The 288,358-nt window shown below is 44.4% G+C and overlaps 1 protein-coding gene across 1 annotated transcript; it reads right to left on the reverse strand.

Annotated features, from left to right (window-relative positions):
* Nucleotides 1–85,939: 85,939 nt before the first annotated feature.
* On the reverse strand, nt 85,940–224,836 carry LOC137368631 (15-hydroxyprostaglandin dehydrogenase [NAD(+)]-like). Its single transcript, XM_068028775.1, has 7 exons — nt 224,645–224,836; nt 199,901–200,024; nt 157,891–157,997; nt 155,802–155,898; nt 103,744–103,820; nt 94,970–95,133; nt 85,940–88,161 (listed from the first exon to the last, which is right to left on the reverse strand). Exons 1-7 carry the CDS (start codon nt 224,735–224,737, stop codon nt 88,029–88,031), a joined length of 795 nt encoding a protein of 264 aa, XP_067884876.1. The 5' UTR covers nt 224,738–224,836; the 3' UTR covers nt 85,940–88,028.
* Nucleotides 224,837–288,358: the final 63,522 nt, after the last annotated feature.

Genomic DNA, 288,358 nt, shown 5'->3' on the forward strand with positions numbered 1-288,358 from the left:
TCTGATTCTAGTCTCTGTGACTGATTCAAGTCTCTCTGTGACTGATTCAAGTCTCTCTGTGATTGATTCTAGTCTCTGTGTCTGATTCCAGTCTCTGTGACTGTTTCTAGTCTCTGTGACTGATTCTAGTCTCTGTGTCTGATTCTAGTCTCTGTGACTGATTCAAGTCTCTCTGTGACTGATTCAATTCTCTCTGTGACTGATTCTAGTCTCTGTGACTGTTTCTAGTCTCTGTGACTGATTCTAGTCTGTGACTGATTCAATTCTCTCTGTGACTGATTCTAGTCTCTGTGACTGATTCTGGTCTCTGTGACTGATTCTAGTCTCTGTGACAGATTCTAGTCTCTGTGACTGATTCTAGTCTCTGTCACTGATTCTGGTTTCTCTGTGTCTGATTCAGATTTCTCTGTGACTCTGGTATCTCTGTGACTGATTCTGGTATCTCTGATTCTGGTCTCTCTGTGACTGATTCAAATTTCTCTGTCTCGATTCTTGTTTCTCTGTGTCTGATTCTGGTTTCTCTGTGTCTGATTCTGGTCTCTCTGTGTCTGATCCTGGTCTCTCCGTGTCTGATTCTGGTTTCTCTGTGTCTGATTCTGGTCTCTCTGTGTCTGATTCTGGTCTCTGTGTCTGATCCTGGTTTCTCGGTGTCTGATCCTGGTCTCTCTGTCTCTGATTCTGGTCTCTCTGTGTCTGATCCTGGTCTCTCTGTGTCTGATTCTGGTTTCTCTGTGTCTGATTCTGGTTTCTCTGTGTCTGATTCGTGTTCCACTGTGTCTGATTCTGGTTTCTCTGTGTCTGATTCTGGGTTCTCTGAGTCTGATTCTGGTTTCTCTGTGTCTGATTCTGGTTTCTCTGTGTCTGATTCTGGTCTCTCTGTGTCTGATTCTCGTCTCTCTGTGTCTGATTCTGGTATCTCTGTCTCTGATTCTGGTCTCTCTGTGTCTGATCCTGGTTTCTCTGTGTCTGATTCTGGTCTCTCTGTGTCTGATTCTGGTTTCTCTGTGTCTGATTCATGTCTCTCTGTGTCTGATTCTGGTCTCTCTGTGTCTGATTCTGGTTTCTCTGTGTCTGATTTGGGTCTCTCTGTGTCTGATTCTGGTTTCTCTGTCTCTGATTCTGGTTTCTTTGTGTCTGATTCTGGTTTCTCTGTGTTTGATTCTGGTTTCTCTGTGTCTGATTCTGGTCTCTCTGTGTCTGATTCTGGTTTCCCTGTGTCTGATTCTGGTTTCTCTGTGTCTGATTCGCGTTTCTCTGTGTCTGATTCTGGTTTCTCTGTCTCTGATTCTGGTTTCTCTGTGACTGATTCTGGTCTCTCTGTGTCTGATTCTGGTTTCTCTGTGTCTGATTCTGGTCTCTCTGTGTCTGATTCTGGTCTCTCTGTGTCTGATTCTAGTCTCTGTGTCTGATTCTAGTCTCTGTGACTGATTCAAGTCTCTCTGTGACTGATTCAAGTCTCTCTGTGACTGATTCTAGTCTCTGTGACTGTTTGCAGTCTCCGTGACTGATTCAAGTCTCTCTGTGATTGATTCTAGTCTCTGTGTCTGATTCTAGTCTCTGTGACTGTTTCTAGTCTCTGTGATTGATTCAAGTCTGTCTGTGATTGATTCTACTCTCTGTGACTGATTCTAGTCTCTGTGACTGATTTTAGTCTCTGTGACTGATTCAAGTCTCTGTGTCTGATTCTAGTCTCTGTGACTGATTTTAGTCTCTGTGACTGATTCAAGTCTCTGTGTCTGATTCTAGTCTCTGTGACTGATTTTAGTCTCTGTGACTGATTCAAGTCTCTGTGTCTGATTCTAGTCTCTGTGACTGATTTTAGTCTCTGTGACTGATTCAAGTCTCTCTGTGACTGATTCTAGTCTGTGACTGATTCTAATCTCCGTGACGGATTCTCGTCTCTGTGTCTGATTCTAGTCTCTGTGACTGATTCAAGTCTCTCTGTGACTGATTCTAGTCTCTGTGACTGATTTTAGTCTCTGTGTCTGATTCTAGTCTCTTTGACTGATTCTAGTCTGTGACTGATTCAATTCTCTCTGTGACTGATTCTAGTCTCTTTGACTGATTCAAGTCTCTCTGTGACTGATTCTAGTCTCTGTGTCTGATTCTAGTCTCTGTGACTGATTCTAGTCTGTGACTGATTCAATTCTCTCTGTGACTGATTCTAGTCTCTGTGACTGCTTCTGGTCTCTGTGACTGATTCTAGTCTCTGTGACAGATTCTAGTCTCTGTGACTGATTCTAGTCTCTGTCACTGATTCTGGTTTCTCTGTGTCTGATTCAGATTTCTCTGTGACTCTGGTATCTCTGTGACTGATTCTGGTATCTCTCATTCTGGTCTCTCTGTGACTGATTCAAGTTTCTCTGTCTCGATTCTGGTTTCTCTGTGTCTGATTCTGGTTTCTCTGTGTCTGATTCTGGTCTCTGTGTCTGATCCTGGTTTCTCGGTGTCTGATCCTGGTCTCTCTGTCTCTGATTCTGGTCTCTCTGTGTCTGATCCTGGTCTCTCTGTGTCTGATTCTGGTTTCTCTGTGTCTGATTCTGGTTTCTCTGTGTCTGATTCGGGTTTCACTGTGTCTGATTCTGGTTTCTCTGTGTCTGATTCTGGTTTCTCTGAGTCTGATTCTGGTTTCTCTGTGTCTGATTCTGGTTTCTCTGTGTCTGATTCTGGTCTCTGTGTGTCTGATTCTGGTTTCTCTGTGTCTGATTCTGGTCTCTCTGTGTCTGATTCTGGTCTCTCTGTCTCTGATTCTGGTCTCTGTGTCTGATCCTGGTTTCTCTGTGTCTGATTCTGGTCTCTCTGTGTCTGATTCTGGTCTCTCTGTGTCTGATTCTGGTCTCTCTGTGTCTGATTCTGGTCTCTCTGTGTCTGATTCTGCATTTCTCTGTGTCTGATTCTGGTCTCTCTGTGTCTGATTCTGGTCTCTCTGTGTTTGATTCTGGTTTCTCTGTGTCTGATTCTGGTCTCTCTGTGTCTGATTCTGGTTTCTCTGTGTCTGATTCTGGTTTCTCTGTTTCTGATTCTGGTTTCTCTGTGACTGATTCTGGTTTCTCTGTGTCTGATTCTGGTTTCTCTGTGTCTGATTCTGGTTTCTCTGTCTCTGATTCTGGGTTCTCTGTGTCTGATTCTGATTTCTCTGTCTCTGATTCTGGTTTGTCTGAGTCTGATTCTGGTCTCTCTGTTTCTGATTCTTGTTTCTCTGTGTTTGATTCTGGTTTCTCTGTGTCTGATTCTGGTCTCTCTGTGTCTGATTCTGGTTTCTCTGTGTCTGATTCTGGTTTCCCTGTGTCTGATTCTGGTTTCTCTGTGTCTGATTCTGGTTTCTCTGTGTCTGATTCTGGTTTCTCTGTCTCTGATTCTGGTTTCTCTGTGACTGATTCTGGTCTCTCTGTGTCTGATTCTGGTTTCTCTGTCTCTGATTCTGGTTTCTCTGTGTTTGATTCTGGTTTCTCTGTGTCTGATTCTGGTCTCTCTGTGTCTGATTCTGGTTTCTCTGTGTCTGATTCTGGTCTCTCTGTCTCTGATTCTGGTTTCTCTGTGTTTGATTCTGGTCTCTCTGTCTGATTCTGGTTTCTCTGTGTTTGATTCTGGTTTCTCTGTGTCTCATTCTGGTCTCTCTGTGTCTGATTCTGGTCTCTCTGTGTCTGATTCTGGTTTCTCTGTGTCTGATTCTGGTTTCTCTGTGTCTGATTCTGGTCTCTCTGTGTCAGATTCTCGTCTCTCTGTGTCTGAATCTGGTTTCTCTGTGTTTGATTCTGGTTTCTCTGTGTCTGATTCTGGTTTCTCTGTGTCTGATTCTGGTCTCTCTGTGTCTGATTCTGTTTTCTTTGTGTTTGATTCTGGTTTCTCTGTGTCTGATTCTGGTTTCTCTGTGTTTGATTCTGGTTTCTCTGTGTCTGATTCTGGTTTCTCTGTGTCTGATTCTGGTCTCTCTGTGTCTGATTCTGGTTTCTCTGTGTCTGATTCTGGTCTCTCTGTGTCTGATTCTGGACTCTCTGTGTCTGATTCTAGTCTCTGTGTCTGATTCTAGTCTCTGTGACTGATTCAAGTCTCTCTGTGACTGATTCAAGTCTCTCTGTGACTGATTCTGGTCTCTGTGACTGTTTCCGGTCTCCGTGACTGATTCAAGTCTCTCTGTGATTGATTCTAGTCTCTGTGTCTGATTCTAGTCTCTGTGACTGTTTCTAGTCTCTGTGACTGATTCAAGTCTGTCTGTGATTGATTCTACTCTCTGTGACTGATTCTAGTCTCTGTGACTGATTCTAGTCTCTGTGATGGATTCAAGTCTCTGTGTCTGATTCTAGTCTCTGTGACTGATTCAAGTCTCTCTGTGACTGATTCTAGTCTGTGACTGATTCTAATCTCCGTGACGGATTCTCGTCTCTGTGTCTGATTCTAGTCTCTGTGACTGATTCAAGTCTCTCTGTGACGGATTCTAGTTTCTGTGACTGATTCTAATCTCCGTGACGGATTCTCGTCTCTGTGTCTGATTCTAGTCTCTGTGACGGATTCTAGTCTCTGTGTCTGATTCTAGTCTCTGTGACTGATTCTAGTCTCTGTGAATGATTCAAGTCTCTCTGTGACTGATTCTAGTCTCTGTGACTGATTTTAGTCTCTGTGACTGATTCAAGTCTCTGTGTCTGATTCTAGTCTCTGTGACTGATTTTAGTCTCTGTGACTGATTCAAGTCTCTGTGTCTGATTCTAGTCTCTGTGACTGATTTTAGTCTCTGTGACTGATTCAAGTCTCTGTGTCTGATTCTAGTCTCTGTGACTGATTTTAGTCTCTGTGACTGATTCAAGTCTCTCTGTGACTGATTCTAGTCTGTGACTGATTCTAATCTCCGTGACGGATTCTCGTCTCTGTGTCTGATTCTAGTCTCTGTGACTGATTCAAGTCTCTCTGTGACTGATTCTAGTCTCTGTGACTGATTTTAGTCTCTGTGTCTGATTCTAGTCTCTTTGACTGATTCTAGTCTGTGACTGATTCAATTCTCTCTGTGACTGATTCTAGTCTCTTTGACTGATTCAAGTCTCTCTGTGACTGATTCTAGTCTCTGTGTCTGATTCTAGTCTCTGTGACTGATTCTAGTCTGTGACTGATTCAATTCTCTCTGTGACTGATTCTAGTCTCTGTGACTGCTTCTGGTCTCTGTGACTGATTCTAGTCTCTGTGACAGATTCTAGTCTCTGTGACTGATTCTAGTCTCTGTCACTGATTCTGGTTTCTCTGTGTCTGATTCAGATTTCTCTGTGACTCTGGTATCTCTGTGACTGATTCTGGTATCTCTGATTCTGGTCTCTCTGTGACTGATTCAAGTTTCTCTGTCTCGATTCTGGTTTCTCTGTATCTGATTCTGGTTTCTCTGTGTCTGATTCTGGTCTCTGTGTCTGATCCTGGTTTCTCGGTGTCTGATCCTGGTCTCTCTGTCTCTGATTCTGGTCTCTCTGTGTCTGATCCTGGTCTCTCTGTGTCTGATCCTGGTTTCTCGGTGTCTGATCCTGGTCTCTCTGTCTCTGATTCTGGTCTCTCTGTGTCTGATTCTGGTTTCTCTGTGTCTGATTCTGGTTTCTCTGAGTCTGATTCTGGTTTCTCTGTGTCTGATTCTGGTTTCTCTGTGTCTGATTCTGGTCTCTGTGTGTCTGATTCTGGTTTCTCTGTGTCTGATTCTGGTCTCTCTGTGTCTGATTCTGGTCTCTCTGTCTCTGATTCTGGTCTCTGTGTCTGATTCTGGTTTCTCTGTGTCTGATTCTGGTCTCTCTGTGTCTGATTCTGGTTTCTCTGTGTCTGATTCTGGTCTCTCTGTGTCTGATTCTGGTCTCTCTGTGTCTGATTCTGCATTTCTCTGTGTCTGATTCTGGTCTCTCTGTGTCTGATTCTGGTCTCTCTGTGTTTGATTCTGGTTTCTCTGTGTCTGATTCTGGTCTCTCTGTGTCTGATTCTGGTTTCTCTGTGTCTGATTCTGGTTTCTCTGTTTCTGATTCTGGTTTCTCTGTGACTGATTCTGGTTTCTCTGTGTCTGATTCTGGTTTCTCTGTGTCTGATTCTGGTTTCTCTGTCTCTGATTCTGGGTTCTCTGTGTCTGATTCTGGTTTCTCTGTCTCTGATTCTGGTTTGTCTGAGTCTGATTCTGGTCTCTCTGTTTCTGATTCTTGTTTCTCTGTGTTTGATTCTGGTCTCTCTGTGTCTGATTCTGGTTTCTCTGTCTCTGATTCTGGTTTCTTTGTGTCTGATTCTGGTTTCTCTGTGTTTGATTCTGGTTTCTCTGTGTCTGATTCTGGTCTCTCTGTGTCTGATTCTGGTTTCTCTGTCTCTGATTCTGGTTTCTCTGTCTCTGATTCTGGGTTCTCTGTGTCTGATTCTGGTTTCTCTGTGTCTGATTCTGGTTTGTCTGAGTCTGATTCTGGTCTCTCTGTTTCTGATTCTTGTTTCTCTGTGTTTGATTCTGGTCTCTCTGTGTCTGATTCTGGTTTCTCTGTCTCTGATTCTGGTTTCTTTGTGTCTGATTCTGGTTTCCCTGTCTCTGATTCTGGTTTCTCTGTCTCTGATTCTGGTTTCTCTGTGACTGATTCTGGTCTCTCTGTGTCTGATTCTGGTTTCTCTGTCTCTGATTCTGGTTTCTCTGTGTTTGATTCTGGTTTCTCTGTGTCTGATTCTGGTCTCTCTGTGTCTGATTCTGGTTTCTCTGTGTCTGATTCTGGTCTCTCTGTCTCTGATTCTGGTTTCTCTGTGTTTGATTCTGGTCTCTCTGTGTCTGATTCTGGTTTCTCTGTGTTTGATTCTGGTTTCTCTGTGTCTCATTCTGGTCTCTCTGTCTCTGATTCTAGTCTCTCTGTGTCTGATTCTGGTCTCTCTGTGTCTGATTCTGGTCTCTCTGTGTCTGATTCTGGTTTCTCTGTGTCTGATTCTGGTTTCTCTGTGTCTGATTCTGGTCTCTCTGTGTCAGATTCTCGTCTCTCTGTGTCTGAATCTGGTTTCTCTGTGTTTGATTCTGGTTTCTCTGTGTCTGATTCTGGTTTCTCTGTGTCTGATTCTGGTCTCTCTGTGTCTGATTCTGGTTTCTTTGTGTTTGATTCTGGTTTCTCTGTGTCTGATTCTGGTTTCTCTGTGTTTGATTCTGGTTTCTCTGTGTCTGATTCTGGTTTCTCTGTGTCTGATTCTGGTCTCTCTGTGTCTGATTCTGGTTTCTCTGTGTCTGATTCTGGTCTCTCTGTGTCTGATTCTGGACTCTCTGTGTCTGATTCTAGTCTCTGTGTCTGATTCTAGTCTCTGTGACTGATTCAAGTCTCTCTGTGACTGATTCAAGTCTCTCTGTGACTGATTCTGGTCTCTGTGACTGCTTCCGGTGTCCGTGACTGATTCAAGTCTCTCTGTGATTGATTCTAGTCTCTGTGTCTGATTCTAGTCTCTGTGACTGTTTCTAGTCTCTGTGACTGATTCAAGTCTGTCTGTGATTGATTCTACTCTCTGTGACTGATTCTAGTCTCTGTGACTGATTCTAGTCTCTGTGATGGATTCAAGTCTCTGTGTCTGATTCTAGTCTCTGTGACTGATTCAAGTCTCTCTGTGACTGATTCTAGTCTGTGACTGATTCTAATCTCCGTGACGGATTCTCGTCTCTGTGTCTGATTCTAGTCTCTGTGACTGATTCAAGTCTCTCTGTGACGGATTCTAGTTTCTGTGACTGATTCTAATCTCCGTGACGGATTCTCGTCTCTGTGTCTGATTCTAGTCTCTGTGACGGATTCTAGTCTCTGTGTCTGATTCTAGTCTCTGTGACTGATTCTAGTCTCTGTGAATGATTCAAGTCTCTCTGTGACTGATTCTAGTCTCTGTGACTGATTTTAGTCTCTGTGTCTGATTCTAGTTTCTGTGACTGATTCTAGTCTCTTTGACTGATTCAAGTCTCTGTGACTGATTCTAGTCTCTGTGTCTGATTCTAGTCTCTGTGACTGATTCTAGTCTGTGACTGATTCTGGTCTCTGTGACTGATTCTAGTCTCTGTGACAGATTCTAGTCTCTGTGACTGATTCTAGTCTCTTTGACTGATTCAATTCTCTCTGTGACTGATTCTAGTCTCTGTGACTGCTTCTGGTCTCTGTGACTGATTCTAGTCTCTGTGACAGATTCTAGTCTCTGTGACTGATTCTAGTCTCTGTGACTGATTCTGGTCTCTGTGACTGATTCTAGTCTCTGTGACAGATTCTAGTCTCTGTGACTGATTCTAGTCTCTGTCACTGATTCTGGTTTCTCTGTGTCTGATTCAGATTTCTCTGTGACTCTGGTATCTCTGTGACTGATTCTGGTATCTCTGATTCTGGTCTCTCTGTGACTGATTCAAGTTTCTCTGTCTCGATTCTGGTTTCTCTGTGTCTGATTCTGGTTTCTCTGTGTCTGATTCTGGTCTCTGTGTCTGATCCTGGTTTCTCGGTGTCTGATCCTGGTCTCTCTGTCTCTGATTCTGGTCTCTCTGTGTCTGATCCTGGTCTCTCTGTGTCTGATTCTGGTTTCTCTGTGTCTGATTCTGGTTTCTCTGTGTCTGATTCGGGTTTCACTGTGTCTGATTCTGGTTTCCCTGTGTCTGATTCTGGTTTCTCTGAGTCTGATTCTGGTTTCTCTGTGTCTGATTCTGGTTTCTCTGTGTCTGATTCTGGTCTCTGTGTGTCTGATTCTCGTCTCTCTGTGTCTGATTCTGGTCTCTCTGTCTCTGATTCTGGTCTCTGTGTCTGATCCTGGTTTCTCTGTGTCTGATTCTGGTTTCTCTGTGTCTGATTCTGGTCTCTCTGTGTCTGATTCTGGTCTCTCTGTGTCTGATTCTGCATTTCTCTGTGTCTGATTCTGGTCTCTCTGTGTCTGATTCTGGTCTCTCTGTGTCTGATTCTGCATTTCTCTGTGTCTGATTCTGGTCTCTCTGTGTCTGATTCTGGTCTCTCTGTGTTTGATTCTGGTTTCTCTGTGTCTGATTCTGGTCTCTCTGTGTCTGATTCTGGTCTCTCTGTGTCTGATTCTGGTCTCTCTGTGTTTGATTCTGGTTTCTCTGTGTCTGATTCTGGTTTCTCTGAGTCTGATTCTGGTTTCTCTGTGTCTGATTCTGGTTTCTCTGTGTCTGATTCTGGTCTCTCTGTGTCTGATTCTGGTTTCTCTGTGTTTGATTCTGGTTTCTCTGTGTCTGATTCTGGTTTCTCTGTGTCTGATTCTGGTCTCTCTGTGTTTGATTCTGGTTTCTCTGTGTCTGATTCTGGTCTCTCTGTGTCTGATTCTGGTCTCTCTGTGACTGATTCTGGTTTCTCTGTGTCTGATTCTGGTTTCTCTGTGTCTGATTCCGGTTTCTCTGTCTCTGATTCTGGGTTCTCTGTGTCTGATTCTGGTTTCTCTGTCTCTGATTCTGGTTTGTCTGAGTCTGATTCTGGTCTCTCTGTTTCTGATTCTTGTTTCTCTGTGTTTGATTCTGGTCTCTCTGTTTCTGATTCTTGTTTCTCTGTGTCTGATTCTGGTTTCTCTGTCTCTGATTCTGGGTTCTCTGTCTCTGATTCTGGTCTCTCTGTGTCTGATTCTGGTTTCTCTGTGTCTGATTCTGGTCTCTCTGTGTCTGATTCTGGTTTCTCTGTGTCTGATTCTGGTCTCTCTGTGTCTGATTCTGGTTTCTCTGTGACTGATTCTGGTTTCTCTGTGTCTGATCCTGGTCTCTCTGTGTCTGATTCTGGTTTCTCTGTGACTGATTCTGGTTTCTCTGTGTCTGATTCTGGTTTCTCTGTGACTGATTCTGGTTTCTCTGTCTCTGATTCTGGTCTCTCTGTGTCTGATTCTGGTTTCTCTGTGTCTGATTCTGGTCTCTCTGTGTCTGATTCTGGTTTCTCTGTGTCTGATTCTGGTCTCTCTGTGTCTGATTCTGGTTTCTCTGTGTCTGATTCTGGTCTCTCTGTGTCTGATTCTGGTTTCTCTGTGACTGATTCTGGTTTCTCTGTGTCTGATCCTGGTCTCTCTGTGTCTGATTCTGGTTTCTCTGTGACTGATTCTGGTTTCTCTGTGTCTGATCCTGGTCTCTCTGTGTCTGATTCTGGTTTCTCTGTGTCTGATCCTGGTCTCTCTGTGTCTGATTCTGGTCTCTCTGTGTCTGATTCTGGTTTCTCTGTCTCTGATTCTGGTTTCTCTGTGACTGATTCTGGTCTCTCTGTGTCTGATTCTGGTTTCTCTGTGTTTGATTCTGGTTTCTCTGTGTCTGATTCTGGTTTCTCTGTGTCTGATTCTGGTTTCTCTGTGTCTGATTCAAGTCTCTCTGTGACTGATTCTAGTCTCTGTGACTGATTTTAGTCTCTGTGTCTGATTCTAGTCTCTTTGACTGATTCTAGTCTGTGACTGATTCAATTCTCTCTGTGACTGATTCTAGTCTCTTTGACTGATTCAAGTCTCTCTGTGACTGATTCTAGTCTCTGTGTCTGATTCTAGTCTCTGTGACTGATTCTAGTCTGTGACTGATTCAATTCTCTCTGTGACTGATTCTAGTCTCTGTGACTGATTCTGGTCTCTGTGACTGATTCTAGTCTCTGTGACAGATTCTAGTCTCTGTGACTGATTCCAGTCTCTGTGACTGATTCTGGTATCTCTGATTCTGGTCTCTCTGTGACTGATTCAAGTTTCTCTGTCTCGATTCTGGTTTCTCTGAGTCTGATTCTGGTTTCTCTGTCTCTGATTCTGGTCTCTCTGTGTCTGATCCTGGTCTCTCTGTGTCTGATTCTGGTTTCTCTGTGTCTGATTCTGGTTTCTCTGTGTCTGATTCTGGTTTCTCTGTGTCTGATTCTGGTCTCTGTGTGTCTGATTCTCGTCTCTCTGTGTCTGATTCTGGTCTCTCTGTCTCTGATTCTGGTCTCTGTGTCTGATCCTGGTTTCTCTGTGTCTGATTCTGGTCTCTCTGTGTCTGATTCTGGTTTCTCTGTGTCTGATTCTGGTCTCTCTGTGTCTGATTCTGGTCTCTCTGTGTCTGATTCTGCATTTCTCTGTGTCTGATTCTGGTCTCTCTGTGTCTGATTCTGGTCTCTCTGTGTTTGATTCTGGTTTCTCTGTGTCTGATTCTGGTCTCTCTGTGTCTGATTCTGGTTTCTCTGTTTCTGATTCTGGTTTCTCTGTGACTGATTCTGGTTTCTCTGTGTCTGATTCTGGTTTCTCTGTGTCTGATTCTGGTTTCTCTGTCTCTGATTCTGGGTTCTCTGTGTCTGATTCTGGTTTCTCTGTCTCTGATTCTGGTTTGTCTGAGTCTGATTCTGGTCTCTCTGTTTCTGATTCTTGTTTCTCTGTGTTTGATTCTGGTTTCTCTGTGTTTGATTCTAGTCTCTCTGTCTCTGATTCTGGTCTCTCTGTGTCTGATTCTGGTTTCTCTGTGTCTGATTCTGGTCTCTCTGTGTCTCATTCTGGTTTCTCTGTGTTTGATTCTGGTTTCTCTGTGTCTGATTCTGGTTTCTCTGTGTCTGATTCTGGTTTCTCTGTGTCTGATTCTGGTCTCTCTGTGTCTGATTCTGGTTTCTCTGTCTCTGATTCTGGTTTCTCTGTGACTGATTCTGGTCTCTCTGTGTCTGATTCTGGTTTCTCTTTGTCTGATTCTGGTCTCTCTGTGTCTGATTCTGGTTTCTCTGTCTCTGATTCTGGTTTCTCTGTGACTGATTCTGGTCTCTCTGTGTCTGATTCTGGTTTCTCTGTCTCTGATTCTGGTTTCTCTGTCTCTGATTCTGGTTTCTATGTGTTTGATTCTGGTTTCTCTGTGTCTCTGGTCTCTCTGTGTCTGATTCTGGTTTCTCTGTGTCTGATTCTGGTTTCTCTGTCTCTGATTCTGGTTTCTCTGTGTCTGATTCTGGTTTCTCTGTGTTTGATTCTGGTTTCTCTGTGTCTCATTCTGGTCTCTCTGTCTCTGATTCTAGTCTCTCTGTGTCTGATTCTGGTCTCTCTGTGTCTGATTCTGGTCTCTCTGTGTCTGATTCTGGTTTCTCTGTGTCTGATTCTGGTTTCTCTGTGTCTGATTCTGGTCTCTCTGTGTCTGATTCTCATCTCTCTGTGTCTGAATCTGGTTTCTCTGTGTTTGATTCTGGTTTCTCTGTGTTTGATTCTGGTTTCTCTGTGTCTGATTCTGGTCTCTCTGTGTCTGATTCTGGTTTCTTTGTGTTTGATTCTGGTTTCTCTGTGTCTGATTCTGGTTTCTCTGTGTTTGATTCTGGTTTCTCTGTGTCTGATTCTGGTTTCTCTGTGTCTGATTCTGGTCTCTCTGTGTCTGATTCAGGTTTCTCTGTGTCTGATTCTGGTCTCTCTGTGTCTGATTCTGGTCTCTCTGTGTCTGATTCTAGTCTCTGTGTCTGATTCCAGTCTCTGTGACTGATTCAAGTCTCTCTGTGACTGATTCAAGTCTCTCTGTGATTGATTCTAGTCTCTGTGTCTGATTCCAGTCTCTGTGACTGTTTCTAGTCTCTGTGACTGATTCTAGTCTGTGACTGATTCAATTCTCTCTGTGACTGATTCTAGTCTCTGTGACTGATTCTGGTCTCTGTGACTGATTCTAGTCTCTGTGACAGATTCTAGTCTCTGTGACTGATTCTAGTCTCTGTGACTGATTCTAGTCTCTGTCACTGATTCTGGTTTCTCTGTGTCTGATTCAGATTTCTCTGTGACTCTGGTATCTCTGTGACTGATTCTGGTATCTCTGATTCTGGTCTCTCTGTGACTGATTCAAATTTCTCTGTCTCGATTCTGGTTTCTCTGTGTCTGATTCTGGTTTCTCTGTGTCTGATTCTGGTCTCTCTGTGTCTGATCCTGGTCTCTCTGTGTCTGATTCTGGTCTCTCTGTGTCTGATTCTGGTCTCTGTGTCTGATCCTGGTTTCTCGGTGTCTGATCCTGGTCTCTCTGTCTCTGATTCTGGTCTCTCTGTGTCTGATCCTGGTCTCTCTGTGTCTGATTCTGGTTTCTCTGTGTCTGATTCTGGTTTCTCTGTGTCTGATTCGTGTTCCACTGTGTCTGATTCTGGTTTCTCTGTGTCTGATTCTGGGTTCTCTGAGTCTGATTCTGGTTTCTCTGTGTCTGATTCTGGTTTCTCTGTGTCTGATTCTGGTCTCTCTGTGTCTGATTCTCGTCTCTCTGTGTCTGATTCTGGTCTCTCTGTCTCTGATTCTGGTCTCTCTGTGTCTGATCCTGGTTTCTCTGTGTCTGATTCTGGTCTCTCTGTGTCTGATTCTGGTTTCTCTGTGTCTGATTTGGGTCTCTCTGTGTCTGATTCTGGTTTCTCTGTCTCTGATTCTGGTTTCTTTGTGTCTGATTCTGGTTTTTCTGTGTTTGATTCTGGTTTCTCTGTGTCTGATTCTGGTCTCTCTGTGTCTGATTCTGGTTTCTCTGTGTCTGATTCTGGTTTCCCTGTGTCTGATTCTGGTTTCTCTGTGTCTGATTCTGGTTTCTCTGTGTCTGATTCTGGTTTCCCTGTGTCTGATTCTGGTTTCTCTGTGTCTGATTCTGGTCTCTCTGTGTCTGATTCTGGTTTCTCTGTCTCTGATTCTGGTTTCTCTGTGACTGATTCTGGTCTCTCTGTGTCTGATTCTGGTTTCTCTGTGTCTGATTCTGGTCTCTCTGTGTCTGATTCTGGTCTCTCTGTGTCTGATTCTAGTCTCTGTGTCTGATTCTAGTCTCTGTGACTGATTCAAGTCTCTCTGTGACTGATTCAAGTCTCTCTGTGACTGATTCTAGTCTCTGTGACTGTTTCCAGTCTCCGTGACCGATTCAAGTCTCTCTGTGATTGATTCTAGTCTCTGTGTCTGATTCTAGTCTCTGTGACTGTTTCTAGTCTCTGTGACTGATTCAAGTCTGTCTGTGATTGATTCTACTCTCTGTGACTGATTTTAGTCTCTGTGACTGATTCAAGTCTCTGTGTCTGATTCTAGTCTCTGTGACTGATTTTAGTCTCTGTGACTGATTCAAGTCTCTGTGTCTGATTCTAGTCTCTGTGACTGATTTTAGTCTCTGTGACTGATTCAAGTCTCTGTGTCTGATTCTAGTCTCTGTGACTGATTTTAGTCTCTGTGACTGATTCAAGTCTCTCTGTGACTGATTCTAGTCTGTGACTGATTCTAATCTCCATGACGGATTCTCGTCTCTGTGTCTGATTCTAGTCTCTGTGACTGATTCAAGTCTCTCTGTGACTGATTCTAGTCTCTGTGACTGATTTTAGTCTCTGTGTCTGATTCTAGTCTTTTTGACTGATTCTAGTCTGTGACTGATTCAATTCTCTCTGTGACTGATTCTAGTCTCTGTGTCTGATTCTAGTCTCTGTGACTGATTCTAGTCTGTGACTGATTCAATTCTCTCTGTGACTGATTCTAGTCTCTGTGACTGCTTCTGGTCTCTGTGACTGATTCTAGTCTCTGTGACAGATTCTAGTCTCTGTGACTGATTCTAGTCTCTGTCACTGATTCTGGTTTCTCTGTGTCTGATTCAGATTTCTCTGTGACTCTGGTATCTCTGTGACTGATTCTGGTATCTCTGATTCTGGTCTCTCTGTGACTGATTCAAGTTTCTCTGTCTCGATTCTGGTTTCTCTGTGTCTGATTCTGGTTTCTCTGTGTCTGATTCTGGTCTCTCTGCGACTGATTCAAGTTTCTCTGTCTCGATTCTGGTTTCTCTGTGTCTGATTCTGGTTTCTCTGTGTCTGATTCTGGTCTCTGTGTCTGATCCTGGTTTCTCGGTGTCTGATCCTGGTCTCTCTGTCTCTGATTCTGGTCTCTCTGTGTCTGATCCTGGTCTCTCTGCGACTGATTCAAGTTTCTCTGTCTCGATTCTGGTTTCTCTGTGTCTGATTCTGGTTTCTCTGTGTCTGATTCTGGTCTCTGTGTCTGATCCTGGTTTCTCGGTGTCTGATCCTGGTCTCTCTGTCTCTGATTCTGGTCTCTCTGTGTCTGATCCTGGTCTCTCTGTGTCTGATTCTGGTTTCTCTGTGTCTGATTCTGGTTTCTCTGTGTCTGATTCTGGTCTCTCTGTGTCTGATCCTGGTCTCTCTGTGTCTGATTCTGGTTTCTCTGTGTCTGATTCTGGTTTCTCTGTGTCTGATTCGTGTTCCACTGTGTCTGATTCTGGTTTCTCTGTGTCTGATTCTGGGTTCTCTGAGTCTGATTGTGGTCTCTCTGTATCTGATTCTGGTCTCTCTGTCTCTGATTCTGGTCTCTCTGTGTCTGATCCTGGTTTCTCTGTGTCTGATTCTGGTCTCTCTGTGTCTGATTCTGGTTTCTCTGTGTCTGATTTGGGTCTCTCTGTGTCTGATTCTGGTTTCTCTGTCTCTGATTCTGGTTTCTTTGTGTCTGATTCTGGTTTCTCTGTGTTTGATTCTGGTTTCTCTGTGTCTGATTCTGGTCTCTCTGTGTCTGATTCTGGTTTCTCTGTGTCTGATTCTGGTCTCTCTGTCTCTGATTCTGGTCTCTCTGTGTCTGATTCTGGTTTCTCTGTGTCTGATTCTGGTCTCTCTGTCTCTGATTCTGGTCTCTCTGTGTCTGATCCTGGTTTCTCTGTGTCTGATTCTAGTCTCTCTGTGTCTGATTCTGGTTTCTCTGTGTCTGATTTGGGTCTCTCTGTGTCTGATTCTGGTTTCTCTGTCTCTGATTCTGGTTTCTTTGTGTCTGATTCTGGTTTCTCTGTGTTTGATTCTGGTTTCTCTGTGTCTGATTCTGGTCTCTCTGTGTCTGATTCTGGTTTCTCTGTGTCTGATTCTGGTTTCCCTGTGTCTGATTCTGGTTTCTCTGTGTCTGATTCTGGTTTCTCTGTGTCTGATTCTGGTTTCTCTGTCTCTGATTCTGGTTTCTCTGTGACTGATTCTGGTCTCTCTGTGTCTGATTCTGGTTTCTCTGTGTCTGATTCTGGTCTCTCTGTGTCTGATTCTGGTCTCTCTGTGTCTGATTCTAGTCTCTGTGTCTGATTCTAGTCTCTGTGACTGATTCAAGTCTCTCTGTGACTGATTCAAGTCTCTCTGTGACTGATTCTAGTCTCTGTGACTGTTTCCAGTCTCCGTGACTGATTCAAGTCTCTCTGTGATTGATTCTAGTCTCTGTGTCTGATTCTAGTCTCTGTGACTGTTTCTAGTCTCTGTGACTGATTCAAGTCTGTCTGTGATTGATTCTACTCTCTGTGACTGATTTTAGTCTCTGTGACTGATTCAAGTCTCTGTGTCTGATTCTAGTCTCTGTGACTGATTTTAGTCTCTGTGACTGATTCAAGTCTCTGTGTCTGATTCTAGTCTCTGTGACTGATTTTAGTCTCTGTGACTGATTCAAGTCTCTGTGTCTGATTCTAGTCTCTGTGACTGATTTTAGTCTCTGTGACTGATTCAAGTCTCTCTGTGACTGATTCTAGTCTGTGACTGATTCTAATCTCCGTGACGGATTCTCGTCTCTGTGTCTGATTCTAGTCTCTGTGACTGATTCAAGTCTCTCTGTGACTGATTCTAGTCTCTGTGACTGATTTTAGTCTCTGTGTCTGATTCTAGTCTCTTTGACTGATTCTAGTCTGTGACTGATTCAATTCTCTCTGTGACTGATTCTAGTCTCTTTGACTGATTCAAGTCTCTCTGTGACTGATTCTAGTCTCTGTGTCTGATTCTAGTCTCTGTGACTGATTCTAGTCTGTGACTGATTCAATTCTCTCTGTGACTGATTCTAGTCTCTGTGACTGCTTCTGGTCTCTGTGACTGATTCTAGTCTCTGTGACAGATTCTAGTCTCTGTGACTGATTCTAGTCTCTGTCACTGATTCTGGTTTCTCTGTGTCTGATTCAGATTTCTCTGTGACTCTGGTATCTCTGTGACTGATTCTGGTATCTCTGATTCTGGTCTCTCTGTGACTGATTCAAGTTTCTCTGTCTCGATTCTGGTTTCTCTGTGTCTGATTCTGGTTTCTCTGTGTCTGATACTGGTCTCTGTGTCTGATCCTGGTTTCTCGGTGTCTGATCCTGGTCTCTCTGTCTCTGATTCTGGTCTCTCTGTGTCTGATCCTGGTCTCTCTGTGTCTGATTCTGGTTTCTCTGTGTCTGATTCTGGTTTCTCTGTGTCTGATTCGGGTTTCACTGTGTCTGATTCTGGTTTCTCTGTGTCTGATTCTGGTTTCTCTGAGTCTGATTCTGGTTTCTCTGTGTCTGATTCTGGTTTCTCTGTGTCTGATTCTGGTCTCTGTGTGTCTGATTCTGGTTTCTCTGTGTCTGATTCTGGTCTCTCTGTGTCTGATTCTGGTCTCTCTGTCTCTGATTCTGGTCTCTGTGTCTGATCCTGGTTTCTCTGTGTCTGATTCTGGTCTCTCTGTGTCTGATTCTGGTTTCTCTGTGTCTGATTCTGGTTTCTCTGTGTCTGATTCTGGTCTCTCTGTGTCTGATTCTGGTCTCTCTGTGTCTGATTCTGCATTTCTCTGTGTCTGATTCTGGTCTCTCTGTGTCTGATTCTGGTCTCTCTGTGTTTGATTCTGGTTTCTCTGTGTCTGATTCTGGTCTTTCTGTGTCTGATTCTGGTTTCTCTGTGTCTGATTCTGGTTTCTCTGTTTCTGATTCTGGTTTCTCTGTGACTGATTCTGGTTTCTCTGTGTCTGATTCTGGTTTCTCTGTGTCTGATTCTGGTTTCTCTGTCTCTGATTCTGGGTTCTCTGTGTCTGATTCTGGTTTCTCTGTCTCTGATTCTGGTTTGTCTGAGTCTGATTCTGGTCTCTCTGTTTCTGATTCTTGTTTCTCTGTGTTTGATTCTGGTCTCTCTGTGTCTGATTCTGGTTTCTCTGTCTCTGATTCTGGTTTCTTTGTGTCTGATTCTGGTTTCTCTGTGTTTGATTCTGGTTTCTCTGTGTCTGATTCTGGTCTCTCTGTGTCTGATTCTGGTTTCCCTGTGTCTGATTCTGGTTTCTCTGTGTCTGATTCTGGTTTCTCTGTGTCTGATTCTGGTTTCTCTGTCTCTGATTCTGGTTTCTCTGTGACTGATTCTGGTCTCTCTGTGTCTGATTCTGGTTTCTCTGTCTCTGATTCTGGTTTCTCTGTGTTTGATTCTGGTTTCCCTGTGTCTGATTCTGGTTTCTCTGTGTCTGATTCTGGTTTCTCTGTGTCTGATTCTGGTTTCTCTGTCTCTGATTCTGGTTTCTCTGTGACTGATTCTGGTCTCTCTGTGTCTGATTCTGGTTTCTCTGTGTCTGATTCTGGTTTCTCTGTGTTTGATTCTGGTTTCTCTGTGTCTGATTCTGGTCTCTCTGTGTCTGATTCTGGTTTCTCTGTGTCTGATTCTGGTCTCTCTGTCTCTGATTCTGGTTTCTCTGTGTTTGATTCTGGTCTCTCTGTGTCTGATTCTGGTTTCTCTGTGTTTGATTCTGGTTTCTCTGTGTCTCATTCTGGTCTCTCTGTCTCTGATTCTAGTCTCTCTGTGTCTGATTCTGGTCTCTCTGTGTCTGATTCTGGTCTCTCTGTGTCTGATTCTGGTTTCTCTGTGTCTGATTCTGGTTTCTCTGTGTCAGATTCTCGTCTCTCTGTGTCTGAATCTGGTTTCTCTGTGTTTGATTCTGGTTTCTCTGTGTCTGATTCTGGTTTCTCTGTGTCTGATTCTGGTCTCTCTGTGTCTGATTCTGGTTTCTTTGTGTTTGATTCTGGTTTCTCTGTGTCTGATTCTGGTTTCTCTGTGTTTGATTCTGGTTTCTCTGTGTCTGATTCTGGTTTCTCTGTGTCTGATTCTGGTCTCTCTGTGTCTGATTCTGGTTTCTCTGTGTCTGATTCTGGTCTCTCTGTGTCTGATTCTGGACTCTCTGTGTCTGATTCTAGTCTCTGTGTCTGATTCTAGTCTCTGTGACTGATTCAAGTCTCTCTGTGACTGATTCAAGTCTCTCTGTGACTGATTCTAGTCTCTGTGACTGTTTCCGGTCTCCGTGACTGATTCAAGTCTCTCTGTGATTGATTCTAGTCTCTGTGTCTGATTCTAGTCTCTGTGACTGTTTCTAGTCTCTGTGACTGATTCAAGTCTCTGTGTCTGATTCTAGTCTCTGTGACTGATTTTAGTCTCTGTGACTGATTCAAGTCTCTCTGTGACTGATTCTAGTCTGTGACTGATTCTAATCTCCGTGACGGATTCTCGTCTCTGTGTCTGATTCTAGTCTCTGTGACTGATTCAAGTCTCTCTGTGACTGATTCTAGTCTGTGACTGATTCTAATCTCCGTGACGGATTCTCGTCTCTGTGTCTGATTCTAGTCTCTGTGACGGATTCTAGTCTCTGTGTCTGATTCTAGTCTCTGTGACTGATTCTAGTCTCTGTGAATGATTCAAGTCTCTCTGTGACTGATTCTAGTCTCTGTGACTGATTTTAGTCTCTGTGTCTGATTCTAGTTTCTGTGACTGATTCTAGTCTCTTTGACTGATTCAAGTCTCTCTGTGACTGATTCTAGTCTCTGTGTCTGATTCTAGTCTCTGTGACTGATTCTAGTCTGTGACTGATTCAATTCTCTCTGTGACTGATTCTAGTCTCTGTGACTGATTCTGGTCTCTGTGACTGATTCTAGTCTCTGTGACAGATTCTAGTCTCTGTGACTGATTCTAGTCTCTGTCACTGATTCTGGTTTCTCTGTGTCTGATTCAGATTTCTCTGTGACTCTGGTATCTCTGTGACTGATTCTGGTATCTCTGATTCTGGTCTCTCTGTGTCTGATTCTGGTCTCTCTGTGACTGATTCAAGTTTCTCTGTCTCGATTCTGGTTTCTCTGTGTCTGATTCTGGTTTCTCTGTGTCTGATTCTGGTCTCTGTGTCTGATCCTGGTTTCTCGGTGTCTGATCCTGGTCTCTCTGTCTCTGATTCTGGTCTCTCTGTGTCTGATCCTGGTCTCTCTGTGTCTGATTCTGGTTTCTCTGTGTCTGATTCTGGTTTCTCTGTGTCTGATTCGGGTTTCACTGTGTCTGATTCTGGTTTCCCTGTGTCTGATTCTGGTTTCTCTGAGTCTGATTCTGGTTTCTCTGTGTCTGATTCTGGTTTCTCTGTGTCTGATTCTGGTCTCTGTGTGTCTGATTCTCGTCTCTCTGTGTCTGATTCTGGTCTCTCTGTCTCTGATTCTGGTCTCTGTGTCTGATCCTGGTTTCTCTGTGTCTGATTCTGGTCTCTCTGTGTCTGATTCTGGTTTCTCTGTGTCTGATTCTGGTCTCTCTGTGTCTCATTCTGGTCTCTCTGTGTCTGATTCTGGTCTCTCTGTGTCTGATTCTGGTCTCTCTGTGTTTGATTCTGGTTTCTCTGTGTCTGATTCTGGTCTCTCTGTGTCTGATTCTGGTCTCTCTGTGTCTGATTCTGGTTTCTCTGTTTCTGATTCTGGTTTCTCTGTGTCTGATTCTGGTTTCTCTGTGTCTGATTCTGGTTTCTCTGTCTCTGATTCTGGGTTCTCTGTGTCTGATTCTGGTTTCTCTGTCTCTGATTCTGGTTTGTCTGAGTCTGATTCTGGTCTCTCTGTTTCTGATTCTTGTTTCTCTGTGTTTGATTCTGGTCTCTCTGTCTCTGATTCTGGTCTCTCTGTGTCTGATTCTGGTTTCTCTGTGTCTGATTCTGGTTTCTCTGTGTCTGATTCTGGTTTCTCTGTGTCTGATTCTGGTCTCTCTGTGTCTGATTCTGGTTTCTCTGTCTCTGATTCTGGTTTCTCTGTGACTGATTCTGGTCTCTCTGTGTCTGATTCTGATTTCTCTGTGTTTGATTCTGGTTTCTCTGTGTTTGATTCTGGTTTCACTGTGTCTGATTCTGGTTTCTCTGTGTCTGATTCAAGTCTCTCTGTGACTGATTCTAGTCTCTGTGACTGATTTTAGTCTCTGTGTCTGATTCTAGTCTCTTTGACTGATTCTAGTCTGTGACTGATTCAATTCTCTCTGTGACTGATTCTAGTCTCTGTGTCTGATTCTAGTCTCTGTGACTGATTCTAGTCTGTGACTGATTCAATTCTCTCTGTGACTGATTCTAGTCTCTGTGACTGATTCTGGTCTCTGTGACTGATTCTAGTCTCTGTGACAGATTCTAGTCTCTGTGACTGATTCTAGTCTCTGTCACTGATTCTGGTTTCTCTGTGTCTGATTCAGATTTCTCTGTGACTCTGGTATCTCTGTGACTGATTCTGGTATCTCTGATTCTGGTCTCTCTGTGACTGATTCAAGTTTCTCTGTCTCGATTCTGGTTTCTCTGTGTCTGATTCTGGTTTCTCTGTGTCTGATTCTGGTCTCTGTGTCTGATCCTGGTTTCTCGGTGTCTGATCCTGGTCTCTCTGTCTCTGATTCTGGTCTCTCTGTGTCTGATCCTGGTCTCTCTGTGTCTGATTCTGGTTTCTCTGTGTCTGATTCTGGTTTCTCTGTGTCTGATTCTGGTTTCTCTGTGTCTGATTCTGGTCTCTGTGTGTCTGCTTCTCGTCTCTCTGTGTCTGATTCTGGTCTCTCTGTCTCTGATTCTGGTCTCTGTGTCTGATCCTGGTTTCTCTGTGTCTGATTCTGGTCTCTCTGTGTCTGATTCTGGTTTCTCTGTGTCTGATTCTGGTCTCTCTGTGTCTGATTCTGGTCTCTCTGTGTCTGATTCTGCATTTCTCTGTGTCTGATTCTGGTCTCTCTGTGTCTGATTCTGGTCTCTCTGTGTTTGATTCTGGTTTCTCTGTGTCTGATTCTGGTCTCTCTGTGTCTGATTCTGGTCTCTCTGTGTCTGATTCTTGTTTCTCTGTGTCTGATTCTGGTTTCTCTGTCTCTGATTCTGGGTTCTCTGTGTCTGATTCTGGTTTCTCTGTCTCTGATTCTGGTTTGTCTGAGTCTGATTCTGGTCTCTCTGTTTCTGATTCTTGTTTCTCTGTGTTTGATTCTGTTCTCTCTGTCTCTGATTCTGGTCTCTCTGTGTCTGATTCTGGTTTCTCTGTGTCTGATTCTGGTTTCTCTGTGTCTGATTCTGGTTTCTCTGTGACTGATTCTGGTTTCTCTGTGTCTGATTCTGGTTTCTCTGTGTCTGATCCTGGTTTCTCTGTGTCTGATTCTGGTCTCTCTGTGTCTGATTCTGGTTTCTCTGTCTCTGATTCTGGTTTCTCTGTGACTGATTCTGGTCTCTCTGTGTCTGATTCTGGTTTCTCTGTATCTGATTCTGGTTTCTCTGTGTTTGATTCTGGTTTCTCTGTGTCTGATTCTGGTCTCTCTGTGTCTGATTCTGGTTTCTCTGTGTCTGATTCTGGTTTCTCTGTGTCTGATTCTGGTCTCTCTGTCTCTTATTCTGGTTTCTCTATGTTTGATTCTGGTCTCTCTGTGTCTGATTTAGGTCTCTCTGTGTTTGATTCTGGTTTCTCTGTGTCTGATTCTGGTTTCTCTGTGTCTGATTCTGGTTTCTCTGTGTCTGATTCTGGTCTCTCTGTGTCTGATTCTCGTCTCTCTGTGTCTGATTCTGGTTTCTCTGTGTTTGATTCTGGTTTCTCTGTGTCTGATTCTGGTTTCTCTGTGTCTGATTCTGGTTTCTCTGTGTCTGATTCTGGTCTCTCTGTGTCTGATTCTCGTCTCTCTGTGTCTGATTCTGGTTTCTCTGTGTTTGATTCTGGTCTCTCTGTGTCTCATTCTGTTCTCTCTGTCTCTGATTCTAGTCTCTCTGTGTCTGATTCTGGTCTCTCTGTGTCTGATTCTGTTTTCTCTGTGTCTGATTCTGGTTTCTCTGTGTCTGATTCTGGTCTCTCTGTGTCTGATTCTGGTTTCTCTGTGTTTGATTCTGGTTTCTCTGTGTCTGATTCTGGTTTCTCTGTGTCTGATTCTGGTTTCTCTGTGTCTGATTCTGGTCTCTCTGTGTCTGATTCTGGTTTCTCTGTGTTTGATTCTGGTTTTTCTGTGTCTGATTCTGGTTTCTCTGTGTCTGATTCTGGTCTCTCTGTGTCTGATTCTGGTTTCTCTGTGTTTGATTCTGGTCTCTCTGTGTCTGATTCTGGTTTCTCTGTGTTTGATTCTGGTTTTTCTGTGTCTGATTCTGGTTTCTCTGTGTCTGATTCTGGTCTCTCTGTGTCTGATTCTGGTTTCTCTGTGTCTGATTCTGTTCTCTCTGTGTCTGATTCTGGTCTCTCTGTGTTTGATTCTGGCTTCTCTGTGTCTGATTCTGGTCTCTCTGTGTTTGATTCTGTTTTCTCTGTGTCTGATTCTGGTTTCTCTGTGTCTGATTCTGGTTTCTCTGTGTCTGATTCTGGTCTCTCTGTGTCTGATTCTGATCTCTCTGTGTCTGATTCTGGTCTCTCTGTGTCTGATTCTGGTTTCTCTGTGTCTGATTCTGGTTTCTCTGTGTTTGATTCTGGTTTCTCTGTGTCTGATTCTGATCTCTCTGTGTCTGATTCTGGTTTCTCTGTGTCTGATTCTGGTTTCTCTGTGTCAGATTCTGATCTCTCTGTGTCTGATTCTGGTTTCTCTGTGTCACATTCTGATCTCTCTGTGTCTGATTCTGGTTTCTCTGTGTCAGATTCTGATCTCTCTGTGTCTGATTCTGGTTTCTCTGTGTCTGATTCTGGTTTCTCTCTGTCTGATTCTGGTCTCTCTGTGTCTGATTCTGGTTTCTCTGTGTCTGATTCTGGTTTCTCTGTCTCTGATTCTGGTTTCTCTGTGTCTGATTCTGGTTTCTCTGTGTCTGATTCTTGGCTCCTGTGTCTGATTCTGATCTTTCTGTGACTGATTCTGGTTTGTCTGTGATTATTTCTGCTCCTTTTCTGACTGATTTTGGTATCTCTGACTGATTCTGATCACTGACTGATTCTCGTCTCTGCCTGACTGATTCTGTCTCTCTCTGAATATAATTTTGACAAAAATGACCTTTTGCTGAAAATGAAAGCAATTTAGCTCATCTTCTGTAATGTTTGGTGATTGTGGGTATGGATTTCTTTCAGTACCATAGGCAGGCACAGGGTAAGTTGCTGAAGAAAGCTTACAAGCAAAAAGCTCCCTGACAGCAATTGAATTATTTATTTTCAGAAGTAGACAAACTGATTTGAGGAAGCAACTCACAGTGTTATATGTAACTAACAGTTTGATTGTAGAAAATATCTAATCTTAAATTGAACATATAAAATTCTTAAGAAATTTGAAAGGTTCAATGCTGAGAAAACATTTCCCTGGTTGGGAACCTAGAACATGGCGTCACAGTCTCAGAATAAGGGGTTGGCCATTTGGAATTAAGGTGAGGAGAAATTCTTCACTCAAAGGGTTATATATCTTTTGAATCCTCTACCCCAGAGTGCTGTGGATACTCAGTTGTTGAGTATATTCACGAAAGAGGTTGATAGATTTTTGGGTACTAAGGGAATTAGGGGATATGGGGATAGTGCGGGAATGTGGAGTTGAGACAGAAGATCTGCCTGATCTTGTTGAATGGCGGAGCAAGCTCGAAGGGCCATATGGCCGACTCCACCTTCTATTTCTTATGTTCTTACATTGGCCACTACCACCAAGAAGGACAAGAGCAGCAAGAACATGCAAACATCGTCACCTCCAAGTTCCCCTCCAAGCTGCACACCATCCTGACTTGGAAATATATTGCCATTTCTTCATCATCACTGGGAATTCTCCAATTCCCTACAATATCATGGGAGACAGCAGTGGTTCAAAGAGAAGGCCCACCATCACCATCTCAGGGAATCTATGCATGGACATTAAATTAAATTTAAAACAAAATGCGGTTGTGTTTGTCCCAGCTTCCAAAAAGGGAAAGATGTGCTTAAGCATTTTTCACCAATAAAGCTATGATCTGCTGGGTAGACAGTGTGGACTGACTGATACCAGTATCCTGCACAGAATTAATGAAGTAAAAGTTGGTCCCTATTACTTTCACGGTTACTGATAAAGCTGTGTTAACAACAGATAGCAAATCGCAATCTCAATGGAGTTCCTGACAAATATCAGTAATGATTTGTCTACCAAGGCAAAATGACCTACTACATTGCAATTCTCTTTAGCAGTTCAGTATATTTTGCTTCAAGGATTCAGTGTTCTCCTCCAGATTCAACATCCTAATTTTCATCCTTTACTGCAGCTATGCCCTGTCACACTGTGAGAGAAAGCAATAACATTTTGGGATGTTGTTGCAATCATCTGGTTAATGGTTTCTAGTAATTATTCACAGGTAACATAATTTCGGACAGAATTTTTTTGAATGCAAGGGGAGGCAGTGGCGTAGTGGTATTGTCACCAGACCAGTAACCCAGAGACCCAGATGTTGCACTGGGGACATGGGTTCGAATCCCACCACATCAGAAGGTGGAATTTGAATTCAATTAATAAATCTGGAAATATAAGCTAGTCTAATGATGGCCATAAAACCATTGTCGCTTGTTGTAAAAACCCATTTGGTTCACTAATGTCCTTCAGGGAAGGAAATCTGCTGTCCTTACCTGATCTGGCCTACATGTGACTCCAGACCCACAGTAATGCTCTCTGAAATGACAGAGCAAGCCACTTAGTTGTATCGAACTGCTACAAAATCGATAAGGCCAGACCATCTCGCATCAACCTAGACACTGGAATTGACAATGACAAACCCACCTCTGTCGACCCTGCAAAATCCTCCTTACAAACATTTTGGGGCTTGTGGCAAATTTGGGAGAACTGTCCCACAAACTAGTCAAGCAACAGCCTGACATAGTCATACACTGAATCATACCTTACAGACGATGTCACAGACACGACCATCACCATCCCCAGTTATGTCCTGTCTCACCGGCAGGACAGACCCAGCAGAGGTGGCAGCACAGTGGTATACAGTCAGGAGGGAGTTGCCCTGGGAGTCCTCAAGATTGACTCCAGATGCCATGAGGTCTAATGGCATCAGGTCAAACATGGCAAGGAAACCTCCTACTGATTACCACCTACCACCTTCCCTCAGCTGTTGAATCAGTACTCCTCCATGTTGAACACCACTTGGAGGAAGCACTGAGGGTGGCAAAGGTGCAGAATGTACTCTGGGTGGGGGACTTCAATGTCCATCACCAAGAGTGGCTCAGTAGCACCACTTCTGACCAAGCTGGCCGAGCCCTAAAGGACATAACTGCTAGACTGGGTCTACGGCAGGTGGTGAGGGAAAAACATATTTGCCTCGTCTTCACCAATCTGCTTGCTACTGATGCATCTGTCCAAGACAGTATTGGTAGGTGTGACTACTGCACAATCCTTGTGGAGACAGAGTCCCGTCTTCACATTGAGGATACCCTCCATTGTGTTGTGTGGCACTACCACCATGCTGAATGGGATAGATTTCAAACCGATCTAACAATGCAAAACTGGGCATCCATGAGGCATTGTGGGCCATTAGCAGCAGCAGAATTGTACTCAACCACAATCTGTAACCTCATGGCCCGGCATATCCCCCACTCTACCATTACCATCAAGCTGGTGTATCAACCCTGGTTCAATGAAGAATGTAGCAGGGCATGCCAGGAGCAGCACCAAGCATACCTCATAATGTGTCAAACCTGGTAAAGCTACAACACAGGACTACTTGTGCGCCAAGCAGCATAAGCAGTATGCGACAGACAGAGCTAAGCAATCCCACAACCAACAGATCAGATCTAAGCTTTGCAATCCTGCCACATCCAGTCGTGAATGGTGGTGGACAATTCAACAACTAATTGGAGAAGGTGGTTCCACAAATATTGCCATCTTCAATGATGGGGAAGCCCAGCACATCAGTGCAAAAGATAAGGCCAGAAGTGCTGAGTAGATGATCAATCTTGGCCTGTTCCCGCAGTCTCCAGCATCACAGATGCCAGACTTCAGCCAATTCGATTCGCTCCACGTGATATCAAGAAACGACTGAAGGCACTGGATACTGCAAAGGCTATGGGTCCTGACAACATTTCGGCAATAGTACTGAAGGCCTGTGCTCCAGAACTTGCTGCGCCCCTAGCCAAGCTGTTCCAGTACAGCCACAACACTGGCATCTACCCAGCAATGTGGAAAATTGCCCAGTTATGTCCTGTACACAAAAAGCAACACAAATCCAACCCGGCCAATTACCGCCCCATCAGTCCACTGTCGATGGCAGCAGCTCCAACACTCAAGAAGCTCAACACCAACCAGGGAAAAGCAGCCTGCTTGATTGGCACCCCATACACAAACATTCACTTCCTCTACCACCGACACACATTGGCAGCAGTATGTACCATCTACAAGCAATGCAGCAACGCACCAACACTCCATCAACAGCACCTTTCCAACCCGTGACCTCTACCCTCTAGAAGGACAAGGACAGCAGATACATGGGAACACCACCACCTGCAAGTTCCCCTCCAAGCCACACACCATCCTGACTTGGAAGTATATTGCCTTTCCTTCATTGTCATTGGGTCAACATCCTGGAACTCCCTTCCTAACAGTACCGTGGGTGTACCTACCCAACATGGACTGCAGTGCTTCAAGGAGGCAGCTCACTACCACCTTCCCAAGGGCAATTAGGGATGGGCAGTCAATGCTGTCCTAGCCAGCGATGTCCACACCCCATGAACAAATAAAGATAAATGAAAACACCTGGTTTGAGAAGCTGACAAGCAGACCTACAGTGGTTAAAAATCAAAGGGTAGCCCGTGTTCATTTAGTAAGTTCATAATGAGAAATGTGACGACCCTAAACAATGAGAACCTCTCTGAACTTCTTGATGGAAGCAGTGTGACTGCAGCTGCCTCAGTCAGGGGTTTAAATTATTCATCTGATTTCCCAGAAAAAAGAGAAGATTTGGAGTTGGAAATAATTAGATTAAATTTCTATCTGGGACATCCTACATGTACCACATTGCTATGGAGATAGGTGATGCAGGCAGTGCCTTTTGGTGTTTTGATCTATGTGCTTGCTGACAGGAAAGCTGTTGGTTTTGAAAGCATCTGGACTTAGGAGCAAAGCAGCCATCAGGAACCAGGGGTGTTTCTGTTTTGAGGCAGGCCCGTGCTTAAGCTGGGGAGTCCAGATTCAGGAGGTGATCTCATACCTTGGAAGATAGCTGAGAGACTAAGGAATTGAAGTGAATTCCTAAGAGCTGTGGTGCACTTTAGATTGGTCCCAGGAGAAGTGAGCAAACCACCAAGATCCTGTGAATTATAGGGGAACTCTTGGGGTGGAAGTAAAAGTCAAGTTCTATTAAGATTTTAATTTTTAAATATAAATGTTTCAAATTGTAGTGCTAAGTTACTAACGATTTGCTGACTTTAACTCTTGTGCAGTAAAGCTTTTTTTATTTAAAACGTGAAATCTTGTGGCGTAATTCTTTCAGTAAATACTGGGAATTTGACTTGCTCTTTTTAAAAGTTAATGGTCCCTAACAGGATCATAACAATGTCTTTCTAGAGATATGACTTATAAGTAAAGAAGGCATTGTTGAAATTCTACCTTGCCTTGGTGAGGCCTCATCTGGTGCATTTTATTCCATTTTGGTCTCCATAATACACGAAAAATGGAGGGCAAGAAATCAGATCTGGTGGTGCCTTTTCCACAGGTATAAAATGGGTGCAGCATGGACCAATGTCTGGACAAACGTCCTACACTCAAAGTACGCCTGAAAGACTGATATTGGGTCATGCCATTTTTTTCAGGTGTCCCTGGTGACTGCCTAAAACAAGCGTTAGGCCCCTTACATATGTAAAAGAGGGCACCTGTTTTGAGATCTCCTTGGGAAACGGGACAGTGATGAATGGAACAAGAGGTGATCCAGGATTCTTCAGCAGCACCCAACAAATGGCGAGCTTTTTTCAAATTTCAAAATTCATTCCTGTGTTGCGGAAGGAATTCTGGAATTATTTATCTACAATTGGATGCCACAATGGAAGGGTCGGTGGTGTTTTTCCAGATGAATTAAACTATGAGAGGCTGAATGCCCTTTCTCGCCTATGCTTATCTTGTGAAATGGTTCTATGCAAATGCTCAATGCTATTTCAACAGAGGCGTTAACTTATTTATTTTACTATGTTGTTTGTAAATAATATTCCATTGTGTTTTTTTAATGCTGGAGATATTAATTCAACTGTCCAACTCACACTATTTTACTTTCCGTGTTGTATTCCATAAATAATTTCGCCATCACCTTAGCAACAGTGGGACCATTGTACTCTGTGGAGCCTCTCTTCGTCCATTTAAAAAAAGTCTTTTTTCTGCCTCCTCTCCTGAATGGGACCAACTCTTTTCTGGCATATGGTTTCACATGAGCCATTAACTCGATTGTACCACATGCAATCAGTCATTCTTCCTGTTTGAATCTATACAATAAATGCTGATGGGATGTTTAACTATGGATTGCATCGTACTTGAGGTCAGTGCATAGGAACCGAGGGTGGATACATTGCCAACAGAGGTCGACTAATTCACCACAAGTTTGTGGTTAATGGTGGGATCTTGCATTCTGTATTGCTCAGTAACACACATGATAATACTCTCAGTCCCATTCTTATCCATCTTTTTCAAATAAGCCAACACACTCCAAACTTTAATTCTTGCTTGGTAGCACAATAAGATCTTTTAATCTGACAAGAGATTTTTTAGTTTATACTCTAGTTCTGTAATTGTAACCCATCAAAATAGATTAATTGACCTTTGATCTGATTGCTGTTTGTGGGACTTTCTTGTATGCAAAATAGTTTCTGCAATTGCCTACCTAAGACTTAGCTCACTTCAAACTAATACACTGTATGTGAACTGCCTTGGAACATTTCTATTGGAGATGATAAGCTGCTATCTAAAGGCAAGTTCTTTCTTTCTAAGTTACATAATGTATTTGCTACGACCAGGTGAGAAAGAGGTCCAGGGTTCCCTTTTAGCCTTCACCTGATCTTACCGTAACAGGATTTTATTTTTAAACACACTGTGCTTTTATCTCCCCCTTGGTGAATTCTTGTTCACCGCTTTCCAATTATAAGGCAAAGAAATCAGCACAAACAGGCTTTCTTAGGTTTAAAGAAGAAAAGTTTAAATTTATTAACTTAAACTTAAACTCTAATTTGGTTAATGCCTACAGGTACACGACACGCCCACGCTAGCATGCATACGCGATACACACATGCAAATAGAGACAGAAAAAAGTAGAAGAAAAATAAAGTGGAAAAGTTTGAGGCAATATCTGAAGAGCTTTTGTTACAGTTCTTTGAGCTCACTGTGGAGTCCTTGATTGTAGGTCGATCTTGCTTTTCATTAGAGCTTAGTATTCTTCTTAAACCTTGTTTGCTGTAGGAGACTTTTGTTTCTTGGGGTTCATGTGTCTTCAGTGGATTCAGAGGCTTGTGAGAAAGAGATGGGAGCAGGCAGTCAGGAGAGATCTTCTCAGTCTAGGAGCATTCTGCTTTCTGCCTAAACTGTTTGCACAAATTCAAAAAACTCAGTTTGCCCAGCAGGTTAGTCATGTGACTAGCTGGTTTGGCCATGTCTGTTTGTGTATTCTGCCATCTTAGCAGTCAACCTGGAATGCAAGCTCCCCCACCTTCAATGTCTGGTGATCAAAAGTCCATTGTGGGTTGAATGTGTCAGGGAATGGTCCTTTGTCCTTTCCAAGCACTGTCTGTTAATATGCAATTATCTTTCCAGCCAAGGGTCCATTGTGAGTTGAAAGTGTCAGGGAATGTCTGCTTTGTCCTTCCAAACACTGTTAATATGCAAATGTCTTTCCAGCCAAGATCTGGCAATTTTTTAAAGCAAATCTTTTCTTCACTTCAACAACAGTTTGAAATTTAATGCCCATGTGGTGAAATTAATATACCTCATGCTTGGCAGGTGGGAGCCTGTATGACATACTTAAAAAGAAAAGTCTTGCCTTTAAATAGCACCTGTCATGACCTCAGGAAATCCAAAAGCAGTTTACAGCCAATTAAGTACTTTTTTGGAGGGTAGTTACATGTAGGAAATGCGGCAGCCAATTTATACACATCAAGATCTCACAAACAGTAATGTGCGAAAGACCAGATAATCTGTTTTAGTAGTGTTCGTTGAGGGATAAATATTGGCCAGGATGTTGTACTATATAATCTGTGTGCTGTTGGTATTAAATGAGGATTGTAGACTTTGGGTCAAAGTAACAGGAGTTTATTTACAGGGGTCTTATCTCTAAGGTATCTACATGAACACCGAGCAACATGAGGTTCAGACTCGTGACACCACATCCTGTGATGATGCTTAAGTCTATTTGCATAATTTACCCAGCAACCGCTTATGCACATTATACCACATCTCCCCCCAAGACTCTGACTTCATTCATTAGGTCTGTTCTGCTATCGGGTTATCATGACACTGCTACAGCGTGTTCTCCTTTCACTTGTTTGGGGTATTGTGTCTTTCAGTTCTTCTTCCTCACTTTCCTGTGGCTGAGTGGAACTGCTGGATGACTCAGGTTCTCTGTTTTCACTGTCGGCTGGGTGATCTGTTGTTGGTTGTATCACTGGTTCATCGGCTCTCTGGTAGCCGATTCTCTTGTTTTCGTTTTTTCTGAGATGTCAGTACCAAAAATCATCTATTTCTCCTTATGAATCCCTGGTCTGTCTGGACTATGTAGGAATGGGAATATGGAGATTTCTCAATCATTTCCCCATATTGACCCTGATCTTTAATCCAAACCAAATGTCCAGGTCGTAGGTCCGTTTGATGTTTTGCTCTGTAACATCTATCGTGATTCTCTGTTTGGATTGACTTTTTTTTATCTTCTCTCACCCTCACCCTTTCCTGGTCTTCTGCACTGATTCGTGACTGAAGGATGTTTGGGAGTGTGGGTAGTTGTGGTCCTCAACCTCCTACCCAGTAGCAACTCACATGGAGCCAACCCGTTCTGGAGTGTCATTGATCAATAGTTTAATACTGCCAGCTGAAAAGCTTCATTCTTTTTCAGTAGTATTTTCATAGTATGAATGCCTCTCTCTGCTTCTCCATTGCCATGGGGGTAAACTTAACATAGAACATAGAACATAGAACATTACAGCGCCGTACAGGCCCTTCGGCCCTCAATGTTGCGCCGACCTGTGAAACCATCTGACCTACACTATTCCATTTTCATCCATATGTCTATCCAATGACCACTTAAATGCCCTTAAAGTTGGCGAGTCTACTACTGTTGCAGGCAGGGCGTTCCACGCCCCTACTACTCTCTGAGTAAAGAAACTACCTCTAACATCTGTCCTATATCTATCACCCCTCAACTTAAAGCTATGTCCCCTCGTGTTTGCCATCACCATCCGAGGAAAAAGACTCTCACTATCCACCCTATCTAACCCTCTGATTATCTTATATGTCTCTATTAAGTCACCTCTCCTCCTCCTTCTCTATAACGAAAACAACCTCAAGTACCTCAGCCTTTCCTCATGAGACCTTCCCTCCATACCAGGCAACATCCTAGTAAATCTCCTCTGCACCCTTTCCAAAGCTTCCACATCCTTCCTATAATGCGGTGACCAGAACTGCACGCAATACTCCAGGTGCGGCCGCACCAGAGTTTTGTGCAGCTGCAGCATGACCTCGTGGCTCCGAAACTCGATTCCCCTACTAATAAAAGCTAACACACCATATGCCTTCTTAATAGCCCTATTAACCTGGGTGGCAACTTTCAGGGATTTATGTACCTGGACACCAAGATCTCTCTGCTCATCTACACTACCAAGAATCTTCCCATTAGCCAAGTACTCTACATTCCTGTTACTCCTTCCAAAGTGAATCACCTCACACTTTTCTGCATTAAACTCTCAGCCCAGCTCTGCAGCCTATCTATGTCCCTCTGTAACCTACAACATCCTTCGGCACTATCCATAACTCCACCGACCTTCGTGTCATCTGCAAATTTACTAACCCACCCTTCTACACCCTCATCCAGGTCATTTATAAAAATGACAAACAGCAGTGGCCCCAAAACAGATCCTTGCGGTACACCACTAGTAACTAAACTCCAGGATGAACATTTGCCATCAACCACCACCCTCTGTCTTCTTTCAGCTAGCCAATTTCTGATCCAAAGCACTAAATCACCTTCAATCCCATACTTCCGTATTTTCTGCAATAGCCTACCGTGGGGAACCTTATCAAACGCCTTACTGAAATCCATATACACCACATCCACTGCTTTACCCTCATCCACCTGTTTGGACACCTTCTCAAAAAACTCAATAAGGTTTGTGAGGCACGACCTACCCTTCACAAAACCGTGCTGACTACCGCTAATGAACTTATTCTTTTCAAGATGATTATAAATCCTATCTCTTATAACCTTTTCCAACATTTTACCCACAACCGAAGTAAGGCTCACAGGTCTATAATTACCAGGGCTGTCTCTACTCCCCTTCTTGAACAAGGGGACAACATTTGCTATCCTCCAGTCTTCCAGCACTATTCCTGTCGACAATGACGACATAAAGATCAAGGACAAAGGCTCTGCAATCTCCTCCCTGGCTTCCCAGAGAATCCTAGGATAAATCCCATCTGGCCCAGGGGACTTATCTATTTTCACACTTTCCAAAATTGCTAACACCTCCTCCTTGTGAACCTCAATCCCATCTAGCCTAGTAGTCTGTATCTCAGTATTCTCCTCGACAACATTTTCTTTCTCTACTGTAAATACTGACGAAAAATATTCATTTAACGCTTCCCCTATCTCCTCTGATTCCACACACAACTTCCCACTACTATCCTTGATTGGCCCTAATCTAACTCTAGTCATTCTTTTATTCCTGATATACCTATAGAAAGCCTTAGGGTTTTCCTTGATCCTATCCGCCAATGACTTCTCGTGTCCTCTCCTTGCTCTTCTTCGCTCTCCCTTTAGATCCTTCCTGGCTAGCTTGTAATTCTCAAGCGCCCTAACTGAGCCTTCACGTCTCATCCTAACATAAGCCTTCTTCTTCCTCTTGACAAGCGCTTCAACTTCTTTAGTAAACCACGGCTCCCTCGCTCGACAACTTCCTCCCTGCCTGACAGGTAATTACTTATCAAGGACACGCAGTAGCTGCTCCTTGAATAAGCTCCACATTTCGATTGTGCCCATCCCCTGCAGTTTCCTTCCCCATCCTACGCATCCTAAATCTTGCCTAATCGCAACTTGTAACATGATCAAACCCATACATTTCTGCGAAATAATGAAGGCTTCATTCGTGAATTGTGGACCATTATCAGAGATCACTAGGTCTGGAATGTGGTGAAAATTTCTTTTAGTGATTTGATACAGCTTCAGAACTCTGGCCATGTATTGGTTCGACTTCAACCCATCTGGAGTAATAGTCAACGACAATAAGGAAAATCTTCCCTTTATGTTCAAACAGCTCCATTCCTCCATCCAGGCGCTCCCATGGCCTGGATGGAAACAAATATGACATCAGTGGCTCTCTAGAGTCTTGTCTGGTACTAGTGCATGTGCTACACCTGGAGTCTTCGATCTCCTTGGGAACCCCCAGACACCATACCGAGTTCCTCGCTCTTGCTCTACACTTGGTGATTCCTAAGTGCCCTTGGTGTAGTTTCTCTAGAATGTCTAACCTTAAAGCCCTTGTAATAACTAGTCTTTTGTCATAGACTAGTAAGTTGCCCACAATAATAAGATGGCTTCATTGCTCATGATACTTGCTTAAAACTGGGTTATTAGGCATATATTCTGGCAAACCCTCTTAGTAAAACCATCTTCTTTATCACAGACTTCGTCCACTTTCTGTAAGTTTCTTATTTGGCGTAGTCTTTGGGCAGTTGCCAGCAAATCCTTGGTTATAGCTGAAGCAAAGACTTCCACTTCCTCCAGGAATGAGACATCTCTTACTTCAGGTATATCACTTGATGCTCTCGATAACGTGTCAGCTGTCACCTGATGTTTCCCTGGGACATTTCAGTTGTGTCATATCTCATTGGTTGTAGTTGAAATCTCTGTAGCCTTGGGGGTAATTTTGCGAACTCCTTTGAATTAAGCAACGTCACTAGTGGCTGTGGTCAGTTTCGATCTTGACCTTGAGGCCCAGTATGTAGGCCGAAAAGTTTTTGCATGTCCATGTTACTGCTAATGCTTCCTTTTCAATCACTGCCTATCTCCATTCTGTCTCTGACAATGAACGAAAGGCAAAGTACACTGGCTTGTGTGGTCCATTTTTTTGAATCTGGAACAGGACGGCACCTGCTGTTGACGATGCATCTGCTGCAATAATGGTCACTAGTTCTGGATCATAATGTGCAATACTTCTGATGAAGTTAACATCTCCTTGATCTTCCTGAAAGAATTTTTCTGGCAGTCTCCCCAACATCAGGGATTGCTGTTCTTTATTAGTTGTCATAGAGACTTGTTAACAGTGGCTAGATTTGATAGGAAACCCCCTGCCTAGTTAACCATACCCATGAATCACTGTAAGTCTGTTATATTTCTCGACTCTGGGAAATCTTTTACTGCCTTCGTCTTCTGCGGATCTATCGTGATTCCAGATCCTTCAATTATATGGCCAAGGAATCTCACTGTCGACTGTGAGAATACACACTTGTCATCTACTGTGAACCCTGCTTCTTGTAATCTGTGCAATACCATTTTTACTTTTCTTTCATGCTCTTCTTGGTTTGCTCCATGGATCAGAATAACATCCATGTGGCAGATGATTTCACCCAAGCCTTCTAGGATTGTTGACATTGTCCGCTGGAATATCTCTGACACAGTATCGAATGGCTGTATGTTGAGGCAGAATCTACCAAAAGGTTTGATAAAGGTGGTTAACCACTTAGACTTGTCATCTAAAGACAGCTGCCAGAACCCACTATTTGTGCCCAACTTGGTGAATGTGGAGCTTTTTCCTAATTTGGCAAGGCTGTCATCGACTGACGCCATTGGGTGAATCTCTCTCTCTACAGCTTTATTAAGTTGGGCAAGGTCCACACAAATCCTAATAGATCCATTTGGTTTCCTTACTGGAATCATTCCAGAGCACAATCTAGTGGGTTTAGTCACTGCGGAGATAACTCCTTGGTTTAGCATGGCATCAATTTCCTTCTTTACCTTGTCTAGGAGTGGGTGTGGGACCTTTCTCGGTGTGAACAAACATACCAGTTCCACCTCTTTTATTGAGGGTAATATGGTTTTTAATTTCCCTAAACCTTCAAATAATTTGAGGAATTCAGCTCTAAAATCACTGAGCTGTTTTTCTTGTCCTTTGATCTTTTCCACTCTGCATAACAGCTGGAAGGCTAAACAAGCTTTCTTACTGAGTAGTGCACAGGTTTGGTTCTTTATAACATATTGGGTTTCCAGAATGGTGTTATTTTTGTGTGTTAATGTTGTCTGTATTTCTCCCACAACCTTCAACTGAATCCTTCCTGAGCGATAATTTCTTGGTGGTTTTCCTAAGCCTTTCCTTCCTCAGCTGAGATGTTTGGTCAGATAGGACAGAAACTGCTACTCCTGTACCTAACTTGAAGTTGGTTTTATTCGCACCCCACCCCCCCACCCACCCCCACCCCCTAACATTTCTGCTTCCCAGCAACCTTCCCCAAGGAAGGGAGCATTTATCATTTGTTTCTCTTTTATTTCCTCTACTTTTTTGCTAGTCTGCAGCATTTGTTTCCTGCTATGACAGACCTGCTGAAAGTGCCCCTTTTCTTGCACCAGAAACATTCAGCTTCCCAGACTGGGAGAATTTCCTGCCAGTACCACTCCCAGCCATACCTACTGCAATTCAGTGCTGCTGCCTGTAGGTATCTTTCCTACCTCTGGGGCTTTCCGGTGCTATTATTCTCTGTCTGCTCCACAGACTCAACTGATTCTAGAATTTTCGAGGTTGGCCTCCCCTGATCCCCCCAAACTAGTAGTCAATTAAATTTTCAGACCACTGCCTGCCTGCTCAATAGAATGGCTTTTTGCAAAATCAGGTCCTCTTTCGACTGAAGCTGGTCTGATAGCGCTTTGTCTATGACCCTGACGACAACTCTGTGTCAAATCAGTTCCTCTCACAAGCTCCTGTAATCGCAATCCTCAACTACTTTATATAGATTATTAATAAATGAATCGTTACTTTCACCATCTTTTTGGGTACGTTTATTGAACTTTGCCCTTTCCACGATAACATTCTTTCAGACCTGAAAGTATCCTTCCAATGCTTTTATTACTTCGCCACAACCGGGTTTCATTTTCATTGATCCCCAGTGTAATTAAAATGTCTTCCTCCCTATCTCCCATGGCGTAAAGTTAAACATTGACCTGTTTCCTGTCTGGTCATGCCACTAGACCCAATGCAGAATGGTACCTGTCGAATTTTCAAATCCATCTCGGCCACACATTGGCCTGGTTGGGCCCTGCCACTTGCTTGAAGCACTCTGGTAAAGGTATCGACTTCTCCATGCTTCACTTCGATGTTTTTGATCTCTTCTGCTCTTTATTCTACGAAGGTCGTTTTTCCACTGCCACCATGCACTATATTGTCAGTGTGCTGTTAATATTAAATGAGGATAGTAGACTTTGGGTCAAAGTAACAGGAGTTTATTTGCAGGATTCTTATCTCTAAGGTATCTACTGAGCAACACGAGGGTTAGACTCGTGACATCACATCCTGTGCTAATGCTTAAGGTCTATATGCATAATCTACCCAGCAACAGCTTATGTGCATTATACTACAGACGGCAGGGAGATTTCCCTTGCTTTTCTTCAAAGTAGTGTCATGGGATCTTTTACATGCACCTGAGAGGACAGATGGGATCTCATTTTAACGTCTCATCTGAAAGACAACACCTCTGGCAGTGCAGCACTCTTCCATTAATGCACTAAAGTGTTGTAGTCGTTTGGGATTGTTTTGAAATTGCAATGTAGATATTGTTCACTTGAGGCTACCATACATACATGAGCCGGTTGAGCGAGCTGAAAAAGAAAGTGAAAGTAAAACAGAATAAAGAAGACTCCATTATGTGCATCAGCCTTCTGCCTCTGCCTCAGTTATTGCCTCATATTTCTTATTAAACTCGGCTAAACGTCATTCTAGTCCCAAGAACATCACAAATGTCGGCCCAGTATTCATGCTTAAGCCTCAGGAGTAGGTCTTAAACCCACAATCTTCCAATTTATTAATGTCCCTTACTCTAATCATCTGACCACATAGCTTCACAACATTAATTGACAAAGTTTAGCCAACTTATAAAGCTTTTTACAAAGAAATGTTTCCAATTTTTTTTGCACTTTGGGCACAGTGTTCCCTAATGTAAGCAACAGTGAGAGCCTCAGTGTTTGAAAAAGCTTGATGTGATTCTATTCCTTGATTAGCCTTGAAATGACAAGTTCACCTTGACTGGGTACTTGCAATGAATGGTTAATAGTTACAGGTAAATCTTATTCCTCTTCCACCTTTGCTAATGGGCAACCCAAAATAGTACCCATTCAGTGTGCACAAAGTTACAGATTTCCTGTTTCAATGCACTTTACCTTATGTTTATTCACATCGTGGGTGGTGCAGTGGTTAGTACCGCAGCCTCCTAGCTCCAGCGACCCAGGTTCGATTCTGGGTCCTGCCTGTGCGGAGTTTGCAAGTTCTCCCTGTGACCGCGTCGGTTTCTGCTGGGTGCTCTGGTTTCCTCCCACAGCCAAAGACTTGCAGGTTGATAGGTAAATTGGCCATTGTAAATTGCCCCTAGTGGTGGTAGGGGAATTGAGGGGATGTGGTAGCAATATGGGGTTAATGTAGGATTAGCATAAATGGGAAGGACAGCATTACCCCTGAAATAAGCAAGAGTGCCAAACCTGCTATACTCTCAGCACTACATGAACTGCTTTGCCTGTGCTGGGACGAGGGAGCAGTATCTCAGGACATGCGCGATGCCAATATCATCACCCTCTATAAAAACAAAGGTGACCGCGGTGACTGCAACAACTACCGTGGAATCTCCCTGCTCAGCATAGTGGGGAAAGTCTTTGCTCGAGTCGCTCTAAACAGGCTCCAGAAGCTGGCCGAGCGTGTCTACCCTGAGGCACAGTGTGGCTTTCGAGCAGAGAGATCGACCATTGACATGCTGTTCTCCCTTCGTCAGATACAGGAAAAATGCCGCGAACAACAGATGCCCCTCTACATTGCTTTCATTGATCTCACCAAAGCCTTTGACCTCGTCAGCAGACGTGGTCTCTTCAGACTACTAGAAAAGATTGGATGTCCACCAAAGCTACTAAGTATCATCATCTCATTCCATGACAATATGAAAGGCACAATTCAACATAACGGCACCTCATCAGACCCTTTTCCTATCCTGATTGGCGTGAAACAGGGCTGTGTTCTCACACCCACACTTTTTGGGATTTTTTTCTCCCTGCTGCTCTCACATGCGTTCAAGTTTTCAGAAGAAGGAATTTTCCTCCACACAAGATCAGGGGGCTGGTTGTTCAACCTTGCCCGTCTAAGAGCGAAGTCCAAAGTACGGAAAGTCCTCATCAGGGAACTCCTCTTTGCTGACGATGCTGCTTTAACATCTCATACTGAAGAGTGTCTGCAGAGTCTCGTCGACAGGTTTGCTGCTGCCTGCAACGAATTTGGCCTAACCATCAGCCTCAAGAAAACGAACATCATGGGACAGGACGTCAGAAATGCTCCATCCATCAATATTGACGACCACGCTCTGGAAGTGGTTCAAGAGTTCACCTACTTAGGCTCAACTATCACCAGTAACCTGTCTCTAGATGCAGAAATCAACAAGCGCATGGGAAAGGCTTCCTCTGCTATGTCCAGACTGGCCAAGAGAGTGTGGGAAAATGGCGCACTGACACAGAACACAAAAGTCCGAGTGTATCAAGCCTGTGTCCTCAGTACCTTGCTCTACGGCAGCGATGCCTGGACAACATATGTCAGCCAAGAGCAACGTCTCAATTCATTCCATCTTCGCTGCCTCCAGAGAATACTTGGCACCAGGTGGCAGGACCGTATCTCCAAAACAGAAGTCCTCGAGGCGGCCAACATCCCCAGCTTATACACACTACTGAGTCAGCGGCGCTTGAGATGGCTTGGCCATGTGAGCCGCATGGAAGATGGCAGGATCCCCAAAGACACATTGTACAGCGAGCTCGCCACTGGTATCAGACCCACCGGCCGTCCATGTCTCCGCTTTAAAGACGTCTGCAAACGCGACATGAAGTCCTGTGACATTGATCACAAGTCATGGGAGTCAGTTGCCAGCGTTCGCCAGAGCTGGCGGGGCTAAAGTGTGGTGAGTCGAAGAGACTTAGCAGTTGGCAGGAAAAAATACAGAAGCACAAGGGGAGAGCCAACTGTGTAACAGCCCCGACAAAGAAATTTTTCTGCAGCACCTGTGGAAGAGCCTGTCACTCTAGAATTGGCCTTTATAGCCATTCCAGGCACTGCTCCACACACCACTGCACCTCCAGGCGCTTACCCATTGACTCGAGATAAGGAGGCCAAAGAAGTATAAATGGGTGGTTGATGGTTGGCACAGACTCAGTGGGCTGAAGGGCCTGTTTCAGTGCTGTATCTCAAAATTTAAAAAAAAAATCCATTTCCTATTCCTCACCCCATCTACTTAAGTTCATCTAGATTCCTCTGAGTGCCATTCATCTACCTGAAACTAATCATCTGGTCACATAACTTTGTAACATTCATTGATGACTTAGTACTAAATTGGGCTGATGGGTGGATTTAGGCTCATAGTCTGACACAGACATGATAGGCTGAATGGCCTCCTACTGTGCCATAATTTTTCTATGGTTCTAAAACACAATGAGTCATATTCATTTATTAAAATAAGCTACTGAAAGTGAGAAAAATGCCAACACACCAATACCAACGGTAAAACCGAGCCCTGAGTTTCTGTGCAATTCACTATAAACTTTCGCCAGAATGTTCTGCGTCTTCTACAATCTGATGATCTGAAAACATAAGTTTCATTCTTAGACACTGAAGTGCAATGTAATAGCAATAGCTCTTATATCAAAGCCAATGCATTTGGTAGTAAAGCGCTTGTTTTGCTTATAAAAATATTACTGCTCCACTGGAATGTGATGGCTTCATTTCTCAACAGAGAATAAATAGGGTGTGAAGCAAATTTACTGCTGTTCAGCAAATAAATAGCTGCCCTGTTCTTCACTGGTTCGTCAGTTTCTCCTGTTAGAAAATGTTCCATTCAATTATAGATCTCGGTTCTGACAGAAAAAATTCATGAATGTAAGTATTTCTGAGAGGGTGTGACCCTGACACTTGCTGCGCATAATTGTGTGATATACATGTTTGTATACATGACTAAATGTAGTGTAGTCAGTTTACTGAACGGTATTAAGAATAATAGCCGAAGGCTTGTTCAGTTGATGGTGCCTTTTGGAACTGAAAAGAGGCCCCATCTACCCTCTCAGATGGTCATAAAAGATCCCATGGCACTATTTTGGGAGTTCATTTTGGTGTCCTTGTCAATATTCACCCCTCAACACTCATCACTAAAAGACACATTATCTGGTTATTATTGCTGTTTGTGAGGCCTTGGCTGTGTGTAAATTGGCTACTGTTCTGCATTACAAAGATGTCTACAGTCCAAAAGTACTCCATTGGCTGTAATGCATTCTTAGAGATAATAAGGTTGTTGAAAGGTGCTATATAAATGCAAGTTCTTTCTTTAGTGGCAATGGTATTGGGTTAGTAACTCAAGGGTTGCAAGTTTGCATCCCACTGTGCCAAATTAAAAACTAGAATTTTAAAAAACCTGGTGTTTGTGGACATGCACCAGGAAGTACACCCATTAGAGTTTTTGATAAAGTCTAAAATTGTGTTGAGGTAAATTAATTAGCATAAAGCAGCACCAAGTTTTATCACTTTCAAATTTTGAAGTTTCTGTTAGGATTTATGTGGTAAAGCTAATTACAGGATTGATATTTTTCAAGTTTCTCTTTTCCTTCCTATTACATCTCCCTCCCTCTCCTCTTTAATAACTCCTTGCTGGTTCCACAGGCACTAATACTCTCCAGGAGCTTGCCACAATGGCCACTTTCTATGTGTGACCCTCGACAGGCTATTTATTCGCACTCACCACCCAAACATAGGCACTTGCAGTAGGGGTGACTGAATAGCAATTAGTTGCATAAATCCTGCCAAATCTCCCTATTCACAGGATGCAGAGACTGACTGAATGATCCATTTTCAAGTTGTAGTCATATCTGGCTGCATGAAACCATGTTATCGTCATCACCATCCGGATCCCACCGGCTGGTCAGACCCAGCAGAGGTGGTGGCACAATAGTATAGAGTCGGGAGGAGTTGCCTTGGGCGTCCTCAACATCGACTGCAGACCCCATGGCATCAGGTCAAACATGGGCAAGGAAACTGCCTGCTGATTACCACCTATCGCACCTCCGCTCCCCTCAGCTGATGAATCAGTACTCCTCCATGTTGAACACCACTTGGAGGAAGTACTGAGGGCGGCAAGGGTGCAGAATTTACTCTGGGTGGGGACTTCAATGTCCATCACCAAGAGTGGCTCAGTAGCACCACTACTGACTGAGCTGGCCGAGTCCTAAAGGACATAGCTGCTAGACTGGGTATGCGGCAGGTGGTGAGGGAACCAACAAGAGGGAAAAACATACTTTGACCTCATCCTCACCAATCTGCCTGCTGCAGATGCATCTGTCCATGACAGTATTGGTAGGAGTGACCACCACACAGACCTGTGGAGACGAAGTCCAGCCTTCACATTGAGGATACCGTCCGTCGTGTTGTGTGGCACTATCACCGTGCTAAATGGGATAGATTTTGAACAGATCTAGCAATGCAAAAGTGGGCATCCATGAGGCACTGTGGACCATCAGCAGCAGCAGAATTGTACTCAACCACAATGTGTAACCTCATGGCCTGGCATATCCTCCACTCTACCGTTACCATCAAGCCAGGAGACCAACCCTGCTTCAATGAAGAGTGCAGGAGGGCATGCCAGGAGAAGCACCAGGCATACCTCAAAATGAGGTATCAACCTGGTGAAGCTACAACAGAGAACTATCTGCATGCCAAACTGCGTAAGCAGCATGCAATAGACAGAGCTAAGCGATCCCATAACCAACGGATCAGATCTAAGCTCTGCAGTCGTGCCACATCCAGTCGTGAATGGTGGTGGACAATTAAACAACTAACTGGAGGAGGTGGCTCCACAAATATCCCCATCCTCAATGATGGGGGAGCCCAGCACATCAGTGCGAAAGATAAGGCTGAAGCATTTGCAACAATCTTCGGCCAGAAGTGCTGAGTTGATGATCCATCTCAGACTCCTCTTGAAGTCCCCAGCATCACTCCGTGTGACATCAAGAAACAACTGAAGGCACTGAATACTGCAAAGGCTATGGGTCTTGACAACATACCGGCAATAGTACTGAAGACCTGTGCTCCAGAACTTGCCGCGCCCCTAGCCAAGTTGTTCCAGTACAGCTACAACACTGGCGTCTACCCGGCAATGTGGAAAATTGCCCAGGTATATCCTGAATGCAAAAAGCAGGACAAGTCCAACCTGACCAATTAACGCCCCATCAGTCTTCTCTCAATCATCAATAAAGTGAAGGAAGGTGTCATCGACAATGCTATCAAGTGGCACTTGCTTAGCAATAACCTGCTCAGTGGTGCTCAGTTTGGGTTCCGCCAAGGCCACTCAGTTCCTGACCTGCTTACAGCCTTAGTCTAAACACGGACAAAGGAGCTGAACTCAAGAGGTGACGTGAGAGTGACTGCCCTTGACATTAAGACAGCATTTGACCGAGTATGGCATCAAGGAGCCCGAGCAAAACTAAAGTCAATGGGAATCAGGGGGAAAACTTTCCGTTGCTTGGAGTCATACCAAGCACAAAGGAAGATGGTTACGGTTGTTGGAGGTCAATCATCTCAGCTCCAGGACATCACTGCAGGAGTTCTTCAGGGTAGTGTCCTAGGCCCAACCATCTTCAGCTGCTTCATCAATGACCTTCCTTCAATCATAAGGTCAGAAGTTGGAATGTTCACTGATGATTGCACAATGTTCAGCATCATGTGCGACTCCTCAGATACTGAAGAAGTCCGTGTAGAAATGCAGCAAGACTTGGACAATATCCAGGCTTGGGCTGATTAGTGGCAAGTAACATTCGCGCCACACAAGTGCCAGGCAATGACCATCTCCAACAAGAGAGAATCTAACCATCTCCCCTTGACATTCAATGGCATTACCATCGCTGAATCCCCCACTATCAACATCCTGGGAGCTACCATTGACCAGAAACTGAACTGGAGTAGCCATATAAATACCGAGGCTACAAAAGCACGTCAGAGGCAAGGAATCCTGTGGCGAGTAACTCACCTCCTGACTCACCAACATGTCCACCATCTACAAGGCACATGTCAGGAGTGTGATGGAATACTGTCCACTTGCCTGGATGGGTGCAGCTCCAACATCACTCAAGAAGCTCGACACCATCCAGGACAATGCAGCCCACTTGATTGACACTCCATACACAAACATTAACTCCCTCCACCACCGACGCACAGTGGCAGCAGTGTGTACCATCTACAAGATGCACTGCAGCAATGCACCAAGGCTCCTTAGACAGCACCTTCCAAACCTGCGACCTCTACCAACTAGAAGGACAAGGTCAGCAGATGCTTGGGAACACTATCACCTGCAAGTTCCCCTCCAAGTCACACACCATCCTGACTTGGAACTATATCGCCGTTCCCTCTCTGTCGCTGGGTCAAAATCCTGGAACTCCCTTCCTAACAACACTGTGGGTGTACCTACCCCACATGGATTGCAGAGGTTCAAGAAGGCAGCTCACCACCACCTTCTCAAGGGCAATTAGGGATGGGCAATAAATGCTGGCCTGGCCAGCAATGTCCACATCCCATGAAAGAATAAAAAAAAATCAGAGCTTACCTTTGTGCTTTTTTCTTGTATTACAAACTTTCTCGATATCATAGTTGTAGCTCTGACTTCCAATAATGGTCTGGAATTAGTCTATGGGGTCAATGGCCTCCTTTTAACAGCAACAGCCAATTAAGAACCTGCAGGCGGGAGAACCGGCCAATTAACGATGGCGGGTGGGTCCTACTGCTGGCTTCTCGCACACAGCTGCCATTTTTAAAGTTCACGTGCAGCAGTCAGGTAGGCTGAAGATAGAGGCAAGGAGGAGGGGGTCAACAGCAAAGAAAGCAGCAGAGCAAAGGCATCAGAAGGAAGAAGAGTCGCTCCATGATTCAGCAACACCGCCCTGGCAGCACTTTTGCAAGCAGTCAGGGAAAGGAGAAAGGTCCTGCTTCCAGCAGGCGAGTGGATGAGATCAGCAACTCTCACCAAGAAGGCATGGCTGGAGGTGGCAGACAGCGTAAGCAGCTGAGGGGTCATTGAAGGAACCTGGATCTAGTGCAGGAAGAGATTTAATGCCCTGCTGCTGTCTGGAAATGTAAGTGGCACCTGAACCCCATGCTGAGTCATGGGTGAATGCCACATTGAGCTGATTGAATGGCTGATTCACCATGCCATCACAATGCTGTGGGTGCTGCATTTTTGCAGTGTCTCAGAGTGACCAGCACTGATGTGTCATGTCTATGCTTGCAGGAGAGGCGTGCTCAGAATGCTAGGGAGTGTCAATGAACCAGAAGTGGAGTGCCTTTCATCACCGATGGAAGAGACCACGGAGATTGGATGGGTTACAGCAGGGCAGCTTGTTTCTGAGGGCGAAGCAGGTGCAGAAGGTATGGAGAGTGAGTAAAGCAAAGATTGCGTCCAACATTCCCTCGACCATGTGTGACCTGTGGCACCTCTGTGGGCCCTTAATGCCAATGTAACTTCACCAGGTTGACACCGCATTTTGAGGTTTGCCTGGTGCTGCTCCGGGCATGCCCTCCTGCACTCTTCGTTAAACCAGAAATAAAAACAAGAAATGCTGGAAATACTCAGAAGGTCTGGCAGCATCTGTGGAGAGAGAAGCAGAGTTAACGTTTCAGGTCAGTGACCCTTCTTCGGAACTGGCAAATATTAGAAATGTCAAAGGTTATAAGCAAGTAAAGTGGGATTGGGGCAAGAGATAACAAAGGAGAAGGTGTAGATTGGACAAGGCCACATAGCTGACCAAAAGGTCATGGAGCAAAGGCAAACGATATGTTAATGGTGTGTTGAAAGACAGATAAGGTGTTAACGGACTGAAGATTGAACAGCAGCAAGTACAAACATGAAAAAAAACAGTGGGTAAGCCAACTGAACAAACTGAGATGAAATAAAATAAACATAAACAAAATTGTAAAAAATGGAAAAAAGAAAAAATAACTAAAAATGAAAGTAAAATGAGGGGCCCGTCATAAATGAAGGGCCCGTCATGCTCTGAAATGATTAAACTCAATGTTCAGTCCGGCAGGCTGTAGTGTGCCTAATCGGATAATGAGATGCTGTTCTTTGAGCTTGTGTTGATGTTCACTAGAACACTGCAGCAATCCCAGGACAGAGATGTGAGCAAGAGATCAGGGGGGAGTGTTGAAATGGCAAGCAACCGGAAGCTCAGCATCCTGCTTGCGGACTGAGCGGAGGTGTTCCGCAAAGTGATCACCCAGTCTGCGTTTGGTCTCCCCAATGTAGAGGAGACCACATTGTGAGCAGCGAATACAGTATACTACATTGAAAGAAGTACAAGTAAATCGCTGCTTCACCTGAAAGGAGTGTTTGGGGCCTGGGATAGTGAGGAGAGAGGAGGTAAATGGGCAGGAATTACACCTCCTGCGATTGCAGGGGAAGGTGCCATGGGACAGGGACGAGGTGGTGGGGGTAATGGAGGAGTGGACCAGGGTGTCGCGGAGGGAACAATCGCTTCGGAATGCTGACAGTGGAAGGGAGGGGAAGATTCATTAAACCAGGATTGGTCTCCTGGCTTGATGGTAATCATAGAGTGGGAGAAATGCCAAGCAGGTGCTTCAGCAGCAGCATCCAATGTGTGAAGATCTGTCAGAGTTTCCAGGGGCTGTAAGGTCCCATGTGCAAATGATGGAGGGGTCATGAGTGGCTCCCTATGTCTGGCATGTGAATTTTTGGCATCTTCCATTGAGAGAGTGGCAACCATCATGCAGCATAGCACCGAGTGCATGCAGTGGGTGTGCACAGAGTTCCAAAGCATTGTCTCATCCATGATGGGTCGGTGAGATGAGCTAGGCACGCATCTTCCCGTTGCCAGAAGCTGAACCACTCCAGGCGACAAGAGTAGTACATGTGGGGCCCAAAAGGGCAGAGGAGGGGCAGGCTGAAGGCAATGGAGACTCCTCTGAAGGTGTTCCTTTAGCTGAAGGCAGGTGGCCCTAAATGTGCTGGGCACCAGCAGGGCTCAGGCACCCACTGGAGACTAACCATGGTCATCTAATGCACTGGAGCAAGAAAGGCAGCAGCCTGCCTCCCCATCAACTCCAGGAGCAGGGAGAGCACCCTGTAGAAGTGACCTTAAGCAAGTGTGTAAATGCATGGACTAGCACTTGGTATTGCACTGGCTGGTAATAATTTGTTAACTGTAGAAGTGTTTAAGGAGAGTTAAATGTCTTGATGTTCAATGTACAATGTCTCATGTTTTTATTTTTGTGCAACTGTTGACAGTGACCAGATGTAAAATCAAATAGATGGACAGTGTGTAAAAGTGAGGGCCTTGTGAGCATCTGTGTTGACAGAAGGACTTGGCAAATAGTTCTGATGGGTACAGAGAGGTGCTAATGGCCTGGTTTAACATCAGTTGTGGGTAAGGTTTTTGAAATTATAATCAGGGAAAACGGCCACTGAGAGAGGGTTGAGTTGATTAAAGATAGCCAGCATGGATTTGTAAAAGGCAGATCATGCTTGAAAAACCTAATTGAATATTTTGATGAAGTAACTGAGATAGTTGATGAAGGGAATATGGTGGATGTTGTTTATATGGATTTCAAGAAATCATCTGATAAGGTACCACATAAAAGGCTGGTTAAGAAAATTGAAGCTCATGGAATAGGAGGGTCAGTGCCCAATTGGATAGAAAATTGGCTTATGGACAGAAAACAGCAAGTCATAAGACTGGCTGATCACACAAAACTTGGAGGTGCAGATATGAACCACCTGCAACAGAACATAGATAGGCTAGCAGAATGGGAAGAGAGGTGGCAGATGGAATTTAATACTGACAAATGTGAGGTGATGCATTTTGGCAGAAGGAATAGGGAGAGGCAATATATACTTAATGGCACATTTCTAAAGAGTGTGTAGGAACAGAGGGACCTCGGGCTGCATGTGCATTGATCTTTGAAGATGGTAGGACATATTGAGAGAGTGGTTAGTAAAACATATGGGATCTTGGGCTTCATAAATAGACACATTGAGTACAAAAGCAGGGAGGTTATGCTGAACCTTTATAAAGCTCTGGTTAGGCCCCGAATGGAGTGTTGTGTCCAGTTCTGGTCACCATACTTCAGGAAGGATGTGAGGGTCCTTGAGAGGATGCAGAGGAGATTTACCAGAATGGTTCCAGGGATGGAGGTGTTTAGTTACAAGGTTAGGTTGGAGAAGTTGGGTTTGTTCTCCCGAGAACAAAGGAGATTGAGGGAAGATTTAATAGGAGTGTTAATAGAAGAAGATTATGACAGGCTTAGATAAATTAGGCAAGGAAAAACTGTTCCCATTAACTAATGGTACAAGGACTAGGGGACTGAGATTGAAAGTTTTGGGCAAAAGATGCAGGGGGAATATGAGGAAGCACTCTTTTATGTAGTGGGTGGTAATAACCTGGAACTCCCTGCCCACAAGGATGGTGGAAGTGGAGATGATCAATGACTTCAAGAGGAAATTGGATGGCCACCTGAGAGAAATAGACTTTCAGGGCTACAGGGATCGAGCCAGGGAGTGGGTCTGACAGCATAGCTCCGTGGAGTGCCGGCATGGACTCAGTGGGTCAAATGGCCTCCTTCTGTGCCGTAAATGATTCTATGACTCTGATGAAGGGTCAGCAAAGCCCCCTCTGGGACAGAACTTGTTGGTTCAATGATCCCTTATACTTGTCCTTATGTGAAGGTGATGGGGTAGCTCTGTTAATTAAAGAGGACATTAGTAATGTAGTGAGAGATGACCTTAGTTCTAAAGATCAAGATGTAGAATCAGTTTGGGTGGAACTCAGAGCAGCAGGTGCAGTAAACATTGCTGCGAGTTGTTCATAGGCCACCAAAAAGCAGTGGTAATGTAAATCACAGTTTTAATCAGGAAATTAGAGGTGCGTGTAACAAGGGTAATACATTAATCATGGGGGATTTCAATCTACATATAGACTGGGTAGACTTTATTAGTTCTAATGTTGTGGAGGACGATTTCTTGGAATGTATGTGGGATGGTTTTTTAGAGCAGTATGTTAAGGAACCAACTAGGGAACGGGCTATTTTAGAGTTAGTATGCTGCAATGAAAAAGGGCTAATTTATAACATTGCTGTGAAGGAGCCTTTAGGAGAGATTGACCATAATATTGTTATTACACAATAGAATTTTACATGAAGTTTGAAAGTGATCTGGTTCAATCAGAAACTAGGGTCTTAAATCTAACCAAAGGAAACTATGAAGGTATGAGTGGCAAATTGGCTAATGTTGTATTGGGAAACTATGTTAAAAGGTAAGCCGGTAGACAGGCAATGGCTAATATTTAAAGAACTAATACATAGAGTACAACGAAAATACATTGTTTAATTCAAAAAAACCTTGCAAGGAAAGTGTTCCAACTGTGGCTTACGAAAGAAATCAAGGATTGTATTAGAGCAAAGGAAGAGGAGTATAAAGTTGCCAAAAAAATGGTAAGCCTGAGAATTGGGAGCATTTTAGAATGCAGCAAAGGAGGACCAAGGAAAGGATTAAGAAAGGGAAAATAGAATACAAGGGTAATCTAGTGAGAAACATAAAAACAGATTGTAAATGTTTCTATAAGTATGTAAAATGGAAAAGATTAGCAAAAACAAATGTGGGCCCATTACAAGTGGAGACAGGAGAATTTATAATGAGGAATAAGAAAATAGGAGAGAAAATAAACAAATACTTTGAGTCTGTCTTCACGAAGGAAAATATTAAAAACCTCCCAGAAATATGTAGAATCAAGGGACTAGTGTAAACGAGGAACTGCAAGATATTAATATTAGTAAAAAAAAAGTACTAGAGAAATGAATGGGGCTTAAAGTAGATAAATCCCCTGGACCTGATGATCTTCATCCCAGAGTGCTGAAAGAGGTGGCTGTAGAGATAGTAGATGCATTGGTGGTCATCTTACAAAATTCTAAAGACACTGGAATGGTTCCTGCAGATTGGAAGGTGACAGTTGTAAACCCACTATTTGAGAAAGGAGGGAGAGAGAAAATGGGGAACTACAGACCTGTTAGTCTAGCATCAGTTGCAGGGAAAATCTAGAATCTATAATAAAGGACGTGATAACAGGACACTTTGAAAATAATAGTAGGATCGGGTGGAGTCAACCTGGATTTATGAAAGGGAAATCATTTTTAAAAACCTGTTGGAGTTCTTTGAGGATGTAATTAGCAGAACAGATAAGGAGGAACCGGTAGATGTGGTATATTTAGATTTTCAGAAAGCTTTTGATAAGGTCCGACACAAGAGGTTAGTTAACAGAATTACAGCACATGGGATTGGATTGAGAACTGGTTACCAGACAGAAAACAAGGAGTAGGAATAAATGGGTCATTTTCAGGTTGGCAGGCTGTGACTAGTGGGGTATTGCAAGGATCGTGCATGGGCCCCAGCTATTGACAATCGATATCAATGATTTGAATGCTGGGATTAAATGTAATATTTCCAAGTTTGCAGATGACACAAAGCTAGGTGGAAGTGTGAGTTGTGAGGAGGATGCAAAGACGCTTCAAAGGGATTTGGAGAGGTTAAGCGAGTGGGCAAAAATTTGGCAGATGGATTACAATGTGGAGAAATGTGAGGTTATCCACTTTGGTGGGAGAAAACAGAAATACAGAGTATTAAATGGTGAGAGGCTGGGAAGTGTTGAACTTTAAAGGGACTTGGGTGTCCTTGTTCATCAGTCACTGAAAGCTAAAGTGTAGGTACTGCAAGCAATTAAGAACGTAAATGCTATTTGGCCTTTATTACAAGGGGATTTGAGTATAGGAGAAAAGATGTCACTGTAATTATATAGAGCCTTGGTGAGACCGCACCTGGAGTATTGTGTGCAGTTTTGGTCTCCTTATCTAAGGAAAGATATACTTGCCATAGAGGAAGTGCAACGAAGGTTCACCAAACTGATTCCTGGAATGGAAGGATTGTCCTATGAGGAAAGATTAAATAGACTGGGCCTTTATTCTCTGGAGTTTAGAAGAATGAGAGGTAATCTCATTCAAACATACAAAATTCTTACAGGGATTGACAGGGTAGATGCAGGAAGGATGTTTCCTGTGGCTGGGGAGTCTAGAACCAGGGGACACAGTCTCAGAATAAGGTGCAGGCCATTTAAGACTGAGATGAGGAGGAATTTCTTCATTCAGAGGATGGTGAATCTTTGGAATTCTCTGCCCCAGAGGGCTGTGGAGACTCAGTCGTTAAGTATGTTCAAGACTGAGGTTGATAGGTCTCTATAATATTAAACATCAAGGGATATGAGGATAGTGCAGGAAAATGGTGTTGAAGTAGAAGATCAGCCATGATCTCATTGAATGGCAGAGTGGGTTAGAGGGGCTGAATGGCCTATCTCTTATGATCTTATGAAGCGCCTGCTGATCAGAGAGTCACGAATCTCCCTGCCATGCATGTCACTGTCCTGTGACCTGGGCCCCGCAGCCCCATCTTCATTGGCTGGCACTTATTGAGGTGCCTCATGATCATCCTTCTCCTTTGAGGATTTGGCTAACTTGGTGTCTTCCTCTGGTTTCAGCGCTATATCCCTCTGGATCACCAGGTTGTGCAGTGCAGACGATAATGATGTGGGATACCTTTGAGGGTGTGTATTGCAGGGATCCCCCAGATCTATCAAGGCATTGCAGCCTCATCTTCAAAAGGCCAATGGCCTGCTCGATGATGGCTCTTGTAGTCATATGGCAGCGGCTGTATGTACCCTCTGCCTGTGTGTTGGGGTTGCGTACAGGGGTCAGAATCCATGACTCTAGTGGATACCCCTTGTCCCCCCAGGATCCAGCCAAGGTGGCCTGAAGGGCTGAGGCAATTGGGATTATCTAAGGATGTAGGAGTCAAGGCAGCTTCCTGGAAACCTCACAGACCTGCATGAACTGCTCACGGTGGTCACAGACGACTTGAACATTGAGGGAGTGGAACCCTTTCTTATTCACAAAGGTGCCTGGTGCTCTGAGGGCACATTGCTGGCCACATGAGTACACTCAATGACCCCCCTCCACCCCCCCGCACCTGGGGAAAACCAGCCATGGCCCCTCGGCCTGACTGGTCTGATCAGTTGTCAACTTGATATACTGGCCAGCCTGACGGTACATGGCATCCATGATCTCCTTTATGCAGCGATAGGCCACTAATATACAGAAGTCACACAAATCTCCAGATGGTCCCAGGATCGAACCACAGGTGAAACATTTGAGTGCCAACGTCACCTTTAAGGCTACAGGCATTGGGTGTCTGCCACTTTTCATTGGCATCAACTCCTGCTCCAGCATACCGCACAGCTCCGCCAGTACCTCCCTGGAGAGACGCAGTCTTCATAGACATTGATGGTTGGATATTTCAATGGAACTGAGTTTCTAACGGTATACCCTTTGAGCTGGGTAGCACCTTCTGCGACCATGAGGCTGCCCTCTTGCCCCCATGTGCCCTCCTTGTTCACATCTCGTGGCTTCCTCAAGGCCCGGAGCTTCCCTGGCAGCTGCACAGGCACTCCATGTGTTTGCACCCCTTATCTGTGCCACTGTCCTCTTCACTGGAGGAGTTGGAGTCTGAAAACATTGACTCCATAGCCTGATGAAGTCTCCACTGCAGTGAGACTGTCAAGATCTTTGTCGTGCCTCCAGTGGCTGTGGTGGACCTGGGAGAGACCACTTCACTTTGGCCCCACCCTCTTGATAGCCTTGCTTCTTCAACACACAGCCTACAGACAGCTTCACGGATGGCTGCCAGTTCCCTCCACATATGTGCTGCTGCTAAGATCTCGCCTCATTTGGGTAGGCAAGTCTCTGAGCCTCCATACATCCATGCGTCATTGACAACAATCAGAAAAAGGTAGGAAAATACCTGACAATTGGCTGTTTAACGAACTTCATTACCTGCCCGCTGCCGATCTGTCAGCACTGATCTGTCCTGCCGCCCACATCTAGTAAAAGGGGTCTAGGGTGGAAAGACATTGGGGATTTGTCCCACGGCGGCCCCATGCCAATTTACCGGCCCCCCTGCTTCCATTCACACCTCCATGGGGCTGGTAATTTGTGGCCAATAAGTTGGCTCCAGATTTTAGATCCAAGTCGATCAAGGAGTACCATGAAGCACTGCAGATCTGGCCAGAAGGAATCAGAAACATGATCATTTGGTTTACTTTTCATTATGATATTCAGAATTCATTTAGCTTTTCTTGGGCCAGTAGTGAGTCTGTATGTCACTCTGACTGAGGTCAACTAATGTAGCACAGACTGGGAATCAAACCTGGGATCTTCCTGAACTTTCCCACTCAGTATTCAGCTGCCCTAATATTACTTGAAAATATTCATTAACAAAATGCAACAGAAACTATACAGCCAAAAAAAAAAGGATCTTTGTGGACTAATAAAAAAATGTCATTTCCAGGCTACTGATTGCTTTGTATCTTTCAATCCTATTTTAATAGCTCCTAGACTAGCTGTGCACCATTTTAAGCGATGACTTATTTAAGTGACAAGGTGAGTATAACATCCGTCATTACTCAATCCTCGCTTTCCCAAGGCAATTCTTTCATTGACTGTAAAATGAAGAAACCTTAAAAAAAACTTGATTTTTGGAATGCGATTAATTAATACAATGCTTTACTTATTTGAATGATCAGGTACAGCAGATGTTAGAATGTAGAATAAAGCTCATGCCACACAGAACCCCATAAACACAATTGCTTCTGTACCAGTTTGAATGTTTGATTTCCTATTTTGGCATAACCCTTTTTTGTCATAAATCATTGGCTGCTGAGTACTGTATATTTGTATTCACAAAAATTTACCATAAAGCAAAGTCAAATTTACTTTGGGCCTTTATTGCCATTAGAGAGAGGAGACTTTCACCTTTCCACTCTAGCCTGAAATTGAACCCATGGACTGGATTTTAAGTGCCCTTAAAAAATGGTGGCCTGCCCATGCGGGCTGCACGCCGAAGAGCCGCTGCAATCTCCCATGGAGGGGGCGGGCTGTCTGTCCCCGGCAATGGCATCAGCTGCCTGTGCGCAGTCGCTGCCGCCATTTTTAAAGGGCCGCCAGCCCTGCTGGCTCATTTGAATTTTTAAAGAAGTATGTCCCCAAAAAATCAACAATACATTTCTAAAGCCCTTTTCCCACCCCCCCAATAGCACTTACATTAATTATTTGCCCTTAGCCCACCACCAAAATACTTACCTTTTATATGTGAACTTCCCTCCCCCAGACTGCACAAAGTTTAGAGTGCACCCCTTCCCACCATCCCCTACACCCATTATGCTTATTTGACCCCGCCTCCCCCCCCACCACAGAAAATCTTAACTCCTCCCCACTCCCCACCAGTGTTACCCCGCCTTTCACCAGACAGGGAATCGAAGGTGCGGGAGTGCTAGCCAACGTGCTGAAGATCACAGGGGGCCCGGAAGATTGAAGGTAATTCCATTTAGATGTATTCATTTTATTAATTTAAGCATTTAAATTCATGTCCTGTCGCCCAGCGGCGGGGTCGGGGGTGGGGGGTGCCACCACAGAGCCTCGCCTCCACTGGGAGGATTGGTCCGGGCCCTCCTAGCGTCGAGGTCCATGATCGGCCACTGCCGGACCCATCTTCAGGCCCTCCCCCCCGCCATGGATCATGACACCGGGGGGCAGCAAGATCCAGCCCCATGTCTCTTTCATTCCAAAACCAGAGGTGAGATGATGAGAATGTTTTTTTACGCTGCAAGTTGTTATGATCAGGACTGCACTGCCTTAAATGGTGGTGCAAGCAGATTCAATGGTGACTTTCAAAAGGGAATTGGAAATATTTTTGCAAAGGCAAGATTTGAAGGTCTATGAGGAAAGAGCATGGGAGTGAGAGTAATTGGATAGCACTTTCAAAGAGCAAGCATAGGCATGATGAACTGAATGTCCTCCATCTGTGTTGTATGATTCTATGACGCCCCAACAGTGAAAGGACAATGCACTCATGCACTATCCCCACCCTCTGGCTGAATGCACAATTTTTCTTTAATTTATGGAATTAAGTAGTTTTGTTAAGAGTATTTGTAAACTGGCATTCGTTCATAAAAAAAAAGAATACTGCAGATGCTGGAAATATGAAATAAGAATGGAGAATGCAGGAAATACTCTGCAGATCAGGCAGCATCTGTTGGGAGAGGAACAGAATTGACATTTCAGGTTGATAACTTTTCATCAGAACTGGGAAATGTTAGAAATGAAATAGGTAAATACATTCATTCATTCAATTCAACCAAAGCTTTCATTCCCGTTCTCTGTGCTGCGCCTTTGCTAGAAAAATGCATGTGTATGGATGTCGGTCGACTGTCGACTGGGATGCCCCTCATAGTCAAACAAAATAGCATGCTGATACTCATTGTCTATACATATGACATGAACATTTAATGATATAATGAAAAGAAGCTGGTGCCCAAGGAACCATACAACAGCATGGATTAGAATCTTTCAAGGAGGGGGAATAAGAGATTTAATATTATATGTATCTATTAAATAGCTCCACTTAAACCGGGCTGGGATCAGTGCCCTGGTGAATCGCATAACTAGGGCTGTGGATAGGGCTTTAAATTAAAATGAGGTAAGGGCTCAGGTGAAGGGAGAAAAGTCAAGGCATTAGAGCAGTGGAATGATTTGTGTAAAGGCAATTAGAGTGGGACAGGAAGGATCAGAGAGTTTAACAGTCATAGTGCTTCAGCGAATAAGGTCATGCAAAGAATAGTGGTAAAAAAGATAAAATTAAAGGCTGAATACATGAAGCATTTTCAACAAGATAGACGAGCTAGCGCCACAAATAGAGATAAATGGGTTTGATAATGGCCCCTCCATCTGCTACAAAATTGGTGTGGAGGCGGGAAGAGGTCCTTAAGCGAACATTAATTGGCCAATTAAGGCCCTCAACCTTCCCCAACCCTGGACAAAATGTCAGCATTGGGAACAACACCCCTTGCCATTTTGTTTGACCTCCCATCTCCAAGGCAGGATAAAATCCCACCCCATGTCTCTGTAATGACGATTATATCATGGGGTGGTGGAGGTGGAGACAATGAATGATTTCAAAAGGATATTGGATGGGTACTTGAGGGAAATAAACTTGCAGGGCTACTGGAATAGAGTGGAAGAACTCGACTGAGAGTTGGCATGGATTTGATGGGCCAAGTGGCTTCCTTTTGTGCCGTAATCACTCTAAGGGCTGGATTTTGTGCTGGAGATGGGGTTCCCGGTGCTGGGCCGAAAAGACAGGGGGAGCCCCTGCCTCTGCCTTCCCCCCCACCCTCCCCTGAGCGATCATCCAGTCTTATTGTGTCCAATTTGTAGGAGGCAGGATCCCTGTCTCTTTAAAGACTTTAAAGGGACGGGGACCCCGCCTCCAAGAGCTGCTGGCCAATCACAGGGCTGGCAGCTCAGTAGTATCAACAGTGCCACTGGGAGCCAATGCCAGTACTGTAGGCTGGGCCTCGCATCCAGGCCCAGGGCTGGAACCCCCAACCAGAGGTAGGTGAGGTGGGGTCGTCCAGAAGGCTCTGGCGAGGGGGGATGGTGGTGGTTGTTCAGTCTAGGGGGAGGGGTGTTCCAGGGGTAAAGGCTGTTCCCATTGGGGGTCCTCCATGGGCCATAAATTGTTCACAAAGGAGGGAAACCACCCCCCCCCCCCCAAAGCCCACAGGGAGGGTGCCTCATTTTCCAAGCTGCCCTCCCTGCATGGTGGAGACCTCCCGGCCGCTGATAAGATCCCAGTGGCGGTGGGAAGAGGCCCTTAATTGGCCACTTAAAGGCCTCAATTTTCCTCTGGGTGGGAAGGCCCTCGTCAGCCTATCCTGTCCCCGCGAAGATCGCTGGGCGATGGGAAGGCGACGGGCCCTCCGCCCCACTGCCGCCCCCACCACCCATTGTGATTCTCCGTGTCCCCCACCCGCCCCCAATCTCACCTTGGGGGGGTCCAGTAAAATCCTGGCCTATTACTCTATGCACTTGCACTAGAAAATACCTCAGAATCAGAACTGGGATATTCAGAATTAGAGTGTAATCTGATTGATGTGTCTGACAGGAAGTAGGGAACACATTGATACAGTAATGATATTCTGTTCTTTAATAGTTTGAATGCACTTTATAAATATAATAAATTGATATATCTACTAAATCTATTAATAACATTGATGGGTAGAAAATCAGAACTGCACCAACTTCAGATAGTTGGTTCCTAATGACAACAGCAATTAACTGCAAGTCAATGATAGTATGGTTAGAACAAATGTTTATTTTAATCTCATTATTATATTGTGATTTAAACAGTCAATTTATATGCTTTAGTTCAGACAGAAAAATTGCCTGTCAGCTGGTGGTGGTGGAGTCAATATCACATTGTCTAGATATTGATCCTGTTCATATTTTAGTGGATAGATGGTAGGCAGAGGACAATCATGCAAGTTACTTTGAAATGAAAACGCCTGTGAACGCACAAGCATAAAAATCTATCAAATCCAGTAAGGTTTGTAGTTTGCAGTAAGCGATTAGGAAGGCAAAGGGAATGTTGGTGTTTATTGCAAGGGGAATTCAGTAGAAAGGTAGGGAAGTTTTAGTGCAGCCGTACAGAACCTTGGTGAGACCACATCCGGAGTACTGTGTATAGTTTTGCTCTCCTTATTTGAAAAATGAAATAATTGGATTAGAAGCAGTTCAGAAAGGTTCACTTAGCTAATTCTGGGGATAAAGGTCTTATCTTATGAAGAAAAGTTGAGTAGGTTGGGTCTCTCCCCATTGGGATTTAGAAGAATGAGAGGTGATCTTATTGAAACATATAAGATCCTGAGGGGACTTGATAGAGTGGATACTGGGAAGATGTTTCCTCTTGTGGGAGAGACTAGAACTAGCGGACACAGTTTAAGAATAAAAGGTCTCCCTTTTAAGACGGAGATGAGGAAAATTAATTTTTTCTCAAAGGGTTGTTAGTCTGTGGAATTCTCTTCCCCAGAGAGCAGTGGAGGCTGGGTCACTGAATTTATTCAAGGCTGTATTAGATATATTTTTGATAGACAAGAGAGTTAAGGGTTCTGGGGGGCAGAGAGGAAAGTGGAGTTGCCATGATCTTATTGAATTTCGGAGTAGGCTCAAAGGGCCAAATGGCCTACTCCTGCTCCTATGTCCTATGTTCCTATATTTCTGGAAGTGCTCCACAAACCAAGGCACAATCTCCCACCAATTGTTGCCGCACTTCATAGCACTTTACAGGTGTCAGCCGTGGCTCAGTTGTTAGCCCTCTGAATCAGAAGGTGGTGAACTGAAGTCCAACTCAAGAGGCTTGAGCCCAATGTCCAAGTGGCCACTCCCAATGCAGTACTGAGGGAGTGTTGCACTGTCGGAGGTGCCATCTGTCGGAGGGGCCATCTGTCGGAGGGGACATTAAAACCAGGTCCCCGTCTGCCCTCTCAGGTGGATGTAATAGGTCTATTCAAAGAAGAGAAGGGTGTCCTGGCCAGTATCTATTCGTCAACCAACATCACGAAAGCAGATTCTCTGGTTATTATCACATTGCCTTTGAGGGAGCTTGCTGTGCATAAATTGTCTGCCATGTTACTGACATTACAACACTTCAAAAACACTCAATAGGCTGTAAAGCACTTTGGGATAGTGAAAGGTGCTATATAAATGCAAGTTCTTTCTTTTACTTCATAAAAGGTCATTGTTGTTTGAAAAAGGAGGCATTGCATTTTATATGCTCAATCAGTTTGAGTTGTGGTGGAAGCATTGCTTTGTGTGGGCAACAGATGCCAGTTGAAGCTATTTTAGTACAGCTTCTCAAAACAGCACAAGCTACTTCCACAGCAGCTAGACAGCCAGGCAGGGGCAATGACCTACAGCATTGTGCACAGCTGATGCTACTATTTTTGTCAGGCCTAAATGAAGGCTGATTCATTGCAGTAGACTGCTAATGTCTTGTCTGGAAGAACAGGATGCATGGAAATTGCTGGGGTTCCCCCGCACGTCAGATTTTTGTAATATATTTTCTTCCTCCTTCTTTGGTTTTTCTGAATCCCCACACAGCATTACCTGCAACCAGGCAGGCAGATAGTCTGCTCCCGTGCTTTTAAATAATGGGCTTCTCTCATGCACCTCCCGGTGGCTAAATCACAAGTAGTATTGTCAAGATATAGAGCTATAGAGCAAAGATTTCCAAGAATAGGGCAGTGAGCAAATGTGGAGATCTCAACATTGCACCCTGGCGTCTGCAGAGTAAGCTGTTCTTAGTGAGGGTAGTGTTAGATCCATCAGGCAACTACAAACCCACTCCTGTCTTGCTGAAACTCTCAGGAATGATATGGCGATTTGGAGGAGGAAAGTAATTTTAAAAAGAGGGCAAGATGTATATTAAATGAGTTGTTACTTCTAGTCCAATAGAAACAACAATTTGCATTTATATTACAACTTCAATGCGGGAAAACATCCCAAGATCCAAGTAATCAGACATATTTTGTTACCGAGGGACATAAGAAATTATTAGGACAGGTGAACAAAAACCAAGACAAAGAGGTAGGTCTTAAGGAGTGGCTTAAAGGTGTAGAGAGAGTGGCAGAGAGGTGGAGAGGTTTAGTGAGATAATTCCAAAGCTGAAGACCTAGGCAATCGAAGAATCAGTGGTGGGGTAAAATAAATTGTGGATGCACAAAGGGCCGGAATTCAAGGAATATAGAGTTTCGAAGGGTTGTGAGGCTGGAGGAGATAGGGAGGTGAGAAGCCATGGCAGGATTTGAACACAAGACCCAGTTGCATTTAAGTAGAATAACCTATTAAGCTGTAATTTTTAAAATGTTCTTGCATGTGCTGTGCATCATGAGAATAAATCTCATGCCTGTACTGATTGGCTAGTATAATTAATCAATCTCTTAAAGGTTGATGGAAGTACCCAATCATACAGCTTGGAGTTTCTGATTATTCCTGCCTGGTTACGAGTACATACATACAAGAAAATTCCTCTCCAACCGCCTCAGATGATCAAAACCAGTCCAGGAGTTCACATGGACCAAGTGTTAACTATAATGACTTTTCACCTTCTATATGTTGTGATCTCTGTCCAAGTCAACAACTGGGTCCAGCTCCCTCTTGGGGGTATTTGCATGTATAGAGACATCGGGTAAGGGTAGGATTGGGGTCTCTCTACCCATCAAGGCCTACCCATGAAGAATAGCCTCTCAGCGAGATACCAATGCAAGGGGGTGGGAGGGGGGGGAAGGGGTGCAGGGATGGAATAAGTTAGTTGAGAAAATTAGTGATGCAAAAAGAGAAAAATATCTGCGAAGCCCCAGTCTCAGACGAATGCCTGGGGCCAATTCACTGAATTAATGTTCTGCTGGTGTTTACTCTCCAGTCTGTTTATCCTTTTGTTACCCAGGATACTTAATGAAGACAATAAGTAAATACAGATTGATATAATCCATTCTTCTTCTCTTTTCTATTTTTGATCAATAGTGTTGTTTGGACCAGAGATTTATGCTGCTCATGTTCTCTCAGCTAAATGCCCTGTTATTTCAAACAGCACACTTGAATCCGGTAATGCAAGAACAGCTTACTTTGATATAGCACATCAACCTGTGTCCTGTTTTTGGAATGCTTTATTATTTTTTGGTGTCCATGGAGAGAATTTGAGAATGACTTATATTTTAAGTGTTGCATTTTGAAGCAAACTCACTTGTTAGTTCATTTAGAATCCAGAATTGGGGGCCCTAAACATAAGATAGTCATGAATATATCCAATAAACAATTCAGGAAAATCTTCTTTACTCAGGGTGCTTGGAATGTGGAACTTGCTACCATAATAAATGATTAAGATGCTAGATAAGTACACGAGGGAGAAAGGAATAGAAGTTTATGTTGATAGAGTTAGATGGAGTAAAGTGGGAGGAGGCTCGTGTGGAGCATAAACACTGACCAGTTAGGCTGAATGGCCTGTTTCTGTGCTGTATATTCTATGTAATTCTTCCCAGGCTTAAAAAGCTGCAGGCAGAAGCCCTTTATAGGTTCATGAACCAGGAATTGTATTAAGTCAAGACAAGCCAGTTTGTTGAATGTCATGGCTCGTGGTCCATTTCAAGAACAGTGAGACACAATTGTTTCATCTCAGGCCCATTAAGCTAGGATAAAAGAACATAGAACATAGAACATAGAACAGTACAGTACAGTACAGGCCCTTCGGCCCACGATGTTGTGCCGAACCTTTAACCTACTCTAAGGTCAAACTAACTACCTACCCTTCATTCTACTATCATCCATGTACCTATCCAAGAGTCGCTTAAATGCCCCTAATGTATCTGCTTCTACTACCACCGCTGGCAGCGCATTCCACACACCCACCACTCTCTGTGTAAAGAACCTACCTCTGACATCTCCCCGAAACCTTCCTCCAATCACCTTAAAATTATGCCCCCTGGTGATAGCCCTTTCCACCCTGGGAAAAAGTCTCTGGCTAGCCACTCTATCTATGCCTCTCATCATCTTGTACCCCTCTATCAAGTCACCTCTCATCCTTCTTCACTCCAATGAGAAAAGCCCTAGCTCCCTCAATCTTTCTTCGTAGGACATGCCCTCCAGTCCAGGCAGCATCCTGGTAAATCTCCTCTGCACCGTCTCTAAAGCTTCCACATCCTTCCTATAATGAGGCGACCAGAACGGAACACAATATTCCAAGTGTGGTCGAACCAAGGCCTTATAGAGCTGCAGCATAACCTCGCGGCTCTTAAACTCAATCCCCCTGTTAATGAAAGCCAACACACCATACGCCTTCTTAACAACCCTATCAACTTGGGTGGCAACTTTGAGCGATCTATGGACATGGACCCCAAGATCCCTCTGTTCCTCCACACTACCAAGAATCCGGTCTTTAAGCCTGTATTCCGCATTCAAATTCGACCTTCCAAAATGAATCACTTCACACTTTTCCAGGTTGAACTCCATCTGCCACTTCTCAGCCCAGCTCTGCATCCTGTCAATGTCCCGTTGCAACCTACAACAGCCTTCCACACTATCCACAACTCCAGCAACCTTCGTGTCATCGGCAAACTTGCTAACCCAGCCTTCCACTTCCTCATCCAAGTCATTTATAAAAATCACAAAGAGCAGAGGTCCCAGAACAGATCCTTGTGGAACACCACTTGTCACCGAGCTCCATGCTGAATACTTTCCATCTACTACCACCCTCTGACTTCTATCGGCCAGCCAATTTTGTATCCAGACAGCCAACTTTCCCTGAATCCCATGCCTCCTTACTTTCTGAATGAGCCTACCATGGGGAACCTTATCAAACGCCTTGCTAAAATCCATATACACCACATCCACTGCTCTTCCTTCATCAATGTGTTTTGTCACATCTTCAAAGAATTCAACAAGGCTTGTGAGGCATTACCTGCCCCTTAGAAAGCCATGCTGACTGTCTCTAATCAAACCAGGCTTTTCCAAATAATCATAAATCCTGTCTCTCAGAATCCTCTCCAATAATTTGCCCACTACCGACGTAAGACTGACTGGTCTATAATTCCCAGGGTTATCCCTATTCCCTTTCTTGAACAAGGGAACAACATTTGCCACCCTCCAATCATCCGGTACTACTCCAGTGGACAGTGAAGACGCAAAGATCATCGCCAAAGGCGCAGCAATCTCTTCCCTCTCTTCCTGTAATATCCTTGGGTATATCCTGTCTGGCCCTGGGGACTTATCTGTCCTCATATCATTCAAAATTTCCAGCACATCCTCCTTCTTAACCTCAACCTGTTCGAGCATATCAGCCTGTTCCACGCTGTCCTCACAAACGACCAGGTCCCTCTCACTAGTGAATACTGAAGCAAAGTATTCATTTAGGACCTCCCCTACCTCCTCCGATTCCAGGCACAAGTTCCCTCCACTATCCCTGATCGGCCCTACTCTCACTCTGGCCATCCTCTTGTTCCTCACATAAGTGTAGAACGCCTTGGGATTTTCCTTAATCCTACCCGCCAAGACTTTTTCATGTCCCCTTCTCGCTCTCCTAAGTCCATTCTTCAGTTCCTTCCTGGCTACCTTGTAACCCTCTAGAGCCCTGTCTGATCCTTGCTTCCTCAACCTTAAGTAAGCTTCCTTCTTCCTCTTGACTAGCTGTTCCACATCTCTTGTCATCCAAGGTTCCTTCACCCTACCATCCCTTCCCTGCCTCATCGGGACAAACCTATCCAGCAGTCGCAGCAAGTGCTCCCTAAGCAACCTCCACATTTCTGTCGTGCATTTCCCTGAGAACATCTGTTCCCAATTTATGCTCCCCAGTTCCTGCCTAATAGCATTGTAATTCCCCCTCCCCCAATTAAATATTTTCCCATCCCGTCTGCTCCTGTCCCTCTCCATGACTATAGTAAAGGTCAGGGAGTTGTGATCACTATCCCCGAAATGCTCTCCCACCAATAAAACTCCTTATACATTCTGAGATTAGGAGGAGATGTTGGCCTATAATTCGACAGGGACTCTCCCAGCTACATTTTGGAGGGAGGCCACTAAAAGAACAATCAGCTAATTTGTTTTTTTGATGGCGTTTGGTTGAAGGAGGAATGATGACCATAACACTGGGAGGATTCCAATCTCTTTTTTAAATAATGCATCAACCTGTGGAAGAGACAGGTGGAGCCTTTGGTTAATGTCCCTTCTGAACGAATGCTTTCATTGTTCTTTATTTCTTCATCCCCGAGATGTGGGCATCATTGCCCATCCCTAGTTGCCTCTGAGAAGATGATGGGTCTTCTTCTTGAACTGCTGCAGTCCATGCAGTTAGTTAGGGAGTTCCAGTGACCCAGTGATCATGAAGGAACGGTGACATACGTCCAAGTCAGGGTGGTGATTGACTTGGAAGGGAACCTGGGGATAAGAGGATAGGGTGAAAATGTGGAGTTGCAGTAGAAGATGAGCCGTGATTGAATCTTACTGAATGGTGGAGTAGGCTCAAGAGGCTGTATGATCTACTGCTATCTCATATGTTGGAGGGGAATGTGGAGGTGATGGTGATCCCATGCATCTGCTGCCTTTGTCCTAGGTGGGAGAGGTCGTGACTTTGGGAGGTACTGCCAAAGAAACCTTCTTGAGTCGCTTGGGTAGTACCAACAGCTTACATCAATATTGGGATGTTCCAGTATTATGTGGTAGTTGCCGTAGTCCTTTTGCCATTTTCTCCTTTCTGTCTTGGACTGGTAATCACACTCATTGCTCCTCTTCCCATTATTTGTTGCCTGATCTGTACACCTGACTAGTCCCACCCCTTGCTCTTCTTTTCCTCCCATTTCCTCAGGAGATCTAAACTGTGTAATTCCTTATCTTCCTCAATCATTCCTTCTTGCTACAAACTATCATTGAAGTTCTTCAATATAAATTTTTATTGCCAATTTAAAAAGCTGTTTTTTTTTTGGTTTTAATTTTAGCATATTAAAAAAGGTAGAAAATTGGCGGGAAAATGCGAAGCCTAAAATACATAGGCAAAGTTGGAGAAAACCAGTAAAAAAAATAAATTTTGCACAGGGGTAGAACGCAAGAAAACAAACAAAGAACTTAAAAAAAAAAGGTTGTCAAACAAAGTGAGAACCCAAGATTTACACAGAAGCCACTTCTATCATGCTTGCCTTGGATTGACGTCCATAATCTTTGACAGCCTTTCAGTGTGGTCACTCTAGCAATGTACTCTTGTCCTTGCCCTTTATTGACTAGATCTAATAGACGGACATTTACTATAGAATAAAGATACTAGTTCACACAAAGACTATTCAGGTCCCCATCAAAAAAAAATCTGCATTAAAATCTCAACATCTGAAAAGAAAATGCTGCTGATCACCTAACTTCCTTTCCTGGCCTCCATGTTAGCTGATATTGTAAACAGATACTGTCCCACTCCTTTCAAATCTGCTGGAATCACCCCACCTCCTCATAAACCCCACCCTTGACGCTCTGTTCTTTCAAACTTCCACCCCATTGCCAACCTTCCTTTCCTTTACAAAGTCCTTGAACCTGCTATTGCTTCTCCAAATCTATGCCCACCATTTGTGCAACTTCATGTTTGAACATCTCCAATCAGGTTTCTGCCCCCTGCCACAGAACTGGAATCGCCCTCAGCAAAGTCGTAGTGACCTTAGCATTATCCCTCCTCCTCCTTCTTGACCTGTCTGCAGCGTTGGTTGATCATGCCATCCTCCTCCAAAGCCTCACCACTGTTGTTCAGTTGGATAGGACCTCCCTCGCCTAGTTCTACTCTTACCTATGTTTGGTCTCCTCCTATTTCTCATTTACATTTCTCTTGGCGATATCATCTGAAGACACAGTGGGAAGTTTTATGCTTCTCCACCGTGGCGTGTTTAGAGGCGGGGAGAGCATAAAGTCGGGTGGGATGGTGGCGGGTGGGGGGACCCTGCCACCTTCCCGCCTCTGCCAAAATAAAGTCCAGGGCAGGTAGGCCTGTGAATGGTCTTCCTGCCCCGCCATCAATTGAGGCCCATAACTGGACAATTAATGCCCAATTAAAGGCCTCAGCCCACCACCGCAATTAGCCGTGTGGAGGGCAGCCCTATCGCTGCACAGGTAGCACAGCACGAAAAGTCATGTGGACTGCGTCCCGGACCCAGGGAGGGGGAGGGTGGGCATTGGGGAGGGGGGTGTGGTGGTGGTGGTCCCTTGTTACAAGGCACTTAGTGCCTGAACGAGGGACCCGACATTGGGAAGGGGAGGGCCTGCTGAAAGCCACTCCCTCCCCTTGCTAACAATCCCCTTGCACCACCCTCCCCTGTGAGCCCAACCCCGCGAGACCCCTCCTGCCCTGATCTACCTGTGGCCTGGGTGTAGCGATGCTCCAGGGCCTTGGGTCAGTGCTCCACCGGCAGAAGCCATCGCCTCCCCTGTGGCGCTGCTCAGTGGAAGAGCTGCCAGCCTCTGGTTGGCTGGCATCTCTCTGAAGGCGGGACTTCTGTCACCAGGGTCTTTGATCCCAAGGAAGGCCTGCCTCTGTCCAGTTAAATGCCTAATTGGCACTAGATTTAGTAGGCCTTCCACTGAAGAGGCAATGAGAGGTTCTCGGTGTTGCTTTTTCTGGATGTCAGGACCCCTGCCTCTGCCCATTGCCAACATAGAATTTATTTATTTAGAGATACAGCACTGAAACAGGCCCTTCAGCCCTCTGAGTCAGTGCTGACCAACAACCATCCATACCTTACAGTAATCCCATATTCCCTAACACCTACCTACACTAGGGGCAATTTACAATGGCCAATTTACCTACCACCTGCAAGTCTTTGGCTGTGGGAGGAAACCAGAGCACCCGGGGAAAACCCACACAATCACAGGGAGAACTTGCAAACTCCGCACAGGCAGTACCCAGAATTGAACCTGGGTCCCTAGAGCTGTGAGGCTGCGGTGCTAACCACTGCGCCACTGTGCCACCCCAATTCTGGTCACAATGTCAGGTTCTATGTGTACGCTGACGGCACCCAGTTCGACTGCACCACCACATCGCTCGACCCCTCCACTGCATCGGATTTGTCAGAATTCTTGTCCAACATTCAGTCCTGGATGAGCCTCAATTTCCTCCAATTAAGCATTCGGAAGACCAAAGTCATTGTCTTTGGTCCCCAATGCAAGTTTCATTCTCTAGCTATCTATTCTGTCCCCCTCCTTGGTCACTGTCTCAAGCTGAAGCAGACGATTCGCAACCTCAGCATTCTACTTGACCTGAGATGAGCTTCCACCCCATATCCTCTCCATCACAAATACTGCCGACTTCAACCTCTATATCATCCATCTCTGCCCCTCCCTCAGCCTATGTGCCACTGAAACTCTCAACAGTGCGATTGCTTCCTGGAGATCCAACTATGTCATTTCAGGCTGCTGGTTGACTTCTGTGTGCTCTGTGTGTTTTACCACTCTGGGACATTCAATTTGTCTAAAGAGAGCCAGATTTTGCTGGTGTTGTGCTTTTTATTAGCTGTCTGACAGGTAGTTCAGCTGCAGCTGTGGATGGTCTGGTCGGGCTACCTTCAGGCTGGAGGACATGGAAGACAGGAGAGGGCAAGAGCAGCTGCCACCAGAGGGAGGAGGAGGGTGGTGTGCAGCATAGTAGGTCTTCAGGGATAGCCTCTCCTATATGTGTGAGGTGCCTTCGCTTCACCAAGGAGGCTGGCAGTGAGCTACATCAGCTGCTCTAGTCGCAAAGTGAACCTTGCACTAGGGCAAGGAAGGCACTGCCCGGAGCTGTCGTGTTCAGTGTGGCTCTGAATGCCATGGGCTCTTTCCAGGGTGCAGCATGTGACATCAGGGACATTTCTCAGTCTGCAATTCACCAATGTCTCATGGAGGTCACCAAAATTCTCCATACCAGGAGGAACACCCACATCTCCTTTCCTTTGGACAGAGCAAAGCAGGACAAGAGAGCACGAGACTTCCCCAGAGTCCAATATGCCATAGACTGCACCCACACTGGCTCCTGTGCACCCTATCAATTGTAAAGGATTTCACTTCCAAAATGTAAAATTGGTTTGCAACCACAGCCAGCTCTTCCTGTAGGTCTGTGCCCACTATTCTGGGCAGCAGTCATGACTCTTTCATCCTGCATGGACCTCTTTATTCCAACCAGGACATCAAGTTGCAGGCTGCCTATTGGGAGACAGGGGTTATCCCCTCTGGATATGGCTCATGACTCCTGTCAGGAACCTAGCAGGCCTGGCCTATAAATGAGAGGAACATCATTATTCATACCTTTGGGTGGTTATCCAAATGTGTGGCTATCTGCTGAATGCTCCAGAACTTTGCCATAATGAGAGCCAGCCCTTACCATCACCTGGGCAGCTACACGAACAGGAAGAGGAGCAGGAGCATGAAGGGAAGGAGGAGAAGGAGGGATATTGAGCTTTATTGGCCGTATCTGTCAGAGCTCTCAGACAGCAGCTTATCAAGGAACACAGTTCTCCCACCAACAGTCCCAAAACCCTTCCACATGACCAGCCTCACTTGTACCTTAGCCTCCAAGAGTGAATGGGGGCTGTATTCTGCACATCTGTGTACGAACTTCACAATAGGTGCAAGGATAATCTTCCTGTTCTCTTTATCGATGCTAAAGCTTTTAGATCTGTTAAGAAAACAAAGCTTGAAATATTAGTAAACGAGAACATAGTTTTTTCTCTATTTTTTTCTGTGTATTGGCAGACATAATTCTAGGCCACCACAAGGTGGCACCACGAGCTCTATTATCAGAGCCTTCAGATTCAATTCACAAATGTATTTTTTTTATGTTGTGGGCATGTGAAATTTGGAGGGTTGAAGATTCAGACTTAAGTCCAAAGATGTGATCCCAACTGCAATCATCGAAGTCTGCCATGACTAATAATTCAAACAACTTACAACTGCATAGAGCTATCACAAAGGGAGATAATCTCATTATGTTTAACAAGAGGAGAAAGATAAGAAAGGCAGGACGTAGCATTTCACCAGCACCTCTCACAACTTCAGGACATCCCAAAGCACATTACTGCCAAGGAAATAATTTTGAAGAGTGGTCCTGTTGTTATGTAGGAAAAGCAGTGCTAATTTGTGCACAGCAAGCTCCCACAAATAGCAATGACCAGATCATCACTTTTAGTGAGATGGGTTGAGTCATTGAGTCATAGAGTTATACAGAAACAGGCCCTTTGGCCCATCGTGTCCATGCCGGCCATCAAGCCTATCTATTCTAATCCCATTTTCCAGCACTTGGCCCGTAGCCTTGCATGCTATGGCGTTTCAAGTCCTCATCTAAATACTTCTTAAATGTTGTGAGGGTTCCTGCCTCTACCACCCTTCAGGCAGTGTGTTCCAGATTCCAACCATCCTCTGGGTGAAAAACTCAAATCCTCTCTAAACCTCCTGCCCTTACCTTAAATCTATGCCCCCTGGTTATTGACCCCTCCGCTAAGGGAAAATGTTTCTTCCACATACCCTATCTATGTCCCTCATAATTTTATATACCTCAATCAGGTCCCCCCTCAGCCTTCTCTGTTCTAAGGAAAACAACCCTAGCCTATCTATTCTCTCTTCATAGCTGTAATGCTCCAGCCCAGGCAACATCCTGGTGAATCTCCCTGCACCCTCTTCAGTGCAATCACATCCTTCCTATAGTGTGGTGCCCAGAACTGTACACAGTACTCCAGCTGTGGCCTAATTAGCATTTTATACAGCTCCATCATAACCTCCCTGCCCGTATATTCTATGTCACTTGCCACTAAGCCAATTTTGGATCCAATTTGCCAAATTGCCCAGGATCCCATGGGCTTTCACCTTTTTAACCAATCTCCCATGCGGGACCTTATCAAAAGCCTTACTGAAGTCCACATAGACTACATCAACTGCTTTACCTTAATCTACACATCTAGTCACCTTGAAAAATTCAATCAAGATAGATAGACACGATCTCCCCCGACAAAGCCATGCTGACTATCCCTGATTATTCCCTGCCTCTCCAAGTGGAGATTAATCCTGTCCCTCAGAATTTTTTCCAAACGTTTCCCAACCACTGATGTTAGGCTCACTGGCTGTAATTACCTGGTTTATCTCTAATACCCTTCTTGATTAATGGTACCACATTCGCTGTCTTCCAGTCCTCTGTTTTTTCATGTCCCCTCTTCGCTCTCCTAATTACTTTTTTAAGTACCCCCCTACACTTTCTGTACTCCTCTAGTGCCTCTGCTGTTTGCAGCGCTCTGAATCTGCCATAAGCCTCTTTTTTTTTCCTTATCCAATCCTCTATATCCCTTGACATCCAGGGTTCCCTGGAATTATTGGTCCCACCCTTCACCTTTACAGGAACATGTTGGTCCTGAACTCTCACTATTTTCTTTTTGAATGACTACCATTGATCTGATGTAGACTTTCCTACAAGTAGCTGCTCCCAGTCCACTTTGGCCAAATCCTGTTTTATCAAATTGAAATGTTGACCCCAGGACACTGGGGAGAACTCCCCGCTCTTCTTCAAGGGAGTTCTTCTCAAAGTTGGTTGTGTCAACAACCCCCTTAGTGGTATCATTCTAGGATGTAAATTCCTGTCACAGGAATATCGGAACAGGAGTACGCCATTAAACCCTTGGGCCTGTTCTACCATTCAATTCGCTAATAGTTGATCTGTATTTTAACTCCATGAGCTATATTAATTCCTAGGGCTGGTTTCATATCCCTTACTATCCTGGCCAAACAAAAATTGTTCAATCTCAGATCTGAAATGTTCAATTGACTCTCATGGGAAGAAGTGCTTCCTCATATCATCCCTAATTTTAAGGATATATCCCCTTGCTCTGGACTCACACACCAGAGGAAATAGTTTCTCTCCATCTATCCTATCGAATCAAACACCTCAATTAGCTCACCCCTTAATTTTCCATACTCAAGGGAATACAAGTCTATGCAACCTGTCCTCGTATTTATTTATAGATACAGCACTGAAACAGGCCCTTCAGCCCACCGAGTCTGTGCTGACCATCAACCACCCATTTATACTAATCCCATATTCCTACCACATCCCCACCTGTCCCTATATTCCCCTACCTATACTAGGGGCAATTTATAATGGCCAATTTACCTATCAACCTGCAAGTCTTTTGGTGGTGGGAGGAAACCAGAGTACCCAGCGAAAACCCACACAGACACAGGGAGAACTTGCAAACTCCACACAGGCAGTACCCAGAATTGAACCCGGGTCACTGGAGCTGTGAGGCTGCTGTGCTAACCACTGTGCCACTGTGCTACCCTAATTTAACCTTTTTAGCCTTGGTAATCTTCTGGTGAATCTGCACTTCATGACCAATGTATTCTTCCTGAGGTGCTGTGCCCAGACCTGAATGCAGTACTTCAGATGTGGTCTAACCAGAGATTTATAACTTATAACTTAACTTCCACCCCTAGGGTAATGGCTACCTTGGGCCAGATACTGGCCAAGGGCCAAAATGGGGCATCTATAGGGGTAGCTGGCGTAGGGAACCATGGGATATTTGGCATAACCTAGGCCCCGTAACTTGAGAAAGCTTGCCTGCCAGACACACAAATTATATGAATACCTAATCAGAAGGTAACGAGGCTAGGAGGGAGACATCCAAATTATATGTACATCTAATCAGAAGGTAACGAACTCAGGAGGGAGACACCCGAATCCTATGACTAGCCTCAGAAACGTATGAATAGGGTAATCAAGAGATTGATGAGGTGAATAACATAACTGTTGGAAAAAAATCCAGATTATGCCCAATTGTTCAGCAAATTCTCCAGACTCAGACTTTGAGAATAAACACTTTATTCATGATATCATGGGGTGCACACCTTACCTAAAAGCGGTCCAGTGCTACTCCACTGAACAAAGGAAAGTCCACAATGGATATACAGTTACTCAGCCCATCCCGGCTGGACATAATCCAATCATAACGGTTATTGATTACATACATTACACATAGTACCAATTAGATTACTGATTAGGCATCATGTGGCTACGTGATCAGCTCATGCAAGCCCTTGATCACCAATTGATGATCTCAGGCCCCATCAATTATCCTTGAGTCTTCCAACTGTCACTTTTAATTGGGCCTGCATTCCTGAGGGTGCCGTGCAGTCTGCAGCTACACTGATAAGAGGGGCCCCCTTTTGGTATCTGTGCTAGGCTGTACCAAGCTCCAACTGTGAACTAACTAATCTGTCCCACAATGCCTCGGTCAAATACTCCATTTTGTACCAATATGTAGCTATACTTTCAACTTATATATGAAAGAATATATGTATACGTATTCACTAGGATTATATTAATCTACTTACTCAAATAACAGTTTTCGAAGCAAAAGCTCAGCAAACCTCTCCCACAATAACCAAGGCAGGATGAGATTTGTGAAGACAGTAGGTGGGAGATGATGTAATTAAAGAAACAGTTTATCAAGTAAACCTCCTGTAAAACTGTATAAAATGGCTACTGGAATAATGTACTAGCAAAACCCCTACAGTCATTCATGAGAGTAGAACTTCTCCTTGCATACTCGTAATAAAAGATCGCTCGTTTGAACAAGACGCCCAACTCTCGAGGCGTTTTGGGTACTGGGGCAAGTCCTTACCCTTACATTTGCGATAGGCTTTGGGTACTAATTCTTATGCCCCAAGGATAGAATATTTGGTCAGTTCATAATTTGATAAACTCTTATCTGGCAACAGGGAATAAACCTCATAGGCTTTTCCAGTTAGCTTGCTTTGTAATAAAAAAGACCAGGTCTCAGCTGGCCATTTAAGCTGCCTTGCCAGTTTCTCAAAAGACACAAAAAAAACATTTCCACATCTTCCTCATTGAATTTTGGGATTAGTTGATGTAGCTTTAACAATTTTGTACCCAGCCCTGAATTATGCTCCTCCATATTGGCCATGCTTTACTGGCGTTACTCTGTAACCCCAGTTAACTCAAGCCACCTTAGCTCCCTTTCTTTGCATTCTTTCTGGAAGCTTCTTTCTTCTCTCTCTCCTACCTCTCTCTTTCCTACTCCTGTCTTTCTTTTTCTTCAGGTTCCTTCTGGAAGGCTCTCTTTTTCTCCCTCTCCTCTAATTCAAGTTTCCTTTGTTCCAAATATATCTTTGCTGGCAGTACCCTCTCTGGGTCTGCTTCTAACCCCCTGTTTCAGCTTCTTCAGATTCAAGGGAAAAATCGTTGGCCATTCGCCTTAGGAGTTCAGACTTCCTAGCCTTGCCACGTACAGTGATCCCACACTGCTCAGCCATTTTCCTCAACTCCTCCATGTACAGTGCTTTTAACTTATCCCAAGTTACTTCACCCTGGCTTGGAGAGCTACTAGCTTCAGTTGCAGACATGTGAGTATTCAATCACACACAACCATAAGAAAACCTGTATTAAAATCTTGCTCTTTTTTTGCTTGGGAACAATTTGGCTTCCCACTTCCAATTTCTCGGGTTTGTCTGTGGGCCAATTCTGGATGTTAGCACCCAAATTTCTGTTATGACCAGGTGAGAAAGAGGCCTAGGGGTCCCTTTCAGCCTTCACCTGATCTTACTGTCATAGGGTTTTATTTTTAAATACACTGTTTTTATCTCCCCCTTGGTGAATCCTTGTTTACCACTTTCCAATTATAAGACAAAGAAACAAGCACAAACAGGCTTTCTTAGGTTTAAAGAAGAAAGGTGAAATTTTATTAAACTTAAACTCTAATTTGGTTGACGCCTACGGATACACACCCACGCTAGCATGCATATGTGATACACACATGCAAATAGAGACAGAAAATAAAGTGGAAAGGTTTGAAGCAATATCTGAAGAGTTGTTGTTACGGTTCTTCGAGCTCACTATAGAGACCTTGATTGCAGGTAGATCTTGCTTTTCATTGGGGCCCAGTATTCTTCTTAAGAGGAGACATTTCTCTCTTGGGGTTCATGTATCTTCAGTGGGTTTTTGGAGTTCCATGATAAAGAGATGGGAGCAGACAGGAGAGGCTGTGGTGAGCCAGCCAATAGAAGTCTTTTTCATCCAGGAGCAAACAGCTTTCTAGTTCAAAAACCCTCAGTTCAAACCCGGCAACAGCCAGTTAGTCATGTGACTAACTGGTCTGACCACGTCCATTTGTGGATTGAATTGGAGCAGGAAATAGCTCCTTTGTTTGCAATCGCTGTCTGTTAATATGCAAAAATGTCTTTCCAGCCAGAGGCCTGGTAACCCCTTGTCACAGGCCTTCTCTTCTTCCCAGCAACAATTTAAAATCTAATGTCCATGGGGCAAATTTAATATGCCTCATTCTTGGCAGGTGGGGCTGGCATGACAGGTGGGATGGCCAAAAGTAGAGCCCCATGGATGTCAAGGAGCTTACAGGGTAAGATGAGGCAGAGAAGGAAAGCTTATATCTGACACAGAGAATACAGTACTATAGAAAGCCAAAAGGAGTATAAAAAGTGGAGGGGTGAAATCAAAAAGGAAATTAGGAAAACAAAGAGAGGGCATGAAAGAATATTGGCAAGCAAAATCAAGGAGAACCCAAAGATGTTTTATCAATACATTAAGAGTAAGAGGATAACTAAGGAAAGATTAGGGCCCATAAAAGACCAAAAAGGGAACCCATATGTCGGGGTGGAAGATGTTGGTATTGTTCTTAATGAATGCTTTGCATCTGTCTTCACAAAAGAGGGGGGCAATGCAGATATTGTAGTTAAGGAAGAGGGGTGTGAAGTATTGTAATAAACATAGGGAGGGAGGAAGTATTAATGGGATTAGCATCCTTGGAAGTGGATAAATCACCAGGGCTAGATGAAATGTACCCCAGCTGTTAAAAAAACGTCAGGGAGGAAATAGTGGAAGGTCTGTCCATCATTTTCCAGTCCTCACTAGATACAGGTGTGGTGCCGGAGGATTGAACAGCTGCTAATGTTGTACCTTTCAATTGGGCACTCTACAGCCTTGCGGACTCAATATTGAGTTCAACAATTTCAGAGCTCGACTGGTCTTTTTAAATATTTTTTGATTTTTTATTATTTTATTTTATTTTTTAACCATGTGCCCGTTTTCCATGTTTGTGCTTTTGGACAGAGCTGCTCATTACTCTGCCATTAACACTCTCTTTGGACTGATACTTTGTCTTTCATCACAAGAATTAGCACTCTGCCTTTGATCCATGAAATCTTTGTTATTGAATCTCTCCTGTCGTCTGCCCTATCACATACCTCCTCTTTTGTTCTCTTCCGCACCAAATCCTCCACCCCCACCCCCACACCCCCCCCCCCCCCCCCCCCACTCCCACCACCTTCACTTGTTCAAAACCTAATTCTTTTCTGACCTTTCCCAGTTCTGATTGTGGGAAAACAACTGGTCTCTCGAGTCCACGGGATTAAAGTAAACAAAGGTTTATTCAAACACTGGTGCAAGGGAAAAGTGCCTGGTCGAACATCCAGAGGCTTCTCAATGAAACAGAGTTTGTAATACAAATTTTTAAATACAATAACCATTACTCAGTTGTCCACACCACCAGACCACACCACCAGCCCCCCCCCCACCCCGACACATTCCAAAGCTGCAGCTTGATCAATAAACTGAAGTGTATTGTCTCACGAATTATCCCCCCTGTTGTCTCCTCCTCATTCCTGAGGCTTGATGTTTTCACAGTTTATAACATCCTGTGCCTCCTGCCGTTGCAGCCTTACCTCAAGGATAACCTGTTTGCAAAGATGTAAAGGCAGTTAGACTTCTGAGTTGTACAGCTTCCCATAACCATTGCCACACATCCCGTCATGCCCTGGCTCCCCACAACTACAGTGCTTCCATCTTCCTTCTAAGACTGTTAACGTACCCTAAGATTAAATAATCTACTAAAATTGCCCTACTGGTCCCACTTCATGATGAAAGGTCACAGACCTGAAACATTAACTTTGCTTCTCTCTCCATAGATGCTGCCTGACCTGCTGAGTATTTCCAGCACGTTCAGTTCTTATTTAACATTGTACCTTTGTTTAAAAAGGGAGCGAGGGATAGGCCGAATAATTACAGGCCAGTCAGTCTAACCTCAGTAGTGGGCAAATTATTGGAATCAATTCTGAGAGGCAGGATAAACTGTCACTTAGAAGGGCATGGATTATTTAAGGATAGTCAGCATGGATTTGCTAAAGGAAGATCTTGCCTGACGAACATGATTGAATTTTTTGAAGAAGTAACAAGGTAGATAGATGAGGGTAGTGCAGTTAATGTGATCTACATGGATTTTAGCAAGGCTTTTGACAAGGTGCCACATGGCAGACTGGTTAAAAAATAAAAGTCCATGGGATCCAGGGAAATGCAGCAAGGTGGATGTAAAATTGGCTGAGTGGCAGGAAACAAAAGGTAATTGTTGACGGGTGTTTTGCGACTGGAAGGCAGTTTCCAGTGGCGTTCCACAGGGCTCAGTACTAGGTTCCCTGCTTTTTGTGGTATATATTAATGATGTAAATTTGGATGTAAATGTAGGGGGCATGATCCGGAAGTTTGCCGGTGACACAAAAATTGCCATGTTGTTGATAGTGAGGAGGATAGCTGTAGGCTGCAGGAAGATATTGATGGACTGGTCAGGTGGGCAGAAAAATGGCAAATGGAATCCAACTTGGAGAAGTGTGAGGTGATGCATTTGGGGAGGTCAGACAAGGCAAAGGAATACACAATTAATGGGAGAATGCGGAGAGGTTTAGAGGAAGTGAGGAACCTTGGTGTGAATGTCCACAGATCCCTGAAGGTAACAGGACAGGTCGATAAGATGTTTAAGAAGGCAAATGGAATCCTTTACTTTATTAGCTGAGGTATAGAATACAAGAGCAGGGAGGTTATGCTGGAACTGTATAACTCATTGGTTAGGCCACAACTTGAGTACTGTGTGCAGTTCTGGTCACCTCATTACAGAAAGGATGTAATTGCACTAGAGAGGGTACAAAGGAGATTTACGAGGATGTTGTCGGGCCGGAAAAATGCAGCTATGAAGAAAGATTGGATAGGTTGGAGTTGTTCTCCTTGGAACAGAGAAGGCTGAGGGAAAATTTAATTGAAATGTGCAAAATCATGAGGGGCATGGATATAGTGGAGATGAAGGGCTTATTTACCTTAGCAGACAGGTCAGTGACGAGGGGGCATAGATTTAAAGTGTTTGGTAGAAAGATTAGAGGGGAGATGAGGAAACGTTTTTTCACAGAGAGTGTTGGGTGTGGAGCTCACTGCCTGAAAGGAGAGTAGAGGCAAAAACTCTCAACACATTTAAATGGGGTCTGGATATGCACCTCAAGTGACGTAACCTGGAGGGCTACGGACAAAATGCTGGGAAGTGGGATTAGGCTGAGTAGCTTATTTTTCGGCTGGCGCAAACATGACGGGCCAAGTCGCCTCTTTCTGTGCTGTAAACCTTCGATGATTCTATGACAGGAAACAGAGAGTAGTGGTGAATGGTTGCTTTTTTGGACTGGAGAAATGTATATAGTGGGGTTTCCCAGGGGTCGGTGTTAGGACCCCTGCTTTTCTTGATATATATTAATGTCCAGACTTCTGTGTACAGGGCACAATTTCAAAATTTGAGGTTGACACGAATTTTGGAAGTATTGTGAACTGTGAGGAGGATAGTGATAAATCTCAACAGGACATAAACAGGCTGGCAGAATGGGTGGACGAGTGGCACATGAAGTTTAATGCAGAGAAGTGTGAAATGGTTCATTTTGGGAGGAAGAATGAGGACAGGCAATATAAAATAAAGAGTCATAGAGTCATAGAGTTATACAACATAGAAACAGGCCCTTTGGCCCATCGTGTCTGTGCCAGCCATCAAGCATCTAACTATTCTAGTCCCATTTTCCAGCACGTGGCCCGTAGCCTTGTATGCTATGGCATTTCAAATCCTCCTCTAAATACGTCTTAAATGTTGTTAGGGTTCCTGCCTCTACCACCTCTTTAGGCAGTGTATTCCAGATTCCAACCACCCTCTGGGTGAAAATTGTTTCCTCAAATCCCCTCTAAACCGCCTGCCCCTTATCTTAAATCTATGCCCCCTGGTTATTGACCCCTCCGCTAAGGGAAAAAGTCTCTTCCTATCTAACCTATCAATGCCCCTCATAATTTTGTATACCTCAATCATCTCCCCCCTCAGCCTTCTCTGTTCCTAGGAAAACAGCCTTTTCAGTCTCTCTTCATAGCTGAAATGCTCCAGCCCAGCCAACATCTGGTGAATCTCCTCTGCACCCTCTCCAGTGCAATCACATCCTTCCTATAGTGTGGTGCCCAGAACTGTACACAGTACTCCAGCTGTGGCCTAACTAGCGTTCTATACAGCTCCATAATAACCTCCCTGCTCTTATATTCTATGTCTCGCTAATAAAGGCAAGTATCCCATATGCCTTCCGAACCACCTTATCTACCTGTGCTGCTGCCTTCAGTCATCTATGGACAAGTACACCAAGGTCTCTCTGACCTTCTGTACTTCCCAGGGTCCTACCATCCATTGTATATTCCCTTGTCTTATTAGTCCTCCCAAAATGCAGAACCTCACACTTCTCAGGATTAAATTCCATTTGCCACAGCTCAGCCCACCTTACCAGCTAAGGGTACAATTCTAAATGGGGTTCTGAATAGGTGGGAAAACAAGTTGTGATGAGGACACAAAGGGATATAGACAGTTTAAGTGAGTGGGTAAAATTATGACAGATGGAGTATAGTGTGGGAAAATGTGAGGTTATCCACTTAGTTGGAAGAATAGAAAAGACATATATTATTTAAATGGAGAGAGACTACAGAATGCTGAGGTACAAAGGGATCTGGATGTCCTATTATATGAATCACAAAAAGTTAGCATGCAGGTATAACAAGTAATTAGGAAGGCAAATGGAATTTTGGCATTTATTGCAAGGGGGATAAATTAGGAAGGTCTTGCTGCAACTGTACAGGGCATTGGTGAGACTGCACCGAGAGTACTGTGTACAGTTTTGGTCTCCTTATTTAAGTAGGGAAAAACTTGCATTGGAGAAGGTTCACTAGGTTGATTCCTGGGATAAAGGGGTTGTTTCATGAGGAAAGGTTGAGCAGGTTTGGCTGGTACTCATTGGATTTTAGAAGAATGAAAGGTGATCTTGTTGAAACATATAAGATTCTGAGGCGGCTTGACAGGGTAGATGCTGAGAGGATGTTTGCCCTCGTTGGAGAATTTTAAGACAAAGATGAGGAAGAATTTCCTCTCTCAGAGGGTCATTAATCTTTGGAATTCTCTACCCCAGAGAGTAGTGGAAAACAGATCAATGAATATATTCCAAGCCAATTTAGACAGATTTTTGATCTACAAGGGAGTCAAGGGTTATGGGGGAGAAGCAGGCGACAGAAGAAGAGCTCAAAGTCATGCCGAGCGGGAAATTCATTGAGGTGGGGGTGTAAGGCGATAAACTGAGTCCTTTGCTGAGTACAGATTGTTCAGCGTCAGAGGGGAAGGTCAGAGGGTATAGTGAATACACGGCAAGGAGTCAGATCAGAAGGGGTCAGAGGGAAGTGAAGGGGAAGAAGGATCTGGAGGGACATTAGTCCCCATCAGCTGCTGGAGCTTGTGTTCCTTAACACCTGAAAGGAAGAAAAAAAGTTTTTTGTTAATGCATCGTATATGATGAAGGATGAAATAAAACTGTGGAGCAGAACAGCTTTGAGATAAGGTGAGGCAGTGCTTCAGAAGAGAGAGGTCCAGTGTGTACATGTGGCGGGGCATGGCACTGAGTGAGGATCTCAGAATGCAGTGAGAACAGCAGCCCAAGGAACGCTGTATCGGAGATACCTGTAATCCTGGGTGGATTCAAAACATGAAGGATGAAACTTCAGTTGGAATCCATGTGGAAATAAGTTGGAGCCGGAGACAGTCACTGAGGAAGGAGATGTAGCTGTGAAAATGAGTTTTGGTGGACACTTTATCAGACACCAGAGGGAAATAGAAAGCAATGAAGGGGAACAAGGTAAAAGAGACAAACAAAAATCTTCAAGGTGGGCATTCCTGGAAGGGAACGGTTATGGGGGGCAGGAAGGATTTAGGAAGGATGTGAAGGCATTAGAAAGGGTGCAGAAAACATTCATGAGAATAGTTTCAGGAATAGGGAACTTCAGTTACATGGAAAGATTGGAGAACCTGGGGCTGTTCTCCTTGGAGAAGAGAAGATTAAGAGGAAATTTGGTAGAGGTTTTCAAAATCATGAGGGCACTGGACAGAGTAGATAGGGAGAAACTGTTCCGTTGGCAGAAGGATTGAGAGCCAGACAACACTGATTTAAGGTGATTGGCAAAAGAAGCAATGGCAACATGAGGAAAAGTTTTTTTACCCAGCGAGTGGTTAGGATCTGGAATCTACTGCCTCAGAGTGTGGTGGAGGCAGATTCAATTGACGGCTTCGAAAGAGAATTAGATAGTTATCTGAAAAGAAATAATTTTCAGGACTATGGAAAAAAGGCAGTGGAGTGGGACTAGGTGAGTTGCTGATGCAGAAAGCCGGCACTGACATGACAGGCCAAATATGGGCAAGGTAACCTCCTACTGATTACCACCTACCGCCCTCCCTCAGCTGATGACTCAGTACTCCACCATGTTGAACACCACTTGGAGGAAGCATTGAGGGTGACAAGGGCACAAAATGTACTCTGGCTGGGGGATTTCAATGTCCATCACCAAGAGTGGCTCGGTAGCACCACTACTGACCGAGCTGGCCGAGTCCTAAAGGACATGGCTGTTAGACTGGGTCTGCGGCAGGTGGTGGGGAAACCAACACGAGGGAAGAACATACTCGACCTCGTCCTCACCAATCTGCCTGCCGCGGATGCATCTGTCCATGACAGTATTGGTCGGAGTGACCACCGCACAGTCCTTGTGGAGACGAAGTCCCTCCTTCACATTGAGGATATCGTCCATTGTGTTGTGTGGCACTATCACCTTGCTGAATGGGATAGATTTCGAATGGATCTAGCAATGAAAAACTGGGCATCCATGAGGCGCTGTGGGCCATCAGCAGCAGCAGAATTGTACTCAACCACAATCTGTAACCTCATGGCATATCCCCCACTCTACCATTACCATCAAGCCAGGAGACCAACCCTGGTTCAATGAAGAGTGCAGGAGGGCATGCCAGGAGCAGCACCAGGCATACCTCAAAATGAGGTGTCAACCTGGTGAAGCTACAACCCAGGACTACTTGCATGCCAAACTGAGTAAGCAGCATGCGATAGACAGAGATAAGCGATCCCATAACCAACGGATCAGATCTAAGCTCTGCAGTCCTGCCACATCCAGCTGTGAATGGTGGTGGACAATTAAACAACTAACTGGAGGAGGTGGCTCCACAAATATCCCCATCCTCAACATCAGTGCGAAAGATAAGGCTGAAGCATTTGCAACAATCTTCAGCCAGAAGTGCCGGGTTGATGATCCATCTCGGCCTCCTCCTGAAGTCCCCAACATCACAGATGCCAAACTTCAGCCAATTTGATTCACTCCACGTGATATCAGGAAACGACTGAAGGCACTGGATACTGCAAAAGCTATGGGTCCTGACAATATTCCGGCAATAGTACTGAAGACTTGTGCTCCAGAACTTGCCGCTTCTCTAGCCAAGCTGTTCCAGTACAGCTACAACACTGGCATCTACCCTGCAATGTGGAAAATTGCCCAGGTATATCCTGAACGCAAAAAGCAGGACAAGTCCAACCCGACAAATTACCGCCCCATCAGTCTTCTCTCAATCATCAATAAAGTGAAGGAAGGTGTCATCAACAGTGCTATCAAGTGGCACTTGCTTAGCAATAACCTGCTCAGTGGTGCTCAGTTTGGGTTCCGCCAAGGCCACTCAGCTCCTGACCTGCTTACAGCCTTAGTCTAAACACAGACAAAGGAGCTGAACTCAAGAGGTGAGGTGAGAGTGACTGCCCTTGACATCAAGGCAGCATTTGACCGAGTATGGCATCAAGGAGCCCCAGCAAAACTGAGATCAATGGGAATCAGGGGGAAAACCCTCTGCTGACTGGAGTCATACCTAGCGCAAAGGAAGATGGTTGTGGTTGTTGGAGGTCAATCATCTGATCTCCAGGACATCACTGCAGGAGTACCTCAGGGTAGTGTCCTAGGCCCAACCATCTTCAGCTGTTTCATCAATGACCTTCCTTCAATCATAAGCTCAGAAGTGGGGATGTTCGCTGAGGATTGCACAATGTTCAGCACCATTCACAACTCCTCAGATACTGAAGCAGTCCGTGTAGAAATGCAGCAAGACCTGGACAATATCCAGGCTTGGGCTGATAAGTGGCAAGTAATGTTCGCACCACACAAGTGCCAGGCAATGACCATCTCCAACAAAAGAGAATCTAACCATCTGCCCTTGACATTCAACGGCATTACCATCGCTGAATCCCCCACTATCAACATCCTCGGGGCTACCATTGACCGAATACTTGAACTGGAGTAGCCATATAAATACCATGGCTACAAGAGCACGTCAGAGGCTAGGAAGCTTGAGGCAAGTAACTCACCTCCTGACTCCCCAAAGCCTGTCCACAATCTACAAGTCAGGAGTGTGATGGAATACTCTCCACTTGCCTGGATGGGTGCAGCTCCAACAACACTCAGGAAGCTCGACACCATCCAGGACAAAGCAGCCCGCTTGATTGGCACCCCATCTACAAGCATTCACTCCCTCCACCACCGACGCACAGTGGCAGCAGTGTGTACCATCTACAAAATGCACTGCAGCAATGCACCAAGGCTCCTTCGACAGCACCTTCCAAACCCGCGACCTCTACCAACTAGAAGGACAGGGCAGCAAATACATGGGAACACCACCACCTGCAAGTTCCCCTCCAAGTCACACACCATCCTGACTTGGAACTATATCGCCATTCCTTCACTGTCACTGGATCAAAATCCTGGAACTCCCTTCCTAACAGCACTGTCGGTGTACCTACCCCACATGGACTGCAGCGGTTCAAGAAGGCAGCTCACCACCACCTTCTCAAGGGCAATTAGGGATGGGCAATAAATGCTGGCCTGGCCAGCGACGCCCACATCCCGTGAATGAATTTTAAAAAAAGGCCGAATGGTCTCCTCTGTGTTATAACCATTGTATGATTCTATGAAACCAACCTCATTGACCAAATCTTTGGTCACCTGCCTTCTTATGTGTCTCGGTGTCACATGTTGTTTGATAACTCTGCTGTGAAGCTCCTTGTGATGTTTTGCTGTGTTAAAGACGCTGTATAAATGCAAATTGTTGCTATTGTATGTTTTTAACAGCTGGACTAACAGCTGGCAGTAAGTGAATGATAAATTCACCGATATTTGTGATATTTAAATATCTGTTTATTTATTTTGTAGTAGCTACATTAATAGCTTAAAAGTACAATTTATTAATGACCACATAGTACACCTTTGTAAAAACAAGGCAATGCATTGTTTAATATTTAAACCAACAGGAGAAGCAGCTATCAGCAGAGGCCCTACAGACTCTGGTTCTTGAAAGCTAATGACTCGGAACATGATTGAGAAACACTGATGCAAAGTCAATGGCCACAAAACTAACTCAGGGAAGAATTTGAAAAAAAGAGAATTCAGAGTCTGATTTCCCAACCCAACAGTGTGTGTCACTGGCACAGAACAGTGTCAAATCTACACCCACTGTAAGTTCAGAAAATGGCTGAAAATGCGGCCAGGACCCAGTGATACCTGGTGGCAGCCTTCAGCAACAGTTTCTGGGATGGCCTTGCAGGGGGCAGAGCCTCTGTTCACCTCTGTAAAGGTCACTGACACAAGCAAGTGCAGGGGCAGGGACGTGGACAGCCTAAGTTGGTAGTGCCTGCTCCTCGGCCCTCACTCAGGACCACCTAGGGTCCAGAATTAGGACGAAGGGAGAACAGCTTTTTCACGTGCTTTCAATGATGAACACTGAGCAACTTTATGGAGGTGGGGAGACCACTGGTGAGGTGAGGGGAGTGGAGGGTGCGGTGCTTGGGTCCTGGAAATGTACTCCAAACCGTAAAAGGCTCTTTGATGCCTCTCCATCTCGATTTTGTGAACTCTGTCGTGGCCAGCAGTCCAGTTCCTCTGAAGCTGTGTTTTTAGTTTACTGCAGGGTTCTGTGGATTTTCTAGATCACAATATTTCCAACATGGGTAACATTTGAAAACTGCTTTGCATCCAGGATTCTAACAAAAGTCTCTCTTCTGTTACGAATAGAGTCCCACAAGGATCAACTTGAGCTCTTGGTGCCTGAGAAGAAGGGAACCAACTTACAGTACCCAACCTCAGGTTTGATGTAGGAGAATCTAGTGATGTACAGAGCAGGACTAAGCAGAAGCACCTGAAGGTGTTGATGGAGGACTACGACTAGGAGCCTGTTGACTGGATAACAGCTTGTGTTCTACTCCAATTGCAGAAACCTGCAAGTCAGAGCTCACAGGATTTCCACAGAATAGATGACTGCTATTGAACACAAACATTTCTGCAATCATTTAGAGCCTGTATAAAGGACCCTGCACAATCTTATGCCACCTGTAGATTCATAGGAAAATAGCAAAATAAGAACAGAAGTTGTCCATTTACCCCCTTGAGCCTGTTCCTCCATTCAGTTAGATCATTGCTGATCCGTGACCTAACTCTATACACCCGTCTGTGCCCCATATCCATTAATAGCTCTAATCATTTAACTATGCCCCCCTAGTCCTGGACTCCCTAACTAGCAGAAATTGTTTCTCTCTATCTACCCAATCAGTTCCCCTTAATATATTGAAAACTTTGAACAAATCACCTTTTAACCTTCTAAATTCCCAGAGAATACAGACCTAATTTGTATAATCTCACCTTGTAATTTAACCCTTGGAGTCCAGGTATCATTCTGGTAAATTGATGCTGCACTCCCTCCAAGACCAATATATCCTTAGAACATAAGAACATAAAAAATAGGAGCAGGAGTAGGCCAGTCAGCCCTTCAAGCTTGCCCCGCCATTCAATAAGATCATGGCTGATCTGCTCCAGACCTCAGCTCCTCATTCCTGCCAGCTCCTCATAGCCCTCAAATCCCTGATATTTCAAAAATCTATCTATCTCCTCTTTAAATACTTTCAGTGATCTAGCCTCCACAACTCTCTGGGGTAGAGAATTCCAGACATTCACTACCCTCTGAGAGAAGATATTCCTTCGCATCTCAGTTTTAAATGAGTGTCCCCTTATTCTGTAACTATGTCCCCTGGTTTGAGATTCCCCCACTAGTGGGAACATCTTCTCAACATCTACCCTGTTAAGCCCCTTCAGAATCTTGTACGTTTCAATAAGATCACCCCTCATTCTTCTAAACTCTAATGAATAAAGGCCTAACCTGTTTAGCTGTTCTTGATAAGTCAACCCCTTCATCCCAGGAATCAGCCGAGTGAATCTCTTTTGAATTGCCTCCAATGCCAGTATATCCTTTCTTAAATGCAGGGATCAAAACTGTACACAGTACTCCAGGTGTGGCCTCACCAACACCCTGCACAGTTGCAACAAGGCTTCCCTATTTTTAAACTCCAACCCCCTAGGAATAAAGGCCAAAATTCAATTTGTTTTCTTAATTACTTGCTGCACCTGCATTCTAACCTTTTGTGTTTCATGCACACGAACACCCAGATCCCTCTGTGCTGCACTTTTTTGGAGTCTCTCTCCATTTAAATAATAGTCTGCCTTTTGATTCTTCCTACCAAAGTGCATGACCTCACACTTTCCTACATTAAACTCCATCTGCCAAGTTTTTGCACACTCACTCAATCTATTTATATCCCCTTGCAGATTCCTATGTCCTCATAACAACATGCCCTCCCACCTATTTTTGTATCATCAGCAAATTTGGATATATTACACTCTGCCCCCTCCTCCAAGTCATTAATATAGATAGTAAATAATTGAGGTCCTTGGACTGATCCTTGTGGCACTCCACTAGTACGTCTTTCCAACCTGAATAAAGACTTCCTAAGGAGTGGTGCCAGAAGTGAACACAGGTGTTGTCTCACCAGGATTTTGTATAACATAACTTCTATTCTATGATCTCTTTAATTTCAACAGCATGGAGATGTAGTGAGGAAGTAGAACATGTATATTCGGAGCTTACAAGTTCAGAGGGGAACTGACTACAGCAGAATCAATAAAATAGAGAGAAAACAGCTATATAATCGGAAGTTTTTTTATTATTCTTTTGTACAAAAAGTTTACAATTTTTTTGCCTGTCAATATAGAGTCCATTCTGCAGAGTACATGATAGCTGCTGTATGAAAGTGTATAATTCTACACATTCAATGCAAGTATTCAGTGACAGAGACAGTATTTTGGTACCCATTTACATTGAGAACCTCTAGGGTGTGTAAGTACATTATTATCCAATATATTTATATATTGAAAGCTTTAGGTACAGGGATGTCGGGTGCAGTAGCATACTGGTTATGTCACTGGACTAGTAATCCAGAGGTTTTAGATTAATAATCTAGTGGATATGAGTTCAAATCCCAACATAGCAATTGGACAATTTAAATTCAGTTAATTAAATAAATGTGGAATTAAAAAGCTAGTGTCAGTAATGATGACCAGGAAACTACTGGATTGCCATAAAAACCCAACAGGTTTACTAATATCCATGTGGGGAGGAAACCTGATGTGACTCCAGACCCACAACAATGTGATTGATTCTTAACTGCCCTCTGCAATTGCCTAGCAAGCCATTCAGTTATATCAAATGGCAACAAAAAATGTCAAATAAGAATAAAATCGGGTGGAACACTCAGCATCGACCTAGGCACCAGATATTACAAAGGCACACCCAGCCCAGTTGTATCAAAATAGCTACAACAGACTGTAACAGTTGAAGAAAGTGGCTCACCGCAACTTCTCAAGGACAAGTGGGAATGGGCAATAAATACTGGCCTTGTCAAGGATGCCCACAGCCTGTGAATGCATAAATAAAACAAAATACAGAGTGTACATACATTGCTACTGAACATATGCTGAGAGTTTTTGCAAATTGGGAGTGCATGTGCTTTGTTACCCAATATATATTGAAAGCCTCTAGATATAGGGAGTGCGTGTACTTTGTTACCCAATACATATTGAAAGCAGCTAGACATTGTTAAGCAACATATACTGAGATCCTGTGCATACTGGGAGTGTATGGGATTCAGTAAAATAGAAAGTACAAGAGAGGAAGGTTCCAAGGTGCACTGATCACAGTGGAACTAACAAAATAGAGAGAAACAAAAACAGGTACGATATTTTAGAAACTTGTATGTACATTGCCAACCAATATATGTTGAGAGAAATACACAGTGCAAGGCAACCACGAGATGCTGAAAGCCTCTGCAAATCAGAGCCTGCTTATATTGGAAGCATAGGATAGTTTATCAAGTTAGTTTTCAAGTATGAAGCAGCATTACCCATTGGAAGATCTATGTACATGTGTATACGGGATGCCTGTATATACTGGGTGACCGTGCACATTACTGCTCATGTCTGTTTGTTGAATAAAACAATGCAGCCTGACAATAGCTTTGAGCAATGTTATTATATAAACGACTAATGTTTTTTGGCATATCTACATGGTAGTGACCCATGAACAGTGCAAAAGAAAGAGGAAATTGGATTAAGCGACTTGCGCCATGAATTATCTCACATCATATTTTACTGGGACTTTTTCTTTGTAAGCAGATTTAACATTAACTTTTAAAAGGGAATTGAATACATACTTGAAGGGAGAAAGTTTGCAGGGTTATGGGACTAATTGGATAGTTATTTCAAAGAGCCAGCAGATTCACGATGGACTGAATGGTCTCCTATGATGTATCCTTTTACGATTCGATGATTCCACCATTACTCTCGCTGAATGAAGTGGAAATTTAATGATCGTAGCCATGTCCCCCTGGATTAACGCTCGTAAAAAAGTATGGTGCCAGTCAGGTGGCAGCACAGGGACTTATTGTTCCTAGATCTGTTCCAGGTCATGATAACCATCGTGGAACACAAGCAAATACTTAGAAAATTGTCATTCTAAATTACAATTGTTATATCATGTGTATTGTAATTTGCATTAACTGACAATAATATACTGGTTAAAATAAGGTTGAAAAAAATCATATTATCTTCCCCTCATACATAATTTGGCTTTACATGGAATACCGTAAATTGCCTTTTTGTATATTTCAAATTTTCCAATTTTCTGCAGTAGCAAGGAATCTAAGTTTGGAACCTGTGTAGGAAACTTTGCAACCAAACATTTCTTGACAAAAGGAAAATTAGATCAAGGTTAGTCTACTGCTTGGAGATGGGCTTGGGGGAATAGCTCTCAAAATGAATACCGTTGGTGGTTGTAATTTTCATTACTGCTCCATTCAAGCTGTCATCCTCAACAAGTTGTACAAAGCCCTCAGCTATGACTGATGGTCTGTAATACAGAATATGAAGTTCAATGGTGTGAAGAATAACTTAAAAAAACTATTCACTTTTAGGATCGTCATTACAAATACATTCATTGACAAAATAGGTTGCCATGATTATAAGCAGCAATAGGAATAATATATACTGAGTGTCAACAAGGTGAATGGAGATGCTATTAATTCAATGTAATATTACAGACTTTTGCTTCATCTTAGTTTTAGTATTGCCCCGATTGTCGCAGATCAAAGCCCCTGTGTAGGTCTGTTCAGGCTGCCAGCGCACTGAAGTGGTAACTTGACCTAGCTGTTCTTGTCGTCCATGCCAATCTTTAGACATATGGCACTCAATTGGCTGAAAATAAAACGACCGCTAAGAGTGCGTCAACCACTTAGAGTCAGTATTTTTGATGCAGGCCCCACCAAAATGACAGATGCCATGAGGAATAAAAACTAAAAGAGCAATTTCTGAGTGAGCAAAAAGAACTAAGAACAAGGACAGGGAAAAAAAGGGGAATAAAGAAAAGCGTTTGAGCAGAAAAAAGGTTTTAAAATAATCCATTTTTACAATCATTGGTAAGTGTTTACTTCAGCTGTATATGTTTACGACTACAACTATGTAGCTTCTCCTGTTGTCTTTATTGCTGCTTGTGATTCAGTGTATGAGCTGAAACTTTTTTTAAAAATTGGTTGCTGGGGCAATGGAGCCACTGTAGCAATTGAGTCAAAAACTAGGACTAAAAACGAAGTGGATTTACAGAGATGCACTTGGTCCAGCATTAGGATAGCAGAGACCTCAGGGGTTATTTCCCCTGCCCTTTTGCAAGTCGCCCCAGGCCCAGCTGTGGGTTACGAGCCATGGCGAATGATGGAAGCAACAAATTTTCGGCGGTGATGGTGGAAGAGCTGGAACCTTGAGGAACAACCGCTGCTTCAGGCGCAGGATCCTTAGGGAAGAGAACTCATGTTGCCTTTGAAGCACACATGAGGAAGACAACGGGAAACCACCTCACGTATTTTTTCCCTAGTCATATTGCTCATTTCTCATGGAAGTTAAAAAATGGGAGGTTCTTACGAACAACTGAAGTGGAAAGTGCAGGACTGTGAGGCGTGGAGAAATGTGCAGAGGACCTGCCCTTGGGCAGATCACCATTACGCTTGGTCTACGCGATCTCCTGGACTGGTTCTGATTGCTTGAGAAGGTTGGAAAGGGATTTTCCAGAGTATTTTTTTACCCTTATTGGCCCTGGTCTTTTTCTCTAGTTTCTTGCCTCTCCCAGGGGATTAACTATCTGTGGAGGGGGTAGAGAGTATCTAGTTACAGCACTCAGGGCATCATGCATGTGGGGCAGACTTTCTAGAGCAACTGGCCTGTTCCCGCCAATCATTTTCGACATAAGACAAGACCCTTGAAATTGCAGTGTTCAGATATTAGTGTATTAACGTTTCAGGACATTCATGTGAAGGAAAGACTTGCTTTTCATAACCACTGGGCATCTCAAAGTGCATTACAGCCAAAGAAGCATTTGGAAGTGTAGTCACTGTTGTAATGTAGGAAACACAGTAGCAAATTTGCATACAACAAGCTCCCGCAAACATCAAAGTGATAATGACCAGATAATCTGTTTTTGTGATGTCGATTGTAGGATAAATCTTGGCCAGGACACCAGGGATAACTCCCCTGAAATAGTGCCATAGGATCCTTTTCATCCTCCTGAGAGGAAGGCAGGGCCTCAGTTTAACATCTCATCTGAAAGACAACACAGTACACCTTCGGGCTGTCAGCCTGGAATTTTGGGGCAAAATCCTTCAGTGGGAGTGAACCCCAACATATGGTGATTTCGAGGTAAGAGTACTACCAAGTGAGCTACAGCCAACTCATATGTAGTGAGCAAGGTATAGTAGTTGCAGTTTTGTTACTGGACTAGTAAAACCTCTAGCTGCCAGATGAAAGTGGCAGATTCTCTTTTTTGAAGGACGTTTGTGAAGCAGTTAGATTCTTGCAGCAATCCAGCAGCTTCCACGATCAATATTGTGGTGCCAGCCCGCAAGTTACCAGACACATTGGACTCATAGCAGTAGTGAAGTGTTTTTGTGACTGGACTGGCAATCCAGTCGAATTGGAGTTCAAATCCCAGCATGATAGTTTGAAAATTTGTTTAAAATTCAATTTGAATTTTTTTTTTACAGAATTATTACAGCCTAGAAGGAGGCCATTTAGCCCATCATGTCCACACCAGCTCTCCGAAAGAGCAATTCACCTAGTGTTATTCCCTCATCTTCTCTCCGCAACCCTTCATAACCCTTTCATAAAACAGTCTAATTCCCTTTTGAATGCTTCAATTGAACCTGCCTCCACCACACTCTCAGGCAGCACATTTCAGACCTTAACCAAAGCCTCACATTTGCCTCTCTTACCCCCATTCTCGATCCTTTCATGAGAGGGAACAGTTTCTCACTATCTACTTTGTCCAGACTCCTCATGATTTTGAATACCTCTTACAAATCACCTCTCAGCCTTCTCTTCTCCAAGGAAAACCATAGAACCATAGAAAAATTATGGCACAGAAGGAGGCCATTCTGCCCATCGTGTCCGTGCCGGCTGATAAAAACTAGCCGCCCAATCTAATCCCACCTTCCAGCACGTGATCCATAGCCTCGCAGGTTACAGCACTTCAGGTACATGTCCAGGTACCTTTCAAATGAGTTGAGGGTTTCTGTCTCCACCACCATTCCTGGCATTCCTGGTGAAAAAGTTTTTCCTCATGTCGCCTCTAATCCTTCTACCAATCACCTTAAATCTGTGCCCCCTGGTAATTGACCTCTCCGCTCGGGGAAACAGGTCCTTCCTGTCTACTCTATCTAGGCCTCTCATAATTTTGTACACCTCAGTTAAGTCACCCCTCAGCCTCCTCTGTTCTAAGGAAAACAACCTTAGCCTATCCAATCTTTCCTCATAGCTGCAACTTTCAAGCTCTGGCAACATTCTTGTAAATCTCCTCTGTACTCTCGCCGGAACAATTATGTTCTTCCTGTAATATGGTGACCAGAACTGTACACAATAGTCCAGCTGCCGGCTAACCAGCGTTTTATATAGTTCTAGCATTAAATCCCTGCTTTCGTATTCTATACCTCGGCCAATAAAGGAAAGCATTCCACATGCCTTCTTCACCACTCTATCTACCTGTCCTGCCACCTTCAGGAACCTGTGGACATACACTCCAAGGTGTCTCACTTCTTCTACCCCTCTCAATATCCTTTTATTAATGTGTAGTCCCTCGCTTTATTCGCCCTCCCCAAATGCATTACCTCACACTTCTCTGGATTGAATTCCATTTGCCACTTAGTAAGACATGCCCTTTCCTTAACAATTCCATGCTAAGTATCCCTGATTAATCCGTGCCTTTCTAAGTGACAGTTTAACTTGTCCTTCAGAATTGATTCTAATAATTTACCCACCACCGAGGTCAGAGATTGGGCAGTGGGGAGGGGGGGGGGGGGGGGGGGGTGGGGGGGGTGCTGGTGGTGGCCGGCCGCCCCAGCTATTTAAATGAGCCCCTGCAATCTCTCTGGCGTGCGGCCCGTGTGTGCGGGCTGCCGCTTTTAGAGCTAGCCACCGAAATCAGCGGCTCTTAAAATCCAACCCGATGTGTTAAAGGCAATTTGTGTTTGATTAACTTGATAGAGTTTTTGGGTGAAATAATGGAGTGGTTTGATGAGGGACGCCCAGTTAATGTTGTGCACATGGATATTCAAAAATGTGTTTGACTTATTAGTAAAATTAAAGCCCATGGGATAAAAGGGACACTGGCAGCATGGACACTAAATTGGCTAATGAATCTTCTTTTTTGGCCTCCTTATCTCGAGAGACAATGGGTAAGCGCCTGGAGGTGGTCAGTGGTGTGTGGAGCAGTGCCTGGAGTGGCTATAAAGGCCAATTCTAGAGTGACAGGCTCTTCCACAGGTGCTGCAGATAAAATTTGTTTGTTGGGACTGTTACACAGTTGGCTCTCCCCTTGCGCTTTTGTCTTTTTTCCTGCCAACTGCTAAGTCTCTTCGACTCACCACACTTTAGCCCCGCCTTTATGACTGCCCGCCAGCTCTGGCGAACGCTGGCAACTGACTCCCATGACTTGTGATCAAAGTCACAGGACTTCATGTCGCGTTTGCAGACGTCTTTAAAGCGGAGACATGGACGGCCGGTGGGTCTGATACCAGTGGCGAGCTCGCTGTACAATGTGTCTTTGGGGATCCTGCCATCTTCCATGCGGCTCACATGGCCAAGCCATCTCAAGCGCCGCTGACTCAGTAGTGTGTATAAGCTGGGGATGTTGGCCGCCTCGAGGACTTCTGTTTTGGAGATACGGTCCTGCCACCTGGTGACAAGTATTCTCTGGAGGCAGCGAAGATGGAATGAATTGAGACGTCGCTCTTGGCTGACATACGTTGTCCAGGCCTCGCTGCCATAGAGCAAGGTACTGAGGACACAGGCTTGATACACTCGGACTTTTGTGAATAATGAATAGAAAGTGATAAAGGGCTGTTTTTCAGACTTGCTTTCCCAGGAATTAGTATTAGTACCACTGCTCTTTTTGATAGATATTAATTACCCGCACTTGGGTATTCAGGAGATAATTCGAAGTTTGCAGACAACATGAAATTCGGAAATGTAGTAAACAATGAGGAAGATAGTAACAGTCTTCGGGAGGACATAAACAGGCTGGTGAAATGAGCAGACACATAGCAGATGAAACTTAATGCACAGAAATGTGAAATGATATATTTTGATAGGAAGAATGAGGAGAGGCAATATGAAACAAATGGTGCAATTTTAAAGGGGTTGCAGGAATAGAGAAACCTGGGGATGTATGTACACAAATCTCTGAAGGCAGCAGGCCAAGTTGAGGTGGCTGTTAAAATAAAATATGGGATCCTTGGCTTTATAATTGGAGGCATAGAGTACAAAAGTACAGACGTTGTGCTAAACCGTCATAAAATACTGGTTAGGCCTCAGCTGGAGTATTGTGTTCATTTCTGTGTACCACACTTTAGGAAGGTTCTCATGAACATACAGGTGATGCTGAAGAGATTTACTAGAATGATACCAGGGATGAGAAACTTCAGTTATGTGGAGAGACTGGAGTATCTGGGATTTTCACCTCAGAGAAGAGAAGATTAGGATGGGATTTGATAGAGATGTTTGAAATCATGAAGAATTCTGATAGAGTAAATAAGGAGAAACTGTTTCCACAGAAGGATCAATGACCAAAAGATACAGATTTAATGTGATTGGCAAAAGGAGAGGCGACATGATTTTTTTTAACACAGCAAGTTGTTCTGATAGGAACATACGGGCGGCACAGTGACGCAGTGGTTAGCACCGCAGCCTCACAGCTCCAGCGACCCGGGTTCAATTCTGGGTACTGCCTGTGTGGAGTTTGCAAGTTCTCCCTGTGTCTGCGTGGGTTTCCTCCGGGTGCTCCGGTTTCCTCCCACATGCCAAAGACTTGCAGGTTGATAGGTTAATTGGCCATTATAAAATTGCCCCTAGTATAGGTAGGTGGTAGGGAAATATAGGGACAGGTGGGGATGTGGTAGGAATATGGAATTAGTGTAGGATTAGTATAAATGGGTGGTTGATGGTCGGCACAGACTCGGTGGGCCGAAGGGCCTGTTTCAGTGCTGTATCTCTAAACTAAACTATGAACATCCGAATTAGGAGCAGGAGTAGGCCACTCGGCCCCTCGAGCCTGCTCCGCCATTCAACAAGATCATGGCTGATCTGATTGTAACGTCAACTCCACATCCCTGCCTATCCCCAATAACCTTTCACCCCCTGACTTATCAAGAATTATCTAACTCTGTCTTAAAAATATTCAAGGACTCTGCTTCCACTGCCTTTTGAGGAAGAGAGTTCCAAAGACTCACGGCCCTCAGAGAAAAAATATCTCCTCATCTCTGTCTTAAATGGGCAATCCCTTATACAGCGATCCCTAGTTCTAGATTCTGCCACAAGAGGAAACATCCTTTCCACATCCACCCTGTCAAGCCCCCTCAGAATCTTATATGTTTCAATCAAGACACTTCTTATTCTTTTAAACTCCAGCGGATACAAGCCTTCTCTGAACTGCTTCCAATGGATTTATATCCTTCCTTAAATAAGGAGACCAATACTGTACACAACACTTCAGATGTGGTCTCACCAATGCCCTGTATAGCTGATGCATAACCTCCCTACTTTTGTATACAATTCCCGTGATCTGAAAGGGTGGTGGAAGAAGATTCAATAGTAACTTTCAAAAGGCAATTGGATAAAACCTTGAAGGGAAAAAAATGTACAGGTGCATGGGGAAAGAGCAGGGACATGGGTCTAATTGAGCTGGCACAGGCACGATGGGCCAAATGGTCTCCTTCTGTGCTGTATCTTCCAATGATTGTTTACAATTGCATGGCTTTATGTTCACAGATGTCTGTCTTGCTAAATTGACCTGTCAATACAGTTGGTCCGAATGAAGTAGTGAACCGGTGAAAATTTTCGTCTTCATCTCAACCCACTTGGTACTGATCTGTCACTCAAGCCAGATTAAGTGGAGCATTTGGAGTATGGGCATACTTGACGAGTAAATGCACACCTCCTCAGGGGCTCCCATACCCAGGGGCTGTGAAATGCAGAATTTAAAGCATCATTTTTTAACTCCACTCCTCTTTCATCCTAGTGGCTTAGAGAATCTGATGAAAAACATCCAGAATCATATGAAGGTATATTATGAGGTGATTATACAGCATCACAGTTAACAGAATTACCTAGTAACAACTTACTCGAGTACTCCAAAGACATCGATCAAATTCTTGACTGAGTCTTTGAACTGATAAAAATTTCCAAAATTTTCTTCATTGTTTACAGTGTCAAGAAGTGGAGTGTTGACAAAGCTTGGACATAGGGTATTTATTCGTATCCCATAATTTCCAAGTCTAGAAGCTTCCTGGAGGAAAGAGAAGTTGTCTTTAGTTCTTTGTCAGATATTGCTCCTCCCGTTCACTCCTCCAATGTTTTAGTGGGTTAATGCAGTGAATGTCTGACCGATCAGACAGAAAGATTGCTGCTCCGACCCCTGTTCGGTGCTGTTAGTAAATCTCAACGGTGGTGGGGTAGGAGTGTTACAATTATCATAAACACCTTTGGGTTGGAGAGAGGGAGGGGGAAAAATCAGTCAGGCTTCTCAAGTTCCAGTGATTCTTGCTAGACAGGCTTTGGAGAGAGCGCCAAGCATACTTACCAGAATGGTATTGGGGATGAAGAATTTTGGTTATGTGGAGAAACTAGAGAAGCTGGGATGGTTCTATTTACAGCAGTGAAGGTTAAGGGGAAATTTGATGAAGGTGTTCACAACCATGAAAGGTTTTGATAGAGTAAATAAGGATAAGCTGTTTCCAGTGGCAGGAACGTCGCTAACCAGATGATACAGATTTAAGATAGTTGGCAAAAATTACAAGCATAAGGAGTTTTTTTAAATGTGGTCAGTTGTTACTTTCGGTAATGCACTGTCTGAAAGGGTGGTGGAAGCAAATTCAATAGTAACTTTCAAAAGATGATTGGATACATACTTGAAAAGGAAAGAAAAAAGCAGGACTGTGGGGAAAGAACAGGGGAAGCAATTAATTGGCTAGCTCTTTTAAACAACCAGAACAGGCAAGATGGGCTGAATGGCCTCCTGAATGATTCTATGATTCTATGAATGGGTCAGTATGTAAATATCGACTGGAAATGTCCTCAGAGTTGCTCAGGCTTTACTGCTGTAACTTCAGCAGAAATACAGGTAAACCCTATTCTTTTCTTGTCCAAACAGAGTTTCTGCCACACTTCTGGCAAAGTAAAGAGGATGCAATGTGTCGAACTGCAGGGAAATTCCCGTCTGTACTTTCCAGAATACCCATTGAGGGTCTGAGCTTTCAGTAATTCCGATTATGGCGCATAGTTTCCAATGATGGATTGCAATGCAGGATTCAATGTAGTACTATGTAAGACAGTTGAGTGTTGAAAGATGGTCAGCGCTGAGTGATATTTCTGTAATGCAGTTCATGAAAGAACTCTGAGTATTTACATTGGCTATAGGCAGGAGATGCAGAAAAGTGGAAAGTCATGACGTGAGCCCTATAAGATTCTGCCCCTTCCCGCTCAGTCACATCAATATATTTCTACTGAAAGTGCTCTTGGCTCAGAGCTTCACATTTCATTGATTCAGTCTGTTTCAGTCAAAGGTCTAATATAGTGTGAATTAAATAGCTGTTTGGTAGTACACAACTTGAGTATTGCTGAAAATAGAGAGATTCTGTTGAAGCTTTTCATCTTGCACTCATCAGAACAATTCGCAAGAACACCAATGTAAGGGAACTGTGAATTAATAAACTCAATATTGAATAGCATCCCATAATCTGCAATCATTCATTAGGTATCAAACAGATTTCCCAATGGGTACGTGTGCTAGAACTTGTGATGTTGAGCTATACAGAAAATACAGGTCCTAGTTTTAACTTTTGACCTGTGCCAAGTTAGCTGACCTCAGCAATGGGAGTGCTACATTCAGCCTTGGTACTCCTAATCGCTATCTACTAGCTTCAGATGGAAAACGTGTGCATGCGCACATGCACGTTAGATGACAAAAACGTTAGGTTCAGCTGCAATACTCCACAGTCAAGTGACCTCCTGACACTCATTGTCCGGCTCACACTTGGTCGCTTGATGGAGGTACCATGAGGCAGCCATAGAACTATGCACGAAATCATTTCAGCACCATTATAGGCAGAGAAGGAAAATAGGATATTTATGAAAAAGTGATGAAATTTCTAACAAGTGTTTTTAGGTGTCAGTTAACGGTGGATTGATTATATTTAATGTGCTGAGCAATAAAGTGTATAAACTGGGGTATAGTTTATCCCTTAGTTAGAATTTTGTACTTAAATATTATGGCTGGTTACTAAATTCTGTACAGTGGCAGTGAATGGGAGGTGCCAGGATATTAAAATTTGCCTAGATGATGCCTGAGTTTATAGCTTAAATTTGCCAATCCTACACTTCCAGAGGGCTGCAAGACCAAAAAGTGGGCAGGGTGTAGTCAGGGCTCCAAACTGTACTGCAGATTGTCCTTTTGAGCACGTTGCCTTTTATGAAGTCTTAATGTATTCTTTATATCTCGGACAATTTTGCTCTTGTCTATGCATGCTAGGACGACAGAAACAAGATCATAGCCCGGATTTTGTGGTCAGCTGAAAAGAGATGGCGCTCGCTGCTGATCTCAAAGAAAGTGCCCAAAAAGACTTGACGTCAGTTTGAATCTGGCACCAAGTCAAGAGGATCTCAAGGCATCCAGCAACAGCGATGTCATCAAGCAGTGTAAGCAGCCAAGCACATTAAAGTATTCTCACAGACAGCAAACCAGGATGTCAAAAGCACTGACTATCCCTCAATTTCAATTAAAATTTTACAGAAAGTGAACTAAATGATTAGAACATAGGATTAAGGTAGAAGCTGAAATATCAAAAACAATTTTTAAAAATTATTTTATATGCAAACTTTATTATAATAAATAAATTTGGACAGTCCACAAATATATAATTGTTTTTCCAGGGACAGAGAAGTTGCTTAGCAGTAATTATGAACCTAGTACGCTGTTAAAATCCCAGTTGCACCTCATTCAACAAGGTGTAACTTTTTCAAGGGTTTTTACAGTGAGACTAATGGCATTAAAGGGCAAGTTTGTGTCAGTTCAGTGACTTCTACTTGATTGCAGTCTGGGGGTACTTCATTGAATCATTGACAGGAACTGCTGGATTCCCATGTTTAACTGCTCATGTGCAGAAGTTGCTTTCAGTTTCAGAGGTGTAATTACAATGAATGCTGGCAGTTTCACCATCATTACTGCCGTAAAATCCGGGACAATGCGATCTAAATCTTCAATGCTGGGACCACTGTTGTTTGTGATATACATAAATGATTTGCAGGAAAGTATAGGTGGTCTGATTAGCAAGTTTGCAGACGACACAAAGATTGGTGGAGTAGCAGATGAAGGGGACTGTCTGAGAATACAGCAGAATATAGATAGGTTGGAGAGTTGGGCAGAGAAATGGCAGATGGAGTTCAATCAGGGCAAATGCGAGGTGATGCATTTTGGAAGATCCAATTCAAGCGTGAACTATACAGTAAATGGAAAAGTCCTGGGGAAAATTGATGTACAGAGAGATTTGGGTGTTCAGGTCCATTGTTCCCTGAAGGTGGCAACGCAGGTCAATAGAGTGGTCAAGAAGGCATACGGCATGCTTTCCTTCATCGGACGGGGTATTGAGTACAAGAGTTGGCAGGTCATGTTACAGTTGTATAAGACTTTGGTTCGACCACATTTGGAATACTGCTTGCAGTTCTGGCCGCCACATTACCAAAAGGATGTAGATGCTTTGGAGAGGGTGCAGAGGAGGTTCACCAGGATGTTGCCTGGTATGGAGGGCGCTAGCTGTGAAGAGAGGTTGAGTAGATTAGGATTATTTTCATTAGAAAGACGGAGGTTGAGGGGGGACCTGATTGAGGTGTACAAAATCATGAGAGGTATAGACAGGCTGGATAGCAAGAAGCTTTTTCCCAGAGTGGGGGATTCAATTACTAGGGGTCATGAGTTCAAAGTGAGAGGGGAAAAGTTTAGGGGGGATATGTGTGGAAAGTTCTTTACGCAGAGGGTGGTGGGTGCCTGGAATGCGTTGCCAACGGAGGTGGTAGACGCGGGCACGATAGCATCTTTTAAGATGTATCTATACAGATACATGAATGGGCAGGAAGCAAAGAGATACAGACCCTCAGAAAATAGGCGACATGTTTAGATAGAGGATCTGGATCGGCGCAGGCTTGGAGGGCCGAAGGGCCTGTTCCTGTGCTGTAATTTTCTTTGTTCTTTGTTCTTTGTTTAATGCAGTTTTTTTTAATTGAGTGATTGACCTCTAGGAAAAGATTTGTTTGAAAAAGTAAAATACCTGGAATTACCCATTGCAATGAGATTTGAGGGAAAATTCATCATCTTTTATTTGTAACTGGCAGGTGGATTGTTGTTGAGGTAAATTTTGCCCGATTCATTTTTGACAAGGATGAAACCAGAACTGAGAGGTTAGAGCTATCAGGAAAGGTTGAACAGGCTGAGGCTATTTTCTGTCAAAGGAGAAGACTGAGAGGTGAGCTAGTAGAGGCCTTTAAAATTACGAATGGTTTGAGAGGATAAACATAGAGAAGATGTTTCCAGTGGTGGGGATTCCAAAACTATGGGTCATAGTATAAAATAGTCACTAATAAATAAAATTGGGAATTCAGGAGAAACTTTTTTACCCAGAGAATTGTTAAAATGCGGAAGCTGCTAGCTTATGGAGTAGTTGAGGTGTACAGTGTAGATACATTTAAGGGGAAGCTAGTTAAACACATGAGGGACATGGCTGATGACCCTGACTCCTTCACGTGCAGGAAGTGTGTCCAGCTGCAGCTCTTGTTAGACCGCATGACGGCTCTCGAGCTGCGGATGGACTCACTTTGGAGCATGCGCGATGCTGAGGAGGTCGTGGATAGCACGTTTAGTGAATTGGTCACACCGCAGATTAGGATTGCTGAGGGAGAAAGGGAATGGGTGACCAAAAGGCAGAGAAAGAGCAGGAAGGCAGCGCAGGAGTCCCCTGCGGTCATCTCCCTCCAAAACAAGTATACCGTTTTGGATACTGTTGAGGGAGATGGCTCACCAGGGGAAGGCAGCAGTAGCCAGGTCCATGGCACCGTGGCTGGCTCTGCTGTTCAGAAGGGCGGGAAAAAGAGTGGAAGGGCTATAGTCGTAGGGGATTCGATTGTAAGGGGAGTAGATAGGCGGTTCTGTGGTTGAAAACGAGGCTCCCGAATGGTATGTTGCCTCCCAGGTGCACGGGTCAGGGACGTCTCAGATCGGCTGCAGAACATTCTAAAGGGGGAGGGTGAACAGCCAGTTGTCATTGTGCACATAGGCACTAATGATATAGGTAAAAAACGGGATGAGGTCCGACAAGCAGAGTTCAGGGAGTTAGGAGCCAAGTTAAAAAGTAGGACCTCAGAGGTAGTAATCTCAGGATTACTACCGGTGCCACGTGATAGTCAGAGTAAAAATGAAAGAATAGTCAGGATGAATGCGTGGCTTGAGAGATGGTGCAGGAAGGAGGGGTTCAGATTTTTGGGACATTGGGACCGGTTCTGGGGGAGGTGGGACTATTACAAATTGGACGGTCTACACCTGGGCCGGACTGGAACCAATGTCCTTGGAGGTGCTTTTGCTAACGCTGTTGGGGAGGGTTTAAACTAATGTGGCAGGGGGATGGGAACCAATTGAGGTCAGTTGACAGTAAGGAGGTAGTAACAAAAGCCTGTAAGGAACTAGATAATGAAGTCAGTGTGACTAAGGGGAAGAGCAGGCAGGGAGCAGATGATGAATATAAAGGGACTGGTGGTCTGAGGTGCATTTGTTTTAATGCAAGAAGTGTAGTAGGTAAGGCAGATGAACTTAGGGCTTGGATTAGTACCTGGGAGTATGATGTTATTGCTATTACTGAGACTTGGTTGAGGGAAGGGCATGATTGGCAACTAAATATCCCAGGATATCGATGCTTCAGGCGGGATAGAGAGGGAGGTAAAAGGGGTGGAGGAGTTGCATTACTGGTCAAAGAGGATATCACAGCTGTGCTGAAGGAGGGCACTATGGAGGACTCGAGCAGTGAGGCAATATGGACAGAACTCAGAAATAGGAAGGGTGCGGTAACAATGTTGGGGCTGTACTACAGGCCTCCCAACAGCGAGCGTGAGATAGAGGTACAAATATGTAAACAGATTATGGAAAGATGTAGGAGCAACAGGGTGGTGGTGATAGGAGATTTTAATTTTCCCAACATTGACTGGGATTTGCTTAGTGTTAGAGGTCCAGATGGAGCAGAATTTGTAAGGAGCATCCAGGAGGGTTTTCTAGAGCAGTATGTAAATAGTCCAACTCGGGAAGGGGCCATACTGGACCTGGTGTTGGGGAATGAGCCCGGCCAGGTGGTTGAAGTTTCAGTAGGGGACTACTTTGGGAATAGTGATCACAATTCCGTAAGCTTTAAAATACTCATGGACAAAGACGAGAGTGGTCCTAAAGGAAGAGTGCTAAATTGGGGGAAGGCCAACTATACCAAAATTCGGCAGGAGCTGGGAAATGTAGATTGGGAGCAGCTGTTTGAAGGTAAATCCACATGTGATATGTGGGAGGCTTTTAAAGAGAGGTTGATTAGCGTGCAGGAGAGACATGTTCCTGTGAAAATGAGGGATAGAAATGGCAAGATTAGGGAACCATGGATGACAGGTGAAATTGTGAGACTAGCTAAGAGGAAAAAGGAAGCATACATAAGGTCTAGGCGGCTGATGAAAGACGAAGCTTTGAAAGAATATCGGGAATGTAGGACCAATCTGAAACGAGGAATTAAGAGGGCTAAAAGGGGTCATGAAATATCTTTAGCAAACAGGGTTAAGGAAAATCCCAAAGCCTTTTATTCATATATAAGGAGAAAGAGGGTAACTAGAGAAAGGATTGGCCCACTAAAGGACAAAGGAGGAATGTTATGCTTGGACTCAGAGAAAATGGGTGAGATTCTAAACGAGTACTTTGCATCGGTATTCACCGAGGAGAGGGACATGACGGATGTTGAGGTTTGGAACAGATGTTTGATTACTCTAGGTCAAGTCGGCATAAGGAGGGAGGAAGTGTTGGGTATTCTAAAGGGCATTAAGGTGGACAAGTCCCCAGGTCCGGATGGGATCTATCCCAGGTTACTGAGGGAAGCGAGAGAGGAAATAGCTGGGGCCTTAACAGATATCTTTGCAGCATCCTTAAACACGGGTGAGGTCCCGGAGGACTGGAGAATTGCTAATGTTGTCCCCTTGTTTAAGAAGGGTAGCAGGGATAATCCAGGTAATTATAGACCGGTGAGCCTGACGTCAGTGGTAGGGAAGCTGCTGGAGAAGATACTGAGGGATAGGATCTATTCCCATTTGGAAGAAAATGGGCTCATCAGTGATAGGCAACATGGTTTTGTGCAGGGAAGGTCATGTCTTACCAACTTAATAGAATTCTTTGAGGAAGTGACAAAGTTGATTGATGAGGGAAGAGCTGTCGATGTCATATACATGGACTTCAGTAAGGCGTTTGATAAGGTTCCCCATGGCAGGCTGATGGAGAAAGTGAAGGCGCTTGGGGTCCAAGGTGTACTAGCTAGATGGATAAAGAACTGGCTGGGCAACAGGAGACAGAGAGTAGCAGTAGAAGGGAGTTTCTCAAAATGGAGACGTGTGACCAGTGGTGTTCCACAGGGATCCGTGCTGGGACCACTGTTGTTTGTGATATACATTAATGATTTGGAGGAAAGTATAGGTGGACTGATTAGCAAGTTTGCAGACGACACTAAGATTGGTGGAGTAGCAGATAGTGAAGGGGACTGTCAGAGAATACAGCAGAATATAGATAGATTGGAGAGTTGGGCAGAGAAATGGCAGATGGAGTTCAATCCGGGCAAATGCGAGGTGATGCATTTTGGAAGATCCAATTCAAGAGTGAACTATACAGTAAATGGAAAAGTCCTGGGGAAAATTGATGTCCAGAGAGATTTGGGTGTTCAGGTCCACTGTTCCCTGAAGGTGGCAACGCAGGTAAATAGAGTGGTCAAGAAGGCATACGGCATGCTTTCCTTCATCGGACGGGGCATTGAGTACAAGAGTTGGCAGGTCATGTTACAGTTGTATAGGACTTTGGTTCGGCCACATTTGGAATACTGCGTACAGTTCTGGTCGCCACATTATCAACAGGATGTGGATGCTTTGGAGAGGGTGCAGAGGAGGTTCACCAGGATGTTGCCTGGTATGGAGGGCGCTAGCTATGAAGAGAGGTTGAGCAGATTAGGATTATTTTCATTAGAAAGACGGAGGTTGAGGGGGGACCTGATTGAGGTGTACAAAATCATGAGAGGTATAGACAGGGTGGATAGCAAGAGGCTTTTTCCCAGAGTGGGGGTTTCAATTACTAGAGTACACGAGTTCAAAGTGAAAGGGGAAAAGTTTAGGGGGGATATGCGTGGAAAGTTCTTTACGCAGAGGGTGGTGGGCACCTGGAACGCATTGCCAGCGGAGGTGGTAGATGCGGGCACGATGGAGTCTTTTAAGATGTATCTAGACAGATACATGAATGGGCAGGAAGAAAAGAGATATAGAACCTTAGAAAATAGGCGACATGTTTAGAGAGAGGATCTGGATCGGCGCAGGCTTGGAGGGCCGAAGGGCCTGTTCCTGTGCTGTAATTATCTTTGTTCTTTGTCTTTGAGAAAGGAATAGAAGGATATGCTGATAAGGTTAGACGAAGTATGTGTGGTGTATAAATATTGGCTCAGACCAGTTGGGCTGAATGGTCTGTTTCTGTGCTGCAAATTCAATGTAACTATTGCTGCGGAGGTAAATGGAGTATATTGTAGAATCTGACGACTTGCCCTGAGAGTATTAGGTAATCAACCGGTATTGTTCACAAACTTACAGCAAGAGATCTAGTGAAACCAAGTATTCCGTGCTTTGAAGCTGTGTACACTGGAGCATGTGCTGCTGGTAAGAAACCTGAATAAATTAAACATACCACAGGATAAATGAACATGAATTTATCATTGACAGCATTTTCAGTTCCATATAACCTTAAATATAATTCAATATAAAAAAAACAAAAAATGGTATTGGAGAAAATAATGGGACTTGATGGTTTCTACCCCACAGTATTAAAAGAAGTTGAGAAAATTGCAGAAGCGTTAACAATAATCTTTCAAAGCTCTCTTGATTCTTGAATGGTGCTATTAGTTTGGACATTTTCTAGATCGCTCCATTATTTAAGAAAAGTAGGAGAGAGAAACTAGGTAACTCCAGGCCTGTCAAGTTAACATGCAAAAGTCAAGAGAATATTTGCAAAAATAAAAACACATGGAATTCAAGGTAACCTTTTGACTTAGGTTGGATACTTTTTTTAAATTCATTTGTGAGGTGTGGGCATTGCTGACCAGGCCAGCATTTATTACCCATCCCTAATTGCCCTTGAGAAGGTGGTGGTGAGCTGCCTTCTTGAACCACTACAGTCCTTGGGCTGTAGGTATACCCACAGTGCTGATAGCAAGGGAGTTCCAGGATTTTGACCCAGCGACAGTGAAGGAACGGCGATACAGTTCCAAGTGAGGATGGTGTGTGGCTTGGAGGGAAACTTGCAGGTGGTGGTGTTCCCAAGCATCTGTTGCCCTTGTCCTTCTAGATGGTACAGGTTGCGGGTTTGGAAGGTGCTGTCGAAGGAGACTTGGCGAGTTGCTGCAGTGCATCTTGCAGATGATACACACGGCTGGCACTGGCCGTCAGTGTTGGAGGGAGTAAATGTTAAGGGTGGTGGATGGCGTGCCAATCAAGCGGGCTGCTTTGTCCTGGATGGTGTCAAGCTTACTTAAGGTTGAGGAAGCAAGGATCAGACAGGGTTCTAGAGGGTTACAAGGTAGCCAGGAAGGAGCTGAAGAATGGACTTAAGAGAGCTAGAAGGGGACATGAAAAAGTCTTGGCGGGTAGGATTAAGGAAAATCCCAAGGCGTTCTACACTTATGTGAGGAACAAGAGGATGGCCAGAGTGAGGGCAGGGCCGATCAGGGATAGTGGAGGGAACTTGTGCCTGGAGTCGGAGGAGGTAGGGGAGGTCCTAAATGAATACTTTGCTTCAGTATTCACTAGTGAGAGGGACCTGGTCGTTTGTGAGGACAGCGTGAAACAGGCTGATATGCTCGAACAGGTTGATGTTAAGAAGGAGGATGTGCTGGAAATTTTGAAAGACATGAGGATAGATAAGTCAGACGGGATATACCCAAGGTTTTTGCGGGAAGCTAGGGAAGAGATTGCCGCGCCTTTGGCGATGATCTTTGCGTCCTCACTGTCCACTGGAGTAGTACCAGATGATTGGAGGGTGGAAAATGGTATTCCCTTGTTCAAGAAAGGGAATAGGGATAACCCTGGGAATTATAGACCAGTCAGTCTTACGTCGGTGGTGGGCAAATTATTGGAGAGGATTCTGAGAGACAGGATTTATGATTATTTGGAAAAGCATAGTTTGATTAGAGACAGTCAGCATGGCTTTGTGAGGGGCAGGTAATGCCTCACAAGCCTCGTTGAATTCTCTGAAGATGTGACAAAACACATTGATGAAGGAAGAGCAATGGATGTGGTGTATATGGATTTTAGCAAGGCGTTTGATAAGGTTCCCCATGGTAGGCTCATTCAGAAAGTAAGGAGGCATGGGATTCAGGGAAAGTTGGCTGTCTGGATACAAAATTGGTTGGCCCATAGAAGTCAGAGGATGGTAGTAGATGGAAAGTATTCAGCATGGAGCTCGGTGACCAGTGATGTTCCACAAGGATCTGTTCTGGGACCTCTGCTCTTTGTGATTTTTATAAATGACTTGGATGAGGAAGTGGAAGGCTGGGTTAGCAAGTTTGCCGATAACACGAAGGTTGCTGTAGTTGTGGATAGTGTGGAAGGCTGTTGTAGGTTGCAACGGGACATTGACAGGATGCAGAGCTGGGCTGAGAAGTGGCAGATGGAGTTCAACCTGGAAAAGTGTGAAGTGATTCATTTTGGAAGGTCGAATTTGAATGCGGAATACAGGCTTAAAGACAGGATTCTTGGTAGTGTGGAGGAACAGAGGGATCTTGGGGTCCATGTCCATAGATCGCTCAAAGTTGCCACCCAAGTTGATAGGGTTGTTAAGAAGGCGTATGGTGTGTTGGCTTTCATTAACAGTGGGATTGAGTTTAAGAGCTGTGAGGTTATGCTGCAGCTCTATAAGGCCCTGGTTCGACCACACTTGGAATATTGTGTTCAGTTCTGGCCGCCTCATTATAGGAAAGATGTGGAAGCTTTAGAGAGGGTGCAGAGGAGATTTACCAGGATGCTGCCTGGACTGGAGAGCATGTCCTACGAAGAAAGATTGAGGGAGTTAGGGCTTTTCTCATTGGAGCGAAGAAGGATGAGAGGTGACTTGATAGAGGGGTACAAGATGATGAGAGGCATAGATAGAGTGGATAGTCATAGACTTTTTCCCAGGGTGGAAAGGGCTATCACCAGGAGGCACAATTTTAAAGGTGATTGGAGGAAGGTTTCGGGGAGATGTCAGAGGTAGGTTCTTTACACAGAGAGTGGTGGGTGCGTGGAATGCGCTGCCAGCGGTGGTAGTAGAAGCAGATACATTAGGGACATTTAAGCGACTCTTGGATAGGTACATGGATGATAGTAGAATGAAGGGTAGGTAGTTAGTTTGATCTTAGAGTAGGTTAAAGGTTCGGCACAACATCGTGGGCCGAAGGGCCTGTACTGTGCTGTACTGTTCTATGTTCTATGTTCTATATTCTTGAGTGTTGCTGGAGCTGCAGCCATCCAGGCAAGTGGAGAGTATTCCATCACACTCCTGAATTATGCCTTGTGGATGGTGGACAGGCATTGGGGAGAAGGAGGTGAGTTATTTGCCACAGAATTCCCAGCCTCTAACCTGCTCTTGTAGCCACAGTATTTATGTGACTGGTTCCAGTTCAGCTTCTGGTCAATGGTAACCCCGAGGATGTTGATATTAGGGGATTCAGCAATGATAATGCCATTGAATGTCAAGGGGAGATGGTTAGATTCTCTCTTGTTTAAGATTTTCATTGCCTGGCACTTGTGTGGCTCGAATGTTACTTGCCACTTATCAGCCCAAGCCTGGATGTTGTCCAGGTCTTACTGCATATGGATTTGCGCTGCTTCGGTATCTGAGGAGTCGCGAATGGTGCTGAACATTGTGCAGTCATCAGCGAACATCCCCACTTCTGACCTTATGATGGAGGGAAAGTCATTGATGAAGCAGCTGAAGATGGTTGGGCCTAGGACACTGAGGAACTCCTGCAGTGATGTCCTGGGACTGAGATGATTGATCTCCAACAACCACAACCATCTTCCTTTGTGCTAGGTCTGGCTCCAACCAGCAGAGGGTTTCCCCTGATTCCCATTGAATCCAGTTTTCCTTGGGCTCCTCGGTGCTATACTTTGTCAAATGCTGCCTTGATATCAAGGGCAGTCACTCTGACCTGACCTCTGGAGCTCAGCTCTTTTGTCCACATTTGGACCAAGGCTGTGATGAGGTCAGGAGCTGAGTAGATCTAGCAGAACCCAAACTGAGCATCAGCGAGCAGGTTATTGCTGAGCAAGTGCCGCTTGACAGCACTGTCGATGACCCCTTCATCACTTTGCTAATGATTGAGAGTAGGCTGATAGAACGGTAATTCGTTGGGTTGGATTTGTCCTGCTTTTTGTGCTGGTTTGGAGGTAGGAGACAAAGCCTGGGAATAAAGGGTTGGAACTCTGCTTGATGGCTGTAACAAGTGGTGTTACCAGGGATTTTTTCTGGGGCCTGAATTTTTGCACTATATTTATTAACAACTTGGATGAAGGAATAGAGAGTTTCATATCCAAGTTTGCAGATGACACTAAGTTAGATGGGACAGTAAATAATGCAGATGGGAGCAGGGAGTCACAAAGGGACATGGGCAGATTAAGTGAATGAGCTAAGATATGGCAAAGGGAATTCAATGTGGGGAAATATGAGGTCATCCACCCAAGAAAGATCAATCGGAAGACTTTCTAATCAGTGAGAAACTCAATTAGTGGAGGAGCAAAGAGATTTGAGAGTCTAAATTAACAAACCATTAAAAGCTAGTGGACAGGTACAGGAAACAATAATCCAAATGCCTCAAAGAATGTTGGTCTCTATCTCAAGGGGCCTGGAATACTAAGGTGAGAAAGTTATGCCTCTGGAGTACTATGTTCAGTTTTGGGTGCTGCATATAGAGGCTCAGGAAGGACATATTGACTTTGGAGAGGGTGCAGTGCCTATTCACCAGAACAATAGAAGGCTTAGAGAGTTAAATTATGAGGGCAGGTTGCATACATTTGGATGGTATTCCCTTGAGTATAGATGGTGGAGGTGTGATCTGATTGAGGTGTTTAAATTGGTAAAGGGATTTGCTGAAGCAGGCATGGAGAAGCTATTACCTCTGGTGGGGGAATCAAGAACATTGGGGTATCATACATTCAAGTCTTCAGAAGAAGGAATTTTCCTTCACACAAGATCAGATGGCAGGTTGTTCAACCTTGCCCGTCTAAGAGTGAAGACCAAAGTACAGAAAGTCCTCATCAGGGAACTCCTCTTTGCTGACGATGCTGCATAAATATCGCACCCAGAAGAGTATCTGCAGAGACTCATCGACAGGACTGCGGCTGCCTGCAATGAATTTGGCCTAACCATCAGCCTCAAGAAAACGAACATCATGGGACAGGACGTCAGAAATGCTCCATCCAACAATATCGGCGACCACGCTCTGGAAGTGGTTCAAGCGTTCGCCTTTCTAGGCTCAACTATCACCAGTAACCTGTCTCTCGATGCAGAAATCAACAAAAGCATTGGAAAGGCGTCCACTGCTATGTCCAGACTGGCCAAGAGGGTGTAGGGAAATGGCGCACTGACACGGAACACAAAAGTCCGAGTGTTTCAAGCCTGTGTCCTCAGTACCTTGCTCTACGGCAGCGAGGCCTGGACAACGTATGTCAGCCAAGAGCGACGTCTCAACTCATTCCATGTTCACTGCCTCCAGAGAATCCTTGGTATTAGGTGCAGGACCGTATCTCCAATGCAGAAGTCCTTGAGGCAGCCAACATCCCCAGCATATGCACCCTACTGAGCCAGCAGCGCTTGAGATGGATTGGCCATGTGAGCCGCATGGAAGATGGCAGGATCCCCAAGGGCGCATTGTACAGCGAACTCGTCACTGGGATCAGACCCACCGGCTGTCCATATCTCCGCTTTAAAGACATCTGCAAACGTGGCATGAAGTCCTGTGACATTGACCACAAGTTGTGGGAGTCAATTGCCAGGGATCGCCAGAGCTGGCGGACAGCCATAAAGGCGGGGCTAAAGTGTGGCAAGTCAAAGAGACTTAGCAGTTGGCAGGAAAAAAGACAGAACTGCAAGGGGAGAGCCAACTGTGTAACAGCCCCGACAACCAATTTTATCTGCAGCGCCTGTGGAAGAGTCTGTCTCTCGAATTGGCCTTGATAGCCACTCCAGGCGCTGCTCCACAAACCACTGACCACCTCTAGGCGCTTACCCATTGTCTCTCGAGACAAGGAGGCCAAAGAAGAAGAAGAAGAAGAAGAAGATCATCAAAAGCTATGGAACAAAGGCAGGAAAATGGAGCTGAGATGCAAATCAAATAATTGAATGATGGAATAGGCTTGAGGGGCTGAATGGTCTACTTCTGTTCCAATGTTCCCACGAGACAGGTTTCAAAGTTAAGAAGCAAGGCAAATGCTTTGTGATCTTCACACAAAAAAAAGGATAGAATTACAAATGCAATCCTCAGAACACTGTAAAAATGTGCAAATCCCATTTAACAAAAACAGACTTGTTTTAGCCTGTCACTGTTTGCTGGGGCCTTAAATAGGTTAAGTCAGAAGGAAGTTAAAAGTCAATCATGTTGATGTGAGACTGGAATTGTATTTAGCACAAACTGAACAATGAAACTGCCATTGTTGGACGTAAGTGCATGTTGTCTAGGTTATTAGTCCAAGTCTCTTGTTTGCTCGCCCTGTAATTCAATAACTATATTATTCTACCTGATACATCAGCAATTTGGATGTTGGGACAGAGGCAATGGTGTGCTTTCATTGCTGAGCCTCATTCACCAGTAACGTGCCACAGATTGGGCATCAACATTAAAGCCCCAATTTTTAGAGTCATGCTCCTGTTTCACCAGACCCTCTGCTGGGAACACAGAATTGTTGAATTTAACCTAATATTGGCCAAAATTCTTCCAGTTACTAAGAGAACTAGGCTTGAATTTCCTTGAGTATGAGAGATTAAGGGGTGATCTTTTGTTGTGTTTAAGATGATAAGCTGATTAAAGGAGTTGATATTGTGGATAGAGAGAAAATGCCTCCTTTGATGGGGAATCCAGAACCTCGAAATTAAGCTTGGCTGATATCTGGAAGCAATACTTCACACAAAGTGTAGTGGAACTTTGTCCCCAAAAATCTGTTGAGGCTGGGAATCAATTGAACATTGCAACATTGAGAATCACGTGTATTAGGGGTTACGGAACCAAGGCAGGTAAATAGAGTTAAGAAATAGATACACCATGATCTAATTGAATGGCAGAACAGGCTCGAGGAGCTGAATGGTCTACTCCTGTTCCGATGTAACAGCGGAAAAGGCTGGACATGCGGAGCAGGTCAGTCAGCATCTGATAAAATAGGCTAATATAAGGTTTGGAGTCTTTATCAGAGAAGATTACACTTGCAGTAATAACTCACCTTTCTCTTTCATGTGTTCACTGACCTGCTTTATATTTCCAGAATATTTCCTTTTTTAAAAAACAATTTTTAAGGTATCACCCATTTGCAGTTTTTCTTTTGCATAATAATTTCTAGAAATGTGTGCACTTAAATTGTGTAATATTCTTGATTAGAACCATTGAGATTTGCAGCAGACAATAAGAGGCCAGTCTCCCCATTGTGACTGTGCTGTCTCTTTGCTAGAACAACACAAAGGCTCGATATTGTGGTTGGAATGACGGTGAAACTGTTGGCATTTGCCATCACTACAACTGTGAAACTGACAATATCCTCTGGCACTTGTACATGCACAGTTAGGTGCAGAAATCCAAGTTGCTGTCAGTGACTCCCTGCCCCCAACAGGTTGCGCTGTTGAAGACCCCACAGATAGAATTGCTTGATTTGACATGAACTTTCACTATTTACGCAATTAGTTCCACTGCAAAAGCCCTTTAAAAATTACAATAGTTCAAAGACTTAAACGTTGTCGAATGAGGTGTAACTGGGTTTTTCGTATAGCATACGAAGCCATAATTACTGCTGAACAACCTCTAAGGCCCTGAAGAGCTAATTTTATATTTGTGGAATATCAAATTTATCCATTATTGATGAAACGTTTCATGGATTTAAAACTAATAATTTTGTTTAAAAAGGTTTCTTTTTATAATATTTCAATTCCTACCTTAATCCCATGTGTATGTCCTAATCTTTCTGTAAAATGATTAAAATTTGAAGAATAATAGACTGGATTTTACTAGCCCTCTAGGGATGGGCTCGGGGCTGGGGGGAATGGGGTGGTGGTGGGCCATAAAATTGCAAAGGAAGGTGGGGGTGGAGTGCCTATCGCCTTCCCGACAATATGGAATTTTATCAGTGGCGGGGAAGGTGGGTGTGGGATGCCTTCCAACCCAGAGTCCAATTAAGGCCCAGAGGTGGCCAAATGAGGACCATATTACCAGCAACGGGGGTGTCCTCTGCCACATGGGGAGATTGCCAGTTAAACCCAAGTGGCGTCATTGCAGGTTCGGGGGTGGGGGTGGGGGTTGCCCTCCTGATCGGTCAGTTTGTGGTCCACAGAGGGGCCCCTCAGCAGCAAAGTCTGCTCCCGTAGAAACATCCATCCCTGCCCTCACCAATGACACCCTACCCCTCCACCATCCTTGCCAGGAACTGCCTGACTGGCCCCAGCGACACCGGCCCCACTTGGTTTGAGCGGTGGGTGGATGGGGGACTGCGCCCATGCTGTTGCTCCTAGCAGGGTGCAGTCCCAGTAGTGGCCACCATTCCTGGTGGTGCTGCTGGCCCTACGATTGGCCGGAAACTCTTAGAGGCGGGATCTCCACCCTGAAAGGGGTGGGAGCCCCAGCGCCAGGCAGTTAATTGCCTGACAGCCACAGAATTGGGTCGGGGCACCCAGAAACAGCCAAGACAAGGATGTCCCAGCTTTCCGGCCCTCCGTTGCGACCACCGCTGCCCTGACACAATTCAGCTCAATAAGTGCATTTTACTTCCTAGTTTGCTGTCTGTGAGCATTCTTCAATGTGATAGGCTGCATGGCCTGCTTGATGACATCACTATTTCTGGGTATCAGAGATTCTCTGTAGCAGATGCTGCAATGAAATTAACATTGGTAAAGGGGAAATCCATACCACAGAGGTCACTAGATCTTTGTGGGCAGCTTTTTTCCAGGTCAGCAGTGAATGCCATCACGTGGCACTGACTGCAAAATTTGGGCAAATGCTAATCGCACTGCTCTGCTCTCTTCCCATAGCTCTGCATTTTACTCACAGAACCATTGAGGTTTACAGCATAGAAAGAGGCCATTCAGCCCATTGACTAGTCTAAACATGACAAATGGCTGAGACTAGCTGAATCAGGATGTAATGACAATGCAAGTTAGGGGCAGTTCCAATAATTGATTGGTATATGTGTAATTATTAAACAAGATATGTCACTTCCATGAACTTTCCTGCTTGTAAATATGATGTTATTGCTATTACTGAGACTTGGTTGAGGGAAGGGCATGATTGGCAACTAAATATCCCAGGATATCGATGCTTCAGGCGGGATAGAGAGGGAGGTAAAAGGGGTGGAGGAGTTGCATTACTGGTCAAAGAGGATATCACAGCTGTGCTGAAGGAGGGCACTATGGAGGACTCGAGCAGTGAGGCAATATGGACAGAACTCAGAAATAGGAAGGGTGCGGTAACAATGTTGGGGCTGTACTACAGGCCTCCCAACAGCGAGCGTGAGATAGAGGTACAAATATGTAAACAGATTATGGAAAGATGTAGGAGCAACAGGGTGGTGGTGATAGGAGATTTTAATTTTCCCAACATTGACTGGGATTTGCTTAGTGTTAGAGGTCCAGATGGAGCAGAATTTGTAAGGAGCATCCAGGAGGGTTTTCTAGAGCAGTATGTAAATAGTCCAACTCGGGAAGGGGCCATACTGGACCTGGTGTTGGGGAATGAGCCCGGCCAGGTGGTTGAAGTTTCAGTAGGGGACTACTTTGGGAATAGTGATCACAATTCCGTAAGCTTTAAAATACTCATGGACAAAGACGAGAGTGGTCCTAAAGGAAGAGTGCTAAATTGGGGGAAGGCCAACTATACCAAAATTCGGCAGGAGCTGGGAAATGTAGATTGGGAGCAGCTGTTTGAAGGTAAATCCACATGTGATATGTGGGAGGCTTTTAAAGAGAGGTTGATTAGCGTGCAGGAGAGACATGTTCCTGTGAAAATGAGGGATAGAAATGGCAAGATTAGGGAACCATGGATGACAGGTGAAATTGTGAGACTAGCTAAGAGGAAAAAGGAAGCATACATAAGGTCTAGGCGGCTGATGAAAGACGAAGCTTTGAAAGAATATCGGGAATGTAGGACCAATCTGAAACGAGGAATTAAGAGGGCTAAAAGGGGTCATGAAATATCTTTAGCAAACAGGGTTAAGGAAAATCCCAAAGCCTTTTATTCATATATAAGGAGAAAGAGGGTAACTAGAGAAAGGATTGGCCCACTAAAGGACAAAGGAGGAATGTTATGCTTGGACTCAGAGAAAATGGGTGAGATTCGAAACGAGTACTTTGCATCGGTATTCACCGAGGAGAGGGACATGACGGATGTTGAGGTTAGGAACAGATGTTTGATTACTCTAGGTCAAGTCGGCATAAGGAGGGAGGAAGTGTTGGGTATTCTTAAGGGCATTAAGGTGGACAAGTCCCCAGGTCCGGATGGGATCTATCCCAGGTTACTGAGGGAAGCGAGAGAGGAAATAGCTGGGGCCTTAACAGATATCTTTGCAGCATCCTTAAACACGGGTGAGGTCCCGGAGGACTGGAGAATTGCTAATGTTGTCCCCTTGTTTAAGAAGGGTAGCAGGGATAATCCAGGTAATTATAGACCGGTGAGCCTGACGTCAGTGGTAGGGAAGCTGCTGGAGAAGATACTGAGGGATAGGATCTATTCCCATTTGGAAGAAAATGGGCTCATCAGTGATAGGCAACATGGTTTTGTGCAGGGAAGGTCATGTCTTACCAACTTAATAGAATTCTTTGAGGAAGTGACAAAGTTGATTGATGAGGGAAGAGCTGTCGATGTCATATACATGGACTTCAGTAAGGCGTTTGATAAGGTTCCCCATGGCAGGCTGATGGAGAAAGTGAAGGCGCTTGGGGTCCAAGGTGTACTAGCTAGATGGATAAAGAACTGGCTGGGCAACAGGAGACAGAGAGTAGCAGTAGAAGGGAGTTTTTCAAAATGGAGACGTGTGACCAGTGGTGTTCCACAGGGATCCGTGCTGGGACCACTGTTGTTTGTGATATACATTAATGATTTGGAGGAAAGTATAGGTGGACTGATTAGCAAATTTGCAGACGACACTAAGATTGGTGGAGTAGCAGATAGTAAATGGAAAAGTCCTGGGGAAAATTGATGTCCAGAGAGATTTGGGTGTTCAGGTCCACTGTTCCCTGAAGGTGGCAACGCAGGTAAATAGAGTGGTCAAGAAGGCATACGGCATGCTTTCCTTCATCGGACGGGGCATTGAGTACAAGAGTTGGCAGGTCATGTTACAGTTGTATAGGACTTTGGTTCGGCCACATTTGGAATACTGCGTACAGTTCTGGTCGCCACATTATCAAAAGGATGTGGATGCTTTGGAGAGGGTGCAGAGGAGGTTCACCAGGATGTTGCCTGGTATGGAGGGCGCTAGCTATGAAGAGAGGTTGAGCAGATTAGGATTATTTTCATTAGAAAGACGGAGGTTGAGGGGGGACCTGATTGAGGTGTACAAAATCATGAGAGGTATAGACAGGGTGGATAGCAAGAGGCTTTTTCCCAGAGTGGGGGTTTCAATTACTAGAGGACACGAGTTCAAAGTGAAAGGGGAAAAGTTTAGGGGGGATATGCGTGGAAAGTTCTTTACGCAGAGGGTGGTGGGCACCTGGAACGCATTGCCAACGGAGGTGGTAGATGCGGGCACGATGGAGTCTTTTAAGATGTATCTAGACAGATACATGAATGGGCAGGAAGAAAAGAGATACAGAACCTTAGAAAATAGGCGACATGTTTAGAGAGAGGATCTGGATCGGCGCAGGCTTGGAGGGCCGAAGGGCCTGTTCCTGTGCTGTAATTATCTTTGTTCTTTGTTCTTTGTTCTAAATATGTTTCCATGGCCACACCCCACCCCCTTTCTCTTACGTTCTTCAGTCCCGCAACCCACCAAGATATCTGCACTACTCCAATTCTGGCCTCTTGCACGTCCCCAATTTTAATCGCGCCATCATTGTCGGCTTTGCCTGCAGCTGCCTAGGCTCTAAGCTGTGGAATTCTCTCCCTACAACTCCTCACCTCTCTATCCACCTTCAAGATGTTCCTTAAAGCCAACCTTTTTAACCAAGCTTTTGGCCATCTGCCCTAATGTCACCTGAAATGGCCTGGTGTTAAATTTTGTTTGGTATCACCCTTGGGAAGTGCCTTGGGACATTTTACTATGTTAAAGTTGCCACATAAATGCAAGGTTTTGTTGTAACCTACAAGATTAATGAATACTGCTTGGGAACACCTATTGTAGCTATTATGCCATCAGATATTTCTAGCTGGCTATTGAATTGAGCTTGCCTATAAAATCTCCTTAAAATTATTAAGCCATAGTAAATGAAGCATTTCTGTCACTGCCAGTAATCTTGTTCTAATTCAAAAGTGCAATTTGGGCAGGCAATTGCTTGTTTTATTATAATCTATTCATTAGTATTATGACTCTGCGAACTACTGCTTCAATACTTTATTTACTCACGTAAAAGATGAGGAATTTATGTCCCTCAAGATTCTCTCCAAATAGAGTTATCTTTCTATCAGTGTTGGACCCAGTGGCATTCACTCTAATTTTCCAGCATTGCCTCCCGACTCCTATCTCCATTCTAATATCCCATTCATTTAAAACAGGTGGCACCCCAGCAGGATAGGTAGAGATTTAAAGAGAGAGCTCGGTTTGAAGTCAGGAGGGACGGATGGCTGGAGGAACAGGACAACAACAAATTGCAAATGACTTGGGTGAAATCAGAAAGAACAACAGAAGCTTGCATCTATATAGTGTCTTTAACTTTGCAGAATGTCCGAAGGCATTTTACAGGAGTATTATCAAACAAAATTTGACATTGAGCCACATTAGGAGATATTAGGCGATCATAAGCTTGGTCAAGGAGGGTCGGTTTTAAGAAGCATCTTAAGACAGGCAAGGTGGAGTGGTGGAGGTTTAGGGAGGGAGTTCCGGGGCTCAGGGCCTAGGTAACAGACAGAAACTGTTATTTATAGATGACGGGTGAGAATGTAGGCAGATAGAAACTTGATTATGTTGACTATGGTGTTATACAGTGGAGTCTTGAGATGTTGTCTGATACATGAATTGTCTTATATAAGAGTATATACCACAAGTGATCCTGTAATTCTATCATTTTTATCAATAGATCTAAGGAGAAGCCAGTAGCCAAAGACACCAGGAGCTGTTCCTGATTTAATTTTGTTTCTTTAAAATGCATATCAATTTTTCAGTTCAATTTTAATATTAGTACAAAATCTTTTTAGGTACAAAAGAAAATGACACCAAGTTAAATAGCCATAAGAAATAAAATGGTGAGATTTATCGCCAGTGGACCCAAACGCAAGGTTTGTCAGATGCAGAACAAATTTAACTTATATTGATTCAGTGGTGCCGTGATTTACTATTGCTCTTTAGCAACCTGAGCTCAGGGACATAGTAAAATTACAGGAAAGCAAGAAGGTTGTCTCATGGGTATGTCCAGTAAAATTGAAAAGGCATTCTTCTTCCATTTATTTGCAGTGCCACGACACTTAGCAACAAGAAAAAAACAATTTTCATGTGTTTAATAGTATAAGATGTTACCATCTGATTAACCAGGTAACATTCATGACTCCTCAGATACTGAAGCAGCCTGTGTCCAGATGCAGCAAGATCTGGACAACATACAAGCTTGGGCTGATAAGTGGCATGTAACATTCGTGCCACACAAGTGCCAGTCAATGATCATTTCAAACAAGAGAGAACGTAACCATCTCTCCTTGATGTTCAATGGCACTACCATCACTGAAATCCTCATTATCAACACCCTGGGGGTTACCATTGATCAGAAACTGAACTGGACCAACCACATAAATACTATTAAGAGCAGGTCAGAGGCTGGGAATTCTACAGCAAGTAACCCACCTCCTGACTCCCCAAAGCTTGTCCACCATCTACAAGACACAAGTCAGGAGTGTGATGGAATACTTTCCACTTGCCTGATGACATTTTTTAAATTCATTCATGGGATGTGGGCACAACAGGCAAGACCAGCATTTGTTGCGCATCCCTAATTGCCCTTGAGAAAGTGCTGGTGAGCTTCCTTCTAGAACTGCTGCAGTCCATCTGGTGCAAGTACATCCACAGTGCTGTTAGGGAAGGAGTTCCAGGATTTTGATCCAGTGACAGTGAAGGAACAGCGATATATTTCCAAGTCAGGATAGTCTGTGACTTGGAGATGGTGGTGTTCCCTTGCGTCTGCTGCCCTTGTCCTTCTAGTTGGATGAAGTCACAGGTTTGGAAGGTGCTGTCCAAGGGGACCTGGTGAGTTGCTGCAGTGTATTTGTATATGGCACACCCTGCTGCCATTCTGCGTCGGTGGTGGAGTGAATGTTATGGTGGTAAAGGGAGTGCCGATCAAGCGGGCTGCTTTGTCCTGGATGGTGTCGAGCTTCCTGAGTGTTGTTCGAGCTGCACCCATTCAGGCAAGTGGAGAGTATTCCATCACACTCCTGACTTATGCCTTGTCGATGGTGGACAGGCTTTGGGGGGTCAGGCGGTGAGTTACTCGCTGGCGGATTCCTAGCCTCTGACCTGCTCTTGTAACCACGTTATTTATATGGCTACTCCAGTTCAGTTTCTGGTCGATGGTAACCCAAGGATGTTGATAGTGGGGGATTTAGCGATCATAATGCCATTGAATGTCAAGGGGAGATGGTTAGATTTTCTCTTGTTTGAGATTGTCATTGCCTGGCACTTGTGTGGCATGAATGTTAGACCATAGAACATAGAACAGTACAGCACAGTACAGGCCCTTCGGCCCACGATGTTGTGCCGAACCTTTAACCTACTCCAAAATCAAACTAACTACCTACCCTTCATTCCACTGTCATCCATGTACCTATCCAAGAGTCACTTAAATGTCCCTAATGCATCTGCTTCTACTACCACCGCTCACAGTGCATTCCACGCACCCACCTTTTTTTTCTTTTGGGCCTCCTTATCTCGAGAGACAATGGACAGGCGCCTGGAGGTGGTCAGTGGTTTGTGAAGCAGCGCCTGGAGTGGCTATAAAGGCCAATTCTAGAGCGACAGGCTCTTCCACAGGTGCTGCAGAGAAATTTGTTTGTCGGGGCTGTTGCACAGTTGGCTCTCCCCTTGCGCCTCTGTCTTTTTTCCTGCCAACTACTAAGTCTCTTCGACTCGCCACATTTTAGCCCCGTCTTTATGGCTGCCCGCCAGCTCTGGCGAACGCTGGCAACTGACTCCCACGACTTGTGATCAATGTCACAGGATTTCATGTCGCGTTTGCAGACGTCTTTATAGCGGAGACATGGACGGCCGGTGGGTCTGATACCAGTGGCGAGCTCGCTGTACAATGTGTCTTTGGGGATCCTGCCATCTTCCATGCGGCTCACATGGCCAAGCCATCTCAAGCGCCGCTGACTCAGTCGTGTGTACAAGCTGGGGATGTTGGCCGCCTCGAGGACTTCTGCGTTGGAGATATGGTCCTGCCACCTGATGCCAAGTATTCTCCGGAGGCAGTGAAGATGGAATGAATTGAGACGTCGCTCTTGGCTGATATACGTTGTCCAGGCCTCGCTGCCATAGAGCAAGGTACTGAGGACACAGGCCTTATACACTCGGACTTTTGTGTTCCGTGTCAGTGCGCCATTTTCCCACACTCTCTTGGCCAGTCTGGACATAGCAGTGGAAGCCTTTCCCATGCGCTTGTTGATTTCTGCATCTAGAGACAGGTTACTGGTGATAGTTGAGCTTAGGTAGGTGAACTCTTGAACCACTTCCAGAGCGTGGTCGCCAATATTGATGGATGGAGCATTTCTGACATCCTGCCCCATGATGTTTGTTTTCTTGAGGCTGATGGTTAGGCCAAATTCATTGCAGGCAGCCGCAAACCTGTCGATGAGACTCTGCAGGCACTCTTCAGTGTGAGATGTTAAAGCAGCATCGTCAGCAAAGAGGAGTTCCCTGATGAGGACTTTCCGTACTTTTGACTTCGCTCTTAGACGGGCAAGGTTGAACAACCTGCCCCCTGATCTTGTGTGGAGGAAAATTCCTTCTTCAGAGGACTTGAACGCATGTGAAAGCAGCAGGGAGAAGAAAATCCCAAAAAGTGTGGGTGCGAGAATACAGCCCTGTTTCACGCCACTCAGGATAGGAAAGGGCTCTGAGGAGGAGCCACCATGTTGAATTGTGCCTTTCATATTGTCATGGAATGAGGTGATGATACTTAGTAGCTTTGGTGGGCATCCAATCTTTTCTAGTAGTCTGAAGAGACCACGTCTGCTGACGAGGTCAAAGGCTTTGGTGAGGTCAATGAAAGCAATGTAGAGGGGCATCTGTTGTTCACGACATTTCTCCTGTATCTGATGAAGGGAGAACAGCATGTCAACGGTCGATCTCTCTGCACGAAAGCCACACTGTGCCTCAGGGTAGACGCGCTCGGCCAGCTTCTGGAGCCTGTTCAGAGCGACTCGAGCAAAGACTTTCCCCACTACGCTGAGCAGGGAGATTCCACGGTAGTTGTTGCAGTCACCGCGGTCACCTTTGTTTTTATAGAGGGTGATGATATTGGCATTGCGCATGTCCTGAGGTACTGCTCCCTCATCCCTGCACAGGCACAGCAGTTCATGTAGTGCTGAGAATATAGCAGGCTTGGCACTCTTGCTTATTTCAGGGGTAATGCTGTCCTTCCCAGGGCTTTTCCGCTGGCTGGAGAATCAATGGCATCACTGAGTTCTGATTTGGTTGGCTGCATGTCCAGCTCAACCATGACTGGCAGAGGCTGGGCTGCATTGAGGGCAGTCTCAGTGACAGCATTCTCCCTGGAGTACAGTTCTAGGTAGTGCTCAACCAAGCGGTCCATTTGTTTGTGTTGGTCAGTGATTATGTCCCCTGATTTAGATTTGAGGGGGGCGATCTTCTTGATGGTTGGCCCAAGAGCTCTCTTCATGCCATCATACATTCCTCTGATGTTTCTGGTGTCTGAGGCCAGCTGAATATGACTGCATAGGTGTTGCCAGTAGTCGTTTGCGCAGCGCCTAGCTGTTCTTTGTGCAGTGCTTCTGGCTGCTTTAAGTGCTGCGGATGTTAAATCGCTGGGGGCTTTCTTGTAGTTCAACAGTGCAATGCGCTTAGCGGCTATGACAGGTTCCAGCTCTTCATTGTGAGATTGAAACCAGTCTGCATTTCTCTTCGCACTTTTGCCGTAGGTGGTCAAAGCTGACTCATAGATGGCGTCTCTGATGTGGGCCTACTAGGTCTCAGCATCCCCTGTGGGAGTGTTTTGAAGGGCTGTTACAAGTGAATTTAGAAATTTTTGTAACAGCTGTGGCACCCACCACTCTCTGTGTAAAGAACCTACCTCTGACATCTCCCCGAAACCTTCCTCCAATCACCTTAAAATTATGCCCCCTGGTGATAGCCCTTTCCACCCTGGGAAAAAGTCTCTGGCTATCCACTCTATCTATGCCTCTCATCATCTTGTACCCCTCTATCAAGTCACCTCTCATCCTTCTTCGCTCCAATGAGAAAAGCCCTAGCTCCCTCAATCTTTCTTCGTAGGACATGCCCTCCAGTCCAGGCAGCATCCTGGTAAATCTCCTCTGCACCCTCTCTAAAGCCTCCATATCTTTCCTATAATGAGGCGACCAGAACGGAACACAATATTCCAAGTGTGGTTGAACCAGGGCCTTATCGAGCTGCATATGGTACACCCTGCTTGCCACTTATCAGCCCAAGCCTGGATATTGTCCAGGTCTTGCTGCATTGCTACACGGACTGCTTCAGTATCAGAGGAATCGTGAATGGTGCTGAACATTGTGCAATCATTAACAAACATGCCCACTCCTCGGCGGGGTGTTTGCTCGTGCTGTTGGGGAGGGTATAAACTAGAATGGCAGGGGGATGGGAATCTGAGCAGGGAGACAGAGGAGGGGGAAACAAAGATAGAAATGGCACAGTGGCGCAGTGGTTAGCACCGCAGCCTCACAGCTCCACATCTGTGCGGAGTTTGCAAGTTGTCCCTGTGACCGTGTGGGTTTCTGCTGGGTGCTCCGGTTTCCTCCCACAGCCAAAGACTTGCAGGTTGTTAAGTAAATTGGCCATTGTAAATTGCCCCTAGTGTAGGTAGGTGGTGGGGATGTGGTAGGGAATATGGGATTAATGTAGGATTAGTATAATAGTGTGGTTGTTGGTCGGCACAGACTTGGTGGGCCGAAGGGCCTGTTTCAGTGCTGTATCTCTAAATAAATAAAAAGTGTGAGGCAGAGAAAACAAGGGTGAGAAACAAATGGGACCATAGTACAAAATAAAGCTAAGATGACTAACAATGTTAAAAAGACAAGTCTAAAGGCATTGTGCATTAATGTGTGAAGGAAGGACAGGCAAAAAGGGAAAGGAGGTGGGGTAGCATTGTTAGTAAAGGAGGAAATCAATGCACTAGTGAGGAAGGATATTGGCTCAGAAAATCATGATGTGGAATCTGTATGGATGGAGCTAAGAAACAGCAAGAGGCAGAAAACATTGGTGGGGGTTGTCTATAGGCCCCCAAACAGTAGTGGAGATGTAAGGGATGGCATTAAACAGGAAATTAGAGACACATGCAATAAGGGTACAACTGAAATCATGGGTGAATTTAATCTACATATAGATTGGTCAGACCAAATTAGCAATAATACTGTGGAGGAAGATTTTCTGGAGTGTGTACGTGACGGTTTTTTAGACCAATACGTTGAGGAACCAACTAGAGAACAGGCTGTCCTCGACTGGGTATTGTGCAATGAGAAAGGATTAATTAACAATCTTGTTGTGTGGGGTCCCTTGGGGAGGAGTGACCATAACATGATAGAATTCTTCATTAAGATGTAGAGTGAAGTAGTTGAATCCGAAACTAGGGTCCTGAATCTAAATAAAGGAAACTACGAAGTTATGAGGCGCGAGTTGGCTATTGTAGATTGGGGAACTTTATGAAAAGGGTTGAAGGTGGATAGGCAATGGATAATATTTAAAGAAGTGTGCATGAATTACAACAATTATTCTTTCCTGTCTGGCGCAAAAATAAAACTGGAAAGGTGGCTCAACCGTGGCTTACAAAAGAAATTAGGGATAGTATTAAATCCAAAAAGGAGGCATATTAAATTGCCAGAAAAAGCAGCAAGTCTGAGGATTGGGAGCAGTTTAGAATTCAGCAAAGGAGGACAAAGAGGTTGATTAAGCGGGGGAAAATAGAGTATGAGAGTAAACTTGCGTGGAACATAAAAACTGACTGTAAAAGCTTCTATAAATATGTGAAGAGAAAAAGATGAGTGAAGACAAATGTAGGCCCCTTACAGTCAGAAACAGGGGTCATTATAATGGGGAACAAAGAAATGGCAGAACAATTAAACACATACCTCGGTTCTGTCTTCACAAAGGAGGACACAAATAACCTCCCAGAAATGTTAGGGAACCAAGGGTCTAATGAGAGGGAGGAACTGAAGGAAATCAGTATTAGTAAAAAAAATAGTGCGAGGGAAATTAATGGGGTTAAAGGCTGACAAATCCCCAGGGCCTGATAATCTACATCCCAGAGTATTAAGCAAGTGGCCCTGGAAATAATGGATGCATTAGTGGACATCTTCCAAAATTCTATAGACTCTGGAGCAGTTCCTACAGATTGGAGGGTGGCAAATGTAACCCCACTATTTAAAAATGGAGGGAGAGAAAAAAACAGGGAATTACTGAGCAGTTAGTCTTACATCAGCAGTGGGGAAAATTATGGAGTCTATTATAAAGGATGTGATAGCAGAACACCAGGAAAGCATAAACGGGATTGGACAAACTCAGCATGGGTTTACGAAAGGGAAATCATGCTTAACACATCTACTGGAGTTTTTTGAGTATGTAACTGGTAGAATAGATAAGGGAGAACCAGTGGATGTGGTGTATTTGGATTTTCCGAAGGCTTTTGATAAGGTCCCATATAAGAGGTTAGTGTGCAAAATTAAAGCACATGGGATTGGGGGTGATATACTGGTATGGATTGAGAATTGGTTGACAGACGGGAAACAGTGAGTAGGAATAAATGGGTCTTTTTCCGGGTGGCAGGCAGTGACTAGTGGGGTACCATCGGGATCAGTGCTTGGGCCCCAGCTCTTCACAATATATATTAATGACTTGGGTGAGAGAACTAAATGTAACATTTCCAAGTTTGCAGACAGCACAAAGCTGGGGGGGGGGGGGTGGTGGGGGAATGTGAGCTGTGAGGAGGATGCAAAGAGGCTCCAAGGTGATTTGGACAAGTTGGGTGAATGGGCAAATGCATAGCAGATGCAGTATAACGTGGATAAATATGAGGTTATCCACTTTGGTTGTAAAAACAGAAAGGCAGATTATTATTTGAATGGTGATAGATTGGGAAAGGGGGAGGTGCAACGAGACCTGGGTGTCCTTTTACATCAGTCACTGAAAGCAAGCATTCAGGTGCAGCAAGCAGTTAGGAATGTGAATGGTATGTTGGCCTTCATTGCAAGAGGATTTGAGTACAGGAGCAAGGATGTCTTACTGCAGTTATACAGGGCCTTGGTGAGACCACATCTGGAGTATTGTGTGCCGTTTTGGTCTCCCTATCTGAGGAAGGATGTTCTTGCCATGGAGGGAGTGCAAAGAAGATTTACTAGGCTGATTCCTGGGAAAGCAGGATTGACGTATAAGGAGAGATTGGGTCGACTAGGACTATATTCACTCGAGTTTAAAAGAATGAGAGGGGATCTTATAGAAACCTATAAAATTCTAACAGGCCTAGACAGGTTAGGTGCAGGGAGGATGTTCCCGATGGTTGGGGAGTCCAGAACCAGGGGTCACAGTCTCAGGATACGGGGTATGCCATTTAGAACTGAGATGAGGAGAAATTTCTTCACTCAGAGGGTGGTGAACCTATGGAATTCTCTATCGCAGATGGCACTGGAGGCCAAGTCATTAAATATATTCAAGAAGGAGATAGATATACTTCGTAATACCAAAGGGATCAAGGGATATCGGGAGAAAGCAGGAACAGGGCACTGAATTAGATGCTCAGCCATGATCTTTTTTTGATCTGAAGGAAGATCATTGATGAAGCAGCTAAAGATGGTTGGGCCTGGGATTTAGTTTACAAACTTCTTGTCTTGGTAAATTGTATTTTATGCATGAAGAAAATAAGTTGCAACAATAGCTGGAAAGCTGGCAGAAGAAGTGCACTCCTTAACAAAGCAGATCTGTACCTGTTGTTGGAACATCCAGTGCTATGCAAAGCACAGATTTACCCCACCATGGGATTTTGACCTCTATTTGACAAGGTGCAAGGTTTACCCTATCTTGTGCTCCTGAACTCAGTGTAATCCAAACCATGTAGACCAATGGATTCTATGCAGATACCCTTAACTATACTGCATTGAGGATTTATGGCCAGGATGTCAGTCCACTACAAAGCCCTGACTGGTCCAGCAGCAGATGCTAAGAATTGCTAAAGCTTAAAGCAGATCTCCAGATTTATGCGATGATCACACTAACTAAGGCAAATACAGATCAACATTTTTGTATCAGTGTAAAAAATCTGATGATGAAGGTCCACATAATTCTCCTACGGTTTGTAAAGCTTCGACAACTGCTGTCATTGCTCGTAACTGTCTCACTTGTAGATGGAAGAACAAACCTTGAATTAATGGTCACCTGCTGAAGTTGGGTTGTTGTAACATACATTAGATTGAAGTGAATCAAGCGCCTATTGCTACCCCACTGTATTTTGTAAATGACTTCATAGAATCATAGAATGATGACAGCACGGAAGGAGGCCATTCAGCCCATCGTGTCTATGCCACTCTCTGTGACAGCAACTCAGCCTCATCCCACTCCCCTTTCTTTTCCTTGTAGCCCTGCAAGTAAGATAATTCTTATAATATCTTATAAAATTTTAATATAAGATAACATCTTCAGATAATTATCCAATTCCTTCTGAAAGCCATGATTGAATCTGCCTCCACCATACTCTCAGGCAGTGCATTCCAGATCCTAACCACTTACTGTGTAAAAAGGTTTTCCCTCATGTCCTCTCTGGGTCTTTTGCCAATCACTTTAAATGGGTGTCCTCTGGTTTGGGGCTCTTCTGCAAATGGGAACAGTTTCTGTCTATCTATTCTATCCAGACCCCTTATGATTTTGAACACCTCTATCAAATCTCCTTTCAACCTTCTCTTCTCTCAGGAGAACAGCCCCAGCTTTATCAGTCTATCCTGTAACTGAATTCTCTTATCTCCAGAACCATTCTTAGTGGTTTTCAACGGGACTTCAACTTACCTAATATCAACTGGGATAGTCTTAGTGCAAAAGGCTTAAAAGGGGAGGAATTCTTAAAATGCTTTTTGAGCCAGTACGTAGAAAGTTCTACAAGAGAAGGGGCAGGACTGGACCTAATCCTAGGGAATGAAGCTGAACAAGTGGCAGAAGTATCAGTGGGGGAGCATTTCGGGGATAGTGACCAGAACTCTGTAAGATTTAAGGTAGTTATGGAAAAGGACAAAGACAGGCCAGAAATAAAGGTACTAAATTGGGGGAAAACCGATTTTAATTTGATAAAACAGGATCTGGTCAAAGTGGACTGGGAGCAGCTACTTGCAGGAAAGTCTACATCAGACCAGTGGGAGTCATTCAAAGAGGAAATAGTGAGGGTTCAGAGCCAACATGTACCCGTTAAGGTGAATGGGAGGACCATCAAGTCCAGGGAACCCTGGATGTCAAGGGATATAGGGTATTGGATGAGGTAAAAAAAGGAGGCTTATGGCAGATTTGGAGCACTGAAAACAGCAGAGGCACTAGAGGAGTATAGAAAGTGCAGGGGGGTACTTAAAAAAGTAATTCGGAGAGCGAAGAGGGGACATGAAAAAACATTGGCCGTCAATATAAAGGAAAATCCTAAGGCGTTTTGTAAGTATATTAAGGGCAAGAGGATAACCAGGGAAAGAGTAGGGTCCATTAGGTATGAAAGTGGCAATCTGTGTGTGGAGCCGGAGGAAATAGTTGAGGTTTTAAATGATTACTTTTCATCTGTTTTCACTGTGAAGAACAACGATATAGGTGTAGAGATCAGGGAGTGGGATTGCGATATACTTGAACATATTAACATTGAAAGGGAGGAAGTATTAGATGTTTTAGCGGGCTTAAAAGTGGATAAATCCCCGGGCCCAGATGAGATGTATCCCAGGCTGTTGTGTGAGGCAAGGGAGGTGATAGCATGGGCTCTGACGCAAATTTTCAGATCCTCTCTGGCCACGGGAGAGGTACCAGAGGATTGGAGGACAGCGAATGTGGTAACATTATTCAAGAAGGGTAGCAGGGATAGACTAGGTAATTACAGGCCGGTGAGTTTAACATCAGTGGTTGGGAAATTATTGGAAAAAATTTTGAGGGGCAGGATTAATCTCCACTTGGAGAGGCAGGGAATAATCAGGGATAGTCAGCATGGCTTTGTTGGGGGAGATCGTGTCGAACTAACTTGATTGAAGTTTTTGAGCATGTCACTAGATGTGTAGATGAGTGTAAAGCAGTTGATGTAGTCTACATGGACTCCAGTAAGGCTTTTGATAAGGTCCCACATGGGAGATTGGTTAAGAAGGTAAGAGCTGATGGGATCCTGGGCAATTTGGCAAATTGGATCCAAAATTGGATCAGTGGCAGGAAACAGAGGGTAATGGTCAAGGGTTGTTTTTGTGAGTGGAAGCCTGTGTGGTGTACCACAGGGATCAGTGCTGGGATCCTTGCTGTTTGTAGTGTACATTAATGATTTAGACGTGAATATAGGAGGTATGTGGAGATATGGCAGCTTCTTCAACCTTGCCCGTCTAAGAGCGAAGACCAAAGTACAGAAAGTCCTCATCAGGGAACTCCTCTTTGCTAATGATGCTGCATTAACATCCCACACTGAAGAGTGTGTGCAGAGACTCATCGACAGGATTGCGGCTGCCTGCAATGAATTTGGCCTAACCATCAGCCTTGAGAAAATGAACATCATGGAACAGGACGTCAGAAATGCACCATCCATCAATATCGGCGACCACGCTCTGGAAGTGGTTCAAGACTTCACCTACTGCGGCACAGTGGCGCAGTGGTTAGCACCGCAGCCTCACAGCTCCAGGGACCCGGGTTCGATTCCGGGTACTGCCTGTGTGGAGTTTGCAAGTTCTCCCTGTGTCTGCGTGGGTTTTCTCCGGGTGCTCCGGTTTCCTCCCACAAGCCAAAAGACTTGCAGGTTGATAGGTAAATTGGCCATTATAAATTGCCCCTAGTATAGGTAGGTGGCAGGGGAAGGTGGGGATGTGGTAGGGAAATGGGATTAGTGTAGGATTAGTATAAATGGGTGGTTGATGTTCGGCACAGACTCGGTGGGCTGAAGGGCCTGTTTCAGTGCTGTATCTCTAATCTAATCTAATCTAATCTAACTATCACCAGTAAACTGTCTCTCAATGCAGAAATAAACAAGCGCATGGGAAAGGCTTCCACTGCTATGTCCAAACTGGCCAAGAGAGTGTGGAAATATGGTGCACTGACACGGAACACAAAAGTCCAAGTATATCAAGCCTGTGTCCTCAGTACCTTGCTCTACGGCAGCGAGGCCTGGACAACGTATGTCAGCCAAGAGCGACGTCTCAATTCATTCCATCTTCGCTGCCTCCGGAGAATACTTGGCATCAGGTGGCAGGACCGTATCTCCAACGCAGAAGTCCTCGAGGTGGCCAACATTCCCAGCAAATACACACTACTGAGCCAGCGGCGCTTGAGATGGCTTGGCCATGTGAGCCGCATGGAAGATGGCAGGATCCCCAAGGACACATTGTACAGCGAGCTCGTCACTGATATCAGACCCACCGGCCGTCCATGTCTCCGCTTTAAAGACGTCTGCAAATGCAACATGAAGTCCTGTGACATTGATCACAAGTCATGGGAGTCAGTTGCCAGTGATCGCCAGAGCTGGCGGGCAGCCATAATGGCGGAGCTAAAGTGTGGCAAGTTGAAGAGACTTAGCACTTGGCAGGTAAAAAGACAGAAGCACAAGGGGAGAGCCAACTGTGTAACAGCCCCGACAACCAATTTTATCTGCAGCATCTGTGGAAGAGTCTGTCACTCTAGAATTGGCCTTTATAGCAACTCCAGGCGCTGCTTCACAAACCACTGACCACCTCCAGGTGCTTATACATGATATACATTAATGATTTGGAGGAAAGTATAGGTGGACTGATTAGCAAGTTTGCAGACGACACTAAGATTGGTGGAGTAGCAGATAGTGAAGGGGACTGTCAGAGAATACAGCAGAATATAGATAGATTGGAGAGTTGGGCAGAGAAATGGCAGATGGAGTTCAATCAGGGCAAATGCGAGGTGATGCATTTTGGAAGATCCAATTCAAGAGTGAACTATACAGTAAATGGAAAAGTCCTGGGGAAAATTGATGTCCAGAGAGATTTGGGTGTTCAGGTCCACTGTTCCCTGAAGGTGGCAACGCAGGTAAATAGAGTGGTCAAGAAGGCATACGGCATGCTTTCCTTCATCGGACGGGGCATTGAGTACAAGAGTTGGCAGGTCATGTTACAGTTGTATAGGACTTTGGTTCGGCCACATTTGGAATACTGCGTACAGTTCTGGTCGCCACATTATCAAAAGGATGTGGATGCTTTGGAGAGGGTGCAGAGGAGGTTCACCAGGATGTTGCCTGGTATGGAGGGCGCTAGCTATGAAGAGAGGTTGAGTAGATTAGGATTATTTTCATTAGAAAGACGGAGGTTGAGGGGGGACCTGATTGAGGTGTACAAAATCATGAGAGGTATAGACAGGGTGGATAGCAAGAGGCTTTTTCCCAGAGTGGGGGTTTCAATTACTAGAGGACACGAGTTCAAAGTGAAAGGGGAAATGTTTAGGGGGGAAATGCGTGGAAAGTTCTTTACGCAGAGGGTGGTGGGCACCTGGAATGCGTTGCCAGCGGAGGTGGTAGACGCGGGCACGATGGAGTCTTTTAAGATGTATCTAGACAGATACATGAATGGGCAGGAAGAAAAGAGATACAGAACCTTAGAAAATAGGCGACATGTTCAGAGAGAGGATCTGGATCGGCGCAGGCTTGGAGGGCCGAAGGGCCTGTTCCTGTGCTGCAATTATCTTTGTTCTTTGTTCTTTGTTCTTACCCATTGTCTCTCGAGACAAGGAGGCCAAAGAGGAAGAAGAAGAAGAATAGGAGGTATGATAAGTAAGTTCTCAGATGACATGAAAATTGCTGGTGTTGTAAATAGTGAGGAGGAAAGCCTTAGATTACAGGACGATATAGATGGACTGGTAAGATGGGCGGAGCTGTGGCAAATGGAATTTAATCCTGAGAAGTGTGAGGTTCTGCATTTTGGGAGGACTAACAAGGCAAGGGAATATACAATGGATGGTAGGACCCTGGGAAGTACAGAAGGTTAGAGGGACCTTGGTGTACTTGTCCATAGATCACTGAAGGCAGCAGCACAGGTAGATAAGTTGGTTAGGAAGACATATGCGATACTTGCCTTTATTAGCCAAGGCATAGAATATAAGAGCAGGGACGTTATGATGGAGCTGTAAAAAACGCTAGTTAGGCCACAGCTGGAGTACTGTGTACAGTTCTGGGCACCACACTACAGGAAGGATGTGATTGCACTGGAGAGCGTGCAGAGGAGATTCACCAGGATGTTGCTGGGCTGGAGCATTTCAGCTATGAAGAGAGACTGAAAAAGCTAGGGTTATTTTCCTTCGAACGGAGAAGACTGAGGGGGGACATGATTAAGGTATGCAAAATTATGAGGGGCATTGATAGGTTAGATAGGAAGAGACTTTTTCCCTTGGTGGAGGGGTCAATAACCAGGGGGCATAGATTTAAGGTGAGGGGTTTAGAGGGGATTTGAGGAAAATTTATTTCACCTGGAGGGTGGTTGGAATCTGGAATACACTGGCTGAAGTGATGGTAGAGGCAGGAACCCTCACAACATTTGAGAAGTACTTAGATGAGCACTTGAGACGCCACAGCATAGAAGGCTACGGGCCAAGTGCTGGGAAATGGGACTAGAATAGTTAGGTGCTTGATGGCCGGCACAAAACAATGGGCCCCAGGGCCTGTTTCTGTGCTGTATAACTCTATGACTCTATTCTTGTAAATCTTTTCTGCACCGTCTCTGATGCCTTCACATCCTTCCTAAGGTGTAGTGCCCAGCTTTGGGCACAATATTCCAGCTGAGGCTGAACCAGTGTTTTGTAAAATTTCACCATAACTTCCTTGCTTTTGTACTCTATACCTCACTGAACTAGTAATCTAGAGGCCCAGGCTAATGCCCTGGGGATATGGGTTCAAATCCCATCACGGCAGCTGGTGGAATTTAAATACAATTAATTAATAAATAATCTGGAATTGAAAGCTAGTCTCAGTCATGGTGCCATGAAATCTCATTGATTGTCATAAAAACCCATCTGGTTCACTCATATTCTTTTAGGGAAGGAAACCTGCTTTCCTTACCTGGGCTGGTCTACATGTGACTCCAGACCCACAGCAACATGGTTAACTCTTAACTGCATTTTGTAATGGCCTAACAACCCACTCATTTATCAAGGGCAATTAGGGATGGGCAACAAATGCTGGGCTTGCCAGCACTGCCCACATCCCATGACGGAATTAAAAAAATGATAAAGCTCAGGATCCCAGATGCCTTATTAGCCGCTTTCTCAATCTGTCCTGCCACCTTCCATGATTTGTGCACATATACCCCCAGGTCCCTCTGCTCCTGCACCCCTTTAGAATTGTATCCTTTACTTTATATTGCCTCTCCTTGTTCTTCCTACCAAAATGTACCACACTTTTCGGCATTAAATTTCTTCTGCCACATTTCCGCCCATTCCACCAGCCTATCTATGTCCTCTTGACATCTATCACTATCTCCCTCATAGTTCACAACGCTTTCAAAACTTAAGTGATGCTGTGCAATATTAGCAACAAGTCTTTCTGTGATCTGACATGGATCCTGGGTGCAAACAATACACTTAATGCACAAAATCCACTGTAACTCACCTGTGAAGCACATTACTACAGTCCAACCTGTCCTTGCAGAAACATGGGGCTGAATTTTATTTGCGCACCGCACATCGCGGCAGCGCGCTTTGAAGTGGGCAGCCTGCCCGCACTGAGCAGCCACCGCAGAGCCGCCATGATATTACGCGCGGGGGCTCATTTAAATGGAGGGGGCGGCGCGGCTGCCCCCGATGGCCGCTGCGTCCCTGGTAACGGCATCTGGCGCCACCAACCAGATGCCAGCGCCATTTTTAAAGGGATTCCAGCTCTTAACAGAAATTTGAATCTTTAAAAGGAAATTATCTTGTTAAATTTTTTAAATAAAAATCAAAAGCAGCAAGCCCTTTCCCAACCGCCCCAATACTTGTTTAATATGCCAGTCTGACAGACATTAATGTTGTTCCCACCCTGAACATTCCCCCCCAACTTCATCACTTTTACCCTTCAAACCCTTCGCACCATCCCCACAGCCAATAAAAAATGTTTTCCCCACTCCCCCTCCACCCGCCCTGATAATTTTCTTCCTCTGCCCCCGCCCCACCAGTGTCTCGCCTCGGAACTCCGTACAGAGTTCCGAACGTACGCAATTTGCGGCTGGCAGCAAATGGAAGCAGGTTATGCCTCAGATATACAGAGCCTTGATCAGACTCCATTTGGAGCATTGCATTCAGTTCACCCTCCCTCCTTAAATTGGCTTCGGACGGCCACCAGCAGCAGGTAAGTTCATCTGCATTTTAATTAACCTAATTTCAATAGTTTAATGAAGGCGGCGGGGAGCCACACCAAGGCCTTGCCACCGCCCTAAAATCCGGCGGGGCCTTCTCAGCATCGTGGGTCGTGGCGGGCAGCTCTCGCAAGCATTTTACGGTCCTCCCCATCACGATCCACGATGCCGAGGGGCTGGTAAAATCCAGCCCATGGTGTTGCGGGGGCGTGGGGACGGTTCCTTACCTACTCAATCAAATCCCTTTATCATTTGAAACCCTTGGATTAGATCACCCTCCCTCCTTCTAAATTTAAGGGAATTCAACCCAAGCATATGCATGCTGTTCTCAAAATCTAACCTCTTAAAACCCAGTATCTTTCTGTGAATCTGCTGTACTGACTCCGAGGCCAATATGTCCTGGCTGAGGTGCAGTACCCAGAACTGAATGCAATGCTCCAAATGGAGTCTGATCAAGGCTCTGTATATCTGAGGCAAAACTTGCTTCCATTTATATTCCAGTCTCCTTGAGATAAAAGCCAACATTCCATTGGTCTATTTGATTACTTTTTTGTACCTGTGCACTAGCTATTAATGATGTGTGTGCATCAACATCAGAGTATCTTTTCTCTTCCACAGCTCCTAGTCTCTTACCATTAGGGAATTTGAGGAAAACATTTTGTCACCCAGAGGGTGGTTGGAATCTGGAACGCACTGCCTGAAGGGGTGGTAGAGACAGGAACCCTCACAACATTTAAGAAGTATTTAGATGAGCACTTGAAACGCCATAGCATACAAGACTACGGGCCAAGTGCTGGAAAATGGGATTAGACTAGTTAGGTGCTTAATGGCTGGCACGGACACGATGGGCCGAAGGGCCTGTTTCTGTGCTGTAGAACTCTATGACTCTATGAAATGCATGTTGACAAGATACTTGTGAGATATTAGGCAAATATAGTGAGAGATGCCCTGTGTTGGGAGATCGCAGGGTACCAGGACATGCAAGCCCTCTTGCTCCACTGCTCTGCCTGCAGACTCTCTCCAATTTCCCCTGACCAGAGGTGAAGGAAGCTTTACCATTGCTCCATTTCTCTAATCATCCTGTAGTTTTCAATCACCGCACAAACACCCGGACCCACTCTTTCTTCCTGACCCAGTTCTTCTGCCATCTGGGTCCCTGACTCTACCAATGAGCTCTGTCACTTGAACGTACAGAGGTATCTGTATCTGCAAATACTGTGCAAACTGTAATGTAGCATGTGCTCCAAACTGACTGAGAATGCATGCAACACTTTTTTGACCTGATTCTTCAATTTCTTTATAGAAATAATCATTCTGTCAGTTCCAGCTGATATAAAATTAACACAGGTTTACCTTTGACAGATAGAAAGAATAAAGAAAGAAAGAACTTGCATTTATATAGGGCCTTCCATGACCTCAGGAAATGCCAAAACGCGAAAGTACTTTTTAAAAGTGTTGTCACTTTTATAATGTAGGGGAATGCATTAAGTAACATGCAAGAAATACACAGCAAGCAGTTCTTTGCTCAGTTAGTTAGTTCATGGCTTCCCTTCACTGTGCTGAAACAATGCAGTAAGAAGCTGTACTGACTGCGTCCCTCCGGTGATACTTCTAATAAAAATGTCAATGCTGCTTGAGTATTTTCAATAAACATCAGGAAATATGAAATATTTATTTGTTTGGATAGGACTGTTATTGGATAAGATTGGATTGTTATCTATTGTGTGAGCTGGCCTGATTGTGCAATCAATTCACCAATCTTTTCCCAAGGATGCAGTCTAAACAATAGTCTTCCAATGAAAAACAGACAGAAAAATTCCACTTTATTATTATTGGACAAGGCGTGAGCTGCACAAACACCTCTGAGCCTGTTGCCTTCCCATCCGCCTGCGACTCACACAACAGAAGCTTGGTAAAGCTAACAACTCCAAAAACATATACAACCGGAAAACACCCTGATTAAAAGGCATATGAGCAAGGCTATTGCTTCATTGTGGCTGAATAAGTTAAATTCCTTTATATTACGTGACATTTCACGATATTTAATCTATTTTTTTACTCTCACATGCCTCAATGCTTGCTTCTCTGTGAAAACTGATAGCCAAGGCCATCTGGTGTAAACAAATTGTTGCAGTAGGAGTGGGGCATGAGCATGATCGGATTTAAGCTGCAGCTCCAGCCAGTATTTCATCAGATTAGAATGAGAGAGAGGCTGATCCCTGACAAAGTGCAATTAAAATACGCTTACAGGTTCCAAGTTAATCAGTGCTCTTTGTTGACTCAGGCCAATGCATTCTACTCAGTTTCCATACCATGAGATTGTAGTGTCACTAAATGTAGCTTGTAGTACAGCCAGCACTTTCCCTGGAGCTTTGTCGGCTCTGCTGCCGTAACCTCACCAGGGGTGTAGTGGAAATTAATGTCGCACCCTCAGTGAAGTTAGTAGCTGATGGGAAGCAGCTCCGAGGAAATTCCTGACCATCAGTTCCTACACCGTTCTGAACTTCAATACCTACAAACAAAGTAGTGTCTTCTAATGGCTAAATATGTTGTTAATATATAACTTCACAGCTTTGAATTCCTCCAATTCTGGCCCTTTGTGCCACTTCCATTGCGCAGCTATTGGTGGCTTTGCCTTTAGCCATCTTGCCCCTAAGCTCTGGAATTCCCTCCCTAAATCCAGCCATCTCTTTACATCTCTCTTTCCTCCTTTAAGACAGTGTTTAAAACCTACTTCTTTGACTAGGTGTTTAGGACACCAGCCCTTATATCTTCTTATGTGGCTTGGTGTCAATTGTATTCTGAGTACGCTTCTGTGAAGCACTTTGGGCCCTTTTGTCACGTTAAAGCTGCTATATAAGTGCAAGTTGTTGTTAAAGCAATGAAGCAGTAAGAATGTAAATCGAGTTGTCACAGAAAATGTAGGTGGCAGGAGCCACTCAGTCATTGTAACGAGATTAGTAACCAGATTGACAGGGTCATGTATATTCTGTAGACAGATTTAATAGTTATTTAGTAGTAGCTCAAGGATTTTCACTTGATGAGCATTTCAATGCTGGTTGTTGGACTACCAAATGGCAGCCAAAGCAACCATTCATTCTGAAGCTGATGGCAAATTAGTTCCTCTAAGAGTCTCTGCCTCCAGCTAGACTGGATGGAATTTGTTCAAAATGATTTACCTAGTTACTTATCTTATTCCTTGAGATCTTAATTCAAAATGATCTACTGGTTCTGAGCTTGAAGGCAGAGGAATCACTATTTGAGGAACCAGAACATGAAAACTGTCCCCTTCCCATTGTGTATCTGAATGTTGCTACGGGATTTTGCACAGTTAAATGTTTTATTGTGAACAAGTTGCAGAATTTGCCATTCGCTGGGGAGTGAGTAATGTAGGGTTGTTGATTTTAAAATTAATATTGTTGCTTTGTGAGGGAAGGGATTTATATGAAATATATTTAAAGAACGAGCTGAAGGAATATTCAAGATTGCACGAACCCAACCCCCTTCCCTCGCCCACACCCCGCCCCGCCATTTTAACTACTTATTACCACTGTTTGTGCAGGCTGGGATGGACTAAAATCTGTTTCAGACCAGTGGTTCTGAACCAGTGGTTCTGAACTGGGGATCTGCAGCCCCTCTAGGGGTCTGCAAGAAGGTTTCAAGAGGTCCACCAAAATTAACCACAGAATGTGTAGAATGCTGGCCTTGTGCAATTGGCCAATGCCTCTCTAATGATTTTTTTAAACCTGCACTTGAACGCCGTGACCACTCGATTCAGCCAATAGCTGGTAACTAACACACCCTCTATTTTTTTGTAGTGCCCAGGTGATTTGTTTATGTGTTTGGGCCCTTTAAATCTTTTTGCATGTCCAGCAACTGCGATAACTTAAAGGGGCTGACTTGTGCGTGGCCAGCATGGGAAATTTCAGGTTGCTGCACAGCCACGCGGCTTAGAGGGAACATTGCTGATAACTGAGCTTCACCACTCATGCTGGTGCAAGAATGCTTGCAGCTGCAACACTTCACCACACCCCTCACCCGAGTCTCAGTCTGGCACCAGCAACTAGTCTCACATAAAGTAACGGAAACAAAAATAAAAGTAAATATATAGGTTTAATTCTGTAACTAATTTTTTTTACATCGAAAATTTTTGTATCATTGTTAGCCATGGGTGAGGTACCAGAAGACTGGAGGATAGCAAATGTTGTGCCTTTATTTAAGAAGGGCAGCAGGGATAAGCCAGGGAACTACAGGCCTTACATCAGCGGTGGGAAAGTTATTGGAAGGGATTCTGAAAGACAGGATTTATATGCATTTGGAAAGGCAAGGTCTGATTAGGAATAGTCAGCATGGCTTTGTGCGTGGGAAATCATGTCTCACGAATTTGATTGAGTTTTCCAATGAGGTGACCAAGAGGATTGATGAGGGCAGGGCGATGGACGTTGTCTACATGGACTTTAGCAAGGCCTTTGACAAGGTCCCGCATGGTAGGCTGGTCCAGAAGATTAGAACACATGGGATCCAGGGTGAGCTAGCAAATTGGATACAAAATTGGCTTGGTGATAGGACATGAGGTTGGTAGTGGAGGGTCGTTTTTCAGATTGGAGACTGGTGACCAGTGGTGTGCCGCAGGGATCGGTGCTGGGCCCTCTGTTGTTTGTCATATATATTAATGACTTGGATGTGGATGTAAGGGGTGTGATTAGTAAGTTTGCAGATGACACCAAAATTGGTGGTATAGTGGACAGTGAAGAAGGTTGTCTAAGGTTACAACAGGATATAGATCAACTGGGAAAGTGGGCAAGGGATTAGCAAATGGAATTTAACGCAAACAAGTGTGAAGTGATGCATTTTGGGAAGTTAAAACAGGGCAGGACATATACAGTGAATGACAGGGCCCTGGGGAGTGTTGTTCAGCAGGGAGACCTTGGGGTGCAAGTATATAGTTCCCTGAAAGTGGTAACACAGATAGACAGGGTGGTGAAGAAGGCATATGGCATACTTGCCTTCATCGGCCGAGGCATTGAGTACAAGAGTTGGGATGTCATGTTACAGTTCTACATAACGTTGGTTAGGCCGCATTTGGAGTACTGTGTGCAGTTCTGGTCACCGCACTACAGGAAAGATGTGATCAAGCTAGAGAGGGTGCAGAAAAGATTCACAAGGATGTTACCTGGTTTGGAGGGTTTGAATTATAAAGAGAGATTGGATAGGCTGGGTTTGTTTTCCCTGGAGCGAAGGAGACTGAGAGGGGACATGATAGCGGCACAGTGGCGCAGTGGTTAGCACCGCAGCCTCACAGCTCCAGCGACCCAGGTTCAATTCTGGGTACTGCCTGTATGGAGTTTGCAAGTTCTCCCTGTCTGTGTGGGTTTCCTCCGGGTGCTCCGGTTTCCTCCCACATGCCAAAGACTTGCAGGTTGATAGGTAAATTGGCCATTATAAATTGCCCCTAGTATAGGTAGGTGGTAGGGAAATATAGGGACAGGTGGGGATGTGGTAGGAATATGGAATTAGTGTAGGATTAGTATAAATGGGTGGTTGATGGTCGGCACAGACTCGGTGGGCCGAAGGGCCTGTTTCAGTGCTGTATCTCTAAAAAAAAATTATGAGAGGCATAGATAGGGTAGATAGCCAGAGTCTGTTTCCCATGGTAGGGGTGACTAAAACTAGAGGGCATAGATTTAAGGTGAGAGGGAGGAGGTTTAAAGGGGATCAAAGGGGTAAATTTTTCACACAAAGAATAGTGGGTATCTGGAATGAGCTGCCAGAGGAGGTGGTGGAGGCAGAAACAGTAGCAACATTTAAGAGGCATCTGGACAGGTACTTGAATGAGCAAGGCATAGAGGGGTATGGAATTAATGCAGGCAGGTGGGATTAGTATAGATAGGCATTATGGTCGGCATGGACGCGGTGGACTGAAGGGCCTGTTTGTTTGCTGTACGTTGTGTTCCGGGGGCTCCATGGAATCTTTAGAACATGAGAGGGGGATCTCAGAAGCAAAAAGGTTGAAAATCTCTGACTTAGAAGATTAAATGGATGTGGAATTTATCAGTCAGGGTACCAGTGGTGCAGTTTCTTGGAATATATATTATTGCAGCATTCTCTGAAATAATATATTACTGTACACTCTGAGTGGAAGGGAGCTTTAAAAATCCACATGAGAAATGGAATAAAAAATTGGGTAACAAAAATTACTGGCTCGCCCAACAATTGGGCTATTTTTGATGGAAACAATGTATTTCATTGTTTTTGCCATTGTTGCTGTCTGTGAGCCCTTAGAGGGGAAATAGTGTATAATGTCAACTTGAGTATGCTGTTATTTTCTGGTGGGCAGCTTAGCATCATCTAATGTTTGGCCAAATGAGGGTACAGAAAAAAAAAGGTGAAGTTTGTATAACACATTTTCAATTATTGAGGTGTGTAGCCTAAATTCAAAAAAGGAGTCACAGATCACAAGAACTCTGTACTTTTTATCTCCATTATCTCTGCACTCCATTATCGATGTATCATGTGACTGCCAGGATGACAGGAGATGAACTAGATGGACCTTAGTATTTTTTCACCCAGCAATTCATACGATCCTATGTCAGAGACTGATGCTGCATATTGTTAGCCTCACGATGCTGGAGGAAAGGCTGGAAGAGATGTGTGACTCTCATAAAGTGCAGCGATTGCAACTACAAGAACTCACCCTGAAGAGTTATAAAAATTGACTTTTCTTTTTAAAATAAGACAATGTGCTAAAAATATCCACTGAGGGTTAAAAGGCCTGGCTTTGTATATTCAAACTGTCTGGCAAAGAGAGAAATTCATTTAAAATGAAGAGGTGCAATTACACCCATCAAGAGACATTTTGAATTGAATGGGCTCTTCTGAAACGAAGAAGGTGTGAAGTTGTCACATCTTGGGCCATTATTGGTCACCCCAGGGAAAGATCTATAGGCTGTATTGTGTGTGGTTGAATGCGCAAGATTGGAGGTAGGGGGGGCACGGAGTATCACGATGGGTGACGGTGGGGGGGCGTTGGGTGGTGGGGCAGAGGGCCCGCTTCTTCCCCATCACCAAGTGATCCTCCTGGTGCAGGATAGGCTGTGGGTGTAGTTCCTCCTCTGTGGGCAATTTGTGACCCATGGAGAACTCCCACCGGGAACCAATTCATCCCCCAGGACCCCCCTCCCCCTGGACTGCAAGACCAGTCCCCAGCAACACCCTTGCCGGGGCATTTTGGTTTGGCCCCAGTGAACCTACCTCACCTACCTATTGTCCAGAGTTCAGTGCTCGGCCTGAGTCTGAGACCGCTGCCAGTGGCACTGCTGATACTGCTGAGTTGTCTGCCCTCTGATTGGCTGGCAGCTCATGGAGGCGGGATCCTTGCCTCCTGAAACTTGATTTAAAAAGACGGGAGGATTACTCCAGGTGGGGGTGTAAAAAGGCAGAGACGGGGTTCCCTCCGCCTTTTCGGCCCTGCGCCGGGTGCCCCATCTCCAGCATAAAATCCAGCCCTATGTCAGCCAGCAAAGGTGTGAAACTATTTTTGACCTTAAAAGGAGCTCTCCAGAGAGAGGAGAGAGACCCAGGAAGCATCACCAAAAGCTTGTCCAGCGAGAGCTGGGAGAAAAATATCCAACAAGACAAGAAGGAAGGTGTCCTGCTGCAAATTCTGCATTTTCAACTTGTGCAGCAGAGAATTGGAAGTGATCCCCTGTCTTAAAACTGCATTTTCAATCTACAAACACCTCAGGCCTACAACCAAAGAGAACTTGATCTCCAAGAGAATTCAACAGGTTTACCATGAACTCCAAACCCTAACTCACTTAAAAAACACTTCTTTTTAAATTCGTTCATGGGATGTGGGCATCGCTGGCTAGGCCAGCATTTATTGCCCTCATTAATTGCCCTTGAGAAGGTGGTGGAGAGCCGCCTTCTTGAACGGCTGCAGTCCATGTAGGGTAGGTACTCCCATAGTGCTGTTAGGAAGGGTTTTCCAGGGTTTTGACCCAGCGACCATGAAGGAATGGCGATATAGTTCCATGTCAGGATGGTGTGTGACTTGGAGGGGAACTTGCAGGTGGTGGTGTTCCCATGCATCTGCTGCCCTTGTCCTTCTAGGTGGTAGAGGTTGCGGATTTGGAAGGTACTTTCTAAGGTGCCTTGTTGCATTGTTGCAGTGCATCTTGTAGATGGTTCACATTGCTGCCACTGTGCGTCGGTGGTGGAGGGAGTGAATGTTGAGGGTGTTGGATGGGGTGCTAATCAAGCGGGCTGCTTTGGCCTGGATGGTGTTGAGCTTCTTCAGTGTTGTTGGAGCTGCACCCGTCCAGGGAAGTAGAGAATATTCCATCACACTCCTGACTTGTGCCTTGTCAATGGTGGACAGGCATTGAGGAGACAGGAGATGAGTTACTCATCACACGATTCCTAGCTTCTGACTTGCTCTTGTAGCCACGGTATTTCTATGGCTACTCCAGTTCAGTTTCTACCACTTATCCCTTTTCCTCTCCGTGTGTGTGTGTGTGTGTGTGTGTGCATGTGCGTGTGTGTGTGTAACAATTTCAGGATAAGGTGTATGGCTCAATAAATATTTAATCTTCTGTTTTAAACCTACAAGAAAACCTGTCACTGTCTGTTTATTTGACAAATAAAACACATAGTGGGTGTGAGATAAACAGCGGGAGCCACTCACACCCATCCCCACGTGCTCGTAACAGACATTGGCTGCAAATGCATATCCTTTGATCTCTGTTCACATAGTGGCTCCTAAAATAGCATTACTGACTATGGCTCACTCTCACTTCACAAGATATAATAATTTGGCCGCCTTTTTGGGAAAGAATATTTCATGGTAAAGGAGTACTGTTCAATTATGAAAGAGTCAGCCCAGTGATTGGCTGCAGTGAAAAGGGCAGGTTGATGCTGCTTCCTGTTGTTGCCCTGTTCTAGCCGCACTTCAAATTTCCAGCTCATTTGGAATGCACAGGACCAGAGGAAATGAGGAAGTGGTGACCTTAATGTGTCATGCCCGATCTGGCTCTGTGCAGGACTTTTTTTAACAAAGAGACTGAGAAGTAAATGGACCTGGCCTGTATCGGTATCCATGCCTCATTAACTTGACATCTTCCAAGACTGATACAAGTGATTGACACCAGAAATAGGAACCTTTCTGGCACATCTGTCACTCAGATTGGTCAATTGGATGGAAAGGGGTTTTTCCTTTGAATTTAAAGTCTATAAGAGGGTGATTAGCACCTCTCTCAAAACATTCTTCCAGGCTCTCTTTGTCGCAATTATATATAATTTCTCTTATTGGTTAGAAGACAATTATTTACGTTTTTTTCTAGCCTGCTTCTGTAATAATCTTTATCTAGCAGATGTAGAAGGAGAGAAGAAATAACTTGCATTTATATAGAGCCTTTTATGACCTCAGGATGCCCCAAAGCACTGTACGATCAATGAAGTATCTTTGAAGTGTAGTCACTGTTATGGTGTAAAGATACTTTACTAAGTACAAAGCATATTGAGGATGAGTAAAAGGTTAAATTGCATGGCTATACTAACCAGTTACCGGCAGAGATTAGTGCGTCACTTAATTGTGCAAGTTTTTCGAGTTGGAGGATGATGAGAGTTAAGACAACTAGCTCAGACAGAGCCACTCAAGCATAAAATGAGTTCAGGTGCAACAGAGGTTTCAAGTGGAACAGATATCTTTGCCACCTAAGGGACTCATTGCCTTGATATTCCCAAACTCAACAGTGCCAGGGAGGAAGATGACTGATGCAATCACACTGCTTACAAGGACAAGGACGCATTAGCGCTGGAAGCACTGTTAATCACCAGCACGTAGACTCTGATCTATTCAATAGACTGGCTATCTAACAACAATGACTTGAATTTATATAGCTCTGATTGGTGTCATTCTAATGGTATACTTAAACTGTTGGATAACTCTGTCTATGACTAATCCTACGTATTAATTGCTTCCATTCTCAGTTTAAAAATAAGTAGTGATTATTGTAGTCATTAAATAATTGTTGAAGCATAGCTTATTGTCTTACCTCTTCTTTGATGATTCAAAAAAATTGCATTGATATCGTGCCTTTCACGACCACCAGACATTCTGAAGTGCTTTCGTCATTGTTGTAATCTAGGAAATATGGCAGCCAATTTCCCCACAACCAGATTCCATAAACAGCAATGTGATAATAACCAGATAATCTGTTTTTAATGTTGTTGATTGAGGGATAAATATTGGGCAGGACACTGGGATCACTCCCCTGCTCTTCTTCAAATTACTGCCATGGGACCTTTTACATCCACCTGAGAGGGCAAACACAGCTTCGATTCAACATCTCATCCAAAAGACAGCATCTCCAACAGTGCAGAACATCCTCAGTACTGCACTGGAATGTCAGCTTAAATTTTAGTACTCAAATCTTGGAGTGGGACTTGAACCCACAGCCTTAAGAACATAAGAAATACGAACAGGGTAGACCACACAGCCCATCGAGCCTACCCCGCCATTCAGTATGATTATGGCTGAACTTGGGCTTCAACTCCACTTTCCCACCTGCTCCCTGTACCCTTGATTCCCTGGGAGGCCAAAATTCTGTCTGCTGCAACCTCTCATTGTCTACCCTGTCAAGCTCCTTCAGAATCAATGAGATCACCCCTCATTCTTCTAAACTCCAGAGAATATGGGCACAACTTAATCAGTCTCTCATTCCAGGGACCAATCTAGTGACTCTTTGCTGAACTGCCTCCAATGCAAGTATATCCTTCTTTAAATATGGAGACCAAAACTCTGCACAGTATTCCCGGTGCTGTCTCACCAAATCCCTATACAATTGTAGCAAGACTTCTTTATTCTTACAATAAAGATCAATATGCCATTTGCCTTCCTAATTGCTTGCTGTACCTGCATGCTAATTTTCTGTGTTCCTTGTACAGGTACACCCAGGTCTGTTTGAATATTAACATTTACAAGTTTCATGCCTTTTTTCAAAATATTCTGCTTTTCTATTCTTACGAGCAAAGTGAATAACCTCACATTTCCCTACATTATGCTCCACCTGCCATCTTGTTGCCCACTCACTTAACTTCTCTATATCTCTTTGCAACCTCTTTGTGTCCTCCTCACAGTTTGCAGTTCCACCTACCTTTGTATCATCAGCAAACTTAGATACATTACTCTCTGTCTCTTCGTCTAAGTCATTGATGTAGATTATAAATGGCTGAGGCCCCAGCACTGATCCTTGTGGCACCTCACTATTCACTGCCTACTTGAAAGTGCCCTATTTATTTCTATTCTTTGCTTCCTATCCGTTAATCAATCCTCTCTTCCTGCTAATATATTACCCCCAACTCCATGAGCTCTTATCTTTACTATTAACCTTTTGTGTGGCACCTTATCAAATGCCTTTTTGAAATCAAGATATACTGTTCCCCATTATCTACCCTACCAGTTGCATCAAAAACTCTAATATATTTGTCAAACACCATTTTCCTTTCATAAAACCATGTTGCTATTGCCTGATCATACTATGATTTTCAAAGTGCATTGCTAAAATTTCCTTCTAACTCAGAATGAAGAGTGCTACCAACTGAGCCACAGCTGACACACTGGTTAGGCCAGAAAGGGTTAATTAATCCACTCAGTAGCTTGTGGTGATCTCAATTCAGGTTTGATGAGGTAAATCTGTGATGCATAACAGTTTGATGAGAACATTTTAGGCATCATTCACGCCTAGACCTCAGCTGGGTGGTAAATTTCATATGCTCCTTTAGAGAGGAATCGTCTGCTTCCTTGGTATGCTCCTTATTCATTCTCAGGAGGTGGGAGCCATTGGCAAGTCCACCATTTATTGACCAGCCCAAATTGTCCATTTAATACAACTGAGTGGCTTGCTCAGCCCGAGTTGGTGTGAGATGGAACTCACATTTAGGTCAGACCAGGTAATTAAAAGGCATTTGTGAACCAGTTGGGTTTTGCATCAACAGTCTGATACTTTTACTGGTACCAGTTTTTTTTATTTCCAGATTTTTTAAAAACCAAATTCAAATTCTCCAACTGCTTTGGAGGAGATATGGGGCTGAATTTTACGATGCCCCGACGGGTCGGATGGTGGAATGGGGGCAGTGTAAAATTGAGCGGGAGGCTCTGGGAGGCCTACCCACCCCGCTTCCACCTCCGGCCAGGTTTACGCCGTCAGGCGGGGGAGTGGGAAATGGCCCGCCCACCCGAGGCTGATCAAGGCCCTTAAGTGACCACTTAACGTCCAATTAAAGACCCCCGCCCGCCTCCACGGGTATTTGACCTGTGGCAAGCGGGCGTGCTGGGGACGTGAAAGGCCGCCCAGCGATAGCTGCCGGCCTTTCCACGTCCCGGGGGTGTCACGGTAATCAGGCACAGGGTGCCAGGTTGAGGGCCGCCCCCTCCTCCCAACACACCCCCGAGACCCAAGATGCCCCCCTCCCCCCCAAACGACCACTCCAGCTTCACCAGGGAAGGACTGATCCTCCTGGTGAGGCAACTTACCTGCCCTCCAGGCTCCTTGGCGTCGGCTGGGCTGCAGTCCCGGTGACGCTGCTGGGTCTAAGAGCTGCTTCCACCCTCAAGTGGGTGGAAGTCCCGCCTCAGGACAATTAAAGCCTGGGGGCCCGTAAAATATGGGACGGATCCCCGGGCTAGGCAGAAGCGGGTTCGCCACTAACTTTCACGTCGGTGGCGAATTTCCATCTGCCTAATGTAAAATTCAGCCCATGGGTCAGGATTTAACCCAGGGTGGACGGGACCTGGCCACTGACTGAAAAGTCGGTGGCGAAAAGCGCTTCCGCCTCGCCTCACCTGGGGATGCGAACCACATTTTGCGGGTCACCGGGCTTTATTTGCTGTGAGGCGGGACTTCCACCCACTTGAGGCCAATCAGTGGGCTGGCAGCTAACTGTCCCAGCAGTGCCACCAGGAATTGTGGCCACTCCTGGGACTGCAGCGCAGCTTCAAGAAGATGTTGGGAGCCCGAAATAAAGGTAAATTTTGGTTGCCTTGCCGGGGGTGATCGGGCAAGCCCCGGCGTGTCAAGCGTGGTCAATTGGGGTGACGGGGGGTGTGTTGGGTGTTAGGGGTGGTTGGGGCATCGGGGGCATCCCTCCATCGGGCACAGGGTGCCCGATCATGAGGGCCCCGCCCCAGGACGTCAGGACGCCTGCTTTTAACAGGCAGATTTTCTTGTGCCTCGGCTGCCTGACCAGCCATGAGTAAAATCCTCGTAGCAGTGGGCAGAGGCCCTTAAATGGCCGTTAAGTGGCCACTTAAGGGCCTCGATTGGCCTGGGGCGGGTGGGCCGTTTTTCGCCACCGCTGCCCTGTGTAAAGTGGCGACGGAGGCGGGAGCAGGTTGGGATGGGCTCCGTGAGCCTCCTGCTCCATTTTCCACCACCCCCGCCATCATCCTGCTCTTTGGGGCGGGTGGGGGGGGGGGCGTAAAATTCAGCCCTTGAACTCATTTTCTTTGGGTTATTAGGCTAGGCTTCTGACTGCTCATCCTGTAATGTAACTGCTGCACCACCATATTTGCCAAGAGAAAGAAACCCAGTGTTCTTACGGTGTATATATACTGCTTTATAAAGGGTAAATTTAGGACAGATGTCAGAGGAAATGTCTTTGACAGTTGGAATGGACGTCAGGAATAGGGATGGAACATTGGGCTAATTTAAGAAAAACTTGGACTGTAATGAAAGGTCAATATTCCAGAAGGATGAGATCAGATGGAAAGAAAGATCCTTCATCATCTGAACCAATCCTTAGATTTCTTATTTGCAGTTGCCGTGTACAGGATATGGAGTGGGCATTCCCAAGAAAACAGACTGCTACAAAATACAAACACAATTGAGAGACCCAAATAACTTGCATGGCAAAATAGGAACATAGGAGCAGGAGTAGGCCACTCAGCCCATCAAGCCTGCTCCACCATTCAGTACGATCATGACTGATCATCCACTTCAATGCTTTTTTCCCACACTATCCCCATATCCCTTTATGTCATTGGTATTTGGAAATCTGTCAATCTCTGCTTTAAACATACTCAAGGACTGAGCTTCCATAGCCCGCTGTGTAGCATTTGATTGATCAGGGGTTGATTGTATCAGTCTGTCCACTTATCTGTGTTTGCTGTATTACGACCAGGCGAGGCAGGGGTCTCGGGCTGCCCTCTCAGCCTTTGCCTGGTTTGGCCGGAACAGGGTTTACTTTTTAAAACACCGTGTTTTTAGCTTCCCCTCAGTGAATCCTTGTTCACCTCCTATCCCATGTGCTTTAATTGCTAACCAACCTCCTATGAGGGACTTTATCAAAAGTTTTCAGAAAACCCAAACATACTACGTCGACCGACATCTCTTTATCAATTCTGTTAGTAATATCCTCAAAAAACTCCAACAGGTTCATCAAACATGATTTCCCATTCATAAATCCATGTTGATTATGCCCAATCAGATCATTATTATCCAAGTGTTCATATATCACATCTTTTAGAATAGATTTGAGCGTTTTCCCTACGACTGATGTAAGGCTAACAGGTTTGCAGTTCCCTGTTTCCTCTCTCCTCCCCTTCTTGAATAGTGGGGTGACATTTTCTACCTTCCAATCTGCAGGAACCGTTCCAGAATCTATAGAAATTTGGAAGATGATCACCAATGCATCCATTATCTCAATAGCTGCCTCTTTCAGCACTCTGGGATGTAGAATATCAGGTTCCGGGGATTAATTAACCTTCAGCCCCACTAATTTCTCCAATACAACCTTCTTATTAATACTAATTTCCTTTAATTCCTCATTCTCCCTTGTCCCCAGGTTCTCTAATTCTAAATATGCAAGAGTCTCTCTGAAAGCACAGATACTCCCAAATTCCAAACTCCAGACAGACTTCAATGCGCTTTTACAACTCAAAATACAGGGCACAGCCTGTTGCAAAGCTGCTGTATCTGTAACTTTCACAGAGTTGGGATCACCAATTCCTCCCTTTGAAGCTTGCTTCCCTTCTATATCTAAATTTTCGTGAGGTCAGTATATGCCAGTCAGCGTGAGTTGCAGAAGGTTTTGAGAAAGAAATGGATTTTGGTGAAAGGGCGAGTTCTTTATTCAGCATCCATAGCATCAGAAAAAACCCTCTATCTCAGGTTGAAAGCTTGTGCGGTTCCACCCCAGGCGAAAGAGCAGTTTCTCTGCTGCTATGAATACTGGGTAAAGAGCTCACAATTCTACATACAGTAACCCTTTTGAAAATAAGGCTACCTGCAAAAAAAGGTCAGCTGACAAAAGTCTCTAAGGTGTCTGGAATTTATAGGTTTCACTGTCAATACGACCAGGTGAGAAAAGGGTCTAGGGTTCCCTCTCAGCCTTCACCTGGTCTTACCGTAACAGGGTTTAAATTTAAACATACCATTTTTTTTAGCTCCCCCTGAGTGAATCCTTGTTCACTAAATTCCAATTATGAGGCAAAGAAACTAGCCAAACAGGTTTCCTTAGGTTTAAAGAAAAAAGGTTGATCTTTATTAAACTTAAACTCTAATTTGGTTAATGCCTATGGACACACGACGTGCCTTGCTAACATGCATACGCGATATACACATGCAGATAGAGACAGGAAAGAGCAGAAGAAATAAAGTGGAAATTTTTGAGGCAATATCTGAAGATGGTTTTGTTTACTGTTCTTCGAACTCGCTGTAAAGTCCTTGATTGTAGGGAGGTCTTGCTTTTCATTGGGCCCAGTATTCTTCTTAAACCTTGTTCGATATAGGGGACTTTTCTCTCTTGACGTTCTTGTATGGGACCAGAGGCTTGTAAGAAAGAGATGGGGGCAGACAGGAGAGTTCTTCTCAATCTAGGAGCAAACAGTCTTTCTTGAGTTCAAAAACTCTGTGGCTAGTTCAAAAAGCCCTGGACCAGCCACTTAGTCATGTGACCTTTCCATGGTTAAACCAATACTGGCATTTGTGAATTGTATCACAGAATCACAGAATAATACAATGCAGAAGAGGCCCTTCGGCCCATCGAGTCTGCACCGATGCATTAAAGACATCTGACCTGTCTACCTAATCCCATTTGCCAGCACTTGGCCCATAGCCTTGAATGTTATGACGTGCCAAGTGCTCATCCAGGTACTTTTTAAAGAATGTGAGGCAACCCGCCTCTACCACCCTCCCAGGCAGGGCAATCCAGACCGTCACCACCCTCTGGGTAAACAAGTTCTTCCTCAAATCCCCCTTAAACCTCTCGCCCCTCACCTTAAACTTGTGACCCCTCGTAACTGACCCTTCAACTAAGGGGAACAGCTGCTCCCTATCCACCCTGTCCATGCCCCTCATAATCTTGTACACCTCGATCAGGTCACCCCTCAGTCTTCTCTGCTCCAGCAAAAACAACCCAGCCTATCCAACCTCTCTTCATAGCTTAAATGTTCCATCCCAGGCAACACCCTGGTGAATTGCCTCTGCACCCCCTCCAATGCAATCACATCCTTCCTATAATGTGGCGACCAGAATTGCACACAGTACTCCAGCTGTGGCCTTACCAAAGTTCTGTACAACTCCAACTCCCTGCTTTTGTAATCTATGCCTCGATTGATAAAGGCAAGTGTCCCATATGCCTTTTTCACCTCCCTATTAACCTGCCCTTCTGCTTTCAGAGATCTATGGACAAACACGCCAAGGTCCCTTTGTTCCTCGGAACTTCCCAGTGTCAGGCCATTCATTGAATACTTCCGTGTCACATTACTCCTTCCAAAGTGTATCACCTCACACTTTTCAGGGTTAAATTCCATCTGCCACATTTCTGCCCATTTGACCATCCCGTCCATATCTTCCTGTAACCCAAGACACTCCACCTCACTGTTAACCACTCGGCCAATCTTTGTGTCATCCGCAAACTTACTGATCCGACCCCCACATAGTCATCTATGTTGTTTATATAAATGACAAACAATAGGGGACCCAGCACAGATCCCTGTGGTACGCCACTGGACACTGGCTTCCAGTCACTAAAACAGCCATCTGTCATCACTCTCTGTCTCCTACAGCTAAGCCAATTTTGAATCCACCTTATCAAGTTACCTTGTATCCCATGTGCATTTGCTTTCTTGATAAGTCTCCCATGGTGGGACCTTGTCAAAGGCTTTGCTGAAATCCATGTAAACTACATCAACTGCACTACCCTCATCTACACACCTGGTCACATGCTCAAAAAATTCAATCAAATTTGTTAGGCATGTCCTCCCTCTGACAAAGCCATGCTGACTATTCCTAATCAAATTTTGCCTCTCCAAGTGGAGATAGATTCTCTCCTTCAGAATTTTCTCCAATAGTTTCCCTACCACTGACGTGAGGTCTGTAGTTCCCTGGCTTATCTCTACAACCTTTCTTAAATAGTGGGACCACATTCGCTGTTCTCCAGTCCTCTGGCACCTCCCCCGTGGCCAGAGAGGAATTAAAAATTTGGGTCAGAGCCCCTGCAATCTCCACACTCACCTCCCACAGCATCCTGGGACACAAATTGTCCAGACCTGGAGATTTGTCCACTTTCAAGCCTTCCAAAACCTCCAATACCTTGTCACTCCCTATGACAATTTGCTCAAGGACCTCACAGTCTCTCTCTCTCAGTTCCATATCTACATCCTCATTCTCTTGGGTGAAGACAGATGTGAAGTATTCGTTCAACACCCTACCAATGTCCTCTGGCTCCACCCACAAATTTCCCCCTTGGTCCCTAATGGGTCCTACTCTTTCCCTGGTTATCCTCTTCCCGTTGATATACTTATAGAATATCTTGGGATTTTCCCTACTTTTACCAGCCAGAGCTTTCTCATATCCCCTCTTTGCTCTCCTAATTGCTTTCTTAATCTCCATCCTATACTTTCTGTACTCCACTAATGCTTCCATTGATTTGCTCTCCTTGTATTTGCTAAAAGCCTCTCTTTTCCTTCTCATCGTACCCTGAATGCTTCTGGTCATCCATGGTTCTCTGGGCTTGTTGCTCCTACCTATTACCCTAGAGGGAACATGTTGGGTCTGTACCCTCCCCATTTCCTTTTTGAATGTCCCCCACTGCTCTTCTGTAGATTTCCCGACGAGTAACTCTTTCCAGTCTCTCTTGGCCAGATCCTGCCTTATTTTACTAAAATTTGCTCTCCCCCAATCCAAAACCTTTTTTGCAACTTGTCTATTTCTTTCTCCATAACAAACTTAAATTGTACCATGTTATGGTCGCTATCACCAAAATTTTCCCCCACCAACACATCAACCACCTGTCCGGCTTCATTCCCCAGAATTAGGTCCAGCCCTGCACCCTCCCTTGTTGGATCCTCTACATATTGAGCTAAAAAGTTCTCCTGTATACATTTTAAGAATTCCACTCCATCTAAGCCCTTAACATGATGACTATCCCAATTAATGTTGGGAAAGTTGAAATCACCTAATATAATTACCCTATTATTTTTACACACCTCTGCAAACTGCGCACATGTTTGCTCCTCAATTTCCCGCTGACTATCTGGGGGTCTTTAATAAACACCTAGCAATGTGGCTGTCACTTTTTTATTCCTAAACTCTACCCATAAAGCTTCATTTGATGCCCCTTCCACGATATCATCTGTCCTTACTGCAGTAACTGACTCCTTAACTTATATTGCAATGCCCCCTCCTCTTTTACCCCCTCCTCTGTCTCGCCTGAAGATTCTATATCCCGGGATACTGAGCTGCCAATCCTGCCCCTCCCTCAACCATGTCTCCATGATGGCTACTATATCACAATTCCACGTGTCAATCCTTGCCCTTGACTCATCCGTTTTACCTGCAATACTCCTGGCATTAAAGTAGAGGCCTTCCATCCTGGTCTTACTCCCTTGAAACTTACTTCCGCTGTATTCCCTCTGACTTGTTCGCTTTCACCTTAGCAGTCTCTGGAATGCTCTACCTTACAAATGTCTGGTGATCAAAATCCATTGTGGGTTGAATGTGTCAGGGTCCTTTTGTCTTCACAAGCACTGTCTGTTAGTACGCAAATGTTTTTCAGCTAAGTGTCTGGCAGCTCTTGTAACAGGCCTTCTCTTCTTCCCAGCAAGGTTAAAATCAATGTTCATATGACAAAATTAATATGCCTTATTCTTGGCAGGTGGGGGCCTTCATGACCCTGTGTACAATTTAACATTCTATGAAATACAGTGGCACACTAATATTGCACGGTAAAATCACACACATTCAATTTGTGTGGTGTACTGTTATTGCAGGAACCTGCAGACTATCTGTTTGAAACTCACTTCCCCTTTTTGATAAGAAATTAGCATTTGTGTTTCTGAATTATAAAATGTAGCAATGCTAGAAACAATATCCCACAAGAATGATACATGTTCGGAAGGGACGCAGAAAGGGAGATTCAGAAGTAGAAAAGATTAGAGTGGCTAAGCGGAAGACCGGGATCAATCTTAAGGAAAACAGTAAGGGCTTTCGCAAGCACAGTAGAAAGAAAATTATTGTTCAAAATGGGTGGGACCACCATCAGTCAACGGGGTCAACTTGGACTTGAGATGTTGTAATGGTGAAGAGACTCAATACATTAAAAGTGGAACAGTGAGAGTGCCTTAGTAAGATGAGGAAGAGTCATTGCTGGAGATAAATATTGAAAAGGAACAGGAAGAACTTCCATTCTTATAGCACTTTTCATGACCATTCAACACTTTTCAGGCAATCAAACACAATTGAATCAAATACAGCAGTCAATTTATACACAAGATCCTACAAACTGCAATGAGAAGAATGACTTGCTTTAGTGGCATTGGTTGCAGGAGAAATGTTTTTGAGGACAGTGGGAAAACTCATTGCCCTTCTGTGAAAAAGTGCCATGGAATCTTTTACACCCAACTGAACAGGCAGATGTAAAAGATGTAAATCGTTTACATATAGTTTACAGCACAGGAACATGTTGGTGTTAATATTCCACATAAGCCTCCTCACATTCTATTTACTACATCTAACCCCATCAACATATCCTTCTATTCCTTTCTCCTTCATGTACTTATTTAGCTTTCCCTTAAATGCATCTGTGCTATTCATCTCACCCACTCCACGTGGTAGCGAATTTCACATTCCCACCAATGTGAGCAAGAAGCGTCTCCTAAACTCTTTATTGCACTTATCATAGAATTGTTACAACACAGAAGAAGGCCATTTGACCCATCGTGTCCATGCTGGCTCTCCCAAGGAGCAATTCATGTACTGCCACTCCTCTGCCCCCTCCCCACATCCCTACACATTCCTCTTTTTCAGATATTTGGAATATTTAGAAAATGTAGAAATATTTATGGCACACAAGGAGGCCACGCTGCCCATCATGTCTGCGCCTACTGAAAAATGAGCCACCCAGCCTAATCCCATTTTCCAGCACTTGGTCCGTATCCCTGGAGGTTACGTGACTCAGATGCATATCCTAACAGCTTTTAAGTGCGTTGAGGCTTTCTGTTTCTACTACCCTTTCAGTCAGTGAATTCCAGACCCCTATCAACCACAGGGTGAAAAAATGTTTCCTCATCTCCCCTCTAATCCTTCTACCAGTCACTTTAAATCTATGCCCCCCTAGTCACTGACCCCTCTGCTAAGGGAAATAGGCCCTTCCCATCCAATCTATCCAGGCCCCTCACAACCTTCTACACATCAATCAAATCTCCCCTCAGCCTCCTCTGTTCCAAGAAAAACAAGCCCAGCCTATCTAATCATAGCTGCAATTTTCCAGTCCTGGCAACATCCTCGTACATCTCCTCTGTACCCTCTCTCGTGCAATAACAACCTCTCTGTAATGAGGTGACCAGTAGTGCACGCAGTACTCAAGTTGTGGCCTAACTAGTGTTTTATATAGTTCCAACATAACCTCCCTGCTCTTATATTCCATGCCTCGGCTAATTAGATTAGATTAGATTAGATTAGATTAGATTAGAGATACAGCACTGAAACAGGCCCTTCGGCCCACCGAGTCTGTGCCGAACATCAACCACCCATTTATACTAATCCTACACTAATCCCATATTCCTACCAAACATCCCCACCTGTCCCTATATTTCCCTACCACCTACCTATACTAGTGACAATTTATAATGGCCAATTTACCTATCAACCTGCAGGTCTTTTGGCTTGTGGGAGGAAACCGGAGCACCCGGAGGAAACCCACGCAGACACAGGGAGAACTTGCAAACTCCACACAGGCAGTACCCGGAATCGAACCCGGGTCCCTGGAGCTGTGAGGCTGCGGTGCTAACCACTGTGCCACTGTGCTAAAGGAAAGTATTCCATAAGCCTTCTTAAGCACCTTCTCACCCTGTTCTGGTACCTTTAAGAATCTGTGGACGTGCACTCCAAGGTCCCGCATTTCCTCTACACCTCTCAGTATGCTCCCATTTATTGTGTACTCCTTTACCTTGTTGACCTCTCCAAATGCAACACCTCACACTTCTCCGGGGTGAATTCCATTTGCCACTTTTCTGTCCACCTGACCAGTCCATTGATATCTTCCCTCCTCATTATCAACCACGTGGTTAATTTTTGTGTCGTCTGCAAACTTCGTGATAGGGCCTCTACATTTAAGTCCAAATCATTAATATATACCACAAAAAGCTGGGGACTTAGTACTGAGCCCTGCAAAACCCAACTGCAAACAGCCAATTTTCTATCCAACTTGCTACATTCCCTGGATCTCATGGGCTTTTTTTTAAACCAGTCTGCCATGTGGGACCTTGTCAAAAGCCTTGCTAAAATCCATGTAGTCCACATCAACTGCACTCCCCTCATCCATCCTCCTTGTTACTTCCTCAAAAAGTTCAATCAAGTTAGACATGATCTTCTTTTAACAAATCCATGCTGACTGTCCTTGATTACTCAGTGCCTTTCTAAGTTTATCTTGACTCTCAGAACTGATGCCAATAATTGGCTCACTCCCGAGGTTAGACTGACTGGCCTGTAATTGTTCGGTCTATCCCTCACTCCCTTTTTGAGCAAATGTACATTAGCAGTTCTCCAATCCTTCAACACCTTACCTTATTAATAACTATCTTATATTTACAGCCTCTAGCATTAGAAGCCCACATGTGGAATTATCTTTTCTAAGTCTGACCTATCAGATCTCTATCAGCCCACCCCTCAGTCTTCCCTTTTCTTGAGAAAAGAGACCCAGCCTGTTCAACCTTTCCATAGTTACCGACCTCAGTTCTGGTATCAACCTTTTAAAATCTTTTTTGAACTTCCGCCAATGATGCCATATCCTTTTTGTAGAGTGGAGCTGAGAACCGTACACACTACTCCAAGTGTGATCTAACCAAGGTTCTATACAATTTCAACATAACTTCTCTGATTTTGAATTCTTTTCCTCTAGAAATTAATCCAACTGCTTTGTTTGCACTTTTATTTTTATTCTTTCATGGAATTTGGGCGTTGCTGACTAGACCAGCATTTATTGCCCATCCCTAATTGCCCTTGAGAAGGTGGTGGTGAGCCGCCTTCTTGAACCGCTGCAGTCCACGTGTGGTAGGTACACCCACAGTGCTGTTCTGGCTTTGCTAACCTGTGCTGCTACTTTTTAGTGACTAATCTGAAAGACAGCACCTCTGCCAATGCAGCACTCTCTCAGTATCAGCCTTGATTATGTGTTCAAGTCCACAGTAGGTCTTGAACCTATGTCCTGCTGATGCAGAGGTGAGAGTGCAACCACTGAGCTAAATTGAAATTACTAAAAAAAATTTATAGGATTAAAAGTAGAAATGCTAATAGACCTAAATGGTATGCATCCCTTAATACTAACATGGCTTGAAACTTATGTGGCTGTCCCAGGGTACTTCACAATGCATTATGTTTGACGTGCAGTCACTGTTATTATGTAGGCAAACAAATGTTAAGATTTACTTCAATGTGACGGGTGTTGTACAAAGGTAAGCTGTTGTTGTTTTTGTTGCCAAGAAGTGCTATGCTATGGCACAGAGTGAAATATTTTTCATACTTGCTAAACGATCAGAGAATCTTATTGCAGAGATTGAGGCCATTCTGCCCATCGTGACTTTGCCAGTTCTTGGAAAGAGCTATCCAATTCATTCCACCAGCCTGCTCTTTCCCATAGCCTGGAAGTTTTTCAAGTATATGTATACAGTGCCCTTTTGAAAGTTACTATTGAATCTACCTCCACCACCCTTCAGGCAGTGCATTCCAGATCACAACTACTTGCTGCATAAAAAGCAATTTTCCCCATCTCACTTCTGGCTCATTTGCCAATTATCTTAAATCTGTGTCCTCTGGCTAATGACCCTCCTCTCATGAGAAACAGTTTCTCCGTATCTACTCTGTCAACACTCTCCATGATTTTGAACATCTCTATCAAATCTCCCCTTACATTTCTCTGCTCTAAAGAAAATTCCAGCATCTCCAGTCTCTCCATGCAATTGACATTGTTTTAACATCTCTTGATATAAACTGTTAATTATGTTTAAAAAATGTGTGGTCATATAGCATCTTTCTGTTCTTACTTGACATGGAAGCCACGTTCACAATACTCCCGCCCTTCCCACCACGGTCACACCTCATATGGTCCAAAGCAAGATAACTTGCTTGTATTAATGCCACCTGCAAAAGAAGACACAAAACAAAACTGTCTGGTGTAAAATTAATTGAGCAAATTAGACACAACTGTATATTTGAAAGTAAGTCCCATTCATTGATCACCTCTGTGCTTGCTGACCGTCATTGGCTCCCAGTTCAGCAATGCCTTGATTTTAAAGTTCTTATCCTTGTCTTCAAATCTCTCCTTGGCCTCTCTTCTCCCTGCTTCTGTAACCTCCTCCAGCCCTACAACCCCCTGAGATCTTCCAATTCTGGCAACTTGCACAGCCTCAATTTTAATCACTTCATCATCAGCGACAGTGCCTTTAGCTGCCAAGTCCCGAAGCTCTGGAATTGCCTCCCTGCACCTCTTTGCCTCTCTACCTCTCTTTCCTTCTTTAAGATGCTCCTTAAAACCTACCTCTTTGACCAAGTTTTTGGTCATCTGTCTTAATATCTCCTCATGTGGCTCGGTGTCAAATTCTGTGTGACGACGCTCCTGTGAAGTGCCTTGGGATGTTTTACTACATTAACGGCACTATATGAATGCAAGCTGTTGTTATTAAAAGCCACCTGGGCCCTTCACTCTCGAGTGCTTATCCTAAATTCTTCCTTCTTGTTACCTATCCCCTTTCTTCAAAATTTTTCCTAAAACCTACCCCTTGGACCCTAATCCCTGTCCCATCATTCCTCAATGCTCTCTGAAGCACCTGGGAGATTGTTTTTATATTAATGGCATTATGTAAGTGCAAGATTTCTGTATAGAAACTTGTCGCAGGTGTTAAAGGGAATTTTAAAATGCATCAAAAATTCTGACAGTTGTGCTTTAACAAATTACCTGACTCTGTGTATCATTGAACAGAACACAGAGCAGAGTATTCTTTTTCAATGCTCGAGTATAATATAATAAAAGCAATATTGATTAGACTGTACTTCCAGATATTACACTGGCTCACTAACACACACTCAGTTACTGAAAGGTTCATAAATTGTCCTTTTCTGTAATTGTTTATTCAGCTGAACAATATAATTGTAAAAACAAGTCAGAGAAAGTTTTCGATTATTCGGGTAATGAATAAAACTGAACTAGTACCTTTATAATGAGAAAATATTGGTGCATTTACATCAACACATTACCCTATTGTCAAAACATTTCAAAGCTCTTCCCCTGGTCAATTACTTTTAGTGTGTAATGATTTCTTATTATATAAGCAAAATGCCGCTGACATTTTGCGCCAGTAACATCCCACAGATAGCAATGAACATCGAAACAGAGGAACAGGAGGCCATTTAGCTACTTGAGGCTGTTTCCTCATTCAGTTAGATCATGGCTTATCCGTGTCTAAATTCCATTTAACTGCTTTAGTTCTATAACCCTTGCTAACAAAAAACTGTCAACCTCAGTTTTGACATTTTCAATTGATCCCCAGCCTCAATGGATCTCCAGTACCCATTGTGTAAAGAAATGCTTCCTGACGTCACTCCTCGACAGCCTCGCTCTAATTTTAAAATTATGTTCCCCCTTGTTCTGGATTCCCCCACCAGAGGAAATGGTTTCTCTCTATTTACCCTACCAACTTCTTTAATAATCTTAAACACCTCAACTAGTCCACCATTTAATCTTCTATAGTGAAGAAAGTACAAGCCTAGTCTATGCAACCTGTCCTCATAATTGAACCTTTTTATCCCCTCTATCATTCTGGTGAATCTATGCTCTATCCCCTCTGAGGCTAATATATCCTTCTTGTGGTGCAGTGCTCAGAACTGAATGCAGTAATAGAGAAACAAAAACACAGGGAGGCATATGGAAGAACATGGAAAAGCCTTTGACATGGCTGCCTCAGCTGAGGGAGAGCAGTGTGGAGACAGAAATCCAGCAGGGGGGAAAGATATAATGGGGCAGCAAAAGGAGGAATGGTGTCAAAGTCAAGGTGTTATATATTTAAAAAAAAACTGAACCTGAATTATTAAGATAGATTTTGTAGAGGAAATAGTGTTTCATTGTACGATACTTACCAGATTGACAGAAATGGTCTTTTCCCAGGAATTTTCATTGCTTACTCCAGCATTATTGCACAGTACATCTAGTCTTCCAAACGTCTGCACCGTTTTACTAAAAACATCTGGAAGAAACAATGAACGATTTTTGACTTGGTTGATCAGATTTAAAGACTGCAATTTCCCTGTAACATTCTACACTGGATGGACATTTAAAATATTTGGATCATTGCAAGTTTTCAGGATGTTATGATTTCAAACGACTTTTACTTTCTTGGTGCATCATTTGTCATTTTGTGTGCGGAGAGAAAGACAGGCTAATACTTTAAATATGGACTCTCCAATTCAGAAAGAATGCATCTGAACTCTGAAATTTGTCTGTTCTTTCCACAGATGCTGAACGAGCTGCTGAGAGATTCTGGCATTTTCCATTTCGGGCTCTTTTCTTTCTACTTTGCAATACTGTTGAGGTCCCACGCAGGCTCCATTGCCTTACCACCTAACCATCAGGATGGCACAGCAAGAGCCAGAACTCTCTGGCCAGTAGTCCAGGTGGGAGACCTGTTTCATTTGAACAGCCAGGCCCCGTAGCATCAGAAGGTGAGATCAAGTGTCACCTTGGAGCAGCCCATAAGCTCTGGGTCACCGTGACAACAGGTGGTCTGGCTGCCAGTCTGGGACTGAAGAAGTTGGGTCCATTTGAGGTGGAGAGGTGGGGGGAGGCCAAAGTCTGAATGGGGGAAGAGCCAAAATGGCAGTGGCCCAAGTTAGTTTTGTAGAACTGGGAGCAGCATCTTGCTTCTCCCAGCCAACAACACAGAGGAGGAACTTTTCTTCAGTTCAACCACCTGCTGAGTGTTAGGCCCCAGGGAACTGCATTGGTGGCAATGGAGTGGCCATTTTTGGGGTACTACTGGCCAGTTTCCAGTAGGTAGGAGGCCTTAACATTCACCTCTTCTAAATGTAGAGCTGTCTTTAGCCGCTCAGTGGTCTCTAGAGAGACTAGTCATGAAACCTCCCTTCCCAATCTATCTTTTTCTATTCCATTATCCAGCTTCTTCTATCTTACCCAACACACAATATTATATGCACGCTCAAAGTACTTGCTCTGAACTTGTTTCAGGGTTCTTCCTTTTGTAACCCAAGACTGAACAAAAGGAAATAACTTTCAGTTGAAAACCAATATTACAGGTTCGATATTCCTTTGACCACATTCGCAACCCAGTCACGAACCCCAGCCCAATTCCCTGGGTTGGGGCATCATTGTGTCTTCATGCCAGGCTCTTGGCCAACAAGGGATAACTGCTGCATGACCTGGAGGAGAATGCAGGTGTTGCTGCAGAAGAGGTGGGAGGCCACTTATTGAGGCAGAAGACAAAGAAAGCACCTTTCATGACTTCAGGACATTGCAAAACGTTTTATAGCCAATGAAGTACTTTTGAAGTGTAGTCCTTGTTGGAATGTAGTAAATGTGGCAGCCAATTTGGACACAGCAAGCTCCCACAAACAGCAATTTAATAATGACCAGATAATTTGTTTTAGTGATGTTGGCTGAGGGATAAATATTGTCCAGGACACTTTGAAAACTCTCCCAGCTCTTAGATTAGATTATGATTAGAGATACAGCACTGAAACAGGCCCTTCGGCCCACCGAGTCCGTGCCGACCATCAACCACCCATTTATACTAATCCTACACTAATCCCATATTCCTACCAAACATCCCCACCTGTCCCTATATTTCCCTACCACCTACCTATACTAGTGACAATTTATAATGGCCAATTTACCTATCAACCTGCAAGTCTTTTGGCTTGTGGGAGGAAACCGGAGCACCCGGAGAAAACCCACGCAGATACAGGGAGAACTTGCAAATTCCACACAGGCAGTACCCAGAATCGAACCCGGGTCCCTGGAGCTGTGAGGCTGCAGTGCTAACCACTGCGCCACTGTGCCGCCCTCTTCCTTGAATAGTGCTGTTATATCGTTTATCGCCACTAAAAAGAGCCGATGGGGCCTCAATTTAACGCCCCATCTGAAAGACAGTACGCCCGACAGTGTAGAACTCCCTCAGTACTGCACTGGAGTGTTGTCCTAGATTATGTACTCAAGTTTCTGAAGTAAGACGTGAACTCACAGCTCTGAGCCCCGAATACTTCTTTTACTGAAGTCCTAGGCTGACACCAAGGCCTTCAACAAATAAAATATTGGGCCAAAATGGAGGCGGAGTGGAAGCTGCCAGTCCTTCTTCCTCATGAAAAGGCTTTGAGACTTTCCTGCCGCTACACCAGGGACCACCGGGACAGGAAGAAAATGGATTGGGACCCTGATCCTGGCCTCGCTGCCAGCATTTGCACATGATAAGCAGGGAAGAGGTGAGCAATGGTGCTCAAGGTGGGAGTGTGTTGTGAGCTAACCAGAAGAAGCTGCTTGTGTCTGATTGTCAATTCAAATATTGTCCGAATCTGAATGCTTAGGAATTGTCTCCAAATTACATACTCAAAGTGAAATGAAATATTCTAGTAAAGGAGCATCTATAAAGCCCATACTCTATTTTCACACTTGTATTTGAGCTTTAAAGCGGGGTTATCTTTTTTGCATTGTTTCATCAGTACCTTGTAAAGATTTGCAAAAGGGATTTTATCCTTTACAAATGTACACAGGAGCCTCACTCGTCGGCAGTACCGATCATGAATTTGTGAGTGTCTTCCCTATGACTTTCCATCGATTACAATGATGTGCAGAAAGTGATGGGGAGTGTGTGTGCCAAATTCTCAGTAGCTGTGCACGGACTGTAAACTAATTCGACTTGATGTATTCAAAATGCAACGAGTGTGTGAGCTGGTATCCATGGAAGGCTCTGCATATCTGATTTTAAAAGTTGTGAAAAAAAATTGCACTGATTCACAGCCATTCTGAAAGACAGCACGGTCTTTAAATGAAGTTCATTTGGAGATGTGCTGAGGATGTTTAATGTGAACTCTGCTAGTGTTAGTCCCATTTTAATTAAAGGTCATTATATCAGACTCAGTATTTTTGTGGGGGTGGGTTTAACAGTGTATAGGAACAGGAATCAGTGTATGATCAGAGGAGGTGTAGAACCAGAAGGTAGGAGCTCACAGCTGCAGGAACTGTAGAAATCTAATGACATACACTGTACAATCTTCAGCTCAAACTCAATAAAATTAAACCCAAGCTGGACATTTTACCCATAGATATTGCGGCCGATCCCCATGCGACCAAATCAGAATCATTGCTCCTAAATGTGTGGCTGTTAAATAACTTGTTACTCCATTTTGTGTCAGGCCCAATCATTCTCTGCACTGTTCCCAACCCACTGCTATGCTCATTGCGATGCATTCTAATTATTTTTCTAGCAAATTGTGGTGTGAACTTGCCTACTGTGAGGATTCGGGGCTCAATGGTCTAACTTATGTAGTTTTCAGGGATGGGCAATAAATACCAGACTTGCCAGTGACACCCACATCCTGAGAATGAATTTAAATAAAAATTAGCACTCTTTCAACAAACAGAATCGAAATTAGGAATTTCCTTAAACGCCATCCTTGAACCAGATCTTTAAGGACTTTTTTAAATGATTTTTAAAAATCTATAGTTCAAATAGATTGCTTTATGAAGACCTGTTTATAGATTTCATTTAATTGCTTGGACGTTGCCAAATGAACTACTGGTGGCTCATAACATGTATCTTTATGGATCTTTATAATGTAATTTCTAAATTGGTAGCCATGGTAATCTCTTCTTATCTCATGAGTGGTATGTTAATATCTTCTGGAAGAGGTGTAAAGCTGCTGGGTATTAATTCTCTGGAAATTGAGTAATCTCCAGCATTTTTTAAAAGGTCTCCATAAAGTCCGTTGAGTGACAGCTGACACCCTCTTTAAAGTTTCACAATCTCTGCTGAAATGTGGCAGGTTCCATTTTATAACTGAATTCTTCACCACTGAATGAATTGAAACTGCCAGAACAAAGCAAATGACTCTGCTACGACTGAACCAAGCTTTAGAAGTTGTGTATCTAAAGAAAGACTTGCATGTAAATAGTGTCTTTCACAACCTCAGGACATCTCAAAGAGTTTTATAGCCAATTATGCACTTTTGCAGTTGTCATGTAGGGAACATGGCAGTCAATTTATGAGCAGCAAGTTCCCACAAACAGGAATGAAACAATGGCCAGATAATCTGTTTTCAGGTGCAGGCTGAGGGATAAATATTGGCCCAGGAGAATGCCCTTCTCTTCCTTGAAATAGTGTCATAGAAGGTTTTGAAAGATGGCACCTCCAACAGTGCAGCACTCCCACAATACTGCACTGATCAGGAATGGTAGCATAGTAGTACTGTTACTGGACTAGTAATCTAGAGGCCCAGGCGAAAGGTCCAGATATGTGAGTTCAAATCCCACCATGGCAGCTGAAGGAATTTGAACTTAATTAATTACTCTCATTAATGATGATTATGAAGCTACTGGATTGTTGTGAAACCTATCAGGTTTACTAATGCCCTTCAAAGGAAGGAAATCTGCTATCCTTATCTTGTCTGGCCTACAAGTCACTCTGGACCCACAGCAATGTGGTTGACTCTTGACTGTTCTCTGAAATGGTCTAGCAAGCTACTCAGTTGTATCAAACTGCTACAGAAAATTCAATAAGGACAAAACCAGACAGACCACCTGGCATTGATCTGGGCATTGGAAACAACAATGGCACACCCTGCAAAAGTCCCCCTCGCTACCATCAGGGGATTTATGCCAAAAGTGGAAGAGCTGTCCTACGGGCACGTCAAGCAACAACCTGACACGGTCATATTCACCAAATCATACCTTACAGTCAATGTCCCAGACTCCTCCATCACCATGCCAGGGTATGTCCTGACCCACCAGAGGTGGTGGCACAGTGGTATCCAATTGGGAGGGAGTGGCCCTGTGAGTCCTCAACATTAATTCTGAATCCCATGAAGTCTCGTAGCATCAGGCCAAACATGGGCAAACCTCATGCTGATTACCACCTACCACTCCACCTCAGCTGATGAATCAGTGATGCTCCAGGTTAAACACCACTGGAAGAAGCACTGAGGGTAGCAATGGCACAGCATGTTCAACAACTTTCACAGCTTCACAGTGAGAACACCCTCCATTCTGTTGTGCGGCACTACCATTTAAAGCCTGGCTATCTGACCCGAACCTGACTAGACCGGACTACATGTGTCAGGTTCGGCTCGTGTTGGGTCAATATTCCGAGTCCAGCATTCGGGCTGGGGTCAGGTCGGGCTGGACACAGCTTCCGGGAACTCACGGGATCAGGCTTACCCATGATTCCCCACAACTCCATCTGCAGGAATAACCTGCTGCTGGAACAGATGAAGGATATTCGTGTCTGGTCGGGCTGGGTCGGGCGTGAAATAAAATTAAAGGACTCGGGCCCGGGTCAGGCTCAAGTTGGCTGTGGTTGGGTCGGGCCTGGGTCGGGTTTCAATTTAATACCCGAGCAGGCCTTTACTACCATTGTGCTAAATGGGTTAGATTCAGAACAGATCTGGCAGCTCAAAATTGGGCATCAATGAAGCACAGCGGACCATCTGCAGCAGCAGGATTGCATTCAACCACAATCTGTAACCTCATGGCCTGGCATATCCCTCACTCTACCATTGTCATCAAGCCAGGGGACTGACCTTGATTTAATGAGGAGTGTAGGACAGAATGCCAGGAGCAGCACCAGGCAAAGCTAAAAGTGAAGTGTCAACCTGGTAAAGGTACAATACAGGACCATATGCATGTTAGACAGCAGAAGCAGCATGAGATAGAGCTAAGTGATCCCACAACTAACCGATCAGATCAAAGCTCTGCAGTCCTGTAACATCCAGTCTGAAAGGTAGTGGGAAATTGAACAACTAACAGGAGGAGGTGGCTCCAAAAACATCCCATCCTCAATGATGGGGGGAGCTCAGCACGTCTATGTAAAAGACAAGGCTGCAGCATTTGCAATCATCTTCAGCCAGAAGTGCTGAGTGGATGATCCATTTTGGCCACCTCCTGAAGTCCCCAGCATCACAGATGCCGGTCTTCAGCCAATTTGATTCACTCCGGATGATATCAAAAAATGGCTGAAGGCACCGGATACTGCAAAGGCTATGGGTGCAGACAACCTCCCTGCTGTACTACTGAAGACTTGTGCTCCAGAACCAGCTGCGCTCCTAGGCAAGTTGATCCAGTACAGTTACAATACTTACATCTACCCAACAATGTGGAAAATTGCCCAGGTATGTCCTGTCCACAAAGGAAGGACAAATCCAATCTGGCCAATTACAGCCCCATTAGTCTACTCTCAATCATCGGCAAACTGATGGAAGGTGTCAACAGCAGTGCTATCAAGCAGCACTTACTCAGCAATTACTCAATTCATTGATGCTCAGTTTGGGGATCCACCAGGGCTTCAGACCTCATTACAGCCTTGGTCCAAAACTTGAACAAAATAGCTGAATTCCAGAAGTGAGGTGAGAATGACTGTCCTTGACATCATTTTTTTTTCATTCACGGGATGTGGGCGTCGCTGGCAAGGCCAGCATTTATTGCCCATCCCTAATTGCCCTTGAGAAGGTGGTGGTGGTTAGGTACAACTGAGTGGCTTGCTAGGCCATTTCAGAGGGCATGTAAGAGTTAACCACATTGCTGTGGGTCTGGAGTCACATGTAGGCCAGACCAGGTAAGGGCAGCAGATTTCCTTCCCTAAAGGACATTAGTGAACCAGATGGGTTTTTACAACAATCGACAATGGTTTCATGGCCATCATTAGACTAGTTTTTAATTCCAGATTTTTTATTAAGTTCAAATTCCACCTTCTGCTGTGGTGGGATTCGAACCCATGTCCCCAGAGGAATACCCTGGGTCTCTGCGTTGCTAGTCCAGTGATAATACCACTACGCCATCGCCTACCCTAGGCAACATTTGACCAAGTGTAGCCCCAGCAAAATTTAAGTCAATGGGAATCAGGGCAAAAATTCTCCACTGGTTGGAGTCATTCTTAGCACAAAGGAAGAGGGTTGTGGTTGTTAGAGGCCAATCATCTCATCCCCAGGGCATCACTGCAGGAGTTCTCCAAGTGTCCTTGGCCCAGCCATCTTCAGCTGCTTCATCAATAATCTTCCCTCCAACATAAGGTCAGAAGTGGGGATGTTCACTAATGATTGCACAATGCTCAATATCATTCACGACTCCTCAGATATGGAAGCAGTCTGTGTAGGCATGCAGAAAGACCTGGACAACATTCAAGCTTGGGCTGATAAGTGGCAAGTAACATACGTGCCACACAAGTGCCAGGCAATGACTGTCTCCAACAAGAGAGGATCTAACCATCTACCCTTAGCAGTAAATGGCATTACCATCGCTGAATCCCCCACCATCAACATTCTGGGAGTTGTCATTGACTAGAAATTTAACTGGACCAGCCATATAAATACTATAGCTACAAGAGCAGGTCAGAGGCTAGGAATTCATTAAAGTACAGATAGAAGCCATTCAGCCCATCGTATCTGTGCTGACTTTCTGCAAGAGAAACTCGCCTCATTCCACTCCCCTGCCTTTTCCCTTGCCTTTTCCCCGTAGCCATGAAAATTCTCTCTCTTCATGTAATTATCCAATTCTCTTTTGAAAGCCATGATTGAATCTGCCTCCACCATACTCTCAGGCAGTGCATTCCAGACCCTAAACACATGCTGCATAAAAAAGTTTTCCTCATATCACGTTGCTTTTTTATCCAATCACCTTAAATTGGTGTCCCCTGGTTCTTGATCCTTCTGGCAACAGAAACAGTTTCTCCCTATCTTCCCTGCCTAGAGCCCTCAAGAATTTGAACACCTCTACCAAATCTACTCTTAATCTTCTTTAAGGAGAACAGCCCCAGCTTCTCCAATCTATCCATGTAATTGAAGTTCCTCATTCCTCGAACCATTCTTCTGAAGGTCTTCTGCACCCCTCTCTAATGCCTTCACATCCTTCCTGAAGTATGATGCCCGGAACTGGATACATTACCCCAGTTGAGGCTGAGCCATTGTTTTATACCGGTTTATCAGGACTTCTTTGCTTTTGTACTCTACGTTCCTATTTATAAAGTCCAGGATTCTGTATACTTTATTAACTGTTTTCTCAATATGCCCTGCAACCTTCAATTATTTGTGCATCCCCAGGTCCGTCTGCTCCTGCACCCACTTTAGAATTGTACACTTTGTTTTGTATTGCCTCTCCTCATTCTTCCTACCATAATGAATCACTTCACACTTTTCTATATTAAATATCATCTGCCACTTGTCTGTCCATTCCACCAGCCTGTTTATGTCCCCTTGAAGTTTATCACTATCCTCCTTACAGTTCACAATACTTCCAAGTTTTGTGTCATCCACAAATTTTGAAATTTTGCCCTGTATATGCAAGTTGAGGTCATTAATATGTATCAAGAAAAGTAGATGTCCTAACACCGACCTCTGGGAAACTCCACTTTCACCTTCCTCCAGTACGGGAAACAACTGTTCATCGCTGCTCTCTATTTCCTCTCATTCAGCCAATTTCATATCAATGCAGCTACTGTCCCTTTTATTCCGTGGGCTCTAACTTTGCTTACAAGCCTATTATCTGACACTTTATCAAATCCCTTTAGGAAGTCCATGAACACCATATCAACTGCATTATGCCTTATCAACTTTTTATTTATTTTTCCTTAACAAATCCATGCTGGCTTTCCTTAATTAATCCGCATTTGTCAAAATGACTGTTAATTTTGTCCCAAATTATCGTTTCTAAACATTTTCCCACCACTGAGGCTAAACTGGCTGACCTGTAGTTGCTGGGCTTTTCCTTGCATCCTTTTTTGAACAAGAGTGTAACATTCTGCAGCAAGTAACTCACCTCCTAACTTCCCTGTCCACCATCTACAAGGCACAAAACAGGAGTGTAATGAAATACTCCCCACTTGTCTGGATGAGTGCAGCACCAATAACACTCAAGAAGCTCAATCATCAGCAAACATCCCCACGTTTGACATCATGTTGGAGGGAAGGTCAGTGATGAAGTAGCTGAAGATGGTTGGGACGAGGACACTACCCTGAGGAGCGCCTGCAGTGATGTCCTGGGGCTGAGATGATTGACCTCTAACAACCACAACCATCTTCCTTTCTGCTAGGTATAACTCCAACCAGTGGAGAATTTTCCCCCTCATTCCATTGACTTCAACATCCGGCTCCTTGATGCCACACTCAGTCAAATGCTGGCTTTTTAAAACATTATTTCACCGGATGTGGGCATTGCTGGCAAGGTCAGCATTTGTTGCCCATCCCTAATTTCCCTTGAGAAGGTGGTGGTGAGCTGCCTTCTTTAATCATTGAAATCCATATGATGCGGGTACACAACATTGAAGAGTCAGAAGGTGAGTTACTCACCGCAGAATTCCCAGTCTCTGACTCTTGTAGTCTCAGCATTTATGTGGTTGCTCCAGTTCAGTTTCTGATCAATGGTAACTCCCAGAATCTTGTCAGTGGGGTCTTCAGTAATGGTAATGCCATTGAATGTCAAGGGGAGATAGTTATTGCCTGGCACTTGCGTGACGTGAATGTTACTTGCCACTTATCAGCCCAACCCTGAATTTGCCCAGGTCTTGTTGCATATGAACACGGACTGCTTCAGTATCTGAGGAGTTGTGAATAGTACGGAACATTGTGGAATCATTAGTGAATATCCCCACTTCTGACCTTATGATGGAGGAAAGGTCATTGATGAAGCAGCTGAAGATGGTTGGGCCTAGGACATTACCCTGAGGAACACCTGCAGTGATGTCCCTGGGCTGAGATGATTTGCCTCCAACAACCACAACCATCTTCCTTTGTTCTAAGTATGACTCCAACCAGTGGAAAGATTTCCCCTGATTCCACTGACTCTAGTTTTGCTAGGGCTCCTTGAAGACTCCCAGGGCAACTCCCTCATGACTATATACTACTGTGCTGCCACCTCTGGTGAGTCTGTCCTGCTGGTGGGACAGGACATACCCAGGATTGGTGATGCTGGTGTCTGGGACATTATCTGTAAGGTACGTTTCTGTGAGTATGACTATGCCAGGCTGTTGCTTGACTAGTCTGTGGGACACCTCTCCCAATTTTGGCACAAGCCCCCAGATGTTAGTAAGAAGGACTTTGCAAGGTTGACAGGGCTGGGTTTAGATCGATGCCCAGTGTTCCATCCAGTTTTATTCCTTTTCAACTTTTTTGTAGCAGTTTTGGACAACTGAATGGTTTACTAGGCCATTTCAGAGGGCAGCTAAGAGCCAACCACATTGCTGTGGGTCTGGAGTGACATTTTTAATTTATTTCCAAAATATACTTTATTCATAAAAATCTGTAAAAAATACATGACCAGTTTCAAACAGCACCAAGTCAAAAAATACAAACAGTGCAAAGGAGGACAGTTTCCTTCAATACAATCCGGAGTTGCCTCACAACCCTTCCATTTCATTTGTCATGCCATATACACTTTTACATTTTACAGCAAACGAAAATTTTCCCGTTTCAGTTCGAGGGGTTTCCCATGGATCCAGCCCCTCAGTTCAGCTTGGTGGGGGGACCTTACACAGTGGTTTTTCCCCACTGAGCCTTTGCTGCGGCTGCCCCAAGCTTTAATGCGTCTCTCAGCACGTAGTCCTGGACCTTGGAATGTGCCAGTCTGCAACATTCGGTCGTGGACAACTCTTTGCGCTGGAAGACCAGCAAGGTCTGGAGTGACATATAGGCCAGACCAGATAAGGACAACAGATTTACTTCCCTAAAGAATATTAGGCTTAATGTCGAGGCAGTCACTCTCACCTCACCTTTAGCATATGGATACTCGACTATCCAAACTAGGGTCCTGCAACAGTTGTAGGACTCTTATTGCTGGAGGCCACTATAAAAGGGACGCAAAACATATTCAAAGTTATATTTCTATAGAACCAGAAGGAGCGGGGTGCCCCTTCTTCAAACTTGGCCTGCCCACCCACCCCAAGATGCCCACTTTGTCCAAACCCCCCACCCCACCCCCAAGGACCGACCTGCAGACCAACTTAGACTTAATCTTGAGCATTATGTATTTGGTATAGATAGAATCACTCTGTAATTTGGTTTACAAAACATGTGAACCAAATTTGAATTTCAAAGTGGCTTGAATTGGGCAGTTTCAGAGTAATCATGAATATTCAAATGCTCCTGTTCCTGTAGAAATATAATGCAGATCGTGATCATTGAAGCAGTTCTCTCCCTTTTTTGCCTGTTCTAACCATTATAAACAGACTGACTAAAAGCCCCTTCTGATTCCAAAAGCAGAAATTAAATGGGGATAAGCCAATGCAGTCTCATGATATTGGTACAAGGATAGTTGAACAGATGTTTGATGTTTCACCATTTGCAAATATCATTTAATTCAATCTGTAAAATTTTGTTCAAAAGCACAGATGTTTAATTTACTATCCCTCGTGAATTTATGACATGTGGTGCATATGCAAGATATGCTTGTAAAATCTGAACCAGTGTACAGAAAGTTAAGAGCCCAGTAAAACAAGTCATCACTGTGGTATGGCAGTTAATCTGTAATGTTATTCTGTTTATATATCAATGATGTCTGGAATAAGGGATGATCTATCCATAGCATCAAGATTTTCTAGTGGTTTATGCTGAGGCATCTGAAGCATAGGAAGAAGGGTAGGTTATACAGTCCCTCAAGCCTGCTCCACCATTCAATTAGATCATTGCTGATCTGTTCCTCAACTCCATTTACCTGCCTTAGCTCCCTAACCCTTGATACCTGTAATGTCCTCGGGACTTGAGTGAGGTTTAGCCGAGTTTGGTATAGGATATGAGGCAGAGACAGAGAGACAAAGACTGCAACAGTTGAACATGAAGTCTTCTCTTTCATTCTGTCTGTTTTAGTTTCACTTTGCTTCCATGTGCGTTCTACAGCAGCCTCTAGACTACGCAATGCACAATGCAATTTCAAAACACTACAACATTATATCCCTCTCCTTCTTAGTAAATGAGAGACATAGCATGTTTCAATGGTTTGTTTCCAGAACTGTAAACAATAAAGGCAAATGTAAATAGTTCATTTTGTAATATAGTCACTTAAATATGGTGGGCGTTTTCTCTCATGAATTGGATATCGTCTGACATCAGATAGATGTTGACTCATGTTCTTCATCTGAGGTGTAAATGTTGGAATTGGATTCAATGTTTACGAGTGGTGTTTTCACTGTTTTGAAGAATGACATGTTTCTTGTGATAGAGTCATAGACAGATACAGCACCGAAACAGGCCCTTCGGCCCACCGAGTCCATGCCGACCATCAACCACCCATTTATACTAATCCTACATTAATCCCATTTTCCCTCTCACATCCCCACCTTCCCTCAATTCTCCTACCACCTACCTACACTAGGGGCAATTTTTACAACAGCCAATTTACCTAATCAACCCACAAGTCTTTGGCATGTGGGAGGAAACCGGAACACCCGGAGGAAACCCACGCAGTCACAGGAAGAACTTGATGATTTGTGAACCGCGCTTAGCAGTGATCATTGAGCCTTTTGTGTCGGTCACAATAAATGGTTGGATGGCAGAAGGGATTGCTTGTTTTCCAAGTTGAACATCATATTTCACAAGTACTTTATCTCCTGGCTTAAGCGGTGTAGCTCTAAATTTCATGTTTTGCTCTGCATGTACCTTCATTCAATTCTTCTCTTCTCAGTCGTGTTTGTGTACATGTTGATCATTAGCTCCACAGGGTAGCTCAGGTAGACATGTGCGCATCGGATGTGCAAAGATGAGTACAGTGTAGGGGAGGCGGTGGCATAGTGGTATTGTCACTAGACCAGAAATCCAGGATATTGCTCTGGGATCATGGGTTTGAATCCCACCATAGCAAAAGGTGGAATTTGAATTCAAGTAATAAATCTGTAATTAAAAAGTTAGTCTAATGATGGCCATGAAACTATTGTCGATTGTTGTAAAAACCCATCTGGTTCACTAATGTCCTTCAGGGAAGGAAATCTGCTGTCCTTACCTGGTCTGGCCTACATGTGACTCCAGACACACAGCAACGTGGTTAACTCTTAAATGCCCTCTCAAATGGCCTAGCAAGCCACTCAGCTGTATCAAACCTCTACGAAGTCAATAAGGAATGAAACCAGATGGACCACCAAGCATCAACCTAGGCAGCAGAAAAAACGACAACCCCAGCCCTGTTGACCCTGTAAAGTCCTCCTTACAAACATCTGAGGGCTTCTGTCAAAGTTGGGAGAGCTGTCCCACAGACTCGTGTCACATAGTCAAACTCACGGAATCATAATTTATAGACAATGTCCCAGACACTGCCATCACCATCACCAGGTATGTCCTCTCCCCCACTGGCAGGACAGACCTGGTAGGGGTGGCAGCACAGTGGTATACAGACGGGAGGGAGTTGCCTGGTAGTCCTCAATATCGACTCCAGACTCCATGAAGTCTCATAGCATCAGGTCAAACATGGACAAGGAGACCTCCTGCTGATTACCACCTACCGCACCCGCCCCCTCCCCCAACCCACCCCACCCCCCCCTCCCCCAGCTGTTGAATTAGTACTTCTCGTGTTGAACAGCACTTGGAAGAAGCACTGAGTGTGGGAAGGGTGCAGAATGAACTCTGGGTGGAAGACTTCAATGCCCATCTCCAAGAGTGGCTCGGTACTGAACTAGCTGGCCATGTCCTAAAGGACATAGCTGCTAGACTGGGTCTGCGGCGGGTGGTGAGGGAACCAACAAGAGGGAAAAATATACTTGATCGCATCCTCACCAATCTGCCTGCCGCAGATGCATCTGTCCATAACAGTATTGGTAGGAGTGACCACTGCACAGTCCTTGTGCAGACGAAGTCCCATCTTCACATTGAGAATATCGTCCATCGTGTTGTGTGGCTCTACCACCGTGCTAAATGGTATAGATTTCGAACAGATCTAGCAATGCAATCCAGGAGGCGCTGTGAGCCATCAGCAGCAACAGAATAGTATTCAACCACAATCTGTAACCTCATGGCCCGGCATATCCCCCACTCTACCATTACCATCATGTCGGTGGGCCATCCCTGGTTTAATGAAGTGTGTAGAAGGGCATGCCAGAAGCAGCACCAGGCATACCTCAAAATAAGGTGTCAACCTGGTGAAGCTACAACACAGCACTACTTGCATGCCAAACAGCATGTGATAGACAGAGCTAAGTGATCCCATAACCAACGGATCAGATCGAAGCGATGCAATCCTGCCACATCCAGTCGTGAATGGCGGTGGACAATTAAACAACTAACTGGAGGATATGGCTCCACAAATATCCCCATCCTCAACAATGGGGGAGCCCAGCACATCAGAGCGAAAGATAAGGCTGAAGCATTTGCATCTTCAGCCAGACATGCCGATTGGATGATCCATCTCAGCCTCCTCCTGATGTCCCCAGCATCACAGATACCAGTCTTCAGCCAATTCGATTCACTCCATGTGATATCAAGAAATGACTGAACACACTGGATATTGCAAAGGCTATGGGCCCTGACAACATTCCAGCAATAGTACTGAAGACCTGTGCTCCAGAACTTGCAGCACCCCGTTCCTGTACATCTACGACACAGGCATTTACCTGGCATTGTGGAAAATTGCCCAATTATGTCCTGTACACAAAAAGCAGGACAGATCCAACCCGGCCAATTACCACCCCATCAGTCAACTCTCAATCATCAGGAAAGTGACGGAAAGTGTCATCAACAGTGCTATCAAGTGGCACTTGCTTAGCAACAACCTGCTCAGTGATGCTAAATTAGGGTTCTACCAGGGACACTCAGCTCCTGAACTCATTACAGCCTTGGTCCAAACTCAAAAGGTGAGGTGAGAGTGACTGCCCTTGCCATCAAGGCAGCATTTGACTGAGTATGGTATCAAGGAGCTCTCACAAAACTGGAGTCAATGTGAATCAGGGGGAAAACTCTCTGCTGGTTGGAGTCATACCTAGCGCAAAGGAAGATGGTTGTGGTTGTTGAAGGTCAATCATCTCAGCTCCAGGACATCACTGCAGGAGTTCCTCAGGGTAGTGTCCTAGGCCCAACCATCTTCAGCTGCTTCATTAATGACCTTCCTTCAATCATAAGGTCAGAATTGGGGATGTTCGCTGATTATTGCACAATGTTCAGTACCATTCGTGACTCCTCAGATACTGAAGCAGTATGTTTAGAAATGCTGCAAAACCTGGACAATATGGTGTCGAGCATCTTGAGTGTTGTTGGAGCTGCACCCATCCAGGCAAGTGGAGAGTATTCCATCACACTCCTGACTTGTGCCTTTTAGATGGTGGAGACAGGCAGGAGGTGAGTTACGTGCTGCAGAATCCCCAGCCTCTGGCCTGCTCTTGTAGCCACAGCATTTATATTAGATTAGATTAGATTAGAGATACAGCACTGAAACAGGCCCTTCGGCCCACCGAGTCTGTGCCGAACATCAACCACCCATTTATACTAATCCTACACTAATCCCATATTCCTAGCAAACATCCCCACCTGTCCCTATATTTCCCTGCCACCTACCTATACTAGTGACAATTTATAATGGCCAATTTACCTATCAACCTGCAAGTCTTTTGGCTTGTGGGAGGAAACCGGAGCACCCGGAGGAAACCCACGCAGACACAGGGAGAACTTGCAAACTCCACACAGGCAGTCCCCGGAATCGAACCCGGGTCCCTGGAGCTGTGAGGCTGGAGTGCTAACCACTACGCCACTGTGCCGCCCCACAGTGGCTGGTCCAGTTCCGTTTCTGGTCAATAGTGACCCCCAGGATGTTGATAGGGGAATTCAGCGATGGTAATGCCATTAAACGTCAAGAAGAGATGGTTAGATTCTCTCTTATTTGAGATGGTCATTGCCTGGTGCTTGTGTGGCACGAATGTTATTTGCCACTGGGAATCATAGAAATTTTACAGCACAGAAAGAGGTCACTTGGCCTATCGTGTCTGTGCCAGCTGAAAAATGTTCCACCCATACTGATGCCACCTTCTAGCATTTGATCCATAGCCCTGCACCCCAGCTCCCACCACACCTATCAGACCAAGCCTGGATGTTTTCCAGGTCTTGCTGCATATGGACATGGGCTGCTTCATTATCTGCAGAATCACGAATGGTGCTGAACATTATGCAATCATCAGTGAACATACCCACTTCTGACCTTATGATGGAGGGAAGGCATTGATGAAGCAGCTGAAGATGGTTGGGCCGAGGATACTACCTTGAGGAACTCCTTCAGTGATGACCTTCAACAACCACAACCATCTACCTTTGCGCTAGGTATGACTCCAACCAGCGGGGAGTCTCCCCCCTGATTCCCATTGACTCCAGTTTTGCTAGGGCTCCTTGATGCCAAACCCGGTCAAATGCTGCCTTGATGTCAAGGGCAGTCACTCTCACCTCACTTCTCGTGTTCAGCTCTTTTATCCATGTTTGGACCAAGGATGTAATGAGGTCAGGAGCTCAGTGACCCTGGCAGAACCCAAACTGAGCATCAGTGAGCAGGTTATTGGTGAGTAAGTACTGCTTGGTAGCACTGTTGACACCCCTTCCATCACGTTGCTGATGATTGAGAGTAGACTGATGGGGTGGTAATTGGCCGAGTTGGATTTGTCCTGCTTTTTATGCACAGGACTTACCTGGGCAACTTTTTACATCTGCCAGTGCTGTATCTGCACTGGAATAGCTTTGCTAGGGGCACGGCTTGTTCTGCAGCACAAGTCTTCAGTACTATTGCCAGAATGTTGTCAGGGCCCATAGCTTTTGCAGCATCCAGTGCCTTCTGCCACTCCTTTATATCATGTGGAGTGAATAGGATTGGCTGAAGACTGGCATCTGTGACGCTGGGGACTTCAGGAGGAGGCCGAGATCGATTATCCACTTGGCATTTCCGTCTGAAGTTTGTTGCAAATGTTTCAGCCTTATCTTTTGCAGTGATATGCTGGGCTCCGCCATCATAGAGGATTGGGATGTTTATGGAGCCTCCATCTTCTGTCAGTTGTTTAATTGTCCACCACCATTCACGATTGGATGTGGCAGGACTTCAGAGCTTAGATTGATCCATTGGTTGTGGGATCACTTAGCCCTGTCTATAGCATGCTGATTCCACTGTTTGACATGCAAGTAGTCCTGTGTTGTAGGCTGACACTTCCTTTTGAGGTATGCCTGGTGCTGCTCCTGGCATGCCCTTCTGCACTCTTCATTGAACCGGTGTTTGTCCCCTGGCTTGTTGGTAATGGTAGAATGGGGATATGCTGTGCCAACTTAAACAAGGGCAATTACAGAGGTATGAAGAAAGAGTTGTCTAACGCGGGCTGGGAAATAGACTACAGAGGAAGTCAGTAGATGAGCAGTGGCAGGCTTTTAAGCAGATATTTCATAACACTCAGCAAACATTTACTCCGGTCAGAAGGAAGGACTCGAAGAAAACGATGAACTACCCGTGGATAACAAAGGAAGTTAGGGAGAGTGTCAAAACAAAGGCGTATAAAGCAGCAAAAGCTAGTGGTAGGCCAGAGGATTGGGAATTTTTTAGAAACCAGCAGCGGAAGACTAAAAAAGCTAATAAAGAGGCAGAAAAATGATTATGACAGTAAATTGGCAAGAAATATAAAAACAAACAGTAAGAGCTTTTACGGGTATATAAAAAGGAAGAGAGTATCTAAAGTAAGTGTGAGACCCTTAAAGGATGAGACTGGAGAATTAATAACAGGGAACAGGGAAATAGCAGATAATTTAAACCAATATTTTGCATCGGACTTCATGGAGGAGGACACTATAAACATCCTGACAATAATAGATGAGCAAGGTGTAAATGGGAGGGAGGAACTGGTAACAATCTCTATCACAAGGAAAAAGACGCTGGACAAACTGATGGAGCTAAGGACAGGCAAGTCGCCAGGACCTGATGGCCTGCATCCGAGGGTTTTAAAAGAAATGGTTGCAGAGATAGTAGAGGCATTGGTCATAGAATACCAAAACTCACTGGATTCCGGTAGGGTACCAGTAAATTGGAAAAACGCTAATGTGACGTCCGTATTCAAGAAAGGAGGGAGACAGAAAGCAGGAAACCATAGACCAGTTAGTTTAACATCTGTCATTGGGAAAATGCTGGAGTCTATTATTAAAGAAGAAATAGCAGGACATTTAGAAAAACATAATGCAATCAAACAGAGCCAACATGGACCAAGAGAACAAAGAACAAAGAACAGGACAGCACAGGAACAGGCCATTCGGCCTTGATGCCGATCTTGATGCCTGCCTAAACTAAAACATTTTGCACTTCCGGGGACCGTATCCCTCTATTCCCATCCTATTCATGTATTTGTCAAGATGCCTCTTAAACGTCGCTATCGTACCTGCTTCCACCACCTCCCCCGGCAGCAAGTTCCAGGCACTCACCACCCTCTGTGTAAAAAACTTGCCCCGCACATCCCCTCTAAACTTTGCCCCTCGCACCTTAAACCTATGTCCCCTGGTAACTGACTGTTCCACCCTGGGAAAAAGCTTCTGAATATCCACTCTGTCCATGCCACTCATAACTTTGTAAACCTCTATCATGTCGCCCCTCCACCTCCGTCGTTCCAGTGAAAACAATTCGAGTTTATCCAACCTCTCCTCATGGTTAATGCCCTCCAGACCAGGCAACATCCTGGTAAACCTCTTCTGTACCCTCTTCAAAGCCTCCACGTCCTTCTGGTAGTGTGGCGACCAGAATTGCACGAAATATTCTAAGTGTGGCTTAACTACAGTTCTGTATAGCTGCAGCATGACTTGCCAATTTTTATACTCTATGCCCCGACCAATGAAGGCAAGCATGCCGTATGCCTTCTTGACTACCTTATCCACCTGCGTTGCCACTTTCAGTGATCTGTGGACCCAGATCTCTCTGCCTGTCAATACTCCCATTTACTGTAGACTTCCCACCTGTATTAGATCTTCCAAAATGCATTACCTCACATTTGTCCGGATTAAACTCCATCTGCCATTTCTCCGCCCAACTCTCCAACCGATCCATATCCTGCTGTGTTCTCTGACAATCCTCATCACTATCTGCAACTCCACCAACCTTTGTGTCGTCCACAAACTTACTAATCAGAACGGCTACATTTTCCTCCAAATCGTTTATATACACTACAAACAGCAAAGGTCCCAGCACTGATCCCTGCGGAACACCACTAGTCACATCCCTCCATTCAGAAAAGCACCCTTCCACTGCTACCCTCTGTCTTCTATGACAGAGCCAGTTCTGTATCCATCTTGCCAGCTCCCCTCAGATCCCATGTGACTTCACCTTTTGTATCAGTCTGCGATGAGGGACCTTGTCAAAGGCTTTACTGAAGTCCATATAGACAGCATCCACTGCCCTTCCTTCATCAATCATCTTCGTCACTTCCTGGAAAAACTCAATCAAATTAGTAAGACACGACCTCCCCTTCACAAAACCATGCTGCCTCTCACTAATAAGTTCATTATTTCCAAATGGGAGTAAATCCTGTCCCGAAGAATCCTCTCTAACAATTTCCCTACTACTGACGTAAGGCTCACCGGCCTATAATTTCCTGGATTATCCTTGCTACCCTTCTTAAACAAAGGAACAACATAGGCAATTCTCCAGTCCTCTGGGACCTCACCTGCAGCCAATGAGGATACAAAGATTTCTGTCAAGGCCCCAGCAACTTCTTCCCTTGTCTCCCTCAGTATTCTGGGGTAGATCCCATCAGGCCCTGGGGACTTATCTACCTTAATGCTTTGCAAGACTCTCAACACCTCCTCCTTTTTGATAACAACATGACCCAGACTATCTACACTCCCTTCCCTAGACTCATCATCCACCAAGTCCTTCTCTTTGGTGAATACGGATGCAAAGTACTCATTTCGTACCTCGCCAATTTCCTCTGGCTCCACACATAGATTCCCTCAAAGAAAAGCACAAAGAACAAAGAAAAATTACAGCACAGGAACAGGCCCTTCGGCCCTCCCAGCCTACGCCGATCCAGATCCTCTATCTAAACCTGTCGCCTATTTTCTTTACTTCCTGCCCATTCATGTATCTGTCTAGATACATCTTAAAAGACGCTATCGTGCCCGCGTCTACCACCTCCGCTGGCAACGCGTTCCAGGCACCCACCACCCTCTACGTAAAGAAATTTCCACGTATATCCCCTCTAAACTTTTCCCCTTTCACTTTGAACTCGTGTCCCCTAGTAATTGAATCCCCCACTCTGGGAAAAAGCTTCTTGCTATCCACCCTGTCTATACCTCTCATGATTTTGTACACCTCAATCAGGTCCCCCCTCAACCTCCGTCTTTCTAATGAAAATAATCCTAATCTACTCAACCTCTCTTCATAGCTAGCACCCTCCATACCAGGCAACATCCTGGTGAACCTCCTCTGCACCCTCTCCAAAGCATCCACATCCTTTTGGTAATGTGGCGACCAGAAATGCACGCAGTATTCCAAATGTGGCCGAACCAAAGTCCAATACAACTGTAACATGACCTGCCAACTCTTGTACTCAATACCCCGTCCGATGAAGGAAAGCATGCCGTATGCCTTCTTGACCACTCTATTGACCTGCGTTGCCACCTTCAGGGAACAATGGACCTGAACACCCAAATCTCTCTGTACATCAATTTTCCCCAGGACTTTTCCATTTACTGTATAGTTCACTCTTAAATTGGATCTTCCAAAATGCATCACCTCGCATTTGCCCTGATTGAACTCCATCTGCCATTTCTCTGCCCAACTCTCCAATCTATCTATATTCTGCTGTATTCTCTGACAGTCCCCTTCACTATCTGCTACTCCACCAATCTTAGTGTCGTCTGCAAACTTGCTAATCAGACCACCTATACTTTCCTCCAAATCATTTATGTATATCACAAACAACAGTGGTCCCAGCACGGATCCCTGTGGAACACCACTGGTTACACGTCTCCATTTTGAGAAACTCCCTTCCACTGCTACTCTCTGTCTCCTGTTGCCCAGCCAGTTCTTTATCCATCTAGCAAGTACACCTTGGACCCCATGCGCCTTCACTTTCTCCATCAGCCGACCATGGGGAACCTTATCAAACGCCTTACTGAAGTCCCTGTATATGACATCTACAGCCCTTCCCTCATCAATCAACTTTGTCACTTCCTCAAAGAATTCTATTAGGTTGGTAAGACATGACCTTCCCTGCACAAAACCATGTTGCCTATCACTGATAAGCCCATTTTCTTCCAAATGGGAATAGATCCTATCCCTCAGTATCTTCTCCAGCAGCTTCCCTACCACTGACATCAGGCACACCGGTCTATAATTACCTGGATTATCCCTGCTACCCTTCTTAAACAAGGGGACAACATTAGCAATTCTCCAGTCCTCCGGGACCTCACCCGTGTTTAAGGATGTTGCAAAGATATCTTTTAAGGCCCCAGCTATTTCCTCTCTCGCTTCCCACAGTAACCTGGGATAGATCCCATCCGGACCTGGGGACTTGTCCACCTTAATGCCTTTTAGAATACCCAACACTTCCTCCCTCCTTATGCCGACTTGACCTAGAGTAATCAAACATCTATCCCTAACCTCAACATCCGTCATGTCCCTCTCCTCGGTGAATACCGATGCAAAGTACTCGTTTAGAATCTCACCCATTTTCTCTGACTCCACGCATAACTTTCCTCCTTTGTCCTTGAGTGGGCCAATCCTTTCTCTAGTTACCCTCTTGCACCTTATATATGAATAAAAGGCTTTGGGATTTTCCTTAACCCTGTTTGCTAAAGATATTTCATGACTCCTTTTAGCCCTCTTAATTCCTCGTTTCAGCTTGCGCCTACAATCCCAATATTCTTTCAAAGCTTCGTCTTTCTTCAGCCGCCTAGACCTTATGTATGCTTCCTTTTTCCTCTTAGCTAGTCTCACAATTTCACCTGTCATCCATGGTTCCCTAATCTTGCCATTTCTATCCTTCATTTTCACAGGAACATGTCTCTCCTGCACACTAATCAACCTCTCTTTAAAAGCCTCCCACATATCACATGTGGATTGACCTTCAAACAGCTGCTCCCAATCTACATTCCCCAGCTCCTGCCGAATTTTGGTATAGTTGGCCTTCCCCCAATTTAGCACTCTTCCTTTAGGACCACTCTCGTCTTTGTCCTCTGTCCTTGAGTGGGCCAACCCTTTCCCTGGTTACCCTCTTGCTCTTTATATACATTGAAAAAGCCTTGGGATTCTCCTTAATCCTGCTTGCCAATGACTTTTCATGACCCCTTTTAGCCCTCCTGACTCCTTGCTTAAGTTCCTTCCTACTGTCTTTATATTCCTTAAGGGCTTTGTCTGTTCCCTTCGGCTGTTCCCATAAAACATGGTTTTATGAAAGGGAAATCATGTTTGACAAATTTGTTGGAGCTCTTTGAGGATATAACAAACTGAGTGGATAAAGGGGAACTGGTAAATATAGTGCATTTGGATTTTCAGAAGGCATTCGATGAAGATCCACATCAAAGGATATTGCACAAAATAAGAGCTCAGGGTATTGGGGGAAATGTGTTGGCATGGATTGAGGATTGGCTAACACAGAATGCTGAGAGTCGGGATCAGTGGGTCTTTTTCAGGTTGGAAAGCTGTAACTAGTGGGATCGGTCCTCGGGCCTCAACTATTTACTATCTATATTAATGATTAAGAGGAAGGGACAGAGTGTAGAGTATCCAAATTTGCTGATGATACAAAAATAGGTGGGAAGGCATGTTGTGATGAGGACACAAAGAATTTGCAAAAGGATTTTGGTTAGTGAGTGGGCAAAAACTTGGCAGATGGTGTTCAATGTGGGAAAGTGTGAGGTAATCCACTTTGGTAGGAAGAATAACGGAGACATTGGGCAGGATCCCCAAAGACACATTGTACAGCGAGCTCGCCACTGGTATCAGACCCACCGGCCGTCCATGTCTCCGTTATAAAGACGTCTGCAAACGCGACATGAAATCGTGTGACATTGATCACAAGTCGTGGGAGTCAGTTGCCAGCATTCGCCAGAGCTGGCGGGCAGCCATAAAGACAGGGCTAAATTGTGGCGAGTCGAAGAGACTTAGTAGTTGGCAGGAAAAAAGACAGAGGCGCAAGGGGAGAGCCAACTGTGCAACAGCCCCAACAAACAAATTTCTCTGCAGCACCTGTGGAAGAGCCTGTCACTCCAGAATTGGCCTTTATAGCCACTCCAGGCGCTGCTTCACAAACCACTGACCACCTCCAGGCGCGTATCCATTGTCTCTCGAGATAAGGAGGCCCAAAAGAAAGAAAGAAAGGAAGAATAAAAAGGCAGATTATTATGGAGAAAGACTACAAAATACTGCAGTACAGAGGGATCTGGGTGTTCTTGTATAGGAAACACAAAAAGTCAGCATGCAGGTGCAATAGGTAATTAGGAAGGCAAATGGAATTTTGGCCTTTATTGCCAGGGGGTTAGAGTTTAAAAATAGGGAAGTCTTATTACAACTGTACAGGGTGTTGGTGACGCCACACCTGGAGTACTGCGTACAGTTTTGGTCCCCGTATTTAAGGAAGGATATACTGGCATTGGAGGCAGTTCAGAAAAGGTTCACTAGACTGATTCCTGGGGTGAAGTGGTTGTCTTATCAAGAACGGCTAAACATGTTAGGCCTTTATTCATTGGAGTTTAGAAGAATGAGAGGTGATCTTATTGAAACATATAAGATTCTAAGGGTGCTTGACAGGGTAGATATTGAGAATATGTTTCCACTGATGGGGGAATCTCGAACTAGGGGTCTTAGTTACAGAATAAGGGGTCACACATTTAAAACTGAGATGCGAAGGAATTTCTTCTCTCAGAGAGTGATGAATCTCTGGAATTCTCTACCTCAGAGAGTTGTGAAGGCTAGGTCACTAAATGTATTTAAGGAGAAGGTCGATAGATTTTTGAAATCTCGGGGAGTCAAGGGGTATGTGGAGCAGGCCCAAAAAAGGAGTTGAGGCCTGGGACAAATCAGCCATGATCTTATTGAATGGTGGGGCAGGCTTGAGGGGCTGAATGGCCTACACCTGCTCCTACTTCTTGTGTTCTTGTGTTCTTGTATGAGGTTGCAGACTGTAGTTGAGTACAATTTTGCTTCTGCTGATGGTCCACAGTGCCTCATGGATATCCAGTTTTGAATTGCTAGATCTGTTTGTAATCTATCCCATTTAGCATGGTGGTAGCTCGTCACTGGTACCAGACCCACTGGCCGTCCATATCTCCGCTTTAAAGACGTCTGCAAACGCGACATGAAGTCCTGTGACATTGATGACAAGTCGTGGGAGTCAGTTGCCAGCGATCGCCAGAGCTGGTGGGCAACCATAAAGGCGGGGCTAAAGCGAGGCGAGTCAAAGAGACTTAGCAGTTGGCAGGAAAAAAGACAGAAGCGCAAGGAGAGAGCCAACTGTGTAACAGCCCCAACAACCAATTTTATCTGCAGCACCTGTGGAAGAGTCTGTCACTCTAGAACTGGCCTTTATAGCCACTCCAGGCGCTGCTGCACAAACCACTGACCACCTCCAGGTGCTTACCCATTGTCTCTCGAGACAAGGAGGCCAAAAAAGAAGAGTGCCACACAACACGAAGGTGGGTATCCTCAATGTGAAAACAGGACTTCGTCTGCACAAGACAGTGCGGTGGTCATTCCTCCCAATACTCTCATGGACAGATGCATCTGCGACAGGAAGAATGGTGAGGAAGAGGTCAAGTAGGTTCTTCCCTCTTTTTGGTTCCCTCACCACCTGCCGCAGACCCAGTCTAACAGCTATGTCCTTTAGGATTCGGTCAGCCTGGTCATTACTGGTGCTACCGAGTCACTCGTGGACATTCAAGTGCCCATCTAGAGTACATTTTGTGCCCTTGCTACCCTCAGTGCTTCTTCTAATTGGTGTTCAACATGAGAAGCACTAATTCATCAGCCGAGGGAGGGTGGGGTGGGCAGTAGGTGGTAATCAGCAGGACGTTTCCTTGCCCATGTTTGACCTGATGCTATGAGACTTCATGAGGCCTGGAGTCAATGTTGAGGACTCCCAGGGCAACTCCCTCCTGACTGTATACTACTGTGCTGCCACCTCTGGTTAGTCTGTCCTGCTGATGGGGCAGGGCCTACCCGGGAATGGTGATGGTGGTGTCTGGGACATTGTCTGTAAGGTATGATTCCGTGAGCATGACTATGTCAGGTTGTTGCCCATCTAGTCTGTGGGGCAGCTCTCCTAATTTTGGCACAAAAGTAGGAATTTTCAGGGTTGGCAGGGCTGGGTTTGCCATTGCCATTTCCGGTGCCTAGGTTGATTTTTTTTTTTGATTTTTTTTTAGATTTAGAGATACAGCACTGAAATAGGCCCTTCGGCCCACCGAGTCTGTGCCGACCATTAACCACCCATTTATACTAATCCTACACTAATCCCATATTCCTACCACATCCTCACCTGTCCCTATATTCCCCTACTACCTACCTATCCTAGTGACAATTTATAATGGCCAATTTACCTATCAACCTGCAAGTCTTTTGGCTGTGGGAGGAAACCGGAGCACCCAGAGGAAACCCACGCAGACACAGGGAGAACTTGCAAACTCCACTGTTGGGAGGTCCATCTGGTTTCATTCCTTATTGACTTTGTAGTGGTTAAATGCAACTGAGTGGGCTTGCTAGGCCATTTGAGAGGGCGTTTCAGAGTCAATCACATTGCTGTGAGTCTGGAGTCACATGTAGGCCAGATCAGATAAGGACAGCAGATTTCCTTCCCTAAAGGACATTAGTGAACTGGATGGGTTTTTACAACAATTGACAATGGTTTCTTGGTTACCACTAGATTAGCTTTTTAATTCCAGATTTTATTACTTGAATTCAAATCCACCATCTGCCATGGTGGGATTCAAACCCATGTCCCCAGAGCTTTAATTATTTAGAGATACAGAAGTGAAATAGGCCCTTCGGCCCACCAAGTCTGTGCCGACCAACAACCACACATTTACACTAACCCTACAGTAATCCCATATGCCCTACCACCTACCTACACTAGGGGCAATTTATAACAGCCAATTTACCTATCACTTGCAAGTCTTTGGCATGTGGGAGGAAACCGGAGCACCCGGAGGAAACCCACGCAGACACAGGGAGAAGTTGCAAACTCCACACAGACAGTACCCAGAATTGAACCCAGGTCCCTGGAGCTGTGAGGCTGCGGTGCTAACCACTGCGCCACTGTGCCGGGTCTGGGTCTGGGTCTCTGGGTTACTAGTCTAGTGACATTACCACGACGCCACTGCCTCCCCTAGTTGACATAACCAATTCCATGATTGGGAATTGTCAGTGATAACAAGAAGGTGTTCACCCGTGGCCAAACCTGTGTAGTCAACGCTAACTTCAATCCATGATCCTGGAGGCAGTTCAGACATCTTGAGAGGATCATGAAGATTTGATATAGTGGTTGCTTGACTTGGCAAACACTGATTGATATTTTGTTCTACCATACGGTCAATTCCTGGGAACCATACCTTTTCCCAAAGGAGTTGTTTGATCGTGGCTATTCTCTGGTGTCCTTCATGTGCTACATTGGCAACACATTTCCTAGATGAGTATGGAATGACAATACAGTTGTTGCGTAATTCAAGGGCAGATGTGGTTTTAACGGTGAGCTCATTTCGAACATTGTGAAGACCTTGTAGTTTATGAGCAATTTCGTTTGTTGATGCTTTCTCAATCACGTCTTTCCAGTTTCGTGATTCCATAGCTTCCATATATAGTTGCAAAGCGTCATCTTACTTTGTTGCTGCTTTGATGTTGGCTAGTTTTAGCGACTTCGGCACCACATTTAAGCTATTGTAATTAAAATGTTGTTCAGCAACCTTTTCTTCACGACGAGTAGGACTGACTGTCGTGAAAGATAGTCCGCTGGATTGAGCTTGCCTTGCTGATACTCAGCTTGGAACTCATACTCTTGTATTTTCAGTATCCAATGTTTTATTCGAGCAGGTGGTTTCTATGTGGATGATTGAACAAGCTCACTAGTGGTCTATGATCGGTTATTACTTTAAATTCGCTTCCATGTAGGTAAAGATGAAAGTGTAAGATGTCCCATGTGATTGAGAGTGCTTCTCTGTCTATTTGCAAATAACATTGTTCTACTGGCATTAATGATCTGCTTACCAGCCCAACGATTGATAAACTGTCCTGCCTTTCTGCACGAGTACTGCACCTAAGCCACTGGGCTTGAATCCATGACTAGCTGGGTAGTTTTCTCAGGGTTGAAATAGGCATTTCAGCAACTTGCTGACAAATCTGTTTTGATCTGGTGTACTGCTGTTTGTGCGATTTAGTCCATTCCTAATTGGTGGTCTCTTTTGTCAGATTGCACAGTGGGGTAGTTAATGTAGTGAATTCAGGAATGAAACGACTGCAGTATCTGACGAGGCCCAGCAGACTCCAGACTTCTTGCACATTTGTAGGATCTGCAGCATTTGCAATGGCTTCTACTTTCCGTGAATCTGGTGATATGCCTTCACCACTGAACACATGACTAAAGAATTAAATTCTGCTTTAATTGAACAAACACTTGTCTTTGTTCCAGGTGAGGTTACATTCTCTGAGATGTTGTAGGCATGCATGTAGGTGTGTCTCGAGTTCATTTTCATTGCGGCCATAGATGAGAATGTCATCACTAATGTTCAGTGTGCCTTCAAATCCTTGAAGTGCAGATTGAATCAAGTGCTGAAATACCTCTGCTGCTGAGCTGACTCCAAGGTTGAGCCCCTTGGCTCAAAGTTGGGCCTGTATTCTCCAGAGTTTAGAAAAATGAGAGGTGATCTCATTGAAATATACAAGATTCTGAAGGGGTTGGATCGGGTAGATGCTGAGAGATTGTTTCTACTGGTCAGGGAATCTAAAACACAAGGGCACAGTCTCAGGATAAGGGGCTGATTATTTAGAACTGAGATGAGAAATTAATTCTCTGAAAGAGTTGTGAATCTTTGGAACTCTCGACCCCAAAGGGTTGGGGATGTTCCATCGTTGAATACATTTTAGGCTGGGATAGACAGATTTTTGGTTTCTCAGGAAATCAAGGGAATATAGTGAGTGGGTAGTAAAGTGGAGTTGAATCCTAAGATCAACCACGATTGTATTGAATGGCGGAGCAACTCAATGGCCATATGGTCTGCTCCTGCTGATATTTCTTGTGTTCTTGTATTAGAAGAGGGATGTAAGTAGCAAATACAATAAGATATCTCGATTCTTCTGCAAGCCCGATTTGATAGTAGCCTGCATTGAGATCAAGTTTAGCCAAGTGTTTTGCACCATTTTCTCTATGATATTATCGATTGTCAGTGTCAAGTGTCTTTCTCGTTGTATGGCTTGGTTTGGTGACCGCATAGCAATGCAGATTCTAATCTGGTTCTTGCTCTTGGATTTCTTGATGGCTTGTATGGGCGAGATCCAAGGGGCAGGCTCATCCCCAACTTTCTCAATGATGTCAAGGTCAAGTAGGCATTGAAGTTCCTTCTCTGTCTGTTTCCTGACATGAAATGGTATTCATCACCATTGATGCCAACTGGGGGCTCATTAAGTTCTACATGCATCTTACATGCAACACCTTTCAGTCTTCCGATACCAGTGAAGCGATCAGCATACAGTTTGAGAACGTTTTTGTTTTGCAAAGGAATTGCGTATGTGTCTTGAATCAAGTGCAGACCTGTTTCCATGTGGAAACTCATAAGCTTGTCATATTCGCTGATATGACGTAGAATACAGCTTTTGTTCTAGTGCCTTTGAATGAGACTGGTGTTTCAAAAGTCCCTAGGATTTTTAGTGGTTTGTCAGTGTTGTAAGCAAAAGTTTTCATGTTCCCTGGTTTGCAGATAATGGGACAAGCCTGAAGTTGGTTGAATGTTTTGTCTCCCATGACATTGACAGACACTCCTTTGTCTATGAGAGTATCTACGTCCAAGCAGCCAATGGTCACGATCACACGTGGCTGTTTGCTGTGTCTGAGAGAGAGTTCAAAAGTATATTCAGAGTCATCCGCCTCTACTTTGGCTACATTCTCTTGCCTTTTTGCTGTGGTATGCACACGTGGCACCCTTCTGTTGGTATTGGTCTTAGTAGTTGATTCGATGATGAGCGACAAACACAAGCAAATTGGTTGGGTTTTCCAAAGGTTTTTACCAGTAGCAGGACACTCTGTCCTGTGCAGGTAAGCACCGCCACAATGGAAACATTCTTTGGATAAGTCACAGCTCTGTTTATGAGATGGCTGTGTTGCTTTGCAGGTGGTTTCCTGGTACATGAGCAATGAATAGTGTTCACAGGAATTAAAATTGGACTGTGGTTAGTTACTGTTAGCAACCTCAACTTCAGTAGCTCTGAACTGTGAAGGAGATTGTGATCTTGCTAACTCCAACAGCTCTGACAGCTTTCTGTCTTTCTCGAGTGCTTTACTGCATAGTTGACGAGAGACAGCTGTCAATTATTTGTATTTTGCTTTCCTGTTTGACATGTTCAGCATCACTGAAGTGACATTTGGTTGCTAGTTGCCTCAACTGTGTATAATTCTGGTCAATTGTCTCACTTGCTTCTTGCTTAGTGCATTGGAAGACAATGGTTTTGTATATGGTGTTTCTCTTGGGTGTAAAGTAGGTTCTCAGCGAATGTTTTGCTGAGTTGTAGTCATTTTGCTCAGGCATAAGTGGTTCAAAGATATCTTCCAGTTCTTCACCTCCATAGTATAGAAGTAAGGCCTTTATCATTGTGTTGTCTGTGATTGCAAAACCTGCCATTGCGCCTTCCAAACGTCACAGCCACTTTTGCCAATGTGGAGACGTGGATGATGGTTCTAAATGAACATCAAAAGGGAATAGGTTGAGCATGGACAATGCCATACTGATCAGCAATGCAATGATAAATGAGTTGGGATCATGCTCCTTTCAGAGGAAACTTCTCTGCAGTGATCCGATATTATTGTTTTTGGATTGGATGGTTATTTTGGAAAGATCAGTGTGTGAGTATACACTGTCCTAGCCTCCTGTCTGTGCCTAACACATTCTCCAAGTTAAAATGCTGTCTGTAAAAGTAGACAAAAACTTCCAAAATTTTCATACCTGAAAGCAATGTTTTCGGTTTTTCCCATCTTCATCGCCTGTGTGACGTCCTCAGTACTGGAGTGAGGGTTAGCCAAGTTTGGTATAGGATATAAGACAAAGACAGAGAGACAAAGACTGCAGCAGCTGAACATAAAGGCTTCTCTTTTATTGTCTGTTTTACTTTCACTTTGCCTGCATATGTGCTCTACAGCAGCCTCTAGAGGACACAATGCACAATGCAATTGCAATTTCAAAAGACTACAACATCCTTACATAGCAAAAATCTATCAGTTTCAGTCTTGAAAGCGCCAACTGTCTTAGCAGCCACAGCCTTTTGGGGGAGTTGGTGGGGGGTGGGTGGGGGAGAGAGAGAGAATTCCAGAATTTAACAATCCTTTGTGTGAAAAGGAGCTTCCTAATTTCTCTCCTAAATGTCCTGGGTATAACTTTAAGAATATATCTCTCTTGTTCTTGGTTCCAACACCTGAGTAAGTGGTTTGTCTGTATCTGCTGTATCAATTCCTAACATTTTAAACTGGCTTCTGTTTCCTCTGGTGTCATTACCTTGTTCATACACTAGTTTTTGCTAAAAAAACATGATTCAGGCGAACCAAATATCAATTTAAATACAAGTTCACGATTGTTACTTTTATGGAATGGCAATGTTGATCACTTTAATTAAACTAAGTAATGTGGCCCTGTCTCATTTTATTCTTCATTATGGTTTTATGACAGAACTAATTAAATTGTTTTATCTCTTCTACAAGAGCAAAGTACATCGTAACAATTTCCTTTGTATTCAGAGGCATTCTGAGTTTATCATCTTTGTGCAAATAATTGTAATTGTTCCTATGAATTGGGCAACAGAAGGGAAACAATAGCAACAACTATGATCGTCCTCTGCTCCTTTCATTCCTTTCATTCCTTTTAGCATTTTAGCCTTGGCCCAGTTAAGAGCCCACTTGCCTCAGAATCAGAAAGTTATGGATTCAAGACCCACTCCAGAGTCTTAAACCCAAAATCTAGTCTTACACTCCAGTGCAATACTGAGGGAGTGCTGTCTTGTTGGGGGTGCCAGTTTTCAGATGTGATATTAAACCAAGGCCCTAACTGCCCTCTCAGGCAATTCTGTGGCACTATTTTGAAGATGAACAGGGGAATTCTACATGGCGTCCTGGCCAATATTTATCCCTCAAGTAACAATGCCAAAAAGCAGATTATCTGGTCATTTATCTCAATGTGGGTGTAAACCGTGGAGCAGAGTCAACTCCCCCTTGTCCCCTTTATTCCCTATACCCAGTTGATCCTGGCCGTCACGTGGGACTGAAGTTCTCTTAATTCAGGCTCAGGCTGAGTGTTTGGGATATCAGCTTTCAAGAAAGCCACCCTCCAGCTTAATCCACAGCTACAGTTATTGGCTTAGTACAAAGAGGAGGAACTCAGTCCTTTCTTTAACTATCAATTTACTTTATTCACGTTGTTGTACAATGTAAGAATAAGGCTTATACACTTAGTTAGACAAAAACATACAACTCCCACTGAGTTATACAGTTAATAACAAAACTAGCTAGAATTCATAAGCACACCCACTAGGTTCCTCTGACCTTTCCCTGACCTAGTCACAGAATACAAAGGATATTATCCGAAAAAGGGAGAGTTAACGCTGGCCAGGCGTTCCGTTCTCTCTCTCTCTTCTACGTCATCGCCGCGTCGCTCACGCAGGGTCTTCCGTTTCCATGATGGTTGATCTCCGGAGTTTTCACTGGCTCTATGCCCAAAAAGCTCTATTCTTATCCTGTTGCTTATCTCTCCAAATCTGAGCTGTCTCTTTCCGGTTGGCTTAAGCTTGCTCACCTCGTTCACATCTTCTCTTAATTGGCCCAGGCCCAAAGACCCCGGTATCACACCGTGTCCAAATAAGGCCCTTTTCCTGTGTCCGATCCTTTGTATTGTCTCATAAAGTAACTAGTTCAAACTGTTTTTTACCAGCACAGGCCAGTGTCCTAGCTCCAGGTTACTACAGGTCAAACAATCCCAGCAGTTTGTAACTGATTCTGTGTTTCTTACAGCCCCTGGCCAACATGGGATATTCCCATGAAAGGGAGGGCTGGGACAAACAAATCTAGAGGTCCCTGGATGATAAAAGAGATAGAGATTAAGAAAAAGAAGAAATGTGCTTATGACAAATGTCAGGTGGATAATACAACGGATAACTAAGCTGAATATCGAAGCTTCAGAAGGGAAGTGAAAAAGCAAATAAGAGAAACAAAGAAAGAGTATGAAAAGAGACTGGCAGATAACATAAAAGGGAATCCTAAAGTCTTCTATAGGCATATAAATTGTAAAAGGGTGGTAAAAGGAGCAATAGAGATTTGGGGCCAAAAAGGGGATTTACGCATGGAGGCAGGAGGTATCGCTGAGGTATTAAATGAATACTTTGCATCTGTCTTTGCGAAGGAAAAAAGATGTTACCCTATTCACGGTAAAAGAGGAGGTAATTAATATATGAGAAGGATTTAAAATTGATAAGAAGGAGGTATTGGTTCAGCTGTCTGTACTTAAAGTTGATAAGGCACCAGGGATTGGATGAGTTGCATCCAAGGAGACTGAGAGAAGTGAAAGTGGAAATCGCAGAGGCACTGGCCAAAATGTTCCATTCTTCCTTAGACTCAGGAGTGGTACCAGAGACTGTGGAATTGAAAATGTTACACCTTGTGCAAAAAAGGGTGTAAAGATAAGCCCAGCAATGACAGACGAGTCAGTTTAGCTTCAGTCGTGGGGAAACTTCGAGAAACAATAATTTGGGACAACATTAATAGTCACTTGGACAAATGGGGGCTAATTAAGGAAAGCCAGCATGGATTTGTGAAGGGAAAATCGTGTTTAACTAATTTTCTAGAACTTTTTGAAGACATAACTGGGAGGGTTGATGAGGGTAATGCTGTTAATGTGGTGACATGGACTTCCAAAAGGCATTTGATACAGTGCTGCACAACAGACTTGTGAGCAAAGTTATAGCTGATGGAATAAAAGGGACAGTAGCAACATGGATACGAAATTGGCTGAGTGACAGGAAACAGAGAGTAGTGGTTAATGGATGTTTTTTGGACTGGAGGAAGGTTTGTAGTGGAGTTCCCCAGTCAGTGTTGGGACCCTTGCTGTTCCTCAACGATAATTAATGACCTAGACCTTGGTGTACAGGGCACAATTTTATTATTTGCGGATGATACAAAACTTGGAAGCATTGTAAACTGTGAGAAGGATAGTGTGAAACTTCAAAAGGACATAGACAAGTTGGCAGATGAAATTCAATGCGGAGAAGCGTGAATTGATTCATTTTTGCAAGAAGAACACGGAGAGACAATATAAAATAAAGGGTATAATTCTAAAGGGGGTGCAAGAGCAGGGGGACCTGCGTGTATATGTGCATAAGTCATTGAAGGTGACAGAACAGGTTGAGAGAGTGGTTAATAAAGCATACAGTATCTGAGGCTTTATTAATAGGGGTATAGAGTACAAGAGCAAGGAGGTTATGTTAAATTTGTACAAAACACTGGTTTAGCCTCAACTGGAATATTGTGACCAGTTCTGGGCACGGCACATTAGGCAAGATGTGAAGGCATTAAGGAGGGTGCAGAAAATATTCACGAGAATGGTGCCAGGGATGAGGAACTGCATTCATGAAGATAGATAGGAGAAGTTTTATTTTATGCATTCGTGGGACGTGGGTGTCGCTGGCGAAGCCAACATTTATTGCCCATCCCTAACTGCCCTTGAGAAGATGGCAGTGAGCTGCCATCTTGAACCAAGATGGTGTGTGGCTTGTAGGGGAACTTGTAGGTGGTGGTTTTTCCCTGTATCTGCTGCCCTTGTCCTTCGAGGTAGTAGAATTCGTGGGTTTGGATGATGCTGTCGAAGGACATTTGGTGAGTTGCTGCAGTGCATCTTGTAGATGGTACACACTGTTGCTACTGTGCGTCGGTGGTGGGGGGAGTGAATGTTTGTGAATAGGGTGCCAATCAAGTGGGTGTCAAGCTTCTTGACTGTTGTGAGAGCTGCACCCATCCAGGCAAGTGAAGACTATCACACTCCTGACTTATGCCACCTAGATGATGGACAGGGACAGGCTTTGGGGAATCACGAGGTTTCTTTTATTCATTCATGGGATGTGGGCATGGCTGCTCGGACAGCATTTATTGCCCATCCCTAATTGCCCTTGAGAAGGTGGTGGTGAGCTGCCTTCTTGAACCGCTGCAGTCCATGTGGGGTAGGTAGACCCACAGTGCTGTTAGGAAGGGAGTTCCAGGATTTTGATGCAGCGATAATGAAGGAACAGTGATATAGTTCCAAGTCAGGATGGTGCGTGACTTGGAGGGGAACTTGCAGGTGGTGGTTTTATCCTGCATCTGCTGCCCTTGTGCTTCTAGGGGGTAGAGGTCGGGGGTTTAGAAGATACTGTTGAAGGGGCGGCACAGTGGCGCAGTGGTTAGCACCGCAGCCTCACAGCTCCAGTGACCCGGGTTCAATTTTGGGTACTGCCTGTGTGGAGTTTGCAAGTTCTCCCTGTGTCTGCGTGGGTTTTCTCCGGGTGCTCCGGTTTCCTCCCACAAGCCAGAAGACTTGCAGGTTGGTAGGTAAATTGGCCATTATAAATTGCCCCTAGTATAGGTAGGTGGTAGGGAAATATAGGGACAGGTGGGGATGTGGTAGGAATATGGGATTAGTGTAGGATTAGTATAAAATGGGTGGTTGATGGTTGGCACAGACTCGGTGGGCCGAAGGGCCTGTTTCAGTGCTGTATCTCTAAACTAAACTAAACTAAAGCCTTGATGTGTTGCTGCAGTGCAGCTTGTAGATGATATACACTGCTGCCACAGTGTGTCGGTGGTGGAGGGAATGAATGTTTGTGGATGGGGTGCCAAACAAGCAGGCTGCTTTGTCCTGGATGGTGTCAAGTTTCTTGAGTGTTGTTGGAGCTGCACCCATCCAGGCATGCAGAGAGTATTCCATCACACTCCTGACTTGTGCCTTGTAGATGGTGGACAGGCTTTGGGGAGTCAGGAGGTGAGTTACTCGCCAAAGGATTCCTACCCTCTGACCTGCTCCTTGTAGCCACAATATTTATAAGGCTAGTCCAGTTCAGTTTCTGGTCAATGGTAACCCCGAGGATGTTGATAGTGGGGGATTCAGCAATCGTAATGCCATTGAATGTCAAGGGGGAATGGTTAGATTCTCTCTTATTTGGGATAGTCATTGCCTGGCACTTGTGTGGCACAAATGTTACTCGCCACTTATCAGCCCAAGCCCGGATATTGTCCAGAGTCTTGCTGCATTTCTATACGGACTGCTTCAGTATTTGAGGAGTCGCAAATGGTGCTGAACATTGTGCAATCATCAGCGAACATCCCCACTTCTGATCTTATCATTGAAGGAAGGTCAATGATGAAGCAGCTGAAGATGGTTGGGCCTAGGACACTACCTGAGGAACTCTTGCAGTGATGTTCTGGAGCTGAGATGATTGACCTCCAACAACCACAACCATCTTCCTTTGTGCTAGGTATGACTCTAACCAGCGGAGACTTTTCCCCTGATATCCATTGACTCCAGCTTTGCTAAGGTTGCTGGATGCCATACTCGGTCAAATGCTGCCTTGATGTCAAGGGCAGTCACTCTCACATCACCTCTGGAGTTCAGCTCTTTTGTCCACGTTTGGTTCAAGGCTGGAATGAGGTCAGGAACTGAGCGGTCCTGGCGCAATGCAAACTGAGTGTCACTGAGCAGGTTATTGCTAAGCAAGTGCCACTTAATAGCACTGTCTAGACAGTTTCCATCACTTTACTGATGATCAAGAGTAGACTGATGGGATGGTAATTGGTCAGGTTGGATTTGTCCTGCTTTTTGTGTACAGGACATACCTGGGCAATTTTCCACATTGCCGGGTAGATGCCAGTGTTCTAGCTGTTCCGGTGCCTTGGTCGATGCCATGTGGTTCGTCCAGCTTCATTCCTTTTCTTAGACTTTGTAGCTGTTTGATACAACTGAGTGCCTTGCTCGGCCATTTCAGAGGGATTTTAAGAGTCAACCACAACGCTGTGGGTCTGGAGTCACATGTAGGCCATGCCAGATAAGGATGGCAGATGTTCTTCCTCAAGGACTTTAAATCAGATGGGTTTTTACAACAATCGACAATGGTTTCTTTGTCACCACTAGATTAGCTTTTAAATTCCAGATTTAATTAATTGGGAACAAAACAAAAAGTGCTGGAAACACTCAGCCGGTCTGGCAGTGTCTGTGAAGAGAGGAGCAAAGTTAACGTTTCAGGTCTGTGACCTTTCATAAGAATTGGCAAAGGTTAGAAAAGAATTAGGTTTTAAGCAAGTGAAGCGGAGGGGAGTTGGGGAGAGAACAAAGGGGAAGGTGTTTGATAGGGCAGAGGGAGATTAAATAACAAAACTGTCCTGGGATAAAGGCAAAGAATGTGTAAATGCTTGAGGTGAAAGACAAAGCATTAGTCCAGAGAGAGTGTTAATAGTGGAATAATGAGCAGCTCTGACTGCATGAAAAGCAGGCACATGGTTAAAAGATAAGATATTAAAAAAAGGTCAGTCATGCTTTGAAGTTGTTGAACTCAATGTTCAGCCCACAAGGCTGTAGAGTGCCTAATCGAAAGATCAGGTGCTGCTCCACGAGCTTGCTTTGATGTTCACTGGAACACTGGAGCAGGCCAAAGACAGAAATGTTAGCATGAGAGCAGGGGGGTGTGTTGAAAATTGGAAGCTCAGGGTCATGCTTTCGGATTGAGCGGAGGCTCACCACCACACCCCTCTCCTTCACTTGATTAAAACCTAATTCTTTTCTAACCATTGCCAGTTCTGATGAAAGGTCACAGACCTGAAATGTTAACTTTGCTTCCCTCTCCACAGATGCTGCTAGACCTGCTGAATATTTCCAGCACTTTTTGTTTTGTTTCAGATTTCCAGCATCTGCACTATTTTGCTTTTCTTTTATTTTAATTGGAACTCGTTTCCTTGGAGAAGAGATAGATGAGAGGTCTTCAAAATCATAAGGGGTGTGGATAGAATAGATAGGAAGAAACTGTTCCCACTCACGATAGGATCAAGAACGAGAGGGCACAGATTTAAGGTAATTGACAAAAGAAACAATGACGACATGAGGAAATATTTTTCATGCAGCGAGTGGTTCGGCACTGCCTTAGAGTGTGGTGGAGGCAGGTTCAATAGAGGCATCCAAAAGGGAATTAGTTATCTGAAAGGAAAGAATGTGAGGGTTACGGGGAGAAGGTGGGGGAATGGCACTAAGTGAATTGCTCATTCGGAGAGCTGGTACAGACAGAATGGCCTCCTTCTGTGTTGAAACAATTCTGTGATTCTGGGAGCTTGCTGTCCACAATTTGGCTGCTATACATTTCAACATTTGCTGTAAAATGCTTTGGGATATCCTGAGGGTTGTGAAAGGCACTGCATGAAGTTTATACCCACAATGGTATAGCTGCTGTTATGGTTTCCCTTCTGTTACTGAAGTCATGGAACAATTAGAACATAGAACATAGAACATAGAACAGTACAGCACAATACAGGCCCTTCGGCCCACGATGTTGTGCCGAACCTTTAACCTACTCTAGGATCAAACTACCTACATACCCTTCATTCTACTATCATCCATGTACCTATCCAAGAGTCGCTTAAATGTCCCTAATGTATCTGCTTCTGCTACCACCACTGGCAGTGCATTCCACGCACCCACCACTCTCTGTGTAAAGAACCTACCTCTGACATCTCCCCGAAACCTTCCTCTAATCACCTTAAAATTATGCCCCCTGGTGATAGCCCTTTCCACCCTGGGAAAAAGTCTCTGGCTATCCACTCTATCTATGCCTCTCATCATCTTGTATCCCTCTATCAAGTCACCTCTCATCCTTCTTCGCTCCAATGAGAAAAGCCCTAGCACCCTCAACCTTTCTTCGTAAGACATGCCCTCAAGTCCAGGCAGCATTCTGGTAAATCTCCTCTGCACCCTCTCTAAAGCTTCCACATCCTTCCTATAATGAGGCGACCAGAACTGAACACAATATTCCAAGTGTGGTCGAACCAGGGCTTTATAGAGCTGCAGCATAACCTCGCGGCTCTTAAACTCAATCCCCCTGTTAATGAAAGCCAACACACCATACACCTTCTTAACAACCCTATCAACTTGGGTGGCAACTTTGAGCGATCTATGGACATGGACCCCAATATCCCTCTGTTCCTCCACACTACCAATAATCCTGTCTTTAAGCCTGTATTCTGCATTCAAATTCGACCTTCCAAAATGAATCACTTCACACTTTTCCAGGTTGAACTCCATCTGCCACTTCTCAGCCCAGCTCTGCATCCTGTCAATGTCCCGTTGCAACCTACAACAGCCTTCCACACTATCCACAACTCCAGCAACCTTCGTGTCATCGGCAAACTTACTAACCCAGCCTTCCACTTCATCATCCAAGTCATTTATAAAAATCACAAAGAGCAGAGGTCCCAGAACAGTTCCCTGCGGAACACCACTGGTCACCGAGCTCCAGGCTGAATACTTTCCATCTACTACCACCCTCTGTCTTCTATGGGCCAGCCAATTCTGTATCCAGACAGCCAAATTTCCCTGTATCTCATGCCTCCTTACTTTCTGAATGATCCTACCATGGGGAACCTTATCAAACGCCTTGCTAAAATCCATATACACCACATCCACTGCTCTTCCTTCATCAATGTGTTTTGTCACATCTTCAAAGAATTCAATAAGGCTTGTGAGGCATGACCTGCCCCTCACAAAGCCATGCTGACTGTCTCTAATCAAACTATGCTTTTCCAAATAATCATAAACCCTGTCTCTCAGAATCCTCTCCAATAATTTGCCCACTGCCGACGTAAGACTGACTGGTCTATAATTCCAGTGTTATCCCTATTCCCTTTCTTGAAGTAGGGAATAACATTTGCCATCCTCCAATCATCTGGTACTACTCCAGTGGACAGTGAGGATGCAAAGATCATCTCCAAAGGCGCGGCAATCTCTTCCCTCGCTTCCCGTAATATCCTTGGGTATATCCCGTCTGGCCCCGGGGACTTATCTGTCCTCATGTCTTTCTAAATTTCCAGCACACCCTCCCTCTTAACATCAACCTGTTCGAGCATATCAGCCTGTTTCACGCCTTCCTCACAAACGACCAGGTCCCTCTCACTAGTGAATATTGAAGCAAAGTATTCATTTAGGACCTCCCTTACCTCCTCCGACTCCAGGGACAAGTTCCCTCCACTATCCCTGATCGGCCCTCCCCTCACTCTGACCATCCTCTTGTTCCTCACATAAGTGTAGAACGCCTTGGGATTTTCCTTAATCCTACCCGCCAAGACTTTTTCATGTCCCCTTCTAGCTCTCCTAAGTCCATTCCTCAGTTCCTTCCTGGCTACCTTGTAACCCTCTAGAGCCTTGTCTGATCCTTGCTTCCTCAACCTTAAGTAAGCTTCCTTCTTTCTCTTAACTAGCTGTTCCACATCTCTTGTCATTCAAGGTTCCTTCACCCTACCATCCCTTCCTTGCCTCATCGGGACAAACCTATCCAGCAGTCGCAGCAAGTGCTCCCTAAACAACCTCCACATTTCTGTCATGCATTTCCCTGAGAACATCTGTTCCCAATTTATGCTCCCCAGTTCCTGCCTAATAGCATTGTAATTTCCCCTCCCCCAATTAAATATTTTCCCATCCCGTCTGCTCCTCTCCCTCTCCATGACTATAGTAAAGGTCAGGGAGTTGTGATCACTATCACCGAAATGCTCTCCCATCGAGAGATCTGCCACCTGGCCTGGTTTGTTGCCAAGCACCAAATCCAACATAGCCTCCCCTCTAGTCGGCCTATCTACATATTGAGTCAGGAAACCTTCCTGGACACACCTGACAAAATCTGCTCCATCCAAACTATTTGCACTAAGGAGGTTCCAATCAATATTAGGGAAGTTGAAGTCACCCATGACAACAACCCTGTTACTTCTGCACCTTTCTAAAATCTGCCTCCCAATCTGTTCCTCCATGTCTCTGTTGCTATTGGGGGGTCTATAGAAAACTCCCAATAAAGTGACTGCTCCTTTCCTGTTTCTGACTTCCACCCATAATGACATAATTGTTTGCACAAAGGAAATAAACGCTTTAATCAGAATGCCTCTGACAAATCAAAGCTCCTCCGATAATCCTGGCAATTGGATTTCAGGAACGTGAAATTACACTGTAGTTTAATACATATGAATACTTAGCACATTTGTTTGAATTTCGTCTCTCCAGCATCTTAGCGGAGACGTTGACCTGTTTTAAATAGATTGTTTAATGCCTCTACTAAAATAATAGGACATATCAGATGATTGTGGTTGGGGTGAGGATATATCAGCTGTGAAAGCATTTTCTTTGAAGCCAACCCTGTTTGTGATCTGAACTTGACTCATTTTGATACTTTTTTGACCCAATCATTGACAAAAAGGCCCTTTTTATTGTTTCCAGCTCAGGTTACACTATTCAATGACATAGAAAGAGGAAATGCTGGAAATACTCAGTTGGTCAGACAGTATCTATGGACAGAATAAATAAGTAAACAGCCCTTCATCAGAACTGAAAGGTGCGGAAGCGTTCATTTTCAATTCGTCTTCTAATCCCTAACATGAGTTGCCTCCCACTGTCTTTAGCTATTCATAAGCCCTGATGTAACGGTTCTCTCAGCCATCTATCAATTCCTTATTCTTCTTTTAAACAGGTTGCAGGTCATTCTACCAATACTTTCTCTCTCGTTTTTTTTCCCTTTCCTCCCTCCATTCTGATCCTGTATACGCTTGTTCATCTTTCAGATAGAGTTGGATAATGAAAACGTCAAACCTCTTTGGCAAAAAGATTGTATCTGTTGATTTTATGCATAATATGTTCATTTCTTGGGTGATGAATTCCCTGTGAGCTTATTCAAGTTTATTTTAATTGCAAATAAACACTTCTGTGATGGTTGAAGAAAGAAATTCATCAATCTCAAGTGCAAGATCCCAACACCCTCAAAAGATGCTGCTTTATATCTCCTATACTTGACGTGAAGAAGTGCTTCTTGATAATCGTCCTAAATCTGCCTTTGCAGAACTCACCAAGGCTCCTTGGACAGCACTTTCCAACACTGTGGCTCAGTTAGTAGCGCTCTTGCTTCTGAGTCAGAAAGTTCACTGTTTGAGTCCCACTTCAGGACTTGAGCACAAAAATCAAGGCTGCCAGTGCGTGCTGCATAGTCGGAGGTGCTGTCTGTCTTTTGGATGAGATGTTAAACTGAGGCCCTGTCTGCCCTCTCAAGTGGGTGTAAAAGATCCCATGCTATTACTTCAAAGAAGAGCAAGGTCCATCAGTTAAGTTCTCAGTTGCCAGCCTTTCAAGTTTTAAAAGCATTATTTTCTCCAGTTTTATCTCTCATTCTAAAGTCCCAAGTGACCTCCAGAGTTTGAATGTTTCCCCTGTGCCTCAGCTCAGTGACCAGAACAGAAAACAGTACTCAAATGTTTAGTCTGGCCAGCACACAATTCAGTTTGAGCACAACTTCCTCTGACTTGTACTACATTATGCTTCCTACATTACAATAGTGACTACTTTTCAAAAGTGCTCAGGCCTTGGACTAATTCAACTGTATTACGATCACTTTTTCCAGAGGATCTACTATGAGATTACTTATTAAACCTACTGCATTGCAAAATACTAGATCTAAAATAGCTTTATCTATACTGCCCTTAAACAATAAATGTTTGAATGCATAAACTGCAAAATAATTTTTACTGACCTTTCAACTGGGACACTGATGTGATGTCGCAGGCAATAAATGCAGTTTTACCAGGGCCATATCTCTGATCAAACTCTTCTTTAGTAGCTGCACCTTGTGTATGATTGATATCACATATCACTACCTGAAAGGTGGAGAATAGACTTTTATACTGTCTGTTGAAGGAAGATATTGCAGAAACCAATTTTTCCAAAAAATATATTGCACCTTCAGTGTAAGGGTGGTAGAAGCTTCTTGAACTCTAATTGATATTTGGTTGAAGAATCCACAACTCTTAAAAGAAATTCTTATTTTCATTCATGTTGACAAAAAAAGGAAAGAGCATTTCACACCTTCAGGATGTATCAAAGTGTTTCATAGCCAATGAAATATATTTGATGTGCTGTCACAGCTGCAATGTTGGAAACCCATTACATGGCTGACAAATCTGTTCATGTCCGGCCTTTGTGCATGCAGGTGAGTGGAACTCAGATAGGTCTAATTCAAGTTGGTCGAACACCCAGCAATTTTACAAAGCTTCAAAATTTGTAGGGGCTGTATCATTTATGCTTCATGTAGTATTTGGGAACAGGTGTTTAGATAAGCATGGTTCAGTCATCACCCGCTATAACATTGCCAAAGTATGCTAATAATCTATTTACATAGTCTTGGGGAGTGGCTTTTATATGGGTCTGTAAAGCATCAGCATAACTGGCATTAAACCAAAACAAAAGGCCTTTCCTACATAGAAACTTATGAAAGAGTGCAATCGCACATTATTGTTTGTGCTGTCCTTGGAATTTTTTATTTCATTTGTTCCAATCATTCATCATATCCTAGTTTCCAGCAGAGTAGCTTTGTGGAACTTTTATGAAACTCATCTCCTATTGCCGCTCTTTAAAAAAGATAGGAAACGGCTCCTGAGAGACTTTCTATTACTTAGATGTAATGTGACCTGAGACGTATGCCTGGAATTTCCTGGGAGCTGCTTCCCATCTACTGCCATTGGGAATCTTACTAACGCATGTTTCCACCACATTCCTGGTGAAGTTATCTTGGTGGAGCAGGACCTGGCTCTGAGGAAATGTGTGGCAATGGTAAGAGCGAGAGAGTAATTGCTTTTGATGAAATCACAAAGCGCAGTCACATACTTATAAATTCTGATAACAAATGTGTTCCTTAATAAAAACCAGTCTGTATCAAAAAGCTAAAACTGCGATGTGTACTAAAGTAAACAGAAGTACTTCCTTCCTAGATGGTGAGAAAATCAGGACTGCAGATTACGAGAAGTAATGGAATATAGGAATAGAAGTACACCATTTAGCCCCTCAAGCCTGTTCAACTATTCAATCAAATAATGGCTCATATCTGCATCTTCACTCCATCCACCTTCTGTGGTTCCATATCCTTTTACACCCTTCGTCGAGCAAAAGTTTGTCGATCCCAGTTTTAAAATTATTGGAAGTTTGTGCATCACCCTTGGCTCAGTGTTAGCCTGTAAGTTAGAAGTACTCCAGAAACCTTAAGCATGTAAGCAAGCCAATAATTCAGTGCAGTGCTGAGGGAGTACTGCACTATCGGAGGTATCGTCTTTCCGTTGAGACATTACACTGACTGCCTGCTCAGGCGTTTGTGAAAGATCCCACTATACTATATGAATACAGCAGGGGAGTTGTCCCCAGTGTCCTGGCCAATATTTATTCCCCCAAACAGCGGGATATCTACAACAACATCAACTTATATTTATATGGAGCCTTTAATGTAATAAAATGTCCCAGGGTGCTTTACAGGAGCAGAATAAAACCAAGTATGACACCGAGCCACAAAAGGAGATATTAGGTCAAATGATCAATAGCTTGGTAAAAGAGGTAGGTTTTAAGAAAGGTCTTAAAGCAGGAAAGTGAGGTGGAGAGGCCGAGAGGTATGGGGAGTGTATTCCAGAGCTTGGGGCCGAGGCAACTGAAGGCACAGCCACCAATGGTGGAGCGATTAAAATCAGGGATGCACAAGAGGCCCAAATTAGAGAAGTTCAGGTATCTCGGAGGGTTGTGGGGCTGGAGGAGATTACAGAGATAGGGAGGGACGAGGCCATGGAGGGATTTGAAAACAAGGATAAAAATTTTAAAATCAAGATGTTGCTCGCCCGGAAGCCAATGTGGATCAGCGAGTACAGGGGTGATAGGTGAACAGGACTTGGTGCGAGTTAAGACATTGGCAACAGAGTTTTGGATGACCTTTAAGTTTACAGAGAGTAGAATGTGGGAGACCAGCCAGGAGTGCATTGGAATAGTCATGTCTAGAGGTAACTAAGGCATGAATGAGGGTTTCAGCAACATATGAGCTGAGACAGGTGAAGTCGGGCGATGTTACAGAGGGGGAAATAGGTAGTCTTAGTGACGGGACAAATATGAGGTTGGAAGCTCATCTTGGGGTCTAATGTGACACCAAGGTCGCTGTTGCGTGTTCTTTGAACCTCTGTGTTAGTAGAGACTTCAGACCAAGATTGGCCACTCCAAATGGGATCCGTAATGCAATATTGTGGGTACTTTATTGAGTAATGGTACAGCAGTTAGTATATCGAGATGTTTACTGTGAAGGTGTTTCTTCAAGGCTGCCTAACACTCAGAATCACATGATGTGTTACATCATAGCTATTATTTTGACTAACATGATCTTGTAGCCACACCTCTTAAAGGTGTACACACACAACATCCCTCTTTTCCCAAAAGGAAAAAAAGAGGAACATACTTACACATTTAAACATCTCCTTTAGGCAAGTAGAAATTAACTATATACATGTACAGAAAAGTATTAGGAGATAATACAAAAAAGACAATAAGAGTATGCAAGAACATCAATCGTGAAAATGTAAAGGCGGTTCGATAACTCTGCAAGATTTCAAACCAGTTTGCAGTTCTCAGATAAAAGGAAAATACTGTGAATGCTAGAAATCTGAAATAAAAACAGAAAGTGCTGGGAATAGTCAGCAGGTCTGGCAACATCTGTGGAGAGAAAAACAGAGTTAATGTTTCAGTTCTGTGACCTTTCTGTTCTTATTGTAGCTCTCAGATACTGGAACAGAAGTTTGTGAATTGAATTTTGTGGGAAAAGAATGTGGATACTCTGGCTGAGATACAGTCTTTGATCTTGTATGAGTTGCAATGGAATCTTCCATGGATTTGGAAGATCTGATTTGACCTTGGTTACGACACAGTATGGCACCAGTAGGTGTAGTTCCTTCGTAAGAACGTGGCTCTGGTCGGATTTTGGAGACTGCAGAACTTCATGTAGCAGTGCTAGGAATTTGAATGGTAACTTGCTGACCAATAGCCAATTTGGGAAGTTCACTGCCAGCATGATTGTCATGCATTTATTTCATTTTCCTTCCTTGTTCTAGAAGAACATCTCTGACTTCATGCACCGGATACAGTTCGCTGTATGTTAGATGCAACAGGAATCTTGAAACCACAAGATGTGCAGAACATCTATCGTCTGGCCACAGTATGGGCAGAATTGAAAAACCATTGGAAAGGCTGGGAAACCACAGCTCGCTTTGCACTCCTTTGTTGCAAGGCTCCTTCTCGGCACTGACTGAGGACTAGAGAGAGATAGTGCTTGGCGTCGCCTCATGCCCTGAATGGTTATTAAGGTTAGGACATTGCATGTTCGCAGTCCAGCAATAGCAGGTCCATTGGCTTGAACAACGTAGAAAAGTTGGGGTATCTAATTGGAATCATATAACAACACTTAAAAGTAATGGATCTGAGACATGGGATTGGGGACCCATTGTAAGCAGTTAGATTTTTTAGATTTAGATTTAGAGATACAGCACTGAAACAGGCCCTTCGGCCCACCTAGTCTGTGCCGACCGTTAACCACCCATTTATACTAATCCTGCACTAATCCCATATTCATACCACATCCCCACCTGTCCCTATATTTCCCTACCACCTCCCTATACTAGGGGCAATTTATAATGGGCAATTTACCTATCAACCAGCAAGTCTTTGGCATGTGGGAGGAAACCGGAGCACCCGGAGGAAACCCACGCAGACACAGGGAGAACTTGCAAACTCCACACAGGCAGTACCCAGAATTAAACCCGGGTCGCTGGAGCTGTGAGGCTGCGGTGCTAACCACTGCACCACTGTGCCGCCCTGAATGTTGGTTGAAGATATCTTTGTTACAACCATGTGGCGTGATGCGTGTGGTTCCTATTATTCAACTCCCCACCTGACCACAGCAAGTGTATTTATATACGAGTTTAGCCCCTTGGTGTCTAAAAGCAGAAAGTCAATTGTTTATTGATCAACCACCTTATCCTGAAATTGTCGCAACCACATCCACTCACTCATTTGCTCGCACAAACACAAGAAAAGACAGATAGAGAAGGGAAAAAGGAAGGTGACTTTTACTGGAGGGGAAGGTTACTATAAACCTCTTGAACTCTCTTGGAAATCAAGTTCTAGATGGATGCAGGCCTGAGATGATTGTAGATTTCTCAGCTGATTAAAGGCTCAATTGAAGATATTGGGTTACTTCTAGCTCTCACTGCTGTATAATGTAGAGGTAGGATTCTGCAGCAGGGCTGGCGTGCTTTCTGGCTTGGCAGGAACACAAGCTGCTTCTTCCTCTCTCTCTCCAGATGCTTTTTTTTAAAGTAAAGCTGTTATCTCTCATCTCCTGTTAGGAGATACCCTGGTCCCTTCCCCAAGGTGATTGCACAATGGCCTAGGATGTGGCTACTTTACATCATCTTTGTTTCAGAAGAAGACATTCAATTCTGGAATGTTTTAGGATAAGTGTAGAATGGGTTCAATTGACACCTGTTAGCTTTGAAGATTTGTCCTTTGTCTTTATCAGACAGTTTGAATACACAAAAGGTCAATCCCTTTTCCTTCAGCAATCATTTTGGACCTTTGTTTACTTTTTAAAATAAAGGTTCATTTTTTTAAAGACAAAGTCCATTTTTCATAACTGTTCAGAGTTCGTCTATGGTTGTTGTATCATCACACTTCCAGCGTGTGTGACATCTTGCCATTTACCCGGATACTTGCATTTTAAGATGCATCGGGGTAAAATGTTGGCACTGAACCCATGTCCATTTTTGCCCAGTTCAAATGTGTGCTCTCTTTTCCTGGACAGGAAATATAAATGGATGCAAATGCTTCTAGCAGAGTAATCGAATCAATGTGCTCGGACGCACTTATGACATGGAATGTCTGTTCCACTTGCTCACTTGTGCTTGTACCCTGATCTTCAGGATCAGTAATGCTAGTGTTACCCAAAACATCGCGGATGAATCGGTTGTGTCGTGGCGGAGAATTGCGAAGCATGTCAGAGTGCGAAGCTGTCCTGCAGTTCGACTGTTTGTATTCAGGACTCTTGCCCAAAGTGTCTGTCTTGGCTTTGCGACATTGCTGCATCCAGTGGCCGCCAACACACATGCTTTGCAAATGGAGTTAAGTGCTGGACAGGCTGTAGGTGAATACATCTTGTACATGGTGACTTGGATTTGGAAACCCTGTTCAATGCACCTATGATCTTTGTAACACATAGAGATTGAAAGTTTTGTTTGTCCACGATGATGGACTCAAATTTGCAGCCATCCTTCAATAAGGCATCAACCGTGTCATCTTTGTGTTTATCTAAAAGATCCTTTTGGTAGAGTTCCAGTGGTGTGAGTGCAATCATAAGCTCGATGATGTGATCTGCCAGATCAGTGTCAGTAAAATCACACTATCGGCCTTTGGCACGGCAACGACTGGCATTTTTGTCTATGGATTTGCTAGGCTTTTGTCTGAAGGACAAGAATTTGAGTCAGTGCACTCAAAAATTAAGTTTGAGGCATAATTTGTCTCCTAGAGTGGATCAAATCTTTGTGGGATCTTTCAATTCTTCAACATTAAGACCAGAGATGTTGAGATGTAGACCTTTATTACCAATAGCTATGTGGATCTTTATTGCTTGCTTCTGTAGATAAGCAATGGCTAATTTGTTGAAGCAAAGCTTGACTCTCTGCTTGAAAAGAAGAATTCTGAAAGCAAGTCAGATGCTTTCCAACTAATGGTTGGGAAAGGTGTTACCATGATTGCAATGACTCTGGTGTTACACCTACAGAAGAAAAGATAAGCTGTGAAGGCAAATAATAGAAAGACTGAGGTATTCACTTCTGAACAGACTTGGATGGTGTGGTGTTGTCTTCTGCAATGGTAAAAAAAAAGTTGCAGTTCCACTGGTGAACTGGTTTGGAGGTCATGACATTGTCACTTGCTGTGGAGACTTGTTGCAATGCCACCAATGGACAGGCTTAGAGGTTGTAGCACTGTTACTTGCTGTGGAGATTTGCAGTACGACTATTGAACAGGCTTGGAGGTTATCGTGCTGTTGCTGAATTTGCATGCTTTTGGATTAGCCCCACCCATGAAGGGTGGATTTGGCGTGAAGGAAAAATTGAAGGCCCAAGACTGCAATTGCGATTTTCCTTCAAAATATAGCAATAGCGATCATTCCTCCTGAAACAACAACAAAGACTTTCCTCTGTTCCGTGTCTTGAATGTCGCCCATTCCGCTGATCACCGACAGATCGTGGCGCTCCCCACATCACAAATATGCTGATTTTGCGCTCAACCCAGTAGCCCACTGCCGTGATAGCACTGAATCGTCTGACGCACCTCGCAAACGTAACGGGGTCTGTTATCTCTGTACAATGTTTGCTCACTCAGACTTTTTAAAATTCATTTATGGGAAGTGGGCATCGCTGGCTAGGCCAGAATTTATTGCCCATCCCTAACTTCCCTTGAGAAGGTGGTGGTGAGCTGCCTTCTTGAATCGCTGCAGTCCTTGTGGGGTAGGTACACCCATAGTGCTGTTAGGAAGGGAGTTCCAGGATTTTGACCCAGCAACAGTGAGGGAATGGCAATATAGTTCCAAGTCAGGATGGTGGCTTGGAGGGGAACTTGGAGGTGGTGATGTTCCCATGAGGCTGCTGCCCTTGTCCTTCTAGGTGGTAGAGGTTGCGGGTTTGGAAAGTTCTGTCAAAAGAGCCTTGGTGTATTGCTGCTGTGCATCTTGTAGATGGTACACACTGCTGCCATTGCGCGTCGGTGGTGGAGGGAGTGAATGTTGAAGGTGGTGGATGGAATGTCAATCAAACGGGCTGCTTTGTCCTGGATGGTGTCGAGCTTCTTGAGCATTGTTGGAGCTGCAGCAGGCAAGTGGAGAGTATTGCATCACACTCCTGACTTGTGCCTTGTAGATGGTGGACAGGCTTGGGGAGTCAGGAGGTGAGTTAATCGCCGCAGAATGTCCTCAAGTTGCTCCCGATGTGAGAAACTGACCTAGGAATCCCCATGTCAATCAAGTCAACAGGAGTCTGCAGCCACCTGACCTCATAGAATGAAGTGAAAAGAAGCTTATCCAGTTGCTGCTGACTGCACTGCTTCCAAGGTAAGAAGGCTGGATGGTTGGAGTTTTAGAGATCCAGATCGTTGCTGAGCAGATTTGCGAGAAAGAAAAACAGCTTGTAATGTGGTCTGATCTTCCAAGAGGAAAAGAAATGTGCTCTCTTCGGAATCCTAACACCGTTACCAGCTTGTAATGTGTCTAGTTCTCCTAAACATCCAGCAGTGCTGATGTATTGTGTCTTTGGTCTTCAGAAATTTCACTGCTGCCAGCATCTTGTGTGTTCCTTGAACCTCTGTGTTAATAGAAACTTCACACAAAGACTGACCATTCCAGGTGTAATCAGTAACACAATATTCTGGGTTCTTTATTGAGTACTGAGAGAGCAGTAGTACATCAAGGTGTTTACAGGTATTTCTTCGAGACTGTCTAACACTCAGAATCACATGGTTTGTTATGTCATAGCCCTTGCATGACTAACATGATCCTCTTAAAGGTGTACATATACAACAGATGCGAACGGATTGGCTTAATCTCAGACTGTTGCCGGGGAGAGGAATTGATTCAGTAGCAAGGGAATGGAGTTCAGCATTTGTCTTCCCAATATTTAATTGGAAGAAATTTCTGTTCATCCAGTATTGATGTCGGAAAAGCAGTTTGATAATCAGATCAGCCATGATCTTGTTGAATGGCAGAGCAGGCTCGAGGGGCTGAGTGACCTACTCCTGATCCTCATTCGTATGTTCGTGTGAAATTTAGTAACAGTGGAAGAGTCGAGAGAAGTGGTGGTGAGGTAGAGCTGGGTGTCATCAGCATACATGTGAAAACTAACGCTCTGCTTTCAGATGATGTTGCTGAGGGGCAGCATGTAGACAAGAAATAGGAGGGGCCCAAGGATAGATCCAGTGCGGGAGCAGAAAAGCCATTGCAAGTGATTCTCTGGCTACGATTAGGTGGATAAAAATGGAATCAGGTGTGAGCAGTCCCACCCAGCTGGACGACAGTGGAGAGGCATGGAAGAGGATGGTGTGGTCAACCATGTCAAAGACTGCAGATAGATTGAGAAGGACGAGGAGGGATAGTTCAACTTTCTCACAGTCACATAGGATGTCATTTGTGACTTTGATAGCTGTTTCGGTAATGTGCCCCTCCCTATTACTGTAACCTCTTCCAGCCCTATGACCTTCTGAGAGCTCAGCTTGCCGCCAACTCTGGCCTCTTGTCTGTCAATGATTTTCTTTGCCCCACCCATTAGCAGCTGTGACTTCAGCTGTCTGGGGTCTAGCTCTTGAACTCCCTCCTTAAACCTCTCTGCCTCACTACCTCTCTCTACTCCTTTACGACCCTCCTTAACCTATTTGTTTGATTTAAGCCTTTAGTCACCCTTCCTAATGGCTTCCTCTTTGGTTTGGTATTAACTTTTGGCTGATTATGTTCCAATGACAGGCCTTTGGTGGTAATATTGCATTAAATTGAAGGCAACTCCTCCACCTCTATTACCTTCTTTAAGATGCTCCTTAAAACCTTCCTTTTTGACATCTGCCCTAACATATCCTTATGTAGCTTGATGTCATGTATTGTTTTATAATGCTCCTGTGAAGCGCCTTGGGACATGTTATTACATTAAAGATGCTATATAAATGCAAGTTGTTGCTGTGGTGTTGCCACAAGTGCCATCAGCTCCACCATTTTATTTTAACTGCTTTTGGCATTCATGTTTTTGTGTCTAAATTTGTTCACCTCCCCCCATCTCCCCCCAGTAACCCCACTCCCTCCATCTGTTGTCTGGTTTTGCTATCTGTGAACATTCCTGGCACCGTTATGTCTGTTCTCTGTCCTTGCTCCCATCTCAGCTCACTGAAATGCTATCCAAAATCCTGCCCTTCTTCATAGGTATCCCGTTCTGTGTTTTGATGTGTGGATCCTTGTTTCCGTAGCAACTCTTTTTATCCGAGAAGCAATCTCAGCTTTTGATAAACTTTAGTGTTTCACTACTTAGCAAGCCAATGATTAAGTTTTGCAGTATTCCTATTTGTTTTGCCAAGCAGTGGAAATTTCTCACATCCCCTCTTTTTCAATTTGTTACTATTCACCCATCTTATCTTCAGAGTCATAGAGTCATTACAGTACAGAAAGGAGGCCATTGGGTCCATATCTTTAAGGGTCTGAATGAGACATTTCTCTTTATCAATTACCTCAATGTGGGCAGCTACCACTGGATTTTTCCTCCGCATCCTAAATAGACACCCAGTATCTCTTCAGCTATCCACTCACCATTCTATCATTATTGTCTTTATTTAGTAGTTAACTATCTATCCTCCTCAAAAACAATTATTCCAGAACTTGCATTTATATAGCAGCTTTAGTGCCAGCTGTCATTCAGTTGGTAGCACTCTGAGTCTGAAGGTTATGCTTCAAGTCCCACTCTAGGACTTGAGCACAAAAATCTCAGCTGACATTTCAGTGCAGTACTGAGGGAGTGCTGCATTGCAGGAGGTGCTGTCTTTTGGGTAAGACATCAGACTGAGCCCTGTTTGCCTTTTCAGGTGGATGTAAATGACAATATTTCAAAGAAGAACAGGTAGCCTGGCCAAAATTTATCCCTCGATCAACATTGCAAAAAACAGATTATCCAGTCACTATCACATTTCTGTTTGTGGAATCTTGAAAATTGGCTGAAACACTTCCTACATTACAACATTGATTAGATTTCAAAAGAAATTTATTGGCTGTAAAGTGTGTTGGGACATCCTGAGGTCATGACAGGTGCCATATAAATGCAAATCTTTCTGTTTTAAATGAGCAACATGATAACCATTAAGCTCTTAAACAATTGTTCCAATCTGCTCCAGCTCTTGTGCGCACATGAAGAAAAGTCTATGAGAAATGACAAAATGTTTTAATTCTTTCAAAGGATGCAAGCGTCGCTGGCAAGACCAGCATTTGCTGCCCATCCCTAGTTGCCTTTGAGAAGTTGGTGGTGAGCTGCCTTCTGGAACCGCGGCAGTCCATCTCATGTAGGTACACTCACCCAGAGACAGTGAAGGAATGGTGATATAGTTCCTAGTCAGGATGTGTGTGGTTTGGAGGGGAACCTGCAGGTGGTGGTGTTTTAAGTTTCCAAATACAATTTTATAATATTGCACATATATTTGCTACTTCCAATTTTCTTGCAAATTGACTGTGCCTTAAATAGCCTCACAATGACTGTTGGCATTAGTGGATGAAAGCTTCACATGTTTTTGTGGCAATCTTTTGTCATTGTTTTAGTGAAGGAAATAAGCTGCAAAAACAGGATACTGCCTGTTAAGAATCTTTCCTTCAGATATTCCATCTGGGAATCTATTCCATCTATTAATCACTCTGTGCATGAAAAAGAACTTCCTGGTATAAAGGTTTCATTTTCCTTTACCTACTTTAACCCATGTGTCTCTTGCTCCTACTCTCGCAATTGAAATTAAAGTAATTTTCCATTTTTACCTCTTCCCTCAATTATTTTATGTTTTCTCCATAAGATCACCACTCTGACGCATCATTCCAAGGTTGAAAATCTCAAGTTTCTCCAGTGCCAAACCTCTAACATTAGCTATCAGCCTCCTGGCTCCTCGCACACCTAACCCAACACTTGAGGGAGGAATAAAAGGGTCATTTTCAGGTTGGCAAACTGTAACTAGTTGGGTGCCACAGGGATCAATGCTATTTGCAACTATTTACAATCTATCTTAATGACTTGCATGAAGGAGCCAACTGTATCGTAGCCAAATTTGCAGATGATGCAAAGATAGGTAGGAACGCAAGTTGTGAGGAGAACACAGAGTCTGCAAAGGGATATGGAAAGGTTAAGTGAGTCGGCAAAAATTTGGCAGATGGAGCATAATGTGGGAAAATGTGAGGTTGTGCACTTTGGTGGGAAGAATAGAAAAGCAGAGAGAGACTGCAGAATGTTGCGGTACCGAGGGTCTTTGTACATGAAGTTAGCATGCAGGGACAGAAAGTAATTAGGAAGGCAAATGGAATGTTGGCCTTTATTGCAAGGGGGATGCAGTTTAAAAGTAGGGAAGTCTTGCTACAACTGTATGGGGCGTACAGTTTTGGTCTCCTTATTTAAGGAAGGATATACTTGCATTGGAGGCAATTCAGAGAAGGTCCACTAGGTTGATTCCTGGGATGAAGGGGTTGTCTTATGAGGAAAGGTTAAGCAGGTTTGGCCTATACCCATTGGAGTTGAGAAGAATGAGAGGTGATCTTATTGAAACGTATAAGATTCTCAGGCGGCTTGACAGGGTAGATGCTGAGAGGATGTTTGCCCTTGTGGGGAATCTAGAACTAGGGCGCACAGTTTCAGAATAAAGGGTCTTCCATTTAGGTTGGAGATGAGGAAGAACCTCTTCTCAGAGGGTCGTTAATCTTTGGAATTCTCTACCCCGGTGAGCAGTGGATCATTGAACATATTCAAGGCTGAGTTAGACAGATTTTTGATCTACAAGGGAGTAAAAGGTTACCGGGGGAAGGCAGGAGTGTGGAATTAAGGCCACAATCAGATCAGCCATGATCTTACTAAATGGCGGAGCAAGCTCGAAGGGCTGAATGGCCTACTCCTATTTCTTATGTTCTTATGAATGTTGGGCCAGATGCCAGAGTGGTGACTTTAACCTTCATCAATAGTGTAAAATGGATGATATTGATTTAGCTACTCATGATACACCATGCTTGATTTTCCCCCTGTCGATTCATAGAATGACACAGCAGAGAAGGAGGCCATTCTGCCCTTCATGCCTGTTCCGGCTCTTTGAAAAAGCTATTCAATTAGTTCCACTTCCCCCACACCCTATATCAGGAAGGTTGTTTTCACACAAAATGTGATTAATATATGGCGTTGACTATCAGATAGAATAAAGGAAGGAAAAATCATGAATAGGTGGCTTCTTTGACAGCACTTCCCAGACATATGACCCCTACTACCTAGAAAGACAAGGGCAGCAGGTGCATGGGAACACCACTACCTCCAAGTTCCCCTCCAAGTCCACACCGTCCTGACTTGGAACTATATCGCTGTTTCTTCATTATAACTGGGTCAAGATCCTGGAACTTCCTCTCTAAGAGCACTGTGGGAGTACCTTTGCCAAATGGACTTCAACAGTTCAAGAAGATGGCTCACCACCACCTTCTCAAGGGCAATTAGGGATAAGCAATACATGCTGACCAGGCCGCAATTCTCACATCACATGAATAATTAAAGAAAAATTCTAGATCATAACAACTCACTACTGACCCTTTTCCATTAGAAACAGTTTCTCTCTATCTAACATATCAAACCCCTGCAAAATTTTGAATGACTATCAATCCTCTCATTAAACTTCTCTTCTCTGCTTCAAGAACTCTATATTTTCTCCAGATAATTGAAGTCCTTCATCCCTGGTACCATTCTAATAAATCTCTTCTGGACCCTCTCTAAGACTCTAACATTTTTTCTAACGTATGGTGACTCAAATTTTTTTTTTATATTTGTTTATGGGATGTGGGCATCGCTGGCCAGGCCAACATTTATTTCCCATCCCTAATTGCCCTTGAGAAGCTGACTTCTTGAACAGCTGCAGTCCATGTGGGGTAGTTACACCAACAGTGCTGTGAGGAAGGGACTTCCAGGATTTTGACCCAGCGACAGTGAAGGAACGTCGAGAAAGTTCCAAGTCAGGATGTTGTGTGGCTTGGAGGGGAGCTTGCAGGTGGTGGTGTTTCCATGCATCTGCTGCCCTTATCCTTCTAGGTGGTAGAGGTTGTGGGTTTGGAAAGTGCCGTCTAAGGAGCCTTGGTGCATTGCTGCATTGCATCTTGTAGACGGTACACACTGCTGTCACTGTGCATCTGTTGTGGAGGGAGTGAATGTTTGGGGTTGGGTGTCAATCAAGCGGGCTGCTTTGTCCTTGATGGTGAAGAGTGTTGTTGGAGCTGCACCCATCCAGGCAAGTGGAGAGTATTCCATCACACTCCTGACTTGTGCCTTATGGATGGTGGACAGGCTTTGGGGAGTCAGGAGGTGAGTTACATGCCACAGGATTCCTAGCATCTGACTTGCTCTTGTAGCCACAGTATTTATATGGCTACTTCAGTTCAGTTTCTGGACAATGGTAATCCCCAGGAAGTTGATAGTGGGGGATTCAGCAATCATAATGCCATTGAATGTCAAAAGGAGATGGTTAGATTCTCTCTTGTTGGAGATGGTCATTGCCTGGCACTTGCTTGGTGCAAATGTTAGTTGCTACTTATCAGCCCAAGCCTGTGTATTGTCCATGTCTTGCTGCATTTCTGCACGGGACTGCTTCAGTATCTGAGGAGTCACGAATGGTGCTGAACATTGTGCAATCATCAGTGAACATCCCCACTTCTGACCTTATGATTGAAGGAAGGTTATTGATGAAACAGCTTAAGATGGTTGGGCCTAGGACACTACCCTGAGGAACTCCTGCAGTGATGTCCTGCAGCTCAGATGATTGATCTCCAGCAACCACAGCCATCTTCCTTTATACTGGGTATGACTCCAACCAGCAGAGCGTTTTCCTCCTGATTCCCATTGACTCCAGTTTTGCTAGGGCTCCTTGATGCCATACTCGGTCAAATGCTGCCTTCATGTCAAAGGCAGTCACTCTCACCTCACCTCTTGAGTTCGGATCCTTTGTCCATGTTTGAATCAAGGCTGTAATGAGGTCAGGAGCTGAGTGGCCCTGGCGGAACCTAAACTGAGCGTCACTGAGCAGGTTATTGCTGAGCAAGTGCTGCATTAAAGCACTGTTGTTGACACCTTCCATCACTTTACTGATGATCGACAATGGACTGATGGGGCGGTAATTGGCCGGGTTGGATTTGTCCTGCTTTTTGTGTACAGGACATACCTTGGCAATTTTCCACATTGCCAGGTAGATGCCAGTGTTGTAGCTATACTGAAACAGCTTGGCTAGGGGCACAGAAAGTTCTGGAGCACAGGTCTTCAGTACTAGTGCCGGAATATTGTCAGGGCCCATAGCTTTTGCAGTATCCAGTGCTATTAGTCGTTTCTTGATAACACGTGGAGTGAATCGAATTGGCTGAAGACTGGCATCTGTGATGCTGGGACTTCAGGAAGAGGCTGAGATGGATCATCCATTTGACACTTCTTGCTGAAGATGGATGCAAATGCTTCAGCCTTATCTTTCGCACTGATATGCTGGGCTCCCCCATCATTGAGGATGGGGATATTTGTGGAGGCACCTCCTCCTGTTAGTTGTTTAATTGTCCACCACCATTCATGGCTGGATGTGGCAGGACTGCAGAGCTTAGATCTGATCCGTTGGTTGTGGGACCGCTTAGCTCTGTCCATCGCATGCTGTTTCCGCTGTTTGACACGCCAATAGCCCTGAGTTGTAGCTTCACCAGGTTGACACCTCATTTTGAGATATGCCTGGTGCTGCTCCTGGCATGCCTTCCTGCACTCTTCATTGAACCAGGGTTGATCCCCCGGCTGGATCATAATGGTAGAGTGGGGAATATGCCAGGCCATGAGTTTACAGATTGTGGTTGAGAGCATTCTGCTGCTGCTGATACTCCACAGTGCCTCATGGATTCTCAGCTTTGCCAGAATTGGACACAATACTGCAGCTGGGACTTAATCAGTGATTTGTAAAGACCAGTGCCTTCTTTGCTTTCTGACCCTTAGCCAATTTTGGATCCTTTGTCACTTTAATGCGATAGGCTTCAATTTTGATAACATACCTATTACATTGTACTTTATCAAATGCCTTTTGAAAGTCTGATGCACAACATCAACCCATTCCATTACTTCACAAGGCACTCAAATTAATCGCAGATGATTTGCCTTTAACAAATCTCTGCTGGAGGTCATTTATTAACTCATATTTTTCCAAGCGCCAGTTAATTTTGTGCCAGATTATTGTCTCTGAATGTTTCCCCACCATTGGCTGACTGGACTGTAGTTGCTGGATTTATCCCTCTCATTTTTTTGAACAATGTGTATAGCATTTGCAATCCTCCAGTTTTCTGGCACAATTCCCATATCTAAGGAGGATTAGAAGATTGTGGCCAAAGCCTCTGCAATTTTCACCTTCACTTCCCTCAGCAATCTTAGATACATCCCATCTGGACCAGGTGACATTTCTACTTTGAGCGTTACCAACCTTTTTATTACCTCCTCTTTATTTTAATCCTGTCTAATTTTTCTACTACCTCCTCCTTTACTATGACATTGGCAGCATCTTCGTCTTTAGTGAAGACAGCTGCAAAGTACTCATTTCCTATCTCAGCCATGCCTCAGCCTCCACAGGATCTCTTAATTGACCCCATCTTTCATTTGAATATCCTTTTAATATTTATGTGTTTATGAAAGACTTTTGGATTCCCATTTATGTTATTCACTGATCTATTTTCTTACAATCTATTTGCCATCTTATTTCCCTTTTCTGTCCTTCTATGTACTTTTTGCATCAGCTTGGTTCTCTATTGAATTATGATTATGGCATTTATCATAAGTCTCCTTTTTCTGTTTCATTCAATGTATTTCATCATCTAGGGTGCTCTAACTTTGGATGCGCTTCCTCTTTCCCTTCTGGAAATGTGTCTAGTCTCGTTTGAAGGCCTCCCATTGCTCACTTACTATTTTACCTGCCAATCTTTGATTCCAATCCACCTGGGCCAAATCCCCTTTCAACTCTCTGAAATTAGCACTCCTCCTCCAGTATCTTTTTCACATTTGATTTTTCCTTGTCCTTTTCCATAGTTACTCAAAACCTAATTCCATTGGCTTGCTGGAACGGAAAATTGAGAGAGATATATAGGATGGTCAATCCAACATTGGCTATTTCACACTGTTGCCAAGAATTAAATCTACTTCCCAGGATATAACCCTACTTTTCCTCCAAGTTCCAAGGAACCCTTATGTCCACCAAAGCAGATGTTTCATCATAAAGACAGCATCTTCAGCAATGCAGCATTGCAGCAGTATTGCATTATAGCATCCATCTGGATTATGAGGCCAGCTCCTAGAGCTTTAGAAACAAACGTAGAGAGTACTGCCAACTGAGCCAAGCTGATAGAAAAAAGGCTAGGCTCAACATTGTCCATATAAGAGGGTCATGTAAAAGGAGCGTTAAAGTTGAAGCTCATGGAATTGAAGGCAAATTATTGACCTGGCTCGGAAGTTGGCTAAATGGCAGAAGACAGAGAGTAGGGATAATAGTAAGGTACCATAATTGGCAGGATGTGACCAGTGGTGTCCTACAAACATCTATGTTTTCCCTCAACTATCCACAGTATTTATTAACAATGTAGATGTTGGAATAGAAAACCATATTTCCAAATTTGCCAATGACACAATGATAGGTAGCATTGTAAGTGTGTAGATGGAAGTATAGAATTACAAAGAGATACTAATAGATAAAGTGAATAGGCAGAACTGTGGCAAATGTATTTTAATGTAGGCAAGTGTTAGCTTATCCACTTTAGAACTAAGAAGGATAGACCAGGACACTTTCTTAATGGTGAAAAGCTACAAACAATGGAGTTCCAAAGACACTTAGGAATCCAGGTACATAGATCATTAAAATGTCATGAACAGGTACAGAAAATAATCAGAAAGTTGAATGGAATGCTGGCCTATATATCTGAGGACTAAAATAAAAGGGGGCACAAATCATGCTTCAGCTATACAAAGCCCTGATTAGACCACATCTGTTTGGTCTTCTTACCTGAGGAAGGATGTTCTAGCTATGGAAGGACTGCAGCGAAGGTTCACCGGATTGATTCCTGGGATGGCAGGACTGACATATGAAGAGAGACTGGGTTGATTAGGCTTGTATTCGCCTGAGTTTAGAAGAATGAGAGGGGATTTCATAGAAACCTACAAAATTCCAACAGGACTGGACAGACTAGATGCAGGAAGGATGTTCCCAATGGCGGGGCAGTCCAGGACGAGGGGTCACAATCTAAGGATAAGGGGTAAGCCATTTAGGACAAAGACGAGGAGAGATTTCTTCTCCCAGAGAGTGGTGAACCTGTGGACTTCTCTACCACAGAAAGCAGTTGAGGCCAGATCATTAATTATATTCAAGAAAGAGTTAGATATAGTTCTTAGGGCTAAAGGGATCAAGGGATACAAGGAGAAAGCGGGAACAGGGTACTGAGTTTGGACGAACAGCAATGATTGTATTGAATGGCGATGCAGGCTCGAAGGGCCGAATGGCCTCCTCCTGCTCCTATTTTCTATGTTTCTATGTTTCTAATAGCCTGCTGCACATGCATGTTAACTTTGTGCGTTCCTTGTATGAGTACCCCCAAGTCTCTCTGAACATCAACACTTAGCAGTTTCACACCTTTTAAAAAATATTCTGCTTTTCTATTTTTACAACCAAAGTGAACAACTTTACACTTCCCTGCTTTATACTCCATTTGCCATCTTGTTACCCATTCACTTAACCTTTTGATATCTCTTTGCAGTCTCTCAAAATCCTCCCCGCAGCTTAACTTTCCACCAAGCTTGTATCATCAGCAAACTTAGATACATTACTCACTGTCACTTCATCTAAGTCCTTAATATAGAGTCTAAATAGCTGAGGCCCCAGCACTGATCCTTGTGGGACCCCACTATTCACTGCCTGCCAACTTGAAAATGCCCCATTTATGCCCACTCTCTGCTTGCTGTCTCTTAACCAATCCTCTATCCACGCTAATATATTCCCCCCAACACCTATTAATCTTTTATGTGGCACCTTATCGAATGCCTTTTGAAAATCCAGGTATACTACATCTACTGGTTCCCCTTTATCTACCCTACTAGTTACATCCTCAAAACTCTAATAAATTTGTCAAACGGGATCTCCCTTTAGTAAAACCATGCTGACTTGTTCTAATCAGACTATGCTTTTCCAAGTACAATGTTAAGACTTCTGAAATAATAGTTTCCAGCATCTTCCCAACGACTGATGTTAGGCTAACTGGCCTGTAGTTCGCTATTTTCTCTCGACCTCCTTTCTTGAAAAGTGGCGTAACATTTGCAACTTCCAATCTGACGGGACCATTCCTGAATCTAAGGAATTCTGAAAAATCATAGCCAGCGCATCCATTATATCTGCAGCTATCACTTTTAGAACCCCTCACAAAACCTTACACCTAACAATGCTTCTATTGCTTCTCACATTCCAGTGGGTCACGCCTTCAAACTCTAGTTTACATTGCAAAACAAAAAAGTTCCTTAACAAGAAGAACAGGTTATTCAGACAAATCCAGCCCAGGCCAGGTCCCATCCCAGATCTCTGTGATGTAACCTTCTGCATGTCAGTTTATTTGCATACCTCACCAAGCCCATTCTGTGTTAGGTAAAGTGAAATGATTTAATTTATGAAAAAGTATTTTACTTTGTTATTGGAAGCGACAGATTGGAGAGGCATCATCAGCATAATCCTCTGTCTTGAAATTACAGCTCTGACCTCCAATCATTGCATTATCTTAATACCCAGTGCAGTACTTGACTGATAAAGGTCACAGACCTGAAACACTAACTGTTTTACTCTCCACAGATGCTGCCAGACCTGATGAGTATTTCCAGCACTTTCTGGTTTTATTGCAGTACTTGACAATGCAGTGTAGTACAAAGGGAGTGCAGCACTTGCGGAGGTGCTGTCTTTACAATGAGACCATAAACTAAGGCTACATTTGCCCTCTCAGGTAGATGTAAAAGATTCCTTGGCACTGTTTCACAAAAGAGGCAGGGCAGTTCTCCCCGGTGTCCTGGTAGATATTTATCCCTCAACTTACATGAGTACAATCAATTATCTGGTCATTGTCACATTGCAGTTTGTGGGGGTTTGCTGTGTTTGCTGTGTTTCCTACATTACAACAGTGACTGCACTTCAAAAGTACTTCATTGGCAGTAAGATTTTTTGGGATATCCTAAACCATATAAATGCTACTCTTTCTTTTCTTTGGCCCACAGCTAACAGTTTCAGAAATAGGTAGAAAAGAGAGAGGAAAGAGAATGGAAAATTAGCAGACTGGAAATTTGACTGAAATTTTTAACATCAGTTCTCTGGTACAAACAGCCATTTAGCCCATTTCTCTGGTGGTTCCACAGATCTCCCATTAAGATTATGGAGGGAGAGTAGGAAAAGCCCAGTGGACTTTCAGGGGCACTTTGTAATATTCCCGTCACTGACTTCTTCTCTTCCATGGGCTTTCCTTGAGGTTCCCAATCAAATAATATCCATCAGGCCCTCCAGTAGCATGTATTTAACCCCCAGCTAAATTTTCCATAACCCGAAATTCATTGTGCAGATGCAGGGAACCAACTTATGGATGCCTTTCTCCAGGAATCTGACCTAAACACATATAAAACGTATAATTTTCTTTGCCTTTAAATTCCACCCATTTGCATTATATCTATTTGATTGTTTAATGCATTTGTGCAAAGTTCTTCTACCATTTAGAGGGAGGGTGTTAACTATCTACCTTAGTGGGTTAGTCCTTCCATAAATAAAAGAAAAAAGGAGTTGGTACAAAGGTTCTTCACTAATATTCAAAAGTACAAATCTCAAATCACTAGAGTCTATTAACACTGAACAACTTCCAAGGCAATCTGACATTGACAGATATGGGTTTAATTTGAACACTCAGGACAATTTAATAATCCCATTAATAACATTTCTTCTCTGTATTTATCTTGTGATTTCCTATGATTACAGAATTTACTTCCCATTTTTAGACCACTGCAACTCATAGGATAAGGAAGGCCAAAGACACCAGACTCCATCCACCATATCAAGGATGTGAATTGCCAGTTAGCCTGTGAATTATTACAACTAGAACAGCATCACAAGAGTTGTTGATGTTTACTCAAGGACTCTATAATTATGCCAAAAACATAAGGAACAGGAGTAGGCCATTCAGTTCCTTGAACCTGTGCCTTCATTCAATTAGATCATAATTGATCTGCACCTCCACCTCATTTCTCCAACATTGTTCCATTATTCCTTAATACCCTTACCTAACAAAAATCTATTGATCTCAGTCTTGAAAATTTCATCCAAGCCTTTTAGGGGGCAGTTCCAGATTTTCACTACCCTCTGTGTTAGAAAGTGCTTCCTCATTTTGCTTTTGAATGGCCTAGCACTAACTTTAAGAAAATGTCAGAGTCATAGAGTCATAGGGTCGTTTACGGCACAGAAAGAGGCCATTCGGCCCATTAGGTCCATGCTGGCTCTCCACGGAGCAATCCAATCTCACTCCCCTGCTTGGTCCCCATAGCCCTACAACTTTATTTTCGTCAAGTGGCCATCCAATTTCCTTTTGAAGTCATTGATTGACTCTGCTGCCACCACCCTTGTGGGCAGTGAGTTCCAGGTCATTACCACTTGCATAAAAAACAGTTCTTCTTCACATTTCCCTGTCTCTCATGCCAAAAACCTACAATCTGTGTCCCCAAGTCCTTCTACCGTTAATTAATGGGAACAGTTTTTCCTTGTCTAACTTCCTTGTACACCTCTATTAAATCTCCCCTCTATCTCCTTTGCCCAAAGGAGAACAAGCCCAGCTTTTCCAACCTAATCCTGTAATTAAAATCCCTCATCTGTGGAACCATTCTGGTAAATCTCCTCTGCACCCTCTCAATGACCTTCACATCCTTCTTAAAGTGTGGTGACAGAACTGGATGCAATACTCTAGTTGAGGCCTAACCAGAGCTTTATAAAAGTTCAGTATAACTTCTCTGCTTTTGTACTCTATGTCTCTATTTATGAAGCCCAAGAATCTATTTGCTTTACTAACTATTCTCTCAATATGTTCTGTCATCTTCAAAGATTGGTACGCATGTACCTCCAGGTCCCTCCGTTCCTGTACACTTTTTAGAATTGTGCCATTAAGTATATATTGCCTCTCCCTATTCCTTCTACCAAAATGCATCACCTCACACGTGTCAGTATTAAATTCCATCTTCCACCTCTCTGCCCATTCTGCTAGCCTAGCTATGTCCTGTTGCAGGCTGTTCATATCATCCTCACTGTTTGCTGCACCTCCAAGCTTGGTGTCATCAGCAAATTTTGAAGTTCTACCCTGTATACCAAGTCATGCACATATAAAGCAAAAAAAAAGCAGTGGTCCCAGCACTGACCCTTGGGGAACACCACTGTCCACATTCTCAAGTCTGAAAAGCAACCATTTACTATGACTCACTGTTTTCTGGCCTTAAGCCAATTTTTATCCAATTGGATACTGATTCCCTCTATTCCATGTGCCTCAATTTTGTTAACCAGCCTTTTATGAGGGACCTTATCAAATGTTTTCTTAAAATCCATATAAACAACATCCACTGCATTCCCTTCATCAACCTTCTCTGTTATTCCATTAAATAATTCAATTAGATTAGTCAAGCATGATCTGCCTTTTACAAATCCATGCTGGCTCCCCTTAATTAACTTGAACCTCTTCAAGTGTCTGTTGATTTTTTTCTCTGATTATTGTTTCTAAAACTTTACCCACCACTGATGTTAAACTAACTGGCGTGTATTTGATAAGACTGTCTTTACACTCTTTCTTGAATAAGGGTGTAACAATTCCCGCTCTCCAGTCCTCTGGCACCTCCCCCGTATTCGGGAAGATTGGAAGATTATGGCAAGCCCTTCCACTATCTCCACCCCCACTACCTTTAGCAACATGGGATGTAAGCCATCCAGACCAAGTGACTTATCTACCCTATATATAGCCAGGCTTTTTAGGACCTCCCACCTCTCAATTTTTATTGTATCAATTGCCTCTACTCTTTCTGCTTCTACCAATATTTTGTCTGATTCAACTTCCTTAGTGAACACTGATACAAAGTACTCATTGTGCCTCTAAGCATATATTATCCTCTTTGTCCCTAATAGGCCCCACTCTACCTCTTACTACTCATTTACTAACTTACTATTTACATGTACATTCTGGTAGAAGATTTTTTAGTTCCCTTTTATGCTGAGTGCCATTCTGTACTCATGTTCTCTCTTTACCAGTCTTATTTTCCTCTTTACTTCTCCTCTCAACTTATTGTATTTGGCCTGGTTCACACCTGAAGAATTAGCCTGACATGCATCAGACACTGTCTTTTTTTGTTTCATCATATCTCTATCTCCTGCGTCATCTAAGGAGCCCTGTTATTGGAATGCATCTCGCTTGAACCTGAAGCGTCTGTTCCTTAAAGATAACCCATTGTTCTAATACAGCTCTTCCTGCCAGTCTTTGGTTCTATTCTACCCTGGCTATATCCCTTCTCATTGCGTTAAAATTAGCCCTCTTCCAATCTAGACATTCTATCATATTATGTTCCTTGCTTTTCTGCATTACTGGTCAAAACTTTATGATATGATGATCACTCTTACCCAAGTTCTCCCCAACAGACCATTAGTCCACTTGGCCCACCTCATTTCCCAGCAGCAGATCCAGCAATGCCGCTTTTCTAGTTGGGCTGAGATCATACTGATCAAGGACGTTCTCCTGAACATATTTCAGAAATTCCTCCCCCTCCTTACCCTTTACTCTAAAATTATCCCAATTAATATTTGGGTAATTAAAGTCCCCCAATATCACCACTCTATAGTTCTTGCACATTTCTGTCTTTTCCCTGCATATATGCTACTCTATCTCTCTCTATCTCTCTCACTATTAGGAGGCCCATAGAATACCGCTAGTCCCCCAGTAATTATCATAACCTATTTGCTTCTCAATTCTAATCAAATGGATTCTGTCCCTACCCCCTCAAGGATATCCTCCCTTTCCAACACTACAATGTCTTCCCTAATCCACCCCACCTCCCTTTTTCCCTTCTCTATCTTTTCCGAACAATTTATATCCTTGTATATTAAGCACCCAGTCCTCACCACTTTAAGCCATTATTGCCACTACATCATATTCCCATACTGCCTTTGTCTTGATTGAGGAAGTATCAATCCTCATTCAGATAACCTGCAATAAAGCAGCTGCTGCAACTGCATTTAACCATCCTGTGCTGATCCAGAAAACTTCCAACAAAGGTCTGATGCAGCTTCATCATTCCTCCTCCTCCCACCTCTTCTGTCTCCCCCAACCCTCTGCCCACATTTCCAGTCTCCCCTCTATATTCCCTTCCTCCTCTCTCCACCCCTTCCCTTACCCAATGCTTCTGATCCTCATCTCTTCCCTCGCCTTGCCAATATCCACATTCCTTCCCCTCCACCTTACCCTTTCCTCTCCCTCCTCTTTCCCATCGTCCCTTTCTTCAGCTCTTCCACCTCCAGCTTTCCACTTGACCCCTCCCCACCTCAACCTCCCTCCTCTCCCTCCCCACTCTCCCCAACCCTCCCTTCTCCACTCCTTCCCCAGACCTCACCCCTCTCCCCTATCATCTGCCCTCCCACCTTCCTCCCCCTCCCCCCCCTGCTCTGTACCACTACCCCTTCTCGGCAGCTTTCCCCCCCTCCTTCTTCCCATCCCATCTCTTCTGCTTGTGGAGCTGTTTTCTGACAGAATTGGCACCTGAAATCCTCATCAATATGGACAACTGATCACCACATAGCCTCTGCGTCAGTCTTGCTGTTGTGTTTAGATTCCATCTGGGAACACGAAGTAGTGTAACAATAACCAGCTGTTGGATTTGAGAGTGCGTGTTAATCTGCCGGGGTAGATTTATGTACACAACTGTGTTTATCACTTATAATAACAACCTTCTCTCCCAGAAACGACCAGGAAACATATGAACGGCCATTGATCCTCATGGATCATGTGACATTCCCTCCTTCCCCTCCTCCACATAGAAGAAACCGAGTTCTCCGACAGAGCATAATGTGATGGTTTTGATGCTGAACTTTCTCTGTGCTGCGAACATGCATCCACAGACAGGGATTGGGAGCTCAGGAGACTGAGAGTGTAGAATGGACCAGGAGAGTCAGGAATAGACAGGACTGCGATGGGGCCAGGAACAGGTGGGTGGACTCCACAAGGGTATCGTACACCACAATGACTCACGAATAAAACAATTGCCTTGCACTATACTTTCAACCCCCACTGCCCACACCCACAAGCCACAAATAGTCTCCCACTCAAGCCTGGTGCTGTAAAAAAGTAAATCTGTTCAATGCCGGCCCTGCTCAAGCTGAAATGGCGGAATCCTTAATATTTGTAGAGCACAGTCTGGATTACTCCTATTTCCAGCTGAAGGCTAAACTGCAGATGGTAATGCAAACGATATTTACTTATCTGTTACGCTTGGCAAACAAATACTTGTTAGATCCTTCTTACTTGCTGACTTGCTCCGAGGGAAGCAATAGCACCTCCCTCCCCACGCCACCAGTTCTGTATGGGATACTATTATGTTACCTTTGCTTCTTTCTTTAACAAGGCTTCAGCAAATGCCTTCCCCAGCCCTTGCGACGCGCCTGTTATCAAACCCACACAGTTCTTCAGAATCATTTTAGTTCCAAGAATTCCCTTGCTGCTCAGGCCTCTTGTGTGTTTTCGCTTCCACCTGTCCTCGCACTAACAAGGCAGGCAGGCGACTTCTTGCTGTTCTTTAACACTCCACACACTGGCACCCAGCCAGGAAACGCCTGCAGCAGCAACAATTTCAAGAAGTAGCATTCACATTCTGAAACCCTTTCATGCTGCCTTTTCTGTTGCTTGGTAATTCTTATCCAGTCTCGCCAAATTGACACTTTTCCACAGACAAAGTTCGCATTCAGTGATCGCTGCATGTCTGCCTAGTTCCTCCATGTGCCCAGTTATATTTCTGTGCAGATGGCCAGCTTTATTTTCTTATCGCTGTCATTTAACCCTGCTGTGAATAAAAGGCTCATTTTTCACACAGTTTCATTTTCGGAATCCGTGTTTTGCAGATAAGAATTATTGCACCCTCATCAATCTCCCCTGCACATAGGGAATCAAGGCCAAGGCCTAGAAATCCAATTGTTCCCCGCCTGTTTATTAGGTGCGGAGTGGCACCTAAGCTTCCTGCCTGTTGGACAGGCACCAAGCTGGGTGTGGGTGTATATTGGCGCAGGCTTTCAGATTTCCACTAAAATAAAAGCAAAATACTGCAGATGCTAGAAATCCTTTGCCAGTTCTGATGAAAGATCACAGATGTTAACTCTGTTTCTCTCTCCACAGATGTTGCCTGACCTGCTAAGTATTTCCAGCACTTTTATAATTAAACTGGTGCTTGCGTTTCAAAATCGCTGTGACAAGCATATTGCGGCTTCATTGCGGCTTGCCTGAAGCGTCAGCACCATCTAGGGTGGCAGACCAGCATCATATTGAGGGGGACATGTACCGTCCTGCAGGAGTGACAACAGCTTAGATTTTGGTTGGATGAACATGCAATTGTTCATGTACAGGAGCGATTAGGGCTTCATTTTGCATTAACTAATTCTTGGAAGTCTTACCTTTTTAAAATAAATAACACCATAATTAGTTGCTAGATTATAAAAGCATCATTAAAAATTGCTTTAGCTTTAATGTTTTCTGTGGGTTTTTTGAGCAATTTTTTTTCGACATGTCATGTTTAATACAAGACGGGTGAGTTGGCAGCTCTGAGTTATATTGGTGTCCATGGCATCTAAAATGAGAATTCTTAATGCTGGCAGAGAGCTGAGAGGACACTTTATCAATTCTTTAGCCTCATAGGAACAGGAGTAGGCCATTCAGCCCCTTGAATCCATTCTATTACATCATGGCTGATCTGCACCTCAATTTGACCTTGATACTCTTACCCAACAAAAATCTATCAATCTCTGTGTTGCAAGCTCCAAATGTCACAGCACTCACAGCCTTTTGGGAAGAACGTTTGAGGTTTCTACCACCCTTTGAGTGAAAAAGTCTTTCCTTTTTTACTTCTAAATTACCTAGTTCTAATTTTAAGATTATGGTCACTTGTTCTTGATTCTCCCACCAGAGGAAATAGTTTCTCCATAACAAAGCATATTGGTAATGTTACTGGACCAGCAGTTCTGGGAATTTGATTTCAATTAATTAATAAACCTAGAATAATACACTAGTCTCATTAATGATGATCATATTGCAAAAACCCACCTGATTCACTCATGTCCTTCAGGGGAGGAAATCTGCCATCCTTACCTGGTCTGGCCTACATGTGACTCCAGATCCACAGCAATATGGTTGGCTCTTAACTTCCCTCTGAAATGGCTGAACAAGCCACTCAGTTGTATCAAACCGCACTGTGGGTGTACCTACACCACATGGAGTGCAGTCATTCAAGAAGGTGGCTCACCACCACCTTCTCAAGGGCAATTAGGGATGGGCAATAAATTCTGGCCTAGCCAGTGACAATCACTTCCCAAGAACAAATAAAAAAAACGAATTTTAATCTTTTGAACACATGGATCAGATCACTCCTTAATCTTCTATACTCAAAGGAATGCAGGTTAACTTTATGCAACCTGTCTTCATAATTTAACTCTCTAAAATCCAGTATCATCCATGCTACACCCCCTCCAAGGCCAACATATCCTTCGTGATGTGCAGTGCGTAAAACTGAATGGGGTCTGACAAGGCTAGTTTATTCACATATCTATCGCTCGATCTTAGCGAAGTAATGAGTTTTAAACAAATGCAATAGTTTTCACAATGTTTTCATTTGAAATACAATTTGTAATACAATATTACAATACTGTTTCCTTAACACTAACAGATTAGATACAACCTTGACTGTTCAAAGTGCATCATGTAGTTCTGCAGACCCACATTAAGCTTCTTTAAGATATGTTTGCTGACCCACACAAGTCTTTCCAATATATGTCAAATAACTCATGTTTTGAAATGTTAAGTAATTACCTCAACTGAAGCATAACTTCCTCCTCCTTGTATTCCAGCCACCTTGAGATAAAGTCCAACATTCCATTAGCCTCTTGATTGAAATGGGAAACTTGGGTTGCTTGTATAATTATGGCTATTGTGCTCTCTTTTGTTTGAAAGGTTTGAAATTCTTGCTTAATCAATAACACCACCACCACTGATCACCAAATGGGGGTTACACCCAAGCCATATTCTATTAACAGCTGTGTTTTCACCACAGCAGGTACAGTAAATGCAGCAAGCCTAAATATTACAGTATTCAAATAGCAATGCCTTGAGCAAAACTGCAAGATTTTATTCTCCCACTACCGAGGATTTGATGCAGTGCAGGTCGGCTTGGCTCAGTGGTTGTGTGCTCTGTTCTGGCTTAGTGGTCTGTGGATTCAAACCCCAGTGAAGACTTGAGCACAAACTTTGGGTGAGATATTAACCTAAAGTCCTGCCTGCCTATTCAGGTGATTCTTCAAAAAATAGTAGGAAGGTTCTTGAGGTGTACTGGTTAACATTTTGGTAGGAAGCATGAGGAGAGGCAATAGGAACTAGATAGTACAATGTTTACGGGGCTGCAGGAACAGAGAGACTTGGGGGCAAACATACACAAATCTTTGAAGGTGGCAGGACACGTTGAGGCCATTGAAAAGTATGTGAAATCCTTGGCTTTATTAATAGAGGTATAGCATACAAAACAAAGAAACTGTGCTAAAACATTATGAAACACTGGTTAGGCCTCAGCTGGAGAATTATGTTCAATTCTGGGCACCACACCCTGTGGTTGGACTAATTGGTTAGCTCTTTCGAAGAGTTGGCACAGGCATGATGGACTGAATGGCCTCATTTTGCAATGTTTCATTCTAGACTCCATGATTCTAACATTCATCCCTCAATCAACACCAACAAAATTCAGATAACTAACCATTATGTTTATGGGACCTTGCTGTCTGCTGTGTTTACCTAACAACTGTGAATTGGCTGTGAATCATTTTGGAACAATTCCAAATTGGTCCTCGGATTTCATTAATATTTTATGGAGGGGATGACGGCGTCTGCACGGGCAACTTGCTCATTGAAGATGAAGTATGTCGCACCATTTGCCTCGACGACAGTGGCCAGAAAGGAAATCCTGAGAGAAGTGTTGAGGTGAGGCGGCTAATCGTGACAATGGTAGGGTCAGCGGGTGTTGGCGGTGTGCAGTGGATGGGGGAAGTGAGCATTCCTGCTCTTCCTGGCTGTTACGACCAGGTGAGCAATGTGTCTAGGGGTCTGTTACTATCTTCACCTGGTCTTATTGGAACAGTTGGCAGGAAAAAAGACAGAAGCGCAAGGAGAGAGCCAACTGTGTAACAGCCCCGACAACCAATTTTATCCGCAGCACCTGTGGAAGAGTCTGTCACTCTAGAATTGGCCTTTATAGCCACTCCAGGCGCTGCTTCACAAACCACTGACCACCTCCAGGCGCTTACCCATTGTCTCTCGAGACAAGGAGGCCAAAGGAAGGAAAGGAAATTGCAACAGGGTTTAATTTTAAACACACTGTGTTTTGAGCTCCCCCTTTGCGAATCCTTACTTACAACTTTCCAATTATAAGGCAAAGAAATGAGCACAAACAGGCTTTCTTTGGTTTAAAGAAGAAAGATGCAATTTATTAAACCTTAAACTCTAACTCTAATACGGTTCACGCCTATGGATATACGATGCACCCATGCTAGCATGCACATGCGATATAAACATGCAGATAGGGACAGAAAAGAGCCGAAGAAGAGATAAGTTGAACAGTTTGAGGCAAGGTCTTGTTACTGTTTCTCGAGCTTGCTATATTCCTTAACTGAAGATATGGTCTTGTGTTTCGTTGGGGCCCAGTAGCCTTCTTAAAAACCTTGTCCACATCAAAAACCTTTCCCTCTTTGAGTTTAAATGTCTGCACAAGATTCAGTTTCGTGGGAAAAGATGGAGGCAGACAGACAGGAGAGGAGATGTTCTCAGTCCATAAGCACATGGCGTTCTCTGCTCCAATTCCTTTGTTGGGAGTTCAAATAAAAAAAACTCCCAGGTTTCCCAGCATGTTAGTCATGTGACTAGCTCCTTATATGGAACAGCGTCTTCAAAATCCTTTGTTAGAGGTTCAAATTATCTGCAACAGTCAGCTAATCATGTGACTAAAACTGGTCTGATCACTTCTGTGTATTGGAGAAGCAACTGCTGGGTCCCTATTGTTTCAACATTGTCTGGTACTATGCAAATGTCCTTCCAGTCAGGGCTTGCAATTTTTAAGTTTTTGTTCATGTGGTGAAATAATGTGAGCCGCAGTCGTGGCAGGTGGGGGGAGGGGGTTTGCCTGACACTGGCTCTACAGTGTTTATTTAGAAAAATAATTATTTTTAATAAAATACACCTTTATTTGGGGGCCTGAAGAATCCTGATTAGGAACAGGCCCCAGGGTCCCAGGCCCTGCTCCACTTGTTGGAACAAAATCCGGGAATGGGTCCTCCAACAGGTGTTCGGCCTCTAATGAACATAAGGAAGGGACCTCACGCCAGATTTGGGTGACTGCCTGGAATGCCCAAAAAATAGGCCTGATGAAAATTAGCAGCAGCCTGAACGCATGTGCATACAAGGTATAGGCCGTCCCACTGTTAAATTTATCAGCATTGCCTTCTTTTTATGAGAAATAAGTGCAATACTTACCTAATTCTATACTGGGGTGTGACAAGGATGTGAAAGGTTCGATATAAATACAACAAAAATAACTTGCACCTTTGATGTCGTAAAATATATTCAAATTCTTCTTTACCGGACTTTTGCATTTGATCTGCGCTGGTGGGTGGCAAGAACAAAGTTAGCCTTTGGCTGTGACTCTCCCTTGCAGTAAAATAAGCTGCCAACACTTTTTTCCAGCCTCATACATAAATAATACCTTTCTGGTTTAAGTACTTGACAGCAACTAAGTGGTTCTGGAACCCTGCCCCCGCAAAGAGTGACTGCCTTCAGGTCTAACAGGACTTGACAGGATAGATGCAGGAAGGATGTTCCCGATGGTGGGGGAGTCCAGAACCAGGGGTCATAGTCTGAGGATACGGGGTAAACCTTTCAGGTCTGAGATGAGGAGAAATTTCTTCACCCAGAGAGTGGTGAACCTATGGAATTCGCTACTACAGAAAGCAGTTGAGGCCAAAACATTGAATGTTTTCAAAAAGGAGTTAGATAGAGCTCTTGGGTCTAAAGGGATCAAAGGGTATGGGGCGAAAGCCAGAACAGGCTATTGAGTTGAATGATCAGCCATGATCATAATGAATGGTGGACCAGGCTCAAAGGGCCAAATGGCCTACTCCTGCTCCTATTTTCTATGTTTCTATGTAAATAGTGGAGACAGTTTGCAAGAAAATAAATATATTAGCTCAGTCTCAAAGAGGGGAGAAATCAGTCTAGGTATTAGCCTTGGACTTGATTTATATTTTTGTTGTTTAATGCCATTGTGCTGTTGGAGATGAGGATAGCTTCTTTTCTTTTTTTTCTTTTCTTTTGGGCCTCCTTATCTCGAGAGACAATGGATACGCGCCTGGAGGTGGTCAATGGTTTGTGAAGCAGCGCCTGGAGTGGCTATAAAGGCCAATTCTAGAGTGACAGGCTCTTCCACAGGTGCTGCAGAGAAATTTGTTTGTCAGGGCTGTTGCACAGTTGGCTCTCCCCTTGTGCCTCTGTCTTTTTTCCTGCCAAATACTAAGTCTCTTCGACTCGCCACATTTTAGCCCTGTCTTTATGGCTGCCCGCCAGCTCTGGCGAACGCTGGCAACTGACTCCCACGACTTGTGATCAATGTCACAGGATTTCATGTCGCGTTTGCAGACGTCTTTATAGCGGAGACATGGACGGCCGATGGGTCTGATACCAGTGGCGAGCTCGCTGTACAATGTGTCTTTGGGGATCCTGCCATCTTCCATGCGGCTCACATGGCCAAGCCATCTCAAGCGCCGCTGACTCAGTCGTGTGTACAAGCTGGGGATGTTGGCCGCTTCGAGGACTTCTGTGTTGGAGATACGGTCCTGCCACCTAATGCCAAGTATTCTCCGGAGGCAGCAAAGATGGAATGAATTGAGACGTCGCTCTTGGCTGGCATACGTTGTCCAGGCCTCGCTGCCATAGAGCAAGGTACTGAGGACACAGGCCTGATACACTCGGACTTTTGTGTTCCGTGTCAGTGTGCCATTTTCCCACACTCTCTTGGCCAGTCTGGACACAGCAGTGGAAGCCTTTCCCATGCGCTTGTTGATTTCTGCATCTAGAGACAGGTTACTGGTGATAGTTGAGCCTAGGTCGGTGAACTCTTGAACCACTTCCAGAGCGTGGTCGCCAATATTGATGGATGGAGCATTTCTGACGTCCTGCCCCATGATATTCGTTTTCTTGAGGCTGATGGTTAGGCCAAATTCATTGCAGGCAGCCGCAAACCTGTCGATGAGACTCTGCAGGCACTCTTCAGTGTGAGATGTTAAAGCAGCATCGTCAGCAAAGAGGAGTTCCCTGATGAGGACTTTCCGTACTTTGGACTTCGCTCTTAGACGGGCAAGGTTGTACAACCTGCCCCCTGATCTTGTGTGGAGGAAAATTCCTTCTTCAGAGGACTTGAACGCATGTGAAAGCAGCAGGGAGAAGAAAATCTCAAAAAATGTGGGTGCGAGAACACAGCCCTGTTTCACACCACTCAGGATAGGAAAGGGCTCTGATGGGGAGCCACCATGTTGAATTGTGCCTTTCATATTGTCATGGAATGAGGTGATGATACTTAGTAGCTTTGGTGGGCATCCAATCTTTTCTAGTAGTCTGAAAAGACCACGTCTACTGACGAGGTCAAAGGCTTTGGTGAGATCAATGAAAGCAATGTAGAGGGGCATCTGTTGTTCACGGCATTTCTCCTGTATCTGACGAAGGGAGAACAGCATGTCAACGGTCGATCTCTCTGCACGAAAGCCACACTGTGCCTCAGGGTAGACGCGCTCGGCCAGCTTCTGGAGCCTGTTCAGAGCAACTTGAGCAAAGATTTTCCCCACTATGCTGAGCAGGGAGATTCCACGGTAGTTGTTGCAGTCACCGCGGTCACCTTTGTTTTTATAGAGGGTGATGATATTGGCATTGCGCATGTCCTGAGGTACTGCTCCCTCGTCCCAGCACAGGCATAGCAGTTCATGTAGTGCTGAGAGTATAGCAGGCTTGGCACTCTTGATTATTTCAGGGGTAATGCTGTCCTTCCCAGGGGCTTTTCCGCTGGCTAGAGAATCAATGGCATCACTGAGTTCCGATTTGGTTGGCTGTATGTCCAGCTCATCCATGACTGGTAGAGGCTGGGCTGCATTGAGGGCAGTCTCAGTGACAGCATTCTCCCTGGAGTACAGTTCTAGGTAGTGCTGAACCCAGCGGTCCATTTGTTTGTGTTGGTCAGTGATTATGTCCCCCGATTTAGATTTGAAGGGGGCGATCTTCTTGATGGTTGGCCCAAGAGCTCTCTTCATGCCATCATACATTCCTCTGATGTTTCTGGTGTCTGAGGCCAGCTGAATATGACTGCATAGGTGTTGCCAGTAGTCGTTTGCGCAGCGCCTAGCTGTTCTTTGTGCAGTGCTTCTGGCTGCTTTAAGTGCTGCGGATGTTAAATCGCTGGGGGCTTTCTTGTAGTTCAACAGTGCAATGCGCTTAGCGCCTATGACAGGTTCCAGCTCTTCATTGTGAGATTGAAACCAGTCTGCATTTCTCTTCGCACTTTTGCCGTAGGTGGTCAAAGCTGACTCATAGATGGCGTCTCTGATGTAGCACCAGTGAGATAATTTCTCCACCAATGCCACTGTTTAGCAATAATTGGTTCCCCAAACGTTTGAGGAGTGTTATTCATGCAGAATACGGGTTCCCCTGAATAGGGAATGAGCCTACAGATTTTGTACTACCGGTTTCATACTGTATCTTGCGACTTGTAGGTAATATTTGTCTTTTAAGGTGTGAAAGGGACTCGACAATATAGACTATTTCACCTTGTCCAGAATATTAGAACAAGGAGACATGGCTGCACTTGAGAGAGGATGGAGGGTAAATTCTAAACTAATCTACAGAAACAATGGCCTTGATTTTAACTCCCTCCCGGCCCCCCACATGATGGGCTGGAGAGGGTCATGTGGGTGCGATGGGTGGGGGGAAAGAAGTTAAAATACCAGAATCAGGCAACCCAAATTCACACAACCTCATTCCCGCCCCTTTAAATGTTAAAGCATAGGAATCAGGCCATGGATGAGACTTCCGCAAAAGGCAGGTGGTGAACGTATCAGTTCGCAGCCTGATGACATCATCGTGTTGTGACTTAAATTTAATAGTAAGTGAGGGGGAGGCCTGACAGCTGATTGGAGGAGGTAGCTGCCCGGCTCCCCAAGGTAAGTGGCTCTTTCAGCACCTGTTGTGGTTCAGGAGGAGCTGGAGTTCTCCCTCATCTAGGCCCCTCAAGGAAGCTGCTGACCCCCTTCAGCCCCAATCTACAGTCCCAGTGCTCTTGATGGCCAACTTCCCCCCAGCCTTCCCTCCCTCTACCCTCCTGATTATCGATCATATTTCCCTTCCCAGTGCTGGGGACTATCCCCAATTGAGGCCTCTTGCTCCTAGTACTCCCTCCACCACCGCCCACCATCGCCCCCCCCTTCCGCAGCCTCCATGCCCCAATAATTTTGGTGCCCATATTTCAGTGAGTGAATGATCAATTTATGGAATAGACTCCCTAGGGAGACAGTGGAAGCAGTTTGTATTGATTCATTCCAATGCAAAATTAAATAGATTTCTTTCAGAAAATGACATTTTGGGATACGGAATATGAGTAACCTGCGACATAACTTGTGAGTGCAGCATGTTTGGGAGGAACAGGTAACTTTGAATCTTTGGTTCCCAAAACTCTTCACCACTGGGGGTTTCCTCGCATCATGTCTGGGTCTGTTGTCAGTTCATTGATAGAGATTGATTGCTGTGATTAGTCAACAGCTCCATATGGTTGGATCTGATGACTACCAGGAATGTAGAAGGTGAACGAGACAGACTTTGGTCTTTTTGAGTCTTGCCATTCCTATGTTCCTATGCCAACACATTGAGTCATTTACTGTATGGAAGAAGGTCAATCAGCTCATTGAGTCCATGCCAGCTCTCCATGGAGCAATCCAGTCAGTCCCACTCTCCGACTTGATCCCCGTTGTTCTGCAAGTCTATTTCACTCAAGTGGCCATTCAACCTCTTGAAGTCACTGATTGTCTCTGGCTTCACCACCCTCGTGGGCAACGAGTCCCATTTGTTACATCTGTTAGTTTTAGCCTGAACATGCTGGTGGTGTTTACTGTCTTGCAGAAAATATGGGATATCCTGGCATGCACCCCATGTGCTCGCTGGTGTGATAAGAAAGACTTTTGAAGGCTAGGGAAAGAGGGAGAAAGTTGAACTGGTTATTGGGAGAGACTTCTGCAGAACGGTGGTTGCAATGACTCAATGGTTGAAGACGGAGGAGGGAACAGGCAATTTAAACAAAATCAAAGGTGAGGAGGGTACAAGTTGGGATATCCAGCTGGCGACGATTGCTGGGGTTAGTAGAGGGAGACTGCATCGGATTTGAAAATGAAGATGAGTTTGAAATAGGAAATCTTGGGATAATTAGCAAGAAGAATGCTAAAAAAAAACTAACACTGCTAGGTAGGCTACTGAAGTAGAAAACTACTAACACTGTACATAATGTATAACCACAACTGTGGAGATATAATTTCAACTGTGAATATAGAAGGGAACAGAGCAGTGGAACTATGTGGCTTTGGAATGGCTAGATAATTAAAACAAAGATGTATGTTGCTGGCCAAGTGAATATGTGAAAAGATAGCTGACGCAGAGAATGTCATGTGAAGCTAATATCTAAGTATGTGAATTGAACAAAGCAGTTTTGAGTCGCCTCTTGGATTTCACTGAGAGACAAATTCCCTTGAATGCATACTTGTATCTCTGAATAAATTTTGCTTGCTTCACCTAGAGCCATCTCGAGTGAACAGTTCTCAATAGTACTCCACAACAAGTTCCTGGAGGTCAATTTTTGTGCCCAAAGCATAAACATGAAAAAAACAGTGGGCAGGCACATGGTAAAAAAAAATGAATGACGAAACAAACTAAAATGAACTAAAAATAAAAAGGGGGCCCGTCATGCTCTGAGATTATTGAACTCAATGTTCAGTCCGGCAGGCTGTAGTGCGCCTAATTGGTAAATGAGTTGCTGTTCCTCGAGCTTGCATTGATGTTCACTGGAACACTGCAGAAATCCCAGGACAGAGATGTGGGCATGAGAGCGGAGGGGGGTGCGGGGTGTGTTGAAATGGCAAGCATCCAGAAGCTCGGGGTCATGCTGTCGGACTGAGTGGAGGTGTTCTGCAAGGTGGTCACCCAATCTGCGTTTGGTCTCCCCAATGTGAGCAGTGAATACAGTGTACTAAATTGAAAGTACAAGTAAATCACTGCTTCACTTGACAGGAGTGTTTGAGGCTGGATTGTGAGGAGAGAGGAGGTAAATGGGCAGATATTACACCTCCTGCGATTGCATGGGAAGGTGTCATGGAAAGGGGACGAGGTGTTGGGGGTAATGGAGGAGTGGACCAGGGTGTCGCGGAGAGAACGATCCCTTCGGAATGCTGACGGGGAGGGGAAGATGCGTTTGGTAGTGGCATCACGCTGGAGGTGGTGGAAATGGCGGAGGTAGATCCTTTGGATGTAGAGACTGGTGGGGTGGAAAGTGAGGACAAGGGGAACCCTGTCGCGGTTCTGGGAGGGAGGGGAAGGGCTGAGGGTAGATGTGCGGGAAATGGGACGGACACAGTTGCGGGCCCTGTCAACCACAGTGGGGGGAATCCTTGGCTGAGGAAAAAGGAAGACATATCAAAAGCACTGTCATGGAAGGTAGCATCATCTGAGCAGATGCGTCGGAGACGGAGAAACTGGGAGAATGGAATGGAGTCCTTACAGGAGGCAGGGTGTGAAGAAATGTAGTCGAGGTAGCTGTGGGAGTTGGTGGGCTTATAATGAATATTAGTAGACAGCCTATCCTCAGAGATGGAGACAGAGAAGTCGAGGAAGGGAAGGGAAGTGTCGGAGATGGACCGTGGAAATTGTAAGCAAAGTTAATAAAGTTTTCCAGTTCGGGGTGGGAGCAGGAAATGGAACCAATACAGTCATCAATGTACCGGAATAAAAGTTGGGGGAGGGGGCTTGAGTACGACTGGAACAAGGAATGTTCGACATATCCCACAAAAAGACAGGCATAACAACGACCCATGCAGGTACCCATAGCAACACTTTTTACTGGAAGGAAGTGAGTGAAGTTGAAGGAAAAGTTGTTCAATGTGAGAACGATTTCAGCCAGGCAGACGAGGGTGGTGGTGGATGGGAACTGGTTGGGCCTCTGTTCAGGTGAATTTGGCATGGATTGTGGTGATTTGGAGTATGGAACATTTTAAAAATGAGAAGATTCTTTCTCAATTACCTTCCATAGATAAAACCTTGCATTTATATTGTGCCTTTCATGGCTGCAGGTCATCCTAAAGTGTTTTACAGTCAATTAAGTACTTTTGAAGTGTAGTGACTGTTGTATGGTAGGAAACAGACCAGCCTAGTACCTACAGCACAGTCATGGAAGGTAGCATCATCTGAGCAGATGCGTCGGAGACGGAGAGTTTGTCGAGTGTAACACTGTTAGACAGGGAGCTTTCTGAGCTGTTGATACGTAATGAAGAAAATGATGTTCCAAGGTCCCAGTCGTAACCAGTTTGGCCAGAATCCTTTGTACAGAGCAAAGAAACCTTCTGTCTTCCAAGTTTGCAGAAGACCGTCCAGGGTTCCCTTGTAAATAACGTGGCTCCCCGACAACACTTTCTGGTTCATCATGCGAGTTCGCACCACATCAACAGGATTGGAAGCCAAGGCACCAGCCAGGCCACAAGTAAAGCTTGACAGGAAATGTGTGTAGACTGTGTATCGCATGAAGCCGGATAGGATGATGTGCTTTTTGGTGATATCGTAACAGCAATGTAATAATGACCAGATAATCTGTTTTAGTGATGCTGGTTGAGGTTGATTGAACCCAAAGAAATACCATAAGTTAGCTTGCAAGACTGAACTTGTAATACTGATTTATTGGGAATCTCAAATTCAATGAATGGGGATTGGTGAATAAGTATTGCCATTATTCCACTTGATTAGCTTACATATGTTATGAAGGGAAACTCTCTTATAACTTGATGATGTTCAAACTTTGGTCCATCATCCACGTCCAGCCTTTGAGTCCTGCCAATTTGACTCAAAGCCCAGGCAACTCAGTCCTATTTGCATTATCTTTTTTTTTGTTGTTGGACATTTGAATATTGTAGGCCTGGAGTTTTAGAAAGGATGGTTCTTAGCATTGTCCGCATATCGGTGGATAAATGCTGAGTCAGAACAGTAAGTCACATTAACACCCATAACCTGAGATATGCAAATTAATGGAAACAGCAAGTTAAGCATTATAAATGGCCCCAAAGGTTCTGTGGTAAAAGCTTCAACATCATCAATGTTCTATAAACAGCGATAACATCTTGCATGGTTATAGCATTTTTAACATAGCAAAACTTTTCAAGACGCTTCACAGAATGAAATCAGACAGAAATTGACACTACGCCAAAGAGGGAGGCAACAGGACAGGTGAGGAAGGTGGGTTTTAAGGGGTGTTTTAGAGGATGAGATAGAGGTGGAGAGGTTTATGGAGGGAATTCCAGAGTTTAGTACTTAGACTGCTCAAAGCATAGCCGTCAATGGTGGGGCGATGGAAGTGGGGGATGTAGAAGAGTTGGAGGGACATAGAGTTCTTGGAGGGTTGTGGGGCTGAAGGAGTTTACAGAGATCATAGCATCATAGAATGGTTACAGCACAGTAAGTGCATCCGGCTCTCTGCAAGAGCGAGTTAGCTAGTCCCAGTCCCCTGCCCTTTCCCCATGACCCTGCAAATTGTTTCCTTCAAGTGCTTATCCAATTTCCTTTTGAAAGACATGATTGAAACTGCTTCCACCACCCTTTCAGGCAGTGTATTCCAGGTCATAACCACTCGCTGCGTGGTTTCCTCATGACACCTTTGGTTCCTTTTCAGTTACTTTGGATCAGTGTTCTCTGGTTCTCGAAATTTCTGCTAATGTGAACAGTTTCTCTCTGTCTACTCTGTAGATAGAGATAGGGAGGATTGAGACCATTTGCACACAGGGATGAGAATAACATGAATTAGCAGTTAATCTGGATTGGCTCGGGAGGAAGACACTAAGGGAATTATCTGCTGAATAGCAAAAATCTCACATTGTTGGTAACATTGTGTTCAGCTAAGGTCAGTGGGAAGGTTTTAGCCCCTTATCTTACAGATTGATTTCACTCTTTTTTATTGTTTACTTATTTTTCATCTGTCCAGCTTGCATGTCAGCTTGTTTAGTTTTAATTCAGTTTGCTTAACTGATTGCACGCATAACTGCTTCATTGTTGGAGCCCTCCAGGCATTTTAACGTGACGCCATATCTCCTTGCATTACAGTCTTTTCTTTTACATGTTAAGCCTTGTTCAACACAATACAGGATGTTCTGTATGCCTGGCTGGACGTCATAGCCCTGCATGCACCAAAAGGTTGATGCCATGTGCATGTCGTGACCTGCTGTTTTGGAATATTGCCTTCACAATGTGTATTTGTGCTCAAATTAAGAAGTATCTGATATTACTGCTCTCACATAGCGAAGCACAATTTATCTGTTGGTAAATTCACGTTTTGCATTTGGAAAATATCCTTTTGAAGTATGTGGAGGTCTGTGAGCAACCCTCTGTGGGAAGAAATTCCTCCTCATCTCTATCTTAAAAGGGGGATCCTTTATTTTTAAATCATGCCTCCTAGTCCTAGATTCCCCCACAAGAGGAAACATCTCAGCATCTACCCTGTAAAGCCCCCTCAGAATCTAATATGTTTCAATAAGATCATCTCTCATTCTTCTAAACTTCCATGAGTATAGGCCCAACCTAGAGTCATAGAGCCATTTAAGGAGGCCATTCAGCCCATTGAGTTCATGCCAGCTCTTGGTGGAGAAATCCAGTCAGTCCCACTCCCTCCCTCGATCTCCGTAGCCATGAAAGTTCATTTCCTTCAAGTGCCCATCCAATTTCCTTCTGAAATTATTGCTTGTCTCCACTTTCACCACCCTCTTGGGCAAAGAGTTTCAGGTCATCCCCACTCTCTGCGTAAAAAAACTCTTTCTCACATTCCCCCTGCATCCCTAAAACCTTCAATCTGTGTCCCCTAGTCCTTGTACCATCAGTTAATGGACAGAGATTTTCCTTGTCTAACATATCTAAGCCCATCATAATCTTGCATATCTCTATCAAATCCACCCTCAATCTCCTTTGCTCCAGGGAGAACAACCCCAGCTTTTCAAACCTAATCTTGTAACTAAAATCCCCCATCCCTGGAACCATCTAGTAAATCTCCTTTGCTCAACCTTTCCCAATAAATCCCAGGAATCAGCCTAGTGAATCTTCTCTGAGCTGTTTCCAATGCAAGTATATCCCTCCTCAAATAAGGAGATCAAAACTGTATTCAGTACTCCAGGTACGGTCTCACCAATGCCCTGTACAGTTGTAGTAAGTCTTCCCTACTTTTATACTCCATCCCCTTGCAATAGAGGCCAACATTCCATTTGTCTTCCTAATTACTTGCTGTACCTGCATGCTAACTTTTTGTGATTCATGTTCAAGGGCACCCAGATCCTTCTGTACGACAGCATTCTGCAGTCTCTCTCCATTTAAATAATAATCTGCTTTTCCATTCTTCCCACCAAAGTGGACAACCTCACATTTTTCCACATTATGCTCCATCTGCCAAATTTTTGCCCACTCACTTAACCTACCTACATCCCTATGCCGACTCTTATAAGGTCATAAGAACTAGGAGCAGGAGTAGGCAATTCAGCCCCTCGAGCCTGCTCCGCCATTCAATACGATCATGGCTGACCTCATCTCGGCCTCAACTCCACTTTCCTGCCCATTCTCCAAAACCCTTCAACCCATTTCTAATTAAAAATCTGTCTATCTCCTCCTTAAATTTACCCAATGTCCTGGCATCCACCGCACTCTGGGGTAGTGAATTCCACAGGTTCAAGACCCTTTGAGAGAAGTAATTTCTCCTCATCTCTGTTTTAAATCTGTTACCCCTTATCCTAAAACTATGACCTTTCATTCTAGATTGTCCCACAAGAGGAAACACCCTCTCTACATCTACTTTGTCAATCCCCTTAATCATCTTATATACCTCAATTTGATCTCCTCTCATTCTTCTAAACTCTAGAGAGTAAAGGCCTAAACTGCTCAATCTCTCTTCATAAGACAAACCCCTCATCCCTGGAATCAATCTAGTGAACCTCCTCTGAACTGCCTCCAATGCAACTACATCCTTTCTCAAGTAAGGGGACCAAAACTGTACGCAATACTCCAGGTGCAGTCTCACTAATGCCTTATACAGTTGCAGCCAACACTTCCCTACTTTTATATTCTGTTCCTTTAGCAATAAATGCCAAAATTCCATTTGCCTTCCTTATTACCTGCTGTACCTGCATACTAGTTTTTTGCGATTCATGCACGAGGACACCCAGATCCCTCTGCACCGAAGCATTCTGAGGTTTCTCTCTATTTAGATAATAATTTGCTTTTCTACTATTCTGACCAAAGTGGATAACCTCACACTTATCCATGTTAAACTCCATGTGAAATTTTGGCCCATTCATCAAACCTATCCATAGCCATTTGTAAATTTCTTATTTCTTTATTGCAACTTATTATCCTATTTTAGTGTCATCTGCAAATTTGGCTATAGTACCTTCTATCTCTGCATCCAAGTCATTAATATAGATTGTAAATAGTTGGGGCCCAAGGACCGAACCCTGTGGCACCCTACGAGTTACATCTTGCCAACCAGAAAAAGACCCATTTATCCCGACTCTCTGTTTTCTGTTGGTTAGCCAATCCTCTATCCAAGCTAATAGATTGTCCCTAACCCCATGTGAACCTTGTGTATTAACCTTTTGTGTGGCCTTAACCTTATCCTTAACCTTATTAAATGCCTTCTGGAAGTCCAGATATACCACATCTACAGAATCCCCATTATCCACTTTGCTTGTTACAGCTTCTAGCAAAGAACTCTAGCAAATTAGTTAAACACGATTTACCCTTCATAAAACCATGTTGACTCTAATGGATTGTGTTTTGACTTTCTAAATGTCCTGTTATTACTTCCTTAATAATGGATTCTAACAATTTCCCAATGACAGATGTAAAACTAACTGGTCTGTAGTTTCCTACTTTCTTCCTCCCTCCCTTTTTGTGGGCATTATATTAGCTTTTTTCCAATCCACTGGAACCTTTCCCGCATCCAGGGAATTTTGGATTATAACCAGTGGATCCACTATCTCTGCTGCCACTTCCTTTAAGACCCTAGGATGTAGGCCATCAGGCCCTGGGGACTTGTCTGCCTTCAATCCCAATAGTTTGCTCTGTACTTTTTCCCTAGTGATGACGATTTTTCTAAGTTCCTCTCTTTCTATAACCTCTGCATTTTCTATTGGGATGGTACTAGTGTCCTCCACTGTGAAAACTGAGGCAAAATACTGATTTAGTGTCGCCACCATTTCAGTGCTCCCCTCTATTAACTCCCCAGTCTCATCCTCCAAAGGACCAACATTCACTTTGGCTACTCTCTTACCTTTTATATACTTATAGAAGCTTTTGCTATCCGTTTTTATCTTTTGTGCTAGTTTTCTTTCATAATTTACCTTTGCTCTTTTTATTACTTTTTCAGTCACCCTTTGTTGATCTTTAAATGTTTCCCAATCTTCCAGCCTGCCACTGGCCTTTGCAATATGGTATGCCTTAGTTTTTGTCTTTATGTTATCCTTAACTTCCTTGCTTAGCCATGGATATTTTCTCCCCCTCTTAGAATCTTTCTTCTTCTCTGGAATATATTTTAGTTGGGAGGAATTGAATATCTCCTTAAACATCTGCCACTGCTCATCAACTGTCCTACCTTTTAGTCTTCCTACCCAGTCCGCGCAAGCCAAATCTGTCCTCATGCCTATGTAATTATGTTTGTTTAACTCCAGAACGCTAGTATGGGACTCCAGTTTCTCGCCCTCAAACTGAATTTGAAATTCTAGCATGCTATGATCACTCTTCCCTAGAGGATCCTTAGCTATGAGATCATTAATTAATTCCACCTCATTACACAATACCAAATCTAGAATAACCTGCTCCCTGGTTGGTTCCACAATGCATTGCTCCAAAAAACAATCTTTAATATCTTCAAAGAACTCTCTCTCAAGGCTACCCTTGCCAATTTGACTAATCCAGTCCAAATGCATATTAAAATCATCCATGATTATTGCAGTACCTTTCTTACAAGCCCCCAGTATCTCCTGGTTTATACTGTGCCCCACTGCAGAACTACTGTTTGGGGACCTATAGATTACTCCCACCAGGGACTTCTTTCTCTTGCTATTTCTTATTTCGACCCAGACTGATTCTACTCCTTGATCTCCAGTGCCTATATTGTTTCTCACTACAGCACTTATCTCTTCCTTGACTAAAAAAGCTACAATGCTTCCTTTTCCTTCCTGCCTATCCTTCCAAAATACTGAATAACCCTTGGATATTCAATCCCAAACCTCGTTTCCCTACAACCACGTCTCAGTAATTGCCACTAAATCACACCCATTTGTTTCTATTTGCGCTGTTAACTCGTTTATTTTATTCTGAATGCTTCGTGCATTCAGATACAAAGCCCTTAAGTTTGTTCTATTATCAAATTTCCCTACTCTTGTACGATTCCTTGTTGCAATATTTTATTTTATTTATTTTATTTAGAGATACAGCACTGAAACAGGCCCTTCGGCCCACCGAGTCTGTGCTGACCAACAACCACCCATTTATACTAATCCTACATTAACCCATATTCTCTACCACATCCCCATCATTCTCCCACCACCTACCTACACTAGGGGCAATTTACAATGGCCAATTTACCTATCAATATAATGTTCACACGTTCTGTCCCTTTTATTTTCTGGTAACAATCAGCTTCATCACTAACCTGCACTCCCTCCTTCTCCTTTCACTTTGACTTTCTAATTTTCCATACAACTGAACCCTCCCCCCGACTATTTAGTTTAAAAGCCTTATCTACAGCCCTAGTTATGCAATTTGCCAGGACTCTGGTCCTGGTGGAGCCCGTCCCATCGAAACAGCTTTCTCCTTCCCCAGTACTGGTGCCAATGTCCCATGAATTCAAACCCATTTCTCCCACACCAATCTTTGAGCCAATCATTTACCTCTTTAATCTTATTGACCCTGTGCCAATTAGTTCATGGCTCAGGTAGTAATCCAGAGATCATTACCTTTTTGGTTCTATTTTTTAACTTAGCCTCTAGCTGCTCATATTCTCTCAGCAGAACCTCTATCCTCATTCTACCTATATCGTAGGTACCTACGTGGACCACGACAACTGGATCTTTCCCCTCTCACTCCAAGTTCCTCTACAGCCCAGATGAGATATCCTGAACCCTGGCAGCAGGTAGGCAACACAACCTTCGGGACTCTTGATCCTGGCCACAGAGAACAGTGTCTATGCCCCTAACTATACTATCACCAATTACGACTACGTTTCTCTTTTCTCCCCCCACTTGAATGGCTCCCTGTACCATGGTGCTATGGTCAGTCCCTGCTCTCGTTCACACTGTTGTCAGGGGTCGTGGCTGGGGGTGGGGGGTGCGGTAAAGGCCTGCGGCAGAGGCCCGCCACGGAAGGAAGGCCTGGCCCAATATTGCTAGCAGTGGCGAGGCCTTGTGGCGGCCCCCTCTGCTCAGCAACGGAATTAAATTAAGTACCTTCTTGCCCCCGCCGTCGTCCTGGTGCGATATCCGTGCCGATGGCCGGCACTCCCACACCTTGGGATCCCTGTCTGGGGATCCGAAATGGAATACTGGTGGGGAGGGGTGAGAGGATAAGTTTTTCAGTTGTGGGGGGGGCAGGAGCGGCATCAGAGTCAAATCATTGGTGTAGGGGATAGTGGGAAAGGTTAGAGTGTAAAGTTTGAACTTTGGTGGGGGAGGGTCAGGTGCACAAGGTGTTTGTGTTGGGGGGAGAGGGCAGATCATTAATTCTATGGTTTTTGGGGGAGGGGTGGGAGAGGGGCAGAATGAATTTACTTGAATTTACTTATATTTTTAAAATCAATTTTACATCAATGATTCTTTAAATATTTGAGTTGAAATGTCGGGCTCGAAGCCCTTTAAAAATGGCGTCAATGCCTACGCAAAGGCTGCTGACACCATTGCTGGGGACGGACAGCCCACCCCCTTCACATCATCGGGGTGGGCGGTCCGCCATAGCAATTTAAATGAGCCGCCGCACTTAATATGGTGGCTCATTTAGGCGGATATATCCTCATATAGGCGGACCCTATCTATTCTAATCCCATTTTCCAGCACTTGGCCCTTATCCTTGTATGCTATGGTGTTTCAAGTGCTCATCTAAATACTTCTTAAATGTTGTGAGGGTTCCTGCCTCTACCACCTCTTCAGGCAGTGTGTTCCAGAAATTTTTTCCTCAAATCCCCTCTAAACCTCCTGCCCCTTACCTTAAATCTATGCCCCCTGGTTATTGACACCTCCACGAAAGGAAAAAGTTTCTTCCTATCTACCCTAACTATGCCCGTCATAATTTTGTATACCTCAATCAGGTCCATCTCTGCTGTAAGGAAAACAATCCTAGCCTATCCAGTCTCTCTTCATAGCTGAAATGCTTCAGCCCAGACAATGTCCTGTGCATCTCTCCAGTGCAATCACATCCTTCCTATAGTGTGACCACCAGAACTGTACACAGTACTCCAGCTGTGGTCTAACTTTCGTTTTATACAGCTCCATCATAACCTCCCTGCTCTTATATTCTATGCCTTGGCTAACAAAGACAAGTATCCCATATGTCTTCCTAACCACCTTATCTACCTGTGCTGCTGCCTTCAGTGATCTATGGACAAGTACACCAAGATCCCTCTGACCCTCTGTACTTCCTAAGGTCCTACCATCCATTGTATTTTCCCTTGCCTTGTTAGTCCTCCCAAAATGCGACACTTCACACTTCTCAGGATTAAATTCCATTTGCCACTGTTCTGCCCATCTTACCAGCCCATCTTTATCGTCCTGTGATTACAGGACTTAAGGCTTTCCTCCTCACAATTTATGACACCACCAATTTTCGTGTCAACTGCGAACTGACTGATCATACCTCCTATATTCATGTCTAAATCCCTATAAGGGGTTAAAGTCATAAATCACTTCACTACCGAGCCACTCTTGGTGATGAACACTGAAATCCCCCACCCAGAGTACATTTTGTGCCCTTGCTACCCTCAGGGCTTCTTCCAATTAGTGTTCAACATGGAGAAGCACTGATTCATCAGACGAGGGGGGACAGTAGGTGGTAATCAGCAGGAGGTTTCCTTGCCCATGTTTGACCTGATGCCATGAGACTTCATGGGTTCCAGACTCAATGTTGAGGACTCCCAGGGCAACTCCCTCCTGCCTGTATACCACTGTGCTGCCACCTCAGGGATGGGACATTATCTGCAAGTTATGATTCTGTGAGTATGTCTATGTCAGGCTGTTGCTTGACTAGTCTGTAGGACAGATCTCCCAATTTTGGCACAGGCCCCTAGATGTTAGTAAGGAAGACTTTGCAGGGTCAACAGGGCTGAGTTTGCCATTGTCGTTTCCGGTGCCTAGGTCAATGCCGGGTGGTCCGTCTGGTTTCATTCCTCTTCTTAGGCTTAGTAGCAGTTTGATACAACTTCTTGCTAGTGGTTTGCTAGGCCACTTCTGAGGGCAGTTAAGAGTCACCCACATTGCTGTGTTGGCGCATGTAGGCCGGACCAGGTTAGAACAGCAGATTTGCTTCCCTAAAGGACATTAGTGAACCAGATGGGTTTTTACAACAGTTGACAATAGTTTTATGGTCACCACTAGACTAGCCTTCTAATTCTAGATTTATCAATTGAATGCAAATTCCACCACCTGCTGTGGTGGGATTTGAACCCATGTCCCCATAGCATTAGCCTGGGGCTCTGGGTTACTAGTCTAGTGGCATTACCACTATGCCACCGCCTCCCTTTTAAGACTACAAGTGAGGCAGATATGGGGATCCAGAAGGTAGCAATGGAGGAGCCTCAGAGCTTGCACTTGTCCAACAAGTATGAGGTTCTTGCAGCTTGCATGCATGAGACCAGGAACTGCAGGGAGGATATGCACTTGGGGAGAAATCAGTCTAGGTATTAGCCTTGGACTTGATTTATATTTTTGTTGTTTAATGCCATTGTGCTGTTGGAGATGAGGATAGCTTCTTTTCTTTTTTTTCTTTTCTTTTGGGCCTCCTTATCTCGAGAGACAATGGATACGCGCCTGGAGGTGGTCAGTGGTTTGTGAAGCAGCGCCTGGAGTGGCTATAAAGGCCAATTCTAGAGTGACAGGCTCTTCCACAGGTGCTGCAGAGAAATTTGTTTGTCGGGGCTGTTGCACAGTTGGCTCTCCCCTTGTGCCTCTGTCTTTTTTCCTGCCAAATACTAAGTCTCTTCGACTCGCCACATTTTAGCCCTGTCTTTATGGCTGCCCGCCAGCTCTGGCGAACGCTGGCAACTGACTCCCACGACTTGTGATCAATGTCACAGGATTTCATGTCGCGTTTGCAGACGTCTTTATAGCGGAGACATGGACGGCCGATGGGTCTGATACCAGTGGCGAGCTCGCTGTACAATGTGCCTTTGGGGATCCTGCCATCTTCCATGCGGCTCACATGGCCAAGCCATCTCAAGCGCCGCTGACTCAGTAGTGTGTATAAGCTGGGGATGTTGGCCGCTTCGAGGACTTCTGTGTTGGAGATACGGTCCTGCCACCTAATGCCAAGTATTCTCCGGAGGCAGCAAAGATGGAATGAATTAAGACGTCGCTCTTGGCTGGCATACGTTGTCCAGGCCTCGCTGCCATCGAGCAAGGTACTGAGGACACAGGCCTGATACACTCGGACTTTTGTGTTCCGTGTCAGTGTGCCATTTTCCCACACTCTCTTGGCCAGTCTGGACATAGCAGTGGAAGCCTTTCCCATGCGCTTGTTGATTTCTGCGTCTAGAGACAGGTTACTGGTGATAGTTGAGCTTAGGTAGGTGAACTCTTGAACCACTTCCAGAGCGTGGTCGCCAATATTGATGGATGGAGCATTTCTGACGTCCTGCCCCATGATGTTCGTTTTCTTGAGGCTGATGGTTAGGCCAAATTCATTGCAGGCAGCCGCAAACCTGTCGATGAGACTCTGCAGGCACTCTTCAGTGTGAGATGTTAAAGCAGCATCGTCAGCAAAGAGGAGTTCCCTGATGAGGACTTTCCGTACTTTGGACTTCGCTCTTAGACGGGCAAGGTTATACAACCTGCCCCCTGATCTTGTGTGGAGGAAAATTCCTTCTTCAGAGGACTTGAACGCATGTGAAAGCAGCAGGGAGAAGAAAATCTCAAAAAGTGTGGGTGCGAGAACACAGCCCTGTTTCACACCACTCAGGATAGGAAAGGGCTCTGATGGGGAGCCACCATGTTGAATTGTGCCTTTCATATTGTCATGGAATGAGGTGATGATACTTAGTAGCTTTGGTGGGCATCCAATCTTTTCTAGTAGTCTGAAAAGACCACGTCTACTGACGAGGTCAAAGGCTTTGGTGAGATCAATGAAAGCAATGTAGAGGGGCATCTGTTGTTCACGGCATTTCTCCTGTATCTGACGAAGGGAGAACAGCATGTCAACGGTCGATCTCTCTGCACGAAAGCCACACTGTGCCTCAGGGTAGACGCGCTCGGCCAGCTTCTGGAGCCTGTTCAGAGCAACTTGAGCAAAGACTTTCCCCACGATGCTGAGCAGGGAGATTCCACGGTAGTTGTTGCAGTCACCGCGGTCACCTTTGTTTTTATAGAGGGTGATGATATTGGCATCGCGCATGTCCTGAGGTACTGCTCCCTCGTCCCAGCACAGGCATAGCAGTTCATGTAGTGCTGAGAGTATAGCAGGCTTGGCACTCTTGATTATTTCAGGGGTAATGCTGTCCTTCCCAGGGGCTTTTCCGCTGGCTAGAGAATCAATGGCATCACTGAGTTCCGATTTGGTTGGCTGTATGTCCAGCTCATCCATGACTGGTAGAGGCTGGGCTGCATTGAGGGCAGTCTCAGTGACAACATTTTCCCTGGAGTACAGTTCTAGGTAGTGCTGAACCCATTTGTTTGTGTTGGTCAGTGATTATGTCCCCTGATTTAGATTTGAAGGGGGCGATCTTCTTGATGGTTGGCCCAAGAGCTCTCTTCATGCCATCATTCATTCCTCTGATGTTTCTGGTGTCTGAGGCCAGCTGAATATGACTGCATAGGTGTTGCCAGTAGTCGTTTGCGCAGCGCCTCGCTGTTCTTTGTGCAGTGCTTCTGGCTGCTTTAAGTGCTGCGGATGTTAAATCGCTGGGGGCTTTCTTGTAGTTCAACAGTGCAATGCGCTTAGCGCCTATGACAGGTTCCAGCTCTTCATTGTGAGATTGAAACCAGTCTGCATTTCTCTTCGCACTTTTGCCGTAGGTGGTCAAAGCTGACTCATAGATGGCGTCTCTGATGTAGCACCAGTGAGATAATTTCTCCACCAATGCCACTGTTTAGCAATAATTGGTTCCCCAAACGTTTGAGGAGTGTTATTCATGCAGAATACGGGTTCCCCTGAGTAGGGAATGTGCCTACAGATTTTGTACTACCGGTTTCATACTGTATCTTGCTACTTGTAGGTAATATTTGTCTTTTAAGGTGTGAAAGGGACTCGACAATATAGACTATTTCACCTTGTCCAGAATATTAGAACAAGGAGACATGGCTGCACTTGAGAGAGGATGGAGGGTAAATTCTAAACTAATCTACAGAAACAATGGCCTTGATTTTAACTCCCTCCCGGCCCCCCACATGATGGGCTGGAGAGGGTCATGTGGGTGCGATGGGTGGGGGGAAAGAAGTTAAAATACCAGAATCAGGCAACCCAAATTCACACAACCTCATTCCCGCCCCTTTAAATGTTAAAGCATAGGAATTAGGCCATGGATGAGACTTCCGCAAAAGGCAGGTGGTGAACGTACCAGTTCGCAGCCTGATGACATCATCGTGTTGTGACTTAAATTTAATAGTAAGTGAGGGGGAGGCCTGACAGCTGATTGGAGGAGGTAGCTGCCCGGCTCCCCAAGGTAAGTGGCTCTTTCAGCACCTGTTGTGGTTCAGGAGGAGCTGGAGTTCTCCCTCATCTAGGCCCCTCAAGGAAGCTGCTGACCCCCTTCAGCCCCAATCTACAGTCCCAGTGCTCTTGATGGCCAACTTCCCCCCAGCCTTCCCTCCCTCTACCCTCCTGATTATCGATCATATTTCCCTTCCCAGTGCTGGGGACTATCCCCAATTGAGGCCTCTTGCTCCTAGTACTCCCTCCACCACCGCCCACCATCGCCCCCCCCCTTCCGCAGCCTCCATGCCCCAATAATTTTGGTGCCCATATTTCAGTGAGTGAATGATCAATTTATGGAATAGACTCCCTAGGGAGACAGTGGAAGCAGTTTGTATTGATTCATTCCAATGCAAAATTAAATAGATTTCTTTCAGAAAATGACATTTTGGGATACGGAATATGAGTAACCTGCGACATAACTTGTGAGTGCAGCATGTTTGGGAGGAACAGGTAACTTTGAATCTTTGGTTCCCAAAACTCTTCACCACTGGGGGTTTCCTCGCATCATGTCTGGGTCTGTTGTCAGTTCATTGATAGAGATTGATTGCTGTGATTAGTCAACAGCTCCATATGGTTGGATCTGATGACTACCAGGAATGTAGAAGGTGAACGAGACAGACTTTGGTCTTTTTGAGTCTTGCCATTCCTATGTTCCTATGCCAACACATTGAGTCATTTACTGTATGGAAGAAGGTCAATCAGCTCATCGAGTCCATGCCAGCTCTCCATGGAGCAATCCAGTCAGTCCCACTCTCCGACTTGATCCCCGTTGTTCTGCAAGTCTATTTCACTCAAGTGGCCATTCAACCTCTTGAAGTCACTGATTGTCTCTGGCTTCACCACCCTCGTGGGCAACGAGTCCCATTTGTTACATCTGTTAGTTTTAGCCTGAACATGCTGGTGGTGTTTACTGTCTTGCAGAAAATATGGGATATCCTGGCATGCACCCCATGTGCTCGCTGGTGTGATAAGAAAGACTTTTGAAGGCTAGGGAAAGAGGGAGAAAGTTGAACTGGTTATTGGGAGAGACTTCTGCAGAACGGTGGTTGCAATGACTCAATGGTTGAAGACGGAGGAGGGAACAGGCAATTTAAACAAAATCAAAGGTGAGGAGGGTACAAGTTGGGATATCCAGCTGGCGACGATTGCTGGGGTTAGTAGAGGGAGACTGCATCGGATTTGAAAATGAAGATGAGTTTGAAATAGGAAATCTTGGGATAATTAGCAAGAAGAATGCTAAAAAAAAACTAACACTGCTAGGTAGGCTACTGAAGTAGAAAACTACTAACACTGTACATAATGTATAACCACAACTGTGGAGATATAATTTCAACTGTGAATATAGAAGGGAACAGAGCAGTGGAACTATGTGGCTTTGGAATGGCTAGATAATTAAAACAAAGATGTATGTTGCTGGCCAAGTGAATATGTGAAAAGATAGCTGACGCAGAGAATGTCATGTGAAGCTAATATCTAAGTATGTGAATTGAACAAAGCAGTTTTGAGTCGCCTCTTGGATTTCACTGAGAGACAAATTCCCTTGAATGCATACTTGTATCTCTGAATAAATTTTGCTTGCTTCACCTAGAGCCATCTCGAGTGAACAGTTCTCAATAGTACTCCACAACAAGTTCCTGGAGGTCAATTTTTGTGCCCAAAGCATAAACATGAAAAAAACAGTGGGCAGGCACATGGTAAAAAAAAAATGAATGACGAAACAAACTAAAATGAACTAAAAATAAAAAGGGGGCCCGTCATGCTCTGAGATTATTGAACTCAATGTTCAGTCCGGCAGGCTGTAGTGCGCCTAATTGGTAAATGAGTTGCTGTTCCTCGAGCTTGCGTTGATGTTCACTGGAACACTACAGAAATCCCAGGACAGAGATGTGGGCATGAGAGCGGGGGGGGGGCGGGGTGTGTTGAAATGGCAAGCATCCAGAAGCTCGGGGTCATGCTGTCGGACTGAGTGGAGGTGTTCTGCAAGGTGGTCACCCAATCTGCGTTTGGTCTCCCCAATGTGAGCAGTGAATACAGTGTACTAAATTGAAAGTACAAGTAAATCACTGCTTCACTTGACAGGAGTGTTTGAGGCTGGATAGTGAGGAGAGAGGAGGTAAATGGGCAGATATTACACCTCCTGCGATTGCATGGGAAGGTGTCATGGAAAGGGGACGAGGTGTTGGGGGTAATGGAGGAGTGGACCAGGGTGTCGCGGAGAGAACGATCCCTTCGGAATGCTGACGGGGAGGGGAGGATGCGTTTGGTAGTGGCATCACGCTGGAGGTGGTGGAAATGGCGGAGGTAGATCCTTTGGATGTAGAGACTGGTGGGGTGGAAAGTGAGGACAAGGGGAACCCTGTCGCGGTTCTGGGAGGGAGGGGAAGGGCTGAGGGTAGATGTGCGGGAAATGGGACGGACCTGTCAACCACAGTGGGGGGAATCCTTGGCTGAGGAAAAAGGAAGACATATCAAAAGCACTGTCATGGAAGGTAGCATCATCTGAGCAGATGCGTCGGAGACGGAGAAACTGGGAGAATGGAATGGAGTCCTTACAGGAGGCAGGGTGTGAAGAAATGTAGTCGAGGTAGCTGTGGGAGTTGGTGGGCTTATAATGAATATTAGTAGACAGCCTATCCTCAGAGATGGAGACAGAGAAGTCGAGGAAGGGAAGGGAAGTGTCGGAGATGGACCGTGGAAATTGTAAGCAAAGTTAATAAAGTTTTCCAGTTCGGGGTGGGAGCAGAAAATGGAACCAATACAGTCATCAATGTACCGGAATAAAAGTTGGGGGAGGGGGCTTGAGTACGACTGGAACAAGGAATGTTCGACATATCCCACAAAAAGACAGGCATAACAACGACCCATGCAGGTACCCATAGCAACACTTTTTACTGGAAGGAAGTGAGTGAAGTTGAAGGAAAAGTTGTTCAATGTGAGAACGATTTCAGCCAGGCAGACGAGGGTGGTGGTGGATGGGAACTGGTTGGGCCTCTGTTCAGGTGAATTTGGCATGGATTGTGGTGATTTGGAGTATGGAACATTTTAAAAATGAGAAGATTCTTTCTCAATTACCTTCCATAGATAAAACCTTGCATTTATATTGTGCCTTTCATGGCTGCAGGTCATCCTAAAGTGTTTTACAGTCAATTAAGTACTTTTGAAGTGTAGTGACTGTTGTATGGTAGGAAACAGACCAGCCTAGTACCTACAGCACAGTCATGGAAGGTAGCATCATCTGAGCAGATGCGTCGGAGACGGAGAGTTTGTCGAGTGTAACACTGTTAGACAGGGAGCTTTCTGAGCTGTTGATACGTAATGAAGAAAATGATGTTCCAAGGTCCCAGTCGTAACCAGTTTGGCCAGAATCCTTTGTACAGAGCAAAGAAACCTTCTGTCTTCCAAGTTTGCAGAAGACCGTCCAGGGTTCCCTTGTAAATAACGTGGCTCCCCGACAACACTTTCTGGTTCATCATGCGAGTTCGCACCACATCAACAGGATTGGAAGCCAAGGCACCAGCCAGGCCACAAGTAAAGCTTGACAGGAAATGTGTGTAGACTGTGTATCGCATGAAGCCGGATAGGATGATGTGCTTTTTGGTGATATCGTAACAGCAATGTAATAATGACCAGATAATCTGTTTTAGTGATGCTGGTTGAGGTTGATTGAACCCAAAGAAATACCATAAGTTAGCTTGCAAGACTGAACTTGTAATACTGATTTATTGGGAATCTCAAATTCAATGAATGGGGATTGGCGAATAAGTATTGCCATTATTCCACTTGATTAGCTTACATATGTTATGAAGGGAAACTCTCTTATAACTTGATGATGTTCAAACTTTGGTCCATCATCCACGTCCAGCCTTTGAGTCCTGCCAATTTGACTCAAAGCCCAGGCAACTCAGTCCTATTTGCATTATCTTTTTTTTTGTTGTTGGACATTTGAATATTGTAGGCCTGGAGTTTTAGAAAGGATGGTTCTTAGCATTGTCCGCATATCGGTGGATAAATGCTGAGTCAGAACAGTAAGTCACATTAACACCCATAACCTGAGATATGCAAATTAATGGAAACAGCAAGTTAAGCATTATAAATGGCCCCAAAGGTTCTGTGGTAAAAGCTTCAACATCATCAATGTTCTATAAACAGCGATAACATCTTGCATGGTTATAGCATTTTTAACATCGCAAAACTTTTCAAGACGCTTCACAGAATGAAATCAGACAGAAATTGACACTACGCCAAAGAGGGAGGCAACAGGACAGGTGAGGAAGGTGGGTTTTAAGGGGTGTTTTAGAGGATGAGATAGAGGTGGAGAGGTTTATGGAGGGAATTCCAGAGTTTAGTACTTAGACTGCTCAAAGCATAGCCGTCAATGGTGGGGCGATGGAAGTGGGGGATGTAGAAGAGTTGGAGGGACATAGAGTTCTTGGAGGGTTGTGGGGCTGAAGGAGGTTTACAGAGATCATAGCATCATAGAATGGTTACAGCACAGTAAGTGCATCCGGCTCTCTGCAAGAGCGAGTTAGCTAGTCCCAGTCCCCTGCCCTTTCCCCATGACCCTGCAAATTGTTTCCTTCAAGTGCTTATCCAATTTCCTTTTGAAAGACATGATTGAAACTGCTTCCACCACCCTTTCAGGCAGTGTATTCCAGGTCATAACCACTCGCTGCGTGGTTTCCTCATGACACCTTTGGTTCCTTTTCAGTTACTTTGGATCAGTGTTCTCTGGTTCTCGAAATTTCTGCTAATGTGAACAGTTTCTCTCTGTCTACTCTGTAGATAGAGATAGGGAGGATTGAGACCATTTGCACACAGGGATGAGAATAACATGAATTAGCAGTTAATCTGGATTGGCTCGGGAGGAAGACACTAAGGGAATTATCTGCTGAATAGCAAAAATCTCACATTGTTGGTAACATTGTGTTCAGCTAAGGTCAGTGGGAAGGTTTTAGCCCCTTATCTTACAGATTGATTTCACTCTTTTTTATTGTTTACTTATTTTTCATCTGTCCAGCTTGCATGTCAGCTTGTTTAGTTTTAATTCAGTTTGCTTAACTGATTGCACGCATAACTGCTTCATTGTTGGAGCCCTCCAGGCATTTTAACGTGACGCCATATCTCCTTGCATTACAGTCTTTTCTTTTACATGTTAAGCCTTGTTCAACACAATACAGGATGTTCTGTATGCCTGGCTGGACGTCATAGCCCCGCATGCACCAAAAGGTTGATGCCATGTGCATGTCGTGACCTGCTGTTTTGGAATATTGCCTTCACAATGTGTATTTGTGCTCAAATTAAGAAGTATCTGATATTACTGCTCTCACATAGCGAAGCACAATTTATCTGTTGGTAAATTCATGTTTTGCATTTGGAAAATATCCTTTTGAAGTATGTGGAGGTCTGTGAGCAACCCTCTGTGGGAAGAAATTCCTCCTCATCTCTATCTTAAAAGGGGGATCCTTTATTTTTAAATCATGCCTCCTAGTCCTAGATTCCCCCACAAGAGGAAACATCTCAGCATCTACCCTGTAAAGCCCCCTCAGAATCTAATATGTTTCAATAAGATCATCTCTCATTCTTCTAAACTTCCATGAGTATAGGCCCAACCTAGAGTCATAGAGCCATTTAAGGAGGCCATTCAGCCCATTGAGTTCATGCCAGCTCTTGGTGGAGAAATCCAGTCAGTCCCACTCCCTCCCTCGATCTCCGTAGCCATGAAAGTTCATTTCCTTCAAGTGCCCATCCAATTTCCTTCTGAAATGAATGCTTGTCTCCACTTTCACCACCCTCTTGGGCAAAGAGTTTCAGGTCATCCCCACTCTCTGCGTAAAAAAGCTCTTTCTCACATTCCCCCTGCATCCCTAAAACCTTCAATCTGTGTCCCCTAGTCCTTGTACCATCAGTTAATGGACAGAGATTTTCCTTGTCTAACATATCTAAGCCCATCATAATCTTGCATATCTCTATCAAATCCCCCCTCAATCTCCTTTGCTCCAGGGAGAACAACCCCAGCTTTTCGAACCTAATCTTGTAACTAAAATCCCCCATCCCTGGAACCATCTAGTAAATCTCCTTTGCTCAACCTTTCCCAATAAATCCCAGGAATCAGCCTAGTGAATCTTCTCTGAGCTGTTTCCAATGCAAGTATATCCCTCCTTAAATAAGGAGATCAAAACTGTATTCAGTACTCCAGGTACGGTCTCACCAATGCCCTGTACAGTTGTAGCAAGACTTCCCTACTTTTATACTCCATCCCCTTGCAATAGAGGCCAACATTCCATTTGTCTTCCTAATTACTTGCTGTACCTGCATGCTAACTTTTTGTGATTCATGTTCAAGGGCACCCAGATCCTTCTGTACGACAGCATTCTGCAGTCTCTCTCCATTTAAATAATAATCTGCTTTTCCATTCTTCCCACCAAAGTGGACAACCTCACATTTTTCCACATTATGCTCCATCTGCGAAATGTTTTGCCCACTCACTTAACCTACCTACATCCCTATGCCGACTCTTATAAGGTTATAAGAACTAGGAGCAGGAGTAGGCAATTCAGCCCCTCGAGCCTGCTCCACCATTCAATACGATCATGGCTGACCTCATCTCGGCCTCAACTCCACTTTCCTGCCCATTCTCCAAAACCCTTCAACCCATTTCTAATTAAAAATCTGTCTATCTCCTCCTTAAATTTACCCAATGTCCTGGCATCCACCGCACTCTGGGGTAGTGAATTCCACAGGTTCAAGACCCTTTGAGAGAAGTAATTTCTCCTCATCTCTGTTTTAAATCTGTTACCCCTTATCCTAAAACTATGACCTTTCATTCTAGATTGTCCCACAAGAGGAAACACCCTCTCTACATCTACTTTGTCAATCCCCTTAATCATCTTATATACCTCAATTTGATCTCCTCTCATTCTTCTAAACTCTAGAGAGTAAAGGCCTAAACTGCTCAATCTCTCTTCATAAGACAAACCCCTCATCCCTGGAATCAATCTAGTGAACCTCCTCTGAACTGCCTCCAATGCAACTACATCCTTTCTCAAGTAAGGGGACCAAAACTGTACGCAATACTCCAGGTGCGGTCTCACTAATGCCTTATACAGTTGCAGCCAACACTTCCCTACTTTTATATTCTATTCCTTTAGCAATAAATGCCAAAATTCCATTTGCCTTCCTTATTACCTGCTGTACCTGCATACTAGTTTTTTGCGATTCATGCACGAGGACACCCAGATCCCTCTGCACCGAAGCATTCTGAGGTTTCTCTCTATTTAGATAATAATTTGCTTTTCTACTATTCTGACCAAAGTGGATAACCTCACACTTATCCATGTTAAACTCCATGTGAAATTTTGGCCCATTCATCAAACCTATCCATAGCCATTTGTAAATTTCTTATTTCTTTATTGCAACTTATTATCCTATTTTAGTGTCATCTGCAAATTTGGCTATAGTACCTTCTATCTCTGCATCCAAGTCATTAATATAGATTGTAAATAGTTGGGGCCCAAGGACCGAACCCTGTGGCACCCTACGAGTTACATCTTGCCAACCAGAAAAAGACCCATTTATCCCGACTCTCTGTTTTCTGTTGGTTAGCCAATCCTCTATCCAAGCTAATAGATTGTCCCTAACCCCATGTGAACCTTGTGTATTAACCTTTTGTGTGGCCTTAACCTTATCCTTAACCTTATTAAATGCCTTCTGGAAGTCCAGATATACCACATCTACAGAATCCCCATTATCCACTTTGCTTGTTACAGCTTCTAGCAAAGAACTCTAGCAAATTAGTTAAACACGATTTACCCTTCATAAAACCATGTTGACTCTAATGGATTGTGTTTTGACTTTCTAAATGTCCTGTTATTACTTCCTTAATAATGGATTCTAACAATTTCCCAATGACAGATGTAAAACTAACTGGTCTGTAGTTTCCTACTTTCTTCCTCCCTCCCTTTTTGTGGGCATTATATTAGCTTTTTTCCAATCCACTGGAACCTTTCCCGCATCCAGGGAATTTTGGATTATAACCAGTGGATCCACTATCTCTGCTGCCACTTCCTTTAAGACCCTAGGATGTAGGCCATCAGGCCCTGGGGACTTGTCTGCCTTCAATCCCAATAGTTTGCTCTGTACTTTTTCCCTAGTGATGACGATTTTTCTAAGTTCCTCTCTTTCTATAACCTCTGCATTTTCTATTGGGATGGTACTAGTGTCCTCCACTGTGAAAACTGAGGCAAAATACTGATTTAGTGTCGCCACCATTTCAGTGCTCCCCTCTATTAACTCCCCAGTCTCATCCTCCAAAGGACCAACATTCACTTTGGCTACTCTCTTACCTTTTATATACTTATAGAAGCTTTTGCTATCCGTTTTTATCTTTTGTGCTAGTTTTCTTTCATAATTTACCTTTGCTCTTTTTATTACTTTTTCAGTCACCCTTTGTTGATCTTTAAATGTTTCCCAATCTTCCAGCCTGCCACTGGCCTTTGCAATATGGTATGCCTTAGTTTTTGTCTTTATGTTATCCTTAACTTCCTTGCTTAGCCATGGATATTTTCTCCCCCTCTTAGAATCTTTCTTCTTCTCTGGAATATATTTTAGTTGGGAGGAATTGAATATCTCCTTAAACATCTGCCACTGCTCATCAACTGTCCTACCTTTTAGTCTTCCTACCCAGTCCGCGCAAGCCAAATCTGTCCTCATGCCTATGTAATTATGTTTGTTTAACTCCAGAACGCTAGTATGGGACTCCAGTTTCTCGCCCTCAAACTGAATTTGAAATTCTAGCATGCTATGATCACTCTTCCCTCGAGGATCCTTAACAATGAGATCATTAATTAATTCCACCTCATTACACAATACCAAATCTAGAATAACCTGCTCCCTGGTTGGTTCCACAATGCATTGTTCCAAAAAACAATCTTTAATATCTTCAAAGAACTCTCTCTCAAGGCTACCCTTGCCAATTTGACTAATCCAGTCCAAATGCATATTAAAATCATCCATGATTATTGCAGTACCTTTCTTACAAGCCCCCAGTATCTCCTGGTTTATACTGTACCCCACTGCAGAACTACTGTTTGGGGACCTATAGATTACTCCCACCAGGGACTTCTTTCTCTTGCTATTTCTTATTTCGACCCAGACTGATTCTACTCCTTGATCTCCAGTGCCTATATTGTTTCTCACTACAGCACTTATCTCTTCCTTGACTAAAAAAGCTACAATGCTTCCTTTTCCTTCCTGCTTATCCTTCCAAAATACTGAATAACCCTTGGATATTCAATCCCAAACCTGGTTTCCCTACAACCACGTCTCAGTAATTGCCACTAAATCACACCCATTTGTCTCTATTTGCGCTGTTAACTCGTTTATTTTATTCTGAATGCTTCGTGCATTCAGATACAAGGCCCTTAAGTTTGTTCTATTATCAAATTTCCCTACTCTTGTACGATTCCTTGTTGCAATATTTTATTTTATTTATTTTATTTAGAGATACAGCACTGAAACAGGCCCTTCGGCCCACCGAGTCTGTGCTGACCAACAACCACCCATTTATACTAATCCTACATTAACCCATATTCTCTACCACATCCCCATCATTCTCCCACCACCTACCTACACTGGGGGCAATTTACAATGGCCAATTTACCTATCAATATAATGTTCACACGTTCTGTCCCTTTTATTTTCTGGTAACAATCAGCTTCATCACTAACCTGCACTCCCTCCTTCTCCTTTCACTTTGATTTTCTAATTTTCCATACAACTGAACCCTCCCCCCGACTATTTAGTTTAAAAGCCTTACCTACAGCCCTAGTTATGCAATTTGCCAGAACTCTGGTCCTGGTGGAGCCCGTCCCATCGAAACAGCTTTCTCCTTCCCCAGTACTGGTGCCAATGTCCCATGAATTCAAACCCATTTCTCCCACACCAATCTTTGAGCCAATCATTTACCTCTTTAATCTTATTGACCCTGTGCCAATTAGTTCATGGCTCAGGTAGTAATCCAGAGATCATTACCTTTTTGGTTCTATTTTTTAACTTAGCCTCTAGCTGCTCATATTCTCTCAGCAGAACCTCTATCCTCATTCTACCTATATCGTAGGTACCTCCGTGGACCACGACAACTGGATCTTTCCCCTCTCACTCCAAGTTCCTCTACAGCCCAGATAAGATATCCTGAACCCTGGCAGCAGGTAGGCATCACAACCTTCGGGACTCTTGATCCTGGCCACAGAGAACAGTGTCTATGCCCCTAACTATACTATCACCAATTACGACTACACTTCTCTTTTCTCCCCCCACTTGAATGGCTCCCTGTACCATGGTGCTCTGGTCAGTCCCTGCTCTCGTTCACACTGTTGTCAGGGGTCGTGGCTGGGGGTGGAGGGTGCGGTAAAGGCCTGCGGCAGAGGCCCGCCACGGGAAGGAAGGCCTGGCCCAATATTGCTAGCGGTGGCGAGGTCTTGTGGCGGCCCCCTCTGCTCAGCAACGGAATTAAATTAAGTACCTTCTTGCCCCCGCCGTCGTCCTGGTGCGATATCCGTGCCGATGGCCGGCACTCCCAAACCTTGGGATCCCTGTCTGGGGATCCGAAGTGGAATACTGGTGGGGAGGGGTGAGAGGATAAGTTTTTCAGTTGTGGGGGGTAGGAGGAGCGGCATCAGAGTCAAATCATTGGTGTAGGGGATAGTGGGAAAGGTTAGAGTGTAAAGTTTGAACTTTGGTGGGGGAGGGTCAGGTGCACAAGGTGTTTGTGTTGGGGGGAGAGGGCAGATCATTAATTCTATGGTTTTTGGGGGAGGGGTGGGAGAGGGGCAGAATGAATTTACTTGAATTTACTTAATTTTTTAAAATCAATTTTACATCAATGATTCTTTAAATATTTGAGTTGAAATGTCGGGCTCGAAGCCCTTTAAAAATGGCGTCAATGCCTACGCAAAGGCTGCTGACACCATTGCTGGGGACGGACAGCCCACCCCCTTCACATCATCGGGGTGGGCGGTCCGCCATAGCAATTTAAATGAGCCGCCGCACTTAATATGGTGGCTCATTTAGGCGGATATATCCTCATATAGGCGGACCCTATCTATTCTAATCCCATTTTCCAGCACTTGGCCCTTATCCTTGTATGCTATGGTGTTTCAAGTGCTCATCTAAATACTTCTTAAATGTTGTGAGGGTTCCTGCCTCTACCACCTCTTCAGGCAGTGTGTTCCAGAAATTTTTTCCTCAAATCCCCTCTAAACCTCCTGCCCCTTACCTTAAATCTATGCCCCCTGGTTATTGACACCTCCACGAAGGGAAAAAGTTTCTTCCTATCTACCCTAACTATGCCCGTCATAATTTTGTATACCTCAATCAGGTCCATCTCTGCTGTAAGGAAAACAATCCTAGCCTATCCAGTCTCTCTTCATAGCTGAAATGCTTCAGCCCAGACAATGTCCTGTGCATCTCTCCAGTGCAATCACATCCTTCCTATAGTGTGGTGCCCAGAACTGTACACAGTACTCCAGCTGTGGTCTAACTTTCGTTTTATACAGCTCCATCATAACCTCCCTGCTCTTATATTCTATGCCTGGGCTAATAAAGACAAGTATCCCATATGTCTTCCTAACCACCTTATCTACCTGTGCTGCTGTCTTCAGTGATCTATGGACAAGTACACCAAGATCCCTCTGACCCTCTGTACTTCCTAAGGTCCTACCATCCATTGTATTTTCCCTTGCCTTGTTAGTCCTCCCAAAATGCGACACTTCACACTTCTCAGGATTAAATTCCATTTGCCACTGTTCTGCCCATCTTACCAGCCCATCTATATCGTCCTGTAATCTAAGGCTTTCCTCCTCACAATTTATGACACCACCAATTTTCGTGTCATCTGCGAACTGACTGATCATACCTCCTATATTCATGTCTAAATCCCTATAAGGGGTTAAAGTCATAAATCACTTCACTACCGAGCCACTCTTGGTGATGAGCACTGAAATCCCCCACCCAGAGTACATTTTGTGCCCTTGCTACCCTCAGGGCTTCTTCCAATTAGTGTTCAACATGGAGAAGCACTGATTCATCAGACGAGGGGGGACAGTAGGTGGTAATCAGCAGGAGGTTTCCTTGCCCATGTTTGACCTGATGCCATGAGACTTCATGGGTTCCAGACTCAATGTTGAGGACTCCCAGGGCAACCCCCTCCTGCCTGTATACCACTGTGCTGCCACCTCAGGGATGGGACATTATCTGCAAGTTATGATTCTGTGAGTATGTCTATGTCAGGCTGTTGCTTGACTAGTCTGTAGGACAGATCTCCCAATTTTGGCACAGGCCCCTAGATGTTAGTAAGGAAGACTTTGCAGGGTCAACAGGGCTGAGTTTGCCATTGTCGTTTCCGGTGCCTAGGTCAATGCCGGGTGGTCCGTCTGGTTTCATTCCTCTTCTTAGGCTTAGTAGCAGTTTGATACAACTTCTTGCTAGTGGTTTGCTAGGCCACTTCTGAGGGCAGTTAAGAGTCACCCACATTGCTGTGTTGGCGCATGTAGGCCAGACCAGGTTAGAACAGCAGATTTGCTTCCCTAAAGGACATTAGTGAACCAGATGGGTTTTTACAACAGTTGACAATAGTTTTATGGTCACCACTAGACTAGCCTTCTAATTCTAGATTTATCAATTGAATGCAAATTCCACCACCTGCTGTGGTGGGATTTGAACCCATGTCCCCATAGCATTAGCCTGGGGCTCTGGGTTACTAGTCTAGTGGCATTACCACTATGCCACCGCCTCCCTTTTAAGACTACAAGTGAGGCAGATATGGGGATCCAGAAGGTAGCAATGGAGGAGCCTCAGAGCTTGCACTTGTCCAACAAGTATGAGGTTCTTGCAGCTTGCATGCATGAGACCAGGAACTGCAGTGAGGATATGCACTGACCACAGTGCACTGTAGTGCAGGGGCCATTCATTTGGGGGATTAAAAGAATGTAGTTGTAGCAAGGGACAGTCCAGTTAGGAGGATAGATACTGTTATCTGCAGCCGAGAGCATCAGTCATAAAGACTGTGTTGCCTGCCTGGTGCCAGAGTTAAGGGCATCCCTCGGGACTGGAGAGGAACCTGGAGTGGAAGGGGAACGTTCCAATTGTCCTGGTCCACATGGTGATGAGATTTTGGCTCACAAGATCAAGATGTCGAACCAGTTTGGGTGGAGATAAGAAGCAGCAAAGGAAAAAAGTCACTGGTGGGAGTTTTTTATAAGCCCCCTAACAGTAGTTACGCTGTAGGACAGTGAATAAGCCAAGACATAATGGGGGCTTGGAGAAAAGATACTGCAATAATCGTGGGTGATTTTAATCTTCATATCGATTGGACAAATCAAATTGGCAAAGCTAGCCTGGATGATGAGTTCATAGAGTGTATTCGGGACAGTCTCTTATGACAATACATTCTGGAACCAACCAAGGAGCAGGCTATTTTAGACCTGGTAATGTGTAAGGAGACAGGGTTATTAACAACCTCATAGTAAAGGATCCTCTAGGCAAGAGCAATCATAACAGTTCGAGGTTGAGAAATTTGGCTCTGAAACTAGTGCCATAAACTTAAATAAAGGCAATTACAAGGGTATGAAGACAGAATTGGTGAAAGTGGACTGGGAAAATAGGTTAAAAGGTAAGATGGTAGAGAATCAGTGGCAGACATTTAAGGAGATATTTCACAATACTTAACAAAGATATATTCCATTAAGAAGGAAAGACTCTATGAGAAGGATGCACCATCCATGGCTAACTAAGGAAGTTAAGGGTAGTACCAAATTGAAAGAAATGGCATACAATGCTGTGAAGATTAGTGGTAGATAGTGAAAATTTTAGAAACCAGAAAAGGATGGTTAAAAAGTAATAAAGAGGGAGATATTAGAGTATGACAGTAAACTAGCAAGAAATATAAAAGCAGACAGTAAAAGCTTCTACAAGTATATAAAAAGGAAGAAAGCAGCTAAAGTAAGTGTTGGACCCTTAGAGGATGAGACTGGGGAATTAATAATGGGAAACAAAAAAATGGCAGAGACTTTGAATAAGTATTTTGTATCTGTTTTCACTGTAGAAGACACAAAAAGCATCTCAACAATAGTAGAAAACCAAGAGGCAAAAGGGAGGAATGTAAATTTATTTTTTATTTTTTTTTATTTAGAGATACAGCACTGGAACAGGCCCTTCTGCCCACCGAGTCTGTGCCGACCATTAACCACCCATTTATACTAATCCTACACTAATCCCATATTCACTAATCCCATATTCCTACCACATCCTCACCCATCCCTATATTCCCCTACCACCTACCAACACTAGGGGCAATTTATAATGGCCAATTTACCTATCAACCTGCATGTCTTTTTGGCTGTGGGAGGAAACCGGAGCACCCGGAGAAAGCCCACGCAGACACAGGGAGAACTTGCAAACTCCACACAGGCAGTACCCAGAATTGAACCCGGGTCCCTGGAGCTACTGTGCCGCTATCATTCGCTATCACTATCATTAGAGAAAAAGTACTAGGAAAACTAATGGGACAAAAAGCTAACAAGTCCCCTGGACCTGATGGCCTGCATGCTAGGGTCTTAAAAGAAGTGGCTGCAGAGATAGTGAATGCTTTGGTTGTCATCTTCCAAAATACCCTAGATTCAGGAAAGGTCCCAGCGGATTGGAAAATGACAAAAGTAACACCTCTATTCAAGTAAGGAGGGAGACAGAAATAAGGAAAATATAGGCCAGTTAGCCTAACATCTGTCATTGGGAAAATGCTAGAATCCATTATTAAGGAATTAGTAGCAGGACATCTAGAAAATCGTAATACAATCAGGCAGTGTCAACATGCTTTTATGAAAGGGAAATCATGTTTGGCAAATTTATTAGAGTTCTTTGAGGATGTAACAAGCAGGGTGGATAAAGTGGAACCAGTAGATGTAGTGTTATTGGATTTCCAAAAGGCATTTGACAAGGTGCCACATAAAAGGTTACTGCACAAGATAAGGTCTCATGGTGTTGGGGGTAATATATTAACATGGATAGAGGATAGGCTAGCAGGGAACAAAGAGTTGGGATAAATAGGGCATTTTCAGGTTGGCAGACTGTAAATACTGGGGTGCCACAGGGATCAGTGCTGGGCTGTCAATTATTTATGATTTATATTAATGACTTGGATGAAGGGACCGAGTATATTGCAGCTAAATTCACTGACGATACAAAGATAGGTAAGAAAGCAAGTTATGAGGTCACAAACGGCTGAAATTTATAGTCCCAGGGCGGCCCACCTATGCGGGCTGCACGTCGGCACGGACACGATGGGCCGAAGAGGCTGTTTCTGTGCTGTATAACTTCATGACTCTATGACTAAACCAAATCAGGAGTACATGCCTATGAATCTCCTTTAATCAAGTTCAAACCAAACAAATTCTCATAGACACTTATTTGGGTCAAAGAATTGTACTAGCTTTCCCTCAAAGAAAGAAAACCAACAGAGAATATTATGATCTTTCAGATAGTCTATTTTAATAATTATGGCTAAGTCATAAATATCCCAGATATTATAAGGGTCTGGGATCTCTCTTCAATACATATCTCTCCACTTAAAGAGACACAGAGAGGGGATTCTTGTAGCTGTATACAGAATACTACATGAGACGATTTATTAACTTCTATATATTTATTAAAGAATTTAACACGCAATAGATTTCTAAGTGGATAAGTATGTCACAATATCAAATATTACTTAGCGATGTAACACATATTCTTATTTCTAACATAGAATCCAAAAGGTTAACCTTGTTAATGTTACAACAAAATATCTTAGAATATCCAGAATATCCATCAAAATTTAAAGTAAACTTTTACATTAACTCCCCCAAGTAAGGCATGGGTTGAGAAGTATTGTTTGAGGAACTCAACACTTCTAAGTGTTTGCCTCAGAACTTTTCATGTTTATACTATTTCTAAGGTGTCATATGACTTCTTAGCATATAGGTGCTACCTTTCTATATGTGTTTTTCTTGCTTTCAAAATCCATATTTGGTAGTATCATAAACTAACTCCGCACTGAATATTTTATTGGAAACACCCTATTTTTGAAGTTGTATGTATCTGGTCAAAATATTTATAATTTTGTTTACTTCACCTCCATTGTTCCTGTGAGTACATTCCATTTATTGTTAATTGCCCTTTCCATGGCACCTCAAAGCAACCTCCGGAGCTGACCTGTCTACACAAACCAATTAAGTTTGTTGCTACCTCTTACTGACAGGATATTTCAATGCGTGTGTTTATTTTCCAATTCCCTGGCAACAGAAATTCGATTCTAACAGGGACCTTGAAATATTTAACTCAGTGAGTTCTGAAAACTGACCACTTATTCAATCTTTAATTCTAAAAGGTATAATATATTAACTATATCTAAATGCTACCTAATTAAGCCTATTATACCTATATTCCATCACAGTGGCACCACTACTGACCGAGCTGGCTGGATCTGTGGCAGGTGGAGAGGGAATCAACAAGAGGGGAAAAACCTACTTGCTTTCGTCCTCATCAATCTACCTGTTGAAGATGCATCTTCCATGACGGTATTGGTAGGAGTGACCACCCCACAGTCCTTGCAGAGTTGAAGACCCATCTTCTCACTGAGGGTTCCCACCATGGTATTGAGATAGATTTCAAATAGATCTAGCAACTCAAAACTGGGCATTCATGATGCTGTGGGCCATCAGCAGCAGCAGAATTATATTCAACTTCATGGCCCGGCATATCCCAAACTCTACCATTACCATCAAGCTGGGGATCCAACCCTGGTTAAATGAAGAGTGCAGGAGGGCATGCCAGGAGCAGTACCAAGCATACCTCATAATAATGTGTCAATCTGGACAGGACAACACAGGACTACTTGCATGCCAAACAGTGGAAGCGGCATGCAATAGATAGGGTTAAGTGATCCCACAACCAATGGATCAGATCTAAGTTCTGCAGTCCTGCCACATCCAGTTGTGAATGGTGGTGGAGAATTAAACAACTGACAGGAGGAGGAGGCTCCACAAATATCTCATCCTCAATGATGGGGGAGCCCAGCACATCAGTGCGAAAGATAAAGCTGAAGCATTTGCAACAATCTTCAGCCAGAAGTGCCGAGTGTATGATTCACCTCCTCCTGAGGTCCCCAGCATCACAGATGCCAGTTTTCAGCCAATCCGATTCACTCTTCGTGATATCAATAAACGGCTGAAGGCACTGGATGCTGCATAGCTATGGGCCCTGACAACAATCCGGCAATAGTACTGAAGACCTGTGCTCCAGAAATAGCTGCGACTCTGGCTAAGCTGTTCCAGTACAGCTACAACACTGATATCTACCTGGCAATGTGGAAAATAATCCAGGTATGTCCTGTGCACAAAAATGCAACCCAGACAGTTACTGCCCCATCAGTCTACTCTCAATCATCAGTAAAGTGAAGAAAGGGGTCGTTAACAGTGCTATCAAGCGGCATTTGCTCAACAATAACCTACTCACTGATGCTCAGTTTGGGTTCCACCAGGGCCACTCAGCTGCTGACCTCATTACAGCCTTTGTCAAAACATGGACAAAAGAACTGAACTTCAGAGGTGAGTTGAGAATAACTGCTCTTAACGTCAAGGCAGCATTTGACTGAGTATGGCATCAAGGAGCCCTAGCAAAACTGGAGTCAATGGGAATCAGGGGGCAATCTCTCCATTGGTTGGAGTCATACCTAGCACAAAGGAAGATGGTTGTGGTCATTGGAGGTCAAACATCTCAGTCCCAGGACATCACTGCAGGAGTTCCCCAGGGTAGTGTCCTAGGCCCAACCATCTTCAACAGCTTCATCAATGACCTTCCTTCATTAAAAGGTCAGAAGTGGCGATGTTCGCTGATGATTGCACAATGTTCAGCACCATTCGCAACTCCTCAGATACTGAATCAGCCCATGTCCATATGCAGCAGGACCTGGACAACATTCAGGCTTGGGCTGATAAGTAGCAAATAACATTCATGTCACACAAGTTCCAGGCAAAAACCATCTCCAACAAGAGAGAATCTAACCATCTCCCCTTGACATTCAATAGCAGTACAATCGCTGAATCCCCCTTTATCAACATCCTCGGGTTCACCATTGACCAGAAACTGACTGGTCCAGCCATATAAATGCTGTGTCTACAAGAGCAGGTCAGAGGCTGGGAATTCTGTGGTGAGTAATTCACCTCCTGTCTCCCCAAAGCCTGTCCACCATCTACAAGGCACAAGTCAGGAGTGTGATGGAATACTCTCCACTTGCCTGGATGGGTGCAGCTCCAACAACGCTCAAGAAGCTCCATACCATCCAGCCCACTTGATTGGCACCCCATCCACCACCTTCAACATTCACTCCCTCCATCACCGACTCACAGGCTGGAATTTTTAAAGTTCGCTGCCGATCTCGGCGCGAGCTTCAAAAGTGGCGCCGCACACGCGCGGGATTTGCCCCACGGAGCCGCTGTGTTGTTTAGCGTGGTGGCTCATTTACATGGAGGGGGCGGAATGCCCGCCTCCAATGACGTAGAAGGGGTGGGTGCTCCATCTTCAGCAACGGCGATTGGCGGCACTGCGCCGACGCCATTTTTAAAGGGCTTCAAGCCCTTCAGGTCTATTTAAATTTTTAAAGGTGGAGCTTTGTAAAAAATAAATTTAAAACTTTATTAGCATTTTAAATCTCCTCGCCCACCCCCCCCGTGACTAATCAATTTATAAAGTGCCCCCTCCCCACAAAAAATTTAACTCTTGACTCTGACCTTCACTCCCCCGAACTTTCTTCACTTTAACCATCAACCCGTTCCCATCATTCTCTCCAACAATCACTTCAGATTTTGCCATTCCCCTCGCCCCCCCGCTGCTCCGCCTCTCCACCAGTGTTCCGCCTCGTATCATCGAATGGAAATCCGAAGGTGTGGGAGCTCCGGCAACCAGCCGGAATATCGCAGCGGGCTGGCCATCGCGACAAGGTAGCTATTTATTCATGTCATTAAAATGAATTAACATATTTTAATTAGGTTCTCATTGGCAAGAGTTCGGGAGGCCGTCGTGACGACTTGACGCCACCAGTAATATGGGGCAGGGCCTTCCCAGTGTCGAGGTCCATGGCGGACCTCTCTCAGAGGTATTTTCCAGCCCCCCCCCCACCCCGCCATGACCCCCGACGTCAGGGGGGCTGGTAAAATCCAGCCCACAGTGGCAGCAGTGTGTACTATATACAAGATGCACTGCAGCAACTCATCAAGTCTCCTTCGACAGTACCTTCCAAACCCACAGCCTCTACCACCTAGAAGGACAAGGGCAGCAGATACATGGGAACACCACCACCTGCAAGTTCCCTCCAAGTCACACACCATCCTGACTTGGAACTATATCACCGTTCCTTCACTGTCGCTGGGTCAAAATCCTGAAACTCCCTTCCTAACAGCACTGTGGATGTACCTACATCCCAAAGACTGCAGCGGTTCAAGAAGGCAGCTCACCACTACCTTCTCAAGGTCAATTAGGGATGGGCAATGAATACTGTCCTAGCCAGTGATGCCCACATCCTCCGAACTAATAAAAAAATCCTCCTGTCCCTGACCAGACCAAATCAGAAGACCCTGTCCAGGGTGTCACTGCCATCTGGAACAAACCGTCCAGCTATCTTTCCCCTTCCGTGATGCATCGCAGTGTTTGTAGCTGGGCCTCCAGCTCATCAACTCTGAGCTGCAGTTCCTCGAGCTGCAAACACTTACTGCAGATGTGGTTGTTATGAATCACACTGGTTTCTACCAGCTCCCACATGCTACAGCTACAACATATCACCTTCCCTGCCATCTTTATTGTGTTTCATTTAACTAATTGAGTGTCAAGTTTCAAAATCACTCAACGATTATTTGTAGTTATATTAAGTAGTTTAACTAGTTAAGCTATAAAGTTAATACAATACTCACATCTCCCCAGTACCAGTTTAAACTACTGTCCCAGTTTTGAGAGAACAGAAAAGCTTAAAGTTCACCAACCAATCACCTACCTGCTCATGTAATTAATGCCTCTAGGTTTCAGTTCTCAGGTCTCACTGTTTCCGGCTCCCTCTCTCGGATCACTCCTTGTTCTGTAGAAGACCAGAACAGCATTTCCTCCCTTACTACACCGAATCCCCTCACTTACCAAATTCCCCGAGTTAAGCACTCTGTCTCGTAGTACTCAATCGATCTGGGCTTCATGCTCCCGACATTTATATAGCACCTTTCACAATCTCAATGCATCCTAAAGTGCCTGACAGCCAATGACGTACTTTTGAAGTTTTGTCACTGTTGTAATGTTGGAATCGCAGCAGCTAATTTATGCTCAGCAAAGTCCCACAAAGAGCAATGCGATAATCTGCTTTTTAGTGATGTTGGTTAGGGGTTAAATTATTAGCCAGGACACTGGAGAGAATGCCCTCTGCTTTTCTTCAAAATAATGCCATAAGGTCTTTCAATCCACCTGAGAGGGTAGCCAAGGTCTGGGTTTGACATCCCATCTGAAAATCGAGACCTCTGACAGTGTGGCACCTCCTCACTACTGCACTGGAGTCTCAGCCTCGACTTTTCACTCAGTCTCTGCACTGAGGAATATGAACCTACAACCTTCTGACTCAGAAGCAAGGGTGCAACTGACAGAGCCACAGGTGACACCAGTGTATGGGATAATAAATTCTCAGTCTATTGGATCAACTGGATACTTCTGAAACTATGGGCTGGATTTTAAGAGCCCACCATCACTCTTGGTAGTGGGCTCAAAAAATGACAGCCCGGATGTGCAATCTCCCGCGCAGTGGCTCATTTAAATAGCGCGGGGCGGCTGCCCCCCCACCCCATCGCAATCATGTGGAGGGGTGGGCTGTCCAACGCTGGAAATGGCGTCAGATGCCTGTGCACAGGCGCTGGCACCATTTTTAAAGGACAGCCAGCCCTTCTGGCTATCTAAATTTTTAAAGATACACCACACCCCCTCAAAATTTAGCAAATAGAATTCTTACGCACCTTCCCCCCCCCCCAATGACAATTACATTAACTATTTGACCATCCCCTCCAAAACACTTAGCTTTTAAATTGGCCTTCCCCCCACCAGACTGCACAAAGTTTAAAGTTCATCCCTTCCCACCATCCTCTACATCCATTATGTTTATTTGACCACATCCACCCCAACCGCACTGAAAATCGTAACTCCCTCCCCCTCCCCGTGACCAGTGTCACGCCGGCTTTCCCTGGACTGGGAATTGAAGACATGGGAGTGCTGGCCGCTGCATTGAAGATTGCGGTGGGCCTGGAAGGTTTGCCGGTAAGTATGTTTAAATGAATTCATTTGATTGATTTAAATAGTGAAATGCTGCTCCCGTCGCCCAGCGGCGGGTGGGTGGGGCGTCTCCATGGCGGGCCTCTGCTGCAACCATCTTCCGGTTCCCTCATCACGGAGCCTGACGTTGGGGCTCGGTAAAATCCAGCTCTGTATGTTGCATCTGTGTAACATTATTGGAGAGCTGATTAGACAGTCGGGACTCTGTTAGCCTTCAAAGTTATATGGCAGGGAGATTTTCTTTTAAGAGTAACAAGCACTGAAACAAGCCCTTCAGCCCACCAAGTCTGTGCCAACCATCATCTATACCATATTATATCATTTATAATACCCATTTATACTAATCCGACATTAATCCCATATTCCTACCACATCCCCTCAATTCCCCTACCACCTACTTACACCAGGGGCAATTTACAATGGCCAATTTACCTATCAATCTGCAAGTCTTTGGCTGTGGGAGGAAACCAGAGCACCCAGCGGAAACCCACGCAGTCACAGGTAAAACTTGCAAACTCCGCACAGGCAGTGCCCAGAATTGAACGTGGGTCGCTGGAGCTGTGAAGCTGCAGTGCTAACCACTGCGCCTCTGTGCCACCCTTACCTACTAGATGTAGGTAAGCAAACGCCCACAGAGTTGCGTTTTCCCTGGTCAGAAAGCAATGTACAGCCAGCCATGTAACTCTAGTCTAGCTGCTCTGAGCTTCTGCAGACAGGTACCATAAATACCTCTAAAATACTGTACTGATTTGCTGTTTGTGATACAGAAATCACATAACTGTAAATTGCGGGGCTGTGATTTTCCAGCCTAATGCTGGGTGCAAGTGAAGCCTCAGGTGGTCCACCATCAGCGTGAGGCCTCGCGAGCTTTACTTTTGGATGCAACTTGATTTACTTCAGGCTGTCGCAGTGACACATCCTCATTCATTATAATCTCATAAATCTAGAAGAGAAACAAATCAGATAACATGCTCAGCAAAGGGATTCTTAGCCAGTGCCAAAATCAAGCAGCTCTGGATCGAGAACTGATTGTTAAGTTGCTTTTTGATCTAATCGTTTTGAATGTTTTGATTGAAAATGTGGCTCAGCCTTTTGGCTCGAGTGACTTAGAGCTATTGGTTTGATTGCTGTCCCAGCAGTACCTGCAACTAAGACTACAAATACATTGCTCACATAACTCCTTGCCTGATGAAATTGAGAGCCAAGAAAAGCAACAAACAAGCACTAATCCCACTGAGTGCTTTCAATCCACAATCAGACTTTGCGCTAATAGTTTAGTTACTGATTTTGAGGGCACCTAAATTCTGGCTTTGGTACTGGGATGATGGAAGAAAGAACTTGCATTAATATAGTGACTTTCATGTCCTCAGGATATCCCTGTATGCTTTTTCTGATACTTTAAGCAAATGTACAAGGTCTTTTGGCACCAATTAAAGAAGAGCAGATGGTCCTTCTGGTATTGTGTCTTCATATACTGAATACCTAGTTATTGGTGTTTGTGATCTTGCTGCATAAAAACTGTTTGCCATGTCCGACGATATTACTTTCAGGCACTCCTGTGAGATGTGACAAGGCAATGCAAGGCTTTCTCTGAATTGTGATTTCTGTTCAAGCAGAATCAGTGGAAGAAAGCTGGACATGATGTTTACAAATAACCAGCATGTGTTATGCTTGAACTGAGCTATAAATTCAGTGGGTGTGGAAATCTGTGCACATTGTGCCCACTTTTTCCATGCCATAAAATGGGCATAAATGATACCAATTTAGCCTGTAACCAAACTGCGCAGATGCTGGTCCCATTTCATAACTATCCCGGGCATACACTTAAATAATAGGTCTAAGGCCCCTTGAATTTGTAGAATACGAGGCTTAAAGCCTGTTAAAAGATTTCTTAGGGAAAGTTGTCACTCATGAGCGAAGCAGGCATTGTCACGCCTGTCTTGCTCAAGAGTTTTCAGCAGCCACTGTCATCAACCAAAGGTAAGGACTTAACAATTTATTTTTTGAGGAACACTTTTCTGTGGAGCCAGGAGGGATTGGAGTGCTCCACTAACTCCATGGGGATAATGATCGGCCCTCCACTTCCCACTTAACACAGCCGCCCAGACTTAGTTGAGGGCCAGTACCTTCGGGGCAGGTGGCCCAAAATTGTAGTATCTTGTCGAACGTGCTGCCTGAAAAAATAAAGACTTGCATTATCTAGTGCTTTTCATGACCACTGGATGTTTCAAAGCGCTTGACAGCCAATGAAATACTTTTGAAGTGTAGTCATTGTTGTAATGCAGGAAATTGGGCAGACAATTTGCAAACAGCAAGCTCCACAAACAGCAATGTGATAATGACCAGATAATCTGTTTTAATGATGTCGATTGAGGGATACACATTGACCAGGATACCAGGGATAACTCGTCTGCTCTTCTTCGAAATAGTGCCTTTTGTTTATTCACTCATGGGATGTATACATCGCTGGCTAGGCTAGCATTTATTGCCGATCCCTAATTGCCCTTGAGAAGGTGGTGGAAAGCTTCCTTCTTGAGCCACTGCTGTCCATGTTGGGGAGGTACACCAACAGTACTGTTAGGGAGTTCCAGGATTTTGACCCAGCGACAGTGAATGCACGGTGATATAGTTCCAAGTCAGGTTGGTGCGTGGCTTGAAGGGGAACTTGCAGGTGGTGGTGTTCCGATGCATCTGCTGCACTTGTCCTTCTAGGTGGTAGAGGTCGTGGGTTTGGAAGGTGCAGTTGAAGGAGCCTTGGTGCGTTGCTGCAGTGCATTTTGTAGACGGTACACACTGCTGCCACTGTGTATCAGTGGTTGTGGGAACAGAATTTTCGAGAACAGAACTATTGGGGACATTTAAAGTGAACTAATCAATTAAGTATAGCCTACTGACAAAATAACCTTGGAGCTGCAGAGACAGCTTATCAGAAATGACTTCATAGCTTCAGGGCTGCACAGACAGCTTATCAGTAGGAGTAGTTTTTTTTTAAGCAGGTGACGGCAGGTTCCAAGGCCATGTGAGAACTGATGCCACAGCAAGAGATCCAGCAGCTTTGAGAATTTAAGAATTTAATTGCAGACATCAAATGCCACAGCATCTTTATCAATGCGACAAAGTGCTTGAAAAGGAGAGATAGTTGCAAGCACTTCTGTCTTTAACGTACAAAAAATACCACCAAGTCTGGGCATAAAAAATTGGAATCAATAAACAAAATTTAATTGATATGTGTGGTTATTTAAAGCACTCAAAGGGAAATTTATCTGATATTTAAGAGGACAATCCCAAAGTTTTAGAAAGTAAAAAACAAAACAGTCTAAGTGGTTTACTGTGTTGCACATTAGCAATGGGTTCTGGTCCAGACCTTTGGCACAAGCGTGTCAATATAAATTTGCGTTTATGTTCCAGGGACAACAGTTCACCTGGACGTGTCTCCCCCAGGGATTTTATAATAATCCATCGATATTCCACCTTCCTCCAGAAGGTCAGAGTGAAAGTTAAGCTGAAAAAGGCACAGATAATGAAGGAAAAGGTTTCTTATTTGGGAATAGTAATAACACAGGGAAAGCATGAGACAGAGTAAAAATGAGTGGAGACAATCCTTGAACTCCGCCTAGCGCAAGATATTAAAGCTCTAAGATAAAAAAGGACAGTTCCTATTCCAGGTTGTGAGATTAAACAGACAAGAAGCACCAATCCCCACGGTTACCCCCACATCCGAATTACCGATGAGTAAGGTTACAACCCAGCAGCCACAAGTGACTGGTCTCCCTTGCCCTGCCTTAACTGCAGAACCAGAAAATGGACTTGTGATAATAAAAACCAATAAAATTTTATAGGACAATATAAAGCTTGAGTTGGTACCGGTAATATTGAATATCTCAGATTGGAGGCAAATTGATGCGGGACATGTACCATTTTTGGATCAATGACACCCAGTTGGAATACTTAGCTAGTCACACAAATGATAAAATTACCAGGTGCCAACTCAGAAAACTTAAGGTATGGAAAGGTCAGGAATCTATGAGTATTGGAGTAGTAAATACAGGATCTATGAGTATTGGAGTAGTGTTGGGAATACCTTTCATTGCAGCAGCTTTTTCGGGAGCAGAGAGTGCGAGCGAGTGAGCAGCTGGGAAGGTCAGTTTAAAGTAAACTTAATTTCTTTTTGTTTTCGGCGGAGACCAGGGGGCTGCTGGGTAAGTAAAACCCTATATATTAGGGCCGTTTCTGAACCCGAGACACTACACCTGTAGTGTCTCCCACCCGCCCTCCTCCTCTAACCAAAAAAAAAGGACTCGGTGGTGTGTCGATAAGCTAAGGCTTTTTCTATTTCTCTTTTTTTCAATCGTGTGATTGGTTAAAAACTTTTCGTTCCTTTTTCATTTAACTAAGTTTAAGCTTAAGATTAAAAATGGCAGGAGATCTCAGACCCGTCACATGCTCCTCTTGCTCAATGTGGGAGCTCAGGGACATGGCTGATGTCCCTGACTCCTTCACGTGCAGGAAGTGTGTCCAGCTGCAGCTCTTGTTAGACCGCATGACGGCTCTGGAGCTGCGGATGGACTCACTTTGGAGCATCCGCGATGCTGAGGAGGTAGTGGACAGCACGTTTAGCGAATTGGTCACACCGCAGATTAGGATTGCTGAGGGAGAAAGGGAATGGGTGACCAAAAGGCAGAGAAAGAGCAGGAAGGCTGCTCGGGTGTCCCCTGCGGTCATCTCCCTCCACAACAAGTATACCGTTTTGGATACTGTTGAGGGAGATGGCTCACCAGGGGAAGGCAGCAGTAGCCAGGTTCATGGCACCGTGGCTGGCTCTGCTGTTCAGAAGGGCGGGAAAAAGAGTGAAAGGGCTATTGTCATAGGGGATTCGATTGTAAGGGGAGTAGATAGGTGGTTCTGTGGTCGAAAACGAGACTCCCGAATGGTATGTTGCCTCCCAGGTGCACGGGTCAGGGATGTCTCAGATTGGCTGCAGAGCATTCTGAAAGGGGAGGGTGAACAGCCAGTTGTCGTTGTGCACATAGACACCAATGATATAGGTAAGAAACGGGATGAGGTCCGACAAGCAGAATTTAGGGAGTTAGGAGCCAAGTTAAAAAGCAGGACCTCAGAGGTAGTAATCTCAGGATTGCTACCAGTGCCACGTGATAGTCAGAGTAGAAATGAAAGAATAGTCAGGATGAATGCGTGGCTTGAGAGATGGTGCAGGAGGGAGGGGTTCAGATTTTTGGGACATTGGGACCGGCTCTGGGGGAGGTGGGACTATTACAAATTGGACGGTCTGCACCTGGGCCGGACTGGAACCAATGTCCTTGGGGGTGCTTTTGCTAATGCTGTTGGGGAGGGTTTAAACTAATGTGGCAGGGGGATGGGAACCAAATGAGGTCAGGGGAGAGGAAGGAGGTAGTAACTAAAGCCTGTAAGGAACTAGATAATGAAGTCAGCGTGACTAAGGGAAAGAGTAGGCAGGGAGCAGATGATGAAAGCAAAGGGACTGGTGGTCTGAGGTGCATTTGTTTTAATGCAAGAAGTGTAGTAGATAAGGCAGATGAACTTAGGGCTTGGATTAGTACCTGGGAGTATGATGTTATTGCAATTACTGAGACTTGGTTAAGGGAAGGGCATGATTGGCAACTGAATATCCCAGGATACCGATGCTTCAGGCGGGATAGAGAGGGAGGTAAAAGGGGTGGAGGAGTTGCATTACTGGTCAAAGAGGATATCACAGCTGTGCTGAAGGAAGGCACTATGGAGGACTCGAGCTGTGAGGCAATATGGGCAGAACTCAGAAATAGGAAGGGTGCGGTAACAATGTTGGGGCTGCACTACAGGCCTCCCAACAGCGAGCGTGAGATGGAGGTACAAATATGTAAACAGATTATGGAAAGATGTAGGAGCAACAGGGTGGTGGTGATAGGATATTTTAATTTTCCCAACATTGACTGGGATTCACTTAGTGTTAGAGGTCTAGATGGAGCAGAATTTGTAAGGAGCATCCAGGACGGTTTTCTAGAGCAGTATGTAAATAGTCCAACTCGGGAAGGGGCCATACTGGACCTGGTGTTGGGGAATGAGCCCGGCCAGGTGGTTGACGTTTCAGTAGGGGACTACTTTGGGAATAGTGATCACAATTCCGTAAGTTTTAGAATACTCATGGACAAAGACGAGAGTGGTCCTAAAGGAAGAGTGCTAAATTGGGGGAAGGCCAACTATACCAAAATTCGGCAGGAGCTGGGGAATGTAGATTGGGAGCAGCTGTTTGAAGGTAAATCCACATTTGATATGTGGGACGCTTTTAAAGAGAGGTTGATTAGTGTGCAGGAGAGACATGTTCCTGTGAAAATGAGGGATAGAAATGGCAAGATCAGGGAACCATGGATGACAGGTGAAATTGTGAGACTAGCTAAGAGGAAAAAGGAAGCATACATAAGGTATAGGAGACTGAAGAAAGACGAAGCTTTGAAAGAATATCGGGATTGTAGGCGCAATCTGAAACGAAGAATTAAGAAGGCTAAAAGGGGTCATGAAATATCTTTAGCAAACAGGGTTAAGGAAAATCCCAAAGCCTTTTATTCATATATAAGGAGCAAGAGGGTAACTAGAGAAAGGATTGACCCACTCAAGGACAAAGGAGGAAAGTTATGCGTGGAGTCAGAGAAAATGGGTGAGATTCTAAACGAGTACTTTGCATCGGTATTCACCGAGGAGAGGGACATAACGGATGTTGAGGTTAGGGACAGATGTTTGATTACTCTAGGTCAAGTTGGCATAAGGAGGGAGGAAGTGTTGGGTATTCTAAAAGGCATTAAGGTGGACAAGTCCCCAGGTCTGGATGGGATCTATCCCAGGTTACTGTGGGAAGCGAGAGAGGAAATAGTTGGGGCCTTGACAGATATCTTTGCAACATCCTTAAACACGGGTGAGGTCCCGGAGGACTGGAGAATTGCTAATGTTGTCCCCTTGTTTAAGAAGGGTAGCAGGGATAATCCAGGTAATTATAGACCGGTGAGCCTGACGTCAGTGGTAGGGAAGCTGCTGGAGAAGATACTGAGGGATAGGATCTATTCCCATCTGGAATAAAATGGGCTTATCAGTGATAGGCAACATGGTTTTGTGCAGGGAAGGTCATGTCTTACCAACTTAATAGAATTCTTTGAGGAAGTGACAAAGTTGATTGATGAGGGAAGGGCTGTAGATGTCATATACATGGACTTCAGTAAGGCGTTTGATAAGGTTCCCCATGGTCGGCTGATGGAGAAAGTGAAGGCGCATGGGGTCCAAGGTGTACTAGCTAGATGGATAAAGAACTGGCTGGGCAACAGGAGACAGAGAGTAGCAGTGGAAGGGAGTTTCTCAAAATGGAGACGTGTGACCAGTGGTGTTCCACAGGGATCCGTGCTGGGACCACTGTTGTTTGTGATATACATAAATGATTTGGAGGAAAGTATAGGTGGTCTGATTAGCAAGTTTGCAGACGACACTAAGATTGGTGGAGTAGCAGATAGTGAAGGGGACTGTCAGAGAATACAGCAGAATATAGATAGATTGGAGAGTTGGGCAGAGAAATGGCAGATGAAGTTCAATCAGGGCAAATGCGAGGTGATGCATTTTGGAAGATCCAATTCAAGAGTGAACTATACAGTAAATGGAAAAGTCCTGGGGAAAATTGATGTACAGAGAGATTTGGGTGTTCAGGTCCATTGTTCCCTGAAGGTGGCAACGCAGGTCAATAGAGTGGTCAAGAAGGCATACGGCATGCTTTCCTTCATCGGACGGGGTATTGAGTACAAGAGTTGGCAGGTCATGTTACAGTTGTATAGGACTTTGGTTCGGCCACATTTGGAATACTGCGTGCAGTTCTGGTCGCCACATTACCAAAAGGATGTGGATGCTTTGGAGAGGGTGCAGAGGAGGTTCACCAGGATGTTGCCTGGTCTGGAGGGCGCTAGCTATGAAGAGAGGTTGAGTAGATTAGGATTATTTTCATTAGAAAGATGGAGGTTGAGGGGGGACCTGATTGAGGTGTACAAAATCATGAGAGGTATAGACAGGTTGGATAGCAAGAAGCTTTTTCCCAGAGTGGGGGATTCAATTACAAGGGGACACGAGTTCAAAGTGAGAGGGGAAAAGTTTAGGGGGGATATGCGTGGAAAGTTCTTTACGCAGAGGGTGGTGGGTGCCTGGAACGCATTGCCAGCGGAGGTGGTAGACGCGGGCACGATAGCGTCTTTTAAGATGTATCTAGACAGATACATGAATGGGCAGGAAGTAAAGAGATACAGACCCTTAGAAAATAGGCGACAGGTTTAGATAGAGGATTTGGATCAGCGTAGGCTGGGAGGGCCGAAGGGCCTGTTCCTGTGCTGTCATTTTCTTTGTTCTTTGTTCTTTGTTTACCTGTAATTCTGAGAGATAAGTTAGGGATGCAATTACATGAAGTAGAAAATGTAGGGGTGATAAGGGGAAAAGATTACATAAAATACTATGATATATTACCCTATGTTGTGGAAATTGGAAAAGAGGTAATTGGAACAACATTGTCTGAGTGTAGTCTGGAAAACCAGGTGGTCATATGTCCTTATCCTATAGATAAAATGGCAGAATCAAAATGTGGATTTAATGCCATTGTAAATTGCACCATGGAAACTGGGAAAGCATTGTCAGGGCTAACCCATGTGGCCTATATGGGAAAGGGGAGATATTGCTTAACCACCACAGTGAAGGAGTACCAGTATGGACAGAAACGGACTTGTCCGGTGAGCAACAGTACATTTTGGTTCAACCCACAAATACCAACCCGAGTAGGAAAGATGGAGTTGGTAGAGATACATAAACAAAAGACAGAAACAATAACTGTGACAGAAAGTATTAAGGAGGATTTGACAAATTACCTCCGGGAATATTAATACACTATTCAGCCATTGCCCGCACATTTGGGTAAGGAGAGACAGCAGCTAGAAGTCATTGCTGTAGTGTACTACAATCTGGAACAACAGTCAAAGATGCTACAGGATGAGATTGACGAGATAAATGATTCAACCTGGCAGGAGGACTTATGGAACTGGGGGTCAAACGTTCAGATGCACCCCTGGTTTAGAATTATCTCCCATGTCCTGATAGTGGTTTTGGGTATCCTAGTGTTATATGTGACCTAATCAATTTGGCAACTTAAGAAATTAATTAGGCGATGCAAGAGGATGTATGAATACAGGTTGGACAGCTACCCAAAAAGCAATTGGTGTTCGAACTTGCTCTGTCAAAGGAGGGACAATTAGTTATGCCATAAAAGGGTAATTGCATAACCTTTTCATAGGTACTTAAAATGAATTAATGAATGATCAATGTACTCTAAGAATGGTCATATGTCCTTATCCTATAGATAAAATGGCAGAATCAAAATTATGTTTGTACAATCGATTATGTAATAGTGATGCATAAATGAAATTGTAATTGTACAAGTGTACTACCTTTTGGTGCCAAACGTCGTGCTCTGCACTCCTTTGGACCCCACCAGAAAGGCCGAGAGGGGGGTTTTGACGCTTGGGCAACTCTCAACCTCCATACATTCGCCCAGGCATGCGCCATGGAGAGGTCACTCCATAGTTGCCTCACAGCGACTGACACCACTGACCACCTCTAGGCGCTTACCCATTGTCTCTCGAGACAAGGAGGCCAAAGAAGAAGAAGAAGACTACCTTTTATGTTGTAAACAAGTAACTGAAGCCCCTGCAAAACATATGCCTTTACAGAGCTCCCGCAGGCCCCTCCTGTGGCAAAAGCAGGCAACGTATTGAATGCAACCCCTCTGGATGTTGAAGGCTGTTTCTCGACAAATAGAGACCATGAAAGGCACCTAGGTGGGATCAAGGGAATGATTCTTAAAAGTGTTTTGAAGAATCAAAGGGGGGACTGTGGGAACAGAATTTTCGAGAACAGAGCCTTTGGGGACATTTAAAGTGAACTAGTCAATTAAGTATAGCCTACTGACAAAATAACCTTGGAGCTGCAGAGACAGCTTATCAGAAATAACTTCATAGCTTCAGGGCTGCACAGACAGCTTATCAGTAGGAGTAGACTATTCTTTGGCCTCCTTATCTCGAGAGACAATGGGTAAGCACCTGGAGGTGGTCAGTGGTGTGTGGAGCAGCGCCTGGAGTGGCTATAAAGGCCAATTCTAGAGTGACAGGCTCTTTCACAGGTGCTGCAGAAAAATTTGATTGTCGGGGCTGTTACACAGTTGGCTGTTCCCTTGCGCCTCTGTCTTTTTTCCTGCCAACTGCTAAGTCTCTTCGACTCGCCACACTTTAGCCCCGCCTTTATGGCTGTCCGCCAGCTCTGACGAACGCTGGCAACTGACTCCCACGACTTGTGATCAATGTCACAGGATTTCATGTCGCGTTTGCAGACGTCTTTAAAGCGGAGAAATGGACGGCCGATGGGTCTGATACCAGTGGCGAGCTCGCTGTACAATGTGTCGTTGGGGATCCTGCCATCTTCCATGCGGCTCACATGGCCAAGCCATCTCAAGCGCCACTGACTCAGTAGTGTGTACAAGCTGGGGATGTTGGCCGCCTCGAGGACTTCTGTGTTGGAGATACGATCCTGCCACCTGATGCCAAGTATTCTCCGGAGGCAGCGAAGATGGAATGAATTGAGACGTTGCTCTTGGCTGACATGCGTTGTCCAGGCCTCGCTGCCATAGAGCAAGGTACTGAGGACACAGGCTTGATACACTCGGACTTTTGTGTTCCGTGTCAGTGCGCCATTTTCCCACACTCTCTTGGCCAGTCTGGACATAGCAGTGGAAGCCTTTCCCATGCGCTTGTTGATTTCTGCGTCTAGAGACAGGTTACTGGTGATAGTTGAGCCTAGGTAGGTGAACTCTTGAACCACTTCCAGAGCGTGGTCGCCAATATTGATGGATGGAGCATTTCTGACGTCCTGCCCCATAATGTTCGTTTTCTTGAGTCTGATGGACTAACAAGTAAAAATTCACAGGACAACTGTAAGCTGCTTCATAAAAGCTTATTTTATAGCAATCAGCCTAACGGTTCACAAGGAGATAAGGGGATGGGAAAATGGAGTAAGAAGTTCAAAATAAATTGACAAGGCAGTACCCCAATCAGGCCCTGACACCAAGAAACTGCAGAAGTTTGTAGACCAATTGGGAACAAAGAGTAGGTGTTACTGATTTGTATGAATAACTATAATAAGGCTTGATTTGGCGGGGGAGGGGATTCAGGGAGGGGTTGTTAGTTCAGGGTTAGTTTAGTGTGTGTGTCGCTTTTATTTTGAGTTTGGGTGGGGGTTAGTTCAGGGTTAGTTTAGTGTGTGTGTCGCTTTTATTTTTAGTTCAGTTCATTGTGAAGTTTTCTGAAGAGGTAACAATTAAGTACTGCAATAAAGTTTCTTAAAGCTACAGTCGGACTTCGTCTCTCTTTGTGCAACTAATGGGATCCAACAGTGGTGGAGGGTGTGAATGTTTGTAGATGGGGTGGCAATCAAGTGGGCTGCTTTGTCCTGAATGGTGTCACGTTTCTTGAGTGTTTTTGGAGCTGCACCCATCTAGGCAAGTGGAGAGTATTCCATCACACTCCTGTCTTGTGCCTTGTAGATGGTGGACAGGCAATGGGGAGTCAGGAGGTGAGTTACTCGCAGCAGGATTCCTAGCCTCTGACCTGCTTTTATAGCCACAGTATTTATGTGGCTACTCCAGTTCAGTTTCTGGTCAATGCTAACCCCTCAGGATGTTGATAGTGGGGGATTCAGTGATGGTAATGCCATTGAATGTCAAGGGGAGATGGTTAGATTCTCTTGTTTGAGATGGTCATTGCCTGGCATTTGTGTGGCACGAATGTTGCTTTTACATCTGCCAGAGCAGGCAGACGGGGCCTCAGCTTAACATCTCATCTGAAAGATAGCACCTCCAACAATGCAGCACTCCCTCAGTACTTCAACACTTTAGCCTTGATTTTTGTGCTCAAGTTTCGGAGTGGGATGTGAACCTGGAACCTTGTGACTCAGGTGAGAGTGCTACCAACTGAGCCACAGCTGACCAGTCCCAGTAGCATGCCCTGAGTATGCAGATGAGGCCCAAGGACCAACTTCTATCTGTGCAGGTGGCCTCTTGCTTTGGGTGCTCACTAATTATGCTCCACAATCAGGTCCAGAATAATTTCTACCTCTTTATTTTACACTGGGGGTAATGGTGCACAAATCTAGGGCAAAAACAAAAACAACCTCATTAAATGCATCATGTTAAGTTGTGAAACCTGGAGACGAAGTTGTCAAAGCATTGGTTTGCTTTGCTGGTTTGTACCAGTGAAAAAGTAAAAATTCATCTGGGGCTATTTTTGGGCCTAGAATTAGCACTGGATGATTAGTGCACACCCAAAGCAAAAGGCCGAAGCACCGGTACAGGTCGGTCCTTCTGCATATTTGGGGTCAACAGCAGGTGTTGGTGTTGCCTCCACAAGCAGCACACTGTGATGGGAGATGTCAATTTAGGGCCTCCCGCTTTGCTGGCAGCAGGTCTTAGTTAAGTCCTGTGATGGAGCGGGATGTGGTGCGGTTGTGGGGAGGGTGATTTTTACACCTGTAGACTGAGGGGTAGCATTCCTAATCCTCCTGGCTCTACAGAAAGGGTTTCTTCTTAAAAGTAAATCTAAATAATTACTTCTAGTTGAAGACCATTGAGGGTGCTGAAGAATCCTGAGTGGTGCAAGCTTAATGCCTACCCCGTTCCTCAGGAACTAATTTCTCCAAAGGGTCCTTCATAGGTGTTATCCCCCAATCGACACATTCAACAGGCCTAATGCCTGTTTAGGACTCTGCCTCGGGATGGTTACAAATTGACATCTGGCAGATTGAGCTGCCACTACTAAATTGATACACGTTGTAGTTGTTTAACGTCTGAGAAATGGATGCAATGCATCCCAATGACTAGCGTGAACTCTCTTGAGATGTTAGCAGTATGGCTATTCCCATGTGGAATAGTGGTGCGCAAGGTGTTTCCGGCTTTCTCTAGTTGGAAACATCTCCTAGAATGGAGCATGAATCAATTAGGCCTGGGGTAAGGAATTAATATATTTTGTTATGTTGAATTCATAAATCTGATTAAGATATGGGACTAAGTCAATTCAACAGCAAATGTCAAGTCTTGTAAATTAGATATGGTTGACTTAATGCAATTTATTCAACCGTTGGTTCTGTAAGGCTAATTGAAGCTTTGTAAGAAGCTTTGGAAGTGTACAGGTTAGTGATGAGAATACTAATTCCTTTAGAAAGTTTAGATAAGTGCATCACAATGTGGCACCTGGTCCCCAGAGACACCCAGCGGTTGCTCATTGGCATCCACGAACATGAAGCTAATGGTCTTCTTGCCAGGGACAGCCCTCTTGTCTTTGAGTTGTGGGTTCAGGTCCCATTCCAGAGACCTAAACATGAAATCTAGGCTCACACTCTAGTGCAGTACTGTGAGAAGTGCTGTCTTTCAGATAAGGCTCTGTCTGCCCTGTTAGGTGGATGTGAAATATTTTATGGCAACATTTCAAAGAGCAGAGTTCTCACCAGTGTCCTGAGCAACTTATATCCCTTGACCAACATGAAGAAAGCAATTGATCTGGCCATTATTACATTTCTGTGTGCAAATTGGCTGCCACATTTCCTGCATTACAGTGAAGACAACATTTCAAAGTTGCTTCTTGGCTGTAAAGCACTTTGGGATGTCCTGAGCTCATGAGAAGCAAGTTCATTTTCTTCCTTCACAATTCGAGCTTGAAGGAGTCGAGTGCCACAACTTTCCCGCATGGCTTGTAAACCCCATTGGAACACCAAAAGTTGCTTTAAATGTTTTTTTTAAGCCTCTGGGGTTCCGGGGATGGACTTTGAGTGGGGGCCAAGAAGGGCACACTGCGTCAGCCCCTGTGACTCACTGCTGAGACAACCAAGCCAGTTTGAAGACCAGGCCCTATTTCAAGCCTGACTGCAGTTTGCAAGCACATGGGTCAGGATGGTGGTGATAATTCTAGTGGCTCTGATGCGAAACTGAGCCAGAATTCGTAGCCTCTGCGGAGGGAGAAGAAGTGGGAGTGAAGACAGGAGGCGACAGGCCACCAGTTGACTGGAAAATTGGCAGAGGGCCAGGAATAAACTGGTTAGGCTGCTCATTGCCTGTTACCAAAGGGAGGAGAGCATGCATGGTGCAAGCATTGGCCATTGGTACCTGAATGTGCTGTGGGGGCAAACGGACTGGCAGGCAGTACACAAATACCCAAGACCTTAAATATATTAAATAAGCAAGACCTTTAAAATATTATTGGTTGATCTCCCATGTGTTGCATACAACTGGGCTGAATTCTGTGGTGCTGGTCCAAAAAGGCGGGGGGAGTCCCACCTCGGCCATTTGGAGTCCGCCCCCCCCCCAAGTGAAATTCTACAGTGCCAGGCCAATTCACAGCCAGGCGCCGGAGTCCCCATCCATTTAAAGATGAGGACCCACCTCTAAGAGCTGCTGGCCAATCACTGGGAGCGGTGGCCACTGCCGGTACTGCACCAGGCCTTAGACCCAGGCCTAGCTCTGGAGAGGATGACAGGAAAGTGAGGTGGAGCTGCTGGGACCAGTCCATCAGGCTCTGGTGATGGGGGTGGGAGAGGGTGGGCATTGAGTACATGAGGAGTGGGGTACAGGGAGGTGAGTTGTTTGCTGGTGGGGGCCCTGCGTGGAAAATCCATATACATTACATCTTCTACATTCCTTTCACCTACCCAATTGGTCACTTCTAGGTATTTTTGTAGGTTACTGCATCTCATACAATATTTTTGTGGATCAGCTGAGCCACAGCAACATTTAAAAAAAAATAATTGGTGACGTATGGAACAGTGCTAAATGGAAAAAGAAACAAGCAAGAAAAAACTTGCAAAGGAGATATCTTTATCAATTGAACAGACACCAACATACTTATACACACAGACAATCAACATACTTAGGGCTGGATTCTATAGAGCCCTCGACGTCGAGGTCAGTGGCGGGGCGGGGGGTGGGGGGGAACCTGAAGATGGCCCTGTATGAGGCCCGCCACGGGCCTGATATTGCCAGTGGCGGTGAGGCCTTATGACGGCCCTCCCCACTGCTCGGCGACGGCACCGCAATTTTAATATTTAAATACATTAAAATACCTGCATTAATTACTCTCCCGTCACCTCCTGAAATCCCGCCGCAATTTTCACCCCGGTGGCCGGCACTTCCGTGCCTTCAGATCCCTGTCTGGGGAAACGAGGCTGGTGGGGTGAGGGGGGGGTGGGAGGTAAGTTTCCCAGTGCAGGGGTGGGGGGGGGGGGGGAGGTGGTGAGAATTGGGGTCAAATCAACGTCATGGGTGTAGGGGATTGTGGGAAGGTTTATAGTTCAAAGTTTGTGAAGTTGGCGGGGGCAGGTCAGATGGTAAAGGTAGGTGTTTTGGGGGGGAGAAGGGGCAAATAATTAAATTAATTGTAATTGGGGGTGCGAGAGGGGCAAAAGGGAGATTTTTTTTTAAACTGCCATTTGCCGGTAGGGCTAACAGCCCTTTAAAAATAGCGTTAGCGTCTGCACACAGGCAGCTGACACCATTGAAGGGGACGGACAGTCTGCCCCCACCACACCGGGGGTTTGGGGGTGGGGGTTGCAGCCCTGGCTATTTAAATGAGCCGCAACGCTTGGAATTGCAGTGGCTCTTTGGCGTGTGTATAGAATTCAGCCTTGAGACACAAATTCACACACACCCATTAACATGCAAATGCACAGACACATACATGCAGACACACACACACACACTTATGAACTATTGCATTTCACAATCATAGATAGATGCTGTTTATTTGCTGTGTTGATCAATCTCTTATCGCGTTGTCTCCTTAGGGTGCTTCCCTTTCTCAAAACACTTTTCTTTTCATCTTTTTGCACATAATAAGGAAACCGTACTGTCGTAAACAGAGCAAATAACTGCTCCCAAGCAATGTGACCTTTGGAAATTGAGTTTCTATTTGATAATAGAAACATGCGGAGTCATGAACTGTTCGCACTTTTTTTTAATAGGTTTCTTTAGATCCTTTTCTCTCTCAATGGTTTCCCAGAAAGTTCTGTTGTGGTTCTCTTCCCCTACTATCCTGATGTTCTCGTCATTAAATTTGCCCTTAGTGCTGCATGACCTAGTTGTTAACATCAGGCTTAATGCAGTGATCTGTTTACCCAATTTAATGTAGTTTCATGCTGCACTCATTTCAGAATGGCTGATAACACCCTGATAAATGGCAATAATTAACACATTTATTTCCAACTAAATATAAAATATAAAGCACAAAATACTGGTTAAATTATTTATAGCATAATACATAAAAGGGTAGAACTTGTGCTTTTCTGATCTTAACTTTGGCAGAAGATCAGCAGTGACCATACAGAAATGGCAAAATGGCCATTTATCTCATTTCTCCAGGGGTTCTACCAAAGGTCATAATAAGAAATCAGGAGGACCTTTGTGGAAACTCTACCCTCTGTGAAATAAGGAAAACCCAAAATGGATTAATGCCCCGAAAGGCTTAATACCCTAATGGTTTGATGCCTATAAACTATTAAATCCCATAATGAATTAATGCCCTAAAGGATTAATGCCCATAACGAATTAACGTTCATAATGGATTAATGTCTGTAAAGGATTAATGCCCACAGACTATTAATACCCATAATGGATTAATGCCCATAAATTATTAATACCCATAAAGAATTAATGCTTATAATGAATTAATGCCTACAATGGATTAATGCTCATAATGGATTAATGTCCATATAGGATTAATGCTCATAATGGATTAATGCACAAAAGGGATTGTTTCTGAAGAAATAGAAATGTGTAGACCTTTGAATTTTGAAAACAAAGGGGGAATTTGAACTGAACTTGCAAGGGTGGGAAACCTACGGGATCGAGTGGAACATCAGTTTTACACTCCATCGAATGTTACTCCCCATTGAGCAAAATCGTAATTGGGTGTAAAACTAGAGTCGCGCCAGATTTCATGAGCTTCCCAATGGGCAGATTAGGTTAAGATTGCCTCCAATGAGCATTTATGCCCACCTGAGAGGGCTCATGTCTTAAATTCTCATCTAAAAGACAGCACCTCTGACAGCGCAGCACTCCTTCAGTACTGCACTAGAGAGCCAGCATTGATAATTTGCTGAAGTGGGATGTGAACCCACAACCTTGTGACTCAGAGGTGAGAGAGTAACATGTACAAATGCTTAACTTTGGGCGGCTGTATTAATGGAAGCATTAACCTATTTAGATAAATGGTTTATTGCTTCTGTTGAAATAGAGGGCAAAGAGATTTCATACAAAAGCATTGAGCATTTGCACACTCATGTTCCCATCATGATAATGTCAAGGGAGTGTAT

The sequence above is a fragment of the Heterodontus francisci genome, chromosome 4 (assembly GCF_036365525.1).
Source record: "Heterodontus francisci isolate sHetFra1 chromosome 4, sHetFra1.hap1, whole genome shotgun sequence".
Classification (NCBI taxonomy): domain Eukaryota; kingdom Metazoa; phylum Chordata; class Chondrichthyes; order Heterodontiformes; family Heterodontidae; genus Heterodontus; species Heterodontus francisci.

Coding starts and splice junctions, on each gene's coding strand:
- LOC137368631 (XM_068028775.1), bottom strand. CDS start 224,737: ATGATTCTGAAGAACTGTGTGGGTTTGATAACAGGCGCGTCGCAAGGG. Junction 157,998..199,900: donor ATCAGTGTCCCAGTTGAAAG/GTCAGTAAAAAT, acceptor TGTTTCTTCCAG/ATGTTTTTAGTAAAACGGTG. Junction 103,821..155,801: donor GAACGTGGCTTCCATGTCAA/GTAAGAACAGAA, acceptor TAATTTATTCAG/GTTTCTTACCAGCAGCACAT.